The 243793-nt window shown below is 39.5% G+C and overlaps 4 protein-coding genes and 2 pseudogenes across 6 annotated transcripts in view; 4 read left to right on the top strand and 2 right to left on the bottom strand.

Moving 5' to 3' along the window:
- Nucleotides 1–3782: 3782 nt before the first annotated feature.
- On the bottom strand, nucleotides 3783–45510 carry IQCG (IQ motif containing G). The gene is made up of 12 exons (XM_060009925.1): nucleotides 45429–45510; nucleotides 42952–43022; nucleotides 41716–41983; nucleotides 36720–36943; nucleotides 34997–35125; nucleotides 33965–34046; nucleotides 19164–19325; nucleotides 18079–18153; nucleotides 16962–17006; nucleotides 6774–6905; nucleotides 5574–5675; nucleotides 3783–4152 (listed from the first exon to the last, which is right to left on the bottom strand). Exons 2-12 carry the CDS (start codon nucleotides 42957–42959, stop codon nucleotides 4012–4014), a joined length of 1368 nt encoding a protein of 455 aa, XP_059865908.1. The 5' UTR covers nucleotides 42960–43022; nucleotides 45429–45510; the 3' UTR covers nucleotides 3783–4011.
- Nucleotides 20297–22312, bottom strand: LOC132424114 (heterogeneous nuclear ribonucleoprotein K-like; annotated as a pseudogene).
- Nucleotides 26059–27297, top strand: LOC132424113 (epsin-1 pseudogene; annotated as a pseudogene).
- Nucleotides 45511–45777: 267 nt separating the features above from the next.
- Nucleotides 45778–49433, top strand: RPL35A (ribosomal protein L35a). 2 transcript variants are annotated; one of them, XM_060009922.1, is made up of 5 exons: nucleotides 45778–45837; nucleotides 46471–46515; nucleotides 46730–46882; nucleotides 47962–48106; nucleotides 49353–49433. In XM_060009922.1, exons 2-5 carry the CDS (start codon nucleotides 46505–46507, stop codon nucleotides 49374–49376), a joined length of 333 nt encoding a protein of 110 aa, XP_059865905.1. In that variant the 5' UTR covers nucleotides 45778–45837; nucleotides 46471–46504; the 3' UTR covers nucleotides 49377–49433. The 2 variants fall into 2 exon arrangements, with proteins under 2 accessions (XP_059865905.1, XP_059865906.1); XM_060009923.1 differs by lacking the exon at nucleotides 45778–45837 and adding an exon at nucleotides 45844–46037.
- A 3913-nt stretch (nucleotides 49434–53346) lies between these two features.
- Nucleotides 53347–132631, top strand: LMLN (leishmanolysin like peptidase). Of its 2 annotated transcripts, none has more exons than XM_060010822.1 (17): nucleotides 53347–53565; nucleotides 73373–73470; nucleotides 74321–74351; nucleotides 75246–75328; nucleotides 75878–76001; nucleotides 78368–78546; nucleotides 83128–83233; nucleotides 86786–86880; nucleotides 90165–90282; nucleotides 91745–91852; nucleotides 94808–94884; nucleotides 101031–101141; nucleotides 112639–112771; nucleotides 114501–114660; nucleotides 116750–116880; nucleotides 123003–123213; nucleotides 127493–132631. In XM_060010822.1, exons 1-17 carry the CDS (start codon nucleotides 53347–53349, stop codon nucleotides 127591–127593), a joined length of 2085 nt encoding a protein of 694 aa, XP_059866805.1. In that variant the 3' UTR covers nucleotides 127594–132631. The 2 variants fall into 2 exon arrangements, with proteins under 2 accessions (XP_059866805.1, XP_059866806.1); XM_060010823.1 differs by lacking the exon at nucleotides 127493–132631 and adding an exon at nucleotides 123325–124967.
- A 54508-nt stretch (nucleotides 132632–187139) lies between these two features.
- Nucleotides 187140–243793, top strand: part of OSBPL11 (oxysterol binding protein like 11) — a 98730-nt gene continuing 42076 nt past the window's right edge. The window contains exons 1-8 of the mRNA XM_060010821.1: nucleotides 187140–188022; nucleotides 212926–212994; nucleotides 218613–218788; nucleotides 219647–219726; nucleotides 221591–221767; nucleotides 231734–231935; nucleotides 235777–235922; nucleotides 242130–242270. Coding sequence (XP_059866804.1) covers nucleotides 187832–188022; nucleotides 212926–212994; nucleotides 218613–218788; nucleotides 219647–219726; nucleotides 221591–221767; nucleotides 231734–231935; nucleotides 235777–235922; nucleotides 242130–242270 — 1182 coding nt within the window. The 5' untranslated portion in view covers nucleotides 187140–187831. The remainder of the gene's footprint in view (nucleotides 188023–212925; nucleotides 212995–218612; nucleotides 218789–219646; nucleotides 219727–221590; nucleotides 221768–231733; nucleotides 231936–235776; nucleotides 235923–242129; nucleotides 242271–243793) is intronic.

Here is a 243793-nt window from a genome sequence, read left to right as displayed (position 1 = left end):
GCACATGGAACATTCTCCAGGATAGATCACACCTTGTGTCACAAATCAAGCCTTGGTAAATTTAAGAAAACAAATCATATCAAGCATCTTTTCCGACCACAACGCTATGAGATTAGAAATCAATTACAGGGAAAAAACAATAAAAACACAAACACATGGAGGCTAAACAATACATTACTAAATAACCAAGAGATCACTGAAGAAATCAGAGGAAATCAAAAAATACCTAGAGACAAATGACAACAAAAACACAATCCAAAACCTATGGGATGCAGCAAAAGCAGTTATAAGAGGTATGTTTATAGTAATACAATCCTACCTCAATAAACAAGAAAAATCTCAATCTAACCTTACACCTAAAGGAACTAGAGAAAGAAGGACAAACAAAACCCAAAGTAAGTAGAAGGAAAGAAATCATAAACATCAGAGCAGAAACAAATGAAATAGAAACAAAACAATAGCAAAGATCAATGAAACTAAAAGCTGGTTCTTTGAGAAGATAAACAAAATTGATAAAGCTTTAGCCAGACTCATCAAGAAAAAGAGGGAGAGGACTCAATAAAAATTAGAAATGAAAAAGGAGAAGTTACAACGGACACCGCAGAAATACAAAGCATCATAAGAGACTACTACAAGCAACTCTATGCCAATAAAATAGACAACCTGGAAGAAATGGACAAATGCTTAGAACGGTATAACCTTCCAAGACTGAACCAGGAAGAAATAGAAAATATGAACAGACCAATCACAAGTAATGAAGTTTAAACTCTGATTAAAAATCCTCCAACAAACAGAAGTCCAGGACCAGATGGCTTCACAGGTGAATTCTATCAAAGATTTAGAGAAGAGCTAACACCCATCTTCCAAAAAATTGCAAAGGAAGGAACACTCCCAAACTCATTCTATGAAGCTACCATCACCCTGATACCAAAACCAGACAAAGCTACTACAAAAAGAGAAAATTATAGACCAATATCACTGAGGAGTATAGATGCAAAAATCCTCAATAAATACTAGCAAACAGAGTCCAGCAACACATTAAAAGGATCATACACCATGGCCAACTGGGATTTATCCCAGTGATGCAAGGATTCTTCAATATACACAAATCAATCAATGTGATACACCATATTAACATATTGAAGAATAAAAACCATATGATCATCTCAACAGATGCAGAAAAAGCTTTTGACAAAATTCAACACCCATTTATGATAACTATCCAAAAAGTGGGCATAGAGGGAACCTACCTGAACATAATAAAGGCCATATATGACAAACCCACAGCAAACATCATTCTCAATGGTGAAAAACTGAAACCATTTCCACTAAGATCAGGAACAAGACAAGGTTGTCCACTCTCACCACTATTATTCAACATAGTTTTTGGAAGTTTTAGCCACAGCAATCAGAGAAGAAAAAGAAATAAAAGGAATCCAAGTCGGAAAAGAAGAAGTAAAACTGTCACTGCAGATGACATGATACCATACATAGAGAATCCTAAAGATGCCACTAGAAAACTACTAGAGCTAATCAATGAATTTGGTAAAGTTGCAGGATACAAAATTAATGCACAGGAATCTCTTGCATTCCTATACACTAACAACGAAAGATCAGAAAGAGAAAGTAAGGGAACAATCCCATTCACCATTGCAACAAAAAGAATAAAATATCTAGGAATAAACCTACAAAGGAGGTAAAAGACCTGTACTCAGAAAACTATACACTGATGAAAGAAATCAAAGATGACACAAACAGGTGGAGAGATATACCATGTTCTCGGATTGGAAGAATCAATATTGTGAAAATGACTATACTACTCAAAGCAATCTACAGATTCAGTGGATTCCCTATCAAATTACCAATGGCATTTTTTACAGAACTAGAACAAAAAATCTTAAAATTTGTATGGAGACACAAAAAACCCCGAATAGCTAAAGCAATCTTGAGGGGAAAAAACGGAGCTGGAGGAATCAGACTCCCTGACTTTGGGCTATACTACAAAGTTACAGTAATTAAGACCATATGGTACTGGCACAAAAACAGAAATATAGATCAATGGAACAGGATAGAAAGCCCAGAGATAAACCCACACACCTATGGTTACCTAATCTATGACAAAGGAGGCAAGGATATACAGTGGAGAGAAAACAGCCTCTTCAATAAATGGTGATGGGAAAACTGGACACCTACATGTAAAAGAATGAAGTTAGAACACTCCCTAACACCATACACAAAAATAAACTCAAAATGGATTAAAGACCTAAATGTAAGACCGGACACTACAAAACTCTTAGAGGAAAACATAGGAAGAACACTCTGACATAAATCACAGCAAGATCTTTTTTGACCCACCTCCTAGAGTAATGGAAATAAAAACAAATAAACAAATGGGACCTAATGAAACTTAAAAGCTTTTGCACAGCAAAGGAAACTATAAACAAGAAGAAAAGATAACCCTCAGAATGGGAGAAAATATTTGCAAAACGAATCAACGGACAAAGGCTTAATCTCCAAAATGTATAAACAGCTCGTGCAGCTCAGTATTAAAAAAACAGGGGCTTCCCTGGTGGCACAGTGGTTGAGAGTCTGCCTGCCAATGCAGGGGACACGGGTTCGTGCCCCGGTCTGGGAAGATCCCACCTGCCGAGGAGCGGCTGGGCCCGTGAGCCATGGCCACTGAGCCTGCACGTCTGGAGCCTCTGCTCCGCAACGGGAGAGGCCATGACAGTGAGAGGCCCGCGTACCACAAAAAAAAAATCAAAAAATGGGCAGAAGACCTAAATAGACATTTCTCCAAAGAAGGTACACAGATTGCCAACAAACACATGAAAAGCTGCCCAACATCACTAATTATTAGAGAAACGCAAATCAAAACTACAGTGAGGTATCACCTCACACTGGTTAGAATGGGCATCATCAGAAAATCTACAGACAACAAATGCTGGAGAGGGTGTGGAGAAAAGGGAACACTCTTGCACTGTTGGTGGGAATGTAAATTGATACAGCCACTATGGAGAACAGGATGGAGGCTCCTTAAAAAACTAAAAATAGAATTACCATATGACCCAGCAATCCCACTACTGGGCATATACCCAGAGAAAACCATAATTCAAAAAGACACATGCACCCCAGTGTTCACTGCAGCACTACTTTCAATAGCCAGGACATGGAAGCAACCTAAATGCCCATCGACAGACAAATGGATAAAGAAGATGTGGTACATATATACAATGGAATATTATTCAGACATAAAAAGAAATGAAATTGGGTCATTTTTGGAGATGTGGATGGACCTAGAGACTGTCATACAGAGTGAAGTCAGAAAGAGAAAAACAAATACTGTATATTAACGCATATATGTGGAACCTAGAAAAATGGTACAGATAAACCGGTTTGCAGGGCAAAAATAGAGAAACAGATGTAGAGCACAAACGTATGGACACCAAGGGGAGAGAGTGGCAGGGGGTGGTGGTGTGATGAATTGGGAGGTTGGAATTGACATGTATACACTAATATATATATAATAGATAAGTAATAAGAACATGCTGTATAAAAAAATAAATGAGATGCCAAAAAAAGTGTCATTTATGACACTCTTTGCTCCTAAGTGCCATTTTTCACTATAGGCAAGTTGAATAAAGTCAGAATCAGAGACATTACAGGAACTACTGAAGTTTTAATGTATCACTATAACTAGGATTATGTACTTTTTTTCTGGTGAGAAAGAGTGAGAGGAATCTTCACAAGACTTCTAGAAATATTTCTTCCCAGGAATTTTTTTTTCAAGTTATGAAGAAGCTCTGAATCCACAGTATAATCCTAATTCGGGGTTTGAAAACTAGTATAACCGTCAAGGTGACCTAGTATAACTAGGCCTCACCTGAGAATGTCCAAATAAGAAACAACCTGTAGATGAGTTATCTGTGATGGTAAAAGATGTTTCTTATTCCCTTCAGGTCCTCCTTCCGACCTCCAAAACACCAGCAGAAAACACAGAAGATAACTTGGTCACTTCTTGCCTCTCCGCTTGTCCTTGTCTTTGCCTTTACCTTTACCTTTTGAATCCTTGCCATCATCTTTGCCCTTCTTGGGCATTTTGAAACCACCAATTTCCTTCCGCACCACAGTGCCTCGCCACCAGGCCTGGAGCTGGAAGAGGACAGGGAAGGGGGTACAATTTGTAGTATGCCTGACAAGCTGCATTCTTTCTACATAAGGGGATTGTTTCTTCATAAACTAACTTCTGTGAAGATGGTCTCTGAGACACAGAAGTGGCCAAGCATGCTATCCTTGAGCAGTGCTTGCCTGTTGTGCAGGACTCAGAGCTTAAGCCCTGGACTCTAAAGTTTTCAAGGAGTAAAACTAAAGAAAAGGGATCTGATTAGGCCTATCTTTCCTTTACACTTAGAAACCTGAGTCCCTTATACTGCTGCTCTTTATGAACTTCCAAGTTCCCCAAATCTAACAACCATTTGATCCAAAAGCAATGCTAGTTACCTGGACCACAGGCAAAAGCAAGCACTCAGTCAAAAATGTGCAGATAATCTAGTGATTTCAGTAGGTTTCCTGGTGCATTTCAATCTCTAATGATTGATGAAAGGATCAAAACTCCCCTTCAAAAAGGATTTAGTTAGCTCCCTTGAATATCTTAGTCATTAGACACAACTGTTCTAAATACAGTCTGGTCTACTTTCAAATCAGATTAAGCTTCAAAGACTGGGAGCAAATCCACTAATAAAAAGAAAACAAAAATGGTCTTCAGCTACCTCTTACCGTTTTGCTCTAAATCGAGGAATCCTGACAAATAGAAAACACCAGAGAAGCTCAATAAATACTTGCTAACTATACATCTGACTCCTAATGGAAAGCTCAAGTTTGGGTTTAAATACCTGGTCCCGAATGTACTTCAAAGTTTACTGTCTTAATACACCCCCTAATATACATCCCAAACCACAGCTTGCACACTGTAGGGTCTCAGCAGATACTCCTCTTTCAGAGAGAAGAGCAATTGTCAAAACTACAGTTTTAGTCCAGCTGATGTTATTCTTGCTTGAAAATATTTCCCAGAATCTGACTTGCCAGTTTCATCATCACCAATATACACAAGTTCATATAAAACTCTCTCTCTTTTTTTCTGAACTGCTACTTAATCACCTTCACCTTTTTTGAAAACAGCTCTTGATCTGAACCTAGCAGATAGCCTGGACTGACTTATAAATAGGATTTTAAGAAGTAGTAGTATATTAAAAAGAATTCCTTTAGGAGATGTTTTGGTTAGAACTAGTATTCATAAGTTTGACCTCTGGGCGCAAGTTATAGGTTTTGCTTCCACTGCTAACCACCTCTTCCTTCCTGGATTAAAAATTGGGGGCATGTCCTTTTCTCTTAACTGTCTCCCTGCACCACGGGCCATGTGTTGGCAAAGCCCAATTTTTAGGCCATGCTTCCTCACAGATTTCCTGTTCCACGTGTGAGAATAAACGAGAGATGCTCTGCATTCCTCAGTGTTTGGCCAGCTACAGAATTGAAAAAGCCCCAAGATGCCAATTACTAAGGTGCCAGTTTTCTACCTTTATGCTGCTCTCTAATTCCAAGTGATCCCGTTCTATCTTCTTCCGGGTCTTCTCCTTTTCTATACGATCTTCAATGATGACTTGTTCATATTCCCTTATCTGCAAAAGTAGACATCAATCATATGTTACAGGACTTGCTCACTAAGCTGTGGCCCAGCCAGCCCAGGTGTTTTGTGTTCTTTTTTTTGTCTGCACCACATGACTTGTGGGATCTCTGTTTCCCAACCAGGGATTGAACCCCAGCCATGGCAGTGAAAGCCTGGAATTTTAACCACTAGACCACCAGGGAACTCCCCAGCCCTGCATTTTTAATATAAAACTTTAAAATGAACCATACCAGGACTTCCCTGGTGGCACAATTGTTAAGAATCCACCTGCCAATGCAGGGGACACAGGTTCGAGCCCTGGTCGGGGAAGATCCCACATGCTGCGGAGCAACTAAGCCCGTGCACCACAACTACTGAGCCTGCGCTCTACAGCCCATGAGCCACAACTACTGAAGTCCGCACGCCACAACTACTGAAGACCGCGCGCCTAGAGCCCGTGCTGTGCAACAAGAGAAGCCACCGCAATGAGAAACCCACGCACCACAATGAAGAGTGGACCCTGCTCGCCGCAACTAGAGAAAGCCCACACGCAGCAACGAAGACCAATGCAACAAACAATTAATTAATTAATTAATTTAAAAAATTGCCCTCTTCTTTAAAAAAAAAAGAAATACTAACTTGATGTGTGGCTAATGACATCAAAACAATTAATTAAAAAAAACTAATAGAATGTATACCTACAAATAGCACCCATCTTTCAAAAGAGAAATTTGAGAAGTTCTACATTTGTTCAATGATGAAACCACAATCAGAAGCTTTTTATAAATCATCATTTATAAATTATCTTCAGAGGTCATAAAGTAGAAATAAAAACAGTATCTAGCTCAAGGAGTTTGGGGAGGGTTAAATAAGTTATACATGTAAAATACTAGAAAAGTGCCCGGGACAGATTAAGCAATATAAAGTGTCGGCTGCTGCTATTATTGTCCCCATCAATGAGGACGTCATCATCATCATCAAGAAAGAATCCTAGTGTTTTACAGGCATACCACGTTGTGACCAAAAAGAGTATCCCCCAGGTACTGTTGCTTAGCTACCACCCACTCCTCAGTGCTCTCTGCCTTACAGTATTAAGCCTCTGCTTCCTTACCGTCTTTGCAAGTTCTTGAAGGTGTGCTAAGTCACTGGCCTTAGCAGCCTTGAGAGCATTTAGTTCATTCTGTTTCATTTCTGTGTCCTTATCAAATTTCTCCATCCAGAACTCCAGCTTCTCCTCAAGTCTCTACTTGGAAAAAAACATTAAAATATGGCTCTACCAGACACAAAACAGTATATACTGTATGAAGTCATTTATATAAGGTAGAAGAACAAGCACAACTTTTCTATAGTGATAGAAGTCAGAATAATGGTTACTTTTGGGGGGAGGGTTAGTTTATTGATTGGGAATGGGGCAGGAGGGAGACTTCTGGGATGCTGTAAATGTGCTCTATGTCTCTCTCTGGATGGTGGTTACAGGGGTGCTTAGCCATATTCATCAAACTATATACTTAATATTTGTGTACTTTGTGTGTGCTATTATCAATTTTAAAACAGGTGGGGGGACTTCCCTGGTGGTCCAGTGGGTAAGACTCTACACTCCTAATGCAGGGGGCCTGGGTTTGATACCTGGCCAAGGAACTAGATCCTGCATGCATGCCGCAACTAAGAGTTTGCATGCTGCAACTAAGAGCACATGCTGCAACTAAGAAGTCCACATGCCACAACTAAAGATCCCGCATGCCGCAAAATAAATAAATATTTAAATATTTTTTAAAATAAAATAAATAAATAAATAAAACGGGGGAAAAGGGCCTACCACGTGTCTGGATAAGAGAAGTTGCAGTGAAGAGGAAAGGAATAAAGGGTAGGTAGAAATTCTGAAGGATAGGAATGGCATCAGTCATCTCTTTGATTGCCAAGACTAAATAATAGTCGAGAAGTGTACAATGTTTTCAAAATTCTAAAAGACAATAAAAGTGAATCTAAGATTCTATTCCTAGCCAGCCTCACATTCAAATGTGAGGGGAAGAAAGAAATATACCTTGTCTTTCTGAAAGAGTTACTCAAGGATATACTTTATTTTTTAAATATATTTATTTAAATAATTTATTTGGTTGCTCCGGGTCTTAGTTGTGGCTTGTGGGCTCTTTAGTTGAGGTTCGCCACCTGCTTAGTTGCAGCTCACCGGCTCCTTAGTTGTGGCATGTGAACTCTTAGTTGTAGCATGCATGTGGGATCTAGTTCCCTGACCAGGGATCAAACCTGGGCCCCCTGCATTGGGAGCAAGCAGGCTTATCCACTGCACCACCAGGGAAGTCCCTCAAGGATATATTTTAGCAAAATAAAATGAAAGAGATATGAATAAGAAATAGTAAAATGTATATTTAAGCTATATGTCATAAATTTTTAGTAACAAATCATAATCTGGAACTAAATCCCAAATTAGGCAGTATAGTCTAGTGGAAAGAGCACAGGCTCTGAAGGCAGATTGCCTAGGCTCAACTCCCAACCTTGGCACTCAAACAAGTTTACTCAACTCTCCAAAGCCTCAGTTCTATCATCTGTAAAATAGAAGTATATAATGAATGATTTCAACATGGGATGTAGGAGAGGAAGAGAAGAGGTAAGTAAAATCTTTGCCTTAATAAAGGCAAGTAGATAGAGATATTGATTACATTTAATAGAAAGAACAAAGCTAAATGTTTAAGGGTTACCACTGCAAGAAAAGAATGTATGACAAACTCCTGAAGCATGTACCTCAAGAATGAGACATCAAGAGGAGCCTTTATATGGTACGTAAACATGATATTTTAAAAAAATCAATCACAATCCATGATTCTGATTAACTTAGAGCCTGTCCGTTTGCTGCAATCATGTCTTTAACATCTTTCTAAATCTTAACACTTTCGTTTTCTTTTAATCAAAAAAGGAAACAGGCTCCAGGCAGGCAAGAGGAGCTGGCTGAAATGTAATAACATCATCTGATATTTCTTGCACTTCTATTTACATTAATTTCTATTTACAGCAAATGATACTGGCTTTTCTTTTATAGCAATAATATTATCTTAACTGAAAATAAATTGATATAGTTGTTTAGGTGAATAACTAACTAGAAAATAGTAGTAATACAGGTGGTATGCAGATATTACAAAACCAGGAAAGTGGTATGCAAATAATTGAAGTTTGCACTAGAAAGCTGGAAATCAAGAAATAAAAATTCGATCAATTCCACTATTGGATGAGAATCTGCCTTTCAATGTAGGGGACACGGGTTCGATCCCTGGTTGGGGGACTAAGATCCCACATGCCGTGGGGCAAATAAACCTGCGCACCACAACTACTGAGCCCGCGTACTCTGTAGCTCATGCACCACAACTAGAGAAGCCCTCACGACACAAGAAGAACCCAAGTGCCACAACAAAGACCCAGCACAGCCAAAAAAATAATAAATAAAATAAAATAATACTTAAAAAAAGGAGAGCAACAACTAGAAAGCTTGAAAAGCAGGAAACATAAAATAATATGGAAACAGGGCTTCCCTGGTGGCGCAGTGGTTGGGAGTCCACCTGTCGATGCGGGGGACACGGGTTCGTGCCCCGGTCCGGGAGGATCCCCCATGCCGCGGAGCGGCTAGGCCCGTGAGCCATGGCCGCTGAGCCTGCGCGTCCAGAGCCTGTGCTCCGCAACGGGAGAGGCCACAACAGTGAGAGGACCACGTACCGCAAAAAAAAAAAAAAAAAAAAAAAAAAAAAAAAAAATATATATATATATATATATATATATGGAAACATTAAGTATAAACAAATGAAAAATCACAATAAAATTAACTGGAGTAAATTCCCCTATCAAAAAACATACCTCTCAGATTTTTTAATCCAACTATGAGCTATTTATAAAAACCACAGTTAATAAAATCAAAGCAAAAAGCAAGCAGGTTTGGCAATTAATATCTGGCAAAACAGAACTCAAGCCAAGAATAATTAAATGAGACAAAAAAGGATATTTTAAACTGATAAAAGGCAAGCTTTATTAAGAAGCTATTACAGTTATAAACTTTTGTGTTCTAATAACATATTTTTGGAATATATAAAGCAAAAAATTAGAAATGTAAGAAATTGACAGATCCACAATCATCTTAGGAGACTATCACAGCTCTCTGAAATTAATAGCTCAGGTAGACCAAAATAAATAACAATATGAAGAATTTGACAGATAGACTAATAGACAATGCCACAACTTTGTACCTAACAGAGAAAACATTCTTTTAAAATACCCATGAAATATTCATATAATGTGAGCATATATGAAGCAAGTAAGAACTCTACAAATTCCAATAAGCATAAATCTTATATTTCACATTCCTAGACCATAATGTAAGACAGTAAGAGTGTAAAGGTCAAAGCATTGCTGTGAGCAATAGAAAGACAGCCTACACTCTTTCCTCTCCAACCTTAACTACTTGGACATTTAAAAAACACCCTATTAATAAGGGGAGGGGTCAGGGTAAGGGTAAGCTGTGACAAAGTGAGAGAGTGGCATGGACATATATACACTACCAAACGTAAAATAGATAGCTAGTGGGAAGCAGCCGCATAGCACAGGGAGATCAGCTCGGTGCTTAGTGACCACCTAGAGGGGTGGGATAGGGAGGGTGGGAGGGAGGGAGATACAAGAGGGAAGAGAAATGGGGACATATGTATATGTATAACTGATTCACTTTGTTACAAAGCAGAAAGTAACACACCATTGTAAAGCCATTATACTCCAATAAAGATGTTAAAAAAAAAACCCTATTAAATAGGGTTAAAAAGGAAATAACAAAAAAATAATAATAACAACAACCAAAGGAAATAACAAATTGTAAACTAAAAATTATGATGCCTACAATTTACTTTTAAAGGCCCAAAAAAGGTAAGATGGATTAATGGAGGAAGGATGTATAGACGTGATAAAGCAAGAATAATAAAATGTGAATGGTAGAATCAGAACTAGAAGATGGGCTTTGGGGCATTCACTGTAAAATTCTTTCAACTTTGTGTATATTTGGAAACACTCATAATAAAATGTTGGGGAAAAATAAATAAATTTCAAATTATTTGGAAAGGAATGACAATGTAAGCATTATTTATTAAAACTTCAGACTGTACTCAGAAAAGTGTTGGTTTATATACATTTACAAGAAAATAAGGGACTTCCCTTGTGGCTCAGTAGTTAAGAATCTGCCTGCCAAATGCAGAGGACATGGGTTCAATCTCTGGTCCAGGAAGGTCTCATATGCCGTGGAGCAACTAAGCCCGCAAGCCACAACTACTGAGCCTGCGTGCTGCAACTACTGAAGCCCATGCACCGACAGCCCGTGCTCCACAACAAGAGAAGCCACTGCAATGAGACGCCCACGCACCGCAATGAAGAGTAGCCCTGCTCACTGCAACTACAGAAAGCCCGTGCGCAGCAACAAAGACCCAACGCAAACAAAAAATTTTTAAAAAGAAAATAATAAAATTTGAAAATAAACGAATTGAGTATTTAAGAAACTAGACAAAGATTAGCAATATAAGCTCAAAGAAAATAATTATACATAATTATAGGAATTATATAATTAAATAATTATAAATAATACATGAACATAATTACTCAAAATTAAAGCAAAAACCAATGTGACAGGGAAAAAAACAGATTTGCTCAATAAAACCAAAAGATGGATTTTATGAAGACCAATAAAATGGTCAAACCTTTGACAAAGCTCAGCAAGAAAATGGGAGACAAGACACAAATTTTTGAAAGTAAAGGATGGAAAAGATAACTTCAGAAATAAGAGAAAATTTTAAACTGTAAGAGACTATAGATCACATTTATACTAATAAATTTAAAATGAATGTTTTAATGAAATGGATTTTCTAGGAAGATATGTTACGAAAAATGACTCAAAAGGAGGTTTTTTTTTAAAGTAAAGACATCAGTAATCATTTAAAAAAATTGAAAAGGGAGCCAAATATCTCCTTTAAAATGATACCCAGCAAGATTGTTTATGACTGAATTTACCAGTTTCAAGGAACAAATAGTAATCTATTTTGTTCTATTTTTATTTTGTAGGTTTCAGAGTATAAAAAGATGAAAAGCTTCCCAATTCAAACTGCCAAGCTAGCATAACTGATCACAATACAACAAAGAAGCACCAAAAAATGAATCTATAGGTTAATCTCATTTATAGAATATATAAATACAAAATAAAAATCTACAATTCTAACTGCCTAGTAAAAGAATAATAAATTATGAACAAGTAGGATTTATCCCCCAAATTTAAGATGAGTCAACATCAACAAATGTATTAATGTGTTTTAATTTATTAACATATTAAAAGAGAAAAAGATCATATCATCTCAATGGATTAAAAAAAATCTATCTCATAAATCTGAATGCTCATTCCCGATTAAGAAGAGAAAAAAAACTTAATATATAACTAAAAGGAAACTTTATTAACTTGATAAGGTTTACCTCCCATAAACCTACAGTGCAAACGTCATACGATCCCCATTTGTGCCAATTATCAAATCACCATCCTCTCAGCTCCAAATCATCCTTCACTGACCCACTTTGTGAAACTTGGTGCTTGCAGTAAACATTTGTTTTGCAAGCTTGCAAAATGTGAAGCTTTGTCAGTGGAGGGCGCCAGAGGGACATGACAGAAGAGCTTCTCTCCTTGGTTCCAGTGTGCTTCCTCTTGTTTCAGGGGCACAGCTCACTGTGGCATGGGTGTGGGACATTCAGTGGCACTTGTTCACCAAGTTTTGCTGACACAGCAGAAGGATTCTTGCTTGCCAAACACAGTCCACAGTTCCCTGCTTGCCAGCTTTACCCTACTAGCTGTAAACCAGCTCTGACCCAGGGCAACAAAGCAAACATCCTTCCTTGCATACTGTCCTTTAGCCCTAGAGTTCTCTTTTATCCCTCCTTTGTAGCCAATTCCTTATTACCAGTTAATAATTCTTTTGTTAATTGTTCTCTGCTCAAATTACTGATGTGGCTTCTGTCACCTAACTGGACCATAATGATATAGAGTTAGTACCAAAAATAGAGTTTTTCTTCCCACCTTCTAATTCACGTCTGACTAAGGCATCTAAAATCCTTGCTTCTTCTGTTCATCAGATACAATCACCATAATGCAGTGAACATAATGTAGTGAACATATGTTTCACTGCATAATGCAGTGAAACATATGATGTTCTGTGGAAAGTCAAAGCAGGCAATATCTCTGCAGACCATAATATGGCAGAGAAAGGAGAAATGACATAGCCCTGATGCGAGACTGTAAGCGTGTACTGTTGGCCCTGTCAGGTAAAAGCAAACTGCTTCTGCAGTTTTTTTCGAAACTAGTTTGGAGACAGGGACCTTAGTCAAGTTAATAGCTGCCTACCAAGTGCCAGTGGCCATTGAAGATTTTCTCCAGTAAAGATACTACATCTCGAACAGTAGCTGCAATTTGAATCACCATCTGATTACATTTACATTAGTCCACAGTCACTCTTCAAGATCATTCAACTGCACAGGCCAAACAGCTGAGTTAAAAGGGGATGTGACAAGTGTCACTACCTCCACCTTGAAGCCTTTGATGTTGGCACTAATTTCTACAGTTACACCAGTGGTACAGCACTGCTTATGATTTACTATCTTGGTAGGGATGGGAAGTTCCAGAGACTTCTACTAGGTCCTTACTACCATAAAGGCCCTCACTCCATGAATCAGAGAGCCAATGTAGAAATTTTGTCTGTTATCAAGTATGTCTATTCCAATCCTATGTTCAGTAACTGGGGAAAATAACCACAGAGTGTATCCACAGAACAGGTGGGCCCAGAGCCAATCAGACTTAAGTCGCCATCTATCACCTGACCACTATAATCCCCCATTTTGAAGAGGGGCCACAGTGTTGTTTTGAGTCCCTAGGAATTAGCATCAATTCAGAGCCAATGTTTAGTAATCTCAAAAGGTCTGGATATTTCCTTTTTTCCAGTGCATAGTCACTCTAATAAGTAGCCACATGTCCCTTGGGTAAGGCTTGGAGGAAGATTCACTTGTATTATTTGCAGCAGTGCTGCAGAGTTCATCCTCAGGGGGACCTGCTCCCTTCAATCAAGGTGCTCTGGGTCTGTGAATTTACTTAGTCTGTAAAGTGGATGAGAGGTCTTGACTCTTCATTGTGGTGACTCAAATCAGGTTTTTGGCAACTAGACTTGGACCCTTTTCTGTTATATAGATCAAGTAATGTTTTATCAGGCTGCCCATCAATTTTGTTCCTAGAGATACCACAATTAATTAGTCATTGCCAAACATCCCTGTGGGCAAAGGCTTTCTGATTACCAGTACCTCTCTGCTGCACTCCATGGCAATCGTGTCCACCTTCGCTTTGGTAGTTAAGTGCTGCCACATGTCCTCTGGCACTCCATGAGCCCATCATCCCCACCAGGTGTTCCCATTCTAAGTTGCAGGGTCCTATTCTTTACCAAGGAACCCTAACCTGCACATGAGAAACTTGGCATGACTATGAATTCATGTGTAATAGTGCTATGCTCCACCTTCCTTGGTCTAACACCCTTAGAATCCATTCCCATACATATCCCCTGGGTTTCCGTCAATATATATCAGTAAAGTCTTGTAATTCTTTTGCAGTGTAAGCTATTTCCTTCTGAGTTACCTATCAACCTGAAATCTGCTGAGATTTGACCCTAGTGATGGATCCAGGGACAAAAGGGGTGATTGCAGTCGGTCTTGAGAATGAGCATCCCTTTTCAAGGCATCTGCCTCAGATGAAGTTATTATCACAGGGTTTTCAGAAAAAGGAAGACTAATCTCAGACATAGGAGGGCAGGCTAATTCCACTGGCAAGAGAGGCTTACAGTGACTTGGGGGTTCAAGACTGTCAATTACATAAATCTGAGTCCAACCAGGTATTCCCATTCTAAGTTGCAGGGTCTTATTCTTCCCTAAGGAGCCCTAACTTGCACATGAGAAACTTGGCATGACTATGAATTCATGTGTAATACTGACTGAAACATCATTAAAACCAAGAATAGAAAAACAGTGCCACATTATTATTACTACTACTACAAAACATTACACTTGCCACTCTATCTGTACAATAAGCCACAAAATGGAAATAGACATATAAATAATGAAAGGGAAAATATAAAATTGTTATTATCTACAGTCAATAAGATTTTCTACCTAGAATATCCAAATGAATCAACTGAAAAACCATTAAAACTAATATGAGAGGACATAAGGAATCTAGAACAATATTACAAAAATGAATAGAATTTCCATATACCATGCACTTAGAGACATGTCCACTGACAGAAGGATGGTTACCTAAATTTTGGTATAACCCCCTCATGGCATGTTATATAGCAATTGTACTGCCTTAGAAAACATTAAAGACAGGGACTTCCCTGGTGGTACAGTGGTTAAGAATCTGCCTGCCAGGCTTCCCTGGTGGAGCAGTGGTTGGGGGTCCGCCTGCCGATGCAGGGGACTCGGGTTCGTGCCCTGGTCTGGGAGGATCCCGCATGCTGCGGAGCGTCTGGGCCCGTGGGCCATGGCCTCTGGGCCTGTGTGTCCAGAACCTGTGCTCCGCGGCGGGAGAGGCCACGGCAGTGAGAGGCCTGCGTACCGCAAAAAAAAAAAAAAAAAGAATCTGCCTGCCAATGCAAGGGACACAGGTTCGAGCCCTGGCCGGGGAAGATCCCACATGCCGCAGAGCAACTAAGCCCGTGCGCCACAACTACTAAGCCTGATCTCTAGAGCCTGCGAACCACAACTACTGAGCCCACGTACCACAACTACTGAAGCCCACATGCCTAGAGCTTGTGCTCCACAACAAGAGAAGCCACCGCAATGAGAAGCCCGTGCACCGCAACGAAGAGTAGCCCCCCGCTCGCCATAACTAGAGAAAGCCCATGAGTAGCAATGAAGACCCAACACAGACAAAAATAAATAAATAAATCTATTTTTTAAAAAAAGAAAACATTAAAGACAAAGTAAATTCTTTTAAAAAACTGAGTCTGGAAAAACATATATAGTATGATCCCATTTATGTCAAAAACAAATATAAATAAATACTAAAAACAAGTATTTAGGTACATACACAAATATGTACATGAAAGGAAAAGAATATGGAAGAACTCTTTGGAAAAGGAAGTGATTAAGAAAGCTTTCGCTTTTTGAAAATCTATGTATTTCTGTACTGTTTCCAATTTTTCATTAAAAAGTATTTGTGTATCACTTGTGTTATTAGGCTGAAGATGTGAGGAACACTAACTTCATGCATCCAACATCCATTTATCCACCCACTCATCTGATCGTCATCAAATACCTGCTATACTTCTAACATCTGAAACAGGTAACATGATACATAATCGTGAAATTACAGGAGTACAGGTTCTAATAGCCTACTGATGTATTTTTCAGTAAAGGCCTGTGAGATAGCATCTAGAAATTATTTTCTTTAACCACAGATTTAGAATTATTTGCTGAAAATTCATCCAGTTTCTCAAAGGCAGGCTATATCATGAGTAAGCTGGAAATTTTTTCCTTATTCATCCAACAGGGATATTTTGAAAGGTTCCATTCAGCTTGGTTTGTTATTAGTATTGGAAATACTAATTAAAACCATTCAGTCATATATAATTCAGACAAGAAGAAATGAAATAAGTAAATAAATACATGGAAAAATGGTCAATTCTATTAGTAAGCAAAAATGCAAAATAAGACAATTCATTAAATTAGTAGACTTTTAAAAATATCTAAAACATTGCGGTACCCTGTGGGACAGGACCAAAGATGGATGGAGTGATAGAATTGAGGAATGTTAAGCCCTCTGTCATAAAGCAGACCAGTGCCTTTGTAGAAGGAGTGAAAATGCGCATTTATAAGCCCATAATGGATCGTCCTAAATGCCAAGGATTAGAATCCTGGATCCAGCATTTTGTATGTACGGGATGCACGGAGCACCCACATTTATCCCCTGAGGAAGAAACAAAAGCCAAAAGGGACTGTAATGACACACTAGAGGAAGAAAATACTATTTTGGAGAAACCAACAAAGACAGTTTGTGTTGATACAGAAATTAAAAGCATCATTTAACCACAGAAAACTCACCAAGATCTAGGAGGCAACAAAAGACTATTAGGCTAAAGAAGTTCTTGCTTGAATAAGAAAGAATTTAAACATTCTTTCATTCCTGTCCAAAAGAATTAGAGATGGAAGAAGCAAAAAGCAATTTTAAAATGGACATATATTTACATACACCTGGAAGACTGTGCCTTGTGTTCAAATTCATTAAAGCCAGATCCTGCAAGTACAAAAAAAAAAAAAAAATCGAAAACAGCTAGTTCTATTGAGGTTACCTTGAAATTAGTGCTTGCATAAATTGCTGATGTCAGTGTAAAACAGAAAGTACTAGCATTATTTATCAAAAGTCACAAAATAACAGACTCTCTGAATTAATAATCTCATGCTTGAGATTTACTTTTAGTAAGTAATCGCAATGAATAAAACAGTTATTTGGACAAAGCTTTCATTACTGAATTATTTATAATAATGAAACTTTGGAAATAATCTAAATATCCAAAACAAAAGAGTAACAAATTATGGAATAACCATTCAATGGAACATTATAAAACCACTTAAAATTATTTTATGAACAGACTGCAATAAAATGGAAAAATGAGTAAAAAACCAACTGGCAAATTTTAAAAAATTAATTAATTTATTTTTGGCTGTGTTGGGTCTTCATTGCTACATGCAGGCTTTCTCTAGTTGTGGTGAGTGGGGCTACTCTTCATTGCAGTGCACAGGCTTCTCATTTCAGTGGCTTCTCTTGTTGCGGAGCATGGGCTCTAGGCGTGCGGGCTTCAGTAGTTGTGGCATGTGGGTTCAGTAGTTGTGGTGCATGGGCTTAGTTGCTCCATGGCACGTAGGATCTTCCCAGACCAGGGTTTGAACCCGTGTCCCCTGCATTAGCAGGCGGACTCTTAACCACTGCACCACCAGGGAAGTCCCCAATTGGCAATTTTTAAAAAAATCTTCCCTCAACTAAGAATATGCTATTTTTATAATTTTAAGAAATCAGGAAATTTTAGTTTTAAATTATGACTATGAAGCAATATAGGGACAAGAAAAATTTCTTATATAGTGCCAAATGATAAAGGTAGAAGACAAAATTTTACCTGTACTCAAATTACAGCTTTATAAAATATTTATCCAGATGGATAACTTTTAAAGAAAAGTGGGCTATACAGCTCATTTATTAGGCTGGTAGAATCATCGTTGATTTTTTGTTCCTTAAATTTTTTTTGCTGTCCTTGGTATTTTATAAGCAGGACACAAACATGTCAGAGGATAAGAAAGTTTTGGGGACCCACCTGCTGCTCCTTTCTAAGGAATATTTCAATCTCTGCATGAATCCGGTTCTCTTCTTCAGTTTTCAGCCTTAGTTTCTGTGAGAACAACAAAGCAATGTCAGGAATTCTTCCCAATGGGGCTGGAAGTGAGTTCTCAAGATCAGGGGTGTAGCTGTGACAGTAGTACAGGTCTTCTCTACCAGCTGGGATCCTAAGATTCCGAGATATTGCTCCAGAGCATAAATTCCGTTCCCTTCAACTCAATTCGTGTTCACAACATGGCTGAGCCATATCTGGCACTGTGCTAGACACAGGCAGCTGCCCAGAGCAAAAGGGCCATAATCCTGTGGCCTGGAAACTGGTGTCCATTTAAGGAGAGAAACAATGCTTCAAGGGCACAAGCTTCTCAGGCCTACAGAAGGAAATTCCAGAGTGCAAGAAAAAAGTTTGTTGTCATAGTCTTAAGCCACACTTGGGAAGTAAGCTTTCAAGTGAGTCAGAGAAAGGAGCCGCCTCCTGCACACAGGTGATACGCTCTACTGATGTTTGCTCCTTCTCGCCGACCACTTGTTCTTTTAGCCATTTAGTCTTCCTCCTCTAATGAGGGTCTACCCTTGTTTCTTTCTCCTGACATTTTTCACTGTGACTTCTCATTTCTGTAAATGTAGGTTTGCATGAAGTTCAGCCCTCTAGATTTTGTATTTCTTAATGGAGGGATGAAAGATACTGGTTGAGTGAGAAAAGTAGCAGCAAAAACCTGCAGTTACTGAACATCTTGTTTTGCCCTCTCCCTATAATTACCAGGAGAAATGGCAAGTGGTTTTATAGAGTAAGGATAAAGTGACCAAGAGAAGAAAGTACAACCAATTTTCAAAGTCATTACAAAAAGCCAGGAGATGTAAGCTACAGCCCATCAGAATCTCTGCCTGCAAAAAAGCAAGTCCTCATTCCTTTTTTGTTTTTAACCTCAAATGTTAGGGTTACTGGAGAGGGAGAGCAAAGATTGGGAAAGTCTCCCTCGCTCTCCTCCTTTGTCAGCTGAGGCAAATCAGGAGCGATAGCTTGACTGCCAGCTACCTGATTCATTTCTAATTAACAGTGATTACCTCAATCTCTTCCAGCAAGAGCTCCTCTGTTTTGCTACATTTTTTCTGGGTCTGGGAAATCTGCAGCTCAGTGTTTCTCTTCATATAGCGATTCTCCATGTTGGTTTTTGCCTTCATCTCTTGCAACTCGTTCTTAAGGTGAGCAATATATTCATGCCGACTCTGTAAAGGTAAGACCAAGTTTCTAAATTAAAATACATTCTACCTCCATTCAGCTCAGTCAGTGGCTTAAGCTTACCATTTGTTCTTTTTTTTTATATATATAATTTAAGATTTTGTATTTCCTTACAAGAGGAACGTTTTAACAAATTTTACAGGTGTCAATCAACCCTTGTTCAAATTGGGCACACATCAAATCTAGCATTATGGGAATTTTATTTGGAAGTGAACTTTTAACTATCAATACAAATGCCAAGATACTACACAAAACATCCACAGGAACTTTTCTCATCTTTTTTTGAATTGTTCACAAACATTTCCTACATAATCCAACATACAACAGAGAAATGGTACATTTTTTCTTTCAATTTGCATACAATGGAAAAACAAGAATATATATATATATTTTTTACAAAGTTTAACTAATAGACACTACCAAGCTGACAGTTTAAGTCTATAAGTGAGAAATTATCTAATAAAAAATAATCAGAATTTATTTAGCATCAGTCACTTATATAACCAAGTATTATTCTGATTAATAAAACTTGCCACCATTAGGCTTCTGGTATATACTTATACCAACTACTCCATCTGTTGTATTGCTTCCCATCTTGGTTCTTCACAACTACAAACAGAAAATCGTTGCAAAGTAGGGGCAAGCATTTGCAAAAACAAAGAAAAATCTCCAGCTTATTAGAAGCATGAATGTGTGGTGGAATTTCCTCCCAAGCAATGGACTTTCAAATCACTTAAGAAATCACCAGAACTGAATGTGTCAAGATATTTGCCTAAGTCCAAGAAGAGATGCATTTATTTATATCCAAAAGAGGAGTGAAAATTAAACTTAGTGTTTAGTTTGGGGGCAGGTTGGGGGAATTCAGCCATTTAAAAAATGACCATCTTAAAAAAAAATGACCACCGAGCTTCCCTGGTGGCGCAGTGGTTGAGAGTCCGCCTGCCGATGCAGGGGACGCGGGTTCGTGCCCCGGTCCGGGAAGATCCCACATGCCGCGGAGCGGCTAGGCCCGTGAGCTATGGCAGCTGAGCCTGCGCCTCCGGAGCCTGTGCTCCGCAACGCGAGCGGCCACAACAGTGAGGGGCCTGCGTACCGCAAAAAAAAAAAAAAAAGTCACTCACTCTGCTGCTGTTTCAAAATTTCAATGTTCGTTTTTGCACACCCTCCCCCTACCCCCAAGCCTGTTTGTAAGGAACTAAAACATTACATCTGGTAAACAGCAAAGATTTCACTACACCTCAAATGCAGAACACCTATGAAGCAGAGGAATGTTGGCTTTTTAAACAGTAGCAGATAAAAAAAAAAAAAGATGCAGGACCCCTTCAGTTCTTCACTAGACTTAGAAAAACTTTCCAGAATACTGCTTCACACTGTTCTGCAGCAACTACTGAGCATTCTGTATCTGGGCCTGTGTTCCTGTAATGGTAATAATCCGATCTTCGGACCCTTCTAAAGGCTCATCAATTTTGATCGAAGCTCCTGACTCATGATGGATTTGTTTAATCTGCTGACCACCTTTGCCAATAATAGATCCAGCCAGATCTTTGGGAATAGTTACTTGTGTAGTAATAATAGGTCCACCAAGATCACCGTATGAGCCACGACCCCCTGCATAGGAATAATCATATCCAGAGCCACCCTGTGGTTCATAAGCCGTCTGCCACTCTGACGGGCTCCATGTATCTACTGCAGAGTCCCAGATTTCATCAGCACTGAAACTAACCAAACCATCATAACAGTCTCCAGGTCTCCCTCTTCTGTCATAGGCCATTAGCTCTCCTCCTCTAGGTGGTGGTGGTGGAGGAAGAGGAAGATTCCGAGCTCTGCCACCACCCGGGCCCCCTCGTCCAGGAGGAGGTGGAGGAGGTCCTCGACGAGGGCTCATATCATCATAATCCCTTCTGGATGGAGGCATGGGACACCCACCCCGACCAGGGGGCATTCTGTCCAAACCACCTCTTCCCGGCATGGGAAATCCCACGGGACGTCCACGGCGGTCATCAAATATCATTGTAAAACCACCATAATCATAGGTTTCATCGTAAACATTGGGATCATAATGCTGAGCATGTCCTTTGATGGGAGACTCTGATATAAGATCAAGGATGATCTTTATGCACTCTACAACCCTATCAGGTTTTCCTCCAATAAGAACAACTCTGTCAGAGTGGATTGAGGACAACATTCCTGGAAAAGCTTGATTGTTGTCTGAGTGTTCTCTCCAAGTTCTTTGATTTTAGCACCTTTGACCCCAATAATTCCTCCAGCCAGACTCTGATGAATGAACAGTCTCAACTCGCAGTCAAAGTCGCTTCCTTTATATTGTTGGTAATTTAAGCATTCCACAGCATCAGATTCGAGTGGGAGCTGGCTGGTTGCAGTGGGTGATGGCAACTGCAGGCCCTCTTCCAAGATAGGGATGATTTTCTTCAGAATTTCTCCAATTGTTTCAGTACTGGCACTGTTACTCAATATGCACTCGGGGCCACTGCTGTCTGGAACTGAAACACTCATTGTAGTCTGTACGGAGAGCCTTAATATTCTTGCCTCCTTTTCCAATCACTGCCCCAGCATTCTTGCTCTGAAGCAGAAGGCATAATTCAACCATCACATCAGTGTTTCTAGATCTTTTTTTTTTGGGGGGGGGGGGTTTGTTTGTTTTTTTTTGCGGTACGCGGGCCTCTCACTGTTGTGGCCTCTCCCGTTGCGGAGCACAGGCTCCGGACGCGCAGGCCCAGCGGCCATGGCTCAAGGGCCCAGTCGCTCCGCGGCATGTGGGATCTTCCCGGACCGGGGCACGAACCCGTGTCCCCTGCATCGGCAGGCGGACTCTCAACCACTGCGCCACCAGGGAAGCCCTGTTTCTAGATCTTTTAAAAGCTTGTTCGTCTTCCATATCTTCAGCGGGGCGTTTACCTAATTCACCATTGGTTTTGGTGTTGGGAAAGGTTTCCTCTGGCTGTTCAATTTCCATTTTCTTGTATTAAAAGGGCACACCAATCAGTTATTTAATATATCTTTGCAGGGCAGAACTGAAGTGTTCTGGGCGGGACCAACTGACACCCTTGCGCTGCAGTAGCCGGGCAAGGCTACCGGCCCTATGCTGCTGTGCAGCCTCAGCCGGTCACAGCTAGACAGAGAACCTACCTTTTGTTCTTATATTTCAACAAGGAACTGGATCTATTTTTCTGCTATCACACTATGGGAAATTTACCCAATAATCATGGATGGTATAATTGATAATCAGCATCAGGACTGTGAGATTCTTTCCTAGGCACACTATCTGGGTACTCTGTATCCACACAAATTTCCCATCACTATCTCATTTTGGTGGAAAGAGCACTGAACTAAATGATCAAAAGACCTAACTTCCCACCCAAGTCCCACCAGCTGTGTGAATTTGGCCGCGTCAGTTAAACTCTCTAAGTCTTACCTTCTTTAAAATAGAAACATTAATATCTACCCTGCCTGCAATATCTTAGCAAGTAATTATAAGGATTAATTGACAATATGTGTGAAAAGTCTTCACAGGTTCCAAAGTGCTTGGCAATTTCTTTTCTTTCTTTAATTGAGTTAACATTGGTTTATAATATTATGTAAGATTCATGTGTACATTATATCTCAACTTCTGTATACATTACAATGTGCTCACCACCAAAAGTTTAGTTTCCATCTGTCACCATACAGTTGACCCCCTTTACCCATTTCCCACCCCTAATCCTTTCCCCTTCTGGTAACCACTACTCTGTTCTACATGTTTGTTTTTGTTTGGTTTGTTCATGTATTTTTGTTTTGTTTGTTTGTTTTAGAGTCCACATGAGTGAAATTATATGTTATTTATCTTTCTCTGTCTGACTTATTTCACTTAGCATGATAATCTCAGTGTCCATCCATGTTGTCACAAATAGCAAGACTTCATCCTTTTATGGCTGAGTAATATTCCATTGTATATATACTGTGTATATATATATATATATACACCATATCTTCTTTATCCATTCATCTGTCAGTGGGCACTTAGGTTGTTTTCTTATCTTGGCTATTGTGGACAATGCTGCAATGAACATAGGGGTACGTATATCTTTCTGAATTAGTGTTTTCATGTTCTTTGGATAAATACCCAGAAGTGGAATAAATGAATGATATGGTAGTTTTATTCTTAATTCTTTGAGGAATCTCCATACTGTTTTCCATAGTGACTGCACCAATTTACTTTCCCACCAACAGTACACGAGGGTTCCCTTTTCTCCACATCCTTGCCAACACTTGTAATATCAGGCCTTTTTGATAATAAGTGCTTGGCAATTTAATGGCCTTGGTATTCATTTTTAAAATATTTATTATGTATCAGGCATTGGACTAGACTCTAGGTAAATAGTAAAGGCCTAAATAGACATGGTCCTTGCCCTCATAGAGCTTACAATCTAGTGGGAAAGATGTAACTAAAAGGAAACTTTTAGTTTTAAACTTTTTAAAATGTGCAATATGCTATGAAAGAAAAGGTTATGAGAGAAAATAACAAGAGAGACCTATGTTAGATTGGATAGTCCAAGAAAGGATTCTCTGAGAAAGGAATGTTTACTCTGGCACCTGAAGGGTAAGAAAAGTGGGTTGCGCTTCCCTGGTGGTGCAGTGGATAAGAATCTGCCTGACAATGCAGGGGACACGGGTTCGAGCCCTGGTCGAGGAAGATCCCACATGCTGCGGAACAACTAAGCCCGTGTGCCACAACTACTGAGCACGTGAGCCACAACTACTGAGCCCGTGTGCCACAACTACTGAAGCCCACGCACCTAGAGCCTGTACTCCGCAACAAAAGAGGCCACCACAATGAGAAGCCCACACACCGCAATGAACAGTAGCCCCCGCCCCCGCCCTGCTCTCCGCGCCCCTCCCGGGCGCCGGGGCGTCAGGGCCGTCGGCCTGTGGCCCTCAGTGCGTTCGCGCGTGCGCCCGAGGGCGGCCCCGCGTCCGCCGCTCGCGGCTCGGCGCGCGACACGGAGGCCGAGCGGGAGCAGGGGGCTGCCCGCCATGACCCCCTGGAGCGCGGCGTGAGGGGACCGAGGTGAGCGCTGGCAGGGGCGCGGCAGGCGGGCGCGCTCGGGCGTCTCCGCGGCCTTTGTGTGTCTGCTCCCGGCCGGCCTGGGCCGCCCCCGGCTCTCCGTCTCTCCCGCGTCTGCGTGTCAGCGCCGCTGCCTCCCGCGGGCCTACCTTCTGCTCGTGTCCGTATCTCTTTCGGCGTTTTTGCAAAGCATTTGTCACCGTGTGTCTGTCCCAGTCTCGTTCTGCCTTTCTGTCACGTTTCGGCGTCAGGATTAATGTTGGTGTCTCCGTTCGCCAGGTGTCTCTAGTCTCTGTGCATCTCTCCCTGCCGTCTTCCCATCTCATTTTTGTCCTGGTACCCGTGTCCTCCAAGCCCGAGTCCCTCTCCGCGGGTCTGTCGCTTGGTCTAGGGTCTGCCCTTACCCCAAGTTCTTGAGTTAGTTTTGGTGAAGAACCCGGCTCTGGAATCAGAGGCCCACTTTTTGCGAGCCTGTAAGATTTGTCAGGTGATTTATCACCAAACCTTAGTTTCCTAGTCTTTAAAATTAGTGTGTTTATGTTTCCTGCGTAATAGGGCAGCTTTGCCTAATAACAGAGGTGATGCTTTTAAGTGCCTAACCCTGGCGCGTAGTAAGTGTGTAGTTAACTGCTGGGAGCTCTGGTTTCCATTATTATTTGTAGATTTTTTTGTTCCACACAGATGACCTTTGATATCATTTGATATCTGACTACCCCTTGGAAAATTTTGCCGTATGATTTGTCTTTTATTCGATCTAGTAATTCTCTTTGGGCTAAGCAATTTTGAAAAACGTAGTCTTGTTTTAAGCAGTATCTGTGAAGTTTTAGTTTTGCTGTGAAGGTTGAATATATCCTCTAATGCCCGTTAATATAAACACACGGTGTTAAGATAGCACATTTTCTGATGGCCACCCTTTTAGAAATAGTTCTGTTTTTTCTCTGACAATAATAGTAGCCAACGTTATTGAACTACTACCCAAGGGGGGCAGTGCCAAGAACTTTATGTATCCATTGTATTTAATCAACAGTTCCGGGTGGAACTGTTGTATTGTATTTAATCACAGTGCCGGGTGGAATCTTTTCCTTCATTTCGGAGTTGAGCAAACTGAATCTCAAACCCAGATTTCGTGTTCTTCTCCATTTTTCTTGTCTCTTATTTCCCTGTCCCAGGTTACTGCCTCTTTTCGTTTCAGGGTCGCCGTCTTTTCTCGTTGCCCGCCTGCCTCACTCTCTTCCCATGGTTCTTTATCTGTTTCTCTTGTCTTTGTCTGCCCAGCTCTCTGTGCCTCTTTTTCTTCTTCTCTCTCTTTCCCTTTCCTTTCAGTCTCCTACTGTTAGTTGTCAGATCAGCTCTTCGTCTTAGTGTGTCTGGCTGGGTCTGTCTTGGCACCCATGCAATCTCTTTTCAGCTGTTCACATCTGTCTCCAAGTGCGGGCTCTCCTGTGTTCAAGGCAACCACCTCCCCGGGGACTCAGGTTGTAGGAGATCTCCGTAGGTCTCTGCCGTGGCTAGCGTGCTGGAAAGGTTGTAGACAGTGTGGTCAGAGCCTGCTGTGCAACCAGGCTGCTCCGGAGATGCGGTGACCTGCCAGTCCCTGCCGCGGCCTCCCTCCTCCCGCCACCCCGTCTCTGCACGCCCCGGGGGGCCAGCCCCCCTCCCCACCGCCAGCCACCATGTCGACCTCCTCACTGCGGCGCCAAATGAAGAACATTGTCCACAACTACTCGGAGGCTGAGATCAAGGTTCGCGAGGCCACGAGCAACGACCCCTGGGGCCCGTCCAGCTCCCTCATGTCTGAGATTGCCGACCTCACCTACAATGTCGTCGCCTTCTCAGAGATCATGAGCATGATCTGGAAGCGGCTCAACGACCACGGCAAGAACTGGCTGCACGTCTACAAGGCCATGACGCTGATGGAGTACCTCATCAAGACGGGCTCAGAGCGCGTGTCAGAGCAGTGCAAGGAGAACATGTACACCGTGCAGACGCTGAAGGACTTCCAGTACGTGGACCGCGACGGCAAGGACCAGGGTGTGAACGTGCGCGAGAAGGCCAAGCAGCTGGTGGCCCTGCTGTGCCACGAGGACTTGCTGTGGGAGGAGCGTGCCCACACGCTCAAGACCAAGGAGAAGCTGGCGCAGACCGCCACGGCCTCCTCCGCAGCCGTGGGCTCTGGGCCCCCGCCCGAGGCAGAGCAGGCCTGGCCGCAGAGCAGCAGGGAGGAGGAGCTGCACCTCCAGCTGGCCCTGGCCATGAGCAAGGAGGAGGCCGACCAGCCCCCGTCCTGCGGCCCTGAGCATGACGTCCAGCTGGCCCTTAGTTTGAGCCGTGAGGAGCACGAAAAGGAGGAGCGGATCCCCCGTGGGGACGACCTGCAGCTGCAGATGGCCATAGAGGAGAGCAAGAGGGAGACTGTGGGCCAGGAGGAGGGGAGCTGGAGCTGCTCGCCAGAGAGGTACCCACTTGCAGTCCCGGTGCCTTTGACATGAGCGGGGTCGGGGCTCTCTGGCCGAGGCTGTGGGGAGCGCCCCCGCCTGCAGCCTCCCCGACGCCCACGCCGCCCACGCGGAAGACCCCTGAGTCGTTCCTGGGGCCCAATGCCGCCCTGGTGGACCTGGACTCGCTGGTGAGCCGGCCAGGCCCCACGCCGCCAGGAGCCAAGGCCTCCAACCCCTTCCTGCCGAGCGGAGGCCCGGCCACCGGCCCCTCCATCACCAACCCCTTCCAGCCTGCGCCCCCGGCGACACTCACCCTGAACCAGCTCCGGCTCAGCCCTGTGCCCCCGGTCACTGGAGCGCTGCCGACGTACATCTCTCCCCTTGGCAGGGGCCCTGGCCTGCCCCCCCATGATGCCCCAGGGATCTCTGGCCCCCAACACTAAACCCTTCCTCCTATAATCTAGGGCCGGAGGGGGCTTCCCCCATTCCTGCTCCCTGGGCGACCAGTGTTGTGAGTGCATGTGAAGCGGGGGACCCCTGCCCCCACCCCAGCGTCCTTTCCCCTGCTGGGGCCCACTCACACTACACCCTCTCCCCACCATCCCCGACCCTGCCTCCCTCCCCGGAGAGAAACTGGACCTGGGGATGGGGAGGGATGCGGCCGGAGGGGGACCCCTGCCCACGGCATTAGAAGGGGGAGGGACAACGGGGGGGGGTCTCCCCACCCATCTCCCTCCCTCCCAACTCCTGACTGGCCCCTCAGTCAGTGTTTGAGCCTCCTCGTCCCCTCATGCACCCCTCGGTGAATCCTTGGTGATGATTTTGGCAACTTCGGGAATAAATGGCAATTCTTATGGGAAAAAAAAAAAGAGTAGCCCCTGCTCGCTGCAACTAGAGAAAGCCCGCGTACAGCAATGAAGACCCAACACAGCCAAAAATAAAGTAAAATTTAAAAAAAAAAAAAGGGGGTCGAGGGGAATTCTAAGAAAAAGGAAAAATGTATGCCAAAGTCCTGAGGCAGCAATAATGCCTGATTTTATGCTGATCTAGAGTTTCTTAAAGCAGTTTGCCCTTACCTCATCCTATTGACTCCAGCATGTATAATAAACATTTCCAGTGCTGGAGCTGCCACGGAGGTATATAGCACTGGGGAGATGTTCTCAGAATAGGATTCCAAGAAGGAGTTATTTCCCCACTGGGCCTAGGGATTCTCATTTCCCTTAAATTTTGAGTGCTGGAAAACTGGAAGTAGAGATAGGTAGATAACATACATACATATAGAGATACATCTTATGTAAGCTAGAAGCCTGAGCCTTCAAGGAGAAGGTCGGCTGTTAAAGAAGAGTCCTTCACTTACCTCAGCTTTGCCATGATTATTGAGGTGAGATGCCGTAACCATGAAGGATATGAACCCACCCCTACTCATTTTGACCGGTTATAAAAGGAGTCAAAAGCCACAAGCTGGATGTCCTAGAACCCTAAAATCTTAACGGCAATATTGAGAGGGATCTTCTCAATGGTGCTCAGTTATTTTGAGTACAAACTCTTGCCTTTGACCCTCATAGTGACCATCTATTCTACGGCTGGATGAAGAGCATTTTGTACCTCTTCCTTAGCAGGAGTTAATCATGAAAATTTGTTTCTTACACCTGGGTTCACACGAATGTCTAGATTGGGTAGCCCGACATCAACTACAGTCCTACCGATTTCTCATCCTTTTGTTCTTCACTCAGCAACCCCATTGCCATCCATGGTCACTGACTGCACTTTGGAAAGCTCTGTGCTATCTTGGAAGCTTTGCATGATATCTTAAAACATCCCTGAACTGCTCCATACTCCAAGCCATACTTTGTGTTTTCTCTGGCCACACTATTACTAATTTTCACATGTTACCTCGCTCTTTTCTTCACTCATCCCCTCAGCTTTTTGCATTCTTTAATGACTAATTTCCTTTTGGGGAGCCAGAAAGAGTACCAAAGAGAATAGGTTGACATGATGATGATGAACTCTAGGCTCCAAAATGGATTAAAGAATTAAATACAGATATAGAAAACATGCTTGTTAAATTTGCAAACAACTCAAAGCTGGTATATGATACATAAGAGACATTAGAATTCAAAACCCTGTTGATTATTAGAACTCTGGACTGACTCCAAGAAGAAGCAAAGATGAAAGTAAAGTCCTGATTTTGGTCAGAAGAATCTTGTAAGTTGAGAATTGTGAAGACCTAACTTGTCTTCCAACACTTTCATTAGAGGCTTACCCAGCTTCTAACATGAGAACCTGAGGTTAGGGCCCCACCACTGGTTGTTGTAATAGCAGCACTGTAAAAAGGTGCCTCCCTTCCCTTGTATTCTTTAGATTTCTCAGAGTCTTCCTTTCACTGTGCTGCTTCTAATGGTTTGTCATCAGAATCTTCACAATCATGAAAGAATATTGCCATACAATATTGTGAAAAGCATTTGGAGTGCTTCCTCTTTGTTTATATTACCGCAATTTGTGGCACTGTATACTGTTTATATAACAGGGAAAAAATTCTCCCCTATCCTCTGTTGTGGTTAGACATCTATAATAGTGTGTACAGTTTTAGGCATCACATTTTTTTTAACATCTTTATTGGAGTATATAGTTATCACATTTAAGAAGTTTACTCAGAAGAGATTATCCAAGACAGTGAAGTGTGCGAAAATTTTAGTACAAAAGGAAAGAAAAGAGGAAATTGGTGTGATTGGAAAGGTAATAGTTCAAATGGAAATGAAAGCAGTGGGTGGAATTGGAGCCTGAAACTTTAGAAGTTCTGACTTGATCATGCTTCATCTGCATTTTAGAACGGGAGACTATTTGACTCAGTTTATTCATAGACTCTCATAGAATCAGCCAGTATTCTTAGTTACAGACGGACAGGCAAATATAAATGTTAATTTAATACAGAACTCTATTTTTTTCCCGTGGCTTTTATCACTTTAATAGACCACATTTCTATTTTCCTTTTTCCATCCAACCAAAGAGGCAGCCTGAGGTATAAGACAAGTTCCATCTTCTCCAGCTCCCCAAAATTTCAGGAACCAAGTACTCTCCTCCCTACTTTGTGTTCAATTATGAAAACAGACACTACCATTAAAAGCCTCTGGGGGAATTCCCTGGCTGTCCAGTGGTTAGGACTCAGTGCTTTAACTGCCATGGGCCTGGGTTCAATGATCCCTGGTCGAGGAACTAAGATCCCACAAGCCCCACGCTGTGGCTGGGGGAAAAAAAAGACTTCTGCTCACAATATTGTGGCAGCCATCGGAGCGTTATTAACTCTAATTGGCTGACAGCTTCTTTCCATTACTAAAGCTTCTCTGAATTCAAATAACAAGTCCAGAAGTCTAGATCTGAAGGCAGTTTGGGGATTTGGAAGTCAAGTTTGGTCTGCTTTGAAAACCCACAAATATGCTGCATCAGTCCATGATTGGTCATGGAGAAAGCTCTAGACACTATGGACAACCAGGGTTATGATAATGGGTTATGGTGAAGGCAGATCTCCTCTTAGTGAGAATCTTAAAAGGAATTCATACAACTGAAGATCCTTGGCCTATAACTCAGTATTTCTATGCTGGATCTTTGTTGCATATTGGAAGATGAAGAAACGGCATGACACTTGGGTTCACTTATTAGTATGACTTAATCATGGTTTTACAATCATAGCCTGTAAGCATTTTATATCTTCCTCTGTTTCCATACCGTCAACATGGAAGGCCGTAAGTTTGTGCAGAACAGCTGTACAGAGAAGAACCAGAGTAATCAGAGGCCCATGGCAATAGCGTTAAAACTAGATGCCTTTGACTTGGCACAGGGTAATTGAAGACAAATGTTATATAACCTTTTAAATAGTTACATAATATAATAACTTCTTTTTTCTTTTACTTATTTATTTTTTATTATTATTATTTTTAAGTTGCGTTGGGTCTTCATTGCTGCGCGCAGGCTTTCTCTAGTTGCGGCAAGCGGGGGCTACTCTTGGTTGTGGTGCGCGGGCTTCTCATTGCGGTGGCTTCTCTTGTTGCAGAGCACGGGCTCTAGGCGTGCGGGCTTCAGTAGTTGTGTTATGTGGGCTCTAGAGCGCAGGTTCAGTAGTTGTGGCGCATGGGCCCAGTTGCTCCGCGGCATGTGGGATCCTCCCGGCCCAGGGGTTGAACCAGCGTCCCCCGCACCAGCAGGCAGACTCTTAGCTGCTGCGCCACCAGGGAAGTCCCGCTAGTTCTCTTTAATGGTGTCTTGACTATTTTTGGTCCTTGGCATTTCAATATAAATTTTAGAATCAGTTTTTCAAGTCTCACAAAAATGAGTAAATAAGTAATTAAATTAAATCCAATCAAGATTCTGATTGGGATTGAATTCAATGTATCAATCAATTTTGGAAGAATCCACATCTTTTTAATATGGAGTCTTCCAATCCATAAACATAAACATAGTATATCCCTCCAATTATTTAAATATTATTTAATTTTTCAGTACTGTTTTATAGTTTTCTGCAAAGAAGTCCTGCACGTTTTGTTGTTGCCACTGGATTCATTGCTAGATATTTGATATTTTTGATGATATTGTAAATATATATATTTCAATCTCTTTTTCTAAGTCTGCTGCTGATATGTGGAAAAGATACATTAATTTTTATATATTGACCTTGGGTCTCTCTTTTCTCCCCTTTAGTTTCATGAAAACACTGCTCCACTTATCTGGCTTCGTGTACCGATGTTCAGAAGTCTAACAGCAACCTGATTTTTTTCCTTTGTGACTTTGTCGTTTTGCCTGGGGACCCAGTAGGAAGCTTCGTAAGGCAATTGCTCCCTCACATTCCAGTGATCTCCAGACATACTTTCACACACTCAAACCTGCCATCCTAATTACTGTCATCATTTTCTGACCCACAGGTCTCTAATATCCATGTACTTCCTAACTGTCTTCTTGTTTTCCAACCTTGACTTGACCACTGGTTTTTTAGTAACTCTAGGGATTTAACTTGATTTCATCTTGATAGCTTTTTTTTTGGCGGTATGCGGGCCTCTCACTGTTGTGGCCTCCCCCGTTGCGGAGCACAGGCTCCAGATGTGCAGGCTCAGAGGCCATGGCTCACGGGCCCAGCCGCTCCGCAGCATGTGGGATCTCCCCGGACCGGGGCACAAACCCGTGTCCCCTGCATCAGCAGGCGGACTCTCAACCACTGCGCCACCAGGGAAGCACTTGATAGCTGGTTTTTATTCAAGGTTTGCCTTGCATCTTCTAGTTCTGGTTTATCTACTCCTTTTCTGATGATCAAAATAGCTGAGTGATATTCTACTTTAGTTTTACTGTGTCTGAATGTAACAGCTGAGACTGTAATCCAAGAAGGTAAGTTTCACAACCTAGTACTACCTGTTGTCTGGAAAATTATACTGTCAACAATATATTGATTTTTTAAAGTCTTTATTGAATTTGTTACAATATTGCTTCTGTTTCATGGTTTTTTTGGCTGTGAGGCATGTGGGATCCTAGCTCTGCCACCAGGGATCAAACCTGCACCCCCTGCATTCACAGGGGAAGTCTTAACCACTGGACGACCAGGGAAGTCCCCAACAATATAATTTAAAATGTTTAAAGAAAGAGAAAAACAGTGGCTGTGATAGTAGCAAAGGGGAGTTGATTGGCAGAGTGCCAACGCTGAGGTCTCTTTTGATACTATTTGGTTTGGAGCCTTAAAAGGACATTGATACAAATATCTTCTTTTTTAATAGTTAAGAAATAAAAGAGGAAGTTTTAAATAATGGTAGAACTTTTGAGGGAAAAAAGGCCAGGAAACCTCTGAAAAAGTCTATTCATTAGAGAGAAAACCTAAGTGCACACCAGTTTTAATGAAGCCTTTGTGGGGGAGGGTGGCACAGAAATGGTTTTCAGGGGACTTCCCCAGTGGTCCAGTGGTAAAGAATCCACCTTCCAAAGCAGAGGACGCGGGTTGTCACATGCCACAGGGCAACTAAGCCCGTGCGCCAGAACTACTGAGCCTGCGTGCCACAACTAGAGAGCCCACGTGCTGCAAACTACAGAGCCCACGCACTCTGGAGCCCTCACCCCACAACTAGAAAGAGAAAACCCACATACCACAATTAGAGAGAAGCCCATGCACTGCAACAAAGATCCCTCGTGCTGCAACTAAGACCCGATGCAGCCAAAAATAAATAAATAAAAATTAAAAAAGAAATGGCTTTCTAAAAATGTAGGCTATAAATGTAGGATAATGAAGTGAAAATCAATACCAAAGGTAGTTTAAAATTGATAATAGAAAATGAGAGATAATAGAACAAATAAACGGACCTTTAGGCCAGAAGACCTAAAGATAGTATCTCAGAAGAAAGGCTAGTGACCTTTTTTAGACAATTCTTCCGAATATATTTTTCAAATATTATTCTAACTTCTATGTAGAGAATGATGAAGATTCCCTGATTGGAAGCATAAACTTGTCCAATTAGCTAGGCAGTGAAAAGCTGATATTAAGCCATACTTTGTAACTTTCTAAACTGCTAATAGTGTTAGTCATCCTAATGGTACTAATTGCTAACTGTCTAGGTTGTAGCCCAATCAGTGTTTTGCAAGTCACTTGCTTAAAACTCAGGATGCATTTTCTTATAGAGATTAGACATAAGGTTAGGCCCTAATGACCACAGAAGCTCAATAAATCCACTCTGTACTTGAAATATAATGCAAATGACATTATTAACCCTAACCATCAGGTGTAAGGAGGTATGTAATGTGCTTAATGTCCTACCTAGGACTATAGTCTCCCATCTGGGATCTTGGCATACAAGAGACTGCCTGAGACATGGTCTCCTGGAGGGAAGGAGTGGGTCATGTGGTTGGATCGGTTGGGAGGGGTAAGAACAGGCTTAGAGCTCCAGAGGGTTAGGGTCTCCCAGAGGTTGATTCTGGACATAATTGTACATTCCAGGCCAAACATCTAATTACTGTCTTTATATTTTTCATAGTTTAGGCACCCCAGGAGAAACAACAATTTCCTACACATAACTTCTTTTTTTTTTTTTGCTTGAGAAAGATGACTTCTGTTTAGCTGTTTTAGCTCAGTAACTTTTGGTGTTGCCCGGGTAGTTCTTACCTGTACTTCAGCTTGCCTTTCTCTTTTGACATTAAGCAGCTGTTTTTGAAGAGATTTTATCTTTTTTCTTCCATTTTTCTCCCTAGGAGAAATAAGAATAATTTGTGTTTAGAGTAGTGCTTCTCAAACTTTAGTGTGCACAGGGTTCGCCTAGAAGCTAAGAAAGAGATTCCTGGGCTCTACCCCAGAGATTCTCATTCATTTGGTCTGGGTTGGGGGCCCTGGAATTTGTTTCTCTACCAAGTTCCCAGGTGATGCTAATGGTGCTGGTCCATGGAGCAAACTTTCAGTAACACTTTAAAAAAAGACCGTGTTATATCTAAAATAGCTGCTGCTGAGAAAAGGCTAAGAAGAGGAAGAGGAAGAGGAAAAAGAAGACTCCTTTCTATTCTGAGCACTTCTCAATAACCTTATGTGGTAGTCTTTATCATTACCCCTATTTTACAGATGAGGAAAATGCATGTAGAATGCTGAGGTAACTTGCTGTGGAGGACATGAGAATGTTCCTCACCGACCTCCAAGTACAGGCAATGTAAGCAAGTAAGGGTCCCGGCTCTAGGCTCTGAACTCCTTCACTGTGTGTGCTAGAACAAGAGAAGCCACTGCAATGAGAAGCCCGTGCACTGCAATGAAGAGTAGCTCCTGCTCAACGCAACTAGAGAAAGCCCGTGAGCAGCAATGAAGACCCAACGCAGTCAAAAATAAATAACTAAAATAAATAAATTTATAAAAAAAGAAAGCATGAACTTAACTAGAATCTTGAGATTGTCATTGTCAAAACAAACCATAGATTATGCACTACCCATTTATAGTACATATATTGTACTTTATATATTGTAGACACAGATAACTGAAGCCCAGAAATTGAGTTATGTTACCAGCAGAACTAGGAATAAAACCCAAATTTCTGACTTCTAGTTATCTTCATTCAAAAGCAAAAATTTGATTTGCTTTAGAAATCTAAGACTTCCAGTAAGAATTTTATAGAATTTTAAAATGCAGCAAAGCAAATAAAACTAAAATTACTCTGACCTGGCAATGATATTATAGAAATGCATTTTGTTTTCCCTCTCTTTGCCCAAAGCTTTCAGGAGATTGGTGAAAGTGCCTGAATCTTGCAACTCCTGCATGGTTTCTGTAATTACATCACTGAAAAATTGCCTGTAAAGAGAAACAAAAAAGATGAATCAATAAGATATATTTCCCTACATTCCCAAAGGGCTACAGAAATCACACAAGTTAAGACCCAGAAGGAACATCATAACTAAGTTATGGAATTATTCTTGGAATGCAAAAATAGTTTAGTATTAGAAAATCTACTAATGGAATTCATCACATTAATAAAGACAAAAGGAGAAAAAAGCCATATGATCATCACATCATTTAAAAACAAACAACAGGGACTTCCCTGGTGGCGCAGTGGTTAAGAATCTGCCTGCCAATGCAGGGGACACGGGTTTGAGCCCTGGTCTGGGAAGATTCCACATGCCGCAGAGCAACTAAGCCCATGCGCCACAACTACTGAGCCTGCGCTCTAGAGCCCACGAGCCACAACTACTGAGCCCACGAGCCACAACTACTGAGCCCACGTGCCACAGCTACTGAAGCCTGCGTACCTAGAGCCTGTGCTCCACAAGGAGAAGCCACCGCAATGAGAAGCCCATGCACTGCAACAAAGAGTAGCCCCTGCTCACCACAACTAGAGAAAGACGGTATGCAGCAACAAAGACCCAACACAGCCATAAATAAATAAATAAATAAATTTATTAAATAAATAAATGAGAATAATGATAGCAACTTTGCAACATTAATGTAAGTATTAGCAGGAAGGTTCAGCCAAATGCTTGACACAAATTGGTAGTTATTGTGGTACTTTATCCATTAGTAAGAGACAGACACTGTCAAAGTAGCCAAATTTTAAACTGCTTTAATCCTGAGGGTTTCTTAAAAGCAGTCTCAATTTTCATTGTCTCATTATTCAGTTTTTTGCTGTCAGCTGGCTTGCTGACAAAGAAGCCTGTTAAGTTAAACGAAGGTATAACCTTACGGTAAGAATTTTTGGTAAATAAGGGTTTGTAGCAATTACCCAGAGCCATTAGCCAAATCCAGCCTGTAGTCTATTTTTGAAAATAAGTTTTATTGGAATACAACGTTGCCCATTTGTTTACATATCATCTATGGCTGTTTTCATGGGATAACAGCAGAGTTGAGTGGTTTCAACAGAGAGTTTATGTCCTGCAAAACCAAAAATATTTACTATTTGTCCCCTTACAGAAAAACTTGCTGACCCCTGCTTTAGGCCCTCACCAGAAGGCTTCTCATGGCGGTGGCTTCTCTTGTTGTGGAGCACGGGCTCTTGGAGCGCGGGCTTCAGTAGCTGTGGCACACGGGCTCAGTAGTTGTGGCTTGCGGGCTTAGTTGCTCCGCAGCATGTGGGATCTTCCCAGACCAGGGCTCGAACCCAGGTCCCCTGCACTGGCAGGCAGATTCCTAACCACTGCGCCACCAGGGAAGCCCCATTATTCTCATTTTTAAAAACTGTAAACAAAGGCTCAATAACTTGCCCAACCACACAGCCACCATACTTTCAACTGTACCACACTTGCCCTAGGTAGTCTGGCTAATCCTATTATCTGCAGTCACTTGGATACAATGACCAACCCATAAAAGAAGAGAGCAGTGAGCCACCCCTGACCCACTCTTCAGCCATCTAGAAATATATTATCACATTTCCAAATATGCTCTCGTTCCTTACCTATCAATCTGAATTTTCTTCAGTGTCTCTGTATTCATTATGATCTGCCTTGTAGGTTCTTTGAAGATAAGATCTTGCACTTTGTTAAACTGGCCTCCTTGTCTGATTTCTGGTAACTTGGGCTCTTCTTTATGTACGAATGGACCGGATAGTTTTGAGGGTTTTGAGACCGGTGAAAGTTTTTCTAAGCTTTTTCCTTCTAAATTTATTTCTTTGTTATTCTTCTAAAAGCAATAAATGATGTTTCACGTTAACATGATTTTTAAAACATATGATTTTTAAAACATGATTTTTAAAACATATGATTTTTAAAACATAAAGAAACAACGCTATATGAGGGCCTCTGCCTACATTTTGAACCTCTTATAATATTACCACCAGAAAATTACCCTTTTCTTCAGCCACATCAAACTACATGCTCTGCTGTTTTGTGTCCTCCTGACTTTATACGTTCCCACTCTCTGTCATTCCCCAACCTGGTAAACTTTATGACCAAAGGTAAAGTTCTCTGTGAAACATCTCTATTAGCAGACATTTACCATTTGTAATTATTTGTATAAATATCTCCATTAGATTGTAAATTCTATGAGGGAAGGGACAGTGTCTTAGAGATCTTGGTGCACCTCAAATTCTTTTTTGAACAAGATTGGATATTAAATAAATGTGGCCATCTTTATAATCCCATTGTTTAGAAGAATGTCTACAGTACAGTAAAGACTCAAATGTTCACTGAACACATGTATTTTAAATACAGTTGTCCCTTGGTATCTGTGGAGGACAGATACCCCCCGCCCCTCAAGGAGACCAAAATCCACAGATGCTGATGGCCCTTATATAAAATGGCATAGTATTTGTTTATAACCTATGCACATCCTCTCATGTACTTTAAATCATCTCTAGGTTACTTATAATAACTAATACAATGTAAATACTATGTAAATAGCTGCCAGCACACAGCAAATTCAAGTTTTGCTTTTTGGAACTTTCCGGAATTTTTTTCTGAATATTTTCGATCCATGGTTGCTTGAATCCGCAGATGTGGAACCCGCGGATATGGAGGGTCCACTGTATAAAGAATGAAAGGAGAATCATACCAAAGAGTAGGAGTTGATAGTATATTTAGTGGTGTGATACAGATTTCGAAGTTCATGTGGGGAATTTTCAAACCCAAACTTGAATACTAAGGGGTAAGCATTACCATAGGAACAGGATATGTCTTTCAATTGATGATTCCTATTTAATCTGTGGCTAAAATCTTGAGCCAATGGGAAGCCATATAACACAGCAATTATGCTGTGCATATGGACTCTGAAACCAGACTTCCTTGTTTAAATCCTGGCCCTATCTGTTACTTTAAACAGATAAAGCACATTGACTTTAGGCAACTATTTAACATCTCTATGCCTCCATCTTCCCATTGATAAAATAGGGATAATAATAGTACTTGCCCTCCAGTAGTTATTATGAGGATGGAAGGATGGAAGGAAGGAAGGAAGGAAGGGAGGGAGGGAGGGAGGAGAGAAATAAGAGAGAAAGGGAGACAGAAAAAGAAAGAAAGAAAGAAAGAAAAGAAAGAAACAAAGAAACAAAGAAAGTATTTAGAACAGTACACAGAACTATGCAAGTTCAGCATTTGATATGATTACTTAAATTCTTGTGCTGATCCTATGCACAGAAGAGTTTCATATGTATATTGATACTTAAAAGCCTAGGTCTGGGCTTCCCTGGTGGCACAGTGGTTGACAGTCTGCCTGCTGATGCAGGGGACATGGGTTCGTGCCCCGGTACGGGAAGATCCCACATGCCACAGAGTGGCTAGGCCCATGAGCCATGGCTGCTGAGCCTGTGCGTCCGGAGCCTGTGCTCCACAACGGGAGAGGCCACAACAGTGAGAGGCCCACGTACTGCAAAAAAAAAAAAAAGCCTAGGTCTTCCTTAGCTAAACTTCAATTAGACCAGAAATGTTAAAAAAAAAAAAGAAAAAACTATCCATAAAAGTTAATAAACACAGACTCAACAGCATTTTTCCTTATATCAACCATAAGCAAAGATTCAGATCTGAGGAAAACATTTGTAGGCAAGTACAAAACAAAATGCTGCCTTAAATAAGAATTAAATTTTAAAATACTCCTTTAAATTAAAATTTATATGATTGACTACAAAGAGAACAGATGCCATAGAATTTCAACAGTTAAACTGAAACTTATCTGTACATAAGGAAAATGTTAAGTACGTGGATGGTTATTACTCTAGAGTTTGTCTAGGGAGGGAATGGGAAATGTAAGGCCTGGAAAGCTTGTTTTTTCTGATCACCCTAACCATTGTTCCTCTACCTTTGTGCTTGGGCATCTGGAAAAGGAAGCAAACGTGTTAAACAGCTTGATGTACTGATTACCAGAAATAAATATGAATTTTCAGAAGAGAACTTAAAGGAACTGGCTAAATATTCTGGTCCATTCACTTCCTTGTACAGTAGGGTATTAGATCCTAAGGGAAAAGATAAGAAAAACAGTATTCCGGGCAAGGGAGCTCTTTCCAAACTTTGGACCAATTACTCCCACTTCTGGTAGAACTTGGTACATTAGTATATTTTTCATCATTCCATTCCATGATTCTAATGAATGAAAAACTCTTTGGAAATATCTTTAGCTATAAAAATGGTTGTGAAAGAGGGATAATGCTAACTAAACTTTCATCCCAGGGTCGTTATTGTAAGGCTCAACAATGTGAAGCTTTTGGAGAAAGAAAGCATTCACATTCATACTAAGGTTTTTAATTATATATCCTATGCCCTATAGGGCAATGGTACTATAAAAATTTATGAGTTAGAACAACTATAGTACTATAAAGTAAAAAAACAAAAAGTTATTTTAAGGGTCACAATTTTTAAAAGTTATAGAACTAACATTGAGAAAGGGGCTTTTAAGCTGCTATTAATCAACATAAGAGTACAAACCGTTACTCTTTATACTTCTATAAAATCATAAGTAGGGCCTCTGTTAAGTCAGAAAATTTTGTGGGTGAAGATCATAAACCAGAATAAAACTGCAAAAGTTTTGTTCTTTTGTTTACTGGAGTGGTGACCACTACTGAATGTTGTTTATAAATTTGGGTTTTTCCTTCTCTGTTGAGTTTCTATGATGGAAAATTACCCTTTTTTAAAGCCTGACAGTAAATATCATTGATAAAACTTTATCTTGTTAACTGAATATCTTCCCTCTTTATTTTTGATTCTTACTGAAGGAGACAATAGAAAGGAAACACTAGTCTCTTTTGTACTATTTGTTAACTAGTTTAATTTAAGAATTAGACTCATTTTAAAAGCATTGAAAGGCTTAGTTCTTGGGTTTCCAATATCTTTGCTTTTCATAAGTTAATAAGGAAACTAATTCCTATAATACCCATTAATGTCTTAAAAGTACCTCAAAACTCATAGAATGTTAGTATTAGAAGGGATCATTTACTTAAAACTCCATCACACTACTGAAGCCCGTGTGCCTAGAGCCTGTGCTCCACAAGAGAAGCCACTGCAATGAGAAGCCCATGCACTGCAACAAAAAATAGCCCCTGCTTGCTGCTGGCTGCAACTAGAGAAAGCCCACTCACAGCAACGAAGATCCAACACAGCCAAAAAATAAATAAAATTTAAAAAAAAACTCTATCACAATTTACAAATGAGAAAATTAAGACCAAGAAAGCAAAATGAATTGCCCATAGCACACAATTAAACCATAAAGGTCCCCAACTCCAAATCCAGTGTTCTATTAAAATTTTGTATAAACTTTTATAAAAGCTGTATAAACCCAGGTTATACATATAATAATAATAATAACTTTAAAATCGTAAGGGCCGGGCTTCCCTGGTGGCGCAGTGGTTAAGAATCCGCCAGCCAATGCAGGGGACACAGGTTTGAGCCCTGGTCCGGGAAGATCCCACATGCCACGGAGCAGCAAAGCCCGTGCGCCACAACTGCTGAGCCTGCGCTCTAGAGCCCGCAAGCCACAACTACTGAAGCACGCACGCCTGAGCCCATGCTCCGCAACAAGAGAAGCCACCGCAATGAAAAGCCCACGCACTACAACGAAGAGTAGCCACTGCTTGCCGCAACTAGAGAAAGCCTGCGCGCAGCAACAAAGACCCAATACAGCCAAAAATAAATAAAAATAAAATCAATTTAAAATCGTAAGGGGCAATTAAAGGGAAATTTAATTTTCTAATCACAATACATATGGACTTCTTTTCTGTTAGACATGAAAATCAATTTACCCTCTCATTTTTATAGCAATTTTCATTTATCATAGAATCAGAAATAAGAATATATTCTGTACAAATTATATAATGTAATTTTGTTAAACGTAATAAATATGTATTTGTATTTATAAATTGTTTCTATTTTATATCTACAACCCAAGTTATTAAAACTTACAAGAGCTTAAGAATTCATAAAGATTTTGCCCACTACCAAGCTGAGTTTTTTGATAACTCAGTGGTCCTTTGAGGAGGAGTCCATAACATCATTGAAAATGTAATGGCTGACACAATGATGTGGCTGGATATTTAAAAAGGCAGATTGCAAGATATTTAGCAATAACAAAGTCATTTTAGATGAAAGCAATATTGACAGGGTCCAGTTGAATTTCCTCCCTCTAGTGTTCAGTTAGCTTTTAGCAGCTGAGAAATACAAGATAGGTAAGACAACACAATTACTTGTTCCATCTCCTCAGTATATATATTGTATTTATACTGATTTATCTATAGGCCTTTTAGAATAATGCCAATATATTGGAAGAAAAGGATATTCTGATTGGTAATGTACCTTGAGCTATGTCTATTTCACTCCATTAATTGAGAGTACATATCTCAGATAATTATTGTAGCCCTTTATCTGATATGAAGGTGCTATTTCCCAAGTTAAATTGAATGGCATAGGTACTGACAATGATGGAGAAATAAAAAGAAAAGAAAGCAAAAATTAAGTAATGCTGAATGTATATACCACGCTGATATTTTTTCTTTTTTCATACTGAACTGGCATGATATAGTTTAGAATAGAGAGCTGGTCTATGGTGTCCTCCAGAACTGCAGAGATCCTCAGTACATCTAGAAGGGAGAGTGGCTCCATGACTTCTGGGATGATTTCTACGGCTGTTTCTTTGGCTGTTTCTTCATTTTCTTCTACAGCAGTAGGTGGTTCACCTGTCACTGACACTCTCACCTCAGAATGCCAGATTTTTGGAGGAAGATTTGAGGCTTCCAGCTGACCTCTAAGAATGGAGGAAAAAATAAGTCAGCCACCAAATGTTTAAAAATTACTTAAACTCAGAAGCAGAGGCAGCATGTAGATTGGCTCCTACAAAGTCCATTTTGTCATATAATATAACCAAGATAATGAACAAAAGTAGTTTGCAGATGATTCTGCTAAATACCTCCCAGTAACATTCTGACCTTCCAAAGAAAAGCAACTTACTGGTTAATAAAGATATGTAGCCTGGGCTATTTGGCTATGCTTAACCAATTTGAACTTGGGCTAAAATAAACTTTTTTCTAGCAACATCTTTAGATGCCAACCAAAACTGTCTCATGGTTAGTGAAAAATAGAACGTAGTAGCCATTCTCCAAGATGGACCATATGATTCTCACCTTCTTGTACTCTTGCCCTTTGGTAGTCTTCCCCACATTGAATAGGACTAACCTATGTAACCAAAAGAATATTGTGGTTTCCAAGGCTAGGTGAATTTGAGACATTAAAGCTTCTCCATTATTCTCTCATATCTCTCACTCTGTGGGGATCCAGATGCCTTGTCACAAGGACACTTAAGGAGCCCTGTGAAAAGGTTCATGAGGGTGAGGAACTAAGGCCTCTTGCCAACAGCCAGCATCAACTTGCCAGCTCTGTAAATGAGCCATCTTGGAAGTGGATCCTCTAGCCCCAGTCAACTCTTCAGATGATTGGCCAACTTTGACTTATGAGAAATCCCCAGACAGAACCATACAGTTAAGCTGCTCCCAAATTCTTAAACCATCCAACCAAGCTACGCCTAAATTCCTGACCCACAGAAATTGTGTGAAATAATAAATGTTTATATTTTAAATCACTAAGTTTTGGGGTAATTTGTTACACAGCCATAGGTAAACAATACACGGAAATTTAACATAAGGCATTTCATATATATATATATTTTTTTTATATATATACATATGAATATATAATAAATTGGAATTTGGAACATACTCTTCCATTCTTCTTGAGTTAGTTTTGTTAACCTCCTCGGTACATTTATAATCTCACAAAAATGCAGTCACCTAAAGTGGGAAGAAAACATTGAGATTAGTTTAAGGGAATGTTGAATGACATTTAAGTTATTTCTATACTCTTCCATTAAGAGAAAAAGAATTACAAGTGCTGTGGCTTATCCCCCCTTTTGGCTTAGCAGAGCAGTCCTGGAGATGGAAGAACCACTGCCACCGTGTGGCACAGGTGTATTAAGTAGTCAGCTTAATTATTGGCAGATAAATATAATCTTCGAGTTTCTTAAGGTAAATTAGTGTCCAGCATGGCTTTTGTATGTTTTTTAATTATATTCTGAGTATTAATTGGTAATCTTTATATAACAAATTTACTTTTCTGTTATTCTGATTACTAAAATATTTAATTTGATGGCTCCATTTCCCTGATCTGCCAGATTAACAGAATTTATTGCACCCAGACTTAGAAAAACAACTGATATCGCACTTAGAAAAACTGTATTTATCCTGAAAATCAGTTTAACACTGCTGTTAAGATGTTACCCTTCCTCAGTAAACCAAAGTCCTTTCTGCTTAAATAAGCTTTACAGTGAGAACACCCTATGGAGATTCTTGCTCTATACTGAATGAATAATGAATGGTAAGTTTCCAGTGTGATTTTGTCCACAGTAAAGTGATCCTGAGGAGGGCGGTTACAAGTATGTCTCATGCAACAAACATCTTATATGCAAAAATTAAACAATCTTTATGTAAACTGAAAAAAAGATACTCCAAACTAGCCAAATTTTCTGGTTCAAGGACAGTCTTAGGAGGAAATAGCACGGTGTTAAGATTTTGGTTTTTTGCTGTGGTGTTGTTTCTTTATTTTTCCATTTTTTAGGCCTGGGGCATAGGTAAGTGTGCCTCACATAGGTAAGATGGGACTATGCTTATGTAGAATCCAGTGCTTTCGTTCTGTTATGGCTTCTCATTCCTCAATACTAGAAACTCAGGAGTCATTTCTGCTGCCATCCTGACATCAGCATTCCCCCAATTCAAACCACCATGAGGTCCTGTGGATTTTACCTTCAATTTCCATCTCCCCCAACACCATGCTGAATATAGCTGTTGTTTCTTGCCTGAACTACTCTAACAGCTTCCAAATTTTTAAAAATTAATTAATTATTTTTGGCTGCATTGGGTCTTTCTCTAGTTGCAGAGAGCAGGGCCTAGTTTTCATTGCAGTGTGTGGGCTTCTCATTGCAGTGGCTTCTCTTGTTGCAGAGCATGGGCGCTAGGTGCACGGGCTTCAGTTGTTGTGGTGTGCAGGCTCACTAGTTGCGGCGCACGGGCTTAGTTGCTCTGTGGCATGTGGGATCTTCCCAGACCAGGGCTCAAACCCGTGTCCCCTGCATTGGCAGGCCGATCTTAACCACTGCGCCACCAGGGAAGCCCCACAGCTTCCAAATTAAAAGTGATCTTTTTGAAATGAAGAACTCATCTTTTAAAGTTGAAAATTTCATCATGTCTCTCCTTAGAACCCTTCAATGGTTTCTCACTAACTTGCGAAAAAAAGTAAAATTCTTAACTTGGACCATAGGGCCTGCATGATCTGGGCTCCTCTTCCTCTCCAGATCCATCTGGCACTGCACTTTTATTGCTCTCATGGCTCCAGCTTCAATGGGCTTCTTTCTCCTATGGAATCATGCTCCCTTCCAACTCAGGGTCTTTGCATATGCTATTCTTTCAAGTTGAACGACTCTTCCCCTTACCTCTTCACCACTGATCCATCAGGTACTAGCTTAAATCAGTGGCATATTTCTAGGTATCTGCCATTTGCCCCATCTGGAGCCAATCTCCAGAGAGAAAATTTTTTCTCACATTACCTTCTAATGTGCCATATATTTTACTCGCTCATTGTCTTGCTCCGCCTACTAGGATGTAAGCTCCATGAGGGCAGAGCTTTCTGTTGTTCTGTTTACTGCAGCCTCCTCCGAGCCAAGAACAAAATTTCGTACATGGTAGTCAGTCATTCAACAAAGTGCTGACAAAAGGAATGAATCCATAGGGCAACACATAAATGTGCAATAGTTAGGAAATGTAAATCTCTCACGTCCACTAAGCTATCCCATTCTAGTCTACGAATATTTACTGAAGACCTATGGCACGTGACCACGGTGCTGCGCGCCGCCAGAGTTTGGCAGCTGAATGACTTCTCCTTAAAAGGCAACAAAGCCTTTTCAGGACAGTGCTGTTCACCCTCGGAGTCAAAATGAAGACTGACGGTAAGAACTTAAGTCATTTCTGGAAAGAGATAAAGGAGTAGAAGGAGGAAAGGAGTATGGGGGTGGTGGGGGACAAAAGATAAAGAGAAGGAAGAGCTCTCTTCTCCTGCCTTTGTGTTCGCAGTCTTTCTCTTCCTGGCTAGGATCCGAGAGTTTCCGTTCGCCCTACTGCTATGTGGTAAGAAGGAAAGATACCCACTTGTTGGCGAATCAAATCTGGGGTATTCGAGGCGGGGGTAGTCCTCCAATCGGGCTTCACTTTTCCCGCTACAGCACCCGACGCCGCCGGAACCAAGCTAAGGTGTTTCTATGGCAACGCAGAGCTTTGGAGGACCTGTTCTTCTCCTTTAGCTGGCTACCATTTTGCCTCCCTCTGTTCCAAAGTATATAGTACATGTTGCAGTTTACAAAGATAAAAGGACTTAGGGAAATAATTGTACGAGTGCTCTTGAACGTGGCTTATTTCAGTCAGAAGACGATTTCGGAAGCTTATTTTTTTGGCGGTGGCGGGAGATACCTAAATGGGGGGGGGGCGGAGAGGTGTTTACCCACGAGGCCACGCGGCGGGGCCTTCTGTTTCTTTTTCAGCCATCTTGGACGCTGTGGAGGTGTGTGGCGTTTCCGCGGCTGAACTTTGGGGGCAAATAAGTGGGGTCGGCTCGGCTATATGCGTCTCATGAGATGCTGGTGCGGCTCCGAGGCTCTACCAGCTAATGATTTCTATGGATTCCAGCAACAGGGAGGACAGGATGGAGGAGATACGGGACTGATGGTGCTGGTCCCCTGACCTCCGAGAATGGGTGCTCCGGTAACTGGAGTTGCTTGCGGTCCCTAGCGGAATAAAATATAAAATAGATGCATTTTGTCTGGCAGCAGTGGCACTTTTAGGCAGGGTTCTTTGTTCATTTACTCCCACCTCAAACCTGGCTTTGCCTGTTTACTATGTCTTTCCTTAGTTTTTCTTTCCCATTCAGTCTTTAAAAGTCTTGTTCTCTGCGTGCTTCTCTGGCTCCTTGATCTCTTTTTTTCCCATGATCGTGGCGTGAAGTTTATTAAGGCTTTCTTTTGGGGTTTCTAGGAGTTACTTCCTGTAGTGTACTGTCTTGCTACTTTAGGTTTTGTCTTCCTTTTGGAATTTGCTTAGTTATCAGGTATTCTCTGAGTTTGGGGCGCTATTCCAGAGGAGACTAGGTGGGAAACGAGCGTTGCAAGATTTTAAACTGATTTATTTTTGTTTTAAGGCCTGCTGGGAACAGGACTTCTAAAACGACAAATATGTCTGGAAGGTATGCGTTTTAAATATCATTGCTTTGTACTTGTAGTTTGTTTATTAGGCGTGAGCCTACATGTGAGTTTAAAACTGGTGGGGAAAAAATTTAGATGTTTGCTATATAGGTAACTTCTAGGTGGTTGTCATTACAAGCCAAATCATACCTGTGGTTTGTTGAAGTTAAGTGAGATCTTTTAACAGCTTATGATTAACAGTATATTTTGTCTTAGGCTGTGGTCCAAGGCCATTTTTGCTGGCTATAAGCGGGGTCTACGGAACCAGAGGGAGCACACAGCTCTCCTGAAAATTGAAGGTGTATATGCTCGAGATGAAACTGAATTCTATCTAGGCAAGAGATGTGCTTACGTGTACAAAGCAAAGAAGTAAGTTGATAGTATTGTGCTTTTTGAATTTTCACTTGATTGGTCTCATTTGAAGTTAGTTAAGTAAATGGTACTGTTGTGGTTTCTACTTTGGGAGTTCAAGGAAATTCATGGTTAGTGTTGGATATAGGTGTCTTCTGCACTTAGAAAAATTACAGCTATTGTTTTAAGGATGGCATCAGGTCCTTGTATTATGATCTTAAGGTTTTATAGAGCATTTTTCATATCGCTTAATTCATTTTGTTGATCTCTTGAAGTTACAATTTTTATAGATGTTTAAAGATGTTATCTCTAGAGCATTGGTTCTTAAACCCATTCCAGATCAATTAAAATCTCTGGGATAGAGGTGGGGGCAGGGGTGGAAGCAATGGGTGGACTATTGTGTATTTAAATTGGTTTTAAAAAGATCTTTGGGAACATGTTTTCATCTCCCCCATCCCCCTTTCCTCCTGCAACCAGAGTGATCCTTTAAATTTTTTAATTTTTTTCCCAATCGTGGTTTGCAGGATCTTTAGTTCCCTGACCAGGGATTGAACCCGGGCCCTTGGCAGTGAAAGCGTGGAGTCTTAATCACTGGACCACCAGGGATTTCCCAATCCTTTAAAATTATAAGTCAAATCATCTGTACATTGCTCAAATTCCAACTCTTCCCCATCTCATTTAGTAAAAGCTAAAGTCATTAAGGAGCTTCTAAGACCCTATGCATTCAGGGCTCCCTCTGTCCTCTCTTAACCCAGCTAGGATTCATCTCTTGGCATCGTTTGCCTTTCTACAAGCCAGGGACACAACCTCCGTTTTTAACACAAGCTGTTCCCTTACCTTCGAGTCTTTTTTCTGGTGTTAGCTTCTTAGTAAGGCCTTCCCTGGCTATTTAAAATTACAAACAAGTTCCTCTCTCCCTACACTCAAAATGTCCTCACATTTCTTGTCCCCCCCTTCCCTGCCCCCTCCGCATATTACAGCTATTACCGTTTAAGCTAGGGTTGAGGACAACTGGTCTATAAGTCACCTTGATTTTGTACCACACTATACTGGTTGTCTGGGTTCTCATGCCTTTTTTAATCTTCTTTTAAAATCAGCAATACAGTAACTCCTGGTGGAAAACCTAACAAAACCAGAGTAATCTGGGGAAAGATAACTCGTGCTCATGGAAACAGTGGCATGGTTCGTGCCAAATTCCGAAGCAACCTTCCTGCTAAGGCCATTGGACACAGAATCCGTGTGGTAAGTACATTATTAGCAGTGTGGCACCTTTTGAATCAAACTAAGCTCACGGTGTTTGGCTTTGACTACTAAGGACTATTGTGATTATAAAATGTCACCAATAGATCATGCTGTAAAATTAGGGGCTACTGTGTAAGTGTATTATGGAACATTTTCTTGGCATTATAAGAAAAGTGAAGGCAAAGGGTTCAAATGGATTATGCCTAGATTTCAGGTAATTGCTAAAGCTGCCTGGGGGTGGTGGGGAATAGCACAGTTGACCCTTGAACAACGCAGAGGTTAGGGGCACTGTGAGAAATCCACGTACAACTTTACAGTTGGCCTCTTCATCTGTGGATTCAGTCAACTGCGGATTGTGCAGTATGCATTTACTGAAAAAAAATCTGTATATAAGTGGACCCGCACAATTCAAACTTGTGTTGTTCGAGGGTCACCTATTTAAATGAACAATTTTATGGCAAATATATTTATTGGGCTCTGAAGTAATTGCTAGAAAATAAAAATTCAGCATACCTTTTCCTGGCATAATTAATATTTCCGATCTCTTCATCATGACAGTCTTGTTCAAATAGGTATTAGTTTTATTTTATAGAGGAAAACCAATGCTCATGTCCCAGGACTTCAACTACAGATTCTGTGATATTTTTAACAGGATAGCTCCTGTTTTCTTCAGTTAGGATCCATTTTTATTTTATTTTATTTTATTTTGCGGTACGTGGGCCTCTCACTGTTGTGGCCTCTCCCTTTGCGGAGCACAGGCTCCGGACGCGCAGACTCAGCGGCCATGGCTCACGGGCCTCGCCGCTCCGCGGTATGCGGGATCTTCCCGGACTGGGGCACGAACCCGTGTCCCCTGCATCGGCAGGCGGACTCTCAACCACTGCGCCACCAGGGAAGCCCTAGGATCTATTTTTAATAGACATGGCTACATCCTTGGGGTCACAGGGTACTTTTGAACCCTGCTGAGCAGTTGAGATTTCTCATCAGAGGAGGTTTTTACTATCATTAGAGGAAGCAAAATTAAATGGACTCTCAGGTTCCCAGTACTGGTTCTTAGTTAAAGAATGTTCACCTAGAAACTGAAGGCTCTAAAAATTTAGTTCCCTTCCCAGTAGGCTATAAGTCATTGGGTGCCTTTCAGAGATGGGTAATGGGACAATGGGAGATTTATTCATGTTGTGGTATTCAATAACTGTTTGTATATAACATGCACTTAATGACATTATGTTCTTTCCCCCCACACCAGATGCTGTACCCTTCAAGGATTTAAACTTACTGAAAAGTAAATAAATAAAAGTGTGGATTTGTTCCCTTGTATTTTTGTTAACACGGCTTGAAAAATTCTTTGCCCTGAATTCAGTTGCGAAGTGCTTAAATGGTGGTGGTTATCGGGCATTTTCAGAGTATACGGGAGCCCAGAGAATATGGCAATTACAGAGATTTAGACAACAGGAGGGTTTTGATGAGGATAGGATGTATCTGAATATAAGACCTTAAATGTTGGGGGGAAGGTTACAAGTAAGCTTTATTTGGGGACGGTGGAAAGGAGTGTCTTGGAAGGTTTACAGTGATGGAGTGCTGGAACCTAGCCTATGAAAAGTTTTTGGACAAGTGGAGATACCCGCAGGAAGGATAGAAGTCAGTTTTTAGCCAGTATTGATATACACCATGAAATTTTTCCAGATTTCCACATCAAATGGATCTATAACTTTTCCCCTTATTTCAGCTATGGTACTGGTAACTGCCTCCCTCATTAAATTGAAAGAAACTGAAAATATCTTAACTTCCTAAAGTACCTTGTAGTAGCATGCACTTGCTTAATATAGATTGGTTGGGAAACTTGGGGCTTAAAAATGGTAGTTGGGAGAAATTTGAATGAGGATTATATTGATGGTATTTGGCAGCTCATTTAGATGAGATATCCTTGGGATTTGTGACTGGACAAAGCATCCAGTATATAACACTTGACTGGAAATAATGTCTCAGTTGAAAGTGTCCCTAAATTGCCACATACCTTAAAAAATCTTGGTGGGGGGTGGTCAGGATTGCCTGGACAGGGTTGCTGTCCTTTACTCCATGTTTTAATAGTAAAGTGCAGGATTGAGACGTCTTGGCATGATACAAAGGCAACTAAGCAGGGCTGCAGAATATTTTTAAATCTCAGAATGTGCTGAATACAAGTTTGAACCAAGGCATCAGTTCGAGTATGGTGGATTTAGGTGTTTGATGCAGTAGCAGGTACTCCTTTTATTAACCAACAGATCTTGACATTCCACTGAAAATACCAACAGAAAACTGGGAGTTTACCAAACAGCACCCCTTTTAACAGATTTTAATTGTATTTGTTTTCTCTAAGAAGCAGATTCTAAAAAATTATTAGCATGAAGGCGTGCAGCAGTTCTACGGTTTGCTTAGTTTAATGGTGGCCCTGAAGCCAAAATTGCTGTTGGAAGTCACCGAAAAGGGGCTTGTGTTTGTACTGCCAGTCTTATTTGTCTGGCAGCAACCCTCAGGAGCCATGGCCTCAAGACAAACAAGGTGGATGGTAAGGAGAAGCAGCTTGGAGTCATTGGTCAATTATGCTCTCTTCGTGGGATCTAAGCAGTTCATTTCATGGCCCCACAACTTGAAATTTGGTTAGGGGACTTCCCTGATGGTCCAGTGGTAAGGAATACGCCTACCAATGCAGGGGATGCAGGTTTGATCCCTGGTTGCGGAACTAAGATCACACATGCCGCGGGGCAAGTAAGCTCGCGTGCCACAACTAGAGAGAAGCCTGTGCACCACAAGGAAGAGCCTGCATTAAGACCCGACACAACCAAAAGACATATTAAAAAATAAGGGGGGTGGTGGTGCTTCTCTGGTTGCACAGTGGTTAAGACTACCTGTGCAGGGGACATGGGTTCAAGCCCTGGATCGGGAAGATCCCATATGCTGCGGAGCAACTAAGCCCGTGTGCCACAACTACTGAGCCTGCGCTCTAGAGCCCATGAGCCACAACTGCTGAAGCCCGTGCGCCTAGAGCTCATGCTCCGCAACAAGAGAAGCCACCACAATGAGAAGACCGCACACTGCAACTAGAGAAAGACTGTGAGCAGCAACAAAGACCCAACGGAGCCAAAACATAATTTAAAAAAAAACAGCCAACATAAACTAAAGGTTAACTACTTTGTTGTGCCAGTTAAATAGCTGTACTCTTGGGAATCTTCGAATAGAGGAAGAGATGCTTGGGGGTGGTACTTCAGAAAAGGGAAATGGCACAAACATTGCGAAACCAGAAGGCACTTGAACAATTTAACTGGGTTATGTAGTGTGACTGAAACCAATTGGAAGTAATTGGAAGGTAAGTCTAGAAAACTACCAGGTGCCAGGATTTTAGACAATAGTCTTTTTTTCTTTTTAGCAGTACGTGGGCCTCTCACTGTTGTGGCCTCTCCCGTTGCGGAGCACAGGCTCCGGATGCACAGGCTCAGTGGCCATGGCTCACGGGCCCAGCCGCTCCGCGGCATGTGGGATCTTCCCGGACCGGGGCACGAACCCGCATCCCCTGCATCGGCAGGCAGATTCTCAACCACTGCGCCACCAGGGAAGCCCTAGTCTTTATTTTTATTTTTTTGGCTACACTGCCCATGACATGTCGGGGATCTTAGTTCCCCGACCAGGGATGGAACCCTTCCCCCCTGCATTGGAAACACTGAGTCTTAACCACTGTACTGCCAGGGAGGTTCTAACAATATTCTTGTATTAGAGTGTCACTGGAGAGCTTGAGTGACAGGTGACAAGATTCATATTTTAGAAAGATCCCTGTGGCAACCCAGCATAAACTGAAGGAAGGGAAAACCAGGTAGGCTTTGCAGTCTTAACTGAGATATTTGAGTACTTTAATAGAGCAGACTAAACATTAACCGAATGTTAAAACCAATTGATTGTAGAGAGGAGTCTTCAAAACTAACTTCCTAGCTTTGGTTGCTGAGCGGGTAACAGTGCATTTACAAAGTTGGGGGACTAGGAGACGGTTGGGGGCGGGGAGTGAGAGCCTGTATTACGCTTTTCTGAACCCATAGCGAGGTTTGGTCAGTGCAAAGGCAGTCCTCAAGCCAAAGCTACATTGGAGGAGTTGAATGTTTCACAGAAATGAACTTAAAACGGCTAGCAGCTTGTCCTTTAGACTATTGAAACTGCCCCTCCACCAGCATGACACTGCCTTTACCGCTAGGAAACTGAGATGACCGGTATCATTCTTTACTCACAATCCGCAATTTCTTTGTGGTTTTGTGTAGAGAGTACGTTATAAAGTGATATATTTTGTTTGAAATCCCAGCTTCCACTAGTTGTGGGATGATAGACACATCTAATGAGTCTACTGGTAAAATGCCCCAACCATTTTTTCTTTAAAGTACATTGTCTTCACCAATGAATTGTAAATTCCTGGGGATTTTCTGTCCTTTTTTTTTTTCTACTACAGTTCCTAGCATAGTAATTTACAATATTCAGTTCCTGAAATGACTGTTACAGCTCGGTGCTTTGAGTCCCTGGTTTTAATTCTTTGTTTTGTGGGCCACAAGATTTGTCCTAACTTAACAATTTCTTATAGTTCCTCACGGCTCAATTTTTAAGGTAGTTGCCTTAATGGTAAAGATCTACCTAGTCTCCGGGGTTAATGCAGTTGCAATTCTTACATTCATAGAAGTTAAGGGATGGGCTTGAATAGTAAAGAACACATTTGATTTTACAGAAAATGACTTTCATTAAGTGGGTCTAACACGATATTGTAAATCAACTAAAATTTTTTTAAAAAGTAGGTTTAGAATTGGTGACTCAGGATAAGTAAAAATGAAAATTACATTCCACTTACCTTTTATGCAGAGAGCTAACCATAAAAGATTTTGCATGTGTCTAAGCACCTGGCACCTAGTAAGTGCATATCTTTTCGGTGAATAACTGAATTAAAAAGTGAAAAACTGCCTCAGTAAGGACACCGACGTATCAACATCCCATTACCAACAGCACCCACTAGTCTTCCCACAGCTCAGCTCACGTGGGCCGCCAAGTGGCTTTTATTGGCTGGTTTCGCGCGAATGAGACGCGATGGACGTGATGCAACTCAGCGTCTTCCGCGGTGAACTTCTTATGGGTGACGCTAGCCAATCAAAAAGCACCTTTCCACCGCCAAGTCCCTCCACCTGCCTCGAGAGGCGAGGGGCGGGGCTGGCGCTGGGCGCGGAGGCGTCACGTACTCCATGGTAACGACGCTCGGCCTGAAGATGGCGGCCGAGACGGGTGGAAGAGCGGGCTCCTCAGCTTCAGGCCGGGGCCCGAGCCGGTGGCACTGGAGCGGTTCTTTATGGGTCCGAGGCGTTTTACTCCTGTTGGGCGGGCTCTGGGCAAGCGCTACATCTATTCCTGTCTCCTTGGGCAGTTCTTCTCCCTGCCGGCACCACGTCCCCTCTGAGTCTGAGGTAGGGCGACAGAGGGGCCCTGTGAGGGTAAAGTAATACGGGAGGCGATGGCATAGAGGATGGTGATTGGAACAAGCGGTACTGGAGGAGAAAGCGAGATTGGGCCAGAGACTGAACTCTTAGAGGGCTGGGACCTGGTATCAACTCCCTTCCTGCACCCAACAAAGTGGCTCAGTTAGGCGCTCAGAACGTCATCAGGTCCTGCGCGGAGGGTTGTGCTTATCAGGTAGTCCTAGAGCAATCGTTTTCAAACTTGAACGGGCCGTCAGAATCACCTGAAAGACTTGTTCAAACACAGATTGCCGCTCCATTCCCTCCCTCTGCCCACTTCTGACTCATTAGATCTGGGATGGGGCCTCAGAATTTGCAGTTGAAGTTCCCAGATAGTTGATGATGCTGCTTGTCCAAGGACCTCACTTTGGGAACCACTGATCTAAAGGTTTGAGAAGAAATTGATAGGAGAGCTAGACAAAGGCATTGAGAGGATACTGGGGATTCTCTGGAGACAAAATTCAGGTTGATTTTCAAGTTACTTCATCACATTGCTTGCTTTACCCTGTTCTCCTGTCCTGGAAGTGCCTGCCTCCCTCCCATTACATTTTTATTCCTGTCTAAATTCTTTCATTCTGAGTTCCTTAACCTCAAGGCAGCCTGCTGAAACCACCCCCAGTAGAATGTTCTTTCCATTTCACAGTACGTCTTATCTGTACTCTCTTCTGGCACTTAACCAAGTATCGCTGTGTGGTGATGGTTTGTACCTTTGTAGTTAAATTGTAATTTTCCTTGGGATAAGGTTTGTGTCTTATACTTTAATTTCTCCACAGTACTTAAATCAGAGAAGGGCCCACAATAATCAGTATTCTTTGAGGAAAGAAGACACAGTACCTGGGTCAGGGCTGCATGTTGTGATTGATTTTATAATTTGTCTTATTACTTTAACAAGAAAGATTAATCTAGAAATTTTCAGGTCAGCCCAGAAATCTAAGACCATTCATTTTTGTGATAATTTCCAAAAATTTTTATGCATGCTGTTCATAACCATATATGCCAGAATACTAAGTTTGGGGTTTGTGGCTGTATTACAGCTTTTATCATGACACTGCATTCTGGCTGAATTATTTTATTTTATTTTATTTAGTCTCTTAGCAACTTGTAAGTTTATAATACAGTATTGTTGTCTATAATCACTGTGTTGTACGTTAGATATCTGGGACTTATCTACTAGTTGCAAGTTTGTACCCTTAAGCATCTCCTCAGTTCCCCCCACCCACCTAGTGAATTCTTTTTAAAAGACATTCCCACAAAGCCCTGCACTTCTCTCTTTGAATTTAGATCAAAAGAAGAGAAAATAGTTCAGAGAACTGCAAAATCTCTGTACTAGAAGGAACCTTAATAGCTGTTTTCTTCTTGTGATTGTTGCCAGTGTACAAATCTCCTACTAATATTTGAACATTTCCACAAATAGGGAAGTTATCTCCAAAGGCAGCCCCTTTGCTTTTTGGAGAGATCATTGTTCTTTCTATAGAGCTGAAAATACAGACGTTCCTGCTGGTCCAGTGGTTAAGACTCCGAGCTTCCACTGCAGGGGGCACGGGTTCAGTCCCTGGCGGGGAACTAAGATCCCGCATGCCGCATGACACGGCCAGATATGATAACAATATAGAGCTGATAACTGTTCCTGAAACTTCCATCCACTGTTTTTATTTATGGCTCTTGATTGAACAAACTAAATAGTGGTAGTGCTTCAGATATTCAAAGCAAGCTATTAAGTTCTTGAGAGTTCATATTCCTAATAAATTTTACTAGTTATTCATAGAGTATGTAGTAGCAAGTCCTCCTAACCAATCTCTTTGCTTTAGCTTGGACACAAAGTATAAGCAAGTACTATTCATTGTACTACTAGTGACTGTACCTCTGTTAATTGCAACAGGAAATTACAGTAACTTTTTATTGGTAATGGTGAGGAACTACGAAACATTTTGACTCATATATCTTCTTCTCAACTAAAAACTCTACGTTTTGTTTTGTTTTTATTATGTAAATTAAAGCAAACCCCCAAACAGAATAGTATAATGAACTCCCATGACCCTTCACCCAGCTTCAGCACTTACCAGTATTCTCTTAATTCTGTTTTATATACTTCTACCCATTCCCCATCTTCCCACTGTTATTGTTACTTAAAAAAAATTTTTTGTAAGGTTTATATATACTGAAATGTAGCAAATGCAATCATGTATATTCATGTAAAACCCACAACTCTATCACAATATAGAACATTTTCAAGTCTCCAGAAAGTTCCTTCCTGTCCTGTGCCAGTCAGTCTCTCCCATCCACCCAAGGCTACTATTGTTCCTTTTTCCTTTTGGTATTAGATTTAGATTTCATATCAAATTAGTTTTGCCTATTCTAGAACTAAGCTTATATCAATGGAATTATATAATATGTAGTGTGATATGGTATATCACATTGGATTTTCCAATAGTAAATCAATCTTGCATTTTTGGAATAGACGCTACTTGGTTATTATGTATTATCCTTTTAATACACTTACGACTTCAATTTGCTCATAGATTAAGGACTTTTGCATCTATGTTTATGAATGATGTTGGTTTATAGTTTCCTTTCTTAGTGAAGTTTTTGTTAGTTTTTTTTTTGAATTTTTGAATTTTATTTTATTTATTTATTTATACAGCAGGTTCTTATTAGTTATCTATTTTATACATATTAGTGTATATATGTCAATCCCAATCTCCTAATTCATCCCACCACCCCACCCCCTGCCACTTTCCCCCCTTGGTGTCCATACGTTTGTTCTCTACATCTGTGTCTCTATTTCTGCCCTGCAAACTGGTTCATCTGTACCATTTTTCGAGGTTCCATATATACGCATTGATATACGATATTTGTTTTCTCTTTCTGACTTACTTCACTCTGTAAAACAGTCTGTAGATCCATCCACATCTAAACAAATGACCCAATTCCATTCCTTTTTATGGCTGAGTAATATTCCATTGTATATATGTACCATATCTTCTTTATTCATTCATCTGTTGATGGACACTTAGGTTGCTTGCATAACCTGGCTGTTGTAAATAGTGCTGCAATGAACACTGGGGTGCATGTGTCTTTTTGAATTATGTTTTTCTCTGGGTATATGCCCAGTAGTGGGATTGCTGAGTCATATGGTAATTCTAATTTTAGTTTTTTAAGGAACCTCCGTACTGTTCTCCATAGTGGCTGTATCAATTTACATTCCCACCAACAGTGCAAGAGGGTTCCCTTTTCTCCACACCCTCTCCAGCATTTGTTGTTTGTAGATTTTCTGATGGTACCCATTCTGACTGCTGTAAGGTGATACCTCATTGTAGTTTTGATTTGCATTTCTCTAATGATTAGTGATGTTGAGCTTCTTGGCCATGTGTATGTCTTCTTTGGAGAAATGTCTATTTAGGTCTTCTGCCCATTTTTGGATTGGGTTGTTTGTTTTTTTATTATTGAGCTGCTTGACCTGTTTATATATTTCGGAGAGTAATCCTTTGTCCATTGATTTGTTTGCAGATATTTTCTCCCATTCTGAGGGTTGTCTTTTCATCTTGTTTGCTGTTTCCTTTGCTTTGCAAAAGCTTTTAAGTTTCATAAGGTCCCATTTGTTTATTTTTATTTCCTTTACTCTAGGAGGTGGATCTGAAAAGATCTTGCTGTGATTTATGTCAGTGTTCTTCCTGTTTTCCTCTAAGAGTTTTATAGTGTCCAGTCTTACATTTAGGTCTCTAATCCATTTTGAGTTTATTTTTGTGTATGGTGTTAGGGAGTGTTCTCATTTCATTCTTTTACATGTAGCTGTCCACTTTTCCCAGCACCACTTATTGAAGAGACTGTCTTTTCTTTATTGTATATCCTTGCCTCCTTTGTCATAGATTAGTTGACCATTGGTGTGTGGGTTTATCTCTGGGCTTTCTATCCTGTTCCATTGATCTATATTTCTGTTTTTGTGCCAGTACCATATTGTCTTGATTACTGTAGCTTTGTATTATAGTTTGAAGTCAGGGAGTCTGATTCCTCCAGCTCTGTTTTTTTCCCTCAAGACTACTTTGGCTATTCAGGGTCTTTTGTGTCTCCATACAGATTTTAAGATTTTTTGTTCTAGTTCTGTAAAAGATGCCACTGGTAATTTGATAGGAATTGCATTGAATCTGTAGATTGCTTTGAGTAGTATAGTCTTCTTCACAATATTGATTCTTCCAATCCAAGAACATGGTGTATCTGTCCATCTGTTTGTGTCATCTTTGATTTCTTTCATCAGTGTCTTGCAGTTTCTGAGTACAGGTCTTTTACCTTCTTAGGTAGGTTTATTCCTAGGTATTTTATTCTTTTTGTTGCAGTGGTGAATGGGACTGTTTCTTTAATTTCTCTTTCTGAGCTTTCGTTGATAGTGTATAAAAATGCAAGAGATTTCTGTGCATTAATCTTGTATCTTGCAACTTTACCAAATTCATTGATTAGCTCTAGTAGTTTTCTGGTGGCATCTTTAGGATTCTCTATGTATAGTATCATGTCACCTACAAACAGTGACAGTTTTACTTCTTTTCCAGTTTGTATTCCTTTTATTTCTTTTTCTTCTCTGATTGCTGTGGCTAGGACTTCCAAAACTATGTTGAATAATAGTGACAAGAGTGGCCATCCTTGTCATGTTCCTGATCTTAGAGGAAATGCTTTCAGGTTTTCACCATTGAGAATGATGTTTGATGTGGGTGTGTCGTATATGGCCTTAATGATGTTGAGGTAGGTTGCCTCTATGCCCACTTTCGGGAGAGTTTTTATCATAAATGGTGTTGAATTTTGTCAAAAGCTTTTTCTGCATCTATTGAGATGATCATATGGTTTTTATTCTTCAGTTTGTTAAAATGGTGTATCACATTGATTGATTTGCGTATATTGAAGATGCCTTGCATCCCTGGGATAAATGCCACTTGATCATGATGTTTGATCCTTTTAATGTGTTGTTAGATTCTGTGCTATATTTTATTGAGGATTTTTGCATCTATATTCATCAGTGATATTGGTCTGTAAATTTTCTTTTTTTGTAGTATCTTTGTCTTGTTTTGGTATCAGGGTGGTGGTGGCCTCATACAATGAGTTTGGGAGTGGTCCTTCCTCTGCAATTTTTTGGAAGAGTTTGAGAAGGATGGGTATTAGCTCTTCTCTAAATGTTTCATAGAATTCACCTGTGAAGCCATCTGATCCTGGACTTTTGTTTGTTGGAAGATTTTTAATCACAGTCTCAATTTCATTACTTGTGATTGGTCTGTTCATATTTTCTATTTCTTCCTGGTTCAGTCTTGGAAGGTTATATCTTTCTAACAATTTGTCCATTTCTTCCAGATTGTGCATTTTATTGGCATAGAGTTGCTTGTAGTAGTCTGTTATGATGCTTTGTATTTCTGCGGTGTCCACTGTAACTTCTTTTTCATTTCTAATTTTATTGATATGAGTCCTCTCCCTCTTTTTCTTGATGAGTCTGGCTAAAGGTTTATCAGTTTTGTTTATCTTCTCAAAGAACCAGCTTTTAGTTTCCTTGACCTTTGCTCTTGTTTTCTTTGTTTCTCTTTCATTTATTTCTGCTCTGATGTTTATGATTTCTTTCTTTCTACTAACTTTGGGTTTTGTTTGTTCTTCTTTCTCTATTTCCTTTAGGTGTAAGGTTAGATTGTTTATTTGAGATTGTTCTTGTTTCTTGAGGTAGGCTTGTATTGCTATAAACCTCCCTCTTAGAACTGCTTTTGCTGCATCCCATAGGTTTTGGATCATTGTGTTTTCATTGTCATTTGTCTCTAAGTATTTTTTGATTTCCTCTTTGATTTCTTCAGTGATCTCTTGGTTACTTAGTAACGTATTGTTTAGCCTCCATGTGTTTCTGTTTTTTACGTTTTTTTCCCTATAATTGATTTCTAATCTCATAGCGTTGTCAGAAAAGATGCTTGACATGATTTCAGTTTTCTTAAATTTACTGAGGCTTTATTTGTGACCCAAGGTGTGATCTATCCTGGAGAATGTTCCGTGTGCACTTGAGAAGAAAGTGTAATCTGCTGTTTTTGGATGGAATGTCCTATAAATATCAATTAAATTTATCTGGTCTATTGTGTCATTTATAGCTTGTGTTTCCTTATTAATTTTCTGTGTGGATGATCTGTCCATTGGTGTAAGTGAAGTATTACAGTCCCCCACTATTATTCTGTTACTGTCTATTTCCTCTTTTATAGCTGTTAGCAGTTGCCTTATGTATTGAGGTGCTCCTATGTTGGGTGCATATATATTGATAATTCTTATATCTTCTTCTTGGATTGTTCCCTTGATCGTTATGTAATATCCTTCCTTGTCTCTTGTAACATTCTTTATTTTAAAGTCAATTTTATATGATATGGGTATTACTACCCCAGCTTTCTTTTGATTCCCATTTGTATGGAATATCTTTTTCCATCCCCTCACTTTCAGTCTGTATGTGTCCCTGGGTCTGAAGTGGGTCTCTTGTAGACAGCATATACATGGGTCTTATTTGTATCCATTCAGTGAGCCTGTGTCTTTTAGTCAGAGCATTTAATCCATTTACGTTTAAGGTAATTATCGATATGTATGTTCCTGTGACCATTTTCTTAATTGTTTTGGGTTTGTTTTTTTAGATCCTTTTCTTCTCTTGTGTTTCCCACTTAGAGAAGTTCCTTTAGCATTTGTTGTACAGCTGGTTTGGTGGTGCTGAATTCCCTTAGTTTTTGCTTGTCTGTAAAGCTTTTGATTTCTCCATCGAATCTGAATGAGATCCTTGCCGGGTAGCGTAATCTTGGTTGTAGGTTCTTCCCTTTCATCACTTTAAATATATCATGCCACTCCCTTCTGGCTTGTAGAGTTTCTGCTAAGAAATCAGCTGTTAACCTTATGGGAGTTCCCTTGTATGTTATTTGTCATTTTTCCCTTGTTGCTTTCAGTAATTTTTCTTTGTCTTTAATTTTTGTCAGTTTGATTACTGTGTGTCTCTGTGTGTTTCTCCTTGGGTTTACCCTGCCTGGGACTCTCTGTGCTTCCTGGACTTGGGTGGCTATTTCCTTTCCCATGTTAGGGATGTTTTCGACTATAATCTCTTCAGATATTTTCTCGGGTCCTTTACTCTCTCTCTTCTCCTTCTGGGACCCCTATAATGCAAATGTTGTTGCACTTAATGTTGTCCCAGAGATGTCTTAGGCTGTCTTCATTCTTCTTTCTTTATTCTGTTCTACGGTAGCGAATTCTACCCTTCTGTCTTCCAGGTCACTTATCCGTTCTTCTGCCCCAGTTATTTTGCTATCGATTACTTCTAGTGTATTTTTCATTTCAGTTATTGTATTGTTCATCTCTGATTGTTTGTTCTTTAATTCTTCTAGGTGTTTGTTCTTTAATTCTTCTAGGTCTTTATTAAACATTTCCTGCATCTTCTCGATCTTTGCCTCCGTTCTTTTTCCAAGGTCCTGGATCATCTTCACTATCATTATTCTGAATTCTTTTTGTGGAAGGTTGCCTATCTCCACTTCATTTAGTTGTTTTTCTGGGGTTTTATCTTGTTCCTTCATCTGGTACAAAGTCCTCTGCCTTTTCATTTTGTATATCTTTCTGTGAATGTGGTTTTCCTTCCATAGGTTGCAGAATTGTAGTTCTTCTTGCTTCTGCTGTCTGCCCTCTGGTGGATGAGCCTATCTAAGAGGCTTGTGCAAGCTTCCTGATGGGAGGGACTGGTGGTGGGTAGAGCTGGTTGTTGCTCTGGTGGGCAGAGCTTAGTAAAACTTTAATCCACTTGTCTGCTGATGGGTGGGGTTGGGTTCCCTCCCTGTTGGTTGTTTGGCCTGAGGCGATCTAGCACTGGAGCCTACCCGGCTCTTTGGTGGGGCTAATGGCAGACTCTGGGAGGGCTCACCCCAAGTAGTACTTCCCAGAACTTCTGCTGCCAGTGTCCTTGTCCCCATGGTGAGCCACAGCCACACCCCGCCTCTGCAGGAGACCCTCCAACACTAGCTGGTAGGTCTCATTTAGTCTCCCATGGCGTCACTGCTCCTTCCCCTGGGTCCTGATGCACACACTACTTTGTGTGTGCCCTCCAAGAGTGGAGTCTTTGTTTACCCCAGTCCTGTCAAAGTCCCGCAGTCAAGTTCCGCTAGCCTTCAAAGTCTGATTCTCTAGGAATTCCTCCTCCCATTGCCGTACCCCCAGGTTGGGAAACCTGACATAGGGCTCAGAACCTTCACTCCAGTTGGTGGGCTTCTGTGGCATAAGTGTTCTCCAGTTTGTGACTCACCCACCCAGCAGTTATGGGGTTTGATTTTTTTTGTGATTATGCCCCTCCTACTGTCTCATTGCAGCTTCTCCTTTGTCTTCGGATGTGGGGTATCTTTTTTGGTGAGTTCCAGTGTCTTCCTGTCGATGATTGTTCAGTGGTTACTTGTGATTCCGGTGCTCTCACAAGAGGGAGTGAGTGCTCGTCCTTCTACTCTGCCATCTTCTTTGTTAGCTTTTAAAAATATTTATCTATCTATCTATCTATCTATCTTTGGCTAGAATGGGTCTTTGTTACTGAGCACAGGCTTTCTCTAGTTGCTGTGAGTGGGGGCTACTTTTCGTTGTGGTGCGTGGGCTTATCGTTGCTGTGGCTTCTCTGTTGCAGAGCACAGGCTCTAGGCATGCGGGCCTCAGTAGTTGTGGTTCGCGGGCTCTAGAGCTCAGGCTCAGTAGTTGTGGCTCATGGGCTTAGTTGCTCTGCGGCATGTGGGATCTTCCCAGACCAGGGCTTGAACCCGTGTCCCCTGCATTGGCAGGCAGGTTCTTAACCACTGCGCCACCAGGGAAGTCCCTTTGTTAACTTTTAATAGCAGAATTATACTGGTCTTACATAATGAGTTGGGAAATTCTATCATGTATTTTCTAAAAGAAAATTTGTTCCTTAAATGTCTGGTATAATTCATAACTGAAACTGTCTGGATCTAGTGTTTGCTTTGTAGAGAGTTGTTTTTTAAATACTTTTATTGAGCTATAATTTATATGCCATAAAATTCACCCACTTAAGTGTCCAATTAAGTGATTTTTATAAATTTACAAGTCTACAGAACCATCACCACAGTCCAGTTTTAGAACATTTCCATCACCCCAGAAAGATCCCTTGTGCTCATTTGCAGAAAACCCATGCTTTCACTCTGGCCCCAAGAAACCACTGTGTAGGGATAGATAAATCCAGTTTCTCTCATACAAGTCTATTCATAGTATCCATTTGATCTTATGTCAGTCTTGGTAACTTGTGTTTTTGAAGGACTTTATTTCATCTGAATTGTTAAATGTATTGACATAAAATTGTTCATAATAATTTATCCTTTTGTTGTCTGTAGAATCTGAGTGATAGGCATGCTTTCATTTCTAATGTGGTAATTTGGGTTTATTCTGTTTTATTGTAGTCCATTCTTTCTAAGGGCTTATTAAGTTTATTAATCATTTTATTTTATTTACAAATTTATTTATTTATTTATTTTTGACTGCATTGGGTCTTCGTTTCTGCACATGGGCTTTCTGTAGTTGCGGTGACCGGGGGCTACTCTTTGTTGCAGTGTGTGGGCTTCTCATTGCGGTGGCCTCTCTTATTGTGGAGCACGGGCTTGAGGCATGCGGGCTTCAGTAGTTGTGGCACGCGGGTTCAGTAGTTGTGGCTCATGGGCTTAGTTGCTCCGCGATATGTGGGATATTCCTGGACCAGGGCTCGAACCCGTGTCCTCTGCATTGGCAGGCAGATTCTTAACCACTGTGCACCACCAGGGAAGTCCCTATTAATCATTTTAAATAGCCAACTGTTAGCTTTGGTAGTTTTCTTCAATTATTGTTTTCTATTTCATTGTTTCCTGTTCTTTATTATTTTTCCTTTCTACTTACTGTGGATTTACTTTGTTCATATTGTTAGGTGGAAACTTAGATCATTGTTTGTCTTTTTTGTTTTTAATGTTTATTTATTTATTCATTTATTTGGTTGCACCAGATCTTTGTTGTGGCAGGCAGGCTCCTTAGTTGTGACTCATGGGATCCTTAGTTGCGGCTCCTGGGCTCCTTAGTTGTGGCACGTGGGCTTCTTAGTTGCAGCTTGCAGGCTCCTTAGTTACGGCAGGTGAACTCTTAGTTGCAGCATGCATGTAGGATCTAGTTCCCCGACCAGGGATCGAACCTGGGCCCCCTGCATTGGGAGCATGGAGTCTTATCCACTGTGCCACAAGGGAAGTCCCAGATCATTGTTTTTTAGCCTTTTCTTTCTTCTCTACCATAAACATTTAATGACCTGTATTTCTCTCAAAGTACAACTGTAGCTACATTCCACAGATTTTGACACATTGTATTTTAATTAACACTTCATTCAAAGTGATAATTCATTTTTATTTTCCCTGGTAATTTTTTCTTTGATCCCTGGATTATTAAAAATGTTTAAAATATAATTTCTAAATATGTGGTCCTTTTCTAGATATCTTATAGTTATTGATTTCTAATTTAGAGGTACCTTCTGTAAGATTTCAGTTCTTTGAAATTTGAGATTGTTTTATTTATACCTCAGCATACGCTCTATCCTGCTAAACTTTTCTGTGTACTAGTAAAGAATATATATTCTATAGGTATTGAGTATAGCTTTCTATACATGTCAAAAAGGTGAGGCGATTGATGGTACACTTCAGATTTCTATATTCTTTTTTTATACAATTTTTAAAGGTTATATTCCATTTACAGTTATTACAAAATATTGGCTACAGATTTGTATATTCTTAAAATGTTTTGTCTAAGAGAGTCTTTAAAAATTTCTAAGATTATAAATGTCTTTTTTCTTCCTTTAGTTCTGTCAGCTTTTGCTTCATGGATTTTGAATCTATTGTTAGGTACATTCACAGTTGTAATTATGTATTTCTGAGGTATTAACCCCTTATTATTATAAAATATTACTCTTTATTTCTGGTGATACTCTCTGTCTTGAAGTCTGCTTTGCTGATATTAGTATAGCCATTTCACCTTGCTTACGATTAGAATTTTCCATCCTTTTATCGATACATTTCACTTGTCTGTGGGGTTAGTGCGCATGCTGCGTGTGTGTGTGTGTGTTTGCTTTAGGGATTACAATATGTATCTTTTGCTTATTACAAATATTTAATGTTAATATTGCCTTATCATACTGACTAGGACCTTCATTATAATATTGAATACAAGTGGTGAGAGTAGACATCTTTCCATTGTTCTTGATCTTAGGGGGAAAACATTCAGTCTTTCACTATTAAGAGTATTAGTTGCATGGAACACTACTCCACTTTAAAAAAGAACAAAATTTTTTCATTATCAGCAACATGGAGGAACTTGGAGGGCATTATGGTAAGAGAAATAAGTCAGACAGAGAAAGGCAAATACTGTATGATATCACTTATATGTGGAATCTAGAAAATGCAACAAACTAGTGAATATAACAAAAAGGAAACAGACTCACAGATACAGAGAGCAAACTAGTGGTTACCAGTGATGGGGGTGAGAGGGGAGAACTACAAACTACTGAGTATAAGATAGGCTTAAGGATGTATTGTACAACACAGGGACTATAGCCAATATTTTATAATAATTGTAAATTGAAAGTAACCTTTCAAAATTGTGTTAAAAATTTTTTTTTCTTTTTTGCTGCGTTGGGTCTTCACTGCTGCGCGTGGGCTTTCTCTAGTTGCGGTGAGCAGGGACTACTCTTCGTTGCAGTATGCGGGCTTCTCATTGAGGTGACTTCTCTTGTTGTGGAGCATGGGCTCTAGTTGCACGGGCTTCAGTGGTTGTGGCACACGGGTCCTAGAGCACGCGGGCTTCAGTAGTTGCAGCGTGTGGGTTCAGTAGTTGCAGCACATGAGCTTCAGTAGTTGCGGCACGTGGGCTTAGTTGCTTCGCAGCATGTGGGATCTTCCTGGACCAGGGATCGAACCTGTGTCCCCTGTATTGGCAGGTGGATTCTTAACCACTGCGCCACAGGGAAGTCCCTATAAAAAATTTTAATGCAAAGAAAAGTATTAGTTTGTAGATTTTTGGTAGATGTGCCTTATCAGGTTAAGAAAATTACTTTTTGTTTCTAGTCTGCTGACAGTTTTTGTCATGAATGGGTGTTTAATTTTATTAAATGTCTCTTCTGTATCAATTGTTATAATCATGTAGCTTTTCTTCTTTATTCTTTTGATATTGTGAGTTACATTGATTGATTTTTTGAATGATGAACTAGGCTTGCATCCCCCTGAGATAAAACCCCACTTGATCATGATGTATTAGCCTTTTTACATTTTGCTGGATTTCATTTGCTAGTGTTTTTTTGATGATTTTGCATATGTATTCATTAAGGATATTGGTTTGTAGTTGGTTTTTTTTTCCTTCTGTAGCTTTGTTGGGATTGGTATCAGGGTAATGCTGGCCTTATAGAATGAATTGGGAAATATTTCTTCCTCTTCTACTTTCAGAAAGAGTTTGTATACAAGCAGTATTGTTTCTTCCTTAAATGTTTAGTAGAATTCATGAATGGAGATATCTCAGCCTGGAATTTTCTTTATTGGAGTGTTATAAACTATGAACTTATTTTCTTTAATAGATATTGGACTATTGAGGTTATCTATTTCTTCTTGATTGTGTTTTGGTAAGTCATATCTTTCAAAGAATTTCATTTCATCAAAGTTGTCAAATTTATGGAAATACAGTTTTCTTAATGTTCCCATTTGATCTTTTAAATGTCTGTAAAGCGTTCTGAGTTACCAATTCTAATGTGTCAAGGGTTTTCCATACATCACCAAGCCACTCTCCAACATCAGGTGAGTGTCCCACAATTCAACTCAATTCTGACACTGTCTACCCAGAGATAGCATCAGATTCCACAGGTTAAGAGTTCAGACCCACAGCATTGCTCCTTCTCCCCCATTTGATCCAATGTGAGTCCAGGGGGTTACCTGTGCTTCTGACCAACCAGCTATCGGAAGTTCCAACAACTCCCTCTTTGGTTCTGATTAATTTGCTAAAGAGGCTCACAGAGCTCAGAGAAAATGTTTACTTACTAGATTACTGGTTTATTATAAGAGAATGTAGCTCAAGAACAGTCAGGTGGAAGAGATGTATAGGGCAACGTATGGAGAAAGGGCACAGAGCTTCTGTGCTTTCTGAACATGTCACTCTCCCGGAATCTCCATGTGTTCACCACCCTGGAAGCTCTCCAAACCCCATCATTTTGGGTTTTAGGTAGGCATTACATAGATATAATTGATTAAATCATTGGGCATTGGTGGTTGAACTTGATCTCCAGCCCCTCTCCTCTCCTCAGAGGTTAGAGGGGGTGGAAAGGACTGAAAGTTCCAATCTTTTATTCACATACTTGGCTCCACTGGTAACCAGTCTCCACCCTTAGGTGCTTCCAAAAGTTACCTCATTAACATGACAAAAGATACCTGATCACTTTTATCATTTAGGAAATTCCAGAGGTCTTAGGAAATTCCAAAAATGCGACAAAGACCAAATATATATATTTTTATTATAAATCACAATATCACTGTCTGTAAAGTCTATAGTGATATGCCCTGTTTCATTCTTGATATTGGTAATTGGTATCTGCTCTCTTAGTCTGCTTAGAGATATATCAATTGTATTGATCTTCTCAAAGAACCGCCACTGGGTTTCATTGATTTTTCTCTATCATTTTTCTGTTTTCCTTTTAATTGATTTCTGTTCTTTATTATTTACTTTCTTCTGCTTTCTTTGAGTTTAATTTGCCCTTCATTTTCTAATTTCTTAAGATGGAAGCTTAGGTCATTAATTTGAGATTATTTTTTCTAATATAAGTATTTAAAGTTATAAATTTCTAAACACTAATTACATTACACAAATATTAATTGCTGGGCTTCTCTGGTGGCCCAGTGGTTGAGAATCTGCCTGCCAATGCAGGGGACACAGGTTCAATCCCTGGTCTGGGAAGATCCCACATGCCGCGGAGCAACTAAGCCCATGCGCCACAACTACTGAACCTGTGCTCTAGAGCCCATGAGCCACAACTACTGAGCCCTTGTGCCGCAACTGCTGAAGCCCGCGTGCCGAGAGCCCATGCTCCACAATGAGAGAAGCCACAGCATTGAGAAGTCTGCACCGCAAAGAAGAGTAGCTCCTGCTCACTGCAACTAGAGGAAGCCCGCGCGCAGCAACAAAGACCCAACACAGCCAAAAATAAATAAATAAATTTATTTTAAAAAATATTAATTGCTTATAATCTTATCATCATTCAATTAAAAATATTTTCTGATCTCCTTTGTGACTTCATCTTCAACCTAAGGATAATTTAAAAGTTTGTTGTTCAGGAATTCCCTGGCGGTTATGGCTCTAAGTTTTCACTACAGGAGGCACAGTGAATCCCTTGTCAGGGAACTAAGGTCCCGAAGGCCTCATGGTGCGGCACAAAAAAAAAAAAAAAAAGTTTGATTTTCTAATGTTTGGAGATTTCCCAGTTATCTTTACCTAATTGCATTTTAGTTTAATTTAGTTATGGATAGCAAACATCCTTTGTATGATTTCAGTTTTTTGTATTTCTTAAGGATTGTTTTATAGTAAAATATGTTTTATAGCCAAAAATCTAACCAGGTTAACGTTCTGTGTGTACTTGAGAAGAATGTACATTCTGCTGATGTTGGGGCAGGTGGTTCTATAAATGTCATTTAGGTCAAGTTAGTTATAGTGCTGCTCAGGTCTCCCATGTCCTTACTGATTTTCTGTCTACTTGTGTTGATTACTGAGTAGGAATGTTGAAGTCACCAGCTATAATTGTGGATTTGTTTACTTCTCCTTTCAGTTTTCAGTTTTTGCTTCACGTATTTTGCAGCTCTGCTGTTAGGTGTTTACACATTTTACATTGTAATTTTTTTGTGAATTGACCCATTTAGCATTACATACTGCCCCTCTCTTTATTCCTGGTAATTAATACTCCTTGTTTTGAAATATACTTTGTCTAATACTAATATAGCCACTCTGGCTTTCTTTTGATCAGTGTTTACATGATGTGTGTTTTTCCATCCTTATACTCTCTATTTCTCTGTGTCTTTATCGTTAAAATGGGCTTCTTACAGATAGCAAATAGTTGCATCTTGCTCTCTCTAGTCTGACAGTTTCTGCTTTCTAACAAGAATGTTCAGTCCTTTTACATTTAATGTTTACATTTAATGTGATTTTTGACATGGTTGAGTTTGGATTGGCAGTTTAGCTATTTTTTTCTCTTTGTTTCACTTGACTGTTTGTGCCTTCTGTTTTTTAGTATTCTATTTTAATTCCTTTGTTTACTTTTTAGCTGTATCTCTTTGCTTTACTTTTTAAATTGAGGTGTAATTAACCAACAGTAAAATGCAATATATTTTTGAATGTTTGCTCTATTGATTATAATATGTATCTTGAATTTATGACATCTACTTGAAGTTTATAGTCATGTTAAATACGGGAACTTTTCAACAGTATAGTGTCACTATTTCCTTGTCCTTTTGCTATTACCATAATATATAATAACTCTACATATAACTCTCACAATTGCAATTTTATAATTTTAGTTTTAAACAGTTAATGTCTCTAAAGAAATGAAAAGAAGAAAAGAAATATGTGTATAATTGTGTTGAAGGTCTCCAAACCACCCCAGGTTTGGTGATTTGCTGGAAGGACTCATAGGACTCAGCATATAGTTGTACTCACAGCTAAGATTTATTACAGTGAAAGGATACATATCAAGCACAATCAGTAAAAAGAAATGGCTCCCGGAGCAAAAACTGAAGGAAACCGGACACAAGCTTCTGATGAAATAAAATGTGTATTTTAAGGCAGGACAAGAAATTTTAAACATAAAGTTCTGTCTCTGTGTCCGTTTGGGCCTCCTCCCTCCCTCCTTGTGTGCATCTGAATTACACATTAACCAGACCTCCTCAAAGATGGGAATGCCTGCTGGATCATAAAGATCGATTTTTTTCCCCTTTTTTCTGGCACTAGCAATGTAATTTTTTAAAAGAATACCATTCTTTCCCAACTCCGTAGCGAGCCATAGTGACTTACTGTTGTTCTCTGCCTTTGTACGTGCTTACCTGGACTATATATCTTTGGTGAACTTTATGTAAAATATCAGTATGTCACTTTGATGTATGATTCTTTGTCTTGAGAATGTATATGACTGTGCCTTTGACTTCTAACGGGCATAACAGTTCTCAGAACTTCTGAGAGTCTATCTCCCAGGTTATAATCCTCAGTTTGGCCCAAATTAAATACCCTTTTCTCTTCTTAACTTGATTGTTAGTTGAATTTTTCTTGACATTTCCAAGAATCCTCTCCTAGTGGAGTCACATAGGACATGCTTAATCCGTTTAGCAGTAACTTGTAAGAACAAGCACAAATTGTTGTCTACAGGGAAGCTCGTCTGAGTCTAGGAGTCCAGGGTTTTTATTGGAGACGGTTCATGTAGGCACAATTTCAGTCACTAACATTCCTGACTCTGAGAAGTAAACAGATGTTCAGCATAAACTGTATTTCTGTTAACAGTTTGGGCACAATGAGACTGCCTTATTGCTTAGGGAAGTTTTATGTCAGTGTAGGGACAGTTTACCATTCAAATTCTGGGACCAGTGAAAAGTCAAACTTGCAAGCAGGTCTTTCTAAAGATAGTAGTCTTAGGCCTGCTATGTTAACTGTTTTCTACACAATAGACTTTTATATTTACTTATCTAACATTTCCACTTGTCCACATTCCTTCCTACAGATCTTGTATATAGTGAATGTGTTCCCTCAAAATTCATATGTTGAAAGGCTAACTCTCAATATAATGGTTAGGAGATGGGGTCTTTGGTAGATGATTAGGTCATGAGGGCAGAGTCCTTATGAATGAGATTAATACCCTTATGAAAGAGCTCCTTGCCCCTTCTGCCAGAGGATACAACCAGACTATGGCCTTAAGAAACAAGAAGTGAGCCTTCACCAGGCACCCAGTCTTCTGGCGCCTTGATCTTGGACTTGTCAGCCTCCAGAACTGTGAGAAGTAAATTTCTGTTGTTTGTTAGCCACCCAGTTTATGGTATTCTGTTATAGAAGCCTGAACTAAGACAAGATCCAAGTTACCCTCTAGTGTCATTTCCATTACCATGAAGAACTTCCTTTAGTGTTTCCTGTAGTGGAGGTCTGCTGGTGATGAATTCTCTCAGTTTTTGTTTATCTGAAATATCTTTATTTCCTCTTCATTTTTGAAGGGTAGTTTCATTGGAGATACACTTCAGTATTGAATATCTTTCTTTTAGTGCTTTAACTATTTGTTCCATTGTCTTCTCATCTTCATTTTTTTAAATTAAAGACTATTATTTATTTATTTATTTTGGCTGTGTTGGGTCTTCGTTGCTGCACACGGGCTTTCTGTAGTTGTGGCGAGTGGGGGCTACTCTTCATTGAGGTGCGCAGGCTTCTCATTGTGGTGGCTTCTCTTGTCGTGGAGCAGGGGTTCTGGGCACATGGGCTTCAGTAGTTGTGGCATGTGGGTTCAGTAGTTGTGGCTTGCGGGCTCTAGAGTGCAAGCTCAGTAGTTGTGGCTCACGGACTTAGTTGCTCTGCAGCATGTGGGATCTTCCTGGACCAGGGCTCGAACCTGTGTCCCCTGCATTGGCAGGCAGATTCTTAACCACTGCACCACCAGGGAAGCCCTTAAAGACTATTTTTTAAAAGCAGTTTTAGATTCACTGCAAAATTGTGAAGAAGGTACAGAGATTTCCCAAATACTCTGTTCCTCCTCACATGCATAGGCTCCCCTATTATCAACATCCCCAACCAGAGTGGTATGTTTGTCATAATTGATGAAACTATATTGACATATCATAGTCACCCAAAGTCCATAGTTTACATTAGGATTTACTCTTTGTGTTGTACATTCTATGTGTTTGGACAAATGTATAATACAAATGTATAACGACATGTAGCCATCATTACAGTATCATACAGGTCCACTGCCCTCAAAATCCTCTGTGCTCTATTAATCCCTCACCCCTCTATCCCTGGCAAACAGTGAACTTTTTACTGTGTCCATAGTTTTGCCTTTTCCAGAATGTCATATAGTTGGAATCATATAGTATGTAACCTTTTCAGATTGGCTTATTTCACTTACTGATATGCATTTAAGGTTCCTCCATGTCTTTTCCTGGCTTAATAGCTCATCTTTTTAGCTCTGAATAATATTCCATTGTCTGGATGTACCACTGTTTATTTATCCACTCACCTCTTGAAGAACATCCTGGCTGCTTCTAAGTTGTAACAGTTATGAATAAAGCTGCTATAAACATCCATGAACAGGTTTTTGTTTGGATATAAGTTTGTAACTCATTTGTGTAAATACCAAAGAGCATGATTGCTGGGTGGTTATGGTAAAAGTATGTTAAGTTTTGTAAGAAACTGCCAAACTGTCTTCCAAGGTAGCTGTACATTTTGCATTCCCACCAGCAATGAATGAGAGTTCTGTTGCTCCACATCCTTGGCAGCATTTGGTATAGTATGTGTTCCAGATTTGGGCCATTCTAATAGGTGTATAGTGATATTTTGTTGTTTTAATTTGCATTTCCCTGATGACGTATAATGTGAAACGTCTCTCTGTATGTTTATTGGCCGTCTATATACCTTCTTTGGTGAGGTGTCTATTAAGGTTTTTGGCCCATGTTTTACTTGGATTGTTCATTTTCTTTTTCTTTCTTTTGGCCGCGCTGGGCATGGCATGTGGGATCTTAGTTCCCCGAAAAGGGATCGAACCCGGGCCCTCTGCATTGGAAGCGCAGAGTCTTAACCACTGGACCGCCAGGGAAGTCTCTCATTTTCTTACTGTTGAGTTTTAAGAGTTCTTTGTATATTTTGGATAATAGTCCTTTATCAGATTTGTCTTTTGCAAATATTTTCTCCCAGTCTATGGCTTGTCTTCTTATTCTCTTGATGTTAACCCTCATTGAGCAGAAGTTTTTAATTTTAATAAAGTTGAAATTATCAGTTATTTCATTCATGGATCGTACCTTTAGTGTTATATCTAAAAAGTCATCACTATATCCAAGGACATCTGGTTTTTCTCCTATGGTATCTTCTAAGAGTTTTATATAGTTTTGTGTTTTACATTTTAGGTCTATATTCCATTTTGAGTTAATTTTTCTGAAAGATGTAAGGTCTGTCTCCAGATTCATTTTTTTTTCCCATGTGAATATCCAGTTGTTCCAGCACCATTTGTTGAAAAGACCATCTTTGTTCCATTGTATTGCTTTTTTTCCTTTGTCAAAGATCTGTTGAATATACTTATGTGGGCCTATTTCTGGGCTCTCTATTCTGTTCCATTGGTCTATTTGTTTCTTCTTTTGCCAGTACCACACTGTCTTGATAATGTAACTTTATAGTAAATCTTGAAGTCAGGTAGTGTCAGTCCTCCAACTTTGTTTTTTTCTTCAACATTTTGTTGACTATTCTTGGTCTTTTGCCATCTATATAAACTTTGGAATTAGTTTGTTGATATGCACAATGTAACTTGCTGGGATTTTGATTGGGATTGCATTGAATCTATAGATGAAGTTGGGAAGAACTGACATCTTGATAATTTTGAGTCTTCCTATCCATGAGCATGAACTGTCTCTCAATTTATTTAGTTCTTGTATTTTTTCTGGGTATTACACTTGAAATTTAGTTTACTAATTTTAAGTTGGGACCTCAATTAACTAATCTATACATTTTTTTCAAATCTGTTCCTTTTTTTTAGGTCATAAATAAGGTCCATCTTAAGGCAAATCATATTATAAAGAGAGATGTTAATGAACATTTAAGAATCAAGACTGTCTACGATAAAAGTATTGAAGAGTAAGTACATCATTATTTGTCATCTTTTTTTTTTTTTTTTTTTTTGCAGTACGCAGGCCTCTCACTGTTGTGGCCTCTCCCGTTGCGGAGCACAGGCTCCAGACGTTTAGGCCCAGCAGCCATGGCTCACGGGCCCAGCCGCTCCGCGGCATGTGGGATCCTCCCGGACCGGGGCACGAACCCGTGTCCCCTGCATTGGCAGGCGGACTCCCAACCACTGCGCCACCAGGGAAGCCCCTGTCATCTTTTTTTATTAAGAATCAAACTATTGAAAATATTTTCATCTGTTACCTGGAGTTCTATAAATGGAAGTAGATGCTAGTGTACCCTCAAAATGGAATTAAGCTAAATATGCTTTTTAGTTTAGAAAGATGAAGGCCATGGGATATGATTTAAATCTATACATCATGAATAATTTAAGCACACCAGTGTATGTCTACTTATGTGGTCAATAACAGACCTGGAAGGCACTTAAGTACTTGGAGGAACAATAAGACAAAATACTAATACAATAGTAAGAACATTTACAAAATTATTAACCAGAGAGATGATATAGCCTAATTTTTAATTTAGAGTAAGAGGGCGTCCAGAAAAGAGATAAATTATGAATCTGTAGTAGTTTATGAAGAGCTATTGGGAGTAGGTGATGTCTTTCCCTATCTTTAACTTCCCAAATGAATGAAACAGTATGTGATCAACTCTTAAATGCTCATTGAGATTTAGAGGGACTGATATGGCATGCTTCCACAAAGCATTCCTTGGGACTCCTGCCAGTTGTATTCTGAACAAAAATGAGATAGTGGTTTGCCCTCAGCATGGCAATCTTTATGTTTTATGTCATCATTTTCAGGTTGCTCCCTGAGAAAAGACACCTTGTAAAGGTATGTAATAAATACTCATAGCTTGAATTGGACACTTAAAATGGTGCATTTTATTGTATGTAAATTTTACTTCAGTAATGAAAAACATACACATAACTATTCTGTGAATGACTGAATAAAAGGTGTTGGTAGTGAATGTATTTCTATTATCACCAAGGTGTTTTTATGATGCACTCACCAAAACTTTGTTCATATTTGATATTAAGTTAGTCTTCTCATTTTATAATTTGATATTAAATCATTCTCATATTTTTACTTGTCCTCTTAAGTTTTAGGGGAGCAGAGCATGCTTCAGATAGGATGAAAAAGATGATGTTTTAAAAACATTGAGAACACTATTCTCTTGGTGGAAATGCTCATTCTCATGAAGATTAATTGGCCTGATAGTATGAAATGCCAAGGTCATTTATAGAGGTGCTAGCCTCATAAGTTTTTTAACTGTTACAGAGGCACACACACACATTAAGCCACTTCATTATGGGGTCACAGAAATGGGTGAGGCTAAAGTAGATCTTCTAAATATATGATTTTCTTAACATAAACTACCTTCATGTTGGAATAATCTAAATCAGTCTCAAATTTAAAGTAATATTAATAGTTGTGATTTATGTTTTATAATATTCTATTTAAATGGGGTAGGAAAGAACATTTAAATTCTATTTAAATGTTCTTTCCTCCAAACTAAACTAGTAAATGAGGAAATTCCTTTGCTCCTAGACTCAATCTTTCCCTAGCCATAGTCACACAACTTTTGACTAGTACCTATATTCCAGAATTATAAGGCTTTTTCCTTCTTTCCCCTTAGTCATTAATATCCTATGCTTACTTGTTTTAAATATAGTTTATCTTTTAGCTGTAATTCTGACTGGTTTTTTTTTTCCAACTTTTATTTAGACCAAACTTTTTCCACAAGCTGTTTCTTATTTAGAGAAGACTTTTCAGGTTCGTAGACCTGCGGGCACCATATTACTTAGTAGGTATGTCACATTACACACAGGTCATTTTCTTCAGTTGTTTAGTATTTAGTACTCTGCCCACCCCATTCTGTCAGTATGGCAAATTGTGAGTTTTATACTGGAGTATTTTATTATGCTGGTTCCTGGAGACCAAACTGTAAGATATTTAAAAAGAATAAAAGAGCATCTGTTGGGTAATCATTCTTTTCCCGATTTTCCATTATGAGGTGACCCACTGGATCTTTTCCTTGGGTATAGTTGTACCCTTTTTCCCATATCCCCTTCCTTCATGTGTACAGTATTGGCTTTTTCCCATATCCCTTTTTCCCATATCCCCTTCCTTCATGTGTACAGTATTGGCTTTTGAAGTATTTGAGTGTTTGAAAACCCAGATCAGAAGAATTTGCCATGGAACCAAAATTCTTTATTAGACTACTTTTCTAACTAAAATAGTAACTATTATAAATGAAATAAACATAGCAGCTACTAGTTTTTTACAATGTTTTAACTGCTGTGAACTCATCTTTATTTTTTTTTGTAATTAAACTTTGATGTACGAATGAACTGAAGACAATGTGCAACAAACCAATACCAATACCTTCGGAAGGAAAATGATCACCATAGATGCTGTACTGGGGAATGTGCAGAGCATACAAGATGTGGCCCCGTTATAGTGCCTGAGGAGCACCTCCAGGTATTTCACCCTGCTCTTAGCAATGTTCTTATTCTTTAGGATAAACTTATGACAGATTTTCAATCTGTGATTGTCACTAAGAAGATTTTACAGACTTAAGTTCAAAAGCTTCATTCTCTACCAAAAGTAATCACAGTTAGGTGTGCTGATTTTATTCTTTCATTGGTTTTCAAGTGAATTTAATTATTTTTTTCAATTTATCTCTGAGGCGGCTGAATCGTGTCTGCTTAGGACTTTATCTTTGCCCTCCAAAACATCTTTTAGCAGCTATATACCTCAGAATTTTTAAAGGGCAATTTAACATTATCTCTTCAAATAAAAATAATGTGTATGCTTTAACCCAACCTGGAAATGTATTCCATAAAAATACTTATAACTATGTAATATATGTTCAAGGATATTCTTTGCAAAACTATAAATATGCCTATATTAATATTACTTAAGTTATGGCATAACCACATAATGGAGCACTACACAGCTGTTAAAGAATGAAGTAGAAGGACTTCCCTGGTGGTCCAGCGGGTAAGACTCTTTGCTCCCAATGCACGGGGCCCAGGTTCAATCCCTGGTTGGGGAACTAGATCCCACATGCATGCCGCAACTAAGAGTCTGCATGCCACAACTAAGATCCGGTGCAGCCAAAATAAATGAACAATATTAAAAAAAAAAAAAGAACAAAATAGATCTTTATATACTGATTTGGAAAGATAGTTAAGCTTTTAAATGGAAAAAAAAGTTGTAAATCAGTATGGGTAGTTAGTCTATTTCATTTAAAAATTAAAAATTATCATCAATTATTCAGCTTTCAGTAAAGCTGAAATAAAAGCATAAAAAATAAGAAGTGTATACACACATATAAAAATTATGAAGTAATCTGGAGGTATACATATATAAAAAATCTGGAGACACATAAAATTTTAATGGTTTTCATTGAGTTGGATTATGGAGGGCTTTTATTTGTTAACTTATACATTTTTGTAATGTTCTGATTTTTCATATTAAGCATCTATTATTTGTATCAGAAAAAATATAAAAAGTTTAAATGTGTAAACCAGAAAGCCAATTTATTTATACCTATATTTTGGAAAATATGATTATTGCTTTAGCTGCTTTTCTCTATTGAGCTGTGTTCTCTCATTACTTTTAGAAAATGAATACATTATTAAACATTGACTTCGTCAGCAAAATTAAGCATATAGTTGAAGTTTACTTTATAATTTTTTTCTCAGAGTATTTGAAGCTCACTAAAGGCTTTTGGCACTAATACAGCTAACTTACTCAGCTTCCATTTCTTTTATCAAATTTCTTGAAAGCATAGAGGGTTTGGGGAACATGTTTAAAAATTGAAACAACCTGTTAATTACATATTTATCTCTTTTCCTGAGACATTTAGAGATATTTCGTAGACATTTTAAGGCATATTTCTTTGCTTTTTTTTCTAAGGTATTTTTGTTTTTAATTCTTTTGGCTTTTTCAAATTCTGCTTTCTACTTATCTTCTTGGGGGTCCTGATTTTTTTTTTTTAAATAAATGAGAGATCATGTAAAGAATGCTATTAAATCACAGCTTTTCTTAATATCAACTATTAACAGATTAAAGTAATTGAATTTTAAAATTATAAATACATGTATTAGAGAAGCAAGAGTAAACAATGTAATGAAATGAGAATTTCTGTCTTTTCTCTCTCTGCAAGCGTCACCTATGCCTTAAAAAAAACACCATTTACTGATTTTCCTATTTATAATTTGGAGATTATGATTGTTTAGGAACTTTGATAGAAGAAGTTCTCTAAAAAACGTATGTTAAAAGGGCAAAGTTTGCTTAGAAAACTAGAAACAAAGGTAATATTACAAGATGACTTTAACTTTTTACCTTATATACTTTTGTATTATCTGAATTTTTAACAAGATACATGAATTACTTATAATAGGAAAATACTTCCAGTAAATAAAGTTTTTTATTAATTAGTTTTGAAGTAACTATAGATTCATGGGAAATTGCTAAAAAAAATGTGTACAAGAAGGTCCCTTGTAATTTTCACCTAGTTTCAGGGTTTAATAAAACCTTTTCTATTGCTGTCTTTTTTGTACCCTGGTTGCATGCCCTTTATAAATAGCAATTGTTTGTTTTAATTAATATTATACATTTATGATTATAGTATATAAAGTAGAAATTTTAATAAAATAAATTTAAAATTAGAGATAGGAATTGAGTAGAGAGAGGTATGGATTTTGATAAAAGCTGAAGGATAATAAATAAAAATTAAATCATACATATTTAGAGTCTGGATTCATTATAAATTAAAAGTCCTGATAGCTAACCTCATCTCTGGTCTGTTTTTCCGTTGTTGTCCCCCATGGGCATAGCAATGCAGAGTCTGCTGTGGGGGTAAGTGGCCCTGTGGAGCAGTGGGTGTGCCAGACCAAGAGGGAGTCCGGGATGCAGACTTTGTTCTTTATGTTGGTGCTCTGGCCACTGAGAGGTGCAGCCATGAAAACATCATCTCTTATGCAGCCTATTGTCAGCAGGAAGCAAAAATGGACAGGTAAACTTTCCCCTGAGACTTATTTCCCAAGATCTAAAATAAGAACTCTTAAAACATATTCTAAGTGTTGAGAGTACAAGAAGTTTGCATTTGCGAGATTACCTCCAGTAGTAAGAAATGGCATACTGCCTGGATTGGGGTGTGGTGGGGGAACCAGGTTATACAACTGCTATGCATATGGTAATATAAGTACCAATTCCAAAGGAAAAGTCTACTGTCAATAGAATTTTCTTTGAAAGTGATGACACCTCTCTAAGGAAACAATTTGAACTTTAATTTTAGCACTTCTGTGCTGAACTGTAAGATGTTCAAAATAACTGTTCATCTAATTGTCATATCATTATGTCCTTCACTTAGCTTAATTATCTCTAAAAAATTTAGAGTCCCGGAACTTCCCTGGCGGTCCAGTGGTTAAGTCTCCACACTTCCACTGCAGGAGGAGCCACTTCAGTCCTCGGTTGGACTAAGATCCCACATGTTGCTTGGCCAAAAAAAAAAAAAAAGGACTCTTTTTTTTTTTTTTTTTTTTTTTTGTGGTACGCGGGCCTCTCACTGTTGTGACCTCTCCTGTTGCGGAGCACAGGCTCCGGACATGCAGGCTCAGCGGCCATGGCTCACAGGCCTAGCCGCTCCCTCTTTTTTATTTAAAAAATATTTCAAAAATTTTTTCTCAGTGAAGCAGCCTTGAAATAAAGTTGTTATGCATACAGAAGATTGCCTGTTACACACCAGACAAATCAGTTAAAGGCAGTAGAAACTGGTATGTCTCAGTATAGTTTGTATGTGACGTTCTCAAATCTAGGAGAGTTAATGTGACCACATTCAATGGTCCAGTGAATGTAAGGACCGTTGCCGAGTTCCTGAACATTCATCTACCTATCAAAATACTAGCTGACTTTAAAGAGCTGTTTCAGTTCTATTGATAGCTAATTAATTTAAGGAAAAAATGAAATTATTAGTAGGACCAAGTATCCAATACAAAGGAAACACTAATATATGCTTCAGAATTATACTGTCAATACTGAAGGTGGTAAGGAGGTCAAAATCAGCATCATGGATTATGAAAGCAGTCTGTTAGCATGTTACTATATAATTATTGATCCATGAAATAAACTCAGAAATCTTTAGCTTCTGAATGTTGAGAATGCATCGAGTCAAATATTTATTACTGAAGAAGGAAGTGCTATATGGTTTTGAAGATGTATATGTACTGTTGTTTAGTAAAAAGGATATATGTATTTAATAGATTGTTCCTTTTTTCCTGAGAAGCTGTCATTAAATTTATGAAATTTTATAATTACTGGTGTCTCAATATCAAGGAAATATGGTATTTGAAGTGCTAAATGAATGACAAGTTACTTGATAAAATGAGATACTTCTTAAAGTAGGTGTCTTTGAGAAATATACCTTCATAATAGCAGTGCTGCAGAATCATGGCTCTTTATCTTAATTTGACCTAAACCATATGGATTGTGCACACACACAATCTCATTTTTAATATACTGTTGAGTGTCAGAAGAACATTGCAAAACAGTGTACATAATACGATTTCATACTTGTTTTAAAAATCTGTGTATGGGGCTTCCCTGGTGGCGCAGTGGTTGTGAGTCCGCCTGCCGATGCAGGGGACACGGGTTCGTGCCCCGGTCCGGGAGGATCCCACATGCCGCGGAGCAGCTGGGCCCGTGAGCCATGGCCGCTGAGCCTGCGCGTCCTGAGCCTGTGCTCTGCAACGGGAGAGGCCACAGCAGTGAGAGGCCCGCGTACCGCAAAAAACAAAAAAAAAAACAAACAAAAATTCTGTGTATGGACTTGAATGTGCTAAGGTAAAAGTCAAAAATAATTAGGATTACCCACTATCCCAGTTTTCTCGGGAGTACCCTTGGTTTAGCCCTGAAAGTCCCATATCTCGGGAAATCCCTCAGTCCTAGGCAAACCAGGATGGCTGGTCACTCAAAAAATAAAGCACCCCAATTGTTGATAGCAGTTACCTGTGATAGTGGAATTTAGTGGTGGTAGTTTGTAAAATAGGGAATTTTTACCTTTTTCTTCATACATTTCTATATGTTTGGATATATAGCTTTTTCCAATGAGCTTTAATTACTTTTTTAAACAAAAGACATGTTAAAGTGAACCTTATGTATTAGGAACAGAATGGCTTCCCTGGGGAAGTAGGGAGAGGGATATAAAATCCCATGCTGAGATGGGTCTGGATTAGTTCAGCTCCTTTCAGCATCTGATAATACTGAAGGTACTTAAAGTATCTAATTGTCTTTTGGGGAGAGAATCCAACATAGGAGTTATCACACAGATGAGAATCCCATAGCCCAGAGATGCATCTCACTTTCTTTTCACTGCTATTATATTTCTTTAAGGCACTTGAACATTTGGTTCACTTTAGGTGTGAATGACTAGCTGAAAGAATAAATGTTCCTCGTGTCAGTGAATCTGAAGCTACTCATGTATGTATTCTCATACATGGGGAAAATTTTGGTTGCTTATGAGGAGAATGTTGATGTTAGAAGAGCAATATCTTAAGTTGTTCTTTTTGAATCTTTTTAGTAGTAGTGAAACTTTCCTTCAAAACTGCTATATTGCGTTAATTCATTCCATAAATATTTGAGTGCTTAATATGTTGCCAGCAGACTAGGTGAACAAAATAGACACGTGTACCTGTCTCATGGAACTTACAAATTACAGAGGGAGTCAGATGTTAGTTAAATACTGATACAAATAGACATGTGATTTCAAATATGATAAATACTTTGTAGAAAAAGACAGGGTGTTGCAACATAAAAGAGAACAAAAGGGGGAAACATAATTTAGATCAACTGGGCAAAAAAGGCCTCTTTGAAAAAGTGAAACTTTAGATATAACCTGAAAATCGATAGGCTTCAGCCAAATAAAGAGCTGGAGAAAGAGCTTATGTTAGGAAAATGCTGTGTCTACCTGTTGCTCTTAGAAGCCACTCCAGTGGAAACTGTGCTTGAGGATGAGAGCTTTAGGGGATGCGTTGGAGGGAGAAGTAGACAGGGCTGTTTCATTCTAAATGCAGTAGGGGGCTTCCCTGGTGGCTCAGTGGTTGTGAGTCCGCCTGCCGATGCAGGGGACGCGGGTTCGTGCCCCGGTCCGGGAAGATCCCACATGCCGCGGAGCGGCTGGGCCCATGAGCCATGGCCACTGAGCCTGCGCGTCCGGAACCTGTGCTCCGCGGCGGGAGAGGCCACAGTGGTGAGAGGCCCACGTACCGTGGAAAAAATAAAAAAAATAATAAATGCAGTAGGAAGTTCCTGACAGGGTTTAAGCCTGATAGTGACGTTTATTTTATATCTTAGAGGTCACCGTGGCAATATTTTGGTGAGTGAATTATACTCATACTTTTCTAAGTGCAAGTCTGTTGTTTTCAAGTATGAAGAAAGTGCACTGTATGTTTTTTTAACTAAATAAGGCAAATGTTACTCTGTAAATAGGCCATCACCATTTGGGGAGGTTTGTGGTATTTCTATGGTAAAATGTTGAGGTAGTGTTGGGAGAAATACCTTGGGGTTCCTTACTGTTTGTCACAGCTTTTGAAAGGCAGGTGGGTGCGTGGTGAAACTGATTGAATTACTGTGGGTCCTCGTGAGCTCTTGGACTCTCAAGTTCTAGGCTCAGAAAGAGATATAGAATTCTGTAGATTCTAGAAGGTATAGAATACTGTATGAAAGAAGATAATAGGAAGATAAAAAACTTTATGTTGGGCTTCCCTGGTGGCAGTGGTTAAGAATCCACCTGCCAATGCAGGGGACATGGGTTCGAGCCCTGGTCCGGGAAGATCCCACATGCCGCAGAGCGACTAAACCCATGCGCCACAACTACTGAGCCTGCGCTCTAGAGCCCACGAGCCACAACTACTGAAGCCCGCGTGCCTAGAGCCCGTGCTCTGCAACAAGAGAAGCCACCGCAGTGAGAAGCCTGCGCACCGCAGCGAAGAGTAACCCCCGCTCACGACACTAGAAGAAAGCCCATGTGCAGCAACAAAGACCCAACACAGCCAAAAATAAATAAATTTTTTAAAAAATTATGTTAATGAAGGCATTATTGGGACAGGAGAAAGGGAATAGTGAAATGGAAATCAGAAGGTTCAGCAACTTGCAGCAACCTGAATGATTTGCTTATTGTCCTCTTTTGTACCTACTTTTCCTCTCTACCTACTTGTCTGTCCCTGTGCCTATATATATAGTGAAATGCTGAAGTCAGAAATGAATTTTGCAAGAAAAATAGTGTTATAATTAAAATTTTTTAGTTCATTCCCTTTTTTGGTACATATTGACATACTTTACAAATTCACACTGAAGTATAATTAACTGACTCTATCCTCTTGAGGGAACAGCTGCTGATTAGCAATGTCATAGGAGAACACAGGTATATGTCTGGAAAGTAAAAGACAGTGAAAGTTAGATGTTATGTTGTAAAATGACATTTGATATTTCACAAAGATTTTTCTGACCTTGATCAGTTTTTGATAGAAAAATATAGGTTAATAAGTATAATACATATTGTCCTGGAATATAATTAAAAATTTAATGTCTGTTTTAACAGGCCAATTGCAGGATATGCTAACCTGTGTCCAAATATGATCTCTACCCAGCCTCAGGAGTTTGTTGGGATGCTGTCTACAGTGAAACATGAGATTATTCATGCCCTGGTAAATTTTGCTGTTAACTATTGTTCTCTCCTTCATGCCTTGATTTTCTGATTATACTCTCATTTTGATGTATATGTTAAAATTTAAGATTTTGTGGCTTCTTAGATCGTGTTCAGTAAAACCTAGTTGAATAGACCTCTGCCAGTAGACAATTTTTAATGATTAGGATAGCAGCTCGGTTGACTTATACTACCTAAAATAATGAAACAAGTAAATCCATTGGGCAAATAGGAGTTTTGAAAAAATGATTAAGCTTCTTAAGAAGAAACTTAGTAATTAAAAAAAATTCACTTTCATCTAAAATGATAGCTGATATGTTAATTATAGATCTTTCTTATCTCTTACAGAGATCTCATTTCTAAAAGTGTTCTTGGTCTATTTAGACTTTCTGAATTTTATATATATTAACTGATTCAGAACTTTGCTTTTCCCCAATTGGTCCAAAGTAGTAAACTTTTACAGTATGTCTGGGGAATTAAATAAAGTTGCCTAAAACCTAGGAAATGTCCTCCTGATGTCATTCATGTGTTTAGAAAATAGATGGGAGTAAAATGCAGTGATTAAGAGAGAGAATGGGACTTCCCTGGTGGTGCAGTGGTTAAGAATCTGCCTGCCAGTGCAGGGGGCACAGGTTCAATCCCTGGTCTGGGAAGATCCCACATGCCACGGAGCAACTAAGCCTGTGCACCACAACTACTGAGCCTGTGCCCTAGAGCCCGCGAGCCACAACTACTGAAACCCACGTGCCTAGAGCAGGTGCTCCACAACAAGATAAGCCACCGCAATGAGAAGCCTGCACACCCCAACGAAGAGTAGCCCCCGCTCACCGCAACTAGAGAAAGCCCTCATGCAGCAACGAAGACCCAACGCAGCCAAAAATAAATAAATAAATTTATAAAAAACAAAAATTTTTTTAAAATGGTAGCACCCACTATAGAGTACATTATTTAAAAAAAGAGAGAGGGAGAGAATGGATCACGCAGATCTAGGTGTGAATCTCCTTAGCTTTACTGCTAAAAATCTTTGGGATCTATTACAAATTATTTAGCCTTTGTAAGCCTCTGTTTCATCTATAAAATGAATATAGTAGTACATACTACAGTGGATTTTTTTCTTGAAGATTAAATAAGATGAAACATAAATGGCTTAGCACCATGCTCTACATAGTAAGGTATAATAAAATTAGTGACTATCATTTATTAGTCTTATTTCATGAGCTATTATGTATGACCTCAGTCTTTAAATCAGCAAATACCTTGGATAATTCAGTGAAACTCTAGTGTATCCAGATAGCACTTCTGGTCTTCAAGTAAGGAGATTCTAAAATGAATCATCTCTTTTCCTTTTATTAAAAAAGTAAGTTAAACCTGCTATTGTGATGAAAGATAAGCATCATTCTAAGTAACATTTTAAGCTTTAAGCTCCAAAAACAATAGATACTTGATGTTGAGAGAACCAGAAAAAAACAGCAGGTTTTAAGTCTAGTATATAAGTGAACATGAATGCAGAGGTCCCAGATATGAGGTAAATTAGGTTATGAACAGGCAGGTCACAAAAGAAAAGGTCCAATTGGCCAAGAAGTATATGAGAACATACTCAGATTTACTTTAGCAATCAGGGAATCTCAAATTAAAGTCAGACACCATTGAATATAAAAACATGTGTGAGAGTTACTATGTACATTGACTTTAAGGTAGTGATTACCCCTGGGAAAAGTGGGAAGAGAAAGGGTGAAGGTAATGGGCCTTCAACGGTATTCATTCTGCAGTGTTTTATTTCTTAAAAAAAAGTCTGAAGAAGACCTGGCAAAACGAATATCTTAAATCCTCTTAAGGAGTATACCTAAGTTTCTATTAGATTTTTAAACTTTTTTGTGTATTTGAATTATTTAAAAAATTGTAAAAACCTAGGAAATTTAAAATATTAGTTTGTCTCAAAAACCATCCTGGAGGATGCTAAGAATTAAATGTTTAACAAATACACTTATTCCCTATAAAGTTATATATTGCTCTAGCTATCAAATACAGTCATTCCTGGTTCTTTCAATACCAGATAAGCCTTCTGAAATGTGAGTGCTTAGAAAAATTTTCAAATTGATATTGTGGAAAAAAATGTGTATTTAGAATATTATGAAAGATGAGGCACAGCATACTATTTTAAGCTTTATATAACTTCAGTGAATTGTATATTAAAAACTGTTTAGATTTTCTTACCTGACTCCATTAAATGTTCTTTGCATCTTCAGAGATTAAAAAAGAAGAAATGTAGGAATAAAAGAATACTCTGGATTCCATTAATCATTTTGGCAAGGCTTGAATGACACAGGCCACAGTTATGTAAGCAAAGACATTTGCCAAAGAAATAGATTAATTAAGTGATCATTTGTGATTGTTAGTTATTTGGATATAAACTATAACATAGTCTCAGTGTATAAAACATGCTTAAGGGCTTCCCTGGTGGCACAGTGGTTGAGAGTCCGCCTGCCGATGCAGGGGACACGGGTTCGTGCCCCATCCGGGAAGATCCCACATGCCGCGGAGCTGCTGGGCCCCTGAGCCATGGCCGCTGAGCCTGCGCATCCGGAGCCTGTGCTCAGCAGCGGGAGAGGCCACGACAGTGAGAGGCCCGTGTACCGCAAAAAAAAAAAAGAAAGAAAAAAAAAAAACCATACTTAAATTAGTAGTTACAAAAGCACTTTGTTTTAGTTATTAGGTTAGGAAAGAAAGTAAGAAAAGAAATCTCACTAATGAAATAGGAGATATCAAATGTCAGTAATTTTTTTTTTTGCCCATTTTCTCATCTTATTTGGGAGAGGGGATAGAGAATGGGAATTTGAATACCTTTATGTGAAGTAGCTACTATCTTATTAAAATTGAAGACTTCTTTAAAATACTGTCTAAAAATGTGATTATAAACACAAAAATTCACATTGTAAAATACTTTTAGAAATACAGATGATTTTACACATTATTCTACCACCAAAAGAACCACAGCTAACATTTCGATATATGTTTCCAATCTTTTTTCCGAAGTATACACCCCCGCACATAAACACACATTTATAGTCTTTTTTATTTTAGATATAGATATATATTAAATATGGACTTTGGTATCAAAGACTTTGAATTTTTATGAGTGATCTTACTAGCACACCCCCCTGCTCTAAACTGTATTGTTAATTGTTGTTAATAGTAACATTTCCCTGGTTGCAATTTTAGAGTTTGTTAGTAAGTTCATGTGAAGAGGACCAACTATTATAAACACGTCTTTAAACAAATAAATGCATTGTCTATACCAACCAAAGAATGTCTTTGTTACTATTACTTTTGGTTTCCTCACTTAGAATTATCTCAAGTAATTGAAATTTAAAATTCATAATATGAAACACTTAATTTCAGTCCAATTCCAGTATATGGCAAGTTCCTGTAGAAATATTGGCCTGACACTTTTATGTGGTTGTATCAGTGTTCTCTTTTGATAGTGGCATGTTGTGATATCTATAGTCAGATTTGATATTTTTCACTGTAAGACATTTTGAACTTTTTCTTACAGGGTTTCTCTGCTGGGCTATTTGCATTCTACCATGATAAAGATGGAAATCCTCTAACTTCAAGATTTGCAGATGGTCTCCCACCTTTTAACTATAGGTATTTGGTTTTTTTTGTTCTTGTTCTTCTCTTTTAGGAGAGTGCTAAGACTAGCAGCTGAGAATCATAGCATGTTAAGTTCCATAAATAATAGTGGCTTTATGGCTAGCCTAAGAAGATTGTATGTCCTATCTTATTAAAACAAGATAGGATATAAGGGTGGGATGAATTGGGAGATTAGGATTGACATGTATACACTACCATGTGTAAAATAGCTAGCTAGTGGGAACCTGCTGTATAGCACAGGGAGGTCAGCTTAGTGCTCTGTGATGACCTAGATGGATGGGATGGGGGTGCAGGGTGGGAGGGAGGTCCAAGAGGGATGGGATATATGTATACACATAGCTGATTCACTTCATTGTACAGCAGAAACTAATACAACATTATAAAACAATTATACTCCAATAAAAAAAAAGAGTTCATTTAGCTTCACCTTTTCATTTTACAGATGAAACAATTGAGATGGAGAAAACTTAAGTGATTTATCCAAAGAGCCAGGACTCTTTGCCAGGCAGAGCTCTTTTCCACCACTCTGTAGCTTGTATTACTTTATAGGAGAGTCAGGCCATGGGAAAATATGGGTTGGTTATAGTTTGGTTTTTTAATAATTATTGCCTGTACATGGCAATATTTACATGTTAACTGGTATTTTATTTAGCTCATCATATTAACAGTGACCTAGAGGTTCAGGGCCTAAAAGAAATAATACCAAGAATTACTAAAAAAAAATTATCAAGAATTTTATATAGAATATCAGTCATAGAACTATAACCATTTGCATGCATTTATATAAAAAATGAATCTCTAAATTAAGAGCACATGTCCACAAAAAGACATGAAAATGAATGTTCATGGCAGTTTTGTTATTAATAAACAAAAAATGGAAACCACCCAAAGGTCCATCAATAGAAGAATGGATAAATAAATCGTGATATATTCCTATAACCAAAAACTACAAGGCACTAAAAAGAACACATTATTGCTGCATGCAGTAAAGTGTATGAATATCACAGTTACAAGTTTCAATAAAAGAAGTCGTAGTCCAGGGACTTCCCTGGTGGCGCGGTGGTTAAGAATCCACCTGCATGGGCTTCCCTGGTGGCGCAGTGGTTGAGAGTCCGCCTGCCGATGCAGGGGACATGGGTTCGTGCCCCAGTACGGGAAGATCCCACATGCCGCGGAGCGGCTAGACCCGTGAGCCATGGCCGCTGAGCCTGCGCGTCCGGAGCCTGTGCTCCGCAGTGGGAGAGGCCACAACAGTGAAAGGCCTGCGTACCGCAAAAAAAAAAAAAAAAAAGAATCCACCTGCTAATGCAGGGGACACAGGTTCGATCCCTGGTCTGGGAAGATCCCTCATGCTGCAGAGCAACTAAGCCAGTGTGCCACAACTACTGAGCCTGTGCTCTAAAGCCCGTGAGCCACAACTACTGAGTCCGTGTGCCACAACTACTGAAGCCCACGCACCTAGAGCCCATGCTCCACAACAAGAGAAGCCACCACAGTGAGAAGCCTGCGCACCGCAATGACGAGTAGCCCCCACTCGTAGCAACTGGAGAAAGCCCGTGCACAGCAACAAAGACCCAACGCAGCCAAAAAAAAAAAAAAAGTCATAGTTCAGTTGTATGGAGTTTAAAAACAGTCAACGGTAAAAGACAGATTAGTAGTTTTACTTGAAGCTGCAGGCTATTAAATGCCATACAAGTTGAACAGATTGAGAGGGGGCATAAAGAAACCTTCTCGGGGTGCTGACACTCTTTCATCTCTTTATCAGAGTAGTGGTATATGGATGTAGAATACAAAATTAATTCTCACACAAAGATCTCCATTTAGGTAGCTAGAAGTAAATATTAAAACAGATAGTACTTTATTCATCATAGTATTTTTTTAGAGTACATGTGAAGAAACAACTCTAATGTAGAAATACATGTTTTACTTCCTAGATTGTGTTCGTTTGGTGGTATGGGAGAAGTCTGGTCTTTCCTAAGAATTGTGGTCTTTATGGGAAACACATAAATAGTGAGATAGGCAACATCTACACAGTGATGTAGGTAAGGAGGAGAGAGATTACTACACACAAGAACCATTGTTAAGCTGATAATTTGCAGTGCTTTCTTACATTCGGGATATTCCTCAAAAGCAGGAAATCTTACAGTATAAATGGACATAATATAATAATATGAAATTCAGGTGTTAGACATAGAAAGAGTCGGATTTGGCCCTAACCTATTTATTTGGAGAAACCATTAATCTTGAAATGTGAATGATGAAGAGGATATTGGAGTTATTAATGAGGTAAAAACTGATTATTTTCTTGTTGGCTTTGTTCACTATTTATGTTTAAACATTGCCTTGCCACAGAAAAAGGAAAGGAATTAATAATCTTTCTAAGGCATGGGCATAAAAGGCATTTAATCCTTTTACGTTCAACCTATTTGTATCCTTGACTCTAAACCATGTCTCTTGTAGACATAGTTGGATCATGTTTTTTTTTTAATGCATTCTGCCAGTCAACCCCCTTCTGTTCCCTCTGGCTGCCAGATTGCTGATTTTCACCATGATTGTGGGCTGTTGGTTTTCAAAGCTGCCACAAAGCTGGAGAGAGGGCATGGGAAAACGCCACAAAGCTTGCTATTCTTACTGAGATTCATCCATTTTTCTTAAAGAAGTGCTTCCTGGATTACTACAAGCCTTTGGTTAATTTCCAGAGTTCTGAAAAAGTTCATTTGGCCAATTTTGATACTTTCCCCATTGCTTTCACAAAGTTCAGGGGTCCTTACTCTGCCGTTTTTACTGACATTTGTCTGGAATTTATTTCTGTATATGGAGTAAAATAGGGATTTAACTTTGTTTTTCCTAGTAGGATAAGCAGTTTTACAGCACAGTTATTAAGTAAATTATGCTTTCCCACTAAATTAAAATGTCACCTTTTGTTAAGTTTTGTTATGTGCAGTACTAGGATATGTCTCTAGACATGCTTTTGTTTTATCCAGTAAATTTGTTAAGAGGAAGTAATTCATTGTCATCTTAGCCAAAAATTAGCTATTTGAATTTGAGCAAGTTACTTCATCTCTCTAAGCTTCTGTCTCTTTACCTGCAAAATAGTGATGATAATCTCATAAAGTTATTGAAAAGATTAAATTAGAAAATGCTATCAAGTCTTTGCTTGCACTTGGTGTATAGTAAGCTCAAATATTTTAATTTCATATTGATAGTCATAAACACTTTTACACTTAAAGTGGTGGTGAATTTGCAAAAAGGACTGTCTTTTTATTCTTTAATTGCAGTCTTGGATTATATCAATGGAGTGATAAAGTAGTTCGAAAAGTGGAGAGATTGTGGGATATTCGAGATAATAAGAGAGTTCCTCACACTGTGTATCTTCTAGTAACACCTCGTGTTGTTGTGAGTATCACTGAACTTCATGTCTCATGAGCCATCTGCTCTTTTCGTTCATTATAGTCCCTTCTTTACTAATCATTATTGTTTAAGATCTAATGATTAAATTTCAAAGCCTGTAGTAGGAAACATAATATAAAGGCAGTACAGTAAAGCTACAGGCCAAGCACAATCTGAGGAAACAGAAATTTGGCGATGACTCTTATGGCTGCATTCTACCCACTGCTTTAAGTTGTGATACCAGTGGTCTGTTGTGATACCTCTTAGGATCCCTGGTACTATATGCATAATTGCTGGTCGTTTCATTTGGAGTCTGTTTTAGTCAGGGTTCTCCAGAAAAACAGAACCAACAGGATGTGTTGAGAGAGAAAAAGATAAAGAGATTTATTTTAAGTAATTGGCTGGTCCAAAATCTGATGAGGTGGGCTGGCAACCTGAAGACTCAGGGAACAGTTGTAGTTTGAGTCCAGAAGAAGTCGGCTGGCAAAATTCCTTCTTGCTCAGGGGTAAAGTCAGCCTTTGTTCTATGGAGGCCTTCAACTGAGTGGCCCATTTATGTTACAGAGTGATCGGCTTTACTTAAAGCCCACTAATTTAAATGTTAATCTCATCCAAAAACACCTTCACAGAAACATTCAGAATAATGTTTGATCAGCTATCTGTGGCCCAGCCAAGTTGACACATAAAATTAATCATCACACCCTCTTGTTTAATGACAGAAACCTATTCTCCCTTCTCCCCCTTCCTTGACTACACACAGCTCCTTCTGACCTCTGAACTTTTGCACTGCTCTTGGGATATTTCCCATCCCTGGAAATCTCTAACTGAAGGACAGACGAAACCAAATGAACAAAATTGTTTTCTAATGAACAACTTATTTTTCTTACAAAAACTATATCCATAATAAGAGCAGTTTATACCTGCATTAAACTCATTGTTGACACAACAGTTACAAATGGCAATCATACCAGTCTATAACTTTTTTGAAATATATGACTTAAAGCCAAAATCTTCAAATAGAGGAAAAAATATTAAGAGAAATAGTAGTTCAATAGCAAAGAAAAGTGTGACAGTATCAAAATATTTAATTATATTAAAAACTATATTTTTAGGGCTTCCCTGTTGGCGCAGTGGTTGAGAGTCCGCCTGCCGATGCAGGGGACACGGGTTCGTGCCCCGGTCTGGGAAGATCCCACATGCCGTGGAGCGGCTGGGCCCGTGAGCCCTGGCCGCTGAGCCTGTGTGTCTGGAGCCTATGCTCTGCAACAGGAGAGGCCACAACAGTGAGAGGCCCGCGTACCGCAAAAAACAAAAACAAACAAAAAAAAACTATATTTTTAGAAGACATTCTCTCTTCTCACCAAAGTAATTCTTTAATGACTACTTTATTATATCCAGTGTGGTAAGGAGTTTGCCGTTATGTTGTACTTTTGTAGGGTTTATTTACTTATTTTTTTCTGATTATTAGGATGAAGCACGAAAACATTTTAACTGTCCAATTCTGGAGGGAATGGAACTTGAAAATCAAGGTGGTATGGGCACTGAGCTCAACCATTGGGAAAAGCGATTATTAGAGGTCAGTTTATTTTAGAATTTTACTAGACATATTTTTTCTTTAATAAAAGAATTCGTACTCAACTTATTCAAATATATAATAGGTTATAAAGTAAAAAAATTTAAAAAGTCCGTTTCCCCTTTAGCTTTCCAGATCCACTTTCCAGATGTAATCACTATTTAAGTTTTTTAAATATCCTTCCAGAAATGTTAGATAGATAGACAGAAACACTGACACACAGCTTTTTTTTAATAGGTTCATACATTTATGCAACTTTTTTCATTTAACAATATATCTTAGACATCTTTCCAAGGCAGTATAAGTGCTTCTGCTATCATACAATGTATGCTTTCCTAAGGAACCTCTTTCTTCAAAATCGAACACTAAAAGTAACAAGGATTGTAGGAAACACAAATACCAGGTTATTAACAAAAGCAATAAGTCGTAATAAAAGTACTAGCTCAGTCTGAAAAGACATTATATTTCCAATAAATAAACTCCTGTATTTACTCTAGTATTTCTTTACCTTAAACAATAGCAAAAGGCAATGGTAGATAGATGGGAGACTATAAATCTGAATAATGGGGACAAGAGTAAAATGTACAAAGGTAAGAGAACAATGCAACAAACACTTCGAAGACAAAGCCTCTGGCCATACTGAGCCAGTTGGAAGAACATGGAGTGAATGAGCATCATACACAGCACAGCACTCCTCTGTTGCTGTGTTCTGCTCTCTTAGTGTATTTTGGTTTTTTGTTTGTTTTTTATTTTATATTGGAACATAGTTGATTAACAATGTTGTATTAGTTTCAGGTGTACAGCAAAGTGATTAATTTAGCTGCTATTGCTTCATTGCACAAAACATTAAAATCCAGAGAGGAATCATTATGAACCAACATGATTCCATCTTATACTGATGTCATTCCCTTATTTACTAGTCTCACATGAGCTCATTTACATTACAAAAATACATGCATTAGTAGAATAGACTGTATACATGGATCTACTTATTTTTAAACAGCTACATAATATTATATGAATGTAAAAACAGTCCTTTTTAATGAATAATTATGTTTTAAATTTTTTGTCTTAAAAATGTTGTAATGAGCAATTTATTTATATCTTCAGTGCCTTACAGGAGTGGCATTCCAGTAGGTGTTCTTTGGTTCAACTAAACAGTCAGTCAAACCTATAAGACCTAAACAGGTCACATTCAAAAACCATTAGAAGGATACAAGAAAGAAAGTACAGCATGCCAGCATGTCAGAGTCAGGCATTTCTCTAGTGCTCTACACAGTAGTCTAACAGCTGTCATCCATGCCTCTCTCCCTCTCCCTCCAACTCAAATACCATAAGCATAAGACCATAATAGAGGGGTGCAAGAACCAGCCTGGTTTAGAAGTACCATGTCCCAAATAAGAACCAACATCTTTTTTTAACAGTTTCATAGACATAACTTCCAGATGCCTGTAAGGGACATACCCATAAGAATCACTGCACACAGAGAAGTCCAAAACTGTGGTTTACCAACAGGTATTCATGTTCATTTATAGTAATCCCAAGTCTAGAGGCATAACAGGTGGTGTTTTTTCCTTAAGTCCCGTTGCCTAGTAACACAGTTGACATTCCACCCTTATTAGGTTTCCAGGGGAGCAGAACTAGAAAGTTAATGCAAGATCAGATTTGTTTATATAGAAAAAGGAAGGATAAATCCCTGGAAATGGAATTTCTGGGTCAAAGGGTGTATATGTGGGTGTGTGTATGTGTGTGTGTGTATTTTTTTTTTAGACGTCTGTTTAATTAAATGGTTGCAGGTTACATACACCATGATCCAAGTTAGCAAAATTATGAAAAGAGTGAAATTAATGCTTGTGCTGACTGTTCTTATCTAGGTGACCACAAAGTAACAGTGATAAAAACTTACGGAAGACACGTACACTTATTTCTCACATGGGAATAAGTTTATTTTCCTTAAGCAGTTTTCTCAAGTGATTCCCTTTAGAAAGCTGTAGATTGTCCAGAAATGAAAATTTACTTAGTTTTCAATAGAAAACTTGAGAGTAGTCATTTTATTAGTTTCATTAACCGCTGCCTTTCCTCTGAAATCAACTTTGTGTCCTTGAACTATTTTTTTTAAAAGATGATATTAAAGTACTTGAGATGGCCATCCAGTGTTCAACATAAAGATTAGCAGAATACGGGAATTCCCTGGAGTCCAGTGGTTAGGACTCCGTGCTTTCGCTGCTGATCAAATCATGGGTTTGATCCCTGGTCTGGGAACTTAGATCCTGCAAGCCGTACAGGCGCCCCCCTGCCCAAAAAAAGGAATAATCAGAGCTTCCCAAAGATAGAATATGCTTCCTTGAGAGACAGTGAAGTCCTTACCATTAGGTGACCTCCTGGTAGGAATTTTATTATAGAAATTAAGACACTGGAAAAAAAAAAAAAAGACATTGGGTAGTTAGTAGACCTTGATATTTTGGTTCCCTCAGGCAACTCCTTTGATCCTATGATTCTGTGATACTTGTTTTGCATATTAATATGTGATCGCAAAGTATAGAAAGTTGGTTATAAAAGCATTTTCTTTGTAATTCAGGCAAGTATTCCATTCCCCACTCCATTATCTGGGCATCTGTCTCAACCACCCACTTTACTTTGCCTGAATAGTGTAATGTTTTTACAGTATTTCTGTTTCCATATATTTATCTTCATTTTTATCACAGAGTTCTAAATGCTAGTTATCTATCATTACAGGGAAATTGTATACACTATAGACATTTGAGGCAGAAAGTAGATTTTGCTTTAAGCTTCAGTCTTGTCATCTTAAAGACGACTTATGTATTCCACTATTTTAAGTCAATATTTTGTCAGCCCTCACACTTGCAACATTTTAAATATACATCAAAGCACTCACGGAAATTATTGGGACTTGCAAGGAGTCCAGTCTTCTAATTAAAATCTGTTGGTGATTTTCAGAATGAAGCAATGACTGGTTCTCACACCCAGAACCGAGTCCTCTCTCGAATCACTCTGGCGTTAATGGAGGACACTGGGTAAGACAGCTGTGAGAATTTTATATGAATTGTTTATTAAAATGAAATGAATATTAAGATTACTATTAAGATGAAATAAACATTAGCTTAAGAAAATACTGACATTTTACACTGAAGTAAAATGTACCTATTTTTAAAATTTTGTGCAGTTAGCTATCCATTACCTGTACCACCTCCATTCATTCATTCATGTTTGAGACCCTGAGGTGTATAGTAATGAATAGAAATAAATCCCTGGCATTATGAGATTTTTTAATAAGTAGAGGCCATGCAGATATGAAGGAAAAGCTTACCTAAACAATTTTTTTTAATTGTAAGTGAAATTGGTTTATGTATAGATTCCTGGTTTTTAAGGCAGTAGAACTTTCTTGTAAAGCAATAGAATACCGTTTTTAAATGACTCCGGTGGGAGTCTTTTTCACTGTGGGTTCCTGGGTTTTTTTTTTTTTAACAAGTCTCAGTTTTTGATAGCTTCCTTGCTTTTTGGTATAGCAGGATGTACCAGGCTGATCTGCACATACCCTGTATCATCCTACATCTGGCATTAGCCAGTCTTCCAAGGAGCACTGGAATGTTCCTTTTGATGGAGAATAGCTTTTAGAAACCACAGTCTAGGGACTGTGTTCATTTCTACTGGGTTGTCATTGCTTCTCGTCATTTTCAGTGGACCAAGTAGGGAAATTCATTTTTTTTTTTTTTTTTTGCAGTATGTGGGCCTCCCACTGTCGTGGCCTCCCCCGCCGCGGGGCACAGGCTCCGGACACGCAGGCTCAACGGCCACGGCTCATGGGCCCAGCCGCTCCGCGGCATGTGGGATCTTCCCAGACCAGGGCACGAACTCGTGTCCCCTGCATCGGCAGGCGGACTCTCAACCACTGCGCCACCAGGGAAGCCCGGGAAATTAGTAGTTTTGAAAAGAAAAAAAAAAATGCTGGATTCCTTTTAGTGCCATTATAGCTCTTTCCCATTTATCTCTAACAAGCAATGGCCAACAAAAGTGGTCCTGCTGCTCTGTTTAACAACCTATTTATAGCCCTTCTGTAAATAATGCTAGTTTCTTTAAGATACCAGTAGGATATAAAAGCACTGTGGAGTGTGTGAGTGACTAGTGAAACCATGGCACTGGTGAATTTTAAAGCATTTCTTCCTTTTTCTGTTGCAAGAGAAAAATGAGCCAGATGTTTCTAAGTATCTGGCAGTATTTTTAAATTGTAGATGTGGAAATTAATTTTCATAAATCCATAAGACTTCAGTGTAGATTAGCTAAGTTTCTTCTCCCAGTAAAAGACATTATCATGTTTCCATCCAGAAACCTGGGAATCATCCTTGACAACTCCCTCTCCCTACCTCTCACATCTAATCAATCATAAATCTTGCTTAATTTTCAGCTCTTCAGTATCCCAGGAGTCTGTCTACTTTTTGGGTCACATTTATCAAGGCCACCATTATCTTTTCCTTGGATTACTATAGTTGCCTTTTTTTAATGTCTCCCTGCATCTCAGGTGGTCCTTTCTACTGCCCAAAGCCCTTCACACATTCTGCAAAATGTTGTTTAGAAGTTTTTTAGGCATGGTGTCTCACACAGTGAGAAATGCATCACGACCAAAGTACACACATACATATATAATGGTTAAGAGTAAAGATGTTGACGAGGGTGCCAAAACCATTTAATGGGGAAAGAATAGTTTTTTCAACAAATGGTGTTGGGACAACTGGATATCCATATACAAAAGAATGAACCCCTACCACACATAATATATAAAAATTAACTCAAAATGGATTGAAGACCTAAATATAAGGCTAAAACTATACAACTCTTAGAAGGAAATATTGGTGTAAATCTTCATGATACTAGATTAGGCAGTGATTTCTTAGATATGACACCAAAAGCACAAGCAACCAAAGAAAAAATAGATAAATTGGACTTCATCAAAATTAAATACTTGTACTTCAAAGGGCACTATCAAGAAAGTGGAAAGAACTCACAAAAGGAGAAAATATTTGCCAATTATCTATCTGATAAGGATCTAGTACCCAGAATATATAAAGAACTCTTACAACTCGAAATAAAAAGACAACTCAATTTAAAAATTGGTGAGGGGGCTTCCCTGGTGGTGCAGTGGTTGAGAGTCCACCTGCCGATGCAGGGGACACGGGTTCGTGCCCCGGTCCGGGAAGATCCCACATGCCGTGGAGCGGCTGGGCCCGTGAGCCATGGCCGCTGAGCCTGCGCGTCTGGAGCCTGTGCTCCGCAATGGGAGAGGCCACAACAGTGAGAGGCCCGCGTACAAACAAACAAACAAATAAATAAATAAATAAAATTGGTGAGGGATTTCAATAGATATTTCTCTAAAGATATACAAATGATTAATAAGCACATGAAATGATTCTCAGCATCATTGGGGAAATGCAAATGAAAACCACAGTGCTACTTCACACCCACTAGGATGGCTATAATAAAAAAGACAATGGCAGGGAATTCAGTGGTTAGGACTCCGCGCTTTCACTGCTGAGGATGCAGGTTCAGTCCCTGGTGAGGGAACTGAGATCCTACAAGCCATGCAGCAAGCCCAAAAAAAGAAAAAAAAAAAAGACAATGGCAAATATTGATGTGGGAAAATTGGAACCCTCATACACTGCTGATGGGAATGTAAAATGATACAGCCACTTTGGAAAGTAGTTTGGCATTGATTTACAAAACCAGACATACTCATACCATAGCAACCCAGCAATTATGCGACTTGGTATTTAATCAAACGGATTAAAAACTTATGCCTACAAAAAAACCTCTATACAGAGGTTTATAGCAGCTTTATTCATAGTTGCCAAAAGGTGGAAGCAACCAAGTTGTCCTTCAATATGTGAATGGATAAATAAATTGTGGTACATCCAGACAATGGAATATTATTCAGAGCTAAAAAGAAATGAGCTGTCGAGCCATAAAAGGACATGAAGGAACCTTAAATGCATATTGCTAAGTGAAAGAAGCCAATCTGAAAAGGCTACATACTGTATGATTCCAACTATACGACATCCTGGAAAAGGCAAAACTATGGAGTGAGTAAAAAGATCAGTGTTTGCCAGGGGTTAAGGGAAAGGAGGGATGAACAAGCAGACCACAGAGGGTTTTAAGGGCAATGAAATTATTCTGTATGATACTTTACAGAATAATGATGGCTACATGTCATTATACATTTGTCCAAACTCATTGAATGTACAACACCAACAGTAAACCCTAATATAAACTATGGATTTTAGGTGATGATGACGTGTCAATGTAGGTTTATTGATTGTAACAAATGTAGCACTCTGTTGCAGTATATTGATGGTAGGGGGAGGGTATGTGTGTTGCAAGGCAGGGGGTGTATGGGAACTCTGTACTGGCCACTCAGTTTTGCTGTGTACCTAAAACTGCTCTAAAAATGTTTTAAAAAAGGAATGAAGTACTAATACATGCTACGAGATGTATGAACCTTGAAAATATTATGCCAGGTGAAAGAAGCCAGACGCAAAGGACCACACTCCATTTCTATGAAAGGTCCACAATACGCTAATCTACAAAGACAGGCAATAGACTAGTGGTTGCCAGGGACTAAGGAGTGACTGCTAATGGGTACATAGTTTTTTTGGGGGTGATGAAAATGTTCTGAAATTAGATCGTGGTAATGGTTGCACAACCTTGTGAATATACTAAAAACATTGAATTGTACACGTTATGAGGGTAAATTTTATGATATGTGAATTATATTTCCATTTTTTTTTAAAGCTCAAAAACATTGAAGCCAGAACCCTAGATTCAAATCCCAGCTCTGCCATTTACTAGTTGTATCCTTGCCTCAGTTCTTTCCTCTATAAAATAGGGATAAAAAGTGATATCTACCTCATAGAGTTTTATGAGCCTTGAATGAGTTGATACATGTAAACTCCTTAATAGAGTACTTGGCACATTATAAGGGTCAATTAAGTATTAGCTATTACATGTAAAACTGAATCATTCAGGACTTCCCTGGTGGCACAGTGGTTGAGAATCTGCCTGCCAATGTAGGGGACATGGGTTCAATCCCTGGTCCGGGAAGATCCTACATGCCGCAGAGCAACTAAGCCTGTGCGCCACAACTAGCGCTCTAGAGCTCGTGAGCCACAGCTACTGAGCCCGCAGGCCACAACTACTGAAGCCCGCACGCCACAACTACTGAAGCCCGCACGCCTAGAGCCCGTGCTCCACAACAAGAGAAGCCACTGCCGTGAGAAGTCCTCACACCACGATGAAGAGTAGCCCCCACTCACCACAACTAGAGAAAGCCCGCGGGTAGCAAGAAAGACCCAGTGCAGCCCAAAATTAATTAATTAAAAACAACAAAAACTGAATCATTCAAAGTTTCACGAAACAATATTTACCCTTACTATCTACAATGTAGTCCTCTTTTCTATTGATTTTATTTTTTAATCTTTTATTTTAATATGTAATTTTTTTTACAGATGTATTCTATTGATTTTAAAAGAGAGAGAGAAAGAAACGTTGATTAAGATCCACTAAATTGATTTCACAACCCACTAATGCCACCAAGAAATCTTGTTTCTAATTGCTCCCTCAGCTAACTTGTGCTCACCCTTCTAGGTTTAGCTTAAAGTTGCTTCCTCAGAAAAACCTTTCCTAATTCCCCAGACTAGCTTAGGTTTCCCTATCAATGTGCTCCTATTATCACCTTGTACTTAACCCCTGTCCTACTTATCACACTTGTAATTTTCTTTTTGGTATCTGCCTTCCCCACTAGATTATATTGTTCACAAGGGCAGAAAGTGTTTATTCACTGCTGTAGCCTTAGCTACACTTAGCAAAGTGCCTAGCACATAAGAAGTGCTTAATAACTGTTGACTAATAGTACAGGAAGAACTGCAAAGAAAACATGAAGGAGGTTTCAAGAAATGTAGCTGGAGTGCCTAGCAGATGATTTAATGACAGTGTTGATACTATGCTTTGCACTCATCAACCTATACTAGATATGGTAATTCCTAAGGGAATCTAATTACATTATATTTTATCCTTTGGGAGAAAGACTTCCTTACCTAGGCACTGCTAAAATACTTGCTAGTGTGCAAGATTGAGGGCACCTGTTACTATCCGGGCAGCTTGACCTGCTGTGATACCAAGTTAGCTAATTAAGGTGACTTACACTGTAGCTGCAGAGGTTTCAGGCATTTTGGTATTGGAGTGCCAGGCTTTATTTCTTCAGTTTCTCTCTCAGTGTTCTGTTCTTTGAAAGGGGAGAAGGTTTTGAAAGATGCTATGTTGCATATTTCTGCTGTTGTTAGATTTTGTGGGAAGTGCTAGAGTGGAGGGGATGATTCTTATCATTCCCTCAACTTTTGAGCCTATGTATTTATTACTGTTTTGGTAATTCTAAGGGGAGAAGATATAATACAAGCATGAAAGAAGCTATTTTGTATAGCTTTATAACTTGTAAACTAATCTTGTCATTAAGAATAAAGAAGAAAAACTAAAAGTAGGTTCATTGCCTTTGATTAATTTTGCCAGGAAAGTATCGATAAATCACTGTGGTTTTTCTCTGAAATTGGAACATTTTTAATGTATTGGCCATAGTATTCATTTGTCTTATTATAATGGTGTAATGTTTAGTCACAAGCAGGAGCCATATTGATAGAATATCACAAATTCAAGGCCAGGGAAGCAAGAAACTAGGGCCAACTGGATCAGATTAGGTAAAGGCTAGACAACTAGTAACTCTACTTTTCTTCTTCAATTTACTCCCTTCTCTTTTTCTCTCATTCTCTTTGTTTCTTTGCCCTTTATTCTCCTTGTCTCACACCTTAATCATTTTCTCCTCTGTGACTTATATCATCTTTGAAAATTACAATGGGAACACGGTTTGGTTTGGTTTGGTTTTTTTCAAATGTAAAAGCACCCTCGAGTACTCATGTTTTCCTCAAGACTAAAATTTCACAGTCCCTGCTGCAGTGATCCTGTGCAGCAAGGACTTTGTTTATAAATGCTCATCTGTGGGGATGGTCACCAAAGTCCTTTTTGAGGTTCTAGTTTGCTTATTGTTGAGATTTGTAATTGGTATGCTGGAGTTGTTTTTTAAATGACAGTAATATAAAGTGCTTTGTTTCAATTATTTCCACAGCTGGTATAAAGCTAATTACAGCATGGCTGAGAAGTTAGACTGGGGCCGAGGACTGGGCTGTGACTTTGTCAGGAGGAGCTGTAAATTCTGGATTGATCAGCAGAGACAAAAGTAAGGATGCATTTCCTCCTAATGTCTTTGATGACACAGTTTATTCCTGATTTTGTTCTCTATCCAGAGCCTATAGTGTCCCTATTTTCAAAATGTGGTCTAAACAGTTCAATTTCAAAATGTGTAGAAAACCATCTACAGTTTTTTATGATAATATCATAATAAGTAGCCACAGTATTGTTTTAAAGCATATACCAAAAGAATCTACAGTGTGAGCACCAGAGCCATAAAACATTTCTGTTTACCTTGTAATTCATAAATATATATATTGCAAAATTTTGCATACTCTAGCATTCTTATTTGTTTTCTTCAGAGAATGCACTCATAAACATAGATGCAACTATTGATTCAGTATCAAAAACATAAAGCAACATTTGAATAGTGGTTCTCTAATCTGGATCCATCTCATAATTACCTAGCAAGCTTTTTAAAAAATACAGTCTCCAATTTTGGGGGAAACGCACACACACATGCACTCATTTATTTACAAATGTATATATTTTTAAACTTTTTGAGGTAATTGTAGATTCATATACAGTTGTAGAAAAAATAGAGATCTCATGTGTACTTTATCCAGTTTCCTTGATTGGTAACATCTTGCAAAACTGTAGTACATATCACACCCAGGATATTGACATTGATACAGTCAGATACAAAATATTTGGATCACCACAGGGATCCCTCCTATTGACCTTTTGTAACCATACCCACTTCCCTCCCACCCCTGGAAACTGCTGATCTGTTCTGCATTTCTGTAATTTTGTCATTTGAAGTATGTTATATAAATGGACTCATAACAGTATATACCCTTTTAAGACTGGCTTTTTTCACTCAGCATAATTTTCTGAGGATTCACCCAGTTGTTGTGTATATAAAAACTTTGCTCATTTTTATGTCAGAATAATATTCCATGATATGGATATACCACAGTTTGTTTAACCATTCACATGTTGACATCTGGGTTGTTTCTAGTTTTTGGCTATTGTGAATAAAGCTGATATAAACTTTTGTGTACAGGGTTTTGTGTGAACATAAATCTTCATTTTTCTAGAATAAGTGCCTAGGAGTGCAATCACTGTGTAATACGGTAGTTGCAAGTTTAGTGCTGTAAGAAACTGCCAGACTCTTTTCCAGAATGGCTATACCATTTTATATTCCAACCAGTGATGTATGAGGAATAACAGTTTCTCCACATGCTCACCAGCATTTGGTATTGTCTTTTTTTTTTTAACATCTTTATTGGAGTATAATTGCTTTACAATGGTGTGTTAGTTTCTGCTGTATAACAAAGTGAATCAGCTATATGTATACATATATCCGCATATTCCCTTCCTCTTGCGTCTCCCTCCCACCCTCCTTATCCCACCCCTCTAGGTGGTCACAAAGCACCGAGCTGATCTCCCTGTGCTATGCGGCTGCTTCCCACTAGCTATCTGTTTTACATTTGGTAGTGTATATATGTCAGTGCTGCTCTCTCACTTCGTCCCAGCTTACCCTTCCCCCTCCCCATGTCCTCAAGTCCATTCTCTATGTCTGTGTCTTTATTCCTGTCCTGCCCCTAGGTTCTTCAGAACCATTTTTTTTTTAGATTCCATATATATGTATTAGCATACGGTATTAGTTTTTCTCTTTCTGACTCACTCTGTATGACAGACTCTAGGTCTGTCCACCTCACTACAAATAACTCAATTTTGTTTCTTTTTATGGCTTGAGTAATATTCCATTATATATATGTGCCACATCTTTTTATCCATTCACCTGTTGATGGACACTTAGATTGCTTCCATGTCCTGGCTATTGTAAATAGAGCTGCAGTGAACATTGTGGTACATGACTCCTTTTGAATTATGCTTTTCTCAGGGTATATGCCCAGTAGTGGGTTTTCTAGGACATTTGGTAGTTCTATTTTTAGTTTTTTAAGGACCTCCATACTGTTCTCCATAGTGGCTGTATCAATTTACATTCCCACCAAGAGTGCAAGAGTGTTCCCTTTTCTCCACACCCTCTCCAGCATTTATTGTTTGTAGATTTTTTGATGATGGCCATTCTGACTGGTGTGAGGTGATACCTCATTGTAGTTTTGATGTGCATTTCTCTAATGATTAGTGATGTTGAGCAGCTTTTCACTTGTTTGTTGGCAGTCTGTATATCTTCTTTGGAGAAATGTCTATTTAGGTCTTCTGCCCATTTTTGGATTGGGTTGTTTGCTTTTGGATATTGAGCTGCATGAGCTGCTTATATATTTTGGAGATTAATCCTTTGTCAGTTGATTCATTTGCAAATATTTTCTCCCATTCTGAGAGTTGTCTTTCATCTTGTTTATGGTTTCCTTTGCTGTGCAAAAGCTTTTAAGTTTCATTAGGTCCCATTTGTTTATTTTGGGTTTTATTTCCATTTCTCTAGGAGGTGGGTCAAAAAGGATCTTGCTGTGATTTATGTCATAGAGTGTTCTGCCTGTGTTTTCCTCTAAGAGTTTTACAGTGTCTGGCCTTACATTTAGGTCTTTAATCCATTTTGAGTTTATTTTTGTGTATGGTGTTAGGAAGTGTTCTAATTTCATTCTTTTACATGTAGCTGTCCAGTTTTCCCAGCACCACTTATTGAAGAGACTGTCTTTTCTCCATTGTATATTCTTACCTCCTTTATCAAAAATAAGGTGACCATATGTGCGTGGGTTTATCTCTGTGCTTTCTATCATGTTCCACTGATCTATATTTCTGTTTTTTTTTTAACATCTTTATTGGAGTATAATTGCTTTACAGTGGTGTGTTAGTTTCTGCTTTACAACAAAATGAATCAGTTATATATATACATATGTTCCCATATCTCTTCCCTCTTGCGTCTCCCTCCCTCCCACCCTCCCTATCCCACCCCTCCAGGCGATCACAAAGCACCGAGCTGATCTCCCTGTGCTATGCGGCTGCTTCCCACTAGCTATCTACCTTACATTTGGTAGTGTATATATGTCCATGCCTCTCTCTCGCTTTGTCACAGCTTACCCTTCCCCCTCCCCATGTCCTCAAGTCATTCTCTAGTAGGTCTGTGCCTTTATTCCTGTCTTACCCCTAGGTTCTTCATGACATTTTTTTTTCTTAAATTCCATACGTATGTGTTAGCATATGGTATTTGTCTCTCTCTTTCTGACTTACTTCACTCTGTATGACAGACTCTAGGTCTATCCACCTCATTACAAATAGCTCAATTTCATTTCTTTTTATGGCTGAGTAATATTCCATTGTATATATGTGCCACATCTTCTTTATCCATTCATCCGATGATGGACACTTAGGTTGTTTCCATCTCTGGGCTATTGTAAATAGAGCTGCAATGAACATTTTGGTACATGACTCTTTTTGAATTATGGTTTTCTCAGGGTATATGCCCAGTAGTGGGATTGCTGGGTCATATGGTAGTTCTATTTGTAGTTTTTTAAGGAACCTCCATACTGTTCTCCACTGTGGCTGTATCAATTTACATTCCCACCAACAGTGCAAGAGGGTTCCCTTTTCTCCACACCCTCTCCAGCATTTATTGTTTCTAGATTTTTTGATGACGGACATTCTGACTGGTGTGAGATGATATCTCATTGTAGTTTTGACTTGCATTTCTCTAATGATTAGTGATGTTGAGCATTCTTTCATGTGTTTGTTGGCAGTCTGTATATCTTCTTTGGAGAAATGTCTATTTAGGTCTTCTGCCCATTTTTGGATTGGGTTGTTTGTTTTTAAGCTGCATGAGCTGCTTATAAATTTTGGAGATTAATCCTTTTTCAGTTGCTTCATTTGCAAATATTTTCTGCCATTCTGAGGGTTGTCTTTTGGTCTTGTTTATGGTTTCCTTTGCTGTGCAAAAGCTTTGAAGATTCATTAGGTCCCATTTGTTTATTTTTGTTTTTATTTCCATTTCTCTAGGAGGTGGGTCGAAAAGGATCTTGCTGTGATTTATGTCATAGTATCCTGCCTATGTTTTCCTCTAAGAGTTTGATAGTTTCTGGCCTTACATTTAGGTCTTTAATTCATTTTGAGCTTATTTTTGTGTATGGTGTTAGGGAGTGATCTAATCTCATACTTTTACATGTACCTGTCCAGGTTCCCAGCACCACTTATTGAAGAGGCTGTCCTTTCTCCACTGTACATTCCTGCCTCCTTTATCAAAGATAAGGTGACCATATGTGCATGGGTTTATCTCTGGGCTTTCTATCCTGTTCCATTGATCTATCTTTCTGTTTTTGTGCCAGTACCATATTGTCTTGATTACTATAGCTTTGTAGTATAGTCTGAAGTCAGGGAGCCTGATTCCTCCAGCTCCATATTTCGTTCTCAAGATTGCTTTGGCTATTTGGGGTCTTTTGTGTTTCCATACAAATTTTGCAATTTTTTATTCTAGTTCTGTGAAAAATGCCATTGGTAGTTTGATAGGGATTGCATTGAATCTGTAGATTGCTTTGGGTAGTAGAGTCATTTTCACAATATTGATTCTTACAATCCAGGCACATAGTATATCTCTCCATCTGTTTGTATCATCTTTAATTTCTTTCATCAGTGTCTTATAGTTTTCTGCATACAGGTCACAGGTCTTTTGTCTCTTTTGGTAGGTTTATTCCTAGGTATTTTATTCTTTTTGTTGCAGTGGTAAATAGGAGTGTTTCCTTAATTTCTCTTTCAGATTTTTCATCATTAGTGTATAGGAATGCAAAAGATTTCTGTGCATTAATTTTGTATCCTTCTACTCTACCAAATTCATTTATTAGCTCTAGTAGTTTTCTGGTAGCATCTTTAGGATTCTCTATGTATAGTATCCTGTCATCTGCAAACAGTGACAGTTTTACTTCTTCTTTTCCGATTTGGATTCCTTTTATTTCTTTTTCTTCTCTGATTGCCGTGGCTAAAACTTCCAAAACTATGTTGAATAATAGTGGTGAGAGTAGGCAACCTTGTCTTTTTCCTGATCTTAGAGGAAATGGTTTTAGTTTTTCACCACTGACAACGATGTTGGCTGTGGGTTTGTCATATATGGCCTTTATTATGTTGAAGTAGGTTCCCTCTATGCCTACTTTCTGGAGATTTTTTATCATAAATGGGTGTTGAATTTTGTCAAAAGCTTTTTCTGCATCTATTGAGATGATCATATGGTTTTTATCCTTCAATTTGTTAATATGGTATATCACATTAATTGATTTGCATATCTTGAAGAGTCCTTGCATTGCTGGGATAAACCCCACTTGATCATGATGTATGATCCTATTAATGTACTGTTGGATTCTGTTTGCTAGTATTTTGTTGAGGATTTTTGCATCGATGTATTGGCCTGTAGTTTTCTTTTCTTTTTTTTCTTCGCAGTACGCGGGCCTCTCACTGCTGTGGCCTCTCCCGTTGCGGAGCACAGGCTCCAGACGCGCAGGCTGAGCAGCCATGGCTCACGGGCCCAGCCGTTCTGCGGCATACAGGATCCCCCTGGACCGGGGCACGAACCCGTGTCCCCTGCATCGGCAGGCAGACTCTCAACAACTGCGCCACCAGGGAAGCCCTGTAGTTTTCTTTTTTTGTGACATCTTTGCTGGTTTTGGTATCAGGGTGATGGTGGCCTCATAGAATGAGTTTGGTACTGTTCCTCCCTCTGCTATATTTTGGAAGAGTTTGAGAAGGATAGGTGTTAGCTCTTCTCTGAATGTTTGATAGAATTTGCCTGTGAAGCCATCTGTTCCTGGACTTTTGTTTGTTGGAAGATTTTTAATCGCAGTCTCAATTTCAGTGCTTGTGATTGGCCTCTTTATATTTTCTATTTCTTCCTGGTTCAGTCTTACAAGGTTATACCTTTCTAAGAATTTGTCCATTTCTTCCAGGTTGTCCATTTTATTGGCATATGCTTTTAATAATCTCTCATGATCCTTTGTATTTCTGCAGTGTCAGTTGTTACTTCTTTTTCATTTCTAATTCTGTTGATTTGAGTCTTCCCCCTTTTTTTCTTGCTGAGTCTGGCTAACGGTTTATCAATTTTGTTTATCTTCTCAAAGAACCAGCTTTTAGTTTTGTTGATCTTTGCTATCGTTTTCTTCATTTCTTTTTCATTTATTTCTGATCTGATCTTTATGATTTCTTTCCTTCTGCTAACTTTGGGGTTTTTTTGTTCTTCTTTCTCTAATTGCTTTAGGTGTAATGTTAGGTTGTTTATTTGAGATGTTTCCTGTTTCTTAAGGTAGGATTGTATTGCTATAAACTCCCCTCTTAGAACTGCTTTTGCTGCATCCCATAGGTTTTGGGTTGTCGTGTTTTCATTGTCATTTGTTTCTAGGTATTTTTTGATTTCCTCTTTGATTTCTTCAGTGATCACTTGGTTATTTAGTAGTGTATTGTTTAGCCTCCATGTGTTTATATATTTTACAGTTTTTTTCCTGTAATTGATGTCTAGTCTCATATTGTTGTGGTCAGAAAAGATACTTGATATGATTTCAATTTTCTTAAATTTACCAAGGCTTGATTTGTGACCCAAGATATGATCTGTCCTGGAGAATGTTCCATGTGCACTTGAGAAGAAAGTGTATTCTGTTGTTTTTGGATGGAATGTCCTATAAATATCAATTAAATCCATCTTGTTTAATGTGTCATTTAAAGTTTGTGTTTCCTTATTTATTTTCATTTTGGATGATCTGTCCATTGGTGAAAGTGGGGTGTTAAAGTCCCCTACTATGATTGTGTTACTGTCGATTTCCCCTTTTATGGCTGTTAGCATTTGCCTTATGTATTGAGGTGCTCCTATGTTGGGTGCATAAATATTTACAATTGTTATAGCTTCTTCTTGGATTGATCCCTTGATCATTGTGTAGTGTCCTTCTTTGTCTCTTGTAATAGTCTTTATTTTAAAGTTTATTTTGTCTGATATGAGTATTGCTACTCCAGCTTTCTTTTGATTTCCATTTACATGGAATATCTTTTTCCATCCCCTCACTTTCAGTCTGTATGTGTCCCTAGGTCTGAAGTGCATCTCTTGTAGACAGCATATATATGGGTCTTGTTTTTGTATCCATTCAGCCAGTCTATGTCTTTTCATTGGAGCATATAATCCATTTACATTTAAGGTAATTATCGATATGTATGTTCCTATTACCATTTTCTTAACTGTTTTGGGTTTGTTATTGTAGGCCTTTTCCTTCTCTTGTGTTTCCTGCCTAGAGAAGTTCCTTTAACACTTGTTGTAAAGCTGGTTTGGTGGTGCTGAATTCTCTTAACTTTTGCTTATCTGTAAAGATTTTAATTTCTCCATCGAATCTGAATGAGATCCTTGCTGGGTAGAGTAATCTTGGTTGTAGGTTTTTCCCTTTCATCACTTTAAATATGTCCTGCCACTCCCTTCTGGTTTGCAGAGTTTCTGCTGAAAAAGCAGTTGTTAACCTTATGGGGATTCCCTTGTATGTTATTTGTTGCTTTTCCCTTGCTGCTTTTAATATATTTTCTTTGTATTTAATTTTTGATAGTTTGGTTAATATGTGTCTTGGATGTTTCTCCTTGGATTTATCCTGTATGGGACTCTCTGTGCTTCCTGGACTTGATTGACTATTTCTTTGCCATGTTAGGGAAGTTTTTGACTATAATCTCTTCAAATATTTTCTCAGACCATTTCTTTTTCTCTTCTTCTTCTGGGACCCCTATAATTCAAATGTTGGTGCATTTAATGTTGTCCCAGAGGTCTCTGAGACTGTCCTCAATTCTTTTCATTCTGTTTTCTTTATTCTGCTCCCTGGCAGTTATTTCCACCATTTTATCTTCCAGCTCACTTATCCGTTCTTCTGCCTCAGTTATTCTGTTACTGATTCCTTCTAGAGTATTTGTAGTTTTGGTAATTGTGTTGTTCATCACTGTTTGCTTGCTCTTTAGTTCTTTTAGATCCTTGATAAATGTTCCTTGTGTTTTCTCCATTCTGTTTCTGAGATTTTGGATTATCTTTACTGTCATTACTCTGAATTCTTTTTCAGGTAGGTTTCCTATTTCTTCTTCGTTTATTTGGTCTTGTAGGTTTTCACCTTGCTCCTTCGTCTGTAACATATTTTTTTTGTCGTTTCTTTTTTATTTTGATGGGTGGTGCTTATTCCTGTCTTACTGGTTGTTTGGCCTGAGACGTTCAGCACTGGAGTTTGCAGGCAGTTAGACAGAGCTGGGTCTTGGTGCTGAGATGAGGACCTTCTGGAGGCCTCACTCTGATTGATATTCCCTGGGGTCTGAGGTTCTCTGTTAGTCCAGCAGTTTGGACTCAGAGCTCCCACCCGACCTCTGGCCTGGGAACCAAGATCCCGCAAGCTTCATGGCACAGTAAAAAAAAAAAAAAAAAAAAAAAAGGAAGAAAGAAAGAAAAAAAGGAACAGTACAATATTAAAGAATAAAATACAAAATAAAATTAGAAAGATAAAAATACATCAGGAAAAATAAAACTATAATTGAAACAACTGCAACAAGGTAAAATAAAAACATAGCAAAAAAAAAGAAGAAAAAGGGAGGGGGGCAACAAGCCAAAAGGAGAGGTCACTAACAAAGTATAAAGAATAAAATAAAATTAGAAAAATAAAAGCTTTATTAGGAAAAATATAAAAGAATCAACAACAGTGAATCAACAAGGTAAAACAGAACCCCAATCTAAAAGAGGAAAAAAAAAAGCCTTGGCTATGGGGGCACAGTTTAGGCTGGGGGGTGGAGGTGGAACTTAGGCAGAGGCGGGGTTTAGAGTGGGGCAGGACCTAGGCGGGTGGGGGGTGAAATTTGAGCATGGGGCGGGGCCTCTGCTTAGGACCTGCCCAGAAGGGGAGAGGCAGCACGTCGAAAGGAGGACCTCTGGAGTGTGGGGTTACGGAGTTTGGACGTCGGGCCCTGCGTGAGGGTGTGTGGGTGGAGTTTAGGCCCAGTGCCGTTGGAGGGGGTCTCAGAGGGGGTCTCCGAGTGTAGAGGTGGGGCCCTGGGTGGGGGTGTAGGGGCAGGGCTTGGGCTCTGTGTGGCAGGAGGGACGCTCCAAGGGCAGAGGATTAGGCCTGGGAGCCCAGCAGGCTTCCCGGTGCCTAAGTGGACAGGGAAAGCACTGGCCCCGTTCCTTCTGTTTCTTTGCACCCCTCCCCCACTGTCTCCCCCAGGCTGTCCACCATCGGGCTGGACCCCTAACTGTGGGTGGGTCCCGCTGGGTGTAGGAACTCCTTCCCCTCCCCCATCCACCCCTCAGGGCTGCCCGTCCCGTAGGTCCAGCCTTTACTTTTGCTCCCCCTTCCCTTCCTCCCACTCCCTCAGGACCCTTGTGGCTGGAGGGGGCCTAGGTGGGCAGAGGATCAGGCCTGGGTTCTCAACAGGTTCCTGGGGGTCCAGGTGGGCAGGGGAAACCTGGCCACGCTCCCTTTTGATCCTCTGCCCTCCCAGTGGTTCCCGTTTCCCCCTTGGGGCGTGGGAATCCCTTCCCCTTCCCCAGCCGCCCGTCAGGGGTGCCAGTCCCATCCCACCTCCACTTCTCCTCCCCCGTCCCTCCCCCCACGCCCCACATCCTACCCAGTCACTGGGGTTTCTTCCCATACCCTTAGGTCTCCATGGTGCCCCACGGGAGCCTGGTAGGTGCCCTAGTTGAGAGGAGACGAAAATTCCGCATCCTCCTAGTACGCCATCTTGACTCTGCCCCCGTCACCGTTTTTTATTTAAGCTATTCTGAAAGGTAGTGTGATATATCATTGTGGTTTTAATTTGCATTTCCCTAATGGCTAATGATGTTGAACATCTTTTCATGTACTTATTTGCTATCTACGTATCCTCTTTGGTGAGATGTCTCTTCGTGTCTTATGCCAATATGACTTTTAGTTCTCTTAATATGGTTTTTGTGGAGCAGAAGTTTTTTAATTTTGATGAATTTCAAATTATCAGTTTGTCCTTTTATGAGTCATACTAATGCCTGATTCCTGCCTTCAGACATTCTGATTCAATTGGTATGGGGTGCAAGGTGGGCATGGAGACTTTAAAAATCTCTCTAGATGATTCTAATGTGCAGCAAAATTTGGGAACAGCTACACTGGCAGATCAGGTTGTAGTGCTGGAGTTAACCAGCTGTCCCCAAAGTAACTGCAGTGCTTCCTGCTACTGCTTAGGAGCAGCTTTTCTCACAGCAGGCTTATAACTCAGACGTCAGACTCCTTAGTAGAAACTCTGAGTGATTTAAACTGCTTTGAGGCCTAGCCCAGATGACAAAAGATAAGAATAACATCTTTAACACAAGTACCCATCACCAGGTACTTCTGTGATGAGCAAGGCATTGGCCTTGGAGAGAGAGATTGAAGTCTCAGCTCTGTCCTTCACCAGCTGTATGATCTTGGGCAAGCTAATTGTCTCAAACTTTTTACTTATCAGTAAAACGAAGATACTACGTCTACTTTGGAGGGTTCCTTTTAGAAATAATGAGATTATATACTATTTGAAAGTTCTATTAATCATAAAATGCCAAATAAAAGGTGTATGGTCAGGCCACTCAAGATGGCTGTCCTCTTGCTCTCTGTTCATCTGCTCGACCAGTCCCTGCTTCATTCACATGACTATCCAATTCTCTGAATTATAGGGCTTAATCAGTAACTGCCTACATGCTTGCCCCCACCCCAGCTGCTGGCTTCCCTGGTAACTGATGAGCCCACCTGACATCAGTTCCCCCATAAATGGTAGCCCCTTTCTCCCCTGAGTAGGGAAGATTGCTGCCATGTCCCGCCTGCAGTCTGCCATGCACAGTGGGGTATCACACCAGGATGCTTTTGTTTCAGATGTGTAAGAATAAACCATTGATGTCTTTGTCACTGTCTCTGCGCTCTTTCTTCAGTCTGGAGGCTGGGCATCTACCAGGCTTGCAAGCCTGCGGGATACAACATCATATTATTCCCCAACATACTTCCTTAGTCTGAATGCATCACAATCACCTGGGGAATTTTTTTATGGTGCCATGTGCAGCTTGCAGGATCTCAGTTCCCCGACCAGGGATTGAACCCGGACCATGGCAGTGAAAACCCAGAATCCTAACCACTAGGCCATCAGGGAACTCCCCTGGGAAAACTTTTTTTTAAAATAATATAAAAATACAAGTCCCGCTTCCATTTCTGGGAAGATGTAGATGTACTCTTTCCTATTCCTCCTTCTAAGTACAACTAAAACCCCTAGACATTATAAATAAAGCAAACGTAAGAAGACTCTGAAAGGTAGAGAGAAGAAGGGAGACTGGTTAGGGACCTTGGGACTCCATTTTATGGCAAAAGTGGAGAAAGAGATAAATAGGACCTTATTTAATAACAGTGAAATAGTCATATATCTAGCATTAATCCTCACACCTACATTAAGCATTTCCTTTATGCTTTGAAAAGTAAGTTTATAATTTACAACTGGTTTAGCAATTAGTTTTAAGGTATTAAAACATATTGAAATTGTAATGGAAAAGACAACTCTAGAATAGACTTATAATATCTTCTTCAGAGTTTGATACCATGGTGTTTTATCTTTGTATACAGGAGACAAATGCTGAGCCCTTACTGTAACACGCTCAGAAGTAATCCATTGCAGTTAACTTGCAGACAGGACCAGAGAGCAGTTGCAGTGTGTAATCTGCAGAAGTTTCCGAAACCTTTACCTCAGGAGTACCAGGTAACACTTGTTTGGGGCACAGTTTCAGGAATCAACCTTTTAAAAAGAAGTCTCCATTTTGAATTACAAGAGTGAATTCTCTTAAGTTTTTCAATTTATAAGCCCCCATTTGTTTTCTGTAAGTTAGAAAAAACCAAAGAATTCTTCCATTTCTTTATAACCAACGTGTTAATTGATAGCAATTAATTAATATCTAGCAATGTCTTGTAGTAATGGTAAGAGACATTTAGAATATTTATTTTGATCTATTTTAAAAATATATATATATATATTTTTTTTTTTTTTTATTTGTCTGCACCGGGTCTTAGTTGTGGCTTGTGGGATCTGACCAGGGTTCGAACTCGGGCTCCCTGCATTGGGAGCGTGGAGTCTTAACCACTAGACCACTGGGGAAGTTCCTATTTTGATCTATTTTTTATAAATTGTTTGTATTTTCTTTTTAATTATTTCCAAAGTCTTCGTCTTTAATTTATATCAAAAACAAGGTTCTTTAAAGAAAGAAACTAACCGAAGAAGACAAATATATCACTTATATGTGGAATCTTTAAAAAATGATATAACTAAACTTATTTACAAAACAGAAACAGACTCACAGACTTAGAGAACGAACTTATGGTTACCAGGGGGGAAGGGGGAGGGGGAGGGATAGATTGGGAGTTTGGGATTGACATGTACACACTGATATATTTAAAATAGATAACCAATAAAGACCTATACTGTATATCACAGGGAAGTCTGCTGAATACTCTGTAATGACCTAAATGGAAAAAGAATTTGAAAAACAATAGATACATGTATAACTGAATCACTTTGCTGTACACCTGAAACTAACACTACATTATTAATCAACTACACCCATTATAAAATAAAAAAATTTTTTAAAAAGGAAATAAAATAGAGTAACTAAGGTACTGTAGTCCAGTTAATTAGAAGACTTGGAAATTCTGCTTTAGAAAAGTTTGCCTAATGAGATCTGAAAGGTGAAGGAAATGGTCCCGTGTGTCCAGTCTGAATCTCTGATTTGACCTTTAAGTTTTTTGTTGAAGTGGCTATTTCTAAAAAAAAGCCTCAGCTCTGCCTGCCATTGACAAAGGATCCATTAGTCAGAAACGATATCTCAGAAGTGAATTTAAAGTGACTGTTGCTAAATTTTGAGCTTCCTACATACGTTTATGACCACACTGAGTGCTTTCAACACTAGAAGATGGCGACTGTATATTTCTACTCTTAGTAATATAATTTAAAATGTGAAATCTTTAAAATTTATCTGGTACCTTGTTTCTTTGGTGTTCAAAGTATTTTATATATATGATCTCATTCATTTTCTTATGGTTTTTTCAAGTTTGTCAAAACAACATATAAATTCTCCTAAAAACACTTGAAGTACATTAAATTTAAAACATCTTAATTCTATGCATTAGTTTTGTATTTTGTCAGCTCTTAAAACTCTTCCTATTCGTGCTTTTAAAACATTAGTCAAATTTGTCATCTAATAAAAAACAGACTAATTTACTTACCTTGCTTATTTCTAAAACTACAACAACCGCAAAATACCCCTCAGGTAGTATATTAACTATCTTTGTGTTGTACTATGTATGAAAAAAATAGATTAATATCTTCTTTGTGTTATACAGCATTAATTGGTTGCTATAAATTGCCTGTGGGCTTTGTTTTGATTATATAGAATGTTTCTTACTCTCCTGCCTGCCTAATATTTTTTTCTTTGTAGTACTTTGATGAACTCAGTGGAGTACCTGCAGAAGATCTGCCTTATTACGGTGGTTCAGTAGAAATTGCTGACTACTGCCCTTTCAGTCAGGAATTCAGTTGGCATTTAAGTGGTGAATATCAGCGCAGCTCAGATTGTAGAGTATTGGAAAATCAACCAGGTTAGTAGTTTAGTGAAATTAAATGTTATATACATATTAAAAGTATGTATCAGCAATACAAAATAGTGGTTAAGGATACAGACCCTGGAGCCAGATTGTCTGAGTTTATGTTGTGGTTCCACTGCTATCCACCTGTTCAAAGTAACTTCTCTGTGCCTCAGTTTTCTCCTCTGTACAAAAGAGATAATACCTGTCTCATAGAGTTGTGACAGTAAGTGCTTAGAATTACGACACATAGAAAGGATTGTTAGCTATTAGATACACTTGCACATGTGTGTACACACACTACCGTTTAGTAATACCTTATATTTGCATGACACTTTTCATTTGCAAAACAATTTCACTTTTATCATTTCATTTTGTTCTTCTAAAAACCTGACAAGAGACATAGAGAAGATATTATCGAATTTCACAGATGAGGGAAGAGCTACTAAGTAATATGTTTAATTGATGTCAGTGCAAGATCCTCCAATGCAGAACTCTTTTTATTAAATCGTATTAGGTATCCTATTCTTTCCTCTCCTGAGGAGTGTGCATTTTATGTAATTTAGACATAACGTGTCATTCTCCAGATATCAGAATAATACTATTGTCCCATGGCTAGTAAGATGTATTGCCATCTTATTTATTCCCATTTAGTATATTTAAATGAACAGGCCATCAAGGAAATAAACAGTATGGCAATTGGATATTCAGCAATAGTAGTTATAGCTCATACTAACCACCTTTGTAAACAAAATGTTCTCACATCTGATTTGTTAATCAAGAGCAATAAGTAGTTTTTCTGCCTGTGGTCATCAAAATTTTCAACCTGGTCCTTTCCTCCTCGCCCCCATTCCATACTTTATTTCAGACTAAATCATTTAAAATTAAAATTTCCATAATTTTTTTCCTTTTATTCTTAAACCTGGCAGATGTAACTGGATTTGTACAGTCATTTTTTTCCCCATCACTTACCTACTTAATAAATGTCTAATGACATAACTACGCAGCAGTTGCATGTTACAGCAAAAGAAATGCACATATTTGTCAATTATGGGTTTGCCAAAGATATCACATTTTAATGTTTTAGAGCTGGAGTTGGCAAATATTTATTATAAAAAGCAAGATAGTAAATATTTTAGGCTTTATGGGTCATGCAGTCTCTGTTGCAACTTTTCAGCTCTGCTGTTAAGTGTGAAAGCAGTTACAGATAATATGTAAGTGAATGAGTATAGCTGTGTTCCAATAAAAATTTCTTTATAAAAACAGGTATTTCTCAGGATTTGACCTGAGGGATTGGCTGACCCCTCTTTTCTTTTTCTGGACAATGATCACTATGTGTTTTGAAGACTTTGAAATATTAATAAATAAAGAAACATAAAGTTCTGTTTTATTGTTTTACATTTTCTTTCTTAGCTTATACAATTAAGATTTTTTAAACTGACATAAAATTTTTATCTTTATAATATTTCAAAATGGGCTAATTGAACTCTGCTTTCAAAAGATGAAACTTGTATTAAGTGTAGAGAGAAATTATTCCTAGGCTTTTTTTTTTTTTTTTAATTCCTAGGCTTTAAGGATTTCACTCCTTTGTCCATTAGCTAGTTAGGGGTCATTTAGTTTGCCCCATACCTCTGCAGGTTTGTGCTTAGTCTAAGACTAGCTCAACCTGTCATTTATTGACTTCCAGGAGATGGCATAAGTTGAAAATACAAGAACGTCTTGCAAAAGTTGCAGCACTCCAAAAAAATCTTCATTATATAAATCACTTGACCTCATCTATCTGGGTCACTTGGGAAGTGACTCCTATTTAGGACACCATTGAAGGTGATTCTTAGTGCCATTTCCTCTATATATTTAACTTGGTTGCTTTAAGCCCAATTTTATCTCTTGTTTCTGATATAATAATTCTCCTACCAATTGCTTTATTGAGAATCCAGTTTGAGTTTGGAACCCTCTCTCTTGATTTTTTTTTAATTGAAAATTTCCATGAAACATGTTTTATTTTTAAAGCAACTTTTAATTATAAGAGTGGAATACTTCAATTTCTTATTCTTTGAGCCCAAAGTCAATTTTTAATAAAGAAAACTTTTCTGGTTTGCTTCAGACCTTTTTAAAAACTATGGTGCTGAAAAGTATGGACCTCATTCAGTTTGTCTAATTCAGAAATCAGCATTTGTCATGGAAAAGTGTGAAAGGAAGCTGAGTTACCCAGACTGGGGGAGTGGATGCTATCAGGTAAACCATATGATTGTTAATAACTGTACCAAATATTACATAATTGTATCTCATTATATGGTTTTTATATTTTCAAATACATTTTATATCTTTTATTTCTACTGATTAATACTTTAACTTATTCATTGTAAATATTAGTTTGTATATTTGTGTTTTGTCAAAATATTGTCATTTCTTTGAGAGAAATTGCCTTTCTCTGTTTAAAAATGATATATAGTTGCTATATATCAGCAAGTTTTATAACAATTTTGCTTCTGGGCATAGATCCTAAGGAAATGTTAGGAAACATGTAATTTTGTTCTTTTTTTTTACATTTATTTATTTATTTATTTTTGGTTGCATTGGGTCTTCGCTGCTTGCGCGTGGGCTTCTTATTGCGGTGGCTTCTCCTTGTTGCAAAGTGGGCTTCAGTAGTTGTGACACACAGGTTCAGTAGTTGTGGTGCACAGGCTTAGTTGCTCCACGGCATGTGGGATCTTCCCGGACCAGGGATCAAACCCATGTCCCCTGCATTGCAGGCGGTTTCTTAACCACTGTGCCACCAGGGAAGTTCTGTAATTTTGTTCTTTAAAACTACTTTGTAATGGAAAAAAAACTATAATTTATTTTGTAAAATCTGAAGAAAGCATGTATTTAAGAATTAATAAATCAACTACTGATTAATAGTAGATTTTTTTCCTTTGAAATTAGAAATCCAAAGAGAACAAACTACTATTTTCTTAATTTATTATTTGCATGTCTGATATTAAATGACTGCATTACCATAGAACTTACTAAGATACAGGCATTCTGTAACTTAGGAGCATCAAACCTAATGAATATTCCATACCCTACTAACGGACATCAGGGAGGAGAGTGTGATCCTGAAAACTGAAACATAAGAATTTGTTGTGCCATCTCACCTACAAGAGCTAAATGGACTAATGTAGCTGACAATTTAACTTACTATTTTTAAAGTTTCTTTAAAATTAACTCTTGTTTTTGGTAACTGCTTTATTGAGGTATAACTCACACACCATACAATTCATGTAAAATTACCTTTGAAACCTTATAAAAGACAATGAAAAATAAACACTTTCCAGCTATAATCCTATAATCTGACAACTATAATCCAGCAACCGTTTTCTGATGAATTCATTCCATTAAAGATTATGTATTACTTAAATACATAGTTTTGATCTAGTTGTAATCAGAATACATAATTTTGTTTTAGTGACTTTACTTAGTACTTTTTTTTTTTTTTTTTTTTTGCGGTACGTGGGCCTCTCACTGCTGTGGCCTCTCCCGTTGCGGAGTACAGGCTCCGGACGCGCAGGCTCAGTGGCCACGGCTCACGGGCCCAGCCGCTCCATGGCATGTGGGATCCTCCCGGACCGGGGCATGAACCCACGTCCCCTGCATCGGCAGGCGGACTCTCAACCACTGCGCCACCAGGGAAGCCCCAACTTAGTACTTTTTATACAGACCAAGATACCTTTTCCAAGTTCTCCCAATAATAATACTTACTGTTCTTCATAGCTGTAGAACATTGCATCATTTTAAAGTATCATAATTAGGGAAGTCATTTTCCTGTGAGATATTGAATTAATTTTCACTTTTCACTATATAAAAATGCTTTTGTAAGTATATTTACATCCTTTACCTTTTTATTAGAATAAAGGGGATAAAGCTGGAACAGTGTGAACTATAATAGGAGGATAACCATTTCAGCCTGTTTTAATGTCTTCTCTATACCGCCACCACCACCACAAAGGGATTACGTAGATTTGTAATACCATCTACAAAGACTGAATGTACTTGGCTTCCCTGTAGTACCTAGTGTTGTCAGTTAATTTTGCTAATTTAATACTCACAACCATTTATATGGGAAAATGTGCATGATTTCCAAACAATTAGCATTTGGATTAGCTGTTTTGTTTTCTGTTGTTCTTTGTTTTACTTATTTTGACAGAGAAGTTGCAAGAATGGTACAAAAATATGGGTCATTTAAGTGCAAATTGCTGACAGTCTGCCCCTTCACCCCTAAATACTTTAATGTCTATTCCTTATAAACAAGGACATCCTCCTATATGACCACAGTACTACCAAAAAAATCAGGAAATAACACTGATACATCTAATTCTTGGACCCCGTTCAAGTTTTGCCAATTGTCCCAATAATGTCCGTGTAGTAATAGGATCTGCACTGATATCACATATTGAGTAGTTGTCACATCTCTGGTCTCCTTCAATCTGGAACAGTTCCTCAGTCTTTTCTTGACTTTCATAACCTTGACACTTTTAAAGATTACAAGCCAGTTCTTATCTATGATGTGTCTCCATTTGGGTTTGTCTGATGTTTCCTCACGATTAAATTCATGTAATATGTTTTGGGCAGTAATATCACAGAAGTGATGCTTGTGTTTTTTTGGTGGTACACTTTTTTTTTTTTTAATATTTATTTATTTTGGCTGCATCAGGTCTTAGTTTTGGCACGCAGGACCTTTCGTTGCAGTGCGTGGGCTTCTCTCTAGTTGTGGTGTGCGGGCTCATTAGTTGCGGCACGTGGGCTCTCTAGTTGTGGTGCACGGGCTTAGTTGCCCCATGGCATGTGGGATCCCAGTTCCCCAGCTAGGGATCAAACCAGCATCCTCTGCATTGCAAGACAATTCTTAACCCCTGGACCACTAGGGAAATCCCTGGTGGTGCACTCTTGATTTGTCCCTTTGCTGGTCATGTTAACTTGCTGATATCTACCAGGCTTCTCCACTGTCAAGTTACTGTTTTTCTCTTTTAATTAATTCCCTTTTTAATTAGTAAGTATTTGGGGGGAAAAGTACTATATCGATAACTTATTTCTTATCATACCTTCATTTTATTAATTTATGCATTTAAATCTGTATTGACTCACAGATTGCATTTTATTCAGTGGGTATTACCATTACTATCATTATTTATTTGGATATTTAAGTTGCCCCAGATTTAGCCAAAGGGAGGGAGCCCTTCAGGTTGGTTCCTGTGTCCTTTTGGCTGTCCTATCTTTTTAACTATTTCCTTGCTTTCTAGCACAAGATATTCTAGGCTTATCTTCACTTTCTTTGCCCCAGCCCTGGAATTAATCATTTCTCCAAGGAACTCTTGTTTCTTTTAGTGGAGTGAGGTATTTAGAGACTAAAGTCTGGGTGCTAGGGACTTCCCTCGTGGCACAGTGGTTAAGAATCCGCCTGCCAATGCAGGGGACAGGGGTTTGAGCCGTGGTCCGGGAAGACCCCACATTGCTGCAGAGCAACTGAGCCCCTGTGCCACAACCACTGAGCCTGTGCTCTGGAGGCCACGAGCCACAACTACTGAGCCTGCATGCCATAACTACTGGAGCCCACGCACCTAGATCCCGTGCTCTGCAACAAGAGAACCCACCTCAACGAGAAGCCCAAGCACCACAACAAAGAGTAGCCCCCTCCTGCCGCATCTAGAGACAGCCTGTGCACAGCAACAAAGACCCAACGCAGCCAAAAATAAATAAATAAATTTATTTAAAAAATAAAGTCTGGGTGCTAGATGTATTGTTCATTGCTGTTGGGATACAGCTGCTCCCCAGGCCTTCTTGGTGAACAGAGCTAGGAAATATATGTGTGTATGTAATTTTATATATACTCGTACATGTGCATATATATAACCATGAGTTTGTACCAGTATCTTTGATTCCAGTTTAACACCAAATAATTCATTTTAGTTTTCTCCCTTCCCATATTTGTAACTCTTCTTTCAAGCAGTAGCAGTGAGAAATCTGGCTCTCTTTGTCCTTAATATGCTTGTTATTTGATCTGTCCACTCCTTTCTATCTTCATCCACCCCTACGCGGTTACTCGCCTCACCTACTTGGACTCTGACACAGCCCACCAGCTCACAACATGTCTCCCTCACTGTGATGCAAACCCTGTGCACATCTTTAGAATATAAATGCTTTCTTCCATGAAACTTTCTAATCTTTGTTGTTCTTTTTCTTATTTATTGCCTCTTTATCATAAAACAGTCTGACACTGTTAATTTTGGGGGGAAATTTGTATATCCTACCCTTCTCTCCTCAATTAAAGCTGCTAGAGGTCAGGCACTGTGTCATGGACTTCTTTGGTATCCTTTTCAGCACCAAGCACAATACCCAGTCAATTCTCACTTAAAAGAATGATTACATTGCATTGCAGCTGTGGTAATGCTTACTGGGTGTGGGTCATTGAATGACAGACTTATAGAAGAGTTTACACTTCGTTGTTTATTTTCTTGATAGCTTATTATAACTTAAATTTCCAAATGAATGTTATATTTAAACTTAATTGATGAAAAGAGTTGTTTTTAAAATGACTCCATCGTTGAAAAACACTTTTGGAACTCCTTTTTAAATTACTTTTAGAGATAGTTTAATAGCCATCTAAGCAGTCAATTTCAGTATTTTACATCATACCTGTGTTGACCTAGTCTTAACCAGTGTAGTCAACTGCCTTTACCAGACTTGGATCTGGGCAAGTTTTGGGTATTTCCAAAAATTACATCTACTTGCAAAGTAAAAATTTGCCACCATCAAACATACTGAGAACCATGCACTTTCTTTGAAGATAGTTCCAGGAGAGAAGATCCAGAAATATTTAAGGTGAAGTAGCATAATGTAAAGTCTTTTTAGAAAACAACTTTGAGGGCTTCCCTGGTGGCACAGTGGTTGGGAGTCTACCTGCCAATGCAAGGGATGAGAGTTCAAGCCCTGGTCTGGGAGGATCCCACATGCCACGGAGTGGCTAAGCCTGTGAGCCACAGCTGCTGAGCTTGCACTCTGGAGCCCACGAGCCAGAACTGCTGCGCCCGCATGCCACAGCTACTGAGGCCTGCACACCTAGAGCCTGTGTTCCACAATGGGAGCGGCTACTACAATGAGACGCCTGTGCACTGCGATGAGGAGTGGCCCCCATTCTCAGCAACTAGAGAAAGCCTGTGCGCAGGAGCGAGGACCCAACTCAGCCAGAATGAATGAATGAATGAATAAATAAATAAATAAATAAAATTTATTTAAAAAAAGAAAACAACTTTGAAGACAACACAGTCATTATAAATTTTCTTAAAGTTAACTTTAATATGTTTGTTTCTTAAAATTGATTTCATTAGTTACCCCTTGTATATGAGATATGAATCCTGCTTTTAAAGATGTTACCAGTTGTATAAAATCACTGTGACCATTTTCATCTCTGAGCAGAGGATCTGGGATAGAGATAATGAATAACAAACTTTTACTATGTCATTTCTATACAGTGTGCTTTTTTTTTTTTACAATGAGCATATATTGTTTTTATAATTTATTTTATTTATTTTTGGCTGCGTTGGGTCTTCGTTGCTACACGTGGGCTTTTTTCTAGTTGCGGAGAGCGGGGGCTGCTCTTCGTTGCAGTGTGTGGGCTTCTCATTGTGGTGGCTTCGCTTGTTGCAGAGCACGGACTCTAGGCACACAGGCTTCAGTAGTTGTGGCTCGCGGGCTCTAGAGCGCAGGCTCAGTAGTTGTGGCATGCAGGCTTAGTTGGATGCACTTAGTTGGGTGCAGCATGTGGGATCTTCCAGGACCACAACTCGAACCTGTGTCGCTTGCATCAGCAGACGGATTCTTAACCACTGCACCACCAGGGAAGCCCTATTTTTATAATTTAAAACAACTAAAAAAATTTGAGTTACAAAATTTAGCAACTTGTAGAAAAAGTGACATGATTCATGGCTCTTTGACAGACATTTAACCTGAATTTTAGGAGGATACTAGAATCTACAGAAATGTTATTATTGATAACTTGGCTTCAGGGGTCTGTGAATCCAAATTGTATGTAAAGCTGTATGTTACCTTGTTTTTTTCAGGAAGGGTCCATAGCTTTCATTAGATTTTTTAAAAGGTTCTAGACAAAAAGTCTAAGAACTACTACTACCACAGAGTGAAATTCTTTTAGAACATGGATAACTTAACCCTCTTTATATGAAATTAAAATAGGCCCACATTCCAAATTGTCTTTTATAGCCAGCATTTTTAGTAAATTCTGCCATATTTTCCTACAGTTGAGGGAGAAGGCTCACATACTAGAATCTTACTGATCTGATTTTTTTTTTTTTCACTTTTTGAAGGTTTCTTGTTCTCCACAAGGTCTGAAGGTTTGGGTTCAGGATACTTCATATTTGTGTAGTCGGGCCGGGCAGGTCCTCCCCGTCAGTATTCAGATGAATGGCTGGATTCACGATGGAAACTTGCTCTGCCCATCATGTTGGGACTTCTGTGAGCTCTGTCCCCCAGAAACAGATCCTCCAACTACTAACTTGACCCGAGCTCTACCCCTAGGTGAGTAGCCTCTGTGGTTGGAGTACAGAGAAGCACTTTTCTTACAAGATGTTGAAAATGCCCTGCAAGGAAGCTCTAAAACAGGTTGCACATCTTCTCTTCTAATTGCAGTTTTATGGGAAGATCGCCTTCCCTCCATGGTTAGAAATTGAAGGTAGGTAGACTTGACACCTCTCTTCAGTAAGAGTGAGGGTGAGGAAACTTTCGATATGTGAAGAACCTCTGACTTGCACAAAAACATTCATTGAAGGTTACAAAAAGTTAATGTTTCAGCCATTCATTTTGAAAGTAAGAGTAAAAATTCTGTTCATGAATACAAAAAGCAATTAAATATATTTTAGTTATATTATAACTAGGTGAGGCGAAAGAGCGGGAAAGTCACTGGAAAAGATGCTCAAAGAAGGGATTGACATGCCCACAAAGAAGAGAAAGGTGCAGGGAGATGCAAATATACACAGTGAGATAGAAAGACAGGCTGGCAAAGACAGTGGTTTTCACTGAGAGATATATTACTCATTCTGTGAGACTCCAGAGAGTAGGACTGAGAACAATGAATTAAGGTTGTAGGGAGACAGATTCCAGTAAAATCCTTTAGAACCAGGAGAAGAGTGCATTCCCTGTTGATGAAGATGTGCAAACTGAGGCTGATGACCCATTTCTAAGTTTTAAAAGCAGAACTCATGAACTCTCAATGAAAGCTTTGACCTATGGTCCATGATATTTTAATTAAATGACCTATGAGATTTTATGACAGTTTGATATTTTGGAATAGGCCATGTTTTATTTTCTCAACTGGAGGTATTTTTTAAATGGAACTGTATAGCCCTTTGCTTGCTCCACGGTCTGGTTGAAAACAAAGGGCTACATTCACTTTATAGCTCAAAGTTTCTTCACCTCTAAAATTTAATTCCCTTTCTTTCCCACATTCTGGGTCCTTTATCAAGACATGGGCTATAAGTAGAGGGTGAATTTGGGGAGATTAATACTTGTGTTAGGGGTGCCTAAGACCACCCGCAGATTTCATGACTCTCTAGGACTCAAAGGACTCAGCCTCTAGTTGTACTTACGGCTAAGCTTTGTTAGATCAAAAAGATACAAAGCAGAATCAGCAAAGGGAAAGGGGACAGTAGGTGAAGTCTGGAAGAAACCACTTCCCAGACACCAGCTAAAGGCCGTCCTTGCAAACAGGACTTTCAAATGATGACCATCTCAGGCCTGCTGTGTTAACTCTTTTCACTTAACTTCTGTGAGCCAGCTGAGTTTTCTGTAGTTATAATAGTAATGCACAATGAATTAAAAGATCTTAGGTCCTTTTGATATGGTATATAATAAATGTAGTGTTAAATATTCTTAGTTAACTTTCATATGAAGTGATAGGATGACTTGATTTTGTTATTGTTAAATTGCTTTGGCTAGAATTAAAGGGCTGCTAGTCTACAAATAGGTGGTTCTGATGGAGTTCCCATGCTCAGGCCTAATCTCAGAGTTAACTATAAGAAATATCATCATTTCAATGTCCAAGAGATGAGCATTGATTCAGCCATTAGCAGTTAGAGTAGAGTTAAAGAGAGAGTTACTCCAGCTGGTTCAGGGGTAAGAATCTTAGGAGTACAGTAAAAAAATGTGTAGAAATGAGGAGAAAGCCAGACTAGTTCAAGGATCTGTGATGGGATTAGTTCCTGTCCTTGGAGCATGGCAAAGACAAGTGAATCTGTTGAAAGGAGGTGGGGAGTAGAGATTGCAAATGACCCCACCCCCTCCACCAACCTGTGCCCTAGACTTGACTTCTTATCCAGCTCCCTCTTTGTAGTCACCCTTCTGATACTGTGGTACTATGTTGTGATTTCTTCCCCATTAACCAGTTCTATGAGGAAGCATGCTCAAAAAAGGATTGTAACCTCCGAATCACTACCACACTTTTGAAAAATGTATAAAATATTACAAGAATAGATGCCTTTTAGAAAAAAAAAAAAGGAATAGATACCTTTTAGGCATAATTTCCATTAGTGAATATGAAAGATTTATTTCTAAATTTTCTGATCTCTTCAGATTGTGGAGGTTATTTTGTTTCTATTTATTAAATGCTAGACACTTTGCTGAGTGCTTTATGTCTATATCATTGTATTTAATCATCACAAAACCTAATGAGGTAGGAATTATCATTTTACACATGAGAAAACTAAGGTATAAAGAGATTAAGTGATATATTCACTGTCACAGCTAATGAGATTCAGATCAAAACCCAGATCTGATCGTCTCTGATTCATTTTGAAACACGCTCTTTGTATCTTTCCTTTTTAAAGAGTACTGTCACAGAAAGTGCAGTGTTTTTGAAGGACAACAAATGTTCTAGAGCGGCCATTAATATTTTAATAGCTTGTTAAATGTTAGTACCAACAGTAGATAAACAACAGTTAGTTCAGTTCCCCTCCTATTTCCTTTGTGCCAAATTGAGAATTGGGAGATAAAGGGATATGCCTGTGTTATTAGTGACTCCAGGGTCTATTCCTTATTCCAGCCAAGACCACTCTACCTGATGTTGTAGGCCAGAACGTATCCAGTAGACCTTTCTGGGGTGATGGAAATGTTGTATAATCTGTGCTGTCCCATACAATAGTCATTAGCCACATGTGACTATTAAACATGTGAAATGTGGCTACTGTGACAGAGGAACTAAATATTTCATCTCATTTTGGTTAATTTAAATTTAAATAGCACATATAGCTAATGGCTGCCATATTGGACATTGCAGCTTGAGCTCAGAAGTTCTCAAACTTTAGCATGCATCAGAATCATGTTAAAACACAGATTGCTACGACTCACCCCCAGAGTTTCTGATTCAGAAGATCTGGGTTGGAGCCTGAGAAGTTCCCAGGTGATGCTGATGTTGTTGACTCAGGTACCATACTTTGAGAAGGATTGATTTTTCTAACATTTAACGATTGCCAGCTGGTTCCATTGGGGAAGAATATAAGTTCTCCATGGTTTACTTGTATTACATACAGTGAAATAATTTTTTAAAATACTTATTCTACACTGTATAGTTCTCAGAAGAACAAGCTCCAGTGCCTTAACATTATCATTTTATTAATTCTATAGCTGAAAAACCAGTCCTTTTTTTCTTACCTTTTAAGCAAGTCAGACTTGAAGCTTGGTTGGTTCTTTATTGGTCAAAATAGTAGAAAGGACAACTCATCCTGAAATAAAGTCAGGTTGACCTGGTCTCTTGACTGCTAAAAAATGTACTCCATTCTGAGAATTGTTTGGGGGAAATAGTTTTAGCTGTTAGAACAACTCTTAGATAAATTAAAATATACTCCTACTGCCCAAAACTCATAGAATCTTCTGCTGTTTCCAAATCAAGCCTGGGGTGATATGGATAGATGGGTAGATATTTAGAGATTGGGGAACGTATGTCCTGTTTTGCCTGGGACAGTCCACGTGCCTATTGTCCTGGTATGATTACTAATAATTCCCTTGTGTTAAAATTATCAAAGAGAACAATTTAGTTGATCAAAGCAAATTTTATTTCACACAGGCAGTCTCTACTCTCAGGAGTCCAGAGAGCTGTAAAATAAGGGAAAAGGGCTACAAGCAGGAAACAAGGAAGAAGTACTCAGCTTAGGTTGATGGGCCGGGGTTAAGTATCTAACCTTATTTAGAAAGATCAAGGAACAAAGAAATAAGTATACAGCCCACACTGGCTCGGCGGTTGGAGATTGGCTGACTGGATATTCTGTGGTTCTGGTCAAGTGGAGCATTTACACAAACATGAAAGTTATCTAAGTTTTAATTTGCTGATGTGACGCCATGGGCAGGAGAGGCTCCATCTTAAGACTAGAAATTTATTTCAACGCTTATCTCAAAATGTCCTGATATGGGATGATAAATTATAGGGTCGCCCTACTTAGAAGGGACAAAGTAGAATAGAAGAGAGTCCAGCATCCCATGTCAGAATAGCCAAGAATTTCATTTACTTTCCTGTGTAGCATCTTTAGCTTTGCCAGGATACTACCCTGTCTTTTCTTGGGTGCTGATTTTGAACCTTGATACGGTAGGTACATCTTCTTTTCTCCTACATAAATATTTTGTTCTTTTTCTATAAATATAAAAAAAGACTTTGCATATATGGATTTCAGGAAGTCACTCTTGATTCTACTCTTCAAGGTAGTCCTTCCTCACCTTTTAATAATTACCTCTACTCATCTGTCAACACTTTGTTGGTATAATTTTTTCCAAAAATGTCTGTGGAAAGTCAATTTTTTGTTTTCAACCCTAGATCTCTGTTCCTGTTCCTCTAGCCCAGTGGTTACACTTTGGCTTCTGCTAGGCAATCTATTTCCTCTGCTGGCTGGATTTCTTCTGTGCGTATGGCATTAGGAATGGAAAAGTGAATTCTGAAGACATTCCTTTGTGTCATGTTCCTCTGAACAAAGCACAAAATCTGGGCGAGTGCCAGCCTATACAGATGGCAGAAGTGGCATTCCTGACTTTGGCTTGGAAGTGTTGACCATAATCAGATCTTGAAGCAGAGCTTCACAGCAATCACGCCTCATCAGCAACCCAACAGCCTCAAAGTTTGGAGAAGGAGGAGGAATTCCAAATCACCAAGTCTCTTTATTTTTCAGGATAAATACTCTTCTTGCAGTTTTCCTTTGAAAATGGGATAATAGGTGAAAAATTCAGTTATTGCATACCTCAGCATCTTCATTAACCTAAAACAATGGGAAGGTTCATCACTGCTGCAATAATTTAAAGAACAGCTAATCATTGCAAGGTTATAAGTTGTGGACCCTGTCCTCAAAAGTATAAATTGTCCTTTGACTTACAGAAAATAACTTGAATTGGGATTTCTACATCACTGTTATACCTATTTTGAGTTTAATGACTGTATATGGTACACCTAAATCATTGTTCTCATTGTTTTTTTTTTAAATTATGTTTTGCTAAATCTTATGATTTAACCATGCTAGCCTTTTCAAACCAGCTGTGTGGCAGTTTCCTGCTGAACCATTAGGTGTTGGTAGCTGTATCCGTACTCATTGATCTTCAGAGAGTAGCTTCCAGTTGTATTCTCCATTAGTTTAATAATGACTTGAAAAACTGGGAAGCAGAGAGAGAAAAATACTCTGCCCTGTGAAAACATTGAAGACATGCAAATAAAAGAAAACCTAACTGTATGTTTTCCAGATAATAGTTATGACAACTGCAATCCAACAAAAATAGAACTTTCCTTTTTGACCAATGAAGATAAAAAGAAATTCTGGTATAGACAGGTATGCAGTATTTTCAAGTGGGCTTAGGAGTTGTTACAGAAGAATTTGACTATCCGAAAATTATTTTATGTGTAAGAAGAAAAGATATAAGCCAAAACAAGATGATCTGAATTGTTTATAGCAAAGTGTAGGTTTCGTGTAGGGCCTATCCAATAGGGTCCACTTTACCACACAGGGTATGGCTTAGTCCACAGAAGTCAGAAGGTTGCCTTTGCTTTAAAAGGAGGTAATGTCTTTTACCTCTTGTATTTGACACTCTTTCTGTCACCCATAGATTCTGGTCCCCAGAAGCAATTCTGCTCTTGTACTAGAGCTGACCAACCCTACTTAGTAAACCCAATTAGAAAATCTTTAATGATGAATGATGCCCAGTTTTTCTCTCTAAAGCTAATGAAGTCCTGTGGCATTAGAAACATAGCCCTTGGACATGCATTCATTCATTCACTGGTTGGCCCTTTAATTCAGCATACAGTTATTGAGCACTCAGTTTAAGAAACTGCTAAGTGAACAAACAGCATAATTACTAAGGAGTAATTCCAACTTATTGTTTGGCACTGGAGCCAAACAGCAACTCCAGCATAGAGGAGAGTCACCTTTTTTAAAAAAAGTGCACACATTTAAAATACTTATTTGCCTACAATTTTAAATTGGAGGTATTTGTCATTGTGAAAAGCTGGGGGTCTCTAGCATAGCCAGCCTCAGCTGAAGAAAATCTAATACCAATGGTGTTTCTGCCTACGTTCTGCATACTTTAAATCATGAAAAGTCAGAGAAAAATGTAGAGTATATTTTTAAAGAAAGTTATAAAAATCTAAACTTATATACCCAATGTGATTATGACTCATCCTGCAAAGTTGTACAAAGAATTTCACGAAAAATAATATGGATTCATAATATATTTAAGACTCACAGTGATAGGTTCAATTATATTTTGACTGTTGTGCAGTAATGCCATTTAGGTAGTATTGTTTCTGAGCATGGTGCTTTTTATACTTGAAGTATATTTTTGCTTTACTTTTTATTGATATAATTATATTTGCACTAATGACTTTCTGAAGAAAATATTATAGATGACATTTTTTCTATATATATATATTTGTTAAGCTTGGAATCTGGTAGCCCAGTGTTTTCTCGGCACAAACGTAGAACCTGGTAAAGTATGGTGTTAAGAAATCTTGAGTTTTTGAGGGTAACTAACAGTGCTGGTGTCTTCCTTCCTCTTCAACAAGTCTTGAAAGTGGTTGCTTATCACTGATTCTGCATAGTATACTCAGTGAGGATTTAGAAGGCCACTGATAAATTTCTAAAAAGAAGGATTTTTAAAATCTTAAATTTCAATGCAGAATTAGCAGGCTAGAATTAAGTTTTGAACTGAAGAACTTGAGATGACCTAAATTTCAATATCCTGTGGCAGGTAATGCTCTTTATGTTCACAAAACCAGTTCACTGAGAAAGAGACCATGCAGACTGCAGCCATGGTGGGAGTGAGGTGGGGCAGGGAAGGGGAATGGGGATAGCTGATTTGAGGATAGTAGACTGAAGTCCCTTTCTGACTCAAAAGGGTCAAGTCCTTATAAAAACTGACTACCTCAGTTTTCAGTTCAGACTTAGGTTCATTTTGATAGTAATTTTTTTCAATTTAAATAGTATATCAATTTTATTTTTTTTTACATCTCTATGGCTTTACAATGGTGTGTTAGTTTCTGCTTTATAAAAAAGTGAATCAGTTATACATATGTTCCCATATCTCTTCCCTCTTGCGCCTCCCTCCCTCTCACCCTCCCTATCCCACCCCTCCAGGTGGTCACAAAGCACCGAGCTGATCTCCCTGTGCTATGTGGCTGCTTCCCACTAGCTATCTACCTTACATTTGGTAGTGTATATATGTCCATGCCTCTCTCTCGCTTTGTCACAGCTCACCCTTCCTCCTCCCCGCCCAATGTCAAAATTAACAAGTGAATTTGTCTCTCAGGTTTTCAAGAACAGAATTTACAGGAAGGAAGCAAAAGCCTTGTCACTAGACTTGAGCTGATAGCTTTAAAGAAACTGGAAAGCAGTTAGGTAGTCTTAATGTAGATCCGTCTGTATTCTCCTGAAAAACATCCTTTTCCCTTACTTATTTCTTAAGGATACTTATTTTTGTTAAGATCAACTAGGCATTCTAAAAATGTTATAAATTATGCTTAAAATTAGTTTCAGCCTAATATGTTGGTTTAGAGTTTATCAATATTTGAAAGTGAAACATTAATGAAGTTTAAATAGTTTTAGGAAGATACATACATAATTATACCAGAGTATTCCATAAAATTTTATCAATATTCTCTTTAGTATTAGAAGACTCACTGATTGAGACCATCTGTAAAATGACTAGATGCTTTCTCAGAATCTTTCTAGCTCTAATATTCTGTGACTAATGTTCATGAATATTCAGAATATTCTAATATTCTGCATGACTAATTCATGCAGAATTTCTAGGTCACTGCTGGCTCTGACCCACCTCCTGGAGTATGCCAGCTTACATACCATGTTCATCACAGTGTCCTGTGCTCAGTGCCTTAGCGCTGTCCTTGTCCTTGGACACTGAATGGAGAGAGAAGAGCCCGTTTCTGCGGGCATTTGAGTAGTCCTAGCAGGAGGAGATGGACTTCAGTCACAGCCCCACAGACCTGTTTCACAGTTGGCACCAGTCATCCGTGCCATGTCCCTGCAGCCCAAGAGGACTAACATATTTTAATAAAGTCTGTGCTACTCGTTCTGAAGAAAGAACTTACCTGAAAGGATGACCTTTTTTTTTTTTTGACACATTTAGTCAGGGTTGGGGAGGGAGTGGTGAATTATTTTCTTTTTGTTTACATTTTTAATAAATAAAATAGATTTAAGAACTAATCTTTATTTATGGTATTTAACTTTAAGTGTAATATATTACTTAGAAAAAACACAGCTTTAATAAAAATGGAAACTAATCTGCATCTTTTCTTTACTTAATTAACACCATCAATTTTTTTAAACCTGGATGAGGGATACAAACACAGCCATGCACTCTATATGGGGACGATGAGGTGTTTATTACGAAACATAATTCAATTTTTACTTTAAGTGGAGTAAAATTGTCCTACTTAAAGAATAGGGACAGGTCTTATGTAAAGCTACAGGGAATAACCCTCCTCAAATAGTTAAGCAGGAAAGACAGCCGACTAAAACAATTTAGGGCAGCCGTCTCTGGCTGGAGATTATTCCTGTCCCATTTGTTCTGTGCTGTGGGCCAGGAGTCTCACCGCAGGACCGCTCTGCACATTCAAGTACCACACTCCATTTGGTAGCAGCAAGTAAATTGTGGCTGTGGAGTGTGGAGCGTGATTCTTCCTCATAAACTGACTGTAGTTTGAGAGAACGTACCTGGGGCGTGCCTTCACCATGTGCACTCAGAGCCATCCTGCCCTGTGGCCTGGAGCCAAGCACTGTGAAATGGACTGAGCACAGCTTCTGTGACCTACTTGCTGAGCTGAGATCTTTGTGGGAAATTTTAATGATAATATTTAGATTTTTTAACATTTTAAATATTTCATGTAAGTAGCTAAAACTATGTACAATAAATTACTTCAAGTAGTTGAATAAATTCAATATTATTTGTACGCTGTACTGAAGACAAAGTGTCTATGTCTCATACATTACCTGTTTATACTACCTTTTGGTATGTTCATAGAATATATCTTATTTAATAGGCGTCAATACATAAACGAGTCTTTTGTCAACAACTCTCTGGTAGATACGTTGAAATGGAGCGGTTTATTTAAGTCAGCTTGTTAGTGTTCTGCCAGAAGTTTGTTCCTTAATGTTTGAAATAAACTGGACTTGTTTGGAGGTAGAAGTCCAAATACACCATCTGATGTTCTGGTAGATGACCAATACCATTCTCATTTTTTTTTCTTTTAATAAATTTATTTATTTATTTATTTATTTTAGGCTGTGTTGGGTTTTCATTGCTGTGCATGGTCTTTCTCTAGTTGCAGCGAGCGGGAGCTACTCTTTGTTGTGGTACGTGGGCTTCTTATTGTGGTGATTTCTCTTGTTGCGGAGCATGGGCTATAGGTGCGTGGGCTTCAGTAGTTGTGGCACGCGGGCTCAATAGTTGTGGCTCGCGAGTTCTAGAGTGCAGGCTCAGTAGTTGTGGCACACGGGCTTAGTTGCTCCGTGGCATGTGTGATCTCCCAGACCAGGGCTCGAGCCCGTGTCCACTGCATTGGCAGGTGGATTCTTAACCACTGTGCCACCCGGAAAGTCCCCATTCTCATTTTATATGTATAGAAATATTTTTTTCTGCCTATAGACATTAGTATATCTTAGATTCGATGCCATTTTAACACTCAGTGCCACTAACAATTTTTTCAATTTCAACAGAAACAGTAACTCAACTTTCTGACATTGTCTCATTTGAAAATATTCAAATCACAATATCTGAACATCTCCTGGCTCCCCCCTCACCCCACCCCATTAGGTCTCCTAGTGACATTTTAAGAAGGCTACAGGTTGACTGAAAGAGATTTCACATGTGCTTACACACGAGTGCTCATTAGTGTTTACATAGTGAAGACTTTGATATATTTGGTTGAGGGTCTGAAAATTTAATGGAAGTGAGGTAGCTACAGAGAATAGAGCAAATGTCGCGCGCCTCAGCACAGCTTGCCAGACCAGCCCCAGAGCCTTGAATCTTAACAGAGGTCAGATAAAACAGGTTATGCCACTGTTCTAAAATGATTTGGTTAGTTGTAAAGCTTTATGCTTGTTACTAAGTAAATAAAATGTGTAAAATCTGCATTTCTTACAATAGGTTTGACAGAGGAGTAAAGAGGGAGGCTGTAAGTGCTATATAGGTGTTAAATAATCTTTAGGGATAAGCATCATGGTGATGAAGAGAAAAGTGAAGAAGGGAAATATCTGAGGCAAATCAGTCCTCAGCCTGATTGAGGTGAGTCTGTGGCTTTGCCACTCTGGGATTTTGCCCCAGAACCCCGGCACCAGCAGTGTGCCCCATGCTGGATCTCCATAGATGGGTTTTTTTCCTCCTTTTTTTTTTCTAACTTATCCTCTCACAGCTGCCCTCCACCCCAGGCTCTGACCATTCCTCCTCCTGTCTCCCCATTACCATTTCAAAACAGCCCAGTTTTCTGAAGTATATATGCATATCTATTTGGTGGTATTATTAACTGGGGGTGGTGGTGAGGGGGTCTTACCCCTCCATTTCTCAAGGATTGATTTGGAGGGAGGGAGCCAGTAGTTCTCACTAATTTATTAATTTGGCAGAAACTCCCCTCCCCCTACATATACAGAAACTCCCCTCCCCTCCCCCTACATAACAGCCCCTGCTGTTTTATAATTTTCATACCACCATTCAATTCCAGGTCGGGAATGACAATGCCTGGTGTGGCTGCCATGCACTGTGGCCCAGGAGCATGGTGGTGAAAATGAGCAGACTGGAGTCTGTTGAGCTGAGGAACCGCAGCAGTTCAGCTCCAGGGAGGGCAGGCACCGGTCCGGGTGTGGCATTCAGCTGCTAAAAGTAAGCCAAAGGCATAGATCCAGAACTTATTAGTGCCCAGAGGAAGAAACAGATAGTGAAGGTAAGTCTAAATACAAGGGAGAATGAAGGCCTAAGAATTGGGTACTAAGAAATGAGTCAAAGATGAGGGAGACAGAAAGGGCCAGGGGAGCAAGAGTGTGCATGCAGAATGACCAGACCTTGTAATGCTAGATGGGGAGGGGCTGCCTTTTGTACTTGCCTCCAGGGTGTAAGTGCACTTCAGAGTGCCTTCTGACACTTAGCACAGTGGAGCTACTGAATCTAGTGACTGAACACTGAAGAAGTATTTGTTGCGTACTTACTATATTCAACGTGTATTTAGCACCAACTGTGGCAGGCACTCTGCTGGGCCATAGGAACACAAGAAACAGACAGATATGGTCTTTGTCCTGGAGTCAGTGAAGGAGGAGGACAATTAAGCGATTATTTACGGTAAAGTTTAGACTTGAAATTGGTGGGATAATACATATAGCATGCTGATAAGAAAGAGTGGAGAGAACAAAGGCTTAAGATAAAAGACAGATGCCCAATCAAGTCAGGCTCTGAGAGGTTAGAAGGTGGGAGCAGAGCACGAGGAATGCACTGCACCTTCCACTGTGAGTAGGACATGGAGGGAAGCGGGAGCACGTTTGTTAGGTTTGGTGGCTGTCGCTGAGTTCCCAGTCCTGAAAGGGAAGTCACCATTGTCTGAGGTGAATAGGGTCTGAGATCTGAAGAGCACAGTTGGCCCTGACCCTCCATATTTGCATAAATTCTATCCCCAGTTGGTTGAATCGCAGATATGGAACTGCAGATGCAGACAGCCTACTGTATTCTGCCATTTTATATAAAGGACTTGAGCCTCCACAGATTGTGGTATCTGCAGGGGATCCTGGAACCAATCCTCCTGCGGATTCTGAGGGATGAATGTATTAAAGGTTTAAGCTTCTGTAAACAGATATGTTTTGGTGACGACTGTTCTGGGTCTATTTTTCCTGGAAGGCAGTGTGTACCTTTTTATTCCATAGATCCAAGTCTAAAAATTTCAAATAATTTTTTCGAATTTTACCTTAATTTACTATTTTCAGTTTTACTCTTTAGGAATGTCAGTTATGTATAAGCTTGTCCTCAATTACTATCACTTTTTCTCTAATCCTTTATTTTTTTAAAATTTTTATTGGGTTATAGTTGATTTACAATGTTGTGTTAGTTTCAGGTGTACAGCAAAGTGAATCAGTCATATATATCCATCCATTCCTTTTCAGATTCTTTTCCCATATAGGTTATTACAGAATATTGAGTAGAGTTCCCTGTGCCATACAGTTGGTCCTTGTTAGTTATCTATTTTATATATAGTAGTGTGTATATGTTAATCCTAATTTCCTAATTTATCACTTCTCCTCATGTTTCCCCTTTGGAAATCAAACCAAAAGTTTGATTTCGAGAGCTGTGAGTCTGTTTCTGTTTTGTAAATAAGTTCATTTGTATCATTTTTTATTAGATTCCACATGTAAGTGATATATTTGTCTTTCTGTCTGACTTACTTCACTTAGTATGATAAACTCTAGGCCCATCCATGTTGCTGCAAGTGGCATTATTTTTTTCTTTTTTTAGGGTTGAGTAATATTTCATTGTATATATATACCACATCTTGTTTATCCATTCCTCCATCGATGGACATGTAGGTTGCTTCCTTGTCTTGGCTACTGTAAACTGCTGCAATGAACATTGGGGTGCATGTATCTTTTCAAATTATAGTTTTCTCCGGGTGTATGCCCAGGAGTGGGATTGCTGAGTAACGTGGCAACTCTATTTTTAGTTTCCTGAGGAACCTCCATATTGTTTTCCATAGTGGCTGCACCAATTTACATTCCCACCAACAGTGTAGGAGCATTCCCTTTTCTCCAAACCCTCTCTAGCATTTGTTATTTGTAGACTTTTTAATGATGGCCATTATTGAATGATGGCCAGTGTGAAATGGTATCTCATTGTAGTTTCCTTTTTTCTTAAATTACTTTTTTTATTGAGAAAAAATACACCTAGCATAAAATTCACCATTTAACCATTTGAAGGTGTTTCTTTAGTAAATTCATGATGTGATGCAACCCTTCGTTTCTAATTCTAAACCGTCTCAGACTTTTCAGCTTGTTGCACCTGAACAGGTGTGGTGCTCCTAACACCTAGTGGGCAGGGGCCAGAAATGCTGCTAAAGTCCCAGAAGAGAGAATTATCTGTCTCCCGAAGTGTTGAGGCTGAGAGACTCCACTCTACACCATTAGAGCACCACAGCACATCCAAGGAAATAAACAGCCATTCAGTCGTGTCATCCTTACTGGTCTCAAGAATATCTTTACAGCATTTTTATTTCAGTTCAGAGGCAAGGTTCACATGTTTGGTTGCTAGGTCTTTTTAGCCTCTTTTAATATAGAAGAGTATTCTCTGCCCCATGCTCAGCCTTTTTGTCTGATTATATTTTGTAAGAGTTCAGGCCAGTTTTAGCACTGCATTCTGTTTCCATATTTTATTATTACCTTTTTTTATTGAAGTGTAGTTGATTTACAGTGTTGTGCCAGTCTCTGCTGTACAGCAAAGTGACTCAGTTATATACAGAGACATTCTTTTTAAAAATAATTTTAAATTTTATTTATATTTTATATAGCAGTTTCTTATTAGTTGTCCATTTTATACATATTAGTGTATACATATCAATCCCAATTTCCCAATTCATCCGACCACCGCCCCTCACCGCCACTTTCCCCCCTTGGTGTCCATACGTTTTTTCTGTACATCTGTGTCTCTATTTCTGCTCTGCAAGCTGGTTCATCTGTACCATTTTTCTAGGTTCCACATATATGTGTTAATATACAATATTTGTCTTTCTCTTTCTGACTTACTTCATTCTGTATGACAGTCTCTAGATCCATCCACATCTCTACAAATGACCCATTTCGTTCCTTTTTATGTCTGAGTAATATTCCATTGTATATATATGCCACATCTTCTTTATCCATTCGTCTGTCAATGGACATTTAGGTTGCTTCCATGACCTGGCTATTGTAAATAGTGCTGCAATGAATATTGGGGTGCATGTGTCTTTTTGAATTATGGTTTTCTGAGGGTATATGCCCAATGGTGGGATTGCTGGGTCATATGGTAATTCTATTTTTAGTTTTTTAAGGAACCTCCATACTGTCCTCCATAGTGGCTGTATCAATTTACATTCCCACCAACAGTGCAAAAGGGTTCCGTTTTCTCCACACCCTCTCCAGCATTTCTTCCTTGTAGATTTTCTGATGATGCCCATCCGAGGTGTAAGGTGATACCTCATTGTAGTTTTGATTTGCATTTCTCTAATGATTAGTGATGTTGAGCAGATTTTCATGTGCTGCTTGGCCATTTGTATGTCTTCTTTGGAGAAATGTCTATTTAGGTCTTCTGCCCATTTTTGGATTGGGTTGTTTGTTTTCTTAATATTGAGGTGCATGAGCTGTTTATATATTTTTGAGGTTAATCCTTTGTCCATTGATTCGTTTGCAAATATTTTCTCCCATTCTGAGGGTTGTCTTTTCATCTTCTTTGTAGTTTCCTTTGCTTTGCAAAAGCTTTTAAGTTTCATTAGGTCCCATTTGTTTATTTTTGTTTTTATTTCCATTACTCTAGGAGGTGGAACAAAAAAGATCTTGCTGTGATTTATGTCAAAGAGTGTTCCTCCTATGTTTTCCTCTAAGAGTTTTATAGTGTCCAGTCTTACATTTAGGTCTCTAATCCATTTTGAGTTTATTTTTGTGTATGGTGTTAGGGAGTGTTCTCATTTCATTCTTTTACATGTAGCTGTCTGGTTTTCCCATCACCATTTATTGAAGAGACTGTCTTTACTCCATTGTATTATCCTTGCCTCCTTTGTTGTAGATTAGTTGACCATAGGTGCATGGGTTTCTCTCTGAGCTTTCTATCCTGTTCCATTGATCTATATTTCTGTTTTTGTGCCAGTACCATATTGTCTTGATTACTGTAGCTTTGTAGTATAGTCTGAAGTCAGGGAGTCTGATTCCTCCAGCTCTGTTTTATTCCCTCAAGACTGCTTTGGCTATTCAGGGTCTTTTGTGTCTCCATACAAATTTTATGATTTTTTGTTCTAGTTCTGTAAAATATGCTACAGGTAATTTGATAGGGATTGCATTGAATCTGTAGATTGCTTTGGGTACTAGAGTCATTTTCACAATATTGATTCTTCAAATCCAAGAACATGGTATATCTGTCTATCTGTTTGTGTCATCTTTAATTTCTTTCATCAGTGTCTTATAGTTTTCTATACAGGTCTTTTGTCTCCTTGGGTAGGTTTATTCCTAGGTATTTTATTCTTTCTGTTGCAGTGGTGAATGGGATTGTTTCTTTAATTTCTCTTTCTGATCTTTTGTTGTTAGTGTATAGGAATGCAAGAGATTTCTGTGCATTAATCTTGTATCCTTCTACTCTGCCAAATTCATTGATTAGCTCTAGTAGTTTTCTGTTGGCATCTTTAGGATTCTCTATGTATAGTAGCATGTCACCTACAAACAGTGACAGTTTTACTTCTTCTTTTCCAGTTTGTATTCCTCTTATTTCTTTTTCTTCTCTGATTGCCGTGGCTAGGACTTCCAAAAATGTGTTGAATAATAATGGTGAGAGTGGACATCCTTGTCTTGTTCCTGCTCTTAGAGGAAATACTTTCAGTTTTTCACCATTGAGAATGATGTTTGCTGTGGGTTTGTCATATATGGCCTTTATTATGTTGAGGTAGCTTCCCTCTATGCCCATTTTCTGGAGAGTTTTTTATCATAAACGGGTGTTGAATTTTGTCGAAAGCTTTTTCTGCATCTATTGAGATGATCATATGGTTTTTATTCTTTAGTTTGTTAAAATGGTGTATCACATTGATTGATTTGCATATATTGAAGAATCCTTGCATCCCTGGAATAAATCCCACCTGGTCATGGTGTATGATCCTTTTAATGTGTTGTTGGATTCTATTTGCTAGTATTTTGTTGAGGATCTTTGCATCTATATTCATCAGTGATATTGGTCTGTAATTTTCTTTTTTGTAGTATCTTTGTCTGGTTTCGGTATCAGGGTGATGATGGCCTCATAGAATGAGTTTGGGAGTGTTCCTTCCTCAGCAATTTTTTGGAAGAGTTTGAGAAGGATGGGTATTAGCTCTTCTCTAAATGTTTGATAGAATTCACCTGTGAAGCCATTTGGTCCTGGACTTTTGTTTGTTGGAAGATTTTTAATCACAGTCTCAATTTCATTACTTGTGATTGGTCTGTTCATATTATCTGTTTCTTCCTGGTTCAGTCTTGGAAGGTTATACCTTTCTAAGAATTTGTCCATTTCTTCCAGATTGTGCATTTTATTGGCATAGAGTTGCTTGTAGTAGTCTGTTATGATGCTTTGTATTTCTGCGGTGTCCACTGTAACTTCTCCTTTTTCATTTCTAATTTTATTGATTCGAGTCCTCTCCCTCTTTTTCTTGATGAGTCTGGCTAGAGGTTTATCAATTTTGTTTATCTTCTCAAAGAACTACCTTTTTTTTTTTTTTTTTTTTTTGCGGTACACGGGCCTCTCACTGTTGTGGCCTCTCCCGCTGCGGAGCACAGGCTCCGGACGCGCAGGCTCAGCGGCCATGGCTCACGGGCCCAGCCGCTCCGCGGCAGGTGGGATCCTCCCGGACTGGGGCACGAACCCGTGTCCCCCGCATCGGCAGGCGGACTCTCAACCACTGCGCCACCAGGGAAGCCCAGAACTACCTTTTTGTTTTATTGATCTTTGCTATTGTTTTCTTTGTTTCTATTTCATTTATTTCTGCTCTGATGTATATGATTTCTTTCCTTCTGCTAACTTTGGGTTTTGTTTGTTCTTCTTTCTCTAGTTCCTTTAGGTGTAAGGTTAGATTATTTATTTGAGATTTTTCTTGTTTCTTGAGGTAGGCTTGTTTTGCTATAAACTTCCTTCTTAGGACTGTTTTTGCTGCATTCCATACGTTTTGGATCATTGTGTTTTCATTGTCATTTGTCTCTAGGTATTTTTTGATTTCCTCTTTGATTTATTCAGTGATCTCTTGGTTATTTAGTAACGTATTGTTTAGCCTCCATGTGTTTGTGTTTTTTATGGTTTTTTCCCTGTAATTGATTTCTAATCTCATAGTGTTGTTGTCGGAAAAGATGCTTGATATGATTTCAGTTTTCTTAAATTCACCAAGGCTTGATTTGTGACCCAAGGTGTGATCTATCCTGGAGAATGTTCTGTGTGCACTTGAGAAGAAAGTGTAATCTGCTGTTTTTGGATGGAATGTACTGTAAATCTCAATAAATCTCTCTGGTCTATTGTGTCATTTATAGCTTGTGTTTCCTTATTAATTTTCTGTGTGGATGATCTGTCCATTGGTATAAGTGAAGTGTTAATGTCCCCCACTATTATTGTGTTACTATTGATTTCCTCTTTTATAGCTGTTAGCAGTTGCCTTATGTATTGAGGTGCTCCTATGTTGGGTGCATATATATTTATAATTGTTATATCTTCTTCTTGGATTGTTCCCTTGATCATTATGTAGTGTCCTTCCTTGTCTCTTGTAACATTCTTTATTTTAAAGTCTATTTTATCTGATACGAGTATTGCTACTCCAGCTTTCTTTTGATTTCCATTTACATGGAATATCTTTTTCCATCCCCTCGCTTTCAGTCTGTATGTGTCCCTTGGTCTGAAGTGGGTCTCTTGTAGACAGCATATGGGTCTTGTTTCTGTATGCATTCAGCAAGCCTGTGTCTTTTGGTTGGAGCATTTAATCCATTCATGTGGGAGGCAATTATCGATATTTATGTTCCTATTACCATTTTCTTCATTGTTATAGGTTTGTTTTTGGTAGGACTTTTTCTTCTCTTGTGTTTCCCACTTAGAGAAGTTCCTTTAGCATTTGTTGTAGAGCTGGTTTGGTGGTGCTCACTTCTCTTAGCTTTTGCTTGTCTGTAAAGCTTTTGATTTCTGTCGAATCCAAATGAGATCCTTGCCGGGTAGCGTAATCTTGGTTGTAGGTTCTTCCCTTTCATCACTTTAAATATATGGTGCCACTCCCTTCTGACTTGTAGAGTTTCTGCTGAGAAATCAGCTGTTAACCTTATGGGAGTTCTCTTGTATGTTACTTGTCATTTTTCCCTGGCTGCTTTCAGTAATTTTTCTTTGTCTTTAATTTTTGTCAATTTGATTACTTTGTGTCTCAGCATGTTTCTCCTTCGGTTTATCCTGCCTGGGACTCTCTGCACTTCCTGGACTTGGGTGGCTATTTCCTTACCCATGTTACGGAAGTTTTTGACTATAATCTCTTCAAATATTTTCTCGAGTCCTTTCTCTCTCTCTTCTCCTTCTGGAACCCCTATAATGTGAATGTTGTTGCGTTTAATGTTGTCCCAGAGGTCCCTTAGGCTGTCTTCATTTCTTTTCATTCTTTTTTCTTTATTCTGTTCCACAGCAGTGAATTCCACCATTCTGTCTTCCAGGTCACTTATCCGTTCTTTTGCCTCAGTTATTCTGCTATTGATTCCTTCTAGTGTATTTTTCATTTTAGTTATTGTATTGTTATCTCTGTTTGTTCTTTAATTCTTCTAGACCTTTGTTAAACATTTCTTGCATTTTCTCGATGTTTGCTTCCATTCTTTCTCCGAGGTCCTGGATCATCTTCACTATCATTATTCTGAATTCTTTTTGTGGAAGGTTGCCTATCTCCACTTCATTTAGTTGTTTTTCTGGGGTTTTATCTTGTTCCTTCATCTGGTACAAAGTCTTTTGCCTTTTCATTTTGTCTATCTTTCTGTGAATGTCTCAGTGTAGTTTTGATTTGCATTTCTCTAATAATTAGGAGTATTGAGCATCTTTTCATGTGCCTGTTGGCCATCTGTACATCTTCTTTGGAGAAATGTCTAGTTGGGTCTTCTGTCCATTTTTTGATTGGGTTATTTTGTTGTTGTTGCGTTGTATGAGCTATTTGTAAATTTTGGAAATTGTAAGTCCAGCATGTTACATATATGTATATACTTACTAAAATCTAGATCCTTTTCATTAAAGGCCACATTCCTTGAAGAGCTGGTTAAAATGTGTTATTCCATGACATAGCTAAGGATTTAGAAAGGACTTGGTAGTGAAGATTCCTGTGGGGAATATTTTGGCTCCTGAAGAGCTTCACCTGGAAACAAAATCTTAGCTACTTTCCTCATTTCACCCAGCTTTCCTTCTTTGGATTTTCCCAATTCCTAACCTTCTCAGAGGGAAGAAAAACTAGTTAATTTGGATGCTTTCCCTGGAACAGTTTTTACCAGTCACAGGCTTTTCCCCTTCACTTCTGCACCTCTGTGGCAGTGTTGCCTCCATCAGTGCATTTGTTTTCATGCCCAGCTTCCCATAGATCAGACTGGACACCAGAGTTTTCAGAAATTCCCTGGTTGAAAGGAGGCAGATGCCAGCATTAGAGGAAAGACAGGAACAGTACATAGTCCAAAATTAGAGGAAAGAAAAGCTAGAAGGAAGTAGAACAGCTAACCGTTTGGAGGGAGCCATCACAGTCTTCTGCTCACTGTGAAGCCAAGGAATACAAATTTTCTTTCTTATACCCTCTGTGCCCCCTCAGCCTCCTCCATCCTTACTCTCCCCCCTTATCTACATTAGATCTCATGTTCTCCCATTTCAGTCTACTGCAGTGGATCTCAAAGTATGGTCCCCTGGACCAGATGCATTCACGAGAAATGCAATTCTTTTTTTTTTTTTCTGGCCATGCCTCACAGCTTGGAGATCATAGTTCCCTGACTAGGGATGAAACCTGGCCCCCTGGCAGTGAAAGCCTGGAATCCTAACCACTGGACCACCAGGGAATTCCCATAGAAATGCAGATTCTTGGGCCCCATTCTAGATCTCCTGAATCAAAAACTCTAGGGGTGGGGCTTCCCTGGTGGCGCAGTGGTTAAGAATCCGCCTACCAATGTAGGGGACACGGGTTTGAGCCCTGGTCCGGGAAGATCCCACATGCCGCAGTGCAACTAAGCCTGTGTGCCGCAACTACTGAGCCTGCACTCTAGAGCCCACGAGCCACAACTGCTGAAGCCTACGTGCCTAGAGCCCGTACTCTGAAACAAAAGAAGCCACCACAATGAGAAGCCCGCTCACTACCACGAAGAGTAGCCCCTGCTCAGTGCAACTAGAGAAAGCCCATGAGCAGCAAAAAAGACCCAGCGCAGCCAAAAATAAATAAATTAGTAAATTAATTTTTAAAAAAAACCAAAACTCTAGGGGTAGGGCCCTGCAATCTGTGTTCTATCAAGTCCTCTAAGTGATGCTCTTGGAAACTCAAATTTGCAAACTACTGCCCTAAACTGTCTTGTGCTTCTTACCAAGATCCACTTGGTAAAATTCCAACTTTGGATGAACTAAGTTATCAGCCTTGGCCTTAACTTATACCTGGGCAGTTGAGCCCTGCTAGGGTAAAGTACTCAGTTGAATGTGTGTACACTCAAGTGGGTTCTGCACAGCAATCTTATCTTTCTCTAGTCACTTTCTCTCCCACCCTTAGGGTTGCCAGAATTAGCAAAAAAAAAACAAAAACAGGACACACAAATTTTAATTTCAAATAATGATATACTAAGAAATTATTTGTTGTTTATCTGAAATTCACATTTCACTGAGCAACTTGTATTTTTATTTGCTAAATCTATCAACCCTAACTAGGAGATATATATAGTCAATAGACCGGCAGTTGGAAAGAGAGCCTGGATGTAAAGTGGAAGAGAGCAAACACAGGATGGAGCCCACAATAAAACCATGTCAGTCCTTGTTGCCTTTGACCTTGATGGTACAGATGTCCTGGAGAAGCTGGGACCCTTCATCACAGAACTAAACACACACACCTGGTCCAAAAGCCAGAGATTCTGTAGGAGGATCCAAAGGAAGATAGCGCAGTTGTAGGCCTGGCTGATGCCTCACACCAGCAAGGTGAGCCAGCAAATAAATAACAGTGTATGTGAACTGCAAAATGGCTATTGCTTTACTTCTGCCCTCAATGTCCAGCAAGAATGTCTCTGTGAACAATCCTAACTGGAAATACACAGGGAAGGGAATTTTGGGAAAAGTAGCTTAACCTAGCCAAGGTGACACATTACAATCCACCACGCCCATTCTCCAGTTTAGAAAGAGGCTTGATATTAAGTGCCAGGGACAGATGAAAATTTGCCCAGGAAGAAATAGCTACCCTTTGGGAGAGCAACATGGTAGAAGAAGATACCGTCTTTGTCATTCCCCTTCAATCTACAACCAGTAAAACATCCACAACTCAACAAGGTGCCTCTGTTCAACATACCAGGGTGCCAGAGAATTCCACACATCTGTACAACTAAGGGTGGGTGGACTGGAACACATAGAGGAGGTAGAACTGGGGGAACAGCAGAGGCAGTGCCTACAGTCCTGGCCCTCTGGCTGTGGCAGTTGAGCCCAAAGCCCCAGAGAACCCATTAGCAGCAGGAGAGGCAGTGCACACCACTCCAGCCTCTTGCCCACAGTGGCACTCATGGCCACAGGTAACTGGGCAGCAGTGATAGTGGGGCCTCGGACCCTGTCCCTCCAGCTGTGGAAGCACCCATGACTCCAGCACCCTACACCACAGTGGCAGTGGCAGAGCCCAGGAACCTAACACCAGACACAGCAGAGGTGCCTTAATGACCTTGGCTCCCCTCTCCACCCTGCCCCTCCGCTGAGAACCACAGAGCCTGCAACTTATAAGATGAGTTGCAGAGGAAGCACCCACCATCTTGGTGCTTCAGGTGGTCACTGGCAGCAGCAAAGGCACCAACAACCCTGGAGGCAAAAGCAGGGATAAGGACCACATGGGCCCACACCTCTGATGGAGGCAGTGGAGGGTGAAAAGTTCTGTCTCTTACCTGAGGCAGCTCAGACAAGAGAAACCAAAAACTTGTGCTATGGCGCCACCTACTGGAAAAGAAAAGAAAGGCCTCTAATTTCTAATCTGTTGAATTGTTAGAATCAAATAGAAAGGTGCTCCCTGTTTCACATGCACTGGCAGAGGGGCTGAATAGACATTTTCCCAAAGAACACATACAGACAACCAACACGAACATGAAAAGATGTTTAACGTCACTAATCATTAGGCAAATGCAAATCAGAACCACAATGAGATATCTCCTCACACCTGTCAGAATGGTTATTATCAAAAAGGCAAGAAATAACAAGTGTTGGTGAGGATGTGGAGAAAAGGCAACTTACATATAAATGGAAAAATATTTCGTGCTCATAGATTGAAAGAATTAACATTGTTAAAATGTCTGTATTACCTAAAGCAATCCACAGATTCATTGTAGTCTCTATCAATATCCCAAGGACATTGGTGACATATACTGGTGGTAGGGATATAAATTGGCACAGCTACTGTGGAGTACAGAATGGAAGCTCCTCAAAAACCGAAGACTAGAACTACCATATGATCTAGCTATCGCATTTCTGGGTATTTATCCAAAGAATATGAAAACACTAATTTGAAAAGATATATGCACTCTTATGTTCATTGCAGCATTATTTACAATAACCAAGATATGGAAACAACCTAAGTGCCCATCAATGGATGAATGGATAAAGAATATGTGATATATAGATGTATATAAAATGGAATATTACCCAGGCTTAAGAAAGGTGAAATCTTGCCATTTGTGACAACATGGAGGGACCTTGAGAGCATTATGCTAAGTGAAATAAGTCACATAGAGAAAGACAAATATCATGTGATTTCATTCATAAATGGAATATTTAAAATATAAAAATAAATAACCAAACCAAACAAAAATACACACAGAATATAGAGAACAAAGTAGTGGTTACCAGAGAGGAAGAGGCCAGGGGGAAGGTAAAATGAATAAAGGGGATCAACTGTATGGTGATGGAAGCAAACTGAATTTTTGGTGGTGAGCATGCTGTAGTGAATACAGAAGTCGAAATGCAGTGTTGTATACATGAAATATGTAATGTTATAAACCAGTGTTACCTCAATAAAATATAAAAAATCATGAAAAGACATATAATAAAGTACAAGAGAAGACCAAAAAAAAGAAAAGAAATAGCTACATTTTGTCAAATGCTTGCTATTTTAGCACTTCTCATACTCTTTTTTATTAAAGTACAGTTGATTTACAATATTAGTTTCATGTGTGCGACATAGTGATTCGATATTTTTATAGATTATACTCCATTTAAAGTCATTATACAATATTGGCTATATTCCCTCTGTTGTACAATGCATCCTTGTATCTTTTTTTTTTTTTTTTTTTTGCGTTACGCGGGCCTCTCACTGTTGTGGCTTCTCCCGTTGCGGACCACAGGCTCCGGACGCGCAGGCTCAGCGGCCATGGCTCACGAGCCCAGCCGCTCCGCGGCACATGGGATTTTCCCGGACCGGGGCACGAACCCGTGTCCCCTGCATCGGCAGGCGGACTCTCAACCACTGCACCACCAGGGAAGCCCCCTTGTATCTTATTTATTTTATACCTAGTAGGTTGTACCTCTAAATCCCCTACCCCATTTTGCCCCTCCCCCATCTGGTAACCACTAGTTTATTGTCTATATCTGTGAGTCTGTTTCTGTTTTGTTATATTCATGTGTTTGTTTTATTTTTTAGATTCCACTATAACTACTCCTTATACACATTTTACTTACATGGATATGTGAATACATCCATTACAAACATGATCTCATTTAGTCCTTATAACAATGCTATAAAATTGGTATTACTAATACCATTTCATAGGTGAAGAAACTAAGGTTGGAGACATTTTCCCATGAACATACATCAAGCAAGGGGCAGAGCTTGATTGAAGCCAGATCTCTCTAAAGCCTGTGTTCCTAACCATTAAGTTCTGTGCTACCCACCCTCCCAATAAACTGTGGACTTTGTTATTTCATAAGCACTAAATCTGCACTCAGTCTACAGACCACCTGGGAAACCTTCATGCCCTAGTGCTCAGTGACTGATCCTTGACACCACTAGTTTGGGGAAAAGTTCCTGAGGTACTCATCACACTCCCTGAGAAGTCACCTGAGTTGGATTCCCAGCCCTTTCACTTAGTAATTGGGTGGCCTTGGGCAAGTTACTTCACCTTTTACTCTCCCCATGAAGGCAATAATTCCCACCTTACAAAACTGTAAAGCTAGGTAATGCTAATACTAGGAGAACATCTGGCACAGCCTGATCATCCTAGACAAATGGGAGTCTCCGCCTTCATCTCTGCCTTCATGCCCAAATGGGAGTTCTCCACCTTTCTCAATGGACTAGCTACTATTGCCTATGTCTAGGCTAAAGACCTTTTAATCTATACCTTCAATCCTAATCTCTTATTCTTCCTCTAGATCTGTATTTCCTGTTTCCCACCGGGAAGCATAACCAACTCCAAATCATCTTACACTTGAGCAATTATTCCCAGTTTTTCAATACCAAATACCATCAGTGCCATCTTCAATACCATCTTTCTGGTCCTTGAGCTCACTTCTTTAAAATTACCTCCATCTCTCTCTCCTTCTACCTTGTCAGACATTACGTGTGCAGCATAACTACTCTTTCCCAAGAAAAAATATTTCAACTCCTAGTGCCATATTTTAAAAAGTATATTAGCAAATTATGTTTGATAGTTGCCAAGAGGGTAGATCTTAAAAGTTCTTATCACAAGAAAAAAAATGTTTTTGTAACTATGTATGGTGACAGATGTTAACTAGACTTATTGTGGTGATCATTTCACAATATATACAAATATCAAATCATTATTTTATCATCTGAAACTAATATAATGTTATATGTCAATTATACCTCATTTAAAAAATCATACTGTGAAAAAAAGTACATTGGCAAACTTGAGTAAATCAGAACAAAATGATCATGATGATGGGGGCCTGGAAACTGGCATACTAGAATGAACATATGTATATCAAGGAAATAGGGAGCTTCCTCCGTTAGAACAGAAGCCTAAGGGTTGTCATTGGGAAGAGAAAGTTCTTTCTCTGTGGGCTTCAAAGTACAGACCTGATCCATAGGAAGTGAATTTCTGCTCAACACAAGGAAATTTTGAGGACTTGAGTCTCTGCCACTGAGGTGGGTTATGGCCATTTGGGGTTCTCTGTCTCTGTTTCATCTGCTTGCTCCTTCCATTCTCTGCGGGGAGGAGGAAGATTTAAGCAAAAAAGACATAGTCACCTTCTGCTGTAAGAATCTTACGGAAAGAGCTTGCTAAGTTTCAAGTATGTGCATACCAGCACCTCTGTTGAATGATTTTAGACACACTGGCATCATATGCTACCCATTTGGGGCCTGTTTGAAACCTGGCTTCCACTGCGCCACCAGGGAAGCCCTCTTTTCATTTTTATATTGGTTAATGCCTTCTCATTCCCATTTGCTGAGAAACTTCCCTTTAGGGAATGCACATTAAAATTTTAAAAGTGCTATGTGTAGAAGACATTGACGGACATTGTTAATTTTTTTCTCCCTCTCTCCACCCTCAATAGCATTATCAGCTCTATGACAACAGACCCTTTACCCATTTAAGCTCACCCTTACACCCCTAGTACCTAGAGAGCATTTGGCACAGAGTGAGTGATTAATAAATAATTATTCAAGAAAGTTCAGAAATTAACCAAACTCTTCTCCTTAAGTTCTGTGTCTTCACTCTGGAGTGAGCAGCAGACTCTCAGGGTGGACTCTGGCAACTATTAACATTACAAAGGTGAGTCTTGTGGGTGTGGAAAGGAAGGCCCCCTGTGGAACTGATTTCTTGGTTCAACTTTGCAAGTGCAAGGAGGGTGATCTGAAAAAGTCTGGGAGTGATAGTTGGCCTATAGGCTTGTAAAAGATTGGCCATATTATGCCTCAAACCCTAATCTCAGTCAAAGTGAAACTTGTGTTATAGTCTTGGTGATAACAGTACTATTCAGTCAATGAGAATAGCAAGCAGTAGAAAAAAAAAAAAAAAAAGGATGCTAGACAATTGTGGATAATCTCAAACCCGCAGTAGCCCTTCCCCATCATATGCCTGCTCTGCAAGGTAGCTCAAAATGAGTATATGACAAGTCTCAAATGTTTTTTCCCACTCTACCTCTGTAGCAGGACAGGCAGAGACAGAAACATTGTGAAGAATGTCATGGGGCTCACCCCTTCCTATTAGAATGTAAGCTCTCTGAGGCACAGATTTCTTTTATTCTCATTGATGTCTTCCAGAGCTGAAAACATTTCTAGCCAATAGTAGATACTCAATAAATAAGTCTTGAACTTTTGGGGGAAAAAAAAATGAGCAAGATGCTCTTGTTTTGTGATGCCTGTTCTCAGCGACCAATACCTTCTAGAATTGATCTACCCCCCTAGTCCAGTCTTTTGAAAGCATCCTGGGTACTAGGAAAGACTCCACTGTGAACCTAGGATTCTGTTTGTGTCTGAGCCTGGTGCCCAAGACCTTAATCCCCAGGGCAGCTCCTTAATCTTCTCTTAACCATGGGAGGCTGAGTTTCGAGGTCTGAAGCAGTAGCGTAAGACTTGATAAACCAGCTAGGAATAGGGGCAAGGCACCAGCATGAGGACATGAAGAGTTTCACCCTAGCTGCCCAAGGATGCTTTTACCCAAGAGTCCTTTGATTTCTCATTGGAATTTTCCCCTCTGATCTCACTGAGAAGCTCAAAAAGCAGGTACTAACCAAGTACATAGAAATTGGCATGGGGATTTACTTAACAGTCTTTGGAGAAGGGTTGATGTTGTCTTAGGGTTTGCAAAGCAGCATTCTCTCCCTAGTCCCCAAAACACACCTCACCAAAATTGTGTGCAATCACAGTTACCACTCAGTTTAGCAAAGCAAGAGCAAATCTTGACTACCAAAGGCTCCAGGCCTCACATGAGTCATCATTCAGCTCTGTGCATACAGCCCAGATGTAATTCACACAGGCATATAGCTGTCGGCTATGTTCTTGTACACATATGGACCTGCTTCCTGGAATCAGAAAAAGCAGGCTTTACCTGTGACTTCTGCCAGGTTACCCTTCCCCATCCCCCCCTGCCCCCCAATATGAAACCTGGCTGGAAGTATTTCCTTGGTACTGTGAAGTTGGGCTAGGGATTGGGAACCCAGCTCCTCACTTGCCAGGGTCACAGGTACACTGTGCTCAATTGACTGAGCTTCTGCCTCAGCTTCTCTATGAGGGTTCTTAATCACAGAACCCATTCCAAGCTCATTGCATTCAGCCCCTTACCTCCTGGCAGCTCACTGCTAAATAATCCAAGAGAAACATTTAGATATCTCCATTACCAGAGATCCCCAGAGATATTTTATACAACATACAAGCTCATGGAATCATTTTACTGATCTATATTTTTTCTCCCACATAAACAAAATTCCTCTTGGAAAAACTAAATCTTATTATTCGCCACAGTTCTTTAGTCAGCAGTGAGTTCTAGGTCCAGCTCAGAGTTTCAGTTTTTCCCTTTTGTTTTTAGTCTGCTTCTCCAAGTACTTCATCTCTGGGTAAGAGTGTCACACATCTCTGAATCCCCCTTGTCTCACAGACAAAAAGTTCACCTCTTTGTCCGACATGTTTCTATCATGATTGCTGCCCAATTTTCTCATCTCTGCTTGCTTCTGCCCCCAAATCAGTGGCATCCATCATAAAGCCTAGTGCTTCTGAATTTTTTCTTTCTTCACACATCTTCCCCTCAGGGCAAGCTTTCTCTCTTTTGCCTACGAATGTTTTGGTTAGTCAGTGCATGCCACAGTGTACTTTCATTCCCTCCTCCTGTATTAATGGGCATCACTTAGGTTGCTTCCATATCTTGACTATTGTAAATAATGCTGCTATGAACATTGAGGTGGTTATATCTTTTTGAATTAGTGTTTTCATTTTTTTCAGATATATACTCAGGAGTGGAATTGCTGGGTAATAAGGTAGTTCTATTTCTAGTTTTTTGAGGAAACTCCATACTATTTTCTATAGTGGCTGCACCGATTTATATTCCCACCAACAGTTTACAAATGTTCCCTTTCCTCCACATCCTCGCCAGCATTTGTGGCCTGTAGCCCCCCCTCGCCGCAACTAGAGAAAGCCTGAGCACAGCAACAAAGACCCAATGCAGCCAAAGATAAATAAAGAAATAAATATTTAAAAACAACAACAACAACCACATGGTACTGGCACAAAAACACACATGTAGATCAATGGAACAGAAAAAAACGCATGCACCTATGGTCAATTAATCTACGACAAAGGAGGCAAGGATATACAATGGAGAAAAGACAGTCTCTTCAACAAATGGTGATGGGAAAACTGGACAGCCACATGTAAAACAATGAAATTAGAACATTTCCTCACACCATATACAAAAATAAACTCAAAATGGATTAGAGACCTAAATGTAAGACCGGACACTATAAAACTCTTAGAGGAAAATGTAGGAAGAACACTCTTTGACATAAATCACAGCAAGATCTTTTTTGGTCCACCTCCTAGAGTAATGGAACTAAAAACAAAAATAAACAAATGGGACCTAATGAAACTTAAAAGCTTTTGTAAAGCAAAGGAAACTACAAATAAGATGAAAAGACAACCCTCAGAATGGGAGAAAATATTTGCAAATGAATCAATGGACAAAGGATTAATCTCCAAAATATATAAACAGCTCAAGCAGCTCAATATTAAAAAAACAAACAACTCAATCCAAAAATGGGCAGAAGACCTAAATAGGCATTTCTCCAAAGAAGACATACAGATGGCCAAGCAACACATGAAAAGCTGCTCAACATCACTAATTATTAGAGAAATGCAAATCAAAACTACAATGAGGTATCACCTCACACCAGTTAGAATGGACATCATCAGAAAATCTGCAAACAACAAAAGCTGGAGAGGGTGAGGAGAAAAGGGAACCCTCTTGCACTGTTGGTAGGAATGTAAATTGATACAGCCACTATGGAAGACAGTATGGTGGTTGCTTAAAAAACTAAAAATAAGGACATCCCCGGTGGCGCAGTGGTTAAGAATCCGCCTGCCAATGCAGGGGACAAGGGTTCAAGCCCTGGTCAGATCCCACATGCTGTGAAGCAACTAAGCCCACGCGCCACAACTACTAAGCCCGCGCTCTAGAGCCCTAATCCACAACTACTGAAGCCCACATACCTAGAGCCTGTGCTCCACAACAAGAGAAGCCACCACGATGAGAAGCCCACGTACTGCAACGATGAGTAGCCCCTGCTTGCCGCAACTAGAGAAAGCCCACGCGCAGCAACAAAGACCCAACGCAGCCAAAAGAAACCTAAAAATAGAATTACCATATGACCCAGCAATCCCACTACTGGGCATATACCCAGAGAAAACCATAATTCAAAAAGACATATGCACCCCAATGTTCATTGCAGCACTACTTACAATAGCCAGGTCATGGAAGCAACCTACATGCCCATCGACAGACGAATGGATAAAGAAGTTGTGGTACATATATACAATGGAATATTACTCAGCCATAAAAAGGAACGAAATTGGGCCATTTGTAGAGACGTGGATGGATCTAGAGACTGTCATACAGAGTGAAGTAAGTCAGAAAGAGAAAAACATATTATATATTAACGCATATATGTGGAACCTAGAAAAATGGTACAGACGAACCAGTTTGCAGAGCATAAATAGAGACACAGATGTAGAGAACAAACGTATGGACACCAAAGGGGGATAGTGGTGGGAGGGGTGGTGGTGGTGGGATGAATTGGGAGACTGTGATTGACATGTATACACTGATGTGTGTAAAATGGATAACTAATAAGAACCTGCTGTATAAAAAATAAATAAAAATTAAAAAAAATAAGAGTAGGAAAAAAATAAAGAAATCAGAACATTTCCTCACACCATATACAAAAATAAACTCAAAATGGATTAAAGATCTAAGTGTAAGACCTGAAACCATAAAACTCCTAGAAGAAAACGTAGGCAGAACACTTTTTGGCATAAGTCATAGCAATATTTTTTTTGGCTCTATCTCCTAAGGCAAAAGAAATAAGAGCAAAAACACAGTTTCCATTTTAAAGAACCAGATATTTCAGAAAGGACTGGTCCTGGAGGCAGTGTGGTATTCCAATGCCCATGGTATGGCTGAAGCTCCGGGGACAAAATGGAGACCACCCCACCCTTCTAAGGGCACAGCTGCCTCTCAGCACCAGTCCTGTTTCCAGGAAAGGCTGTGGACCCAGTTTTGACAGATCTTCCAATTTTTCAAGAGAAGCTATAAAACATAATTTGATATAAAATCTTTTTATTTTTAAATATTAGCAACTTTTTTTTTTTTGGCCACACCGCGTGGCTTGCAGGACCTTAGTTCCCTGACGGGGGATTGAACTCGGGCCATGGCAGTGAAAGCACTGAGTCCTAACCACTGGACCTCCAGGGAATTCCCATTAGCAACTAATTTAAACACTGCATAGACCAAATATATCTGGTGGTTCCATGGCTTTGAACTCTTTTATGATTACATATTAAAATTTTCTGTATATAATTGGTTCTATTGTTTGCCTTAAAGACCTTTGCGATTCTTTTTGCCACATCCTCATCAAAATTCCCCCTTTGTACTTTCTAATATGTCCTATCATCACAAGTACACTCTGTTCCCACTGTCTTAAATCCCAGGCAGATGGAAGATACAACACCTGCCAATTCTTGTCTTTCCTGCTTTGTTTCGTTAAACCCTAAAATCAGCATATTGTTAAACAACTTCACATATATCAGTCCCGGGTCTTTCCCTAAGGCTGATAAGATTTGATAAAACTAGTTTAGCTGCACCCTATGTTATACTACAAAGGCCTCAGAGTATTTGTCTCCCCCAAGCCCCGGTAATTAAACATTTGTCCTTTATGAATCTTGGGATTTATAGGACTTATGCTTTTTTCTTTTTAATTAATTTATTTATTTTTGACTGCATTAGGTCTTCGTTGCTGCGTTAGGTCTTCATTGTGGCCCGCAGGCTTTCTCTAGTTGTGGTGAGCGGGGACTACTCTTCGTTGCAGTACGCGTGCTTCTCATTGGGGTGGCTTCTCTTGTTGCGGAGCACGGGCTATAGGCGTGTGGGCTTCAGTAGTTGTGGCGTGCAGGCTTCAGTAGTTGTGGCACACGGGCTCTAGAGTGCAGGCTCAGTAGTTGAGGTGCACGGGCTTAGTTGTTCCGCGGTGTGTGGGATTTTCCCAGACCAGGGATCAAACCTGTGTCCCCTGCATTGGCAGGCAGATTCTTAACCACTGCGCCACTAGGGGAGTCCCCTTATACTTTTTTTTAATTTTTATTTTATATTGAAGTATAGTTGATTTCCAATGTTGTGTTAGTTTCAGGTGTACAGCAAAGTGATTCAGTTATACATATAAATATATCTATTCTTTTTCAGATTCTTTTCCCATATAGGTTATTACAGAGTATTGAGTAGAGTTTCCTGTGCTATACAGTAGGTCCTTGTTGATTATCTATTTTATATACAGTAGTGTGTATAAGTTAATGACAACCTCCTAATTTATCCCTCCCCCGTCACCTTTCCCCTTTGGTAACCATAATTTTGTTTTCTAAGTCTGAGGACTGATGCTTTTTACACTGTGGCAGTGTTGTTTCACTGAAAGCTCTTCTTTCCCTGACAGAAAATGTTCATGGTTTCTTCATGTATTTACTTTTTACTTTTTTTTTTTTTTTTTGCGGTACGCGGGCCTCTCACTGTCATGGCCTCTCCCGTTGCGGAGCACAGGCTCCGGACGCGCAAGCTCAGCGGCCATGGCTCACGGGCCCAGCCGCTCCGCGGCATGTGGGATCTTCCCGGACCGGGGCACGAACCCGTGTCCCCTGCATTGGCAGGCAGACTCCCAACCACTGTGCCACCAGGGAAGCCCTTTTTACTATTTTTTTAAAAATTGTGGTAAAATATGTATATCCTCAGTTTTGTCATTTTAAATATTTTTATGTGTACAGTTCAGTGGCATTAAGTGTATTCACAATGTTGTGCAACCATCACCACTATCTGTTTCCAAAATTTTTCATCTCTCCAAAAAGAAATTCTGTACCCATTAAACAGTAATTCCCTTTCCCTACTCCCCCAGCCCCTGGTAACTTCTAATCTACTTTCTGTCTCTATGAATTTGCCTATTCTAGTTATTTCATATAAGTGAAATCATACAATATATGTTATTTTGTGTCTGGCTTATTTCACTTAGTATAATGTTTTCAAGGTTCACCAATACTGTGGCATGTGTCAGAAGTTCATTCGTTTTTATGGCTGTAAGATATTTAATTGTATATCACATTAAATGTATATATCACATTTTGTTAATCCATTCGTTTGTTAATGAACATTTGGATTGTTTCTACGTTTTGACTATTGTGAATAATGCTGCTATGAACATTGGCACTGAGTCCCTGATTTCAATTCTTATGGGTTTATACTTAGGAATGGAATTACTGGGCCATATGATACTTCTATGTTTAACTTTTCAAGGAATCGCCAAACTGTTTTCCACAGCAGCTGTACCATTTTACATTCCCAGCAATACATGAGGTTTCCACTTTCTCCACATCTTCCCTGACATTTATTTTTTATAGTTTTTTTTGTTTTTCGGTACGCGGGCCTCTCACTGCTGTGGCCTCTCCCGTTGCGGAGCACAGGCTCCGGACGCGCAGGCTCAGCGGCCATGGCTCACGGGCCCAGCCGCTCCGCGGCATGTGGGATCTTCCCAGACCGGGGCATGAACCCATGTCCCCTGCATCAGCAGGCGGACTCTCAACCACTGCGCCACCAGGGAAGCCCTATTTTTTTTAATTTTATTGTAGCTCTTCTAATGGGTGTAAAGTGATATCTCATTGACATTTTGATTTGTATTTCTTGATGGCTAATGATGTTGAGCATCTTTTCATATGTTTATTGGTCATTTGTCTATCTTCTTTGTAGAAATGTCTATTCAAGTCCTTTGATCATTTTAAAATCGGGTTGTTTGTTTGTGGTTTATTTTGAACTTAAGGGTTTTGAAGGCCTCACCGCTGTAGGTCACAGGCAGTCAGTCTGCACTTTGAAGAGTTTATTTACAACCTAGAGTTACTCGCAACCTAAGAAGATAGACTCTGGTATCAAGGTTTGTCCATTTTTAAATTCGGGGCTCACTGGAGGAACTGATCGCTCAGCCATAGAGTTTGTCCCTCTGGTCCTATCATATCATAAGATAGATGAACCAAAAGTAAAATTAAAATAAAAACAAACAGGGAATTCCCTGGTGGTCCAGTGGTTAGGACTCTGCTTACACTGCCGGGGGCCCGGGTTCAATCCCTGGTCGGGGAACTAAGATCCTGCAAGCAGCATGGCATGGCCAATAAATAAATAAATAAATAAAAATAAAATATAAAAGCAGACAGAAGCAGAGGATAGGATTTGAAATTAGTCTATTTTACTGTTCCTCATTCATCAGTTTAACAAATATTTCTTGAGCACTTTATAAGCAACAAGCACTGTGCTAGGTACTGGGGGTACAGTGGTCAGTGACACAGATGTGGGTCATGTGGGAGGCAGGATAATGGTCCCCAAAGCTGTCCACATCCTAATCCTGGAACCTGTGAAATATGTCACCTTACATGGCAAAAGGGACTTTGCAGATGTGATTAAGTTAAGGATTTTGAGGTGGAGAGGTTATTCTGAATTATCTTGGTGGGCCCAGTGTAATTATAAGTGTCCTTAGAAGAGAGAGGCAGGAGGATCAGAGTGGGAGAAGATGGAAGCAGAGTTAGAGATTCGAAGACACAATGCTGCTGGCTTTGAAGGTGGAAGAAGAGGCCATGAGCCAAGGAATGCAAGGTAGCTTATCAAAGCTGGAAAAGGCAAGGAAGCACATTCTCCCAGAGCCTCTGGAAGGAATGCAGTCCTGCCAACCCCTTGACTTTAGGACTTCTGACTTCTAGAACTGTAAGATAATGGATTTGCCTTTTTCTAGGCACTAAGTTTGTGATAATTTGTTATAGCAGCAGTAGGAAGCTGACACAGTTCCTCATCCCCCCCCCATACAGGACACTGAGGTGTGGTGGGCAGCAATCAGCACACCTGGGTCTGACTCGTGTCAGTGTCTAGTAGCCGTGTGACTTGGGGGAAAGTTCCTTTATCACACTGAGACTCATTTTCCATGTCTATAAAATGGGGATAGCAATGTCTGCCTCACAAAGTTGTTGTAAGAAGTAGAGATAAGTTATGTAAAACAGTGGGCATTTAGTAGGCTCTTAGTAAGCGGAAGCTATTATTTTTGCCATCACTGTTTATTTTCTTTTAAATGCTTTCCTTTTTTTTTTTTTTTTTTTGCGCTACGTGGGCCTCTCACTGCTGTGGCCTCTCCTGTTGCGGAGCACAGGCTCCGGACGCGCAGTCTCAGCGGCCATGGCTCACGGGCCCAGCCGCTCCGCGGCATGTGGGATCTTCCCAGACTGGGGCACGAACCCGTGTCCCCTGCATCGGCAGGCGGACTCTTAACCACTGTGCCACCAGGGAAGCCCCAAATGCTTTCCTTTAATTAGGGAAGAAGATGGGAAATCAAAGACATGGACCTTATTTAGAATTAGGATGTTGGAAGGGGAAGGGATTACAAAATGCTTACGTGGGGGTAATTAGGCGAGATTCTCTTCTAGGGAGCAAGGCAGTGGCCCCAGCTGCCCTTCCTGCTCACTTTTCCTCTCTCTTAGTGACACTATCCTGCTGCTCTGCCTCCAGGTATCATACACAAGGATTCTCTTCATCCCTTTTTTTTTTTTACTGCCATCAAACCCTGCTTCCTTTTCTCCATCTAAACCCACCCACAAGGCAGGCCCTTGTTTTGTTTATCCTTCTCAGTCATGATTCAGGTCATTTCGGTTATATTTGTTCATATTTGGTCATGTTTGCTTTCTTTATGCCATGTTGATACACAGTCCAGATTGATCTCCAGTCCTTGGTCATAAATTGTAATGAGTGTGTCTTCCTTCTCATAAAGGACAGGCTCCAGCAGCCAGTTCTGCACTGGGTATCTCATTTTCTCTGCCTATAGTAGCTCATTGGCCAGGATGGACACCTTACCCAAGCCAGGAATTAGAATTTGTGATCTAATCAGCCCTGACTCAGAACTAATTGGAACCATATCTATCAATCACTCTCTCAGGAGAGTGGTAACAGCTATATAACACCAGGGGAGGGGGAGGGGAGGAGAGAAGAGCTCAACAGACATGCAAGATGGCCCAATGCCTCTGCAGTTTCGTCTTCTACAGCTTTACTGTATTTCTGTCTTCAGATTCCATAAGAAAGGACTATACATATCCTTATACATTATACATAGTGTACATGCATAGAATATACATATACATAAATATGCATATCCATGAACATGTATATAGCATATACAAATACATATTGAAATAAATTTCTAGGCCACTCCTTCCCAGGGTACCATGTCAGCAAATGGAAATTTAGATAACTTTCATGGCCCCGTAAATGCTCCATGTGATCAGATGCAGCATATCCAGTCAGCCAACCCCCAAGTGCCAATCCAGCTCTGGGCTCTATACTTATTTCCTTCTTCCTTCTCACCCCGAACAAGGTTGACTGTGTGGCCCCAGTTCATCAGATATTTTCTATTTTTCTCTTCTTTGTTCTTTATCCTATGAAAGTTATCTGCCTTCTGCCCCGTTTTGCAGTTCTCTGGACCCTTGGGAATGGAGGCTGCCTGCTTCATGAAGTGTTAAATAAGGTTTGTTTGTATCACCTAAATTGTCTTCTTTAATCATTTTTAATATATATTTCTCACTTTTCCCTTCAGCCAACTTTAAATGAATTCTGTTATGGCAACCAAAGTGTTTCAGCTAATTTAAAAGTAAAGATCTTTGGGGACAGTGAGCTCTAGAATTAATCCTAGAGGAAAACCATGTATAAATGCTGCCATACATCCTCATCTTATTTTATTGCTGAGACAGAAGCCTAAAAACTTTAATGGCCAATGTCCTCCATCATCAAATGCCTTCATCCAAGAGAAAGTCTTTGGAAAACCACACAATGCAGTCATTACCAACATCGAACACTGATAAAAGCATTTTATCGCTTCTTGAAATGTATAAAGAGATAAGATGAGTTCAGGATGTCCACAGCCCTGGCCAACTGATCTCAATTTCTCTGTGTGTGGAAAAAAAAGAAGCAATAAAAATGACGCATTCAAAGTTTCCTTCTTTCTTTCTTTCCCTTCCTCCCTTCCTTCTTTCTTTCCTTCTTTCCTTCTTTCTTTCTTTCTCTATTCTTTCAGGCCCAAGTTAGTCTGAAAAGAGGCACTTTTGAACGAAGATCCTCTCCATGGGTGCAGACATTAATGTTTCGAATACCTTGTAGGTTTGATTTTTCACACTAAGCTAACTCACCAAACCAGGCAAGTCCTACCATGTGTTTGTGCAGCCAATACCCCCTGTAGGAAAGATCCAAAGATTGAGTGGGAATATGCTGAATGCCTGCCTTGGGCCAGGCATCTGACTTCTATTCATTCCTCACAGTTATCCAGTGAGGAGGGTGGTGTTTTTTCCCATATTACAGGTAGAGAGCTGAGGTTCAGGGTGGTCAAGTAATCTGTTCAGGATCTCACAGATAAAATGTGGTGAATTCCATCTCAGTCTAGGGCCTGCAAAATTTTTTTTAATATATGTGTATTTATTTATTTGATTGCATCAGGTCCTAGTTGTGGCAGGTCTGCAATTCTTAGTATACTAAGCACAACTTGAGAAGGACCTCATTCCCAGGAAAAGAGTTGTAGAGTTTTCCCACTAGGTCTGGAACAGAGCTCACGCTATATAGCCTGTGTCAGGAAAGTACTCTGAACATATATCCAATGGACTTCCTATGGTTCTGTTGCTATGGATTCTAGGTGTTAACCTAAAACAATAAAACTGCTGGTTGGGCTTCCCTGGTTGCGCAGTGGTTGAGAGTCCGCCTGCCGATGCAGGGGACGCGGGTTCGTGTCCCGGTCCGGGAAGATCCCACATGCCGCGGAGCGGCTGGACCCGTGAGCCATGGTCGCTGAGCCTGCGCGTCCGGAGCCTGTGCTCCACGGCGGGAGAGGCCACAACAGTGAGAGGCCCGCATACCGCAAAAAAAAAAAAAAAAAAAAAAAAAAAACAACTGCTGGTTATTTTACCAGCAAAACAAGTTTATTCAGGAACAGCAAAGAATTGCAATTTGGGAAATGCAACTATGGTGAACCACATGTAAGTCTTGTAAAGCGAAGGAGAGGAAACTCTTTTATAGAGGAGAAGGGAAGTTGAGAGGGACTATTAAAAACAAAAAGCCCATTGGAAGAAACTTGGTGTTCTAAGTATAGTGGCTTTTCATTGGCTGACTTGTTGCCATGCAAGGAGAAAATCTTCCTCCTAATGGTGGTACTAAAGTAGTGTAACTTCCTGCCTGAGATGCAAGGTATGTCTCTTCCTGTTAGGATCTGTGTTGATGTCGAGTGGAACATGCACAAGAGCTCCCCTTTCTGGCCTCCCAACTCCATTTTATTGAGGTTCCCCTTTATTAATTTTCACAAGGGTTCTACTTTCAGAGCGTATTATAACTGCCTTCTGAAGTGGTCAGTGAGAGCATGAAGGGTTAGATGGACAAGGCCTTGGGCTGGGGAGCAACCCAGTGTGGGGTTCTCATCTCTGCTTCTGATTCCTGTGCCTTTGATTCCAAGTCCATAACAAGGAAATAATAATTCTTGTCCATTCTACCTCACAAAGGACAAAGAGGAGGAGAAGTCACTGCCAAGAGTGAGCCCACCAGTGGGCCAACACACTGAGGTCCAATGTCCAAGGTCCCCTCTCACCCTTAGCAAGATCCCTGTGATGGCAGAAAAAAACGTGGCAGATTAGAAAACTCAAGCAGATGCCTCCTCTAATGTCTTTGTGCTTCTCCTAGCCCTACATACTATAAGAGCTGCCCTTCCCTGGGGCAGGGGAGGGACCTAGCAAGACAAGCAAAAATGTCCAAGCCTTATCTAGGTCACCTTGAAGCAAGACAAGCAGGGCTTCAACTGTATTTCCTTGAACACAGAATAAAAGGACAGGGATGAGATTAAGTAGCAGGGAAAAATTAATTGCTCCCCTCCCCTGTGGCCTCCCATAAATGCTATTATAGCACTTATAACTATCTATCTTATTGTTTATTTTCATGCCTGTCTCCCTCTGATAGTGAGCAACTTGTAGTCAGGGATCTTTTCATGTTACACAAGAAAAATGTGAATGCATTTTCTGTGTTAAATAAAGATAAAAACATTATAGAGAAGCCTGAGGTCCTCTTTGACCCTCTTTTTGTTTAGCATCCCCAATCCCAGTCCTCTCCTGGGGAGTAACCTTACTTAGCAGGATGAGTGTAGGTATTTTTCTATGTATTTCACCGAATGAGTGACATACACATATGTAGCTTACACAAGTTCAATTTCAGCCAAAACAGAACAAAACAAATAAAACTCTGAGAGAGACATTGTGATTTAACTAGTACCATTCCACACACTGAGTCAATGGCCTGGAGAAGTGTGGGATGAATGACAGAATCCCTCAGTTAAACTCAGGTCCCTCAGCTGTCCTGGTGCTTCTCGTAGTGTGACCATTTCACCACCCTTGGGGATGATTTTAAATATTTTCAAGGGTATTTCTGATAATACTTGATTTGTGCCTTAGACATTAACTTTTGGACCCAATCCCTATAAGAGTTGTACTACATACACCCATGCGGGCTCCGTGACATACCATGGTGCCCAGTGCAAAATCTGTAATACAGCCATAAAGTTAATTCCTCTATCGGGACCCACAAAATGGAGGCAGCCCAGTGCCCGCCCCAGCCCCACCCCACCCCCTCACCGCCAAATCTAAACCTAAGTCAGCAGCACTTACGGGAAATGCCTCACTGTCAAGGAAGCCTAACACCAATCTCAGTCCTCCAGCTCAGCTTTAGCTGGTTTACCTGACCCTAGAAAATAGGGCCTCCTAGCCAGTCATGCCCTGTTTCGTGTTGCCACTTCTAATGCAAAACTTGCTCTTGCCCAAAATCCCTGGGAAGAGCAGTCCACTGCTGGTGAGGCCCTGTACTTCCCCAGTCCATGCTTTCCCTGGAATAAAGAGCATCACACTAAATTGTTTTAGTTTTGTCATATGACTCTAGGATGAATGCTCTGTAACTTTTTAGGACAGAGGAAAGGAAAGAAGGAACGATCTTGGAGTGGTGGTACCTTACGAAAGAAGAAAATCCTGGCTACAGATTATTCTGAGTAATGGTATTTCTGACTTTGCCGAGATGATATCCAGAGGGAACCACCATTCTGCTTATGTGTAATGTGAGTCTTAAACAGTGGCCATTTGGGGGCTACCCTTCAGAGCAGCAAGTGCGGGCTTTCTGTTCTGAACATGACGTCACGCTAATAGGGCCTCCATCAGCAGGAAATACCAATGACCCCTGTCCACATGAACTCTGTGATTCCAAAATCTGACTTCAGCCAGATGTACTTTTATTTATTTATTTTTAAATTTATTTAATTAATTTATTTTTGGCTGCGTTGGGTCTTTGCTGCTGCATGTGGGCTTTCTCTAGTTGTGGCAAGTGGGGGCTACTCTTTGTTACGGAGCACGGGCTCTAGGCACACGGGCTTCAGTAGTTGTGGCACATGGGCTCAGTAGTTGTGGCTCGTGGGCTCTAGAGCACAGGCTCAGTAGTTGTGGTGCACAGGCTTAGTTGCTCCGCGGCATGTGGGATCTTTCCGGACCAGGGCTTGAACCCATGTCCCCTGCACTGGCAGGTGGATTCTTAACTACTGCACCACCAGGGAAGCCCAGCCAGATGTACTTTTAAACGGAACCAGTTTGGCTATATTTTCTCTCAAGACCAGGGGAACTTTGGGCCTTACTCTCCTCACTACATTCTCGGGGATCTGGTCTCCTGGCAGGTACTTGGGGTTTTTAGGGTCCTGGTTGATGATTGCTATCAAATCTCTCCTACCCACCAGCTCCTCCTTAACCCAGAGTTTCACTTTACTATCAAATTTATTGTTTTCTGGATATTCGGGGCAATGATTCCTGCAATGGGGAATTCCTTGCAAAGCAGAAGAAAAGTGGATGGCTGATTCTTACAATGTTAAAGATTGTCCCAGAAAAAAAATAAATAAAAAGGTCATCCAGGAGTTGGCACAGCCAGCTCAGAATTGCCAGATAATTACCCATCAGATCTGGCCTTCCACAGGAAACAGCTGCATTAAGGGAACATCCTAGGTCCTGCCCAGCTGTTCCGGGGGGTGGGGCAGAGCAGAACTGAAAGCATGTAGCTAAGTACTCATTGTGTAAGCCTTTTAGCCCAGCAAAGGTATCAAAACCAGAGTTGTTCATCCCTTCTGAGCAGGATAGAAAATGGGGATTAGAAGCGCTGCTAGAAATAATCTAATTCAGACATGTCATTTTAGATTTTTTTTTCAATCCATTCAATTTACAAACGAGGAATTTGAGGCTCCAAAAGAGGAAGTGTCTGGTTCAAGATCACACGTTTGCATTATTGGCAGAGGGGAAATAAGAACTCAAGTCTTCTGACTTCTAATTCAGTATTAATTCCTCAACACTGAGCTTTGGAAACACTGAGTGAAACAAAATTAAACTTCGTTCTTTATCTCCAGACATCTGAGCCTTTAATATGCTAATAAAGTCTTCAGACTTTCCCAACAGTACGCAGGGCCTCTCTCTGTTGGGGCCTCTCCCTTTGCAGAGCACAGGACGCGCAGGCTCAGCAGCCATGGCTCACGGGCCCAGCCGCTCCGCGGCATGTGGAATCTTCCTGGACCAGGGCACGAACCGCGTTCCCTGCATCGGCAGGCGGACTCTCAACCACTGCGCCACCAGGGAAGCCCAGGATTACTGTTTTAATACAGTGTCTATTTACATTCTCCAAAAGAGGATTAGAGGATTCCTCATAACAATTTAGGAAATGCTACCTATGCCATGCCGTTATTGCTAAGTGCTACAGAAAGTAATTATTTACACATAATCCCTACAATTAACATTATGCAGCACTGATGCTGAAACACAGGATAATCAACCCGTGGCAAACATCACCTGTCATTCTAAAGCTCAGCCATGAGCTGTGCATCTGAAAATGCGTAAGTGTGTGTGTTGGGGGAGGGGGAATGTGGGCAAGACCAGGGCTAATGGTCAGCTCTTCACCGAGGTGCAGTCCTTCCAGCATATGGGATTTAGGGCTGGTGAGCCTCCATTCAACATGCATTGGTTGTGCTTCTGAGACATGTCCTAGATCCTTGCTGTCAAGGAGATCACAGTCTAGTAGGGGAGCCAGCACATAAAGGAGAACTGTGATGATGTAATGACAGGGACATGTACAAGGCAAAGTTAAAGGTACTGAGGAGAGAGAGTGAAGTTAGGCCTGGAGATGGGGTTCAGGGGCAGTGGCTAGAAAACTTCCCAGAGGGGTCTTTCCACCGGGTGTTAAAGGCCAAGTAGAATTCACTAGATGGCTGAATGGGGTGAGGAAAAGACTATATACAAAGGCAGAGAGGGGAGAAACAACATGGGTTTGGGGGCAGCTAGGTAACTGAGTACTGCTGGTGAAAGGAGGGGCGTCACAGGGATATCTGGCAGGGAGCTGAGTATGAAGAGCCTTCTGCACTGTGCTGAGGTGTTTGGACTTCATCTGTGCATAACTGAAGGCGTTAGCCCAGTCTCTCTCCATAAATACCGACCATTCTGTGACTATGCAGAGAGTCAGCTACCTCCTCAGGTCAGACTAAGATTCCAAACTGCCTTGTGAACAGATGGCATTGTGAGTGTGGAGCTTCAGAGAGAGACGCTGGCTGGGGCTGAGTTTCACAATATCCTCTTCTACCACGCACAGTTTTAAAATGGAAACTACCCGCAACTTAGAGATGCTGTTCGAGATTGAAGAATTTAGAGTCAAATCTATCCTTATAGCTCTTTTTATGGTTAAGATAACTTAGACTCTGAGAAGTGAGGTGATATAGCCAAAGATATCAGCAGTAGAACCAGGATGAGAACTTGTGTGTCCTGCACCCAAGACCAGGGCTTTTTTTTTAGCTTGCAGTTAAGTTATCCAAACCAAGAGGAGTTTCTCATCAAGCTTATGCCCATTCGTTTAGTCAACATCATTTATTCACTCTCTTCTGTAAATTTGGTTTTAGAGACTGAGGATTCATGGATGACAAAAACCTGGTACCTGTCCTGGAGGAGCCCAAGTCAAAGGTGAGGATATTAGGCCATGGGAGGCCCTGGTGGCTCTGGGGACTGACAGCATGGTGAGTGAAACAGGATGGTCCTTAGATAGCTAGCTTCAGATGATCATTGTGTGAATATAGGCTCCAGGTTGCCTCTATAGAGAGAAGCCAGAAATCTAGATTTTTGAGTAAAATGTTCTGATTTTTAAAACACGGTAAGGGCCAAACAAGATAGATCTGCAAGTGAGTTTGATCTATGGCTGCCATTTTGTGATTCCTGTTCTAGGCAATTGTTTTATATATATATACACACACATATATATATGCATACACACACACACACACACACACACACACATATATATATAAAGGATCTTCCAGTGGGCTTGTTAAAAATACAGAATTCTTGGCTATATTCCAAGGTATTTGGAATCAATAGGCCTGGGTTGGGACCCTTTAATCTCCACTCAACAGAAACACTTCTGATGCAGGTGGTCCACAGGCCACACTTTGGGAAACTCTGATCTAGCTGTTGTGTTTCCCACTTAGAAGCTTTCATCTCATCCTCTTAATCTTGGGTCCCAGAGGATTCATGCCGCTGATTTGACTGTACTGCAGTTCAGTTAGGAAACGCTGTTGTGGAGGCCAAGCCTTATACATTCAGTTCATGTCAGTGATGACAAGCATCCCATGCAAGCTCAAAGAAGGAACAGCAAAGACAAACACAGGAAAAGGGCAGAGGTGTATAGATAGTTTGTAGGAGGATGGAGACAGAGAGAAAGCCAGGGTGGGAGGGGAGAGGTCGAAGTTAACTGCTGCATCACAACAATTCACTGAGGGTGTGGGCTTCAGAGGAGTCACCCACTGTTACACAGTGACTAATCTCTGTCCCTAGCTCTTCAATTGCTTATCTGGCTAGATACGTGATCTGCTAAGAGATGGCCCAGGAGCCTCCTAGAGGAGAAATGATTCTCTGGGTTGCAGCAACACCCTCCCTCCCAGTAGACTATCTGATTTAAACTTTCACCTAAGAGTAACTGTTTGGGGCCATTTTAATTTAATTTAATTAATTAATTTATTTATTTATTTTGGCTGCACCGCGCGGCACGCAGGATCTTAGTTCCCCAACCAGGGATCGAACCCGTGCCCCCTGCAGTGGAAGTGTGGAGTTTTAACCACTGGACCGCCCGGGAAGCCCCTGGGGCCATTTCTGGATTCTCAGCAGGGGACAGGCTTCTTCACAGAGCATAAGTTTCAAGGGGAAGAGTATAGGTCATTGGAAAAGCAAAACTACAGGGACAACCTTGACCTGGCCCCTGCTTACCATGCCAGCCCCATCTCCACACCTACACTAGTCCAGCAATCCCCACACTTGTGGATCTCACACTTACTGCTGTTTCTCATCTCCATGCTTTTGCTTGTGCTGCCCCCTCCCAATGCCTGGGATGCAGTCTGTCCTTTTTTAACCCTCCTTCACCAGTTCAGTGCTTACTCTTTCATCATCTAAGACCCTCCTGACTACCAGGCTGGTCGAGTTCCTCTATCTATGCTCCCGTGATGCCCTTTCCATACAGTTATCACTCCTTTACTACATTTGATTATATAATCCATTTGGAGATCCATCTTTGTCTTTGGACTGGGAGCTCTTGAGTGCAGGGCTACTTCTTATTCATTTCAGTATTTCTAGAGTTTATTCCAGTGCCTGGCAACAAGCAGGGGCTCAACAAACATTTACTGAATAAATGAGGTTTAACCACTTGGGAACTATGCAATCTTAGCAAATCACTAAACCTTCTGGAGTCTAAGATTTTATCTGTACAGTAAGGTAATGATACCTCCCCCCTACAGCTGTTATGAGAATTAAGTGAGATAATGTACATAAAAGCATTTAGCATAGCACCTGGCTAAGAGGAAGTGACCAATAATATTTTTTAAGCTAAAAGAAGATTGAAGAAGTCATCTGTTCCAGCTTCTTGCTTTCATTAAGCCTGTCTCCTCATGCTGCAGGATCTAAATACCATTTTAGTTTAAAGGAAGAAGATGGTAACCACATGCCTCCTTCTAGGGATACACACGAGATTGGGTTTCAAAGAACAACACTCTGAAGGGCAAGTTTTCCAGACTGCACTGTGCCTGGGTCACACCTAAGTAGATGAGCAGGGTTTGCATATGAAACCAAGTCAAATACTCCTTTTACCCAGACTCTCATGAAACAATAAACATTCCAGACTTCCACTACTCTTTAAATCAGGAAGGAAAAATGAAACAGAATCAATGGTCCCAGGCCGACTATGTTCCACAGATAGGATGTTACTTCCAAACTCTAACCCATCAGTCCTTCTTACTTCCCACACTTAAGATAGCATCCATTTGCCTTTGTAATTGGGAGTGGAGGAAGAGTGAGTAGGCATAGTGGAGAGGAAGATAAATTGGCTGGATAAACTGGCTGTTGTTTCACTGTAGTGACTGAAGTAAAATAAAATCAACATACCTTGTTTGTATCACTTTTACACTTTAATTTGCCCTTGAAATAAGGGTGGAGGCTATAGAAGGTCTTAACATATGGACGTATGAGCCTCCCCAAGGCTCATTTAGGACTAGAAGTTTGCCTTTTTTAAGGCAAACAGAAGGAAGCTGCCCAAATCCAGAGTGCAGAGGACCTATCCTCAGGGTGCAAGTCTTTGGACAGCTTGATTCAATGTAATTCAACGCATATTTACTACCTACTTTGGGCCAGGCACTGTGCTAAGAGCTGGGGAGACAGATACCAATAAGATGTGGCACCTGCCCTACAGGAGCTCCCAGGCTCGGGCCCCCTTCCTAAATGATATCCAGGTCTATCAGTGGATGTGCCGAGTGGGAATGACATATGCCATCCCCCCTCCTGTGCCTACACTCATTCCCATTCAGCTCCAATGCAGTCTCAGAATTGTTCTCAACATAGCACATCTGATTGACCACCTGGCCAGGAGTTGAATCTGTCCCTACAGCTGGTAAAGTATGTGCTTTGGAAACAGGCTACTCTAAATTCAAACCCCAGCTCCAGCACATACTAATTGTGTGGTCTTGGGAAAATTCCTTACCGTTCCTTGAGCTTCAATTTTCTCATCTGTAGAATGGGACAGGCTTCACAACAACACTGTGAGATTGGCACTATTACTGTCCCCATTTTAAAGATGAGAAAACTGAGGCACAGATAGGGTAAATAACTTGCCAAAGATCAAAAATAGAAAGAAGGAGAGCCAGAATTCAAAGCCAGAGGTCTATTTCAGATCCTGTTCTGGTAGCTGCTGGGCTACTCTCCTCTTAGGCTGGGCAAATACTCTCTAGGTGCCAAGAAGCACAGAACTGCCAGACTCGGATGAAATATTCAGTAGAGGGTTTATTAAGGGCAATATTGCATTGGCTGAGACATTAGCTCTGGTTGGAGACAGCTTCTTTTGTCTTCAAATAAAAAAGGCTATGATGGAGAGGCCTGCTGGATTTGCGAATATAAAGGCTCACGTCATATTTAAACTATGTGCCAGAGTCTGACTCTTGAAAACAATTCACCTGATAACAGAAATATGAGAGTCAGAGATCACTTGACACAGTAGTCCAAGCCCATCTGACTAAAACATGTGCCTCTGGGGAACATTGTTAAAGTCACCACCCATTTCTAAGACGAATCCACGGTGATCAAGGCACAAGTTTAAAAGTAAAAAAGAAAATAAGGCAAAACTTAACTCAGGACTGAGCCATATTAAGTGGGCTGATATTTGTAGAACTCTAGAACAGTGCCTGGCACCTAGTAAACATGAAGTGTTTTGTAAATAAATGAAATACAAACGTGGGCGTGGAGGAAGACCTAGTCAAAAGCACCCATGCTTGGGTGGCAATTGGTCTTTTTTTCACACCCTTCCCCACTGACCTTAGAAAAAATCCTTCACTTCTGAACCTCAGTTTTCTTGCTTGTTAAATGAAATTATAACAATTACAAATTCAACAGACTTGTAAGAACCAAATGAGACCAGTGAGATATAAGGATGAAAATATGTCGTTTGTAAATCATACAGCACCATACAAATGTCATTATTATTACTATTATTGAAGGCCTAGAATGAGGTTCTAAGAGAGTCAAATTTCTGGCGCTGGTGCTCAGGGTTTTCTGCCCTTCTCCCCAGCCCCCTCCCTGGCACAGCCCAACCCCTAGCTGAGGGCCCAGCCAAGTAGGGAGTAAGGGAGAGCTGTGTCCCTGGCACCTGGGGCTGGAACACAGAGTGCCCTCTCTCCTCTTGCAGAGCCAAGGACGTACAGAGTTATTGGGAGTAGCTGCATCTTGTGCTCCAGGCCAGCAACATTCAGGGTTAGATAGACTTTTGTGGAGTGCCCTGAGAACCCAGTGACCCAGGGTAACCTCATTCCTGTGGGCACTGGCATTGTGAGTTTTAAATGACTGGCTTTGTAATTACACTTCACAATACATAACCTATTCCAGAAGAGGGGACTGCTTATGCAGAACCAAATCGAACTGCTTGAACTATGGTGTGTCCATCAGAAAAAAGTACAAAGCCATGGCACTACCATAAACTGTGAGAATTACCGCACAGAAAATTCCCTTTTCTTTCTCTCTCGCTCTCTTTTTTTTTTTTTTTTTCCATTTTCTTTTACTGTTCAGGAGAGAACCATAGTTACCTATTGATTTGTCTCTAAGGTTAAATCAAGGGGAGAAAACCAAAGTGACTCCTCAGGAATATGTGAAAGACAAAAACTCCATGGAGGCCGTGTGTAGGATTTAGCTACCACGAAGGGCAAAAAGCAATATAAAGCCACCAAGGAAAGCTGCAACTGCAAGGTAATAAGGAGGAAGTCCGATATGGCCCATGAATTTAAGAGGGAAGCAGAAACCCCCAGGTTGATGGCAACTCTGTAAATACAGCTTTTAAGCTACTTTCCAGTACGCCATCAATAGCAGAGGTCAATGATTTCTGTCTAGAAATATTTAGACAGGTTTCTTTACCTGAAATAATGTGAGAAGGTAATTAACATCAGATGTTATTTCATTTACACTCCCTGAAACTCCAGCAGGTAAGTATTAATAACCCACTGTTAATAGGTTAAAGAACTGATTCCTAGGGATGGTGTATAGTTTGCCCAAGGTCATACAACTATAAGATGGTAGAGCTCTGGCTAAAGAATTGTCTGCCTTTAGTCAGTGGTCTTTTAATCATGCCATGTTGTCTCCACCGTGTAGCCCTATGATAGAGATCTCACACTACCGAACTTGCCAACGGTAGACAGGAAGAGGATCAGTCTGGAAAGTAAAATTTGGTTCTCATACATATAGTAGGGAGTTAAGTCCACCTTGGAATAATGCCTTTAGCTATCTGACAACTGATGGGTATTTAATCTGGGAGATGCTGTTCTATCTGGTTCACTTATTCATAGAAGAATCATTTGTTTATGCAACATACATTTATTGTACCAAGCATTTTTCTAGGCAGTAGGGATAGAAAGATAAGAAATAGTGCTATGCTCCATAACTTACATGTATGTTATATATATTCTTTTCTGTGTATCAATAATTATGGAAAAAATGAACCTACTTGCCCTGTGGAACTTCCTTTCCAGTGAGGCTGTAGAGGAGCAATCGTTAAGTGCACTATAAGTGCTGTACTACAAGCGTGGGGTGCTTTGAGAGGTCAGTGCTTTTGTCAGTGTCAGCAATTATTCCTAAGGCAAATTCACACACATATGCAAATAAGCCATCTTGGGGAATTCATTTTAACTATGTTTGGAATACTTTCAGACTTCAAAATTGTTCTGGCAACAGGTTTAGACAATAAACACCCCTAGGGAATTCCCTGGAGGTCCAATGGTTAGGACTCCGCACTTTCACTGCTGAGGGTACGGGTTCAATCCTAGTCTGGGAACTAAGATCCTGCAAGCCTCAAGGCATGGCCAAAGAAAAAAAAGGACCCCCATACCTGTGCTGTCCTGGCACAAAAAAACCAAATGAGTGGCGTAGGCTAAGTTTGGCTCAAATCCTAAGATGATTCTGATCCCCCCAAAGACATAGTGTATCCCAGCTAAGTCCCCAGATGTGTTCCAAGTGTCACAGAAGACTTTGGGTAGCTAAGGATCACAAATGAGCTTTCTTGTTGTGAGCAGGGCCATCTGTCAGAGGGTTTGAGGCTGAGAATGAACACTTTGCATGGGACCTCTCTTTCCCCAGCCCAATACTTTTATATATGTGAACATTATTTAAATAATTGGGTATAGCCTAAAACAAACACCAGGAATTAATAGATATAAGCACTAGAAGAATCATACACTTGTTCATTCATTAATGTCTTCATTCATTCAATATTTAGCGTCCAACAGGGCCTGTGCTTCAGTGGGGAATATGAGATGAACACACCTCTCAGCTCCCAAGAGCACGCACTCTAGAGGGGCAGGCGAATCGTGAACACGGACACTTTTTGCAGAGCGAGCTAAGAGCCCATAGTGGCTGTTGGAACAGGTGGGCTTCTTTTTCTGAGAGTAGAGCAGGACGTTATGTTAGAATTTGATTTTGGAGAAGGAGGAGGAAGGTACTAAAAGCAGAGAGCAGAGGGACTTCCCTGGTGGCACAGTGGTTAAGAATCTGCCTGCCAAGGCAGGGGACATGGGTTAGACCCCTGGTCCGGGAAGATCCCACATGCCACGGAGCAACTAAGCCCGTGCACCACAACTACTGAAGTCTGCGCGCCTAGAGCCCGTGCTCCGCAGCAAGAGAAGCCACCGCAATGAGAAGCACACGCACCGCAACGAAGAGTGGCACCCGCTCGCGGCAACTAGAGAAAGCCCATGCACAGCAACGAAGACCCAACACAGCCAAAAAAATAAATAAATAAAATAAATAAATTTATTTTTTAAAAAAGAGCAAGAGTAAGTGCAAAGCCATGTAGCTGTGAAAGAAACTGATGCGTTCAGGGATGGCGACAAGTCATGTGTGGTAGGAAAAGCAGAGCACAGGCACAGGAGCCGAGGCTGCAGAGGAGAGCAGGGACAGATCATGAGGGCTCTTACACTGAGGAGCTCGGCACGTGATGGGTAGACAAAGAGGCACAAACCGTAAGAAATGTTTAAGCCCAGGAGTTCCACAGTCACATTTGCATTTTAATAGATCACTGAAGAAGCAGTGAGAACGATTACAAAGGGCAAGAACAAAGGTAGGGGACCACTTAGAAGGCTAAAGCAATGACTTGACACAAGTAATATGAAAGCATTTTCATTCTCAAAAATTTAAATGATACAGAAGCTCTTCCAGGAACAACACATTATCCTACTAATGGATATTTAGGCTGTTACTAATTTTCTTATTATAAACTATGAACATGCTTGTACAGATAGTTGTTCAATAAATTGCTTATGAAAAACACTGTGTCTTTAAAAAGCTAGATAACCATCATCTTGTCATGGCTAAATTGATTTTTCCAGGAGTTAAGGGATGTATAAGATGGTAAGGTAACTCTTTAAGATTACTTCAGGACTGAGACCAGGATTATGGAGAACAATACTCAGTCCATCAGAATCCAGTCTGATGTAGGGAAGAACTCTCACAGCTCTGATTCTGGTCTGAATGCTTGTGTCTTCCTCAAATTCATATGTTTAAATCCTGACCCCCAATGTGATGATATTAAGAGGCTGGGCCTTTGGGAGGTGATTAGGTCTTGAGGATGGAGCCCTCATGAATGGGATTAGTGTCCTTATAAAAGGGACTGCAGAGCTCTCTTGCCCTTTCCACCATGTGAGGGCACACCAAGAAAGAAGCTGGTGTCTATGAACCAGGAAGAGAGCTCTCACCAGACACTGAATCTTGGACTTCCAGCCTCTAGAACTGTGAGAAATAAATGTTTGTTGTTTAAGCCACCCAGTCTATGGTATTTTTGTTATAGCAGTCCAGACAGACTAAGACAGCTCTCATGGACATGCTTGGGAAGCAAAGGTGAATAGGATGAAAATGTGATTTATTTTTCCTCTGAGGCCTGGACCTAAAGAAGAAGCTGGTGACAAAGGGGAGAAATTGGGCTGAATGGAAGAGACTTTTCAGAGCTCACACATGAAGCTGATGGACCACGCAGCACCCAGCAGGTAATGTCCCACTGGGTCCTGGAAGGTCATTTGGACATTTGAGGCTTAAAACAAGTACTCTCCACTTTTCCCTCTCTGTGGCAACTCTCTTCCTAGTGGCTTCTTGTTAACACTCGAAACAACTGAAACCCTTCCAAGATCTGGGTCAGGTTTGTTTGGGGTCACATCTTCCTCAGTTTCTGTACCTAACAGATCGGTGTTAATTCTTTGCTGAAAGCCCTGCAAGGATCAAGATTTCCCAGTATCTTCCCTGTAGACTCATCTCAGGGTCTCCCATACTTTCATAGTCAGGGAGACACCCCATGTCTCCCACCTAAAGCCGAGCTCAGGGTTCTTTGTTCAGATTTTAGAAACAAGGATGAGGACAGGAGGTCAGTTGTGATATTAGAGTTATGGCATCACAGGAGGCTGGAGCTCAAGATGGGCAGAGAAGCTTTTGAGCACTGCTCTAGGCTAAACTGTCTGAAGCTCTGAGTATGTGCAGATTTAATAATGGTTAGTTCTTTAGTCATATAGTAAAAAATTATTTCACTCGAGAGAACAAAGGATTCCTAAGAAGTGTCTTAAAACTGTAGTGGTGGATCCATTTTTGAATTCTCTTTTCTGCCCTTTTTTTTTTAAAAAAAGATTTTTTTTGTTGTAGACCATCTTCAAAGTCTTTATTGAATTTGTCACAATATTGCTCCTGTTCTATGCCTTGGTTCCTTGACCCTGAGGCTCCCAGCTCCCCAACCAGGCATCCAACCCTCACCCCTCCACACTGGAAGGTGAAGTCCCAACCACTGGACTGCCAGGGACGTCCCTTTCCTCACTTCTTAAGCTACACACAAGTGATGTGAAAGCACGACACAGGCATAAGTTGGGGAGATGTGGCTGGAACCTCTTTGACCTGGGACCAAGCAACACTTAAGTACGAAATTTTCCTCGTCATGGATACTTGAAACAAATGCCTTCCTTCTTGGTCCTCATTGCTAAAGAATTATGGCTATAGGGACTATAATTACCATCTGGCCCAGATCTCCTGCCAGATCTTCCTTACAGCCAGTCTGTGCCAAATATAACAACCTTTTGTAAGAAGGAGGTTCCACAAACGCTGAGGAAAACTGTTTCAAATGACTAACAGCCCACACTTAAAGAAAATTTCATTTCCTCCAATTTGCAGAAGGGAAAAGTCACAGGAAAGCACATGACATGGTCAAAGTAGATTCAGCCAAAGAGGTTTTTACCTACCTGCAGCTCTGTTATTAAGTTTGGGTCATGGATGGGTCCCTCTAAGGCCCTCCCTTGTCTTATCCCATTTTCTCTCTACTGTTGGAGAAGAGAAGAGCCCAGTCCTCTTGACTGTGTTTCAGGTGTGTGTTCTCATGTCTCCAAATAGATTGGGAGATTTGGGATAGCAGAGACCACACTGTTTCAGCTCAGCCACTAACTTGTTGGATAATTTTTTTTTTTTTTTGCAGTACGCGGGCCTCTCACTGTTGTGGCCTCTCCCGTTGCGGAGCACAGGCTCCGGATGCGCAGGCTCAGCGGCCATGGCCCACGGGCCCAGCCACTCCGCGGCATGTGGGATCCTCCCGGACCAGGGCACGAACCCGTGTCCCCTGCATCGGCAGGCAGACTCTCAACCACTGCGCCACCAGGGAAGCCCTTTTTTTCTTTTTTAATTTGGGTAATTCTTTAAGATTAAGGCTGCTAGAACATAGGATAGAGAAATGCTGTAGCCACAGGATTTCAGCCAAATCTCTTTTATAACAGCCTTTCAAATTAGGTGGAGAAATATAAGCTGGGTGAGAATGGAGGGACTCCACCACACCAAACGGTTCTGATTGATTGGATACATGTGAATCCAGAGGGAAGACTCTACCAGGCTCTGTCCTGGTCAAAATTTTGCCCATGACTTGAACGAGTACAGGTGACAACCTGATGAATCTGCAAAGGACATGAAGCCAAACTGGTGGCCTATGGGTTGAATCTGTTCACAAACACTTTTTGTTTTGATTCCTACATTATTAAACAATTTTTTGAAATAGTGGTGAACATGTAAAACTTGAGGGGCTTTCACATTAAAGCTCATATTTCTGGCTTCTCTTAGAAAATCAGAAGATTTTGCTTCACTGGGCCTTTCTGGCAACAGTCTGTTGGAATGAAGTAGTGCTCCTCTCCTTAGGTGGGGCACACACTCCCCACTTACTACAGTCTCCACCTGGCCTACTGAATTCATTTACCTGACCCTGTTCAGCATATGTGTCTGTGACTCTTGTTAACTAAAAAGGCCAAAAAAAAAAAAAAAAAAAAATCTGTTACTCTCTACCCTGCAGAGAATCATCACAGAATTTGCCCTCAATAGCAAGATACATACAATTCCAAGTGTGATATTTTCTTTGCCTTTTGTTCAACTAGCAAAGCCTATATCATGTTTGGCTCTTTGGATCTTGATTAAAAGCTGAGCATGAGGGCTTCCCTGGTGGTGCAGTGGTTGAGAGTCTGCCTGCCGATGCAGGGGACATGGATTCGTGCCCCGGTCCGGAAAGATCCCACATGCCGCAGAGCGACTGGGCCCGTGAGCCATGGCTGCTAAGCCTGCGTGTCCGGAGCCCGCGTACCGCAAAAAAAAAAAAAAAAAAAGCTGAGCATGAAATAACATGGTGCAGTGAGAAAGGATCATAGAAGCCTGAAGAGCTCAGGCTTAGGGAGGGCTGGAGACAGATTAGAGAACTAGCTGATCTTGGCCTCTGGAAGCCTGACCAGGCACTCCAAATAATTAGCAGCGTGGCCTACCAACACTACTGATTTCACAAAGGGTAACTTAAATTGCCAAGAACAACAAGGAAATTGTTGCCACAAGCTCTGCAGGATTGAAAGCACATTGAATCAGACATCTTGCATGGCTGAGGACACTGTCTCTCTGCTATGCTTCTTTGAGATGAATTGATACTATTGGACTGCGGTCTGTGTGAAATGCCTTCAACCTGTTCTGTTCTGAGAACAGATGAGAACTTGGTTTAAGATCTGATCAGTTAAATTCTAAAACATTTGGAATGGTTCAGAAAAGCTGAAATAGGTTTTGTTGCCGGTGAAAGTGTCATCAACAACTATAATTGCCATAAAAAGTACGGCTTATGACAAAGCCAGAGTTGTTTTGAAAGATGGAAAGAAGGAGCAGAATGTCCCTTGATGCTGTTGAGCAACTTTTCACAGGGTTGTATGGTTGCCCAATACCACTTGAAAATCTATAGCGATGGTAGGAGGAAAGGAAAGGGACAATTAGGAGAGAATTCTCATGCCTTTTTTCTGGCCAAATGAGAGTCAGAAAATAGAGAAATGCAAACAGGTAGTAAAGATCCATCACTTACCTCTCTCACAGTCATCTGGGGAAGAAGACTTCCTTGCTGGAAGTTTCTTTTTGTATCTTATGGCTTGCAAGACCTGGCAGTGGAGCCAGGTGTCATTTTTCTACTTAAAATCCAGCAATGAATGGGAATAGAAGCCTTCCTAAGAACCTAATTCAGGGCAAGGGTGTACTTAGGTCCAAGTAGAAGATAGGTCTAGAAAGAATGTTATTCTATATTAAACAATCTAAATCTCATCATGTAATTAATTCTTTTGCTTGGAATCATTCAATGGTTCCTCTTGTGTTTTAGAAAAAGTCCAAATTTCTCCTTGGCCTGGCATCTGATCCTTCACTACCTCCCTAGACTCATCTTCTGTTATATTCCTTTTGATACCTGGCCATCCTGGCCTTTAAGTTCCTCTTATATCTCTTCCCTCTCATCTTTTAACATGTTCTTCTCTCTACCTGGCATATTGCTTCACTCTGTCTTCAATTCATCCTTCCAGTTATAAGCTTACATATCACTTTTCTCAAGAAAGCCTTCTCTGGGACTTCCCTGGTGGCACAGTGGTTAAGAATCCTCCTGCCAATGCAGGGGACACGGGTTCGAGCCCTGGTCTGGGAAGATCCCACAGGCTGCGGAGCAACTAATCCCATGTGCCACAACTACTGAAGCCCACGCACCTAGAGCCCATGCTCTGCAACAAGAGAAGCCACCGCAATGAGAAGCCCGCGCACTGCAACAAAGAGTAGCCCCCGATCGCCGCAGGTAGAGAAAGCCTGCACGCAGCAACGAAGACCCAACACAGCCAAAAATTAAATAAATAAATAAATATATTAAAAAAAAAAAAAGAAGCCGTTCTCTGATTGCTACATTAGGTTAAAAAAAAACCTACCCACCCACCAATCTATTTCTCCTCAGGCTCCATACTATTGATACATCTATCTTTTTTTGTTGTTGTTGTTGTTAAGTAAGTGAGTTGTTTTTTTTTTTTAATTTATTTTTTGGCTGCTTTGGGTCTTCATTGCTGCACACGGGCTTTCTCTAGTTACGGTGAGCGGGGGCTACTCTTTGTTGCGGTGCGTGGGCTTCTCATTGCAGTGGCCTCTTTTGTTGCGGAGCACGGGCTCTAGGCGCACAGGCTTCAGTAGTTGTGGCACACGGGCTCAGTAGTTGTGGCTCACAGGCTCTAGAGCACAGGCTCAGTAGTTGTGGCGCACGGGCTTAGTTGCTCCATGGCATGTGAGATCTTCCCGGACCAGGGCTTGAACACGTGTCCCCTGCATTGGCAGGCGGATTCTTAACCACTGTGCCACCAGGGAAGTCCCGATACATCTATCTTGACACTTCTCACTTATTTTAAATTTCTTGTTTAAGATCTGCCTTCACAGTTCTATACATAGACTTTGGGGGCAGAAACTATGTCTTATTTATGGTTGTTACCTTTGCAATTAGCAGAGTACCTGGTATATAATTCATGTGCAATGAATATTTGTTCAATTAGTGACTATAATGAAGGCTTTCAGAGAAGAAATAAGAAACAATATTCATTGGCTTTGAAAATCTGAGACCATTTAATCTCCTTTTCTCTAGGCAGACCTCATTTTAGGTCAAGAAGATGAGGAAAAAGAGAAACCATCACTATTTTTTTTTGAATTTTATTTTATTTTTTTATACAGCAGGTTCTTATTAGTTATCTATTTTATACATATTAGTGTATATATGTCAGTCCCAATCTCCCAATTCATCCCACCACCACCCCACACCCCTGCTTTCCCCGCTTGGCATCCATACGTTTGTTCTCTACATCTGTGTCTCTATTTCTGCCTTGCAAACCAGTTCATCTGTACCATTTTTCTAGATTCCACATATATTCGTTAATATACCATAAGTGCTCAGGATCTAGCAATCTGCCCTCGAGGTGCTCACAGTCTGGGAGGGGGGGTGGGAATGGAGGAGTTCTTATATGAAAGAGATTATGTCTGTTCTTGCTTATCAAAGATTTACATTAAAGACTTCATGTAAATGCAAACATAGCCCCACAGAGACCTTAAGTGTAGAATCCATGATAGTTATTCAGACCAAAAGACTAAAAAAAGACCGAAAAAATTTTTAAAAAGACAAAAAAAGAAGGCCCAAGGCAAAACCATCCAATACACAATCCACTATCCACTTAGCTGAACTAGGACCAATTCCCTGTTGCCCCAGGCCTGTCAGTGGGCTGATATCTCTAGCTCCCTTCCTGTTACAAGCTTTCTACCACTTCACCTTCCTGAGTCTCCTTTCACAGATGGGAAAGAGATTGAATTAAGTCCATTTGTACAAGGGTAGACCAGTAAGAGGATCCTTAGGATCTCCCTTCTCCCAGGCGGGAGGGCGTCTCTCCAGGGCAGTGCTGGGCCACCCAATGAGCAGACTAGGTAGCTGCTTGGCACACCATAAAGCCCCGCCCTTCCAAGTATTTCCAGAGTTTGATGGGGGAAATCCAAACTTTGTTGGGCTCTTTTTCATTTGTTTCACAGGTTAGTATTATTTTTATTTGGAATTATATATGAGAAACACCATCTTTTCAATGCTTAGAGCCTTGAAGTTGCAACTCTTTCCCTGCCAGGGGCTTTATGGCTGCATCTGAGACCTTGATCCTAAAATCACCACCCAGGGGAACTATTCTCATGCTAAGAATTCTAAGCCATGCAGAATCAGGGGAGGTTGTGGAGAGAAATGATGCTAAAACTTGCAAAATAAGGTAAATTTAATCTGGATGGCTTTTCTCATAAGATTCTACTTGCTTTCTAGGGGTATCCCAACCTATAAACTTTGTGGATACTCTTCCTGGGAGATGTTCTATGTAAAAGGAGTTCTGTGGTCAAATAATTTTGGGAAATAGTGCACCTTCTATCTCTCTTAGAAAGATATATGATGTACATCAGCATATTAAATCCTCCAAGAAGTCCTGCAATAAAGGAACCGGTGTAAAAAAAAAAAAATCAGTGTTTTTCAAATGTATCTAATCACAGCAAGAAAAAATTTAAATCAAGTAACACCTATTAATATCCTGCAATAATGTGTGGAGCACACATTGAAAAATGCTACCCTAGTATTTACTTTGTTGTTGTTGTTTTGGTGATGGGATGTGGTGTTTTCAAAAGAGACGTTGGCACATATCCTGTGAAGTAAATCAATGTTCTCTTGTCAGCTGACTTACTTGATGGGAACAGTAAATTCGCATGCTGACCCCCAGAATTCACACCCATGTGGTTTCATGATAAAGCATTAGCTGGCTTTCCTTTCTCTCCTTTCCGAGGGTATTCACCAGTTGATGATGGAAAGGTCATGTGGCTCCCATTGACTTTGCATTTTTATGGGCTTCTGTCAGCAAAACACTACCTGCACTATAGCCAAATGAGTCTAAAAACAGACAGGCTGAGCACATCACATTGAAGGAACACGTGTTCTCATTTTATAACAGTTTGAAGAGCTAATGTCACTGTCTACTGTTTATTTAAGCAAAATACTTTCAGGTTCAATAGGGATTCAGGGGAGAGGTGCTGGGGGAGGCAAAGAAAGGGAGGAAAAAAAATCATTTTATCAAACTCTGAGCACAGCTCCAGTCTCTCTTTGTCAAGGTTCCTTCCTCCTCTCAAACAAAAGCCCTGAGAGTGTCTGCTTCTTTTACTCCCACAAGGAGCCTTGAGCTTGGCAGGGGAGTGTTTCCAGTGAAACACTCGCTAGCTTAGAGCCCTTCGGCTGAATCACCCCATTGGACTGGGAAATGGCTAAGGATTTCAGTCTAAGCTGGAAGCAGGGAGGATGGGGCTCCTGGTTCATTGAAATTCTGTTTCACCACAGTAGTAGTAACATCTGCTGTGAATGTGAACATTTTGTCTTCTCAGAATTTCTGTTTTTCTCTTTTCCTACCTTCATTTTTTAAAAAATAGAAATTGCGGGTCCACAGCCTTATTCTCACAGCAGCTCTCATGGGATTAAGTACTGCTTCCCACTCCCCTCCTGTCTCCAGTTTCTCTGCAGCCTGTCCAGCTCTTCATTCCAGCTGCCACAGCTGCAGGCTCATAGAGAAAGCAGGTCTCCTGTGCTTCAGGGAAATAAATTACTCTTCCCTCCTCTGCCCATCAGGGTGAGAAAGAGAAAACGTGGCCAGCATTGGTTCAGTGCTAACTAGATGCCAGGCACTGTGCTAAGCACTTTCTATATATTTTCTTATTTCATCCTATTTCCGTTTTACAGATGAGAAAACTCAGGTTCATCAAGGTAAGTAACTTGCCCAAGATCACATGTCCTAAGTGACAGAGCCAAGATTTGAAGACTGATGCCAAGTTTCGTGTCCTTAACCACTATCATAAATTCATTCATTCATTCAACACATGTACCAGGCGATGTTTGAGTACTGGAGAGACAGAGGTGGGGAAAAAAGAATCGACTCTTTCAAAAAAAAAAAAAAAAGAATTGACTCTTTCCTCCTTGTGCAGCTTACATTCTAGTGAGCAGACAAAAAATGCACAACAAATCATATAATGTCAGGTGCTTTTAAGAAAACTAAAGCAGGGTAAAAGTGTGGAGAAATGGGGAGGGCTGCTACTCTGTACAGAGTGAGTGGTCAGGGAAGGCCTCTGTGAGGGGGTGACACTGAAGCAGGGATCACCCTGTGCACCTGCGTTTTCACCCAGACACCCACAAGCTGGTGATTCCAGGCAACGTTCTTAGGACTCTTCATTTACGTATCCTGACCCTGACAGATCTCTTTTGTTACCTCTGGAAAACTCCATTTCATCTGGGAGGCAAAGCTGGTATTCTACCATAGAAATATGTCGGATGTCTTCAGAGATGTCCAGGGGAAAGGTGCCCTCACCAAACACAACCATTCATTTTACTTGGTAAACCCTATTCTTCTAGTAACCATGGCTAACACTTGCTAAGTACGTAGCATGTCATGTGTCAGACTTTACATGTGTCATTTCATTTAATGCTGATAATCACTCAAAAGGGAGATTGTCTTACCTTCAGCTGTCATAACAAAATACCATAGACTGGATGGTTTAAACAACAGACATTGATTTTCTCAGTTCTGAAAGCTAGAAGTCCAAGATCAAACTCACCAGTTTCTGGTGAGAACTGTCTTCTAGGCTTGCGGATGGCCTTTTTCTCCCTGTGTCCTCACATGGCAGGGGGCCGTGAGAGAGAGAGAGAGAGAGAGAGAGAGAGAGAGAGAGAGAGTGAGAGAGAGAGCGCACTCTGGTGTCTCTTCTTACAAGGGCACTAATCTCATCATGGGGGCCCCAAGCTCATGACCTCATCAAAACCTAATTATCTCCTAAGGTCCCATCTCTGAATATCATCACATTGATTGGAGATTAGATGAATTTTCGGGAGACACAATTCAATCCATAGCAGAAATGTTATTACTCCCATTTTCAGGCAAGGAAACAAGTACTAAGAATTTAGGTAACTTGCCTAAGGTCACATGCATGCAATCAGTATCCATGTGCATGGACACATAAGCCCATGTTCTTGACCACTATGCTATGCAGCTTCTTTCCATGTGGAAGGATGCATTGATCCATCATCCAGCTGGAATACCGGGGAATGCACGTTAAACTCTTCAAAAAGATGAACATATCCTTCTTTGAAGGCATTAAAAAAAAAGTGCCTTTCTTTATTTCCCTTGTTCAAATTGTATGCCCTCTTTTCTCCTTAGACATTGAATGAAAGTCAGACTCAGACCCTACTGTACAACAACAAAAAGTTTTTACTTAAAAAAAAATTTTTTTTAAATGGGGGCTTCCCTGGTGGCGCAGTGGTTGAGAGTCCGCCTGCCGATGCAAGGGACACGGGTTCGTGCCCCGGTCCGGGAAGATCCCACATGCCGCGGAGCGGCTGGGCCCATGAGCCATGGCCGCCGAGCCTGCGCATCCGGAGCCTGTGCTCTGCAACGGGAGAAGCCACAACAGTGAGAGGCCTGCGTACCGCCAAAAAAACCAAAACAAAACAAACAAAAAAAACCCCATCTATCAATCAACTCTCCTGGCTCTGATTCCATGACCGTCATGTAAACTTCTGGTAATAATTTAGCTTATCCTGTTGAGTTTCTTGCATGGAAAGTGCTGACACCAAACTTGAGTACTCTGTACTGTATTTTTCAATATTAAGTAACACTTATCTTTGCAGTTGCTACACATCAGTCTGTTGTGCATTTGGTTAGCATGGGCTAGTCCCCAAGTCTCATCACCACTGGGAGCAATGACAAAATAGTTTCTGGTTCTCTAAAGCTGAGGCCTTTTCCAGACTCTATGTTGTCCCTTATCCTTGGGTTGGCATGTTCATCCTTCACACCTGCCATTTCTCCAGTGAAGGTGTAACACTCATAAGGATTCTTTTCCTTGATTGGAGCCTGGATGATCTTGGTCGAGGGTGGCTTACTTTTTTTTTTTTAATAAATTATTTCAGGATTTGTTTATTTCATCAGTAGTGGAATTAGTTAATTCTTTTTTATTTTTTTAAATTTTGGCTGCATTGGGTCTTCGTTGCTGCTCGTGGGCTTTCTCTAGTTGCGGCGAGCGGGGGCTCCTCTTCGTTGCGGTGCACAGGCTTCTCATTGCGGTAGCTTCTCTTGTTGCAGAGCACTGGCTCTAGGCACATGGGCCTCAGTAGTTGCAGCACGCAGGCTCAGTAGTTGCGGCCTGCAGGCTCTAGGGCGCAGGTTTAGTAGTTGTGGTGCACGGGCTTAGTTGCTCCGCGGCATGTGGGTTCTTCCCGGACCAGGGATTGAACCGTGTCCCTTCATTGACAGGTGGATTCTTAACCACTGTGCCACCAGGGGAGTCCAAGTGTGGCTTACTTCTATAGCTGGCTGAATTTATTGCTTATTTAGACATCTTTATCTCAGTCAGTATTGGACTATAAAAGGATAACTTTAAATCCTATAGCTATTACAACAACCTTCATGCTATTTTTTTCTTGGATAGAGGAGTTTGGAATTTATTCCATAAATAATGAAAAGTCTTTGGAAGGTTCTGAGTTTCAAAGGGGGATGATCAGAGTTGTGATCTGTGAAAAGTGTAGAAAAGCCCAGAATTGGAAAGACCTGTAAGAATATTACTGCACCTTTGCAAATCCAATCTATTTACAGCACCGTAGCCACTCCTACCTCCATACAGTTTAGATGGACTTACTTTTTTCTATCCTGACTGCCATCACCCTAGTCTTATCACTAGCATCGCTTCTCACTTCATTTCCTGTAATAGCCTCCTGACTAGTCTCCCTACTTCCTCTTTTTCTCCCACTAAAATTAATTCTTTATGTGGCAGGTAGAGAGTGAGTTTTTTTTTTTTGCTGTACGCGGGCCTCTCACTGTTGTGGCCTCTCCCGTTGCGGAGCACAGGCTCCGGACGCGCAGGCCCAGTGGCCATGGCTCACGGGCCCAGCCGCTCCGCGGCATGTGGGATCTTCCCGGACCGGGGCACGAACCCGTGTCCCCTGCATCGGCAGGCGGACTCTCAACCACTGCGCCACCAGGGAAGCCCAGAGAGTTTGTTTTTTAAAACATACCTTTATTTTGATTTAATTCACCTACCATGAATTTACCTGTTTAAAGCATACAGCTAGGGATTTCCCTGGTGGTCCAGTGGCTAAGACTCCCAATGCAGGGGGCCCGGGTTCAATCCCTGGTCAGGGAACTAGATCCCACATGCTGCAACTAAGAGTCCGCATGCTGCAACTAAAGATCCCGCATGCCACAACTAAGACCCAGTGCAGCCAAATAAATATTTTAAAAAAATAAAGTATACAGTTAAATGGGTCTTAGTATATTCACAAGATTGTGCAACCATCACCACTAATCTAATTTTAAAACATTTTTATTACCCCTCAAAAACCTCATACACATTAGCAGTCACTCCCAATTCCTCCTTCCTCCCAGGCCTGGCAACCACTAATCTACCTTCTGCCTCTACAGATTTGCCTATTCTGGACATTTCATATAAATGGAATCACACAATATGTGGCTTTTGCTTTCTTGCTTCTCTCACTTAGCATAATGCTTTTGAAGTCAATCTTTGTTGTAGCATATGTTAGCACTCCATTCCTTTTATAGCCAACCAATATTCCATTGTGCGGATATAACCGCATTTTACATTTCCACTAGCAGTGTATGAGGGTTCCAATTTCTCCACATCCCTCATCAACATTGGTTTGGTTGCTCTCTACCTTTTATATATATAAATTTATATATATAAATGGTATATATTTATATATGTAAAAGGTATATATATATATATACACACACACAGACATATAATATATATATATATATATATATATTTTTTTTTTTTTTGCCACAGCACATGGCTTACAGGATCTTAATTCCCCGACCAGGGATTGAACCCGCACCCTCGGCAGTGAAAGCACGGAGTCCTAACCATGGGACTGCCAGGGAATTCCCTTCTCTACCTTTGTGATTGTAGCCATCCTAGTGGGTGTGAAGCTCTCTTTCATTGTGGTTTTTTTTTTTTGTTTGTTTGTTTGTTTTGCGGTACGCAGGCCTCTCACTGCTGTGGGCTCTCCCGCTGTGGAGCACAGGCTCCGGACGTGCAGTCTCAGCGGCCATGGCTCACGTGCCCAGCCGCTCTGCGGCACGTGGGATCTTCCTGGACCGGGGCACGAACCCGTGTCCCCTTCATCGGCAGGCGGACTCTCAACCACTGCGCCACCAGGGAAGACCTCATTGTGGTTTTGACCTCTGTTTCCTTGGTTAGTAACTATGTTAAGAACTTCTTAATGTAGTTATTGACCTTTGCTATATCTTCTTTGGAGAAATATTTATTCAGTTCCATTGTCCATTTTAAAATTTAGTTATTTATCTTTTTATTAATGAGTTGTAAGAGCTCTTTACATATTCTGGATATAAGTCGCTTGTCAAATATATGGTTTGCAAATATTTTTCTCCCATTTTATGGATTGCCTTTTTACTTCCTTGATGGTATGGTTTACAGAACAAATGTTTTTAATTTTCATGAAACCCAATCTATTTTTTCTTTTATGCTTTGATGTTGTATTCAAAAGGCTTTGCCTGACCCCAGGTTGTGGACATTTACACCTATGTTTTTTTTTAAGGGTTTTATTGTTTTAGCTCTTACATTTATGTCTTTCATACACTTGGAGTTAACTTTTGTGTATGGTGTGAGGTAGGGGTCCAATTTCATTCTTCTGTATGTGAATAGCCAGTGTCCCAGCACCATCTGCTGAAAAGAACAGAGAGATCTTTTAAAAACATAGGTCAGATCACAATCCTCCTTTATTAAAATTTTCAATGATTTTCCATTGCACTTACAATAAAATCCAAATTTCTCTGCCTATCTCTTCACTTTCATTTCACACCACTCTCTTATTCACCATGCTCCAGGTCCCAGGTCTCTCATCTCCCAAAATAAGTAAAGCTTGCTATTCCCTTAGCTTCCTCACGTTTCTTTATTCTCTCACTTTAAATGCCATCTCCTCATAGATGACTTTCCTCAACTGTTCTTTCTAAAGTAAGTTCTCTATTCCATCTTGCTTATTTTCTATATCATCTCCTTTTATTTTCCTCATGGCCTTAATTACCTATATATCTGTATCTACTTTATTACTTTATTTACTTTCTTTGAGTAACACTTCTTTGCCTCTGCCATAGTGTTTCACATATGGTGTACATTCAATTGTTAGAAACTATTATTTACAATTAGAAGGGACTTTAGAAATCACCTAAACACTCTTATTTTACAAATGCAAAAATCTAGGTCTAAGGAGGGTGAATGAGTTGTCTGAGGTTAGAAGGAATACTTTGATACTTTGATACCGAGAGCTCTAATTTCCAGGACAGTTTCTTTTTCATTTATAACACTGATTTGCCTTATGCCAATATCATGCTTTTTTTTTTTTCCGAAATAACTAAAATGAAGAAATGGTTTTGTAATTCCGTGTAGAAATGATATTATTTTTCTAAGCTTTCTTCCTAAAATGACTGAAATGGGCCCTCAAATGGACGGCCTGGCTCGGGTTAGGAAGGCCGGAAGTCACCCTCCAGTAGGGCACTAACTCCTTTGTTTCTCCCTCCTTGGTTGTCCCACCGCCTCCTCCCTCTGCTGCCCAACGCCTCCCTTTCTTCGGAGTCCGCCGCCCCAGTACAGCCATCGCCGAGGCTCCGCCCCCTTCAGGGCCCCGTGCCCTGCTCCAAGATGGCGCCGGGGGCTTCTGCTCTGGGGGAAGTGAGCTCACACTACTCCGGAAGGGAAGTGGGGGGGAGAGAGCAGCCGGGCGGGTGACCAGACTGGGGGCAGTGGGTGGGGTGGTGGCTGCAGCTGTGGCTTTCACATTCGGGCTAGAGCGAGGGCAAGGGACTCGTCCCGACCCTGGGAACCCAGTCGAGGGCCCAGGCCCGGGGGCGTTGGAGGAAGTCGCCCCGAGCAGCTCGCCTCTACCTGGAGGCTAGGCGACCCTGGGAGCCGGCGTCCCGCCCTCGGCGGCCTCCTTCTCCGACCCTCCTCCCGGGCTGCTCGCGGGCGGCTCCAGCTCTTTCTCGAGGGCTGCGGTGGGAACCGCCGAGCGGGCTGGACCGAATCCTCCCGCTGAGGACCGGCCGGAGGAGCAGAGGGAGCGCGGCGGGTCAGTCCGTCAGCGCAGAGGTCAGGCCGCGGGTACCCGTCCGTGGTCCGTCCTTCGCCCAGCACTCCTGGCTAGAGTCCGCGACCTCCCCACGCTGCTCCTGCTTCTCCTTTGAGCATGCCACCAAATCCTCTGGCAGGGTGATTTTTTTTCTCCTTGCTTTTGCCCGGAAGGAGATATATATTGAAAGGACATCTGTCCTCATCGCTACCCCTCTCCTCTTAAAAGTTTTCCTTCAGGGGGAATGCTTGCATTCCTCCCCTGGACCATTTGATGATTACTACTCCAGCCGCCGTCTGGTTTAGCAACTGGGATCACCTTCAGATCAGATCTTAAATCTTATCACTTACAAAATTACAGAGTTGTTCTCTCCCGCCCAAGAAGGGCAAATGGACCTTGGAGTTAAGATGCAGGGGGGTGAACCAGTGTCAACAATGAAAGTCTCCGAGAGCGAAGGAAGGCTGGAGGGCCTGGCCACCGCGGTGACCCCGAACAAGAGCAGCAGCAACAGCAGCTGTGGGGGTGGAAACAGCAGCAGCGGCAGCAGCCGAGGCGGCAGTGCCAAAGGCTGGCAGTACAGGTACGGCTCTTTCTCCACGGTGATAGCCTGAGGTCGGGGTGTGCTGGAGTCTGCATTCCTACAGTTGCTGAAGGATGACGTTTTTTCACTAACTTCAGAAGTAACTAATAACATTTCATTTGGACCTGTGGTCTCATCTTTATTAGCAATATTTAATTCATTCATTTGTCCATTCATTCAACAGGTATTTATTGAAGGCCTTTTGGAGAACACATAAATGTATCCCTGAACTTCCTCCACGACTCTAGAGCTAATTTTTTCTCTGATTTGATTCTATACTCACTTTTGTTTTTCCTATATTGTAATTTGTTTACAATAAGTCTGCCTCCCTTGCTTGTTGAGGGTAGGGACTGTTGAACTCAGCTCTCTCCGGAGGCTAGCAAATGCTAGGTGCTCAAAACATGTTTATCCAGTGATGGATGGAATCATTCAGTCAGAAAAGATTCTTGCCCTCATGGTGTTTGCGATTTAGAAGGAGAGATGTACATAAATAATCTGAATACAGAGGCAAAAGTACAACTGCTAGTGCCTCCGAAACTCTAAACTAGTGAGATGTTTCAGTTTGACTCGATCAGGCCACTCACACCTCTCTGTCTTTGAGAGATTCTACGTTTATTAATTTTTATTGATATGAATGAAAAACTGAAGGAACAGGAAGTGAGTACTGGAGAAGCAATGGCAGTTTTATTTTTTGTTTTTGATATGTAAAGGGTAGGTGGATATAACCATCCAGAATCTTTTTTTCCAAATTGAGAAATATTTGACATGTAACATATTAGGTTCAGGTGTATAACATAAAGATTTGATATTCGTATGTATTGTGTAATGATCACCCCAATAGATCTAGTTAACATCTGTCACCACACAGAGTTAATTTTTTTTAATGAGAATTCTCTTAGCAACTTTCTTATTTTTAAAAAATATTTATTTATTATTTATTTATTATTTTATTTATTTTTGTCTGCGTCGGGTCTTAGTTGCAGCACACGGGGCCTTCATTGAGGCGTGCGGGCTCTTCGTTGCAGCACACAGGCTTCTCTCTAGTTGTGGTGCGTGGGGCTTCCTTTCTCTAGTTGTGGTGCGCAGGCTCCAGGGCGCATGGGCTCTGTAGTTGTGGTGCGTGGGTTCCAGAGTGCGTGGGCTCTGTAGTTTGCAGCACGCAGGCTCTCTAGTTGAGGCACACCAGCTCAGTAGTTGTGGCATGTGGGCTTAGTTGCCACACGGCATGTGGAATCTTAGTTCCCTGACCAGGAATCGAACCCGCGTCCCCTGCGTTGTAAGGTGGATTCTTTACCACTGGACCACCAGGAAGTCCCAGCAACTTTCAAATGTTTGATATAGTATACGGTATCTATATGGTATCTGTAGTCACCATGCTGTACATTACATTTCCAGGACTTATTTATTTTATAACTGGAAGTTTGTACCTTTTCATCACCTTCACCCATTTCACCCACCCCTCCCTCTGGCTACCCTCAATCTGTTCTATATATTTATGAGTTTTGTTTTGTTTTTTAGATCCCATATGTAAGAGAGATAACACAGTATTTGTCTCTTCTCCGTGACTTATTTCACTTAGCATAATGCCCTCAAAGTTCATCCATGTTGGTGCACATGGCTAGATTTCCTTCTTTTTTTATGGCTGGATAATATTCCATTGTGTATATATACCACATTTTCTTTGTCCAATGATCACTGTCCATTTGATGGACACTTAGGTTGCTTCCATGTTTTGGCTATTGTAAATAACACTGCAATGAACATGGGGGTCCAGATATCTTTTTGAGTTAGTGTTTTCCTTTCCTTCAGATAAATACCTGGAAGTGGAATTGCTGGATTATTCAGAATCTTAAGAATGAATGAAATTGGAATATCTCATGGTATTGGAACTATAGGAATGAATTCTTAAATTTTGGTTAACTGACTGCCTGTGTGCTTAGCTCTCGGTTCTTTTTAGCTTTTGTGCTGTTTGTAGTTGTGAAATTTGAAAGGGATTAAAGTCAAGATTTCATGAAGGATATACATTTATCACAAATAATATCCATATATGTGAAATATGCAGGACTATATTAACACACAGAAACAAAGTGTAGAAGATTATAACTTTTTATTGATAAGTGATTATATGACAGGAAAGTGTATTTAGTTACTATGAGATGTCTAGGCTCACTTTTGGAATGCATGATGCTTTTTCTTTTGTGGTTTAAGACTAACCATATAAAATTATCAATAACTTAGCAGGGTTATTTTGATATGACTTAAGGAAGCAAGATAAAATAATATTTCATGTAGCCAGAGGTGAGTCTTCTGACATCCTCAACTCTTTGAAACCCAGTCTTAATTGAATTAAAAAGTGAAACAGGTTTCTTAACACTGTCATAAAGCCATATACTTTACTCCTATACTTTGATTCAGGACCCTATTATCCCTTACTTAGGGTATTATTTACTGGTTATATAATTTTCAAACTAGAATCTGTTGGACGCACAAATGAAAAAAGTTATCAGGGGAAGTGTAACAGGAAATGGCAGCTGACAGCATAGGACAGTCAAAGGTTTGAAAAGTTAACATGCAGACTAAGCTGTATTACTTCCTAGTAATATAATCATAGTTACAATGACCTTAAGTCATCCAGGAAAGCACAGTCTGTTTAAGCAAAGAACTGTAAGATACAGTGGTGAACAATTTCAAGGAAAATAGCTAAAAGTTTTTTTTAAATGCTTAAGTATCTGGAAAATTCAGTTATGTGGAACTCTTCCCCAAGGATGCAGATATATAACGCATTACTGCATTTACATACTGACATATCTCTTTACTTAAATGAGGCTTGTTCGAAGCTAATCCTTCAGCCTACCTCTCAATCGAATTTATCCCCTTGTCCTCTATGACACTGATCAAACAATTTTATCCATTGTCCTGCATTGCTCCTTCTTCCCTGGCTTCTTCCTGTGAGGCCCAAAGCTCTAGACTTTAAAAACAACAACAATAATGAAAACTAACCTAAATCCTTTCCCCTTAAAAACAGTTTACACTCAAACTGCCTCCATTTCCTTAGCCCTCATTTATTGCTCAACCCATGACAGTTGGCTCTGTCCTTACCAAGGATATGAGTAAAAAATGATGAATGTTTTTAGATTCCTATTCCAGTTGATATCTCTGTAAGTGTATCTGTTATTATTCTTTTCTTGACTTTTTGGACATTACTTTCTCTTGGTTTCTCCTTTATTGCTCTAACTGTCGTCTAATTGCTCCTTTTTCATTTCTTTGGTTGGCTCTTTTCCTTTAGAAGCTGGTGTGATACTTCATCATCTTCTGTTCTTAAGCTCATGTTTTCTGTTTGTTATCTCAGTCTTTTCCATGGCCTCAGCAGCTCTCTCTGGAACTTGAGAGCTGTAAATTCAACTGCTTACCTGTAATTTTCTACTATCCCGTTTTAAAAAATGGAGATTTCAGGTTATGTCTTAGGGAGTGGTTGAAATTTAGTAACGACTGTGGTTCAAACCCTGGGCTTTGGCTTTGCAGACTTAGAAAATTAATTAGCATAATGTTTTCAAGGTTTATAAATGTTGTCACATATATCGTTACTTTATTCCTTTTTGTGGCTGAATAATACTCCACTTATGTATATACCATGTTTTGCTTATCTCTTCATCAGTTGATGAACATTTGGGTTGTTTCCATTTTGTGGTTATTATGAATAATGCTGCTTTGAACATTTGTGTTCTAGTTTTGTGTGGACATGTGTTTTCATTTCTCTTGGATATATACCTGGGAGTGGAATTGCTGGGTCATATGGTAACCGTTTAACTTTTTTTTTTTTAATTTATTTTATTTTGGGGTCTTTGTTGCTGCACGCAGGCTTTTCTCTGGTTGCAGTGAGCGGGGGCTACTCTTCGTTGCTGTGCGCGGGCTTCTCATTGAGGTGGCTTCTCTTGTTGTGGAGCATAGGCTCTAGGTGTGCAGGCCTCAGTAGTTGTGGCACATGGGCTCAGCAGTTGTGGCTGATGGGCTCTAGAGCGTAGGCTTGGCAGTTGTGGTGCACAGGCTTAGTTGCTCCATGACATGTGGGATCTTCCTGGACCAGAGCTCAAACCCGTGTCCCCTGCATTGGCAGGCGGATTCCCAACCACTGCGCCACCAGGGAAGCCCCTGTTTAACTTTTTGAGGAACTGTCAGACCATCTTCCAAAGCTGCTGCACCATTTTACCTTCTTATCAGCAGTGTGTTAGGGTTTTAATCTCTTCACCTTCTCATCAACACTTGTTATTGTCTGTCTTTTTGGTTTTAGCCATCCTAGTGGGTATGAAATGGTGGTGGTGGTGCATTGTGGTTTTGAATTGCATTTCCCTGATGAATAATAACGTTGAGTATCTTCATGTACTTATTGGTCATTTGTCTTATCTTCTTTGGAGAAATGTCTGTTCAGAGGTTTTGGCCATTTTTTTTTTAATTGAACTATAGTTGGTTTACAATATTGTGCTAGTTTCAGGTATACAGCAAATGTCTCATATATATATATATATATATATATATATATATATATATATATATATCAGATTCTTTTCCATTATAGGTTATTACAAAACATTGAATATAGTTCCCTGTGCTATGCAGTAGGTCCTTGTTGTTTATTTTATATATAGTAATTTGTATCTGTTAATCCCAAACTCCTAATTTATCCCTACCCACTTCCCCTTTGATAATCATAAATTTGTTTTCTATGTCTGTGAGTCTATTTCTGTTTTGTAAATAAGTTAATTTGTATCTTTTTTTAGATTTCACATATAAGTGATATCATATGATATTTGTTCTTCTCTGCCTGACTTACTTCATTTAGTATGATAATCTCTAGGTCCATCCATGTTACTGCAAATGGCATTATTTTTTTGTATGGCTATGGCTGAGTAGTATTCCATTGTATATATATACCACATCTTCTTTATCCATTCATCTGTTGATGAACATTTAGGTTGTATCCATGTCTTGGCTATTGTAAATAGTGCTGCTGTGAACATTGGGGTGCATGTATCTTTTTGAGTTAGAGTTTTGTCTTTTCCGGATATATGCACAGGAGTGAAATTGCTGGATCATATGATAACTCTACTTTTAGTTTTTTAAAAAATAAATTTATTTTATTTTATTTTTATTTATTTTTGGCTGTGTTGGGTCTTCGTTGCTGTGCGCGGGCTTTCTCTAGTTGTGGCGAGTGGGGACTACTCTTCGTTGTGGTGCGTGGGCTTCTCATTGCGGTGGCTTCTCTTGTTGCGGAGCACAGGCTCTAGGTGCATGGACTTCAGTAGTTGTAGCACGTGGGTTCAGTAGTTGTGGCTCGCGGGCTGTAGAGCACAGGCCCAGTAGTTGTAGCACATGGGCTTAGTTGCTCCATAGTATGTGGGATCTTCCCGGGCCAGGGCTCGAACCCGTGTCCCCTGCCTTGGCAGGCGGATTCTTTTTTTGTTTTTTGTTTTTCTTTGTTTTTTTGGTGCCGAAACCCAGGAGGCAGATGGATTCTTAACCACTGCACCACCAGGGAAGTCCCAGCAGGTGGATTCTTAACCACCGTGCTACCAGAGAAGCCCCTATTTTTAGTTTTTTAAGGAACCTCTGTACTGTACTCCATAGTTGCTACACCAACGTACATTGCCACCAACAGTGTAGTTCCCTTTTCTCCACACCCTCTCCAGCATTTATTATTTGTAGACTTTTTGTTGATGTCCTTTGGCCATGTTTAATTTGGATTTTGGGGGTTTTTTTTTGAGTTGTAAGGGTTCTTTATGTATTCTGCATACAATTTCCTTATCAGATATATGATTTGCAAATATTTTCTCCTGTTCTGTGGGTTGTCTTTTCACTTTTTTTTTTTTTTTGCCATGCCACGTGGTTTGCCGGATCTTAGTTCCCCAACCAGGGATTGAACCCGGGGCCATGACAGTGAAAGCACTGAGTCCTAACCACTGGGCTGCCAGGGAACTCCCATCTTTTCAATTTCTTGATGAAATTACTTTCAGCACAGAATAATATAAAATATTAGAAATAATAGAAAATTATTTTTATGAATATTTGTTTTCATTTAGTTTTAAGATGATTTAGTGGTTTTTATGTTTAATTATAATTAATTATGTTTAATTTTAATCCACCTGGAGTTTATTTAGAAATATATGAGATAGTGTGTTATCTATTATTGTGTTACAAATTATCCCCAAATTAAACAGCAGCGTTTTTTTGTCTCACAGTGTCTGTGGGTCAGTAATGTCTGTGCAGCACTGCTGGGTGGTCTGGCTCTGGGTCTTCCACAAGGCTACAGTCATCTTGAGGCTCAGCTGGGAAGGATCCACTTCCTGGCTCATTCTTGTGGCTCTTGGCACAATTCAGTTCTTTTGGCCTGTTGGAAACAGACCTCAGTTCCTCATGAAATGACCACTGGTGGTCTCCTTTGGTTCCTGGCCACATGGGCCTCTCCACGTAGCATCTTACTACTTGGCAGCTTGTTTCCTCAGAGTGAGGAAGTGAGAAGAGAGTGCTAGCAAGAAGGAAGTCACAGTATTTCATAACCTAGGCATGGAAGTGAAGTCACATCACTTTTCACTAATCATTAGAAGAAAGATGAGGTTCAGCCCACACAAAGGTGTGAATACCAGCAGGTAGGGATCAATGCAAGCCATGCAAGAAGGTGCCCGTCGTAAATGTTAGTATGAATGGACTCAAGATTGTCGTCTATGATTGAGATAGATTTGACAAGTACACAGTTGGAAGTAAAGCGGAGAGTTGGAGGCTGAATTTGACTGTTGGGGAATAAGAGGAGCTACTTGGAGATTAGTTGCAGTGACCTAGACATGAGCTAATAAAGGGAAGGTGTTAGTAGGCTGGAAAAGAAGGAAATCATTAGAGGAAGAGTGACAGACCTTGGTGGTTGATTAGGTGATTGGGTAGAAGGTAGTAGTGAGGGAAGGAAGTAAAAATTGACTTCAGTTATCCAGATATAAAACTTTGAAAAGTCTGAAGGAGAAACAGATTTGGGGGAGCCAAATGATGCATTTGTTTCTAGGTATGTTCAGCTTAAGTTGCCAGAATGTTTAAGTGACCTTAGAGATACGGTGCATTAGAAATGTAGATAATTGCCTTTGTAGTATCCAGAATGTTTTCACTTCTGTTATCACATTTAATCCTCTTGGACGAAGGTAGGGCATCTAGGGTGTTGTTATCGCCATTTTACAGTTGAAGAAAACGGAAATCAAAATGAGTTGGCCAGGGTTATATACCTAGTAAGTGAAAGAACTTTTATTCCTAGGTAGTTATTTGTGTAAAGGTATTAAAAATAGATGAGCTCTCTAAAGGAATGAATAATTATTGATAAATAATTAGTTTAGAACATGGTGGTTTCATCATTTACTAGTGTTTTAACTCATGCAGCAAATACTTTTGAGCGTTTACCATGTGTGAAGCCCTCTGTTAGTTAATTCCAAATTAACGTGTGCTCTCAGAACAATGAAAGTAGGGACCCCAAGGCTTGGTTTGGGAGGGTCATGAAAAAGAATCAAAAAAGGGAAGAGCCTCAACTACATTTGCAAAATATGTCATGACAGACTTTTTAAAAACCAAAGCTGAGATGTGAATTTATTAGATTAGCCTTACATTTTCTTCTTTCCAGAGTAATTTATACTCATACGATTTATATTCACCGTTTAAAATAAAAATAGATTTCTTTTTCTTTTTAGATTCCTTAATTCTAGATCCTTCTTCCTTTTTCATAGTAACGTTCAAAGTTTATGAAATGTGTGTGTTTCCATTATTTTTCTTCATGTCAGCTTTCAGAAAAATTTTCAAATCTGCAAATCTGCCACTTGTTTATTTAAAATGGACAGATGAGAACTACCCAGAGGAGGAACCGGGAAGCAAATTGGGGTGTATGATGGGCCTGCTTTTTCCTGTTTGGGGCTCTGTGCTAGCTAACCTCTGTTAACAAACAGATCTCTTTTCCTCATCATCAGATAGTATGCATTTCAGTAAATGGGTAGAAGTCTGCAAATGTATAGTATAGAAATAATTTTTGTGGTCAGACCTGGTATCTTCCACTCTAAATACTCTGTTACAGGGAAAAGTACCCATTTGCAAATGGGGAAATGACATTTGCCTAAATATAACCTAATGTTTGCTGTCTTTGAGATTTTACCACGTCTTTTGAGGTTGATTTGAAGAAGAAGTCGTAAATGTTTGCTTTTTTCTCTGTAGGGGTTAAAGGGAAGTTGGATATATATTTCTGTAGCCTAGATTTTGTTTTCCTATCTGAAATCTGCTACAGATGATAATAAAAACAAGGGAAAGACAACTTACAGGCATGAAACTGAAAACAGTAAAATACTGTTCCAGAAATCTAGTGAGAACTCTACCAAGCCTTGAACAAGATTTTGGTTTGTTATGGTATACTGTGATTTCTTATATTTTTGCTTTACGAGTTTAAATATAATCCATTTGAGTTCATATTTTCCTAGAAGTGATACTGTATTAAAACTATACAAAGACGGGAGTCCCTCGTGGTCCAGTGGGTAAGACTCCGCGCTCCCAATGCATGGGGCCCGGGTTCGATCCCTGGTTGGGGAACTAGATCCCACATGCATGTCGCAACTAAGGAGTCCGCATGCCCACAACTAAAAGATCCCACATGCTGCAATGAAGATCCCATGTGCAGCCTAAATAAATAAATATTTAAAAAAACAAAAAACTATGCAAACAACTTAATGTTAGAACATACAAATTAGGGTTTTTTTTAGTATTTTCTGAATAAGTCACGTAATTTAGGTCCCAGAGGTAATTGTCCATCAAATAGACTTGTGGGAAATTATGTCTTTTGTTTTTGGTTTTGAATATAGTAGAGATAGCAGGGCCCATGGTGTAATGGTTAGCACTCTGAACTCTGGAAATAGTGGAGAATATTCTTGATGTAAATTATACTACTTTGAGAGAGGGAAAATCTTCCCTAGCTAAGAATCTTCCACTGTACTGATTTTGTTTAATAAAATGATTTGTGTCCAGACTTGTTCAGGTTTAACTTAAAACGAAATTGCCTGATTAAACAGTCACATTAGTGTTTTGGCATTACCATCTGGGTTTTAGGACAATTTATAGAGTAGTTTAGTTTGCTGGTGAAAGAAAGGATTTTCTTTTTGGTTAATAAGGTATTGTAACAAAACATGATTTCCCACCTAGAGTTTCCCTGTACTTGAGTTTGGCTGCCATTGTGGTTTGCTTCCATTGCTACTATTGAGGTTGGCTGGAGGGTCCCTGGAGGGGTAGACTGAAGTCTATGGTTGCTACTGGCTGTAGCTGGAAACCTTAGTCAGAGGGATCGAAGGGAGAGAAAAAGAAAAGGAACAGGAGGGAAAACAGGGACAGAAAAAGGACATAGCAAAGAGAGACAGAGGGAGAGAGAGGGAGTGAGGGAGGGAAGAAAGGGACAGAATGAAAATGATATAAATGGTGAGATGAAATGCCACCAATGTTGCTTCTGGAACAGGTTTCCTAACCTTGATAGAGGCCTTTTTAATATACTGCCTGAGCCTATACCCTCAATTCTATAAAGAATTACTTGTTTAACAATTTTGTAGATGTTTCACATTATAACTAACATAAATGAAAAGTATTTTTAATTTAATTTTGGGGAATAGGTAATATGTTCACTTGATCCAAAAAAATATTAAAAGGTGTGTAATGAAAATCTTCCTTCCACCCGATCCTCCACCTGCTCAGGACTCCTTCCACCTAAAAATAGAGGGTACACACTCTTGGCTTCCTGTGTGTGCTTTCAGAGATTTTTTTAAAAAGAATTAAGTAAATACAGTATACATTTGCCCCACTTTTAACTGTATCGCAAATGATATCATACTATGTGTGTGTGTGTGTATGTATGTGTATACATACATACACACACACACATACATGTATGTAATATTAGTTCAGGCTGCCATAACAAAATACTGTACTCTGGATGGCTTAAACAACAAATTTATTTTCTCACAGTTGTGGAGGCTGGAAGTTTTGAGATCAGGGTGCCAGCATTGTCAGGTTCTGGTGAGGGTGTCTTCCAGGTGTGCAGATGACCTTCTTTTCACTGTATCCTCACATGGCAGAGGGGTGGGCTGGGGGGGCTTCTCACTGTGGGCTCACATGGCGGTGGGGGGAACGTGGGGGAGAGAGAGAGAGGTTGAGAGAGAGGTGTGAGAGAGCTCTCTGGTTTTTCTTGTAAGGGCACATCTCATCATAAGGGCCCCAGTCTGTACCTAAGCATCTCCCAAAGGCCCCATCTCTAAATACCATCACATTGGGCGTTAGGACTTCAACATATGAATTTTGTAGGGACACAATTCAGTCCACCTTTAATAAGTTCCCTATCTATGGACATTTAATTTGTTTCCAAAATTTTGCTATTATAAATAATGATGCAGTGAATAACCTTCTGCACATTTCACAAGCATATGAATGTATCTGTGGGAAAAATACCCAGGCGTTGGAATTACTGAGTCAATTTGTAATTTTGATAGTAGTTATCATCAGATTTCTCCTCATTAGGGTGTACAGTGGCAATGATTGAGTGCTTATTTCCCATCAGCCTCTTCAGCGTAATGTGTTATTAGATTGGCAAAAATCTAAAAGTTTAATAGGTTAAAAAATGGTACTTCAGTGTAGTTTTATTTTGATTCTTTTTTTTATTATGAGTGAGGTTTTAGTATTAAATTCTGAATGAGATTTTTTTTGCAGAAAAATTTAACAGGTTTATTTATGATTATAATAAAGTTGAACTGCTGAAACTTGTTCACTGAAACATTCTGAGTTGCATTAATGCTTTATGTCCCCACATTTATATTAAAAATTCAGGGACTTCCCTGGTGGCTCAGTGGATAAGAATCAGCCTGCCAATGCAGGGTACATGGGTTCGAGCCCTGGTCTGGGAAGATCCCACATGCAGTGGGGCAACTAAGCCCATGCACTGCAACTACTGAGCCTGCATTCTAGAACCCGTCAGCCACGACTATTGAGCCCTCGTGCCACAACTACTGAGCCTGTACTCTAGTGCCCATGTGCCACAACTACTGAAGGCCACACGCCTAGAGCCCATGCTCCACAACAGAAACCACTGCAAGGAGAAGCCCGCCCACCGCAACAAAGAGTAGCCCCCCTGGTCGCCACAAATAGAGAAAGCCTGTGTGCAGCAACAAAGACCCAATGCAGCCAAAAATAAATAAAATTAAATCATTAAAAAAAATCACACACAAATGAAAATGGAAAAACTGCCAATACCTGATTACTGTCCCCTATTTTTCCACTAGCAATCATATACTTAAGTACCTTTGGACCCCAGGGGAAAAAAATATCTAATGTTCAGAACTACCAGTGACAGGAAGAAGAGGATTTTTTTTTTTTTTTTAGAAGAATGAAAGGTTTCCCATCATAGTGAATTCTTAAGCATGTATTCTCCATATATGCGGCATGCTAGCTGGATGTCTTTTTTTTTTTTAATGAATAAATCCTTTCTGCAATTAACAGCTAAGTTTTTTTTAAAAATAAATTTATTTTATTTTCGACTGTGTTGGGTCTTCCTTGCTGTGAGCGGGCTTCTCATTGCAGTGGCTTCTCTTGTTGCGGAGCATGGGCTGTATGCACGCAAGGTTCTGTAGTCGTGGCTCACAGGCTCTAGAGCGCAGGCTCAGTAGTTGTGGCACACGGGCTTAGTTGCTCCCGGGCATGTGGGATCTTCCCGGACCAGGGATGGAACCCATGTCCCCTGCATTGGCAGGTGGATTCTTAACCACTGTGCCACCAGGGAAGCCCTGGATGTCTTTTGGCATAATTGTTATGGCATGGATAGCACACAGGTTTGTGTTTCCAAAAAGGCCAACCAGATAGGCCTAACTTGCCTCCTGCAAAGCACCAGTAGCTGCACTCTGGAAGTGCAGATCTGCTTTGAAGTCCTGAGCAATTTCCCGCACCAGAGGCTGGAAGGGAAGTTTGCCAATCAGAAGTTCTCTGGACTTCAGATAATGTCTGATTTCACCAAGTGCCACGGTACCAGGCTTGTAACGATGAGGTTTCTTCACACCTCCAGTAGAGGGCGCACTCTTGCGAGCGGCTTTTGTAGTCCTGCTTCCTGAGTGCTTTACCACTGGTGGATTTGCAGGCAGGCAGCTTTGTATGAGCCATGGTATAGAGACCTCTTACTTACCCACCTTCTTTGGCTGGTGCTCAACAAGCTAGAGCTGGCACTGGTGTTGGAGAGCGACGGCCTCTGAGTGGGATTTTATCCTGTTTTGCTATCATGGTAAGTCGTGAATTAGTTTAAATCAGCAATTGGGAAGAGTCTATACAAAATATACTTATGCCTTTAAAATTTTTTTTTCTTATTATACTCTTGGTAGCTCAGAGACATGGCTTCATCTTAGAGTATACATTGTATGTTTTGAAGTCATATTTTTAAAATTTCATGTGATTTTATATTTATACAAGATATGGAATCATTTGATTATACAGATTTGTAATTGGGAGGTAATCCACTTCCTAGTAGTAATAGAGAGTTTGAAGATTTTATATATATATATATATATATATATATATATATATATATATATATATGTATCTCCACCAAAAATTACGATGAAACTATTATTTAAAAAGATTATTTATTTAGTTTTTTGGTTGTACCAGGCAACATGCAGGATCTTAGATCCCTGACCAGGGGTCGAGCCTGGGCCCTTGCCAGTGAGAGCGCAGAGTCCTAACCACTGAACTGCCAGGGAATGCCCAGATTTTTCTTTTATTTAAGTAGTAGAATGAACTTTTAAAATTTTGTGTTGTTTTTTGAATAATTAATATTTATAGGTTCTTTAAGGAAAAAAACTTGAGCGTTTGAATTTGTTGTTACTTAGGCAATAAGTGTAAAATTTTCAAAAGAAGAATCAACTCTTTAGTCAGGTTATATATATATATGTATATATATATGAAAATGAACATTGCTTGGTGCTTCTTGTGTGATTGTCACCTTTTTTCCCCCTTTTTTATTCAAATGTGGAGGAAGGGAAATGGTTTTCTGCTTTTTCTTTATACTTTCAATTTTGAAAGAATTAGCACAAGGGAAGAAAACATTCTTTCTTGAATTATACAGAAATTAAATGTTACTCTAAATGTGTTTTTGGAACCAACTATGGTTTAAAACCAGAGAGAGGTACATACAAAAAGAGAAGGAGAAAATAGACATACAGATAGGGAGGGTGGCAGTGGACTTTAGTACCCTGCTGTTCTCTTGGTCTGTGCTGTCTTGGTCTCATTGAAATGGCTTACTGCGAAGACCTTTTGAGAGTATATGGGGGATAAGTAAATGCTGCTATGTGAACAAGAAAAAATGTCCTACTTTTCTCTAAAAATTTTAAATGTGAAATATGATGTTGTTCTTATTTGCAAACTTTCCTTTTGAAATAATTTTCTTTTGAGAAAAAAACCTTTAGAATTTTGAGTAATGAGTAATGTACACACATTTTAGATTTAAAGGGTCATCTAACTAAAGCATGAGAAAACTGAGGCCCAGAGAAATTAAGTGATTTGGTCAGCCTCATTCATGGTGTCAGTCAGTGGGAAAGTCAGAACTAGGTCCTTTATCCATCCCTTTTAGGTGTGCATTCCACAGTATAACACTACCTCACACTTAAGCTTTAGAAACTTAATTTTGAACATAAGCGGTATTGAAAAGTCCACTAGTAATGTCTGGAAGTCCTGTTTATAGGTAAAAATTCAACCTATTTTTGTTGGCCAACAATGGTGCTATAGGCTGGTATGAGAAAACTGGCCCTTTTTTTATATTGAAAGGTGGGAGTTATATTAGTTGTAGCCTTTGGAGAGCAGGTTGGCAATATCTATAAATATTAAAAATGCATGTACTTTTCACCTAGCAATTTCATTTTTCACAGATGTACTCAAAGATATATGTGTAACTTGTTTTGTTACAGTATTGTTTGTAATAATAAAAGCCTGGAAGCAAATGTCCATCACTAGGGGGACTAGTAATACTGCTTTGCAATGGATTACTATGCAGATGCCAGAATGAATTAGACCAAAATGAAATCATCCCTAAGAAAACTGAAAAAAGCAAGGTACAGTGTATGTAATCTCAACCATTTTTTTTTTTGGCTGCCCTGGGTCTTAGTTGCAGCACGTGGGATCTTTGTTGAAGCGTGTGGGATCTTCAGTTGCGGCATGTGAACTCTTAATGCGGCATGTGCGATCTAGTTCCCTGACCAGGTATCAAACCTGGGCCCCCTGCTTTGGGAGCACGGAGTCTTAGCCACTGGACCACCAGGGAAATCCCTAATCACAACCATTTAAAAAAAAAACGTGTGTATGTGTGCTCGTGTGCACACGTCCACACTTGTAGGTACATAGAATATCTCTGAAGAGATACATAAAAAGTTGAGAGAAGTGCTTGTCTCTGAGGAGGGGAACTGGTGGCTGGAAGACAAGGTTGGATAAGAAACTTTTGACTGTAGGGACTTCCCTGGCAACTAAGCCTGTGCACCAAAATTACTGAAGCCCGCGTGCCTAGAGCCTGCGAGCCACAACCACTGAGCCCGCATGCCACAACTGCTGAAGCCTGTGCACCTAGAGCCTGTGCTCTGCAACAAGAGAAGCCACCGCAATGAGAAGCCTGCGCACCACAACGAAGAGTAGCCTCCGCTCGCTGCAACGAGAGAAGATCCACGCACAGCAACACAGACCCAATGCAGCCAAAATAAATAAATAAATAAATTTATTGAAAAAAAAAGGAAAGAAACTTTTCAGTATATGTATGTAATACTCATTAGGAGACAGTTCTTAACGGGTCTCTCATGTTTCTGCCTGTGTTGTTAGCAGAGGTACTGACTCTCCTTTGTTCTTCACTGTTTTTTCCAAAATATTTGTATAGCAAACAGTCTTGAAGGTTAGAGATAGTATTTCCCTCCTGAGCAAAAGTCAGGTTTGTTTACTGTCTGATATAATAAACATAACGTCTCCTTGCCATGGAGGTCAGGTAGACTTACTGTCCTTAAAAGATTTGGGTTCCCTACCCTCAGGGTTCCTTTTCTGTACCACAACCTACCACATGTGCAGGCATCTCCTGCCCTCTCTGCATTGCCCTGTGTGATTGGGCTTATGATCTGTCTGCTGATATTGCTGTGACTACTGAAGTCTTTTGTCTCTGACTTATGAGTTTCATGTATCCTGCCAGCATCCGTGAAACTGGCAAGCTAACTTGTTAGCTTACAAATAGGGTGACATCTCAGACCCTTCATAGTTCTTGACAAAATACTTACTGGAAAAATACAATAATTATTTTTTTAAATAAAGAAGTGGGAGACTCAGGGCTTTTTAGGTCCCATCATTCTGACTTGAAAATGTCAGGCTGACAAGGTAAGAGAGATCTAAAGAACTGATCTAGAAAATGAGCCCTTTCCCCACAAAGGAATCGACTCCCTGGAGTGGGAGAAAACCAATACTTGCTGAGCATTTACGATGTTGAAAGGTACTTCAAATATATTTGGGTTGAAATATATTATCTCTTCCTGTTTCCTCATTATAAATCTGAAGTTAGATGTTCTTATCCGCATTTACAGATAAAGACACATAGGACCGGATGTGTTACTTGCGTAAAGTCACACTGGGATTCAAACCTGTGTGTGTGTTAAGCTCATGCTTTTCCCATTATAATAAACCACTTCCTAACTTTCTGGAAGCGTTAGAATTGACTTTCTGCTTTTCCATGTAGAAGTTTCTTCTGTCCCATCTTCACATGGCCAATTATCTGCATGAGGGATTTCTCAAATTTAGTTGTCTGTAACAATCAGATTATATATTGGACTTCTTCTGTTTTTGGTCTGTATAGGCAACCATTTTACAGCTGTGCTTCTCGAACTTTCTTCATGAAATCTCTCTTAACTGCATAAGACAGTAGGTACCCCCAGTGGATGCAGTTTGTGATTTAAAGCAGCCCATGGCTGATATCACTTTCTTGGGAGTTATCTGTAGTATCTTCAAAATTCATGAGGATTTTATATTCTACTCTGTAATATATTTGTTATTGGGTTTTTCAGAGGTCTATAAATAATATCATGAGTTCAGGACCAGTTGAGAAAGAGAACATAAGGGGTGCATGTATCTTTTCGAATTATAGTTTTCTCTGGATATATGCCCAGGAGTGGGATTGCTGGATCATATGACAACTCTATTTTTAGTTTTTTGAGGAACCACTGTACTATTTTCCATAGTGGCAGCACCAATTTACATTCCCACTAACAGTGTAAAAGGGTTCCCTTTTCTCCACACCCTCTTCAGCATTTATTATTTGTAGACTTTTTGCTGATGTCCGTTCTGACTGGTATGAAGTGGTGTTTTGATTTGCATTTCTCTAATAATTAGCGATGATGAGCATCTTTTCATGTGCTTATTGGCCATCTGTATGTTTTCTTTGGACAAATGTCTTTTTAGGTCTTCTGCCCATTTTTTGATTGGGTTGTTTGTTTCTTTGTTATTGAATTGTAGGAGCTGTTTGTATATTTTGGAAATTAAGCCCTCGTCATTTGTGTCATTTGCAAATATTTTCTCCCAGTCCGTAGGTTGTCTACTAGTCAAGAACTATCCTCCAAAAAGGCTTAGTTTGGGTTCATTACCTTGTAACATAAATAGCATGAAGGGAGGGAGCAGTCTGCTTATGGTTTCCTTTGCTGTGCAAAAGCTTGTAAGTTTGATTAGGTCCCATTTGTTTGTTTTTGCTTTTATTTCTGTTGCCTTGGGAGACTGACCTAAGGAAACATTGGTATAATTTATATCAGAATGTTTAGCCTATGTTCTCTTCTAGGAGTTTTATGGTGTCTTGTGTTATATTTAAGTCTTTAAGCCATTTTGAGTTTATTTGTGTGTATGGTGTGCGGGTGTGTTCTAGCTTCATTGATTTACATGGGACTATCCAGGGTTGTTTCTACCTTTTGGCTGTTGTGAATAATGTGTCTGTGAACATTTTTATCTGTTGGAGTTCTTGCTTTCATTCTTTTGTGTATATACCCAGAATTGGAATTGCTGGATCATATAGTAGTTCTATGTTTAACTTTTTGAGGAACCGTGATGCTGTTCTCCACAGTGGCAGAGCCATTTTACAGTTGCACCGGCAATGCACAAGAGTTCTAATTTCTCTACATCTTTACCAACACTTGTTATTTTCTGTTTTGTTTGGTTTGGTTTGGTTTTGGTTTTGATAATAGCCATACTAATGGGTGTGAAGAAATTGTTTTATTACTGGAAAAACTCACTGAAGAAAGTGCCTTTAACATGGGTTAAATAGGTTAGCTAATATTTCACCCTGTAATTAGTCATGCCTATCTACCTCGTCACAAGCAGCTTGGAATACTCAGGTCTTATTTCCATCAGAGCAGATGAAAATATCTTCTCTGGGTAGGCAGGCAGATACAAAGAAGAGAGCCCAGAACGGGCTGAGCCATTCATTCATACCCAGCTATGGAAAGAGTGAGGGGAAGGCTGGGGAGAGAAGGACAGGAGCTCTCTGGAGAAGTCCTCCTCATGGAAATATGTGAGGAGGGAGCAAGTTTCTTAACATTTATGTGAGTTTTGACATTAAAAAGCCTTTAACTTCTTATAGTCAAGTAAATTTGCTTTAGAAAGATAGTCTAGTTTTACCCTGTTCTCCTAGCCATCTAGCCCAGTTTTGGATATGTGTAACCTAATTTGAGAAGTAAGGGTTTTTAGGAAACACAGTTCTACATCCCAAAAGAGCAATGCTCATATAGTCACATGGGAAAGTTTTAAAAAATTTAATCCATACCTATTAATAAGTGTAAATAGCTCTGTGCCTGGACTGTCCCACCTAGTCAATGTAATTGAACATTTAAAAAATGTTTTGTTTGATTATAAAAATAATATATTAAAATTGGAAAATGTGAAACAGTAAAGGGAGCAAATTAAATCATTCATAATTCTTCCATCCAGTGATAACCACAGTTAACTGTTTTGTGTACTTTTGTTCTGTGCATATATTTTACACACTATATAAAATTCTGTAACCTGTACTTTTAGTGCTATTAATAAGTGTTTCCCCATGTTGTTAGAAACTCATAAACATTTTAATTGGTGAATACTATTCTATCATATTTCTTAATCATTTTCTTAATGCCATTCATTTAGCTTATTTGTTTTTCTTCCTTTCCTCTCCATTCATTTCCTTGTCTCTTCACTTAATTTTTTTTACTATTATAAATAGTGCTACATTGGACATGTTTGCATATTATGTTTGTCTACATTTCTAATCGTCTGTCTGGATACCTAGAAGTGAAGTTCTTGGACCAAAGAGCATTAACATTTTTAAGACTCTTAGCAGAAGGGAGGAAGTCTCCCTTGACTTGTATACTTTTTGGTATAGATTAAGACACAGTTGAAATTAGAATTAGTTTTAGCTGGGATTTATTTGAGTATACAGGCTGTGAATTGAGTTGTTGTTGCTGTTTTTTGTTTTTTTGTTGTTTTGGGTTTTTTTGCAGGCTACTCAGTTGTCTTGTGGTTTTATAGAAAAATTCTGCTTCTGTCTTCCCATTGCCTAATTCATTCAGTGGAGATGTATTGAGCACCTGTTTATATCCCAGGCTATACACTAGGTGCTGCGTGGACTGCTAGGATGAGTAAGAAGCAGTCACTGCTCTGTGGAATATCTTTTTACAGCGCCAGGAGGTACATGTGTTGCAGTCATTCCCATCTGTTGTCAGTTGCTTTTTCCTCAGCTAAGCAGACTGCTCCCTCCCTTCATGCTATTTATGTTACAAGGTAATGAACCAAAACTAAGCCTTTTTGGAGGATAGTTCTTGCCTAGTAGAAAGTAGGAATTTTGAACTGTGGCTTGACTGGCACCTCCTTTACTACAGCTTGCATAAATTTCTGCCTGTAATTAAATGCCTTAAGGTATCCATCTCTAATTCCTCTACCTGGGCTCTGGAGCCCACCTCTCCCCCATTTCCTTCTATCACTTTCCTGAGTTGTGGTGAGCCTTTTTCTCGTTACTATATCCTGCCTGTCAGGCACTTACAGCTACCGTTGCCTTAAGCCCATAATATCACCTTAACCACTTCTCTTTCTCCCAGTCTCTCTTCAGTTATTGCCATCTGGCTCTGCCTTCATCATTAAATTGGAACTGTTATCTCTTGGTTGTTAAATCTTTTTTTTTTTTTTTTTTTTGCTGTGCCTCACGGCTTGTGGGGTCCTAGGGGCCACAGCAGTGAAAGCACCGAGTCCCAACCTCTGGACTGCCAGGGGATTCCCTTGGTTGTTAACTCTAATAGAAACTTCTCAGTCTTCATTTTCCTTCACCCCTCAATAGTATTAAACATTCTTGACCAAAAACTTACTTGAAATATTCCTGATTTTCTTCCTACTACTTATCTACTTATCTCCTCTCTGTACTCCTCTTGCTTTAAAACTTTTCCTTAGGGTTCTCTCTTAGACTCTGTCCCTTCTCTTGTCATTTTATAATATTTCCTAGGTGATTTTCTTTACTCTCATCATTTCAAATACCAGTTACATGCTTATATGCTGATCACTACCAAAATCTGTATGTTCAGTCCAAATTGTGCTACCTTATTGCATATCTCCCTGTGTTATGTCCCACAGGTCCCTTAAATTCAACATGTTAAATTGGAACAAATCCAAAACTTCCTTTATGATCCCCATAAAGGCGTTTGTTCGTATCTACACAGTTGTGCCAGCTGGAAATCTGGGTGTTCCCCTTGTCCCTTCTCTCTCACTCTCATTCCACATCTGATAAGTCAAGTCCCATCCATCGTTTCAACCTAATCACTATTGAATCCTGTGTCTTTGTTTAATGAATCCTGTGTCTTTAACACAGGACTCTACCCTTTCTACAAATGAAAAACTACCCTTTTCATTTGTATGACAGCTAAAAGCAGAGAGTTCCAGTGGGTCATTGTCTTTTTCTTCAAGGACGTACATTTTTTTTATATTAGGTAATGGATTTGGGATGGAGAGGAATCGCCTTTTTTACTTCCCCATCCTTTTCTGTGGATTTTCAGAGTGCTTTTCATTTAGAAGGTACTGAGCAATAGTGTTGAACTGAAATAAAAGGATGTGAAACTGTTAAAAAAAGTGGCTTAATTTTATTTTATTTTTTCATTTTAAAACTATGTTTAATTTTCACATATTTAATTTTATATATTATTTAATTTTGTTTTTATTAAAATACAAATAAATGCTTAACATTTAAAAATAAATGAAGAAAGAAAATCAGTGAAGAATAGAACAGTCTCTGTGGCTTCCAAGGTTCTTGCCGTTTCTCTACATATAATATTGATCGGAACCTCTGTTCTCAAAATACAGGGTTTAGTCTACCGGGGTCTAACCATGGAAACAGACTTTTTTAACTGAATTCAATGTTGGTGAAAAAGTAGTTTAATTTTAAAAGCTTCTGCATATCTTCCTTAAGTCTGATAAAGAAGGGTTAAGAAATGTGTGTTATAGTAATGAAGAGTTAGGAATTGAAGCAGTCACTGTTAAGATACCTAGGAGGTGATGAACCTCAAACAGAATAATGCCACTTGGCATATAGTTCAGTTAATCAACTGTATTTGTAGACTATCAGCTTCTAGCGCTAATTTCAATAAAACGTTAACAAGATCAGAATATACGCAATTTGTTGAGTGGTGGAGTTGGTGAAGGACTGAAGAAGAAATTAACTTTTTCATAGCTTATTTTTCTGTGTATTAGTCTTTTGGACCGTCATCTCTAATTCATAGAACACAGAATATTAGTATGATATAATCAGATATATGGTATATTCCCACTTTAACAACTAGGTTTTATTCATATTAACAGGTAAATCTTCTATTAAATTTACACATTTTAAATAGGAGCAAAGCATGAGTGTTAGAAGTACTACATAATAACTATAAGGAAGTAGAGAGAAGAAAGGAGAGGGAACGAAAGATGTTCACTCACAGAGCTTTTTATGCTGGCCACCAGATGGCACAGTGGTTCCACATCAGCTGGTTGCACTGACTAGAGAAGGGGAAGGATGAGAGAGGGACAGTGCAACCAGCTGTTCCAAGAATGGATTGCTCTTCAGTTGGTTCTTTGTAACCTCAGATGTCTGTTTTCTGTAGTAAAAGCAGGCCAGCAGTTTATAAGTACATATTTGAATTGGTTTCTTTTGAAGCTGGCTTTATGCTACTACCAAATGAACCATGTCAGTATCCCGCTTGTGATTTTTGTGAGAAGGTTAACTCTTTAGATGCAAGTATCAAAAATATTAAAACACTAAAAATTAAACATAAAACATTACTGTACTGTGGAATACGAGGATACACGTTCATTTTATTTAATGAATGATGCTACTGAAATTATACTCTTAAAAATTCATTGATAGTCATTAAATGACTGATATAAATAACTTAGATATGACCAAAATGAGGAATACCTTTAATAATATGAGGGACTAAACAAAAATAAGGGACATGAGGCATAATCTTTGATTGCTTTGAAATGAAGATTTTGTTTTTCTCAGTTGTAGATAGTTTATCTGAAGTTTAATAAACATTCTCTGCACAGTTCACATATCCATTTGAAGAATATATATAGTCCTAGAACCAGAGGAATTGAACTATAACTGAGTTGTAATGTTTTTATAGCATGCTAATAGCTATGAAATGCTTCTTATCTAGGAATGAAAGCTTGGTGTAGAGAACCTAGATTAAAGGGGAAAATTTTAAATGCTGAATTATGGAATATCTGGGTACTTTGGAGAAATATTTAATTTAGGTTATGTGACACCCTAGGCCTTTTGTGGATTGGTACAGAGTGTAAATAAATATTCAGGTTATGAAGCTACAGGACAAAATAGACCAAGAATAAGGTTTTTTAAAAATTTAGATATTATTGATATATAACATTAGTTTTAGGTGCACAATATAATTTTTTTTATATGTTGCAAAATGATCACAATAAGTCTAGTTAACATGCATCACTGGGCTTCTCTGGTGGCGCAGTGGTTAAGAATCCGCCTGCCAATGCAGAGGACACGGGTTCGAGCCCTGGTCCCGGAAGATCCCACATGCCGTGGAGCAACTAAGCCCATGCGCCACAACTACTGAGCCTGCGCTCTAGAGCTCACGAGCCACAACTACCAAGACCACGTGCCACAGCTACTGAAGCCTGCGCACCTAGAGCCCGTGCTCTGCAACAAGAGAAGCCACTGCAGTGAGAGGCCCGCGCACTGCAACGAAGAATAGCCTCTGCTCACCGCAACTATAGAAAGCCCGTGCACAGCAATGAAGACCCAACGTAGCAGAAAATAAATAAATAAAAAATAAATAAAAATTTTAAAAAACATTCATCACTACACAGTTACACTTTGTTTTTCTTATGATGAGAACTTTTAAGATCTATTCTCTTAGCAACTTTCAAATATACAATATTATCAACTATAGTCACCATGCTATAAATAACATTCCCAGGATTGACTTATTTTATAACTGCAAGTTTGTGTCTTTTGATCACCTTCACCCATTTTGTTCACCTCCCACCCCCACCACTGGCAGCCACTAATCTGTTCTATGAGTTTTGGGGGTTTTTTGTTTTTATTTTTAGATTCCATATATAAGTGAAGGAATAAGTTTTGAGGACAAGAACAGTTCAAGACAGCTAAGCTCTATGTTAAATATCTAAAACAGATTAGGAACTCTTTGGGAAATTATTTTTGGGCAGAGTCCAGGGGCATTGGGATTCCTCTGGCCCCCAAAAGCTGTTTAAGCCTGAAGCCTGGGGAAAACATGAGTGCCAGACTAGAAATCTCTGCCCTTTCAAGTACCAGTGGAACTGAAAGAAATAGCTTTGCTGTGACATAGGGCTGGAAGTAGGGCAAAAATCCAATGGGTTGGGTTTCTAGAGAAGAATCCTTCCTCTAGATTGGGGTTTTAGAAATTACTGAAATGAGAATTCAAATGGTACTGTCAGTTTTAACATGACAGAATACATGTATACTTATCATAACTTTGGGTTGGCAGTTTAGAGGTTGACAGCCTTTGTCTTCTTGAGATTAGTGACTGTATGAAACCAAAAGGACACGAGCCGTTTCACTTAATATTAGTAAACAGTGTTGTTTGCCAGCCTTAGAATGGAAGAAAAGTACAGAAAAAAAAGTAACATATACTCAGTCATGGGATCAGTTCTTTATTTCCAAGCACTTTGAAGAAATGAGATTAGAAGGGCACCCAACTTCCAAGCACTTTGAAGAAATGAGATTAGAAGGGCACCCAACATTGAGTTTATCCCTGAGGCATTCTCCTACTTGCTCTCCAGTAATAATAGCTACTAGAATCTTATAGTCAGTTTGGGCATTTTGTTGTGTGTTTGTGTAAGAGAGTATCTTTATCTTCATCTCTTTTCATTTGTCATTCAGATCAACCTAAGTCTTAAAAAATTTTTGTTCTGTTGGTTGTGTCAGCTCTCTCTTGATTTTGCTTTTGATATCCATGTTTTAAAGGTTGCCAATTGTCTTATACTTTCCATTTCCTAGATGCTGGTTAGCTGAAATTTTACCAAGTAAGCTCTGTGATTCAGGGTTGGTAGAGAAAATAAATGTTTAATATCGTTTGCATCTTATAGTTTAAAGTTAAAACTTTAGAGTAGATGAGTTTAAAAAGAATTCTTAATGTAAGTTACAAAATGAAAAATGAAGCCCATATATCAAAAAGATACATCAATGTAGGTGAAGCTTTAATATCTTTTCATAAGTATAAGGAACCTTAAAATATTGGAAACAAAGTATCAATAAGATACTGCATTTTCTATGAACCACTGTAACAGAACATTTCTGATAAATAGAAAAAGGGGGCAGGAGGTAAAGAAACTCACTTTCAGTAAGGCTAACGACACAGGTCCCAAATAAATCTTTCCAGTGGTAAGACTTGCAATGAGCACTTTGCCGCATGCCTATCTGGGGTGGGGGAGTGGGAGTGAGGTGTCATACTCATCAAAAACAGGATCTTCATTTTGAAAGCCCAAAGAATCAAAGACATAACATGTCCCACCAGATTGAGGAAGAACTATTCAACCTGGAGACCTTCTTTAGTTTATTCTAGAACCATAAAACTGGATTTTCTTTGTTTAGTATTGAATTAAGTTATAAAATATTTTTATTTATAATTATATGTATAGTATATTTGTTTCATATTTATGTAATTTTATACGTATATAATGACTTTATATATGAATATTGTATAGTGATTTATGGGGGATTACACTTGCTTTGAAGAACTCTGGTAAAGTCCTATGGGTATGAAATGTGGGGGATTAAATAGCTCTATTTGTTAACCTATAAATTTTACTTCTGAAGTAAGTTTGAAGTATTTGTAGAAAAGTATGTGTCTACAGCTTTTTTTCTTTAATTAATTAATTAATTTATTTACTTTTGGCTGCATTGGGTCTTCGTTGCTGCGCGCAGGCTTTCTCTAGTTGCGGTGAGCGGGGGCTACTCTTGGTTGCAGTGCGTGGGCTTCTCATTGCAGTGGCTTCTTTTGTTGCAGAGCATGGGCTCTAAGCACGTGGGCTTCAGTAGTTGTGGCGCTCAGGCCCAGTAGCTGTGGCTCACGGACTCTAGAGCGTAGGCTCAGTAGTTGTGGCGCACGTGCTTAGTTGCTCCATGGCATGTGGGATCTTCCCGGACCAGGGCTCAAACCCATGTCCCCTGCATTGTCTGGCAGATTCTTAACCACTGTGCCACCAGGCAAGTCCCTACAGCTATTTTTTAAACTGTACAGTTAACTTCCTGGAATTTCTTCTAATTTTCACTGACTTTGGCCCTTTCTGATCTTTTTGAAACAGTGATCACATGGAAAGTGTGTATGGCTATTTAATGAAGTACACCAACCTTGTCACTGGGTGGCAGTACAGGTAAGTGTGATTATTCTGTCACATCTCTCTCCCAAGAGACCAGAAATGGGGCTGATAATTTTATATTCTGATATTACTTCAGTACAAATATGGCTGGGAAACATGTTAGAGAAAGATTTACCATGTTTTTCCTAAAAGTCTAATGACTTTCTTCTCCTTTTTAAGGGGTAGGAGGAGTTAACATCTGTCCAAATTGCAGCCTCCAAATGCCTCAGAAGTTAGAATCATTTGTCCACTTGCCTTATGCATACTTGCAGTGGTGAGGCTTTTAGGGTGGTTTGGAGACGGCAAAGAGATTTGTGTTAGGTGCCTGTTCAGGATTCTCAAAAGTTCTCTGGGACCTTGGAGAGTTTAAATAACCAGCCGAAGGTCAGACAAGCACTCAATAAGTAGCAAAGCCAGCTATCTTAAATACTGTGTGGAATTGGTAGTTGTAGGGCAGGGTATTAAACCTTTTTTTTTATTGTGGTAAAATAAACATAACATAAAATTTACCATTTTAAACATTCTTTAGTATACAGTTCAGTGGCGTTAAATACATGCACACTGTTATGCAGCTATCACTTTCATTCGTCTCAGAACTTTTTGCATCTTCTCAGACTAAAACTCTGTATCCATTAAACAATAATTCCACATTTCCCCCTGCCCTGAGTCCTTGGCAACCATTATTCTACTTTCTCTCTCTATGAATTTGACTACTCTAGGTACCTTATGAAAGTGGAATCATACAATATTTGTCCTTTTGTGATGGGCTTATTTCACTTAGTATAATGTCCTCAAGTTTCACCTATGTAGCGTGTGTCAAGATTCCTAGCTTTTTAGGGCTGAATTGTAGTCCCTTGTATGTATATACCACATTTTGTTTATCCAGTTATCTGTCAGTGGACATTTGGGTTACTTCTACCTTTTGGCTAATCGTGAATAATGTTGCTGTGAGCATTGGTGTACAAAATATCTGTTGGAGTTGCTGCTCTCATTCTTTTGTGTATATACCCAGAAATAGAATTGCTGGATCACATGGTAATTCTGTGTTTAACTTTTTGGCGAATCTCCATATTGTTTTCCATAGCAGCTGCACCATTTTACATTCCCACCAGCAATGCACAGGACTTGCACTTTCTGTACATCTTCCCAACACTTGTTACTTTCTGTTTTCTGTGGGTTTTTTTTGTTTTGTTTTGTTTTTTTAATAATAGCCATCCTAATGGGTGTTAAGTGGTATCTCATTGTGGATTTTAAATTTACAAATGTTAAAGCTAGAATTTGAACCCAAATAGTTCTGACTCTGAAGTCTATGTTCTTGGCATTATAACATGCTGCTGCTTATTCACATGTCATTTGGAGACCTCTGCTTTCGGCTAGGTCAAAAGCATGATGGAATAACTGGAGCTGAATTTGCATTTTACCTTAAACAACTAGAAAATGGGACATAGTATATGAAAGAATGGTTTTCAGACTTTCAAAAAATAGTTGAAGCGCTGTGATGAACATGTGATTTATTAAAAGAGAAGGCAGTTTGGGCCATGTTTAGTTTGAAGTAACAGTAGGGCTTTCAAATAGGAGTGATATGCAGGAAGTTGGAGGTCATATGAGAGGTCAAAGCTGGATGTGAACACATAGAAGGGAATCATTCCTGTTGAAGTGAAAAGGGTAGTTCTCTAAGGTTCTCAGTTTTTTTTTTTTTTAAAAGAAGAGCAAAGTCAAGGGAGCCTTTTCATTTTGCATTTTCCCACCTCAGTTTTTATGTAATTTTTTAAAAGCTTATACATTTAAATGACATATAAAATATATATTTTTAAAAATTTATGTCACTCTGCTTTTAGCACTATTCTTTGTTCTCTTTTTAAAAAGGGAAATAGGTTAACTTTTCTCCCCCATGACATTAACAACTTTCATTCATATTATATTATTGAGAAAGTCTCAGAAGTGGAACAGAGTAAGAAAGCTCCAAAATATACCCAAGCTTATAAGATTTAATATATGTTAATGATGGCATTTCAGGTCAGTGGCAACTTGAGACCATGGGGAGAAGGGGCAGGTGTTTGTGTCATTGCATGAGGGAGCCTTCCAAAAAGATCCATTGGCCACTGGTTGCCTGAGGAGTTAGCTAAGAGATCCAAGCCAAAGTTCCAGTTTAGGGAGGGGCACTGCCTCTGCCCATGTGATCCCTCCAGCTGTTTAAAAGGCTAGTTTTAGCAGCAGCAGGAAGTGGGGATGAAGACAACCCATCCCTGTTTGCCACTGAGAACACAGAATCTTTTACCAACTTGCCCCATCAGAGAGGTCTCAGCTTGTCAACTTGATTGCTGCAAGACCACTTTAGAAAAAACTTCCATTTTCTGCCAACCTGGCTGGAGGCTTGTGGCATAGCAGAGATATACTGAGTTCTCAGGCTGGAATGTGCAGATTGAATGATAAAAGAGGAACAGAAAGTTTAAGAACATGTTAAAGGGCCTTAGGCTTAGAGCTCAGTTCCTTTGGCAGGCCTAGCCACTTTGTACCTGTGCTGCAGATAAAGCTTAAGTAACAAAAGCATTGCACCTGTGCCAGATATTCAAGGCAGTTTCCCTGCAATCCATTTCTGTTTGACTAAGGGCAACTTAGAGCAGCTTGGAAAAATCCAGCATGGGCGTACTCTATAAATAACTGCTTGCTTTGGAATGTAGTGCCCTAGGAATGAGCAAGACCCTCTCTTGAACCCACTTCCTTTCACTTTCAACTCTAATTCCTGAAGATGAGATCACTACCCAGTTGGCTTAGGAGTTCTATACATGCTCAGCGCTGAAGTCTAGGATGGTCAGAGCAAAGCACATGGGTGCCCTTCCATCCAGAATCTTCACTAAAGTTGATTTTTGCCATCATAAGACATACTTCCAAGTCAGAATATTTTTTAGATTAAAGTTCCGTTTGATAATACTTCACCTTAAGTTGTGGGCTATTCTGAAGATTAGTCATTTTCTCAAACTGACAGTCTGTAGCTTTGAAGTTGCAAAAAATAAACAATTATTTAATTTTCCTTTTAACAACGTAGGTGACTTTTCTGCATGTAAAGATAGATGCTGAATCTTAAGTCTTTGTTTCTGCATTTCTTTAGCTTTTTGGTTAGGCCAACTTGATAAAAATACTATAATCAAGAGTCTTGTACCCTTCTGGGCAAAATAGCTTTATTAAGTTTCCTCACTATGTGGATTGTCTCTCTGTCCCCAATCTATACATCTTGTAAAATATCTCCAGAGAAGTGGTGAAGGAAGAACATTTGAATTAATTCATGTATGATGAAAGACAGCCCAAAGGGCTCTATTACTGCCAGTGGGTCCATAACATTATCTTGGTGTTAGAAAGGTATTCAGTTATTGGCTCATTTCTATCATTTTACCAATCCCTCCTTTTGTATATCTAGGTGAGTACCTCCCATGTTGTAAGTTTACGGTAATGCTTTTGGGATAAGAAATATGTGTTCACAGCAAACTTGAGATTTCCAAACATGTTATTCTCTAAATTTTCTTTGAAGTGACTGCTTGTAAGAGAAGAGACCAGTCTTTTTCCTTTGACTGTTTGAAATGAATTGTGCTTATTGCTTAGAGCAGTCAGAAGAGATTTCTTTCTTTTCTCGTTTCCTTCGTTTGTTCCTTTCCTTATTGCTTGTTTGTTTGTTTGTTCATTTGTTCCTTTGTTCACAGCTTTATTGAGATGTAGTGCCCATTTGAAGTGTACAACTCAATGATTTTTAGTATATTCAAGAGACTGCTTTCTTGCTAACAGACCCCTTCCATTTGCTTGCTGAATTTTTTGTAGTAGATTCATGACTTAGTCTGTTCAGGCTGCTATAACAAAATGTCACCGACTGGATAACTTATAAACAACAGAAATTTATTTCTCACAGTTCCAGAGGTTGGAAGTCCATGATTATGGTGCCAGCATGGTCAGGAAAGGATCCTCTTTTGGATCGCAGACTTCACATTGTATTCTCACATGGCTGTAAAGGGCCAAGGGAGCTCTCTTGGGTCTCTCTCTTTTTCTTGTTTTCTGGCCTCACTGCATGGCTTGCGGGGATCTTAATTCCCCAACCAGTGACTGAACCCCTGCCCATGGCAGTGAAAGCACCGAGTCCTAACTGCTGGACCACCAGGGAAGTCCCTTGGGTCTCTTTTATAAAGGCACTGATCCCATTCATGAGGGTGTTACGCCCTTATGACCTGATCTCTTCTCAAAAGGCCCCATCTCTTAATATCATTACCTTAGCAGTTAGGATTTCCACATGTGAATTTTGGCAGGGACACATTCAGACCATGGCAGATTACTAAGGACACTTCATATGTTTTAGGAATTTAAGATGATTTCAGTGGCTATTTTTGTGTTAATTAAAATAATCTCTTCAACTCTTAGGGAAAATAATGTTAAACAACCCTTTTAAAAATAGGCAGAAATGTGAGGGGCAGTTCACTAAGTAGAACTACAGATGGTCAATAAACACATTGAAAAATGTTTAACTCCTCTAGTAATTAAAGAAATGGAGGTTTAAAGCTCTCAAAAATATTACAATTAATTTATCAAATATCATCAGAATATGTGAACATAATTTTTAAAATCACAAGCATACTAAAAGACGAATGAGAAATAGTCTTGCTTTCCCATCTCCCTTTTCAGGCATCCGCTTTCGACTTGTATTTTCTTCTCATTGTTTCTTTTTCTTTCCCTGAATAAAAGGCTGATCCCATTCTCTTCCAGTTTGGTATGGTTGATATGGTTGCCATGTTGCTTAAGACAATATCTTCTAGGAACTTGAACTGGATTAAATTGTCTACCTGGTTCTATTACAGAACACACTAACATGTCGAATGCCAAATTGCTCTAAACCCAAACATTAACTTTTTGAAACAGAAACTTTTTAGGTTTTTTTCCCTAAAGAAAAGAACTATTGCACTACTTAAATTGGAATCCGAATTAACATATTTCCTAAAGTAGTTAATCTAAAACCAAATCAGAACATCAAATTCTTTTCCAAAGTGTATCAGTATTTCATCATTTAGTTTCAAGTTCCTTGTTTCTGCATCTCCAGTTGCAGCTTTTTCATTTTTAAAGAGGATAAGTAATCTTTAGTTGTGACCTATTTAATGTTATGTTCACAAAATCTTAATACCTTGGCATTATTCTTATTGTTTATTTCACTGATTAAATCTTAAATCAGATTCCTTTCTTACCTAGCATTTGTTAACTTCAGAGCTCATGCTTTGATTTGTTTCCAGTGAATTTTAAATAAAAATTTGCACTACCATTTGTCTTGGGCAACTTACCCTCCCTGTTAATGAATTCTGGAGAGAAATCTTCCTCTGAAAGGATACTGTATCTCTGTTTCCTTTTTGCATTGTCTAGTATGCCTCTTCCCTATTAAATGCCTCTTTCACAGCTGAAGGTTTTATATCTTTTATTAAACTCATTCAATTTTTCAATAACATTTACTGCTAGGAAATTCAATCTAGTGTTTCCAAGTACTTCTTGAGATGCTTTTGAATTTTATTTATAGCAAAAACTCAAAAATGTGTGATTAAAATTTGGTTTGCTTTAGTTTGACTAGGGGAAATATTTTAAAATTGTGACCTTTTTAAAAATCATTACAGGTTTTTTGTTTTAAACAATGAAGCTGGGCTATTGGAGTACTTTGTGAATGAACAGTCTAGAAATCAAAAACCCAGAGGTACTTTGCAGCTTGCAGGAGCTGTAATATCACCCAGTGATGAGGACTCTCACACCTTCACTGTAAATGCTGCCAGTGGGGAACAGTATAAACTCAGAGGTATGACTGAAATATGAGAATTAATAGTGTGATTTTCTTCTTCCTTGAGAAGTTGGTATACTTCCCTGCTTTCATTTAGGTTTTGGAAGTAGAAACTGCTGTCATTGATGATATAGATACAATATTTTAAACCTTGGAATTGCTTTAAGGATTTATGAAATCTGTTTTAATTTATGACTTTTTTTAAGTGGCACAGTGAACAAGTCTGTTTAAAATTGGGCCCTCTAAGAAATTTGTGTAGAGGAAATCCTGATTACTGAAAACTCTAAAAACATAGACTTCTTTAAATTTTTTTTTATGTCTTTCATGGATTTGTATTTCACCCCCTTTCTTGATTTGGTTGGTATGCTCTGTGGTTTTTAGTGACTAATGTACATAATTGAGATTTATAAAAATGCTCATATTCATTAAAATAAAGTATAACTTCTGTTTAGATACATTTAATTTGTATATATAAAGTTTCTGTTTTTATTTAATTAATACATATAAAGTATAATGATAACCCTAATTGAGCATGCTTCTAGAGATCTGAAGGAATATACTGAGGATACATTAAATGCTTAATAAAGGTTATTTCTTTAAGGAAGAGCATATTTTTATGAGAAAGTTAAGACATGTCATATGCCCACCTAGCTGCATGTAATTTATCCTCCTAATGTATCCACATCCAGCTATGGTGTTACCTAACAAGGTTGATGCTTTGGCCTCTTTCCTACCTCCCTCTGGTCAGGGACACTTGCTCTAGGGAGAGTAAGACCAATCCCTGATTTTCAGTGATCTGTTCTTCATGCTATAGACAATTAATTGTATTCTAAAAATAAATATAAAAGTGAATAACTTGTAGATACTTTTTATCAGCCACAGATGCTAAAGAGCGACAGCATTGGGTTAGCAGACTTCAGATATGTACACAACATCACACTGAAGCTATTGGCAAGGTATGTGGATTCATATATGATATTAATGCACAAAAATGGGAAAAGATTTTTAACTTATTTTTTTACATTTTAAAATTGAGATGGTATTCACATACCATAAAATTTATCCTTTTAAAGTGTACAATTTCATGGTTTTTAGTATATTCATAAGATTGTACAACTGTTGCAACTGCCTGATTCCTGAACGTTTTCGTCACCTTCCAGAAAACCCATATCCATCAACAGTCACTCCCTAGTCCCCTCTTCCCAGTCCCCTGACAAACACTAATATAATTTCTGTTTCAGTGGATTTGTTTATTCTGGACATTTCATGTAAGTGGAATCATACAATATGTGCTTTTTTGGTCTGGCTTCTTACAATAAGCACAATGTTTTCAAGGTTCATCCATGTCATTGCATGTATCATACTTTATTCCTTTTTAAGGCCAAATAATACTCTGTTGTATGGATGTACCACATTTTGTTTATGCATCAGTTGATGGACATTTGGATTGTTTTATTTTATTTTATTATTTTTTTTTTGTGGTACGTGGGCCTCTCACTGTTGTGGCCTCTCCTGTTGCGGAGCACAGGCTCCAGACGTGCAGGCTCAGCGGCCATGGCTCACGGGCCCAGCCGCTCCGTGTCATGTGGGATCTTCCCGGACTGGGGCACAAACCCGTGTCCCCTGCATCGGCAGGCGGACTCTCAACCACTGCGCCACCAGGGAAGCCCTGTTTTATTTTTTTTTGGCCATGCTGAGTGGCTTGCGGGATCTTAGTTCCCCAACCAGGGATTGAACCCGGGCCCATGGCAGTGAAAGCGCCAAGTCCTAACCATGGACCGCCAGGGAGTTCCCTGGATTGCTTACATTTTGTGGCTGTTATGAATAATACTTCTGTGAACGTTTGTGTTCAAGTTTTTGTGTAAACACATGATTTCAGTTCTCTAGGTTATGCCCAGGAGTAGAATTACTGGGTTATATGGTAGTTCTCTGTTTAACTATTTGAGGAACTGCCAAACTGGTTTTCAAAGTGGTCAAGCTATTTCATGTTCTCACCAGCAATACATGAGGGTTCCAGTTTCTCCACATCCTTACCAATACTTGTTACTGTCCTTTTTTACAATTGTTATGGCCATCCTAATGAGTGTGAAGTAGAATTTCATTGTGGTTTTGATTTCATTTCTCTAATGACTAATAATGTTGAGCATCTTTTCATGTGCTCATAGACCATTTGTGTATCTCCTTTGGGGTGTTTCATTTTTTAAGATGAAAAGGAGGGTCTCAGTATTTGAAATCTGAGGTTAGAAATGTCTAAAAAATAATATAGGGAAGCATAGTTAAAGGATTCCATACCTACTTTTCTTTTTCTTCCTAGTGGTTTTTCCCCATAGCTAAATTTTTTAAAGTTGTGATTTAGGCCTATAGTCTGAAATCCAGCATAAAAGCTTTATTTGTGCTACAAGATTCTAAGCATTGGCAGTGACCAGAAAGTGCTAGTTTGTTTCAAAGATACTTGAATGTTACATTAGAACATTATATTGAGTATTGCTGAGTATATTTTTTGCTTCAATCGTGATGTTTAAAGATCTGAAATTAGAAATTTCTTGTTATTCTAATACATTCTAACGTGGATAAAAAAAGTTCTTGACAGCACAGACCTGGAATTAATTTTCTAACTACGTTACCAGTTTACTATGGGATGTGTGAAATACTTAAACTTTGAAGGATTTAAATTTTATCATCTTCAGAGCTATTCTTGTAGTGAATTTTGAGGTTCATTTATTTTTAAAACTGTCTGTGTGTAAAAGACTCTAGTTTAGTATAGGTTGAGGGTTAACCTGAAGTTTAAAAAAGGAATGATTTTCTTTGTTTGTCTAATAGAATAATCCTCCTCTGAAATCACGGAGCTTCTCACTTGCATCTAGTGGTAATTCTCCTATATCCCAGAGGAGACCCAGTCAAAATGCCATTTCCTTTTTTAATGTTGGACATTCCAAACTACAATCAGTGAACAAAAGAACTAACTTACCTCCAGACCATCTTGTGGAAGTCAGAGAAGTAAGTATGAATTGAAATCAAGTTAAAATGCATAAAATAATCTTAACTGCTTGGTTTTGACACACAAAAATTTTTAAATCCTGTGTCTTCTGGGGCCCTCAATGTTTAAGTCTTAAAGAGTCCCTGATTCTTTAGGTGTCCTAAGTTTCCTCAAGTCTGTCAACTAGGTTCTGTGTACAGTGTCATCTTTCAAAAGTCTGCATCTTTCATTTCTCAAGTAAGAGTACAGACTCCTTTAATGTAAAATTTATGATCAAAGGGTTATTAAGCCTAGTGGAAAGACTATATGGTCAAGCAACTGACTATTTTCTTTAACTGGTACATGTAAATAGAGAATTCCATACACAAAAAAAAATAGAATAGTTAAATCCTTGATGTTGCCTTATCTCACCATTTTCTTCATTCTCTTTCAAACTGAGTACCAAATAATTCTAGTTAATAAAGAATGCAGTTGTTAGGTTCTTAATAATCTGGGTGTATTTTACTGAGTTAATTTTGGTAGAGCTTATAAATATCTGTGTAGTGAACTGTGAAAATAATATTATAAATCACACCCAAATGATTTAAGGCAGGAAGCTGGGGAGGATGTTCCCTCTATCAAGTTATTTTGGTTTGTATTTATAGATGAAGAAATTGAGATTTAAAGAGATGAAGTAACATCCTTGAGATAAACAAACAATAGCTTTGACTCACTTTCTAGTCCTGTTATAAATAAGTGACAATTATAAATACCTTTTTTCATAAAACAATACATTTTTAGTATTTATGTTGATGATATTCAATCTGTTGATAAATATTGGTGTTTGTGTCTTAAGGAAATCAAGGTACTGATATATTAATCTACAGTGAAAGAAAAGGAAATATTAAAAGTGGTTAAGATAAGGGATAGAATAAAGAAAAATATCTAGGGGCAGACTTGTATCATAGTATGTTCCTTAACCCTTAAAAATTAGGCTGCCATGAAATTTTTGGAAATCTCTGATCATGGCTAGTGATGGGAGCTTGAGGGTTCTTCAGAGATGCTGATAATGTTCTGTTTCTTGATCTGGGTGTTGGTTACATGGGTGTGTTTGGTTTATGAAAATTCATCAAGCCTATATACTTGTGAGAAGTGTACTTTTCTATCTGTAATACTGTATATCAGTATATATACTTCAGTAAAATGTTCAAAACAAGCAAAACGCATGTAGTTCAAGTTGTCATGAATTTTGGTGCACATTTTCACGGAAAAGGAACCTTTTTGTATTTGAGATTTTAGCTATCTGTGGAGACCTCTGCTTGTGTGTGCTTGGATCTTTAGGATCTGCTGTACTGAGACTGTTGTCATATCTCAGCTTCTCTTCTACTGTGATGACTTTAATCACCCACGCTTCTCTTTCTTGCTCTAATGGTTCTTTTGTTATTCTCACACTCAGCGGTGATTTCTTACAGTACCCACACTATAATGTTCTGTGATTTTAAATATACCTTTCATATCATTGTGATAGCATGTTAATGTTTAGCATGTAGCTCTGACACTTGTATGTAGAGAGTGTGTGTCCCCAAAGTTTCACAACTACCTCTTTAGGAAGGACAGGTATTTACTTACAGAACTGACTAATTTAATGGCAGCTTTCCTGAATTATGGCACCAGTAACTATCCTAGGATTTGAGGGTTGACCATTGTTTGGCAATCTCTGTGCCAATGCCACATCCAAAAAAAAAAAAAAAAAAAAGTTTTAGTTGAGTGTCTGTGTTTTCACTAGGTTGATGTTTTTGCTTTTAAGAACTCAACAGGTCAAATGATAAAATTATAACTCTATTAGGAACATTCTGAATTCCAATGGAATAATTCTATTTGTGAGAAAATAGTGCATTTGGAGAGTTTATACCATTTTTTGTCCTTCAGACAAAATTTTTTAATAAATTTATTTATTTTATTTATTTATTTTTGGCTGCGTTGGGTCTTTGTTGCTATGCACGGGCTTTCTCTAGTTGCAGCGAGTGGAGGCTACTCTTTGTTGCGTTGCGTGGGCTTCTCATTGTGGTGGCTTCTCTTGTTGCGGAGCACGGCTCTAGGTGCGTGGGCTTCAGTAGTTGTGGCGTTCGGGCTCAGTACTTGTGGCTTGCGGGCTCTAGAGTGCAGGCTCAGTAGTTGTGGCGCACGGGCTTAGTTGCTCCGCAGCATGTGGGATCTTCCCGGACCAGGGATGGAACCCATGTCCCCTGTATTGGCAGGTGGATTCTTAATCACTGGGCCACCAGGGAAGTCCAAGAACACGTTTTAAATGCTTACTTTGGACTAATTTTAAATTTACAGAGAAGTTGCAAAAGTAGTACTGGGTTTCTATATATCCCCCACCTAACTTTTTGTAATGTTACCATCTTTCATAACATAGTATCAAAACCAGGAAATTATATAGATACAATACTGGTAACTATAATCCTTATTCAAATTTTAACAGTTTTTCCACTGACATTCTTTTTCTGTTATGGGATCCTGTCCTAAAATGTTGCATTTAGTTGTTGTTATTACTACTTAGTCTCCTGTCTGTAATTGTTTCTCAGTCTTTCCTTATCCTTCATGACCTTGACACCTATGAAGATCCAGTTATATTTATTTAATGTTCCCAAATTTGCATTTATCTGATGTTTTCTTAGTATTTGAGTGAGATTATACATTTTTGGGAAAAATACTCTAGAAGATATGTATCCTTAGTACCTATATCAAGGAGTTCATGATGTCATTATGTTGTATTACTGGTGATGTTGGCCTTGATGACTTGGTTAGGGTAGCTTCTACTGGATTTCTCCACTGTAAAGTTGCTGTCTTTCCCTCTGTAGTTAATAAATATCTTGGGGAGGTACTTTGAGACTATGCAGATCCTTTTTCTCTTCAAAGACATTGAGAAAACTTTTGATACCACGCTGACCTATGGTTCCAGGTAAGAGTTCTCAAGCTTTTTGTGGTCTTGGGATCCCTTTCAGTCTTAAAAATGATTGAGGACCTCAAAGAGCTTTTGTTTTACATGGGTTAAATTTACCAATATTTACTAGAAATTTATTAGAAATTAAAACAGGTATTTTATTTATTATTATTTTTTATTAGTTATCTATACATAAAAACAGGTATTTCAAAAATACTTGTTTTAAAATTTTATTTTAAATGTTTTATTTTAAAATAAAAATTAATAAATTCATACATGTTAATATAAATAACGTATTTTTATGTCAACTATTTTTTCCCAAAACAAACAAAATAATTGCACTCAATTTATTGCCATATGTAGTTTTGATTGAAATATATGAAAAAAAATTTGGCCTCACACAGATACGTGGTTGGAAAAAAGAGGAATATTTTAATAGCTTTTTAATTGTGGCTTTTCTTCTCTGATACGCCACCAAAACTTGACAGTGGCAGTTTCTTAAGTGTTAGATGCAGTGTGGAATCTAATATATATCAGTGAACTTTTCATATTCTGTTTCATGAAAATACATTGGTTCGTCTTGCACTTTGAATGGATCTTTAACCTATGCACAATTTTGTAACACTACACATTAGTCATTTGGAAAATACTAGTTCAGAGTTATGCAGGTCTTACAGATGTTGGTATACAATGTCAAAAATTCACATTCATTAAGATCCCCGCTAATCTCATCAGAAAAGGCTTTTAGTATGGGAAACCTGTCAAGCTCATGGTAACTGACATAGGTTTTCCAAGATTGTAATTTCATTTTACAGATTTTATAATTGGCCACAAATACTGTCAGTTGTTTTTCTTGAAGTGGCAAGTCATTTTGTTTAATTTGAGATGTCTACCACATACCCCCAAGCCTGAAGAGCCATAGTTTCTAACAGTCATTATTTATGTCAAGGAGGACCGTCCCTGTGTTCCTCCTCTTTTCTACTGCAACACCCTATACTTCTGTCCTCCGGTCACCAAATGTGTGGAGGCTTCCTCCACACTAAGCAGTTCTCTGACCCTCTGCAGACTCCACCTAGGTGTTCTACAATTCAATTCAGTTCTGACACTATTTATCTGAGATAGTATCTGACCCCACTTCAGATGCTATTCGCAAGTCCAGGTTGTCACCTGTGTTTGTAACCCCACCTATAAATGGGAGGTTTCCATTAACCCTTCTTCAGGTTGAGTCATTTGCTAAAACAGCTCACAGAACTTGGGAAAACAGTGTACTTACTATATTACCAGTATATTATAAAGGACTGTAACTCAGGAACAGCCAGAGGAGGAGATCCATAGGGCAAGATATTGGGGAGGGGATGCAGAGCTTCCATGCCCTCTCTGGTTGCACACCCTCCCAGCACCTCCATGTGTTCACCAACCAGAAGCTCTCTGAACCTCCTCCTTATGGGTTTTTATGGAGGCTTTATTACTTAGACATGATTGACTCCATCACTGGCCATTGCTGATTAATTCAACCTCAGCTCCTCTCTCCTCCCTAGAGGTTGGGGGGTGGGGCTGAAAGTTCCAAGCCTCTAATCTACAGGGTAGAGTCCCCTGGCAATCAGCCCCCATCGAGGGATTCTGCAAAAATCACTCCATTAACTCTACTGTGGTTGAAAGCGGTTTGTTATTAATAACAAAGGACACGTTTCACCTTTATGCTCTGAAGCTATTACAGGAAACCAAATATTGTAACAGAAGATGCCCCTATGCTCTGATCACCTAGGAAATTACAACAGTTTTAAGAGCTGTGTGCCAGGAAGAAGTGGGATTCTTTCATGTCAGATGGTGATCTGTGGAAAAAACAGCTAGTTCAGCTTGCAGCTCAGTCTCATAAGTGCATTTCCTTAGGCCACCACAGTACTTTGGTATGCAGCAGAAGTGCACTTTTTTTGATATGCAACGGAAGTGTACTTCTCATTTTTCATATAGACTATTAAAAAATGTGTACTCAAGAGTCAAAATATAGTAAAACTAATCATTTTTACTAATTTTTCAAGAACATTCTTAAGTAAAACTGGCTCACCCCCAGCTCCCCGCCCCCCCTTAAGTGCATGGAAGTGAAGAATACAATGATGACTAGTACTGTTGATGATGATGACACTGCCTTCATTCTAACTAAGACACCAGCAGTTTTACCCACCATTGCTTTCACACCATCAGTGCAAATGCCACCAAGTGAAAAAGGCAAATTAATTTCCTAAAATTATTGTGAAAATAGTTTTGACTCCATAGACCGCCCGACAAGAGTCCAACAAGAATCTGCAGAGCACTGTTTGAGATGCTGTTCTAGAATGATCCAGCTCCAGGAGGTTGTAATGCAAAGATATAATTCAAAGTGAGTTTGAAAGGAGTATTTTAATCAAAGCCCATGGGTAAGTCCGGCAATAGTTAAAGTAACAGTTGGCAAAAGCAACTGACTATTGAGAATAGAGTCATCTTGTGCTTGAACATAGATTTATTACTAAAGTGTTAAAGTGATCTATTTTAGTATTTACTGTTTATTATTAGTACAGTTTATCAATCACTCCATTAATCAGTGCATGCTTCATGCTGGTACTATGCTGTACCCTGGGAGGAGCTAACATGATCAATCTAGTAAGGGAGACATTTAAAATACAAGCAATAAAATCATGATTCTCATCTGGTTTTCAGACAAACTAGATGCCACTTAAGTGATGTACACTATCACCATATTTGCCATATCTAGCTACAAAACACAGATTAAGCAAGTTTTCAGCTTTCCTGACATTTTTTCTTTCTTGAGGAACTGGTTTCATAATGTCAGGAACAATCACTAAAACAGCTTCACACAATCAGTTCTATTTCATTGTAAATATATGATCAACTCATTTGTTTGCTTTGGAAAGAACCATAACCAAATTTTAACATTTGCACTATAATTATAATTTAGTTTATTTTTTCTAGTTGAGAACATCACTTTCTTAGGCATCTTGACTTCTAACATCAGCACTAGCAAGTGGCTTTTTTGGGCCATTTGCACAAGGAAACACTTTCTTCTCTTAAGTGTTATGTTGTGATAGCTGATTATTTATGTTGTCAGTATCCTGCTTATGATTTTTCCTTTATTAAACTTTTATTGGCTTATAACATAATATAGAAAAGTATACAGATAATAAGTGTACATCTTTCCTTTTTTCCTTTATGCTCTCTGAAGAGTGTAGTCAAGTGAACAGGTGTTTTTAATTTAAATGTCCAGTTTTTCAAATGTTTTTCTTATGGTGAGAATAAGAAGTTATATTCTCTAAGTTCAAGAAAGTGAGGGGATTTCCCTGGTGGCGCAGTGGTTAAGAATCTGCCTGGGGCTTCCCTGTTGGTGCAGTGGTTGAGAGTCCGCCTACCGATGCAGGGGACACAGGTTCATGCCCCAGTCCCGGAAGATCGCACATGCTGCGGAGCGGCTAGGCCCGTGAGCCATGGCCGCTGAGCCTGCACGTCTGGAGCCTGTGCTCCGCAATGGGAGAGGCCACAACAGTGAGAGGCCCGTGTACCACAAAAAAAAAAAAAAAGAATCTGCCTACCAATGCAGGGGACACGGGTTTAATCCCTAGTCTGGGAAGATCCTACATTGCTGCAGAGCCGCTAAGCCTGTGCACCACAGCTACTGAGCCCGCGTGCCACAACTACTGATGCCCGCACGCCTAGAGCCTGTGCTCCACAAGAGAAGCCACTGCAATGAGAAGCCCACACACTGCAATGAAGAGTAGCCCCCACTCACCACAACTAGAGAAAGCCCACACGCAGCAACGAGGACCCAACACGGCCAAAAATAAATAAATAATTTTAAAAAAAAGAAAGAAAGCGTAAAACAGCCTCTTGTTTGGCTCTAGATTGAAGCTCTTAGCAAGTAACATGGAGCCTGTTTAACCAGCTCAATTCAGTCATTAACAGCCCTGTTTTAGTATACTTACTTCTGAATGTTAATCCCTAAGGGCCATACTTCCTCCACTCTGTTACTTTTGTTTTTAAAGTCAACCCATCCTTGAATGTTGTAATTCCCCAAAAAACCTGTATAAGATTAGCTCTTTGATTTGTTCTGGAAGAACAGTTCTTCCTTGCCTGGAAAGTAATAAATTCAGTTTGGTTTCAGATATAGTTGAGCAGTATTTTTTTCCCTCAGCAATACTAGCTCTTACTGTGACTTGTTTAAGAAATCTGACAAGTGTAAAAGTTAGTATTTGCTTATAACATTGCTAGAAGCAGAGGGGAAGAGCAATTATATTAAAGACCCCTAGACCAGTGAGAAATACAAAAGAGGCATGATACAAGCTTCCCATTTCTAATTACATACCAAGAAGTTCTTTTAGAATGAAGAAATAGGGTAAGTATGTAATTTGGTCTTCAAACTGGAACAGGTTTAGATATAATTACAGTGGACTCTAAGCATAAACCAAGACTGTCTCTAGAAATTTGGAGCTTATGCCTCAACTAATTATAGAATTTTGTCTACAGTTTCTTATCTGGCTTTCTGCTCCGTTTAATTAGCCATAGAAGTTCTTTTCATTAGACCAGAGGTAAACCTAATGGATCTGTTTGACCCCCTTCCCTTGATCTTCATCCCAGTTCTTAATTAACCTTCTAAGTATGTATCCAGGTATAAAAGAACCTGACACACAGGTGTGCATCTTGTAATTTTCATGTAACTACCTCCTGGATCAAAAAATTAAATATTACCAACACCCTAGAAGACCCTCTCATGCCTCTCCATCATTACATCCTCCTCACTATCCTGACTTCTAATACCATAGATTTATTTTGCCCGTTTTTGTAATTTCTAAAACTGGAATCAAAAAGTATGTGCTCCTCATGGCACAGGGAGATCAGCTCGGTGCTTTGTGACTGCCTGGAGAGGTGGGATGGGGAGGGTAGGAGGGAGGGAGATGCAAGAGGGAAGAGATATGGGAACATGTGTATATGTATAGCTGATTCACTTGTTTATAAAGCAGAAACTAGCACACCATTGTAAGGCAATTGTACTCCAATAAATGATGAAGATGAAAAATAAAGATGAAAAAAAAAGATGGAAAAAAAAAAGTATGTGCTCCTTTGGGTATGACTTCTTTTTAGTCAGCATATGTTGGAGATTTACTTACGTATTGAGTGTAGCAGTTCCTTTCTTTTCACTGCTGCACGGTATTTATTATATGGATATACTGTAACATTTTTAATTCATTCCAGTGTTGATAGACATTTGAGTTGATGAACATATATACATACATATCTGTTGGTTATGTAACTAAGAATGTTGGATCATGGATTATATTTATTTAGCTCTATATATTTAACTCTAGTAGGTATTACCAAACTATTTTCCAAAGTGTTTGTACTTATTCATAATTTTGGATTATTGGGAGTTAGTCCTAGCATTTATATACAAAAACATTTACACACACACAAACAGTCCCCAACTTACCATAGTTCAACGTACGATTTTTTGACTTTACAATGGTGCGAAAGTGATACACATTCGGTAGAAACCGGTCTTTGAATTTTGATCTTTTCTTGGGCTAGTGATGTGTGGTAGGATATTGTCTCCTGATCCTAGGCAGCAAGCCACAGCTCTCCATCAGCCATGTGATCATGAGGGTAAATAACTAATACACTTGTAACCTTCCTGTACCCATATAGCCATTCGTTTTTCACTTTCAGCACAATAGTCAATAAATTAAATGAGATATTGAAGACTTTATTATAAAATAGGCTTTATGTTAGATGATTTTGCCCAACTGTAGACTAATGTAAAAGTTCTGAGCATACTTAAGGTAGGCTAGGCTAGGCTAAGCTATGATGTTCTGTAGGTTAAGTGTATTAAATGTATTTTTGACTTAAGATATTTTCAACATACGATATTTTCAACTTAATAATGGGTTTATTGGGGTGTAACACCATTGTAAGTGGAAGAAGATCTGTATAGATACCTTCATACCCACACTTTTCATTTAACAACCCTTTTTTCTGGTAAGGGTGACTGTTTGATCCAGTATTACGCATGTGTTTTCAGGGGCTGTTTCATATATGACACATTTAATTTGCTTGGTAGGATCATTTCACATCTCTCTTTCACTAGCCCTCCAATGAACTGTATTAAAAATTGTCTGGAACAGAGTCTCTGAAATCTAAAGGAGTCTCTCCACTATAGAGTTTCTTGAGTTAAAATAATTTCCAAAGGGTGGACAATCTGAGAACCTCCTGCTCACAATTGAAAATAATTAAGCATAATAAATTCCGGGGTTTTGTTTGTTTGTTTGTTTGTTTTGCCGCACCATGTGGCAGCATGCGGGATCTTAGTTCCCCCACCAGGGATCAAACCTGAACCCCCTGCAGTGGAAGCATGGAATCGTAACCACTGGACCACCAGGGAAGCCCCTAAATTCAGTTTTCATTTTTAAAAATTGGGTTGCTCATCGTCGTTGTTATTCCACTGACTCTGTTAGGAACTGTATAGATAGGCCTCCTATCAAAAAGCGTATTGAACTCTTTTAGCTTGAAAAGCTTATATCCAGTATTTGCTTAAAATCAACCTAATGGGACCAGAAAGTTAGACTGGGAAAGCAGAAGCATGTAAACTATCATGATTTCACTGTAGGTTCAAATTGAGCCTGTCCAGATGTGCTGTGAATAAAGTGGTTGAGAGCCCAGACTGGGAATTATTTTTACTTTGGAGTGAAATATCTAATGCTGCTATGAAAAATGATCTGGAATGTTCTTTCTGATGACTTATATAAATGTATACTGTTAAAGAAATTTATATAAAGGTGGAAGTCTTTTGATCTTTGTTTCTGCCAAAGAAAAAGTGTAGCTGCCAACAAAAGTTACCGTCTTTTGAGAAGCACTATTAAATGCCAAACAAATTGAAAATAGATTTCTAGGCATAATATGCCCTAAAAATGGCAACTGTATGTTTACATGTTATACAGAATATTGTTATTAAAATGGCAACTGTATGTATACATGTTACACAGAAATTGAGTGGGACACACAGAATTGTTGTTTTCCTTAGATGATGTCTCATGCTGAAGGACAACAAAGAGACTTAATTAGAGGAATTGAATGCCTTCCTGCTTCTGGCCATCTTAGTTCCTTGGACCAGGATCTCTTAATGCTCAAGGCTACTTCCATGGCAACTATGAACTGCTTAAACGACTGCTTTCATATTCTCCAGTTGCAGCATGCATCACATCAGAAGGGCTCATTGCCTTCAGGTAAGTTATTGCTTAAAGGTAGGACTTAACATTGCAGGTCAAAACATGGAAAGGACCAACTGTATCCTTTGTAATTCTACTCCAGAAAATCTTAATCAAAACGAAACGAATAGAAAACCAGCAAGCCTCTTGGGTTTTTAATTATCACTAATGTTATACAAAGTCTTTTTAACTGTGTCCTTTTTCAAATCTAAAACCATTTTAGGTCTCATATAATTACATATCCCTTTAGAAACCTCAAACTCAACATGTCAAAAACTGAACTCAAAACTCACGTCTTCTATATTTCTGTTAAAGTTGGTGGCATCACTCTCTCTTGACAATCAAAGTAGAAACGTTGGAATGATTCCTTGAGTTTTGCTTTAGTCCACTATTCATTATTTCCATATTGAGATATATATATATTAAAGTCTAGAACTTCCCTGGTGGCACAGTGGTTAAGAATCCACCTGCCAATGCAGGGGACATGGATTCAAGCCCTGGTCCGGGAAGATCCCACATGCCGCGGAGCAGCTAAGCCCGTGTGCCACAACTACTGAGCCTGTGCTCTAGAGCCTGTGAGACACAACTACTGAAGCCCGCACGCCTAGAGCCCATGCTCTGCAACAAGAGAAACCACCGCAGTGAAAAGCCTGCGCACAGCAACGAAGACCCAACGCAGCCAAAAATAAATAAATAATTTTTAAAAATAAAGTCTGTCAGTCACCTTTCAGTTTGAAAAATAAGATGTACATCTAGTATTTGAGAGCACCTATTTGTTGAAATTAATTTACTGGGGAAAAGAAGGTTATTGCATGGGATAACAAAAAATGAGTTTTTCTATTAAGTGAGATGAATAAGCTCATCATTTAAAAAATTGAGATATAATTGACATATAACATTGTGTAAGTTTAAAATGTTGATTTAATACATTTATATATTTGTGTACCACCAAAGTGTTAGCTAATGCCTCAGTCACATCGCATAATTGTTATTTATTTCTTCCTTTTTTTCCTTGGCCATGTCGTGAAGCTTGCGGGACCTTAGTTTCCCAGGGCTGGGCAGTAAAAGTGCCAAGTTCTAACCACTGGACCACCAGGGAATTTCCTGTCATTTTTGTAGTGAGAACATTTAGGATCTAGTCTCTTAGCAGCTTTGAAATATTTAATATAGTATTGTTGACTACATTCTCTGTGCTGTGCATTAGATCTCCAGGACTTATTCATCTTCTAGTTGCAGGTTTGTACCCTTTTAACAACATCTCCCCAACTCCCCCACTCCCATCACATTGTATTAATAGTAGTAACTTAGTATTTCCCAATACTCATTGTTTTCTTATCCAAGGAACTCCCCTTGCTTGTGGAAGAAAGATATTTGAGGAAGATGTTGAGACTTTGTGCAGGAAAAAGTTTACCAAGTCAGATCTTGATATGGATAGGGTATGAATCCCATCCTCACGTGTGCCTAAATTCAATATTTCAAGCTAACAATAACAAGCTAATGGCAATTGTAGATATAGGTCAGGGCAGTATTACAGAGGCCAATAAGTTATGTATGTTCCACTTAAGGAACTCATGGTCCACTTGGGGAAGAAACATGTAAATAGTTAACTATAATATGTAAAGTGCCACTTACAATGGGAACAAAGTACTGTGGGAGAACATGTGAATGGACTAACACTTCTGGTAGAAAAAAAGTCTGGGAAAGGCACAGAAAAGCTAAGAAAACCAATTAGTTCAGGAGTGGGAGGTAGGGGAGAGGGCATTCCAAAGAGATAGAAAAGCCTAAATTGTGCATTGTGAGCATGGACTGTTGTCTTAGAGGAATTATAAGTAGTCCAATATAAATTTTCTCCTGTTATAAAGCACTCATTATAAAAAATTTAGAAACTACCATGCAATTGAAAGAAAAATCATATGTTATCTTACCAAGCAGAAGTTGCCCCCGTGAATATATTAGTACATTCCCCACCAGGCTTTTCTTTCTTTCTTTTTAATTTTTGTTTTACCTCATAGTTGTTTGAAGATAGGTGTTTGTAACATAGATAACCAACAAGGATATATTGTATAGCACAGGGAATTATAGCCATTATCTTATAATGACTCTTAATGGAGTATAAGCTATAAAAATACTGAATCACTATGCTGTACACCTGAAACTAATATAATATTGTAAATCAACTATACTTCAGTTAAAAAAATAAATAAATACTTGATTAATTAAATACTGTGTAATTTTTAAAATTCTTAGAATTTCATTTGTGTAGTTTAAATTAATAGTCTTATTTTTTAAATGATTGCTTTGTGATTAATGAAGCATGCCCAATATAAATTTGTATTTTTTTAATTAAAAATGCAAAACACACTGTAAACTTTATAGAAGTGTTTGAAATAAAAGGTATTCTCCCATATCACTATTTTTTGGAGCACAGATTTATGGGTATTTGAGAGAATTAACTAATACTGGTATTTCTCACCATAAATTGTCATATTTTCCAAATTAAGTAGGTAGAAATTTATTCTTGTCAGTTGAGAATGAAGATAAAACTGTGAAGAAAAAAAACTGAATTACCTTCCCACTCAAATTTTGAAATGATCCAAGCAATGAAATCTGAATAAAAATTAGTGTTTAGTCCCATGAGGTCTTAATGTATATTATACAAAAGCACAGCAGTGATTATTGATGTAGAAGGGTCCTGAGACCAAATGATTGGTTTGATTAAGAGTTTTGTTATGGTTTATCAGTTGAGTGATCTCTTAAAACAGATCTCTTAAGTCTGGTGTTTGTGTGCATTTTATTTCGAGAAGTAAGGAAATCTAGATATTGATATTAAAAATAAACATTTCAAGGTAGGAACAAAGTGGTTTCATTTCTTTGGAATTTTGAAAGAGACCCCATGAGGGCATTCCCCTAATTATGAATCCCCCCGCCAGTGCCAAGTGAAACTGAACTGAGTGGCAAGGCAAGATGCTCTGGTAGCCTGATAGGTACTTTGTAATTAATTCCTCTACTCAAGTCTGGGATTTTGTTATAGACTAAGTAAATTCCATACTCCTTTTAATTTCTGCTGTGGTAGTCTGAGCATCCTTTAACGTAGCACTATATAACCAAGTTTCCTGTGAAACCTAGATCAGCCTCTGAAATCAAATGGAACATTTTCCATTATTGATTAGGCATAGAATCCACTTTGTTAAACTAGTTGAGGGTAATAAGAGACATTGAGTCATTAATTGAGAAGATGACAGGTCTCTAAATGTGACCACTATCTTTCACTAGGTCAGCTATTATTTATTCAGTAGGAGAGCCTTTCAGTTTAAAAGTATATGGAGCTTTTTTATATGATTGGAAAAAACATAATGGGCATGTATTTGCAATTCTTAAATTAGATCAAGATCTTGATTAGTTAGAAAATTGCTACTGAGAGTAAGGTTCAACCCCAAATTGAAGCAGATTTTATTGTTTCACAGTCCCAGGTTCCTCCTGTAATTGTGACTTCCTTTAGCCTAACTGCGTAGTCATACTAGAGGGACAGGGTTCATGCAGAAAGGCCAGCAAATCAACTGTTAGGGTAGGAATACACTTTATGATTCATAGATTTGCATAAGAAGTGAGTTTAGTCCTATTCAGGGTTGATTCATTTAAATGGTATCTGATTTCAAGTTGCAGGTTGCTGTGTTGTGAAATACCCAATCGTGATGCTCATGCTAATGAGCTACAAGTCACTGTCTTGCAGAGTCTCTTAACAGGTTGAATTGCTTTTAGTCTTGTAGGCTCAAAAGAAAATTGTTTAATAAAATCCACATTTGCTGAACTTTCCAGATTATGAGCAAGTTTCAGCGAAAGTTTTCTCTTACTTCATCAGGAACGACAATCGAGTGGTTAGAACCAAAGATACCTTTATCAAACCACTATAAAAATGGAGCTGACCAGCCCTTTGCAACTGAGCAGAGTAAACCAGTGGCAGTCCCAGAAGAGCAGTGTGTTGCAGAATCTGGACTATTAGCAAGGGTAAGGTAATATGAACATAGAGTTTTGGAGTAAAAATTAGAAATCACTGAAAAGCATCTTTTCATTGTCAGGACATGTAAATCAACATAATGAGAGCATACTCTAGACGTTGTTCTACTTTAAACTGCACTGGCTTTGGAAGGGGTCTATTGTGTAAAACTTGTACATAGTTTTCCAGGTTAAATTATGTGGCCTTTTTAGTTTTAGTTTACTTTTGCTTCATATAAATGTATTTAAAAAATGAAATTTGCATGTTTTTCTTTTTCTGGAAAATCGCTTTTCTAATAGAAAATTATTCGCATGATATTTATCTCTTACATTTCTTAATTTAACATTATTTACTAGGTGTTTACTATTAAGTTCATAAGTTTAAAAGTTTAACATTAAGGTTTTGTTGATAGTAAGCACTTTACCAAACCAATTTTTAAAAGTGTTAGTCTACTTAAAATAGCACACAGTCTTAGGGTTTAATATTTTTATAAAGTAATATTAAGTCCACATTTCTCAGAAGCTAAACAGTGTTTTCTTCTATTCATAGTTCCACCACTGTAACAAATCATACTGGTTTTTTGCCTTTTGAGTTTACATCTGTTATATTTATGGTTATCATAATTACATAGATAGTTTTGTTTTAAGCTCTTTTTACTTGCTACTTCTCATAGGTATTCTTATATGTTATTCTGGCCTATATAATAAAAGTTTTTAGGTTGAAGTAGGCTATTGAATGTCTAGGTTGTTTGTTATTTTTTGTTCTTATAAATAATGCTCTATCATTTTGTCTACTGCTTTATTTTTTTTTCTCCCCTTTATTTGGATTATTTCTTTAGGTTATATTCCCAACTAGAATTACTGAGTCAAGAGTAATGCACGGTTTATGGTTATTTTTATAACAGCAAATTACTTCTTAAGAGAAACATATGACACAGGGACTTCCAAAGCTGGCAAAGGTCTTGACTCAGTGAGGCAGGCAGTAGCAGTAGGGTGGGTGGGGGAGAAGAAAGAAAAAAAATCCTTTTTTTCCTATAGCTTTTTGACTAATTCATCTGTGGAGTCAAGAAGTTAGTAAGTATTCATTAAGTTAGCTAATATGTGACAAGTCCAACATTAAGAATTAGAAGAGACACAAAAATAGAAGACAGTTCTTTCACTGAAGAGACTTAAAATCTATTTAGAGTCACAACACATATATACTGAAACAATGAGATGATAACATAAAGCAGTATTTTTTATTTTTTTTCATCTTAATAGATATCACTTAGATTCTTGGGATGTGGGCATTCAGGGAAAGAAGAGAGGTATATGAGTAGAGTGGATGAGGAATGCTTTGGAGAGAAAGTGGAATTGAAACTGGGCTTTGAAAGGAGACAAGGTTTGAAGAGAAGAATAGTAGTAAGGGAATCTCAAGATGGGGGAGTAACACAAGCAGGGATACTAAGGCGTGTGTACTTATTGCAGAAAAGGCTTGCCTGATGATTTTGAACCCAGGTCCTGTCATTTACTAACATGTGGGCCAATTGATTAACCATGCTTAGCTTCCTCATCTGTAAAGCAGGGGTAGTAATACCTTATAAGATTGTTATTTAGATAAAATAAATTCAGCAGAGTACTGGGTTTATGGAAAATGACCCCAGGGTTGTTGGATTTTACAAATCCAAATGACCATTCATGTTGCATGCTATGTGGAATGATAATCCCCTGAGCACTGCTCCATAGAATACAGTGTAAACTGTGCCCCCAAGGAACATAAAACCCATGCAGAAGAATTTAGTCTTAATGTGATACATGATGAGATCATGAGCATGGAGAGGGATGCGATATGTTTAAAAAGATTGTTATAGATATGACTTGGAATTAAAGTGTGGATAGAAAGCTATGGAAGTAGAAATGAAGACAAATGAATAGGTAATGTGCATTTCAAACGAAAAATCAATTGAGCTTGTGATTGACTGGATATAGGGTTGGATCAAAGATGACTCCAAGTTTTTGAGACTAAATGATTAAAATTGTGGTGCCATTCGCAAAGCTAGCAAAATTAGGAAGAAAGAGCTTTTTGCAAGAAAAGGTTTAGTATGGTTTATGAACATGTTGAATTTTATTTGAGAAGAGGACATATGATTGTTAATGTATATGAAAAGCAACTGGAAATGATGTAACCAAAGCTTTGGAGAGAGATCAGGACTAGAGATGTAATTTACAAGTGAAAAGTTATAAACTATAGGTCATACACTCCAACATTTTCATACTTCTAAATGAGAGTACAAAGCATGTTGGAGGTCAGGATAGAGGCATATGTTAGAGATGGGGCACAGAGGTGGGGAGGAGAAGATCGTTGAATTTCCAAATCTTTTGAAATGTTGAGTAGACCAAGTATATGACCTAGTGCAAATAGAAAAAAATAAGTGCATAGATTTTTTTATTTTTTAAATTACAAAAGACATTAGACTCCACTCAAGCATACCAGAAAAGACCTGAATTTTTCAAAAATTTCACATATGCCTTCTTTGGAATATGAGTGTCAATGCAAGCTCAAAACGTACATTACAGTAGTGGAAATTTTGCTGTCAAGTGATAGAGGAGGTAAACCTCAGTGAGGCTAGAATGAAGCTCACAGTTCCTTAGTGTCCAAGTCAGAAATCAGGAAGACAAAAAAATGGGATTAGTATGAGTTTTGCAGAATATTGGGGTTTCCCTCTGCCATGCAATCTCCAAATAGTATGAATTCCTAGAAATTCAACAGGCCTTGCCACTGTATTTGCTAACCATTCTGGGTTTTTAGGGATTTTATATGTTTGAGCATGTTTATTTGAATTTTTGTAATGCTTTTTTTTTAACCTTAAGCTTTCCTTATTTTATTTTATATTTTATTTATTTTTGGCTGCATTGGGTCTTCATTGCTGCACATGGGCTTTCTATAGTCGTGGTGAGCGGGGGCTACTCTTTGTTGTGGTGCGCAGGCTTCTCATTGCGGTGTCTTCTTTTGTTGCGGAGCACAGGCTCTAGGAGCGGGCTTCCGTAGTTGTGGCACGTGGGCTCAGTAGTTGTGGCTCACGGGCTCTAGAGCGCAGGCTCAGTAGTTGTGGCACACGGGCTTAGTTGCTTTGCGGCATGTGGGATCTTCCCAGATCAGGGCTCGAACCTGTGTCCCCTGCATTGGCAGGCAGATTCTTAACCACTGCGTCACCAGGGAAGCCCTACCTTATTAAGCTTTTCTTTAAGAAAGGCATGACAATCTCTAAGAAGGGCCATTTCAAAAAGAAAAGAGAGCTTCCAAATTCTTCCGTTCACATCATGCTTTAGAATCAGTATTTAATCGTGAATAGAATTCCTTTTTTTTCTATTTTAGTAAGTGGTTTGACTATTTTTATAAAAACAACAAAAACTATTCTTTCAGTTTTTCTGCCAGATTTTTTTTTTTTAAGAAGATGTTGGGGGTAGGAGTTTATTAATTAATTAATTAATTTCTGCTGTGTTGGGTCTTCGTTTCTGTGTAAGGGCTTTCTCTAGTTGTAGCATGCGGGGGCCACTCTTCATCGTGGGGCACGGGCCTGTCACTATCGCGGCCTCTCTTGTTGCGGAGCACAGGCTCCAGACGCGCAGGCTCAGTAGTTGTGGCTCATGGGCCTAGTTGCTCCGCGGCATGTGAGATCCTCCCAGACCAGGGCTTGAACCCATGTCCCCTGCATTAGCAGGCAGATTCTCAACCACTGCGCCACCAGGGAAGCCCTAACCTTAAGCTTTTCTTTAAGAAAGGTATGACAATCTCTAAGGAGGACCATTTCAAAAAGAAAAGAGAGCTTCCAAATTCTTCCATTCACATCATGCTTTAGAATCAGTATTTAATCGTGAATAGAATTCCTTTTTTTTTCTATTTTAGTAAGTGGTTTGACTATTTTTATAAAAACAACAAAAACTGTATTCTTTCAGTTTTTCTACCAGATTTTTTTTTAACATCTTTATTGGAGTATAATTGCTTTACAATGGTGTGTTAGTTTCTGCTTTTTAACAAAGTGAATCAGCTATACATATACATACATCCCCATACCAGATTATATTTTATCTCATTAGTTTAATATTATTTTCATTAGAGGAAACCACAAAGTAAACTTTGTGTATAACTTTGTGTATAATAATATTTAAGGCTGTATTTGCATTATTAATCTGTGTCCTAGGTTCTGACCTCAAATGTAATGGTACCTTTCAGAAGGTTGGAGAACATTATTTAATTAAGATCTGTTAGTTTTTTTCCCCTCAACATTTCTCAAATGAAAAATTGTTATATTTGGAATTCATATATATAAAGAGGGATGATCAGGTTTTCCCTTGTTTCATAATGAGTAAACATTCACTGGTATACTTAAACTATATTGTGCATCTGACTTAGGGTAGAAAACAGGAAATAGTTCCTGACAGACTTACTAGCCATTGAAAAGGGGAATTGAAAAACTTGCCTTTGGGATCTTTCTTCAAGGTCATAAAAACAGAAATAATTCTGATATACACAGTTGTTGTGTTTGGTCTCTGAAGAAATGAACTAGACCATTAATTGATTTATCAGAATTTGAGCTAGTAAAGATTTCTTTGTTCGAAGGAGAGAGAAGAAAAAGGAGAAAAACAAAGGCAAAAGAATAACCAGAAACCCATTATTCTTTAACTGTGTCACCAAGTTTTGTACTTTGTTTTTAATATTTTGAGAACATTAAGTTCTTGATTTTATACCTGATTAGGATTGGTTTTCTTTGCCTAGCTATATAGAACAGATGGGCTTCTTGTTTGACAGGATTTGGTTATGGGAAGAGAAAGTTAAAGGCAGAGACATTAGAAGAATCATTTTCTTTTTAAAATCCTCATAACTTAAAATTTAATACAATACCAAAGATAATATACTCATGAAGTCTGTCTTGCACAAAGGTAATGAAAAGAGGTACCACTGAGAGAGATGGGACACCATCCCCACATAAACATGGAAAGTGACATCTTTTTTTTTTTTTTTTTTTTTTTGCGGTACGCGGGCCTCTCACTGCTGTGGCCTCTCCCGCCGCGGAGCACAGGCTCGGACGCGCAGGCTCTGGACGCGCAGGCTCAGCGGCCATGGCTCACGGGCCCAGCCGCTCCGTGGCATGTGGGATCCTCCCGGACTGGGGCACAAACCCGCGTCCCCTGCATCGGCAGGTGGACTCTCAACCACTGCGCCACCAGGGAAGCCCAGAAAGTGACATCTGATAAGATTATAGAATCTTGGGATTTGAAACTTTTATTTGTTGCTTAAATAGAAATAAGAAATTAGGTTTCTCTTAACCAGTTATTTGGAGCGAAGACCCTATTGAGATGAGAGTAAACATTTTTGGTTTATCAAGGAGTTGTTTTATTGATTGAAGAACTATGCAGAGAACATTTTGTGGCATTAAGACTGCATAAACAACTACAAGTTTTCTGTACCTGCACCTAGAATTCTCTTCATCCCCAAAGTTTCTTCCTGACAACTCCAAGGATGCGTGAATATCTAAATATAGATTACAGAAGTTAGACTTGACATGTATAGTCACTTTAAAATTTTACTTTTATAGTGTTAGCTTAGAAATAGGGCAAATATTTAATTCTCAAAACATCTTAAATATAGGTAGTGGTAGGGTCCCCTGGCAGGTAGTCAAAGCCTGCAAAGCCTAAGTTTCAGGTGAGACATTTTCACTCTTTCTGAAAAATCCTGTTTTCACAAAATATTGTGTGTTTTATGTGTGATATTTATGACAAAACCACAATATGTTCAATGTCAGTGATAATGGGTTCATTGAAGGAAATCTGTTCCATGGCCAAGTGATGGAAGTTGTATTTTCAGAAAGATTTTTGTCTGTTCTCAGATTCATTTAGGCCCAATATAAATGTCTTCATCTGATGTTTATACTTTTATTCTTTTTTTAACATCATTATTGGAGTATAATTGCTTTACAATGGTGTGTTAGTTTCTGCTTTATAACAAAGTGAATCAGTTATACATATACATATGTTCCCATATCTCTTCCCTCTTGCGTCTCCCTCCCACCCTCCCTATCCCACCCCTCCAGGTGGTCACAAAGCACCGAGCTGATCTGCCTGTGCTATGCGGCTGCTTCCCACTAGCTATCTGTTTTACATTTGGTAGTGTATATATGTCCATGCAACTCTCTCAATAAGCACTAGTAACAATAGACTTTTGCTTTATTTTGCATCAAGGAACCTGAAGAAATAAATGCAGATGATGAGGTGCAGGATACTTGTGACAACAAGGAGGATGACCTGGGAGCTGTGGAAGAGCAACGCAGTGTTATTCTACATCTCTTATCACAGCTCAAGCTGGGCATGGACTTAACAAGAGTAAGTAATGGGATAAACAGTCTAAGGAGATCATTCGATTAGGACTATACCTATGATTGTTAATGTTGTCAGGGCTTTTTAATCTTTATGAGTTGGTTTCTTAGTTGCTTGATCAGCATTTATTTTCATAAAAAATGTGATAGGTTTTTTGTGCAACATTAAGTCACATGGCAAATAAAGACCTATAGTCTTGTTTCTGTACAAAATAAAAGGGATCCATTGGGATACAGAATTGGAAAATCTAAAGAAAAGGATATAATCCCACAAAACCATTAAAGTCATTGATACTTCTACTTTATTCTTACTTCCCATTTTGGATAGTGTTTTGGGTATTAATCTATAACAGAGATCAGCAAACATTTTCTGTAAAGGACCAGATAGTAGATATTTTTAGCTATGTGGACATAGATCTCTGTTGGAACTATACTTGACTCTTGAACAATGTAGGGGTTAGGGTAGCCAACCCCCCATGTAGTTGAAAATCCGCATATTACTTTTGACTCCCCCAAAACTTAACCACTAATAATCTGTTGTTGACTGGAAGCCTTACCAATAACATAAACACTCAATTAATGCAAATTTTGTTTCTATGTATATGTATTACTAGTATATACTAGATATCAAAAATGAAAAGATAATGTGAAAAAAATTTTTTTACAGATATAATGATTCATGCATTGATAATGAAGAAGCAGCAATATGATTGCTTTATGGTAGCCTAGTGTAATCAGCTTCATGGTAGCCTAGCCTATACACTAATGAATGAATTGTTATAAAATTTTTATGACATACAGTATTGCAGTCATATTCATAAAACAATATTGGAAACATTGTTACATTTTTTAAAAAAACCCACATACCTGTGATAATACACAGTTTTTCTCTCATTGTGAGAGAGGTACGGTACTTTAATGTAATTCTTTGAGAGCGAGGTTATAAAACAGTAAGAAAACGAGGTTATAAAACAGTAAGAAAACTAACATATTATTCATTTTATATTACATACTACTCACCTTAATCCTGTGTAAGAATAGACTATCCACTTCAATACAAGTCTTGCACATGATGTTCTACATGTATATTTTTGTATATTTATTGGAAAAAATCCATGTATAAGTGGACCTGCAGTTCAAACCCATATTGTTTAAGGATCAGCAGTACTCAACTCAGCCTTTGTAGTGTGAAAGCAGCCATAGATAATATGTTGGATGGGCATGGATGTATTTCAGCAAAAGTTTATTTACACAAACAGGATGCCAGATTTGGCCCAAAGGCCATAGTTTGCAAACCCCTGGTCTACAGCCTTGCTACTTTAAAAGTGTGGCCTGAATTAATTTGATAGTGAGAGCCCTTTCACTATATATGTGTATATCAAATCACTACAGTGTACACTTTAAATATCTTAGTTTTATTTGTCAATTATGCCTTAATAAAACTGAAAGAAGAAAAAAGTGTGGTCTGAAGATCAGTAGCATCACCATCACCTGAGAACTTGTTAGAAACGCATAATCTTGGCCCCCAAT

This window comes from Delphinus delphis, chromosome 4 (genome assembly GCF_949987515.2).
Source record: "Delphinus delphis chromosome 4, mDelDel1.2, whole genome shotgun sequence".
In the NCBI taxonomy this organism is placed as follows: Eukaryota; Metazoa; Chordata; class Mammalia; order Artiodactyla; family Delphinidae; genus Delphinus; species Delphinus delphis.
The sequence above is the reverse complement of the archived record's forward strand: the minus strand, read 5'-3'. Positions and strand labels throughout refer to the sequence as shown.

What these genes read in the sequence shown, in the direction of transcription:
- IQCG (XM_060009925.1), bottom strand. An exon ending in TTCTATAATATCATTGCCAG is followed by an intron (nt 34,047 to 34,996) that starts GTCAGAGTAATT and finishes TATTTCTCCTAG; the next exon opens with GGAGAAAAATGGAAGAAAAA. An exon ending in TCTTGCTGGAAGAGATTGAG is followed by an intron (nt 18,154 to 19,163) that starts GTAATCACTGTT and finishes TTGTTCTCACAG; the next exon opens with AAACTAAGGCTGAAAACTGA.
- RPL35A (XM_060009922.1), top strand. An exon ending in TACGTGTACAAAGCAAAGAA is followed by an intron (nt 46,883 to 47,961) that starts GTAAGTTGATAG and finishes TTTTAAAATCAG; the next exon opens with CAATACAGTAACTCCTGGTG. An exon ending in TTGGACACAGAATCCGTGTG is followed by an intron (nt 48,107 to 49,352) that starts GTAAGTACATTA and finishes CCCCCACACCAG; the next exon opens with ATGCTGTACCCTTCAAGGAT.
- LMLN (XM_060010822.1), top strand. Translation starts at nt 53,347, where the DNA reads ATGGTAACGACGCTCGGCCTGAAGATGGCGGCCGAGACGGGTGGAAGA. An exon ending in CTCCCACCTTTTAACTATAG is followed by an intron (nt 86,881 to 90,164) that starts GTATTTGGTTTT and finishes CTTTAATTGCAG; the next exon opens with TCTTGGATTATATCAATGGA. An exon ending in CTTTACCTCAGGAGTACCAG is followed by an intron (nt 112,772 to 114,500) that starts GTAACACTTGTT and finishes TTTTCTTTGTAG; the next exon opens with TACTTTGATGAACTCAGTGG.